The sequence below is a fragment of the Lepidochelys kempii genome, chromosome 6, assembly GCF_965140285.1.
Source record: "Lepidochelys kempii isolate rLepKem1 chromosome 6, rLepKem1.hap1, whole genome shotgun sequence".
Classification (NCBI taxonomy): Eukaryota; Metazoa; Chordata; order Testudines; family Cheloniidae; genus Lepidochelys; species Lepidochelys kempii.
Genome location: NC_136385.1, coordinates 7,427,213 through 7,661,002, shown reverse-complemented (window position 1 = coordinate 7,661,002; position 233,790 = coordinate 7,427,213). Strand labels below are relative to the sequence as shown.

The following is a 233,790-nucleotide window of genomic DNA, read 5'->3' as shown; positions in this document are numbered from 1 at the left end:
CTGAAGGTAAAAAATCCATTACAATCTACATACCACACAGACTATGCGGACAGCTTGTGCCACACGCTCTCAAAGAAACTGCGGAAGCACCTGATCAACATCCTCTACAGCAAACAGGGAAAGATTAAGAATGAGCTCTCAGAACTGGATACTCTCATAAAAAAACAACCCTCCACACAAACTTCTTCGTGGCTGGAATTTACAAAAACTAGACAAGCCATTTACAACACACACTTTGCTTCTCTACAAAAGAAAAAGGACACTAAACTATCTAAACTACTACATGCCACAAGGGGCCACAGCAATGGTTCCCTTAACCCACCCAGCAATATTGTTAATCTATCCAATTATACTCTTAGCCCAGCAGAAGACTCTGTCCTATCTCGGGGCCTCTCCTTCTGCCCCTCCACCCCCACGAACATCATACAGTTCTGCGGTGACCTAGAATCCTATTTTCAACGTCTCCGACTCAAGGAATATTTCCAACACACCTCTGAACAACATACTAATCCACAGAGACCTTCCTACCAACACTACAAAAAGAAGGATTCTAGGTGGACTCCTCCTGAAGGTCGAAACAAGAGACTGGACTTCTACATAGAGTGCTTCCGCTGACGTGCATGGGCTGAAATTGTTGAAAAGCAGCATCACTTGCCCCATAACCTCAGCTGTGCAGAACACAATGCCATCCACAGCCTCAGAAACAACTCTGACAGCATAGTCAAAAAGGCTGACAAAGGAGGTGCTGTTGTCATCATGAATAGGTCAGCATATGAACAAGAGGCTGCCCGGCAGCTCTCCAACACCACTTTCTACGAGCCATTACCCTCTGATCCCACTGAGAGTTACCAAAAGAAACTACACCATTTGCTCAAGAAACTCCCTGAAAAAGCACAAGAACAAATCCTCATAGACACACCCCTGGAACTCCGACCAGGGCTATTCTATTTGCTACCCAAGATCCATAAACCTGGAAATCCTGGATGCCCCATCATCTGAGTCATTGGCACCCTGACAGCAGGATTGTCTGGCTATGTAGACTCCCTCCTCAGGCCCTACGCTACCAGCACTCCCAGCTATCTTCGAGACACCACTGACTTCCTGAGGAAACTACAATCCATCGGTGATCTTCCTGATAACACCATCCTGGCCACTATGGATGTAGAAGCCCTCAACACCAACATTCCACACAAAGATGGACTACAAGCTGTCAGGAACATTATCCCCAATAATGTCACGGCCAACCTGGTGGCTGAACTTTGTGACTTTGTCCTCACCCATAACTATTTCACATTTGGGGACAATGTATACCTTCAGATCAGCGGCACTGCTATGGGTACCCGCATGGCCCCTCAGTATGCAAACATTTTTATGGCTGACTTAGAACAATGCTTCCTCAGCTCTCGTCCCCTATTGCCCCTACTCTACTTGCGCTATATTGATGACATCTTCATCATCTGGACCCATGGGAAAGTAGCCCTTGAGGAATTCCACCATGATTTCAACAATTTCCATCCCACCATCAACCTCAGCCTGGACCAGTCCACACAAGAGATCCACTTCCTGGACACTACGGTGCTAATAAGCGATGGTCACATAAACACCACCCTATACCAGAAACCTACTGACCGCTCCTACCTACATGCCTCCAGCTTTCACCCAGACCATACCACACGATCCATTGTCTATAGCCAAGCTCTACGATACAACTGCATTTGCTCCAACCCCTCAGACAGGGACAAACACCTACAAGATCTCTATCAAGCATTCTTACAACTACAATACCCACCTGCTGAAGCGAAGAAACAAATTGACAGAGACAGAAGAGTACCCAGAATTCACCTACTACAGGACAGGCCCAATGAGGAAATAACAGAACGCCACTAGCCATCATCTTCAGCCCCCAACTAAAACCTCTCCAACGCATCAGCAAGGATCTACAACCTATCCTGAGGGACGACCTATCACTCTCACAAATCTTGGGAGACAGGCCAGTCCTTGCCTACAGACAGCCCCCCAACCTGAGGCAAATACTCACCAGCAACCACACACCACACCACAGAACCACTAACCCAGGAACCTATCCTTGCAACAAAGCCCGTTGCCAACTGTGTCCACATATCTATTCAGGGGACACCATCATAGGGCCTAATCACATCAGCCACACTATCAGAGGCTCGTTTATCTGCACATCTACCAATGTGATATGTGCCAGCAATGCCCCTCTGCCATGTACATTGGCCAAACTGGACAGTCTCTAGGTAAAAGAATAAATGGACACAAATCAGATGTCAAGAATTATAACATTCAAAAACTGGTTGGAGAACACTTCAATCTCTCTGGTCACTCGATTACAGACCTAAAAGTGGCAAGTCTTCAACAGAACTAAGATGGAATATAAGCTGGCCCACCAGGGTTCCCCACCCTCCGCTGCTGGTAAAAGTTCCCGCCACTTGGTAGCTGGGTGGGACACGGGGGTGGGGAAATGCTCCCAGCACTGGCAGCTACTCCCCTGGTCAGGGTGGGTTTTTTTACAGTACTGGGAGAGCTCTTTCCCAGCGCTGGTGCTGCGACTACACAGCCACATTAAAGCGTTGCCACGCTTGGTGGTGAAGACATCCCCTAAGTCCAGACAAGGGTGAGGGCACAGTGCCCCTCTTGCTTTGCCTTCATTCAGATGGGAGGCAGTAATTTAGGGCAGGCATCTAACAGCAGAAAATTAACAGAACCCCACGATGGCTCAGCTGTGCTGGCTGACACGTTCCGTGTGAGAGAGCAGAGAACCACATCTCCATCCATTCCCCTCCCACCTTCAGCCATGGACACACAGTCCTTTCCTCCAGCTCTCGACACAGCTCCAGGGATTTATGCCTCTTCTTCCTGCCCCTTGTCAAATTGAGAGAGAGGAAACTTGTCCCTGAAGCGGTTTCCAGAGCTCAGGTGCCAGTTCTGCTCTCCGAGAGCTTCTCCTGCGGCTTGCGGGAAGGGATGTCCTGCTCTGAGGAGCCAGTGCTGATGGGACACCTCCCCAGCTGCAAAGGCAGGTTACTGGGGGGGCAAGGAGAGGCCCTTCTGGCCTATGCTATGGAAGGACTGGGGGAGCAGGAATATCTGGGAGGAACATGGGAGAGAAGGAATGGTGGGGGCAGCTATAACCTCTGTAAATGCCCCCCCCCATTAATGTCATGCATCCTTAGTCAGGAGTTCTCTCCCTGATGATTGGCCCGTGGTACAAGAGATCCTTAGTTCAATCACTGGGGATCCCAGCACTGATGATCTTTGTGAAAGGCAAAGGAGGCCTTTGCAGCTGAGCTAGGATCTGTGCTCTTTCTCCCTCCCCACCTACGACTGCAGTTTCTTCTTCTTTTCACCTCCTACAAGGAGGTCAAATATATCCCGTCCATTGATAGCCACCTTTGAAGTTCAGGTGTGGACAACGCACCCTTTCAGTTAGGCTAAATATGGGAGCAATTAAATACCCCATGGTTTAGTGGGAGCAAAAACAACAGAACCCACCACCCAAGGCCTGGACCAGCATGGCAAGGCCTGAGTAGTAGGTGAGACAAGCAGGCTGAGGAGAACCCTAGGACTGATTGCAAAAATGCAGGGGCTGGGGAATGGATTTATGTTGCAGATAACTATCGAAAGGAATAAGGAAGCCAGCAGAAACCCAGAGAAGCCTTGGTAATGTGGCTGTGGAGGAAGCCAAGAAAAAGCCCTTTGTTAGGGCGCAGGACTGGCTATAAGCAAGTTTGCATTTCTACTGTGTTCAGGGAAACAGAACTGTGTGCACCTTCTTCTTAAGTAAACAAGATTGTACCAAGAAATATGGGACATTTATAATCAATTTCTCCTCTTAATGGAAACAACCTGGAGAGGCCCCAAATACTGCTAAGCACTTGGACCGAGAGGCAACCCTATAAAGAAATACAGTACACACAAAAAAATGCCTTTAGCTTGAACTGCAACACAAAACCTTAACTCTGAATTCATACTTCCCCCACACAAAAAGAATAGATCATGTATCTTCACGTTTCTAGAAAGCTCATGTTAATGTTGCTGATGTCACAGTTAAAGTTTGTGTTACAGTTGGAGGTAGTGGGCAGTAGCCTGTGGAATCGCCTGGTCCATAAATAGGAGTGATTAACACAATCTGTGGGTTTTAAGGCTTGATAGAGAAGCCTCCGAGTCTAAGGCCAGCCATGCTCTCTGGTTTATTTGGGCAGATCTTCTTAAGCCTGCTTGTGACACCCGTCACCCACAGGGCCACAGACCCCCCCAGTTGAGAACCACTGTGGTAGAATAGATCCCTGTCAGCCGAAAGATCTGAGGCTTTGTCTTCACTGCAGAGTTAACTTGAGTTTTCTACACTCAATTACTGGGCTTGAATCAGCCTCTCTCACATGAGAAGAGCCACACTGTGAATAAACAAAGGTCCTGCTGTGTCCAGACTGGCACTGCACTCACTCAGGTGGGGCACTCAGACTTTTAGGAGCTCATCCTAAGGCTCTTTGCACAGCAGTGAGCTGAGCCACTGTATGGATTCTTCCCCAGTGGATGGTGGGAGAACTTGTCTGTCCTTTCTTGGGACACAGGGGGAAGAGTGGGAAGGCATTGGCGAATTAGAAGCACTCAAGTGCAGCTAGCTTGCATCCATACTACAGAAAGATCATGTTAGCTGGTGAGTTGTGCTAACTTAGGCTTTAGCCTGTGCCCCGAGGGGCCAGCTCACTTGAGTTATAAGCAGCACATCTTTAGGGTTTTTCTATGTGGACAGGAGTCGAGTTAGGGCAATGCATAAGGTGTAGCTTGAGTTAACTCGGCATCTCCTTTTGAATCTGAGCAATATTATCTGCAGAATACAATGAAAATACTTCACTCTCACAAGCCCCATTCACACCTGGCAGTGCCAATCTCTTCTAACCATGTTCACTGCCACTACAGAACAAAGGGCGATAAGAGGACATTGTCTTGGGGAAGGTCTGTCTCCTCCGGCTCTCTGGTTTGTTGAAAGTCTAATTCCAACTTGGGATTTATGCCACCTTTCTCCCACAGCATTGGGGCTTGCAGAGTCTGTGATTCCTGATTTAATACCTCCATCAAGATAAACAGAAAAGAAATAAGTAATTTAATGACTAATTCTCTTCAATCACATCCTGTTTTGTATGTGTTTGTTTTATTCAATACACTGCACCTGCCGGCAGGGCCGGCCCACAACATTTTGGCACCTCAGGCATTAGGGTGACCAGATGTCCCAACTTTATAGGGCCAGTGCCGACTTTGGGGTCTTTTTCTTATATGGGTTCCTATTACCCCCCACCCCCTCTCCTGATTTTTCACATTTGCTGTCTGGTCACCCTATCAGGCGGGGAGCTCAAATGACACCCCTAAGCCCCCTTGCTTGGGCCAAAACTTTGAAAGGTCTCAATTCTGCCTACTTTCTGTTCTACTCCGCCCATGGTACTGCTCTGCTACCTACCTCAATAAAGGAGAACTAACAACTTTAAATGCCTTGTTCAAAAATTGTCAGTACACTTTATTATGCAGACAAGAAAAGTTACATATGCTGTTCAGGCATTTGAAAGTTAACACTGGCATTTTGATGTTTGAATAATCAAAGTGGTGCTTCCGTGCCTTCTTGGTTGCAGAGATTTGAACTGCTTCTGCTTCCTGAAGGTCCACAGTCTGGGCCAACTCATACTCTATTGAGATGGTTGCAAGGCTGACTAGCCTCTCCTGGGTCATTGTGGAGCATAGATGTGTTTTTACTAATTTCAGCTTGGAGAAGCTGTGTTCTCCACTGGCAGCTGTTACAGGAAGTGTTAGAAATATGCACAGAGCAACAAAATAATTTGGAAAGATGGTGGTCATCTTATTTGTGCATGCATATTCCAGAACAGCCTTTGGAGTTGATCCTGTTGAATGTATCTGAAAAGGGCTTTCAGTTCATCACCTATATCACTTGCATCAATATCACACATGTCATCATGTGTCAACAGGGTCTCTAGTGCCCTGCATTGCTGGTTTAGGTCTTCTTCAGGTACAGTGAGGAGTTTGGGAACATCCTACAACATCCCAAATATGCTGCTGTGATCCTTGAGCTGCATGAAACATTCTGCAACTGATTGTATCGCACAGTCTAGCACCCGGTTAAAGAATTCAGCTTTGAATTGTTGTTTGGGGTCTCTTATGAGATTCTCCCGTGCCTCATATACAAAATGTCGTCCTCTTTGGTGACTCTTGTATTCTTGAATGGGTGGGGAAATAGCTTCAGTGTGAAACTCCTCTACCCATTTCTGCGCACTCTTCAGAACGTTTTGAAATCCCTCATCTGGCCGGAAGGAGTGTAGGTGGCTGCAGCGGCAGAGGAGCCAGCCACCAGAGCTGGAGACAGGGGAGGTTGAGGGGGAGTTCTGCTGGAGGAGAAGGACTGAGGTGAGAAGGCAAAGGCAGACACAGAGGCAGCAGTGGTGGTGACCCAAGCGGTGGGGGACACAATGAAAAACTCATGTTTTCTTCCACTGTTGCCCTCTTTAATGTTTTTAATGAAGTAAATACTCATGGGAACTGTGAGCTCATGGGAGACTTTAACTTCCCAGATATAGACTGGAGGACAAGTGCTAGTAATAATAATAATAGGGCTCAGATTTTAATAGATGCGATAGCTGATGAATTCCTTCATCAAGTAGTTGCTGAACCAACAACTGGGGATGTCATTTTAGATTTGGTTTTGGTAAGTTGTGAGAACCTCCTAGAAGAAATGGTTGTAGGGGACACCCTTGGTTCCAGTGATCATGAGCTAATTCACCTTAACCTGAAGGGAAGGATAACAAAAAATAGATCTGTGAGTAGGGTTTTTGATTTCAAAAGGGCTAACTTTAAAAAAATGAAGGACATTAGTTAGGGAAGTGGATTGGACTGAAGAACTTATGGATCTAAAGGCAGAGGAGGCCTGGGATTCCTGCAAGTCAAAGTTGCAGAAGCTGTCAGAAGCCTGCATCCCAAGAAAGGGGAAAAAATTCATAGGCAGGACTTGTAGACCAAGCTGGATAAGCAAGCATCTCAGAGAGGTGATTAGGACAAAGCAGAAAGTATACAGGGTGTGGAAGATGGGAGGGATCAGCAAGGAAAGCTACCTTATTGAGGTTAGAACATGTTGGGATAAAGTGAGAAAGGCTAAAAGCCATGTAGAGTTGGAGCTTGCAAAGGGAATTAAAACAAATAGTAAAAGGTGCTATAGCCATATAAATAAGAAGAAAACAAAGAAAGAAGAAGTGGGACAGTTAAACACTGAGGACTGAATGGAAGTTAAGGATAATCATAGAATCATAGAATATCTAGGCATGGCCCAATAGCTAAACAAGTACTTTGCCTTTGTCTTTAATGAGGCTAATGAGGATCTTAGGGTAATGGTAGCATGACAAATGGGAATGAGGCTATGGAGGTAGAGATTACCATATCCGAGATAGAAGCCAAACTTGTACAGCTGAATGGGACTAAATGGGGGGCCCAGATAATCTTCATCCAAGAATATTAAAGGAATTGGCACATGAACTTGCAAGCCCATGAGCAAGAATGTTCAATGAATTTGTAAACGCAGGGGTTGTACCACATGACTGGAGAATTGCTAACATAGTTCCTATTTTTAAGAAAGGAAAACAAGTGATCCGGGTAACTATAGGCCTGTTAGTTTGACATCTGTAGTATAGAAAAAATTTTGAAGGAGAAAGTAGTTAAGGACATTGAGGTCAATGGTAAATGGGACAAAATACAACATGGTTTAACAAAAGTTAGATGGTGCCAGACCAACCTGATCTCCTTCCTTGAGACAGTAACAGATTTTTTAGACAAAGGAAACACAGTGGATCTAATTTAGCTAGATTTCAGTAAGGCGTTTGTTACGGTGCCACATGGGGAATTATTAGTTCAAGAATACAAATTATTACAGAGGGTGCTACTGAAAGGTGAACTGTCAGGCTGGAGGGAGGTTACCAGTGGAGTTCCTCAGGGATCGGTTTTGGGGCCAATCTTATTTAATCTTTTTATGACTGACCTCGGCACAAAAAGTGAGTGTATGCTAATAATGTTTGTGTATGACACAAAGCTGGGAGGTATTGCCAATTCAGAGAAGGACTGGGATATCATACAGGAAGACCTGAATGACCTTGTAAACTGGAGTAATAGTCATAGGATGAAAATTAATAGTGAGAAGTGTAAGGTCATGCATTTAGGGATTAATAACAAGAATTTTAGTTATAAGCTGGAGATGCATCAATTGGAAGTAACAGAGGAGGAGAAGGCCCTTGGAGGATTGGTTGACCGCAGGATGACTATGGGCCACCAATGTGATATGGCCGTGAAGAAAGCTAATGCGGTTTTGGCATGCATCAGGTGAGGTATTTCCAGTAGAGATAAGGAGGTGTTAGTACCGTTCTACAAGGCACTGGTGAGACCTCATCTGGAAGACTGTATGCAGTTCTGATCTCCCATGTTTAAGAAGGATACAGGAACAGGTACAGAGAAGAGCTACTAGGATGATCCGAGAAATGGAAAACCTGTCTTATGAAAGGAGACTCAAGGAGCTTGGCTGCTTTAGCCTAACCAAAAGAAGGCTGAGGGAACATGTGATTGCTCTCTGTAAATACATCGGAGGGATAAATACCATGGAGGGAGAGGAATTCTTTAAGCTCAGTACCAATGTGGACACAAGAACAAATGGATACTGTGGAAGAAGACAAGTTCTTACTTTTAGTTTGCATGCAACAAGTTAGAGACAGTTTTATTTTTAGGCAATTGCAAGAAGGAAGACAGCCGTTTGGACAGGGTGTCTGTTTTTATGCAAATTTTTAAAGTATAAACAATGTAAAGCAAGTATTTATACCTTTTTATTACATAAAAATCTGCTTTGTCTATACATTTTTTATATTGTATTTGTTTTTAACATGTTTTTGCTACAATTACATTTTATTGTTCTTTTAAGGCAAGGTTTTTGCTTTGCAATTTTTGTACGCTTACACCAGTTTTGACTTTAGAAGTTTTGAATTCTTAGGGGTTAGAGTTACCCTGACTTTTGCTTTTTTTTTTTTTTTTTTAAACAGAACTAAGATGGCTGCACTTAAATGCCCTTTTTTACTTTCACACTCCCCTCTTCAGTGCTTTTAGCCCAACCATCATTTTTAAACTTTTATTGTTATTAGACCTTGTATTTTTGATATTAGATTAAAAGGATCGGCTCCATAACTTTTGGTTGGATGTAACGATAATGCATAATTAGTATGAACATGAAAAGTATTTTTGTTATTCTGTTTTTTATAACAACAATAACATATTTTTTAATTAAACAAAAACAATACAAACATTAATGTGTGTAGTGTAATAATATGCTGGAGTTATTTTGTAGCCTTAGTTGCATAGCACAATATATTATAATTAGTCCATAAGATAAATGCTTTATAGATGGTATGAAAGGCATGTTTTTTAATTTGATATATATTTTGAAGCACATAGATTTGGCCTTGTAATTTAGAGAGTTTTTGAACCTTTGGTAGCAGTGAGTGTAGGTTTTGGAATTGGTCAGGTATTAAGGTGGTTTAATGAAAGGGTATTTGAAGCCTAAGATTTAATTATAGGATTTTATTTGCAGACCAATAGATAAGGATTTTTTGCAGCAATGGTGAAATTAAAATGTATGTTTTGCAAATGGTGACCTTAACGTTTACACAGCTGTAACTAGCTTGGAAGAGCAGGTGTTTTGTTAGGGTTGGTGTTTGTTTTCTACTTTTTTAACAAACGCTGTTAGAAACAGTGACAAATTTTTTTTGGCTTTAGCTTTTGTACGCACTGAGGCTGTGGGGGCTTTAAAGGCCAAAAATCTTTATTGGCTTTTTATTTTTATGTAAACATTGGGTGTTATTTTAGGAGCACTGACAACAAATTGGCTCGGCATACCAGGGGAATTAATTTTTTTAATATTACCGTGAATTGTTTCATGTTCTATGCATTGTTTTTACGGACCCGGCAGGATTTGGTATGTGGGAGCCCACACCCCTTTCACCGGCCCGTAGGCTTGGCAGGAGCACTGTGAGTGCCTGCAACTTTACCCTGAAAACGTTTAAGTTTGTTTTTACGGCCACAGATCAGATGGCACTTTTGAAGCACGAGTAAGGGCAGTGGGCCAGGCCTGGTGCTTAAAGTCACTGTGAATGGCCGTTAGCTGGTTATTTAGGAAATTTGGAACATGCCAGATTTTATTGCAATTTTTTTTGCCTTAGTGATATTTAATACCATTTTTATTAATAGCTTTTGGGTTATTAACCTAAGGGCGGAGATAACATGTAATTTATCCATTTCAGCTTGCACTTGGGTTAACTGTGCTTCAGTCATAAGACTAGTGGCCTTTTTTAGCTGCTCTGATTTTTTATTATGTTGTTGGCTTTTATAAATGTTTTCAATTGCTGCTGCACTATTGGCCCCACTTGACAGGTGTTTGACCAAATATTTTTTTAGAGGAGACACGGGCGCTTTGCTCTGCTAACCGAATGGCAGCTTTTTTGGAGCAGTTGGGATAGATATATGTGACCTGAAAGCTAAATAGGGGAAGAGTAAATTTTATAGTTTTTAATATAGCATTAATTACTCTTACTTTAACACATTTCTTTTAGTAAAGTACCATACCACATTTGTTGTTTATATAATTTAAAATACTTTTAAGAAGCATTGACATGAATAGCATAGGAGGGGTATTTTGCAATATGGTACAGATTAGGTTATTAATTACTGGGACTATTTTAGTACAGGTAAATTTTTGGTGGCAGAACACACCCTTTTTTAAATATGAATTTGATTATTTACTAATTGGGCAACCAAAACCAATAAGGACCTTTTTTATGACATATTATAGACCCCTAAGATGGCTTTTATATTAACCCCGCTATAAAATCCACGAATTTTAATTTTAGATTTTTGAGGCTTATTTGTAGTGATATTGTATACTTTTCTTTTTATGGACTAGTTTGTTTTTTATTTAATTGTTTTCTTAGATAGGATATTTTGAACCTTTAACCTAATTTTTTAAACAATATTTAATTACATTATTAAAATGTGAAGGCCTTGGCCATTGGGTTTTATTAGAATATATGGTGTTGTTTGTATTTGGATGTGTTACGGGGGTAGAAGTATCATGGAGGGAATGGCAGGGGCAGTGGCAACAAGGCACCTTTGGTATTTGTTATTTGAAAGCGAAGTAGGGAGGGCAATACATGCTGAAGGTACTTATTGAAAAACACAGGGCGCAGCCTTGGAATAAACCCCCAAACCCAATTAATACCACACTATTAAGCATGGATTTTACAAGGGTTTTTTTTTTTGCCAGTGTATAACGCTTCGCCTTGTTTACCAGGGCCAGTTTTTAATGTTCTTTGTAGTTAGGAATTTTTGGACTTTGGCGGTTTTAGCAGAGTGAGCGGCTTTGTTTGTTTGTTTGTTTGTTTTGGAGCAATTGTGGTTTAGTACTGTGGAAGAAAATAAATATATATATATACACACATAATATATTAGTTTGAATGCAACAAGCCAAAAAGAGTTTATTTTTAAGCAATTGCAAGGGAAGAAATGCAATGGATGAAGAATACCTTTGCCTTAGTAGTTTTTTAAAGTATAAACAATATAAAGCAGTATTTATACCCTTTGATTATATAAGATGGTGTCTTTGTTTATACTTTTTTGATATTTTATTTGTTTTTAAAATTTTTTGCTAACAATTACATTTTATTTTTATTTTAAGGCAAGGTTAAACAGCTTTGTTTGCAGTTTTTTATACGCTTTACCAGGTCTGCCTTTACAAATTTTGTGTTATTATGGTTCTGCATTAGCCTGACTGTTGCTTTGTTTTTAAATCAACTGAGAGGCCGACATTTAATGTTTTTTAATTTTGTTTTACACTCTCCCCCCGCCTTTTGGGCATTTTTTAGCACAACTACCATTTTAAATTTTTTATTTTTATTAGATTTTGTATTTTTGATTTTAGATTAAATGGTTAGCCTTATCAACTGTGACTGGATATAACAACAAAGCACACTGTTTGAACATGAAAGGTATTTTTGTTATTACATTTTTTACAACAACATATTTTTAAACTACATGAAAACAGTATAAACATTACTGTTTTTATTGTAACAATCTGCTGGGGTTGATTTATAGCCTTAGTTACATAACACACTACATTATGATAGACACTTTATAAACTGTGGAATGCATGGTTTTTAATTGAATATATAATTCGAAGTATAATATAATATACTTTGAAGTACATAAATATATATGTACATCAATGAAGTACATAAATACAATATAACTTGAAGTACATAAATTTGACCTTGTAATTTAGAAATTTTTTGAACCTTTGGTAGGAGTGAGTGTAGGTTTTGGAATTGGTTTGGTATGAAGGTAGTTTAATTCAAAGGTATTTGAAACCTAAGATTTAATTGTAGGACTTTATTTGCAGGCCAATAATGGAATTGTTGCCAGCAGTTATGAAATTAAAATGTATATTTTACAAAGTGGTGGCCTCAACATTTACACAGCTGTTACTAATTGGAAAATTCGGTGTTTTGTTCGGGTCGTTTTCTGTTTGCTACCTTTTTAACAACCATTGTTATAAACAGTGACGACTTTTTTTGGCTTTAGCTTTTGTACGCACTGATGCTGTGTGGGCTTTAAAGGCCAAAGTGTTTATTAATTTTTTATTTTTATTTAAACATTAGGTGTTATTTTAGGAGCACTGACAACAAACTGGCTAGGCATACAAGGTGGTTTAATTTTTTAAATATTACGGTGAATTATTTAACTTTACCTGCATTTTTTTTATGGACCTGGCAGGATTTGGTATGTGGGAGCCCACACCCCTTTAACCGGCCCGTAGGCTTGGAAGGAGCACTGAGAGTGCCTGAAACTTTACCCTGAAAACATTTAAGTTTGTTTTTACAGCCACAGATCAGATGGCACTTTGGAAGCACTAGTAAGGGCAGTGGACCAAGCCTGATGCTTAAGGTTACTTTGAATGGCCGTTAGCTGGTTATCTGGGAAATTCTGCATGTTTGAACATGCCAGATTTTACTGCATTTTTTTTTTTTTGCCTTAGTGATATTTAATACCATTTTTGTGAACAGCTTTTGGGTCCTTGAACTAAGGGTGGAGATAACATGTAATTTACCAACTTTAGCCTGTACCTGGGTTAACTGTCCTTTAGTAATAAGACCAGTGGCCTTTTTTAGCTGTTTTAATTTTTTATTATGCTGTTGGCCTTGAAATGTTTTAAATTGCTGCTGCACTCCTGGCACCATTTTACAGGTGTTTTACCAGATTTCCTTTTTCTAGAGGAGACCCACGGCCTTTATTGTGCCAACAGAACAGCAGCCCCCTTGGAGCAGTTTGGATATATAAAATTGACCTGAAATGAGATAGGGCCAAACAAATTTTACATTTTTTAATGTAACATAAATTACTGTAAATTAGTATTTTAAAACTTTTTTTCAATAAATACGGTACCACATTTGTTTAAAATTTTTATGTACCTTTAAGAAGCATTGACATGAATAGCATAGGAAGGGGTATATTGCAATATGGTACAGATTAGGTTATTAATTACTGGGACTATTTTAGTACAGGTAATTTTTTGGTGGCAGAACACACCTTTTTTAAATATGAATTTAATTATTTTCTAATTGGGTCACCAAAATCAATAAGGACCCATTTTTTATATATATATACTACAGACCCCTGGAATGGCCATTATATTAACCCCATTATAAAACCCACTAATTTACATTTTAAATTTTTTAGGCTTATTTGTAGTCATGTGATATACCTTTACTTTTACTGACCGGTTTGTATTACTTAATTGTTTGCTTATATGGGATATTTTGAACGTTAAAAATATTTTTAAACAATATTTAAATAAATTACTAAAGTGGGAAGGCCTTGGCTATTGGGTGTTATTAGACTATATGGTATTGTCTGTACTTGGATGTGTTACGGAGGATAGTATAGTGGAGAAAATGGCGGGGGCAGTGGAAACAAGGCGTTTCTGGTATTTGTTATTTAACAGCCAATCAGAAAGGACAATATATGCTGAAGATACTTATTTAAAAACATAGGGCGCAGCCTGTTGAATAAAGCCCCACATTTAATTAATACCACTTTGTTAAGCATGGGTTTTACAAGGCTTTTTTGGCCAGTGTATAATTTTTTGTTTTTTTACCAGGGCTAGTTTTTAATATTTTTTGTAGTTAGGAATTTTTGGACGTTGGCAGTTTTAGCAGAGAGAGCGGGTTTTTTTGCTTGAAGCAGTTGTGGTTTAGTACCATGCAGGGGAGAAGTGACCAGCACGTTACCCTGCAGTGGTCTGGGTTTTTTTGGCAAATGCTGGCTGTGTGGTAATTTCATGACTGGACATGTGAGCGGTTACTAGCACTTCAATTTGTTTGTTTGTTTGTTAGTTTTGCTGTCCAGAAGGAGGAAAAGCAATACGAGAAGGAGGGAGCGGCTGATTAGTAGTTGAAGTGGAGTTATTTTGAGGCCGAGGGACTTTTTTGCAGGGAGAAGCATGGGTTCAGGCAGTGAGCTCTTGGCACTTTACAGCAGTGTTGGTAGTTAGCAGGACTTGCTAAGGGCCTTTTTAGCGTGGGGCCAGAGCAGTTTTGTGTTGATGGACCTGTACATAGACCCAGTTACCTGTTTTTTAACCAATAGCAGATTGGTTGAGGTTTCTTGGAGCAGGACTTTTCTTATCTGTGAATACAGAGACCTAACACATTTTATTAATGCCTGGCAGTGTTCTGCAGATTTTACGGCTGCTTGGACCCATTTTAAGCCCCCGTTTTTTTCTTGGGGCAGTTAGGTTTTAATAAAACCCCTTATGTATTTTTAGCTCATTTGACTAAAATGTTTATGGCCAAATGATTTTAATTAAATCATTTTTTTGCCTGGATTTATTTGCAGACCTTTTTTTGGAAAAGGGCCCCTTTTTTTTCCGACTGGCTGCAAAAAAACCAAGAATTTCTTTTTTTTTCCAGCATTTTGTAAAATTTATCTGCTTAATTTTTTTAACAATTATAGAGTTAACTTTAGTTTTTTTAAATTACTTATTTTTTAAAATGACACTTAAAATAGTAAAATCTAAGTTAGTTAATTGTTCTAGGGATTTAAATTTTTGATGCTTGTAATTAGCTATGCTTTTAAAGTTTTTAACTTTAAAAAAAAATGTTGTGTTGCTTGCTTGGGCCCGATTTTGCTTTTTTTGCGGAACCGTTCCTTTTTATGGGTACAAGCCTTGTTTTATTACCACTTTAGCAAGGAGGGTGGGCTTTTTAACTAGCCCCCACCCCTTTGGGTTATTTTTTGGAAACATTTTTATTTCCAAGGGCTACCCGGGTGGTGGCGTGTGAGGCTGGCCACCTGGGCAGAATGCATGGCCAATTGGCGTTGTCACTGTTTCATGTTTTTTTACGGCAGACACACGGCCATTGCGGCATATGCTGAGCCCACATGGTTACATTTTCACATGTTCCTGAAAGGCTGGTACTTGCTTAGCCAGGGCTTCAGGAGTGTGCATTCCGCTTTTTTTGCCTGGAAGTTTAGTTTTAAGGCTTGCAACTTGTTTGGGGTGGAGGTTTGAGTTTCTGCTTGGATAGTGATTTATGCTTTTAGTTGCTTCATTTTCTTGAGCTGTTGGGTACACATATTTTTTTAATTTTTTTTTATTGCTTAGTTTTGCTATGACTTGGGGTTGACCCACCTGCACCCTTTGTTTGCAGCCCGGGGTGGAGAGCGGAATGCTAAACTTTTTTTTTTTTTTTTTTTTTTTGGTTTTTAGGCATACTACAATGGAGAGTGGGGCTTATTTTTAATTATGCAATTTTTAACCTATAATACCAACAGTGCCAAACAAAGCAAACGTGAAATAACAAGGATAAAACAGATAGATGGTGTGCACTGTTCAGGGCTTTTTCCCTTTGCAATTTTTTCTTCAACTGTCTCAGATTTTTTGTTACCAATTTGCCTGTGCCTTAGTTAATTAGGCTAAGACCACAGGATCGCAGGGGCGGAGATGAAGAGCACCCACCATGTGACAGAATTTTAAATCTTTATTAATAAACTAACACAGTGGTGAGTGTAGGAACTGCTTTTACGTTACTTAAAGGAAGAAAAAACTTTAATACTTAAACCTTGACCCACTTTTATACATGTACACACGCTGCCTGGGCTAGCCAGCCCTGGGGGTAGGAGAGAGAGATAGAGAGAGAGAGCTGGATGGTAGGTTGTTTTGTGTATAGATTGTTTAGAGGTACGCTGCAAAATTTTGTAACTTGCTTTTCCTTTTCGGAGGGATTTTTATGCCCTGGGTTTTTTGGGGCGTTCCTTTTAGGGATCTTTGCTTGGTATTTTAGTTTACGCCGGCTGTTTGTGGCCTTTTTAGCGTTTTCAAACCATTCTGGCTTTAGGGTTGCAAAGGCAGACTGTTGGGTTTTACCGGGCAGCCAATCTTTGCAAATGTAATTTTAGTTTTGCAACTTATTTGCTTTTTGTTTTATGTGTGTTTATATTTTTTTTACAGCCAGCTGGGTGTGAAAGCAGTTTTTTTCTACTTGGCTTGGTCTCTGTTTTTTGATTTTTGAATGCAGGACAGCTTTTTTTATTTTTAGGCCAAACTGACTTTTAAATTAACCCTCCCCCCCCCCTTTATTTTTTTTTTTCATTTAGCTTTAACTAATTGGGGATATGAAAGAGCTGAGAGGGTTAACAATATAGTTTGGGTAGGGAGGCATTTGGTTGCATTACATTTAGTTTTTACATTTTGTACTTGAGTTTTTAATTTGGGGAGGGAGTTTTTTGGCTTTTGCACTTGAGACTTATGGAGGTTTTTGTAGCTTTTTTTTTTTAATGTGTATGATTTTATTTAAATTGAAGGTACCTTTTAGTGGGAATTGTTTAGAGGGATTATTATGTAAAACTTTTAATTACACAAGGGAGTATTTTGTTCACTTAGCGGCTTATAAAATAGTTTCCCCAGTTTATTTTGTTTGCTGTGTTAGCTGCTTAAAAGCTAAAAAGATTTTTACATACTTTAGGGAAAGGGTTTGCGGGGTAGCAGCTTATAAGTAGGAAGGGCTTTTACTTTTTTGCACTGTTTGCTGGGTCACGAGGTTTGGCTGACCCCTCCCCCCTTATGTTTAGAACTTTTTTACTTAGAGAGTGAGGGCCCTGGTGTGCCTGAGGTTAGCTTAAGTCCCAGACCTCGATAACAGCACTTACTTTTTACACATTTATTATTTACTTTTATTTTATTTACTTTTATATTTAGATGCATTTTTTTAATCTATAACCTTAATGTTTTATGTTTGGACGTAATACACCCTTATTGAGGCAGCAAAAATTTTTAGCTTTGATTAGGTTTGACCTCAACCTCATTTTGGGGGTGCGGAAAAAAGTTTTTCAGCACCACTTTGCATTTGGCCTTGTTGCATAATAAATAAGTTTGCATGGCGCGAGCCCAAAGGGACAGACAGTCCCATGGTTAGGATTTTTTTTTTGATACCCCAGTATCGATTTTTATAGGTTTTTTTTTACCTTTTGTTTGGTGCTTTGGGCTTTGAAGGGGAAAGGTTTATAGTAGTTGCTGCTGTTTTAGCCGGGCATCGTTATCCGAGTCACGGCACCAAATTGTGGAAGAAAACAAGTTCTTACTTTTAGTTTGGATGCAACAAGTTAGAGACAGTTTTATTTTTGGGCAATTGCAAGAAGGAAGATGTCCATTTGGACAGAGTGTCCTTACGCAAATTTTTAAAGTATAAAAAATGTAAAGCAAGTATTTATACCTTTTTATTATTTATGTAATAATAAAGCTTTGTTTTGTTTATACTTGTTTATATTTTATTTGTAGCAAAAATGTTAAACAATTACATTTTATTGTTATTGTAAGGCAAGGTTAAAACCAGCTTTGCTTTGCAATTTTTATACGCTTACCAGTTTTGCCTTTACAAGTTTTGCATTAGAGTTAGCCTGACTTTTGCTTTCTTTTCAACAGAACTAAGATGGCTGAACTTAAATCCCTTTTTGTTACTTCCACAGGAAGTTTAGACTTGAAATTAGAGGAGAGTACCATCAGAGGAGTGAAGTTCTGGAACAGCCTTCCAAGGGAAGCAGTGGGGGCAAAAGACCTAGCTGGTTTCAAGATTAAGCTTGATAAATTTATGGAGGAGATAGTATGATGGGTTAACATGATTTTGGCAATTAATTGATCTTTGACTATTTGTGGTAGATGGGGCCTAGTGGCCTGGGACAGGATGTTGGATGGAATGGGATCTGAGTTACCCAGAAAAGAATTCTCTGTAGTATCTGGCTGGTGAATCTTGCCCACATGCTCAGGGTTCAGCTGATTGCCATATTTGGGGTCAGGAAGGAATTTTCCCCCAGGGCAGACTGGCAGAAGCCCTGGGGTTCTTTTGCCTTCCTCTGCAGCATAGGGCACGGGTCACTTGCTGGAGGATTCTCTGCACCTTGAAGTCTTTAAAATATGATTTGAGGACTTCAATGGCTCAGATGCAGGTGAGAGGTTTATTGTAGGAGTGGGTGGGTGAGATTCTGTGGCCTGCACACAACACTCACCATTAAAGGCATGTGTTCGTATGGCTGATGTCAGGTGTGCAGTCCAGAATAAAAGGGTAATATCTTGCTGACTTAAGATCTCCCACAATCATCCATTTGACTTTTGTTGCCAGTAACTGAATGATCCCATTTTGAATGGTTTTCCAAGGTAGTAGTGTGTGTACATTTCTTGGGTGATGACACTTCTTAGAAGCTCCTGGAGTACAGCACCAAACTCAGCCATCAGCTCCACAATTTTAAGGAAGTTTTCATTGTTTGGCACATACAGCTGATCTGACATGCCACGCAGTGCTAGGTTTTGGGTAGCAAGCATTCTCACAATGGCAAGGAGCCTTTTCCGAACATTTTGCCAGGAAAGAGACTCTGATGCAATCTTCTCTTGAGGCTGATCATCTATGGAGGCCTTTAACCTTAGTCTCATCTCAAGCTCTTTCCACCTATGGAATGCTCTCTGGTGATTTGCTGCCTTCTCATGGCATGCCAGATTTCTCCAGTCCTTTGTTTCTGTAGAGCCCCAAGAGGCTGGAACATTAGAATGCAGTATTCTCGATTTTTGAATACATAAGCCGTGGCCTCTCCACTTTCTCACCATTGGGGATTTCATGCCAGTAATGTGTTGGATGGGAACTACTATTTTCATTGTCTTTGGGGAACATGAAGTTTTTCACTTGCTGTGGCCCGTGCAGTACAAGGAAGTCCCTCAGGCTACTGCTCAAGTGGGTCCACAGTCCTAGATCATCTAGACTCAAGGAATTCAACTCAGCAGCAGCAGTTTCTTGCGCCTCCACCACACTCTTCTCTGATCTACACTTTTCTTCAGGAACGTGCATGGTTACATCCATTGGAGATGCAGATAGGGACGCTGCAGTAGCTGCCAGGTCACCTGCACTCTGATGAACTGGAAGATCAGGTATCTCCTCACCACTCACATCCTCACTGGGGCTGGAAGGCTCACTGTGAACATTTGTGTCTACGTATCTCAGGAGAGCTCCTTCCTACTTAGATAAAGAAAGCAAAAGAAGCATTTCTCTTTTTCTGAATGCTGCCTCAGAGGGACGTTTTCTTCTTTCACTCATGACTGCTGTTCTGTGCCAGCTATAGTGGCTCTCAACACTCAGTTGAAGGGGACAAATAAGCAGGCTGGTAGCAGGGCCTGAGTGAGGGAAGAAATCAGCATCTTAAGGGCCTAACTGGCTCCTACTACCTCAGCTGACTTCCTGTTCTCCTCAGGTGGGTTCAGGGAAGCAGCAGGAAACAGGAAGCTCCCTGAGAAGCTGGGGTTAATCAGTCCAGGCTCCTGGGGATGCTAGAGAGGTACATAAGAGGCTCCTCCTCCTCTCTCTCCCTGCAGCTCCTGCTGCTTTCTGTGATTCTCTCTCACCTTTTCTCCTGCCTGCTTGTTATGTCTCTTGTGCCCTCCTTCCTCCAGCACAGCACTCCACCCTCTCTGTGCATCTCGAGCAGAGAGAATCCACATGCACCAGCAGCAGACACAGTTTTCTACACTCTGGGTCCTAGTGGCGCCCCCCACAGTCTGGCACCTGAGTCGACCACCTCAGTTCACCTCCTAGTAAGGCCAGCCGTGTCCTGTGGGCACAGAGCACCTAACTCCCACTGAGGTCAGCCTGGGAGGCTGGATGTGCACATTACAGGCAGTAGACTGTCAGGGCAGCATAATCTACTGAAAAACCGTGTATTGCTCATTGCAACCCAAGCTCTCACTGTGTGGCTCTTTGTCCTGCCTCTGTTGTGTAGAGCATGAGCAGAGGTTTATGAGATGGCGGCTGCTGCTGTGGCCAGCCATCTCCGTACCTTTCCCATTGTCTCTTCTGGCTGTGGATGCTGGACTGCAGCAGCTCTGCGGAGGTCCCAGCCTCGCTCTTTAATGTCCACTCTCCACTTGCTTGGATGGCGCTTCATGGACCATTGAGTAGCCACCTGAAAACATCCCAGTTGTGGACACAGGCACCAGCAACCGATTCCCCAAGCCAAACTCCCCTTCGCAATCCAGAGAAACAGCCTGGAGCACAGGGTTTGGCCCATGCTGACTGTAGACACCACAGCTGCTGCACGGTGACTCCTGTGACCCCTCTAGCCCATCAGCACTCGGCTCTCCTGCATTCTGCTGAGCGGCTGAGATCTGGGGGAACAGAAACCCTTCGTTAGAGATGGAAAATCTCTTCACAGGGTCACTCTGTTAATGGCTGCCAGACGCCTTCCCTGTGAAACCCCAAATGTGCATCCCCTCTGATTCCCACAGGGGAGATCTCTGCTCATTCACTGGTCACCAGTGGCTGCAGTCTCTGATGGGTAATGTAGAGGGGTCTGTGCAGATGGTCCCTTCTACAGCACCCATAAAGGGAGGATATTTGGCCTTGTGATGTGAGGCATGGATCTGAGACTTAGGGCTCCTGGATTCTGTGACTGTGAAAGGGGGTGAGATCTAGTGGGTGGAGCTGGATTGGTTGACAATGAGTGAGCGGAGCTTGTGCTGAAGGACCCTGGTTCAATCCCCCCAATTCCTGTGGTGTCTACATGTGGCCAGTGATGAGCTGCCAAAATCTTAACAACCGGTTCCCTATAAAAAGTTCTGATTTAAGGGATGTGCCCCAGTATGTATTTTTTGTACAAACAGGGTCAGCATACGTCTGTATTCCTGGACGGCGATTTAAGAACCAAAAAGCCTGACCTGTCTGGGAAAATATGGATGTATATTAATCCTGCCTAAAGTTCTTTTTTAAAAAGATGGGCCTGTACTAGAAATGAGCTCCGTTTCACATGTGTGGGTCCCTGCCACTCCCTGGGGGTGTGCTAGGGTGACCAGATGTCCTGATTTTATAGGGACAGTCCTGATTTTGGGGTCTTTCTTATATAGGCTCCTATTACCCCCCGGCTCCTATTACCCCCACCCCATGTCCTGATTTTTCACACTTGCTGTCTGGTCACCCTAGGGTGTGCACATGTGTAGGTCCCAGCTGCTCCCTCCCCCCCCCATTGAAGCAGGTGTGCAGGGTTACTGCCCTGGGAACAGCAGGGCACGAGTGGATGTGGGGGTGGGAGCAGCAGGGGGTGGCTGGAGACAGGGGCTGGCTGCGGGCAGGGGGTGCGGCAGGGGCTGGCTGCGGGCAGGGGGTGCGGCAGGGGGTGGCTGCAGGCAGGGTGGTGGGTGCTCACGGGGAGAGCAGCAGGACGCAGCCCAGGCCCAGCAGAGCAGCCAGGGACCCAGCAGGCAGTAGTGGGAGCCCCAGGGCCAGGGGAGCAGCAGCAGCCCCAGGGCTCATGCCCAGGGCCAGGCGGCAGCCCACGTGGCTCCCACAGTGCAGCGCCCCCGGCGGCCAGAGGAGGAATTACATCACTTCCCGGCCGGAGCCCTTCAAAGCCTCAGCGCCCCCTGCAGGGAAGCGGGTTAACAACTGGTTCTAAAATGGCTTCAAAATGTAACAACCGGTTCGTGCGAACCGGCTCCAGCTCACCACAACATGTGGCCACGACTTTACTTACCTGTCAGTGTAGGTTGTTCAGACTATTCCTGGACACATGATACATCTGCTGCTGGCCATCCCTGAGATGTAGGTCCTTCATCCACACAAGGACATGGCATATCAAGGTCAATCCAGCAGCTCCCATCTGGTCTTCACCTCTGCAATGGACGGCTAGTCTGACCCTGACCAGAGAAAGACAGGGTGGTGTTCTTCAGGGGAATCTGCTGGAGCTCCCGTATCCCCCGCTCCAGCTCTCTCCCCCACACGCGAAGGAATTTCCAAAGATACCACTGTTGGGGACACTGGGGCATGGCCACTAGGTAACTCGAGGGGATGGAAGACCACGACTGTCGATAAAGCCCCCTCGCACTAGGCCCAGGTGTCCTTGGCCCCCCCTCCTGCCTGGAGGCACTCGCAGCAGCTCTGCGTACTAGGCCCAAGTGTCCTTGCCTCCGCCACCCCCCGCCTGGAGGCACACACAGCAGTTATGCTAAGAATCTGCAACAATATGTTGCAGAGTCAGACTGCCTGCAACTAAACAAGGCCAAACAGGGGAAAGATGGAAGAACAATGCTAAATAAAGCAGCTTTATGTATAGTTTAACAAATGATACAGAAAATCAGGGAACTAGCTGGGAACTGGATTGGCTGGCTATATGGATACTTGGGGCAGCTTGCTATTGGATAAGTATGCTGGAAAAAAGAATGTATAAAAGCCTGTGTAACTTCCTGCTCTGTGTGCAGGATTTGAGATTTTATTCTCCCTGTACCTTTTTGCAGCTGCAAATAAACTTTTCTGTTTCTCCACCCCGTTGTGATTATTGGGTGCAGCACACCAGGTAACGAACCAACTCAAGCTGTTGTTCAGCCTCTCGGCGCTGGGTGCCGGCAACACCACTAATCATGGATAAACAAAGCAGCCAAGATGAGGTCAGTGTGGGTTGATTTACTGAGCAGACTGGTTCTAAGGGAAGAACAGATTTCTCCCCTGCTCTAGGGAGATTCCCATCGGAAAAGTAACTGATGGTGGGGGTGGGGGCAATGCAAGCCCCCAGCCCCTTGAATGGCAGGAAATCAGGACTCGGGGAGTTAAGGGGTGTCTCTGTCCTGCTGCAGGGAGCAGGTCTGGAGAGCAGAAAGGGCACTAGTGGCGTTGTAGGAAAGACAGTGACTTCTACCTGTAAAGGTGGCTGAAGCTTCTTGCAGACATTAGTCGAAGATCCTCACACCTCCTTTGGGGATCCTTTTTCCCTAAGAATAAAATAAGGAGAATGACATGTGAAGCCCAGGTCTGGGATCCAGGGAAAAGGCAGAATCTCAGCCAGGCTACGCACCAGGAACCTGATCTTTATCCCAAGAACCACAATTACCCAGATGAGGTTTTCTCCCCCATTTGCTTCCAGGTTATTTACTCACAGGATTCATTCGTTTGCTTTCCTGTGTTTCCACTCTCTGCATCTGTTCATTGGTTTAAGTAACATTCTTTCCGTTTTTGCTTCTGTTTCCTCTTATTACAGGATAGCATCTGCTTAGCACCTTCAAAAAATAAATTAAAAACAAAATCCTGATTCTACATTGAACAGAAAAGTTTCTGAGAATTAGGCTGCAGAACTTTAGTGTCTGCATATGTCGTTCACAAGTATTTATTGTGGTGCAGGTCTGATGCAATCTGCCCACCCAAGAATACCCACATGAAGCATGGGGTGCCCTTAGACTACCAGTTAAAAGAGAGGAAGAGAATGGATTAATAGTGGGGGGGGGGATCCAAAAAAATCCAGTGCATCAGCACTTCTCTGCATCACTGCAGCACCAGTCCCGGGAGCAATACGGGTTAAAAATCTCCATGGTTCTTTCCCCCTAGAACCACATCCGACCAGAAAAAGGCCTTCAGCCAATTATTTCCTTACACTCTGAATGGGTGAAATTCAGCCCTGTGCAGACAGCCAGGGCAAGGTCTGTGCATCACAGTGGGTTTAAGTGGCCACTTCACTGCCCAGGTGCTGTGAGACTTCGGTGGCATAATTTTCATCCTGGATTGGAACAGCCAGTGGGAATCCTGTGAGGTACAGAGCAGAGAGGTTGGGGCCACAACGTTCACCTCAGAGGCTAAGCTTCTACAGACTTTTGGGATGTTCCCATCTGAGGAGGATGATTTTGGCCAACCCAAGTTCAGAGCTTTCAGTCACGTCAACCGGTGAGTCTCTGGCACAATTGTTCTAATGTATCTGAACTTTTCAGGCCTTGCCCCCACCTCTGACACCCCTTGTACCTCACCATTGCTCTCTAACAGCCCCTGTCCCTTCTCTTGATCCCTGCCACGCCCAAATACAGAGAGTAGCTCATGCTCCTTCTCTCTTAGACCTTCTTCTTACACGATCCTTCCCTACCTTTTGATAAACTGATCACTGTGCCCTTCCCCAGCTCCTGGAGGAATTGCGGCTCCTCAGGACAACCTGGGAATGGGTGGCTCCTACCTCCGGGTGGGGTGTGTGGTTTTCCATCTAAGCATCCCTGAGAGCCAGTACTTCTCGATTTCACAGGATGAGGCCATGGCTCCCCAAGCCGGGCCAGCTGCAGGCTGCATTGCTGTTGGCGACATGGACAGATCCCAGAACCTGGAAGACAGAGCAGGGAGGAAACCCTTGCTCATTTCCCTTTCAGAGCCCCCTTCAAAGACGGGTCAAGAGGGAAGGAGAGGAGGAAGGGCAGAAAGTGAAGCTGCCCCTCTGGGGAGGGCACTCCTGTAGAACCCAGTCAGTTCCCAGCTCTCCCCGACATTGCTCGGTGTGACCTTGGAGACGTCACTTCCTCACCTTCATTCCCTGTCCTTAAAATGGGGGTACAAGTCTCCCCCGCCCCACAGGGAGGAGAAGGGAGGAGAGACCCATTTTCGGTGAGGGACTCAGACACTCTGGGCACAGATTGTGCCAGAGTGAGGGAAGGGACCCAGAGTTTGCTCCCTAGACCCAGGGGAGGAAGATGTTATCAGAAGGTCAGCAAAGGGGATGGGCCAGGAACTGCTGCCATGGACAGAGCTTAGGGATTTGGTCAGTGCCAGGGACTTTGTACCTCCCTTCAGCAAATGGCTTCCCTCTTGTCATCAGCAGTCCATACAGTATCTGAACTCCTTCCAAGTGTCCTGAAGGGGCTCCCTTCATTCTTCTTGCAGGTGATGGATTCGTTGACCCAGGTCGATAGCTGGGAATTTCGGAGAGGTCATTTGTAGCATGACATGAAATCAGTGGGAAATCTACATTTAGCAAAATAAAGGTTTCAATGGCCTTTGCAAATTTGGAACTGATCTGTCCTATCAATCGACGGTACATGTTCAGAAGAGGATGAAGCACGCCATCGTGGTCAGGTGATCTATGAGAGTCAGTTCCATCATGTGGCCATTTGATTCGGTAAAATTCCTGGCAATGACTGCCCATGGCCAGGGCAGGGTCTCCAGAGGCCTGAAATGCCAAGGAGTTTGGTGCGTGGTGCCTTGCTGAAAGCGCAGAAGTCACATCAGTCAAGCTAAGTCTGAATTTCAGCCCACATCTGGCACCAGCTAATGAAGCAGGCCCTGGTGGTCATAGTAGATGCATCTACTTGCAGGATGAGCACTGAGCCTCCAAATAGGTGCAGTAGTGAAGGCAGTTGTGAGCTATTTGTGGGCTTTTTGGAACTTGGGTGACCAAACAAACATGGCCATTATGTGGAGGAGAGCTCTCGTGGGGGTTATTGGCTCTGAGAACCCTGGGCCGAAGCAGCAGTAAAGCGGCAGTAAAGCGGGTGTCCCATCTATGAATGGCTTCCACCTTATTTGGATCAATCGTAACATTTTCCGGGGAGAGGATGTAGCCCAAAAACTCTGTGGAGAGTTGGCCGGAGTTACGCTTTTCCAATTCTGTGCTGAGACCATGCTGCCGAAACCTCTCCAGGTTCAGGTGTGGTGGGCATGCTGCTCTTGGTTCTCCAAAAAAAAAGAAGTCTGTCACCTGAATAGATGACACTGTGCAGATCCACAATGGCCCCAAATACATCACTGATGAAGTGTTGCAAGGGCAGGGGACCGTTAGTTAGCTCAAATGGCATGTCTGACAGTTAAAATGTCCATAGTGTGCATTGAAATCTGCCTTCCATTTGTCCCCTGCCCAAATGAGTGTTAGATTGGAAATCCTCACAGATGAAGTTTGATGAACAACTTTGCAGATTTCCTGCGAGCAAACAATTGTGGGATTCCTAACTGGGGGTTATGGTTCCAAATGATCCTTTTTTTCAGGGGCTGATTGTCTAAAGAGAGACATAGTAGAGTCCCACATTTCTTCTTCCCCAAAAGGGCCTGGGCACCCGTGGGAAACGCTAATTTGCTCATAAACTCTTAGGACCAGTTTTCAAGCCTGTACGCAGGGAGAGCCACTAATTCTGGTTCCACCAATGTGTAAATACTGGTGAAGGCAACTTTCAACCAAGGTTGCAGGTCAAGGGGGCAGTCATAGTCCTGGTGCAGAGGCAACAAGTCCCCATTTCTTTCAAAGGTATCCATGTAATCCGGGTATTGATCAGGAATGCCGGGTGTCCGAGTCAAGAAGGTGGAGTAGGTCCAGAGGCAGAGGCTGGTTCAAGGAACCCCAACATTTTCAATCATTTCCATTGTGCAGCTCCAGCAGGGACATCATCGGGCCAGGCTCATGTAGTGAGGCCCTGGTTCACACCTGGTGTGGTGTGTCCCTGTTGCATACAGGCCACTGACTTGCGGAGATCCTGCTTTTCTCCAAAAAGTTGCACCACCTAATGTCACGTATTGCATCTGATAATGATGCCCAGGGGTGGGAGCACAGGTCGCAGCAAGGTGCAGGATTGTGCCGAGGCTAAGAGTGGTCCTAGAATCAAGGTCCAGGGACACAGCAGGGTCAAAACCGAGATCAGAGTCCATCGACAAAGCAGAAGCAGAACCAGGGCCAGAGTCTAAATCCATGCCAAAGGTCATAGCCCGGTAGTCAGAGAGCAAAGATCAGCCAAGTCAGTGTCAAGCCAGAGTCCAGATACAGGCCGAGGGTCAAAGCCGGGTAGTCAACGTCCGAGTGGTTGGGGAAGATCAGGAGGAGAAGGCAATGCTGGAGCGGGTCAGTGGAGGGCCTGGAGTGGGGCTAAAGAAGGGCAAGGAGATATGGAATCAAGGTGGGCAGGCAACATCTGGAGCCAAGAAGGGTCACGCCAAAGTCATAATCAGAGACCGGAGCCAAGGGTCAAACCAGAGTCAACAATGAAGAACCGGAGGGCAGGGCAGGACAGGGTGGTGCATGCAGGCGGGAACCAGGATGACTGACAGGTTCTCCTAGGCACTGCCCAGCTGGATCCCTAGAGACCCCTAATCGGGGGACTCCCTTCCTAGGAATAAAAGAAGGAGAGCAAGATGACAAAGATGTCTCTGACCCTGGGGTCCAAGCCAAGGGGAGCTCCCACCCAAGCATTGTGCCAGGACCCCATCCCCCTCCTGGTTCATTTCACACTCAGAGACCCGCCCCCCCAGCAGGAGGGGAGAATAAAGGGCAGAAAGTGAAGTTGCCTCTTGGGGAAAGGGACTAGCCTGGGATCCACTCCAGTTCCCAGATCTACCCCCAGGAGTGTGTGACCAGGATCGCAGCCCTTCTTCTGTGTCTCAGTCCCCACCTGCCAGATGGGGAGGATCCTTCCTTGCCCCAAGGTGTTAGGGGGGAGTTTCATTCCTGTCTGGGAAGGGTTCAGATACCATGTGTGTGGCTTGGGCTCCAGGTGGGGGATGGTCAGACATTCACTGCGACGGGGTAACATGGGCAATGGGGAGGTCTGAGCAGTGACGACAGGGGAGGGCTCCACATCGGGCCACCCCTCCCAGAATGCAATGATTACTGAGGATAAACCCTGGCTCTGCGGATGCTCCCATTTCTGGGCCAGTCCCATGGCCCTGAAAGCCTGATGCTTCTGAAACTGGCCTCTGGGCATGGGGGCAGGGACCGTATCTGGCCTGGCCCCAGCTCCAGGGGTCAGGGTGGGGCAGGGTGGTGAGAGCGAGATGCTCAGCCTGGGTTTCTCTCAGTGCTGTGGGGTTTATGGCCCCTCCCCCTAGCCCTTCTCCCCCAGGCCCAGCAGGAAAGAGCAGTACCTGCAGCAGGGAGTGGGAGCTTCTGGGCATGGGAAGGGGGGTCCTTCAAGGCTGTCCCACGGAGCACAGCCCCTGCAGCGCTTTGGGCACCTGGCGCAAGCACCGGATGTAGAACAGGTGCGCCATGATCGCTGCTGTCACGTCCTCCTGCTGCAAGGGAACAAGGATCGGTCAGAGCCTCCGACACCCATGGCAATGAAGGGCATGAACGGCACTGGGAGCCAGCAAAATTTCCACCCCAACCCTCCCCACATCCAAGGGACAGATTCCCGCACCCAACCCTCCGAGACGAACTCTTTTCTCCTCTCGAGTGACCTCCAACCCCACTCCCACCACTGTGGAATGAACTCCTGTCCCCTTCCTCTCAGTCCCCCTGTGAGAGCTATTCTACCTCCCAACCCAGCCAGGGATTAAGCTCCACTCCCCAGAATCCCCTTATCCACCCTCTCCCCCTCCAGCTGAGGGGCTGGAAGGCTCTGGACAGCAGTGCTATGGGGTGAGAGGAGGTGGAAACCTTTCCCAAGGGGACCCCCCCCCTGTTATTAAGATGATGCCATGGACAGTAGCTCTGGGGAATGGGGCACTTCAGCAGCCTCTGCTGACTGACTCCTCCAGTTCTCCCAGAGCAGGTGGTGGCTGGGATAACATAATACTAGGGCCCTAGGAACCAGCCTGAGGCCTGGAGGGGTATGAAACTCTCACAGGGGGAGTTGGCAGCCCCTAGCATGAGCAATAGCAGCGTGTCATGTTGATGTGACACCTGTTAGGAAATAGCCAAGCTGGGTCTGCTCTGCTTTGAGCTGCTCAGGGGAGAAGCTGACACCTACCAATGGCACCTGCCCGGGTCAGTGCAAGGGGATGGGATGGGAGTGACTGTCAATGGCCTGGAGGTGAAAGGCCCTGGGTGTCCCTCCCCAATTGATCCTTCTTTGGTTACCTCATTCCCGATCAGCTGGCCGGCTTCCCCCAGGATAGAATATGTCAGCACAAGCCCAGCCTGGCTGACACGGAGCTGGGGGTCATGTATGGCCAGAAGCGCTGCCTGGAGGAAAGATCTTTTCTGGCCTTCTGTGAAGATCTCTCCAAAGACCTAAAACCAACAGCACCAGAGCCCTTGTCAATTGTCCAGAACCAGGCTCCAAATCCCTCTAGTATCTCACAAGGTGGACAAGAGTCCTCCTTGTGCAGCCAACTTTTGGGGTCCCATGGACCAAGGAGCCCCCTTCAGGAAGAGGTTGCAGGCACTGAGGAATAGCTCTTTCTGGAGCGGGAGTCACCACAGGTGCCATGACAGGCTGGGAACGTGTCGGCGCAGTCTGGAACCCAGCTCACAAAGACAACAAAGGACCCGCTACTGCTCCCAGCAGTGCTATTTTCTGCAGCTCACCCGCTAGAGGTTAGGGACCTTTTCGATCTGCTTCTGTTCCTGCTCCCCATCCCACCAACAATCCCACGAGCATCACATATGCTGCAGTGACTCAGCCCAGGAAAGGAGCTCAGTGTCCCTCACACAAGGCCCAGGGCAGGGGCAGGTTCTGCTTCCTGGCTCGCCCTGGTGCTCGGCAAACCCCACACCCTGCCTGTGCTTCCAGAGGTGCAGGGAATCCAACAAGGATCTGGTCCAGCAATTGCTGGTGTGAGCTTCCCAACTCACTGACCCAGGGGCTCACCTCTCAGACACCAGGGTGTCAGCCAGGGAGACAGTGAGCAGAGCCAGATTCCTGGAGATACAATCCTTCATTAACTCAACCCACCAGAGGATCCCTTTTATGCCATGTAACCATGGATCCATGCAACACACACAAGCCTGGATCGTTAGCAAGGGTCCAGCCCAGGCTCCTCGGCCTCTTGCAGCCAAACACTGTCTGCTGGAAATAAGTATCACAGAATATCAGGTTTGGATGGGACCTCAGGAGTTCATCTAGTCCAACCCCCTGCTCAAAGCAGGACCAATCCCCAACTAAATCATCCAACAGATTTTTGTCCCAGGTCCCTAAATGGCCCCCTCAAGGATTGAACTCATAACCCTAGGTTTAGCAGGCCAATGCTCAAACCACTGAGCTATCCCTCCCCCTACAGAACACACTCACTGCAGGGGGAGACAGCTCCACACCTGAGCTACTGCAATGCCCTGGCGGAGAGTCCTTACCTCCCCCACCCTGGCCATGTTTCTGTACGCCAGGCGCTCGGTGTCTTGGAGCCCGTCCCGACACCACAGATCGCTCTCCTCTCTGATGTTCAGCCCTGGGGGAGAAAGACACACCCATTGGGGAGGTTTGGCATCTGGCTTTAATGCCTGTTTCCTTCTCTTCCCTTTGCTGGGTGAACACTGGCTGGGGTTCTCATGGCATCCACGGCCCAATGGACTGGCAGGGTCCCCACCAGGTGCTTTAGTACCTGAAGGGGGATTTGTCTCATTCATCACAGTAATCAGGTGACCCTTACGGTCCTTGTGCTCTGGGCATGGGTGCCTGTTAATGGTGGCTGCTAATGCTGAAAACGCCCCACAGCCACTGACTTCAGGATCTGGCCCTAGCTACCCAACTGGTGACACTCTACAAGCTTTGTGTCCATCCCCTGGGGTCCCTGCCCCTGCCTTCATGATGGGCTCTTTCCCTCCATGTGTCTCAATAGGTCCGTTCCTGTCCCCTCACCAGCTGGCAGCCCCCTGGGGGGGCTGATTTCTCTGGACTGGGGGACAGAGCCAGGCTATGAGGTAAAGCAGCCAATTTCCCTGGCATCTTCGTCCCCTTCCTCTCTCCCTGAATTAGGGAGATGAGTGTGAGTCATCAGCTAAGCTGGGGTCAGTCTCAGAGGAGGGAGCTTCTTTCTGTAGGGTCCCTTGGCCAGTAAGTGGGGGGCCCAAAACAGGGGCCTTCTTTCCATTGGGGTCCCTCTGCCCTCCTGCAGTTGGTCTAAGAGCAGAGGCCTTAGTTCTATTGGTGTCCCAATGGCCAGCTGGAGCTAGTCTCCAAGGGACTCATTTCTATGGGGTCCCATTGCCCAGCTGAGTTTCTTACCCCTCCTCTGCAGCAGGAGCCTCTGCAGCCAATAGATCCCAGCCCTGGCTTGCCGGCTGATGTCATCGGCTGGGTCAGAGAGGTAGAGACCCAGCCGCAGCACAAAGTTGCCCGCCTTGGGGAAATCGGAGGAGGTCTGGTGGAGGAGGAGAAGGGGGGAATCCATCAACATTCTGCCTTCAGCTCCCCAGCTCCCCGGGGCTAGAGCTCTGCTCCCATCCATCTGTAGGAGGCACTGAGGGAGAGGAACTAGAGCCCTCTTTCTCTCTGCCCCCAAGGGAGCTTGGAGCAAAGGGACCCACGGCCTGGGCCCTCTATGAGCACTAGCTGCCAGGCTTCTCCAGAGTAACAAGGGCACTGAGGCCAGGCACGACCCTGCCAGCCAGTGGCCTATGGAATGGCGCAGTCCCTTACGGAGCCAGGGGGGACCACTTAACCAGGGGATGAGGAATTTGACTCAAGCCCTGGCTCTGCAGGATGCTGGGGTCAAAGGTCACTTACGTCAAATCCGGAGAGGGAGGTGGCAAATCGGAGCAGGGCAGCGCTGCTCCGTATGGCCCTAGCTCTCTCCTGGGTGTTTCTGGAGTCGAGCCAGAAATGGAGGTGCTGCGGGAGAAGAAGGCAGGGGACAGTCAGCCGGCAGGCTTACATGCTCTACAAATGAGCCTCTCCCGCTCCACATGGGGCAGAGAACTTGTGCTCAGGGTGGAATATCTGACTCCTCATGTGGGGGTTCATGACACTGCCCACATCTTGCTGGGCACAAGCTGTCACTGTCTCTCCAGCCTGGGACAAAGCTCAGCCTTGGGGCTGGTCTATTTGCTCTGAACCCCTGATCCATCAACAGCCCATCAGGATCGAGGCACATGCCCTGTGCCCCCAGACCCCAGCTCCACAGGCCTTGGTAGGATGGATGGACGGGCCATGGGGACAATCACTCCAGGAACTGCCGTGTCCTATGACAGAAGAGCTGATTCCCTCAGTCTTCTCCTGTATCTCAGGGTCTCCCGAGAAAGGAGCCAGTAACTTTTCTCAGAGGCCTGTGTCCCAGGTCGCACAGGGGTTTCAGTCTGTCAGTCCCCAGCCAGGCCTGGTGCTCACTGTTAGTGCTCAATGGAACCATGCAGAGCTCTGGCTGACAGTCCCAGCTCCTTCCCTCTGCCCCCGCCCCTTCCCCGCCACCACTACCCCGGATGGCGGAAGGGTCCCAGCATTCAACTGCACTGATGGCTCTGGGAAAGCGTGGCCATCTGGGTCCAAGCTGGGAGGACACAATGGAAACATGGTTCTTCTAGTCTCCTCTTTGCAGCCCTCCCACGGGGTTCATGGGAAATTCCCCCCCAGACTCTCCCATTCTGCTCACCTCCAAGAGGTGCTGCAGCTTGTCCGTGGTGGGGGTCTCTGCCAGCAGGCCCCCGAGCATGGTGTCCAGGCTCTCTAAGTAGGTGTTGTGCAGAGCCTGTGTCATAAATATAAAGGCAAGGGTAAACCCCTTTAAAATCCCTCCTGGCCAGAGGAAAAATCCTCTCACCTGTAAAGGGTTCAGAAGCTAAAGGTAACCTCTCTGGCACCTGACCAAAATGACCAATGAGGAGACAAGATACTTTCAAAAGCTGGGAGGAGGGAGAAAAACAAAGGGTCTGTGTCTGTCTGTGTGATGCTTTTGCCGGAGACAGAACAGGAATGGAGTCTTAGAACTTAGTAAGTAATCTAGCTAGGTGGGTGTTAGATTATGATTTCTTGAAATGGCTGAGAAAAGAGCTTTGCTGAATAGAAAGAATATTCCTGTCTGTGTGTCTTTTTTGTAACTTAAGGTTTTACCTAGAGGGATTCTCTATGTTTTGAATCTAATTAACCTGTAAGGTATTTACCATCCTGATTTTACAGAGGTAATTCTTTTCTTTTTACTTCTATTAAAAGTCTTCTTGTAAGGAAACTGAATACTTTTTCATTCTTCTAAGATCCAAGGGCTTGGGTCTGTGGTCACCTATGCACATTGGTGAGGATTTTTACCAAACCTTCCCCAGGAAGTGGGGTGCAAGGGTTGGGAGGATTTTGGGTGGAAAGGCGTGTCCAAACTTTGTTTTCCCAGTAAACCCAGATAAAGTTTGGTGGTGGTAGTGGAAATCCAAGGGCAAAGGGTAAAATACTTTGTACCTTGGGGAAGTTTTAACCTCAGCTGGTAAAAGTAAGCTTAGGAGGTTTTCATGCAGGTCCCCACAACTGTACCCTAGAGTTCAGAGTGGGGAAGGAACCTTGAGAGCCTGCAAGAAGAGGGAGCGCCCGTCAGTCATGGGACATGGGGCTACCCCTCTCAGGGGACCAGGAGGGTTCTCTGGGGAGCCCTGGCCAGACCCAAAAGGTACATCCTGGCCTCTGCCATTCACATCACTGCAGGGACACTTAAAAAGAGTTCATGGCTGGATGCCTGCTGGCTCTTCAATCCTTGCCCTTAGCAGTTCTCTGCGCAGGGCCTGGTACCCAGCAGAATATGGAAAAGCCAAACCGCAATGGGTGGGAGGTAGGATCCCTGGGAAAGTCCAGGCAGCAGAGCACACAATGAGGAGAAGAGGGAAGGCTGGGATCAGCCACAGAGGGGTAACGCAATCCTCACTGGCGGGAAGGGGCCCTCCCTTCAAGTTTGTGTCATCCCCCCCACCCCACACGCCCTGCCCGGGCTTGCCCCCCGCTCTGCTCACCCCTCCCCTATTCTCAGCAGCTCCATCAAACCGAGGGGGCAGGGACCAGAGGCCGCTCCTGCTCCTGGGACAGAGAAGTAGGATCATGACCTACCTGGAAGTGGGTGGTGTCCTGCCCCGTGCCCATGGTGAAAATGGTGTATTGTAGAGCCCGCAGGAGGCGTGACTCCAGCTCCAGGGCAAGTGGTGGCTTCAGTTTGCTGGAGGGAAAGAGGAGCCCGTGTTGTGCTTGGCAGCACCGGAGTGGCGCTGGCAGTGTCATGCACATGACCCTCCTCCCCTGCAATGATCCCTCCCTATGGCCACTGTAACGTTACGGGAGTGAAATCACCCCCAGCCAGGAAAGAGGGGATGTTCCCAACTCCTCTGCTGGGGGATGCAAACAGACACGGCTGGGGTTAATCTAGGCCTGAGAGGATCTGCACCAGGGTTAGAGCAGCTGGATGGGAGGGTCCTGGTACCTGAGGCTGCAAACTGCGGCCATGGAGCTGGAGACGATGGAACTCGGCTCAGACACCATGGGCAGATCTTCAATCAGCTCCTGAGAGACCCCAAGGAGATAAAATTGCATGTGAGATTCAGGCCCTGTCGACCCACAGGCGCTTCCCAGGGAGGAGGCCAAAGTGCTCTGCAGAAACAGTCAGTGTCACCCCCACCCCCAACCAGCTGGCCTCCCCATTCCTCCCATCCATCAAACTTACTCTTTCCTTCCTCCTCTCCCACCCAATTCTTCCCTCCCCTCAGCCTCAGCTGCCCCTCCGGCCTTACAGTTTCCCCACTGCCAGTTCCCCATCAGTGTCAGAATTTCCTCTTTCCCTGCTCCCCAGTCCTCATCCCCAGGAAGCCCTGTCCTCTGCTTCCCCCTCCAGCCCCACTAACTCTTCCTCCCATGTTGGGCTCCCTCACCCCAGGAGCCGAGCACGGGGTCCCACTCACCGCAATGCTCTCCACGAGGGCCGCTTTGGAGAAGTGCGGCTCCAGAGTGTCCCACCCCTGCTGCTGTGCCGACAAGCACAGACGTGGGACAGCGTGGAGGAAGCGGAGCTGTTTGGCCCTGTCCTCCACCCACTAAGAATGGGGTTGTGGGAGAGAGAGAGAGAGATGGTCAGGTAGGGACCTCCCCACCCCACCTACAAAAGCTCCAGGTCTCAGGACCTCCCTGGAGTTGGACAGGGAAAGCCGCCCCTCTTCCCAAAACCAGTGTCACCCTGCACAGACTAGGGTTGTAACTGGGGCAGTGTCTGCGGGGAGCGGACACCTTGGCCTGCATGAGATGAACACCCCCACTTTGGGGTGCCAGGTAACAGGGGAGAAGTGCCCCCCATTGCGGGTGATGGATTCTCTGGGACAAGACCCCGAATGTGGGTGGGGATGGAACAAGGGGCAGGACAGACTTGGGGGCAGTGCAGCTGGAAGATTTTTGTACCTCAACTCTGCCCTGGAGGTGCTGCTGGATGACCCTGATGGTGTCTTGTTCAGGGGACACATCATCATCCTCCTCCTCCTCCTCCTCCAGCTGGGCACTGAGGGTCTCTGCACCAGGGAGAGAAGGAGAAAAGCATCATTTATGCTACTGCTGTGAGAATGCAGGGTAGAGAAATGGCTCAATGTCCCCCATCCTCAACAAGGAACCCCATGGCATCAAGGTCCCCACCCTGCCCTTCCCAGAGATGACCTCAGCCCCATCAGCCTCAGGGCCCCGTGGCCATCAGCCCCCACCCAACATTATCAGGGGAGGCTGGAGTTCCCCCAACTCTGCCCAGCATCTCCTGCCATGGAGTGTGGCTGGGCCACTCCCACTGGTGTCAGTGGGGCTCCCGTGGCTCAGTCCTGGCGCCTTGGTGAGCCAATGGGCACAGGGTGTGTCATAAAGATCAAGGGAAGGGTAACCACCTTTGTGTATACAGTGCTATAAAATCCCTCCTGGCCAGAGGCAAAACCCTTTCACCTCTAAAGGGTTAAGAAGCTAAGATAACCTCGCTAGCACCTGACCCAAAATGACCAATGAGGGAACAAAATACTTTCAAATCTGGAGGGGGGCGGGGGACTAATCAAGGGTTTTGTCTGTCTGTGTAATGCTTTTGCTGGGGACAAGTCAGAAATGCAAGCCTTCCAACTCCTGTTAAGTTAGTAAGTAATCTAACTAGCAAATGTGTTAGATTTGCTTTTGTTTAATGGCTGGTAAAATAAGCTGTGTTGGAGGGAATGTATATTCCTGTTTTTGTGTCTTTTTGTATCTTAAGGTTTTGCCTAGAGGGATTCTCTGTGTTATAAATCTGATGATCCTGTAAGGTATTTACCATCCTGATTTTACAGAGATAATTCTTTTACCTTTACTTTTATTAAAATCTTCTTTTAAAAAACTAACTAATTTTTCATTGTTCTTAAGAACCAAGGGCTTGGGTCTCGGTTCACCTGTACCAATTGGTGAGGATTATTATTAAGCCTTTGCAGGAAAGGGGGTGTAGAGCCTTGGGGGATATTTTGAGGGAAGATGTCTCCAAGTGGTCTCTTTCCCTGTTCTTTGTTTAAAATGCTTGGTGGTGGCAGCATACTGTTCAAGGACAAGGCAAAGTTTGTACCTTGGGGAAGTTTCTAACCTAAACTGGTAAAAACAAGCTTAGGGGGTCTTTCATGCAGGTCCCCACATCTGTACCCTAAAGTTCAGAGTGGGGAAGGAACCTTGACATGGTGGCAGTGGTGGGATCATTTTGGACCAGAAGCACAGCAGGATTTTAAAAGGTTTTGTAAAAGGTGATTGCAGCTGTAGATTTTGTCTCTCTGTCTGGGGGACAGAGCAGCAGGCATAACAAAAGGAGTTTTCTGTCGGCTGAGAACAGCTATCAAAGAAAAAAGGTATCGGGTTACAGCACAGCAAAATTTTACAAGTCAGGGTTTTTGGGTTTTTTGCTTTATTTCTAACTCTTGGGTGTAAAGTGAGTTAAAAACAGAGAGGTTAGGAGGACAGAATGCCATGTTCAACAGAAGCTGCAATTAGCCAGATTTGAGGCTGAGGAAAAACAAAAGGAACATAAAAGATGGGTCGAACTCAGGCAGAGAAAATGAAGGCAAAAAAAGAAATGGAGGCAAAGGAAAAAGAAATGGAGGAGAGGAAAAAAGAAAAGAAGCATGCAGAGGAGAAGAAGGAAAAAGAGAGGAAGCATACAGTGGAGATGGAGAAGGCAAAGGCTCGGCAGAATATACCAAATAACCCGAACAATCCTTCCCCAACAATCCACAAATCCTTCCCCAACAATCCATTACACTATGTCCACAGTATAATGAATCCAGTGATATTGCTGAATATTTTCTCACCTTTGAGAGACTTTGCACACTCCATCAAATCCCTGAAGCTCACAAGATGACCAGATCGGCCGCAAGATTGCCTGGAAGAGCTCTGGACATATTCAATAAGATGGTGATTGAGGAGGCTTCGAACTATAATAAATCCAAGGGTTTGGTTTTAAAACACTTTCAAGTTACACCTGAAACTTACAGAGTAAAAGTGAAAGCCCTTAAGAGAGGACCTGGACTAAGTAATGTGGCTTATGTAAACCAGAGAACAGATCTGTTTGAGAAATGGCTCAATGGACAGCATGTAACTAGCTTTGGAGGAATACGGGATTTGATAATACAGGAGCAATTCCTGAATATGTCCAAGGATGATAGAAAGCAGTGTTTATGGGATAAAAAAATGGACTCAGCAGGAAGTCTTGCTTTTTATGCTGATCTATACAAGCAGTCCCAGACTGCCAGAGAGGCGGGGCAAACCGGAACAAAACGGGTGGAGGGAGGAGAGAGGAACAACCCTGGTCACAGTTGGAGCGGATACCAGAAGGGACACCCTCAGACCACATCCTACTACCCGGGGCAGCCCAAGGCCCCAACTACACCCCAAGGAACACTCCAGACACCTTGTTGTCCCACCACACCGTTCTCCAGCAACCCACCTCGCCCCAGTGACCAGTCAGCTGGGCAAAGTTTTAAATGTAACAAGCCGGGACATGTCAAGCCCAACTGCCCCAAGAACCCCTGGAAATTATAGTTCATTGCACCAAAATCACACCAGAGGTCCTCAGGCCCAGATCGCCTCCCAGACACCCTCAGAGTGGAGGGAAACTGTGAGTGTGGGCAGGAAGAAGGTCACAAAATGGAGGGACACCGGAGTATTGGCTATCCAGGCTTCCTTAGTGGACCCCAATTTAATTGACCCAGAGGTCCAAGTGACAATTCAACCCTTCAAGGCCAACTGTTTTGACTTGCTTACAGACAAGTTGTCTGTTCGCTACAAGGGCTTGTCAGGAACGTGGACTTTTGCAGTCTATGATAATTATCCCATCCCCATGCTGTTGAGGGAAGACTTGGCCAATCATGTGAAGCTAGCCAAGAAGTTGGGAATGGTCACCCGCAGACAGGCTAAGCAAGCTGTCACACCTAGCTCTATTTCGGAGACTTCTACCAGGACGCACTCAAAGATATTGGAACCAGACCCCATACAAACGTCTGCAACAGCAGTAGTGAATCCAGTCACAGAGACCCAGACAGAGCCAGTCCCAGAACTGGAACCGGCAAAAAAAAACAGCACCAGACCCATTGCCAGCACTGAATCCAGTACTTGCAACCCCAACACCAGAGGGCCCCACCCAACCTGCACTGGCAACAGCAGATAACCCCACACAAGAGGCTCAGCCAGAGCCTAAACCCCAACATAGTGCACCAGCCAAGAGCGGTTCACAGTCAACTAAAACAGCCCCATCACCTGCATCGCTTCCAGAGGGACCAAGCCCAGGTCCACAATCCAATCAGGAATTGATGTCTCCAGCATCAAGGGAACAGTTCCAGACCGAACAGAAAGCAGATCAAAGCCTCCAGAGAGCTTGGACGGCGGCACGGAACAACCCACCGCCTCTCAGCTCTTCGAATCAATCCAGGTTTGTTGTAAAAAAAGGACTTTTATACAAGCAAACTCTTTCTGGTGGATACGAGGAAAACTGGCATCCTCAGAGACAGTTGGTAGTTCCAACTAAGTACCAGGTAATGCTATTAAGCTTAGCCCATGATCATCCTAGTGGCCATGCTGGGGTGAACAGAACCAAAAACCATTTGGGAAAGTCGTTCCACTGGGAGGGAATGGGCAAGAATGTTTCTACCTATGTCCGGCCTTGAGAGGTGTGCCACAGAGTGGGAAAACCCCAAGACCAGGTCAAAGCCCCTCTCCAGCCACTCCCCATCATTGAGGTTCCATTTCAGCAAGTAGCTGTAAATATTCTGGCTCCTTTTCCAAAAAAGACAGCCAGAGGAAAGCAGTACATACTGACTTTCATGGATTTTGCCACCCCATGGCCAGAAGCAGTAGCTGTAAGCAACACCAGGGCTAAAAGTGTGTGCCAGGCACTAGCAGACATTTTTGCCAGTGTAAGTTGGCCCTCCGACATCCTTACAGATGCAGGAACTAATTTCCTGGCAGGAACTATGGAATGCCTTTGGGAAGCTCATGGGGTGAACCACTTGGTTGCCACTCCTTACCACCATCAAACAAATGGCCTGGTGGAGAAGTTTAATGAAACTTTGGAAGCCATAATATGTACATTTGTAAATAAGCACTCCAATAATTGGGACCTAGTGTTGCAGCAGTTGCTTTTTGACTAAAAAGCTGTACCACATCCCAGTTTAGGGTTTTCACCATTTGAACTTGTATATGGCCACAAGGTTAAGGGGCCATTACAGTTGGTAAAGCAGCAATGGGAGGGGTTTACACCTTCTCCAGGAACTAACATTCTGAACTTTGTAACTAACCTGCAAAACACCTGCCAAACCTCTTTAGCCCTTGCCAAAGAAAACCTACAGGATGCTCAAAAAGAGCCAAAAGCCTGGTATGATAAACATGCCAGAAAGCATTCCTTCAGTGTAGGGGACCAGGTCATGGTCTTGAAGGCACTCTAGGCCCACAGAATAAAAGCGTTGTGGGAAGGGCCATTAATGGTCCAAGAGCTCCTGGGAGCTGTTAATTTTCTCATAGCATTCCCCACCTCCAACCGAAAGCCTAAGGTGTACCATATTAATTCTCTAAAGCCCTTTTATTCCAAAGAATTAAAGATTTGTCAGTTTACAGCCCAGGGAGGAGATAACGCTGAGTGGCCTAAAGGTGTCTACTACAAAGGAAAAAGTGCTGGTGGTGTGGAAAAGGTAAACCTCTCCATGACCCTTGGGCATATGCAGCGACAGCAAATCAAGGAGCTGTGCACTAGCTACACGCCGACGTTCTCAGCCACCCAGGACTGACTGAACGGGCATACAACTCCATTGACACAGGTAATGCTCACCCAATTAGAGCCCGACCTTACCGGGTGTCTCCTCAAGCTAAAACTGCTATAGAATGGAAGATCCAGGATATGCTACAAATGGGTGAAATCTGCCCCTCTGGCAGTGCATGGGCATCTCCAGTGGTTCTAGTTCCCAACCCAAATGGGGAAATAGGTTTTTGCATGGACTACCATAAGCTGAATGCTGTAACGCTCCCAAACAACTATCCAATGCCACGAACAAATAAACTAGTGAAGAAACTGGGACGGGCCCAGTTCATCCCTATCTTGGACTTAACCCAGGGGTACTGGCAGGTACCGCTAAATAAAACCGCCAAGAAAATGTCCGCCTTCATCACACATGTCGGGCTGTATGAATTTAATGTGCTCTCTTTCAGGCTGCAGAATGCACCCGCCACCTTCCAAAAACTTGTAGATGGTCTCCTAGCGGAATTGGAAAAATGTGCAGTCACAGACCTTGATGATGTGGCCATATTTTTGGAATCCTGGGCAAAACACCTGGAACACCTACAAAAAGTCTTCAAGCGCATAAGGGAGGCAAAACTAACTGTTAAGACTAAAAAGTGTCAAATAGGCCTAAACAGAGTAGCTTACCTTGAACATCAGGTGGGTCAAGAAACTATCAACCCCCTACAGGCCAAAGTGAATGCTATCCAAAAGTGGCCTGTCCCAAAGTAAAAAAAAAAAAAAAACTGGTCCAATCCTTCTTAGGCTTGGCCAGATATTACAGGCCATTTGTTGCGCAATACAGCCAAATCGCCAATTTCAAGTTACACCTAAAACGTACAAAGTAAAATTTCAAACCCTTAAAAAAGGCCTGAACTAATGTGGCTTATGTAAACCAAATAACAAATCTGTTTCATAAATGGCTCAACAAACGGGCTGTTACTAACTTTGAAGGAAATGTATATTCCTGTTTTTGTGTCTTTTTGTAACTTAAGGTTTTGCCTCAAGAAATTCTCTGTTTTAAATCTAATTACCCTGTAAGGTATTTACCATCCTAACTTTATATAGGTGATTCTTTTCTCTTTTCTTTAATTAAAATTCGTCTTTTAAACACCTAATTAATTTTTCATTGTTCTTAAAATCCAAGACTTTGGGTCTGTGTTCACCTTTACCAATTGGTAAAAATTATTATGAAGCCTTCCCCAGAAAAGGGGGTGTAGGGCTGGGGGAAATATTTTGGGGGAAAACGTCTCCAAGTGGTCTCTTTCCCTGTTCTTTGTTTAAAATGCTTTGTGGTGGCAGCAGACTGTTCAAGGACAAGGCAAAGTTTATACCTTGGGAAAGTTTTTTTTAACCTAAGCTGGTAAAAATAAGCTTAGGGGTCTTTCATGCAGGTCCCTACCTCTGTACCATAAAGTTCAGAGTAGGGAAGAAACCTTGACAGGGTGTTACTAGTCCCCCGCTGCCCCTGTCCTCCCCCCTGTCCCGTGGGTCTCCCCTCACCTGCACAGAGGGAGACTTCAGCCTCAGGGCTCTCAGACCCTACGGAGGGGCTGCTGGCCCCTCGGGAGAAGGAGGAGCTGCTGGTCCCCGTGCCAGAGTCGCCCAGCTCCTGCTCTGGGCTGGCTGGGGACTCCTCAGTGGCCAGGCTGGTGGATGGCTCCGGTTGGGCACTGGGGTGCGGCTCCTGGCTCCTCCGCTTCCTGTGAAGGAAGCTGCAGAGCCACCTTCCCAGGCTCCCACCCTCTCTTGGGTCCCTCCTACATAGCATCACCCTGGGCCACCTCCATTTGGGACCAGAAGGGGCCTCAGGGCATGCTAAGGGAGCTGGTGTCTTCCTCCTCCTCCAGAAAGCCAGGGAGCTCCTCCTCCTCGCCTGGCCACTGGCCTCTTCCCCGCCCGCGGGGACAGAGGGGCCGCTCTCCTCCTGGGAAAGCCGGACGCTGCTCCCTACCGGCTCGGGAGCCACCAGCCCGGCCTTCCTCCTCAGCATCCGCCTCAGCCGCTGCATCCTGGGAATGAGTGGGGAGCAGCCATGAGTCTGGGTTCAAGGCAGCCTCTCATTAATGTGCCTGCCTGTTCCTCCATCCACCTCCCCTCCGCTGAGGCAATTTCTCCTCACCACACACCCCACCCCAGAGCATGGGGGCTGCCGTCCACACCCACTGGCAGCAGCTCACAGCACAGGCTGCTCCCAACGTTCCCCCTCACCCCTGGGGCCCTGTGACACCAGGGGAGTCTCGTCCTTTCAGAGCAGTGGGGCTCTCTGTTAGTTTGGACAAGCAGCTCCCTCCACCCCAGAAGGTCCCGCTCCCTCCCAGGCCAGGGAAAGAGCAGCACCCGGACAGTCCCCAGCGAAAGTTCACAAGGTGCCAATGCTGGGAGGGAGGAGTCGCCCTCAGTACCCACTGATTTCACTGATTGCGGTTGTGGGTGTTCAGCACCTGGCAGGTTCTGCCCTCCCCAAAGACTCTCGACGTGGGGAACAATCTCCTGCAAGGGAAGGCCTGGGAGCCCTCTTGCTGGCCCATTCCCACCACACTGGGGATGGCTCTGGAGAACTCCACTCACTTGCTCTAGATGGGAAAGCGCTGGATGGCAGATACTCACCGAGGCCTAGTCTCTTGCCCTCCTCCTTGATCTCCTGCACCAAGGTGGGCTGGAAAGGGTGCTGCCCAATGCTCTGCCAGCAGAGCAGGGAGTAGAAGCCTGCAGATCGAAAGTGGCTGTGAAAACAAGATGACGTTTTATTGTCAGGGGATGGATAAACTCAGCCTAGCAACCGGGGGTTTACAACACTGACCTATGGCCAGCAGCACACCTCCCATCTCCAGGTCTCCTCGTATCTCAAGCACATTCCTGAAGCGTGATGACCCAAGGGCTGTAGGGGAGTGTCCCCAGCCCCAGTGAGGGAAACAGAGGCCTGGGCAGGAGAAGCCACTGCCTCATGGTTGCCGAGGGAGTCAGGGATAGAGCCGGGGATGGAGCCTTTGTCCAGGCTCCCGCACTAAACACAAGAGGAACAGTCCCTTCCAGAGCTGCGAAGTGCCAGCGGGACTCGATTCCGAGTCTCCATAGCTCTGAGTGTGACTTGTTATTGTGACTGAGGCAGGGGGGTGGGAATCTGGACTCCTGGCTTTCACTGGTGATTTTCTTCTATTCCCAGTCTCCCTGGCCCTGAGTGTGACCTATGGAGGTGGTGGAATCTTCATCCTTAGAGATTTGTAAGGCCCAGCTTGACCAAAAAAATCATCTATTTTAAATTAATGACAAAATTTATGAAAATCTCTTCAATAATTTAAATAGAAGAGGAAAAAATAACATGAAATCGAACATGTTCACTGCCAAGTTTTTGAGAGCGTCACACCACTGAATTGATAGCTAAAGCCCTGGAAGCAAAGTTAGCTGAAATGCTAAGCCAGCTTTGGACAGCAATAGCTTCCTTGGAAGGTGCAGAAACTATTGTCTTCTTTTCAGTTTATTCAAAGAGTTCAGTTCAACGACTCATTCGTTGAAATTCAAGAAAGCCATTGAGAGTTCACAAAACAGGCAAACTTCTTTTCCTCCCTCAATCTATGGATAAAAACTAGGTGTGAGGGGATGGATATACTAGTTCATAAATCTAGAAACATGTGAAAACCAGAACGTATCATTTTAGTTCACTAACCAAACTTCAAATTTCCTTTGTTTAAGAAATCAGTTTTAAATGCAAAACATTTTCATACAACGTTTTTCTTATGCTTCTCTTTCTAGCTCCAGCATGACCGTGGTTTGTGACCAAAGAGAGGTCACTTCTTTTCTCTTTTCCTCTCTATCATGGAGATGGAGAAAATTCTCTAAGTCCTAGCAGGCAAGAGATTTGAGCACGTCAGGCGTGTTAGAGCCCTTGTGCTCTAAAGGACAATGGGTGATTGTTGTTTGGGGCAAGAACCCCAACGGATTTGATGCTTGTCCCCCATCCAAAGCCAATAACACATCTCTGTATTTTCAATCATGAGTTAGACATTCTCAGCACTCCTCTATCTCCCGCAGCCCTCAGGTGTTCCTTGGATTATGGAGGCTTGGTTGCAAAGAGGACTGGAATTTTTTTACTGGCTTCCTGGGTGTCCCTCGCCAATGAGGGTCTCAGTCTGGCCTCCGAGGCCCACACCCCCCAGACACTGAAGATCAGGATGGATAGATTTCAATTCACATTTTTTGTCTTTGTATTTTTGAATTATTTTCCTAATGAAAGATTGATTCTCATGAAATTCACAGAGCTGGCAGATGACAGAACAAGGAGCAATGATCTCAAGTTGCAGTGTGGAAGGCTTGGATATTAGGAAAAACTTTTTCACTGGGAGGGTGGGGATGCCTTTGAATCTGCTAGGATAGGGTCCCCCATCTTCTACTTAGAGCCTATATTTTTTCTTACCTTCTACACAGATGACGACTTCTTTCCACACAATCAATACAGTCATAAAAATAATCCCGAGAATCTCCGCCACACCAACCGTCTCTTGGTCCCCACTGAGAGACCGCGAGATGGAGGCTTGCTGCAGCAAGGCTACAGGGGTCTCCGAGGTTCCCCCTGCCCCGCACCCCTGTCCTGCTGGGCTGTTGTCAAGGGAGCTCTGTGGGGTCACACCCGCCTCATCATCTTTGCCCAATAGGCTGAGTTCCTGCCAAAGGCCTTTGTGAAGTCACTGCCACACTCACCTTTCCCTTGCAGGCCTGATGTCTGCCCCTGGCCAGCCCAGCTGGATGTTTGAGCTGCACCCTGGATCTCCCCACTTGCTCATTATTGATTCTGGGGAGCGAGCAGGCCACCCAATAAAACAGCAGAGTCTATTCCTCACCCCACACTGGGTTTTCCACACAGACATAGATTGTGAAACTATTTGATCTCCTAATCCGGCCTCTATTTCACTGGCTATGACATTTCACACGCTTACCACCATATTAAGCCCAATTGCTTGTCATTCACAAAAAGGTGCCATGGCACCTTCCAGAATGATAACCAGTTGTGATGGGAGGATACCAGGAAACAGAGAATCCACCTCTTCCCCAGGCCCTACGCTACCAGCACTCCCAGCTATCTTCGAGACACCACCGACATCCTGGGGAAACTACAATCCATCGGTGATCTTCCAGAAAAGGCCATCCTGGCCACCATGGATGTAGAAGCCCTCTACACCAACATTCCACACAAAGATGGACTACAAGCCATCAGGAACAGTATCACCGATAATGTCATGGCAAACCTGGTGGCTGAACTTTGTGACTTTGTCCTCACCTATAACTATTTCACTTTGGGACAATGTATACCTTCAAATCAGCGGCACTGCCATGGGTATCCGCATGGCCTGAGAGTATGCCAACATTTTTATGGCTGACTTAGAACAATGCTTCCTCAGCTCTCGTCCCCTAATGCCCCTACTCTACTTGCGCTACATTGATGACATCTTCAACATCTGGACCCATGGAAAAGAAGCCCTTGAGGAATTCCACCATGATTTCAACAATTTCCATCCCACCATCAACCTCAGCCTGGACCAGTCCGCACAACGGATCTACTTCCTGGACACTACGGTGCTAAGAAGGGATGGTCACATAAACACCACCCTATACCGGAAACCTACTGACCGCTATTCCTACCTACATGCCTCCAGCTTTCACCCAGACCACACCACACAATCCATTGTCTACAGCCAAGCTCTACGATACAACTGCATTTCCTCCAACCCCTCACACAGAGACAAACACCTTCAAGATCTCTATCAAGCATTCTTACAACTACAATACCAACCTGCTGAAGGGAAGAAACAGATTGACAGAGCCAGAAGAGTACCCAGAAGTTACCTACTACAGGACAGGCCCAACAAAGAAAATAACAGAACACCACTAGCCATCACCTTCAGCCCCCAACTAAAACCTCTCCAACGCATCATCAAGGATCTACAACCTATCTTTAAGAATGACCCATCACTCTCACAGATCTTGGGAGACAGGCCAGTCCTTGCTTACAGACAGGCCCACAACCTGAAGCAAATACTCACCAGCAACTACACACCACACCACAGAACCACTAACCCAGGAACCTATCCTTGCAACAAAGCTCGTTGCTAACTGTGTCCACATATCTATCCAGGGGACACCATCATAGGGCCTAATCACATCAGCCACACTATCAGAGGCTCGTTCACCTGCACATCTACCAACGTGATATATGCCATCATGTGCCAGCAATGCCCCTCTGCCATGTACATTGGCCAAACTGGACAGTCTCTATGTAAAAGAATAAATGGACACAAATCAGATGTCAAGAATTATAACATTCAAAAACTGGGTGGGAGAACACTTCAATCTCTTTGGTCACTCGATTACAGACCTAAAAGTGGCAAGTCTTCAACAAAAAAAAACTTCAAAAACAGACTCCAGTGAGAGACTGCTGAATTGGAATTAATTTGCAAACTGGATACAATTAATTTAGGCTTGAATATAGCCTGGGAGTGGATGGGTCATTACAGAAAATAAAACTATTTCCCCATGTTTATCCCCCCGCCAGCACCCGCTGTTCCTCAGACGGTCTTGTCAACTGCTGGAAATGGCCCACCTTGATTATCACAACAAAAGATTTTTTATTTTTTGTTTTTTTCCCTCTCTCCTGCTGGTAATAGCTCACCTTACCTGATCACTCTCATTACAGTGTGTATAGTAACACCCATTGTTTCATGTTCTCTGTGTATATGAAATCTCCCCACTGTATTTTCCACTGCATGCATCTGATGAAGTGAGCTGTAGTTCACGAATGCTTATGCTCAAATAAATGTGTTAGTCTCTAAGGTGCCACAAGTCCTCCTTTTCTGTTTGTTCCAGTGGTTAGTCTCCCTCACTGTCAAAAATGTGTGCCTTACTTCTCATCTGAATTTCTCTGGCTTCAACTGACAGCTGTTGGTTCTTGTTGTGCCTTTCTTGGCAAGATCGAATTAGCCCTGCCCCATGAAATCTGATCTCCCTGTCCTGCTGGGATCCCTCCAGCCAGGAGAACCCAGTAGGGGCCTCCTAGCTGTTTGTCTGCTGGGCTGGGGATATCAGATGCACCAGAGGCATGCAGAAGTGAGTGCACTGCATCAGCCCAGCGTTGGGCTCAGGGGTTTGACCTTGGCAACTTCTGCTCCAGCCACGTCTCTGGGTGTCTGGGCTAGGGACTTCTGACCCCCGTGGCTGCAGCCAAGGCTGGGGTGCTGAGCTCAGGACTTTCATGCCCCTCCCCACTGCTCTCGGCACTCTGGGTGTCTTCCCGGCATCCGCAGCTGGGGCTCAGGGCTTCCCTTGCAGTTCCTTCTGGGGCTCAGGGGTCCATTTTTCTGGATGCCCCCAAATTGGTCCTTGCGTTAATTTGCCAGGGGACTAGTAGGTAGGAGCCCCCAGCTGAGGTGCTCTCAGCAGCAGGGACCCATCCGCACATCTTAGAACCTCCTCTCACTTCAGAAAGTTTCTTGGCTGCTGCCCTCAGAGCCCAGGTCTGAAGGCAGCACGGAAGTGAGCGTGGCAATGCTGTAACGCCCCTACAACAACCTCTGAACTCCCCCACTATCCCATTTTGGTTGGGACTCCCAGCAAACGAAATATCATGGAGATGGACATGTTCCAACGAGACAATTCAATTAAGAGTAGGATACCAGAGGAGGAAAAATCACTTTTGTCGTGGCAATGAGGGTGGCCCATTTCAAACAGTTGACCAGAAGATGTCAGTAAGAGTAGGGGGAAATTAGTATGGGGGAAGTTAGGACTTTTGGCTGCAGAATTTTATTTCAGTTTTTATGAGATTGTGTCTTTTAGGTTTTCCGGCACACAAGCAGAGAAGTTAGAGAAAAACATAAATGATTCTTGCTGGAAGTTTGCAATGTCTCACTAATTTGTTTCTTAAGACCAGAACAAAAACACATAGGAACCCCAAAATCAGAAGGAGAGAATGTAAGCTTCTGCCTATAACAGAGAGGCACAATTCACTGGGTACCTGCTGACTGACTGCTGCTACACCCCCACTGCGCTGCTTAGCATGCAAGTAGGTCCAGGAACCGTGCCCAAAATTTAAAGTCGCAGTATTCAATATTTAACACAACCACAAGTACACCAGAGCATCCAAATTTTCTGTTTTACAAGGTCTCTCCTTGTTTTGGAACACTGGTTTCTAAACATGCCATCGGGAATTTGAATCAAATTTCAGCTACTAATTAGCATGTGTGTGGAACAATCACTAATGTGCATTCGGTGTTATGTTGTAGGTTTCTTTAGGAAATTTGGGGAAACAGGAGCACTGGGAAAGCCTGTTCCCCCCCCCCCCCCCCGACACACACACTGCACATTTGCTGCCCACTGGTGCTGCCTGAGCAGTAGCATTGTGACATCAGAGATAATCCACCACTCAGCGCTCCCTGCCTCCAGCTCCTTGTCACACCTGGGGAGAATGACTAGCCCCTGGCTGCCATGGCAACAGCTACCTTTGACAACTGATTGCCCCCTTCTTACCAGAACATCATCACAGAAAGGAAGTTTGTAATGAAACAGGACCAGATTTGGATAAGCAGGACAGTCTCCTGCTGGGCTCATTTGGGTTTGTACTGTGGTACTGTACAGTGTTTCTTTTCAAAGAGCAATTGTTTGCTACTTTCCTTAGTAAAGGCTCAGTGAAAATAAGATGCAAAATTCCTGCTCTTTTACTTGGATATTGTTTATCTGCTTCTTACAAATTGAGGATTAGAGCTTAGAACTTTCACTGATACTGAAGTTGCAGAAAATGAGTTTTATTTTAATACAGTTTAATTTCATTACTTTCTATACTCTGATCAACACAGCACTGAGTGGTGAAAAGGGACCTTCACAAAGATAAGAATGGCAATAAAATATATACTGAAAACAACAGATGAGTAAGAGCTTCATTGTTTAAACAGCACATATATAATAGATGTTCTTTCTATTAAAAAATGAAGGAAATTAAGAAACCAAAAACCCTTCATTTAACGCTTCTTAGCTTAGCTTTCATCAATAAATTAAACCATCAAATAATTAGGAAATACAAAGTCAAGGTTTTAAAAAGGATTAAAAGGTTAAGAAGTTTAGCATTCTCAGGTTAGCAAATGTCCAAATAAGTGTTGCCGTGGCACCCTTAATTCAGTCCTCTTGTGCCTTTGCCCGATGATGCAGACGTTAATTACATGATCCCATGTTATTTTTTTCCCTCGCAACCCCTGCCTTATTCAGTGCACAAAATTCTTTGCTCTGTGGCTGTGTATTGAAGGAGTCTGTTGTCTGCAGGATCCCTGCCTCATTTATTGCAGAGTTAATGTTTCATGGGCAATACTCATTCTGGTATTTCCTAACTTGAGAGTACTTGACTTCGTAGCCTTTGTCCTAATTGTTATGGCTTACTTTACTGAGGAGACCAACCTTTATGACAAAGGTGGGTTTTGTTTTGTTTTTTGTTTGTTTTTTGGTGATGTATCCATTATTTATCTGTTCAGTACCAATCGTGTGTGCTTTACAAAACAGAAAGTGTAAGGACACTCCCTAAAACTGTTACGAATTATACCTTATAGGACACGCACACAACTGCTGCGAATTATACCTGGTAGGACATGTACACAAATGCTGTGAATTACACCTGATAGGACACGCACAGTTCGAATCTAGGCTGAGGCACATAAACAAAGTCCACAACTGCAGAGTTCCCACAAAACACCAAGTTTATTACGCTCGAGCGTGGTGACCCCCTGCTAGCCAGGAGGGGACCCCGAATACAGATTATACAAAGGTTATATACTTTTTAGCAAAGCATATTGCCCTCGTGCATCAGAAACCTTAGCCAATAAACAAACCCTTTTCTTATCTACCACCTATCCCTGCTTGGTGCATTCCTCGTGCTAAACCAGTATGTTAATTACACAGCATGGTCCGAAAGCCATGCGTCAGGAACTTTTTTTATCAGGATGGGAGGCCTCACATCACAGGCCAGGAGATAGGGAGTTAGAGACTGACAAAAACCAGATACTGGGAGTCAAGGCAGGCTGGAGAAAAGGAGGAGGATTTTCACAGGGATGCTGTGTCTAAGGAACACTCCTCCTGGTGCATGATGGGCTTGCTTTTAGACAATGGTGGGCCCAAACCAAAATGGAGTCACATGTGCTAACTTTTCCTTAACAATACAAAGACCTTATGATCTAAGGAAGACAGACACATACAAAGAAAGCAGGATATGTAAGGACTACTAATTTCTTTCTTTCTTTCTTTCTTTCGATTAATAGTTGTCACAAATATAAAGGGAAGGGTAAACCCCTTTAAAATCTCTCCTGGCCAGAGGAATAATCCTCTCACCTGTAAAGGGTGAAGAAGCTAAAGGTAACCTCGCTGGCACCTGACCAAAATGACCAATGAGGAGACAAGATACTTTCAAAAGCTGGGACGAGGGAGAAAAACAAAGGGTCTGTGTCTGTCTGTATGCTGCTTTTGCCTGGGACAGAACAGGAATGGAGTCTTAGAACTTTCAGTAAGTAATCTAGCTAGGTATGTGTTAGATTATGATTTCTTGAAATGGCTGAGAAAAGAGCTGTGCTGAATAGAATGACTGTTCCTGTCTGTGTGTCTTTTTTGTAACTTAAGGTTTTGCCTAGAGGGATTTTTCTCTGTGTTTTGAATCTCATTACCCTGCAAGGTTTCTACCATCCTGAGTTTACAGAGGTGATTCCTTTATTTCTATTAAAAGTCTTCTTGTAAGGAAACTGAATGCTTTTTCATTGTTCTAAGATCCAAGGCTTTGGGTCTGTGGTCACCTATGCACATTGGTGAGGATTTTTACCAAACCTTCCCCAGGAAGTGGGGTGCAAGGGTTGGGAGGATTTTAGGGGGAAAGATGTGTCCAAACTCCATTTTTTCAGAAACCCAGATAAAGTTTGGTGGTGGCAGTGGAAATCCAAGGGTAAAATAATTTTGTACCTTGGGGAAGTTTTAACCTAAGCTGGTAAAAGTAAGCTTAGGAGGTTTTCATGCAGGTCCCCACATCTGTACCCTAGTGTTCAAAGTGGGGAAGGAACCTTGACACCTCCCCAAATATGATATAAACTAGCATATAAATAAAATATTAAAAGGTATTTTTAAGATATAGTTAAAGGACTATCCTCAATTAATAAACCTCCTTTCATAGTACCCTTGTAATTGTTGCCTTACTCACTAGTGTTTTCCAGGAGTGGCTTTTGAGTTTCAAAAAAAAAAAAAGTTTGATTATATCCAAACCAAACTTTCCAGTTGGAACATTTCAGTCAAAAGTTTAGACCTGGTCTTTTGTAAAAGGTACGAATGGGGTAAGTCTATCATTGCCTGTCATGATCTTCATCCAGTATAATTCTGAGCTATCAGTAATTGTATATATGTTTGAGAAAGAAATGTGTCCATATTAGAAAGAAAAAGTTTTTGGCTGAAAGCTAAAGTACTTACTGCACCATCTTGTCTTATATTTAGATTGTCAGCTGTTTGGGGCAGGGACTATCTTTCTGTTCTGCTTCCAACAATGGAGGTCTTAGATATTGTGTGTGGCGGGGAGAGGGAATCATGAGAATCTTTTATAGTGAGGCAATCTAAATAAAGGGTTTGTTACTAGCTCCCTCTATAACTTGTCTCACAATTATCATCACTACGTGTACACACAGATTACATTAATGTAATATTAAGGTTACAATTTTTAATAAAGTCGAGAAATGCTCAAGTTAAGATTCTCATATTAACCTTAACTTCTCATATTAACCTTAACTTCCACGGCACATTCTGTGTCCCGGTACTGGAGGGAGGGTTAGTCTTGACGGGGTCCAATTTTATCCCCTCACCTTAGTGCAGCAGTCCCTTAATTGGCTGTTTGTTCCAACCCTCCCTCCCAGTCTCTTCACCACAGTATCACGCCTGCCTCCTACCTGCCTCTCCCATACCCTGTGCCCTTTTCTTTACATTTAATAGATCCCCTCCTAAATACCCCCTCAAAAAATATATCTTGGAACTAACATGTTTGCTGCCATTACATTGTTCACTCTGCTGGCATGTCCGGACTAGTTAAATTACAAGCTCTTCAGGGCAGGGACTGTCTGCTAGCACAATGGGGCTTCTTCCGGTTAGACGTTAGGCCAGGGATAGTCAATTATTTTTTTGTCACGGTCCAAATTTGTTGGTCAAGGTATAGTCAAGGTCCAGACTCCAGAGGAAATAATAATAAAAAAAATTATAAGAAGAAGAAAATAAAAAGATTTGGGGTTCCATTCAAAAGCATCTGGCAGTCTGGATTTGGCCTGCGGTCTGCCTATTGATTACCCCTGCCTTAGGCCCTTCTTACTGATGTAATAAACATGATTAATAATATTAAATAGTAACATTGATCATATGGGTTTAGATTCCGTGCTGCCCTTTATTTGCAGTCCATGAAGAGGAGGACAAGATGGCTTTAAACCACCTTTACAAACTCCTGATTGTGGGCTACTCTGGGGCCAAAACATCTTCCAAGGCAGGGGCTTTCTAAGTAATAGCAGCCTGTCCCTGACTGCCTGTGAGCAGCAAGACTTCCCACAATCTCTGCAGAGCTACATTTTGTGGGTCCATCCCTGATATGTTTTGATTGCCTGCAGCACCACCCCGGGTATGCCTCCTACCCTAGGGATTCAGACCGCACCCTTGGTCCTGCGGCTGTCATCAGTTCTTGTGTAGAGGGGATTCTATCCCAGCTGGAAACACTCCTCTGGACATTTTACCCAGCACAAAGCCTGTGGTAAATGATAATCTTCTCGTCTGAGGACATTTTGGTGTCAATCTCATTTAAAGTAATGGGAGACAGCAATCATTTCTAATATGGGAAATTTCAGGATTTTTAAGCCAGGAATAAGGAGATCCTATTGGACTTTTAAAAGACACCATGTAACTCTAAATTCACAATGTGAGTTGGCAACATGGTATACTGGCCAAGTTCACTTACATCTCACTTATCATGCCTATTACAAGGGTAACCACTGAATACTCTTTTAATCTGTTCTTCTTTATTAGCTAAGGAGACACTAGAGCCCAAAGAAAAATGGAAAAGGAAGAAGAAAAAAGGATGCTTTCCATGTTCCCCATTCCGTAGAAAAAGCAAAGGATCTATAGGTAAGTGGGACTCTTCCCACTTGGTTTGGGGCTCTACTCCTCACTCCCAGGAACTGTGACGGGTGCACTATCGGCAATGCTGGGAGCCTGAAGCAACTCGTGGAAATCGGGGGCCATCACAGGCAGCTTGTGGGTATAAGAGGATGAGGTTTTTTTGGGTGGGGTGGTAGAAAGGGGACGGATACTGGGGGCGCCTACACCATTCTGCCTCTGATTCCCATTACACTGTGTTCTGCCACATTCCATTAATATCCTCCAGCTGCCCCAGTCCCTGTTCTGCATCTCACCCCATCTACAGTGGAATCAGGCTTTCATCCTCACTGCCAGGGTGCCAGCAGGGGGAGCTTTGAGACCACAGCAGACACTCACCCTGCTAGCAGTTCAATGCCCGATGCCATGGTGGCCACCAGCAACTGCAAGGAGCAATTGCAGGGAAAGTTTTTGTCAGCCTCAAGCCCTGGGCGAGAGCATACTCTGTGAGTTCTTTGCAGGCAGATCATGCTCAGTGCGGTTGGCACAGAGAATTTCAGGGATGGAGTGCATTCACTAAGGTTAACTTGGAGTTGTGTGGGGATGGATCATGCTCAGTGAGGATGGAATCTTAGATTTTGGCTGCCAGCTTCTAACAAGCCTCTACTGAGCATGTGCCAAGAGTTATTTTCAGAGGCGTATAAATTGGGTAGTTCTGGAAGAATTTTCTGAGAGACAGCGAAAGGCCCCCTTGCTCCAAATGTCAAGTCCCTGTTCTCAAGTATGGAGCTGTTAGACCTTCTCAAAGAAACAGTTGTAATTTTTTTTAACAGTGGCAAAGCATCACTTCCTGTATAGAGGGGATTCTCCCTCCACTGGAACCATTCCTCTGGCCCTTTTACCCAGCATAAAGCGTCCAGAGCAGGAATGAAAATATCACCCAGTGCTTTTTTTTTCCCCAGGGAAAAAAGAAATAAAATAAACTCAAGCAAAAAACAAACAAAACGGTCTATCCTGATTTCACTATGTACTTGTACAGTTGCACAAAGTCAAAAGTGTATGAAGCTTGCAGAACGTCCCAGTAAAATAGCAACGTGTAACCTGTGTGACATTCAGTAGTCCTATAAATAGGAAAGCACCTCTGAATTTAGAAGACATTTCATTCTACCGTATGACAAAAACATTTTTTTTTCTTTTGGTTATAACTGTTATTATTTAACACCTCTTTTTTTTCTAAATTAACCTGGGTATTGGGCCTCAGTGAGGAATAGAAAAGCCTCCTAAGAAATTTTCACCTGCAATCTTCAGCTGCTTTTAAAATTATTTGAGTGAAACCAAAACAATAATAAAACCCCCACAAACAAACCCAACACTTAATATATTTTTGCAGAAGTAAAGGTTGCATTTTTGCATCTTCATCTATTTCATATATGGCCCAGGATTTCATAGTAAAATTCCCTACAAATAGCTGAGGACTCCATCTTATACATTGCACTTCTCAGATTATTACAAGGAAATTAGCAGTGATCCTTCCACATTTTCAGTTTGTTTGTATTCACACAAACCGGAGAAGAAAATACATTTGTTTGTGTCTAGTGAGAAAGTCAATTATTGATGAAGTACCGATAATTTATTTTCTTTCATTTCACTATCAGATGGTTTAAATCAGGAGCAAGATTCAGCGACACAGAGAGCTCCAAAGTCAAGGCAGAAAGATGTCTTAAAGCTGGAGCAAGAAGGGTTCATTGAGCCGGTCCTGGAGCTGGAGGAGACAGAAGGACTTCACGGTATTTCCTCTCATAATTTTTGCACTGTACCTAAATTCAGTGGGTGAAATTCTGGTGCCTTTGAAGTCAATAGAACATAGGACTTGAAGGAATCTCCTCGGTCATCGAATTCAGTCCCTGCTGTCATAGGCAACCCCATGACATTATTTCATTCATAAACTTTTCAAGCTCCATCTTCAAACTAGTTAGGTTGTTTCCCCCCACTTCTCCTATTGGGTGGCTGTTGAAGAACCTCTCTCCTCCAACAGGAATTTGTCACTGACTTCAGTGGAGCCAGAATTTCACCCAACATGCTTCACTTAAGTTTACAAAAATGATCCATTAGGACCTTCAAAAACCAAATACTCATGAGATTGGCCTAAATATCACAAGAGTAAAACTATAATTATACTATACTTCACGGTTTGTAAATTTCTTGTCTGGTTTGTGAGCCTTTAGGGGAAAGCTGCCTCCTGCTTTAGTCTGTGGAGTGCCTTAGGGTCAAATTCAACACTAAACAAATATGCAAACTGCAGACTTCCCCCCATCTGCTTGAAGATGACTCCCCTTATCTACTCCTAACCCCTGCAAGGGTGGAGCTGCCATTTTGTGCCTCTTCATCTCTCTCCCTTACCCCTATCCTATCCCCTTCCCCTCCCTGCCCCACTAAGTCCCCTCCTCCACTCCACACTCCTCCCATTGCCCCCAGAGGCTTCTGTCCCCAGTGCCACCTTGCATTCACTTGCCCCCACATTTTCCCACCCTCTCCCCTGCCCTTACAGTATCTTACCCCTCACATTTTCCCTCTTTCACCCCCTATTTCCCTGAGATCTCCTCAGTCCTCCCCCCCACCTCTCTGAATAGCCTCTTCTCCTTATGAGGATGTCTCCTGCTTCCCACGTTCCTCCCAGTTCCTCAGAGTTACTTGTCCAGCCATTAACCACAGAGTCCAGAAAGTAGCCATTGTCTCTGAGGGCACCCTGGCTTCAGTGTAATGGAAAACTGTGGGAGATGGCAGCCATCTCTATTTGGGGCAGCCTTACTTCCACATGCAAAGCCTGCAGTGAATGATAGTCGTCTCATCCCAGGGCAGTTTGACATCAATCTCATTTCAAGTAATGGGAGACAGCGATTATTTCTAATATGGGAAATTTCAGGATTTTAAAGCCAGGAATAAGGAGATCCTATTGGACTTTACAAAGACACCATGTAACTCTAAATTCACAATAAGAGTTGGTACCATGGCATACTGGCTAAGTTCACTTACATTGCACTTATCATGGTTCTTACAAGGGCAACCACTGCGCCCCGTCATGCACACCTCTCTTTAAGAGGGAATCTGGTTGTGGTCTCTCTTCTGGGTTTTTACTGCCCACTCGGGAAAAGAAGTCTGCCATTTCCATGGGCCTTACCGGGTCGGTGGCCAACTTGAAAATCGTAGGGCTGCAGTGAAAGTTACCACCTCATGGCCCGGGCATTGATGTCCTTCATAATGTTAAGCAATCGAAGTTGCATGTGGTCAGTGACCAAATGGAAGGGGTTCCCCAGTAGATGATACCTAAGTGCATTGATTGCCTACTTCACCACCAACACCTCCTTTTCTATCGTTGAATACTTCTGCTCTCAGGGAAACAACTTCCTGCTCAAATAAAGGACTGGACGCTCCTCTCCCTCAGCTTCTTGAGAAAACACTGCTCCCAATCCCATTTCTGACACGTCAGTCTGTAATATGAAGGCTCTGTCAAAGTCTGGGTGGAATAGGATGGGATCCCTAGTTAGTCGATCCTTCAGTTCCAGGAAAGCTCTCTCACACTCTGCTGACTACTGTACCTTGTGAAGCTGGAAGCTCTTTTTTAGGTCGGGTAAGGGTGACATGAGCGTTGCAAGGTTTGGCAGAAAGTAGCAATAGTATCCTGCTAGGCCCAAGACTTGGCTTACCGGCCTTTTTGTCATAGGGGCCGGGCAGTCCCCTAAGGCTTGTACTTTATCCAACTGGGGGTGTAGGGTACCTCGGTCCACACTGAACCCCAACTATGTTACCTCTCGCTGCCCAAGATGGCACTTGACTAGGTTGATGGTGTGCCCGGCTTCCCCTATAGCTTGCAAGATGGTTGTGAGGTGTTGGAGATGTTCTTCCCACATGAGGCTGTCTACAACTATATTGTCTATGTAGGCTGCTGCATATAGGTGGTGAGATTGCAGCAGCCTGTCCGTAAGTCACTGAAATGTGGCTGCGGCCGCACAGAAACCAAAAGGCATGGTGACTAACTGATACAGTCCAAACGGGGTGTGACCAGCAGTGCGAGGGGAACCCCTCACTGGAAATGCCAATGTCAGGGCAGGCTGCAAAGGGGAGAGCAGATACTCCCCAGACTGGTGGGTAACACTGAAGTTAAACTCCCCAACCAGTCACAAACTGTGCTTCCAATCCCCCACACTGGTTATCAAGAAGCAAAAATGAAATCACACAGCCCCTTAATTGCATTCCAGTCTCTGGCTCCCAATCAACACCTACGTCCAGTACAGTGAGAAGTTATCTAAAAACTCTGCTCACATATACAAAATGTTCTTCTGACCCCAAAGGGTCAGCCATGTCACCAGGCCAGTATAGGTTTGGATACTACCCAAAATACCACTCTGCCAGCCAGGTTTATTATAAAGAAAAAAGAAAGAACAAGAAGATAGATGTTAAATGGTAAAGCAGTTACATATATACAAAGATTTGAAAGTCCATATATCAGGCTCCTATCAGTACTTGTGAGTTTGCTGGCTTGAATGTCCCTCTGGAACACAACCCCAGCTAGGATGGGTCATTCAGTCCTTTGTTCAGAGCTTCATTTTGTAGCAAAGTTCACCCAGAGATAAGAAGCAGGACTGAAGACAAAATGGAGAAGATGCAGCTGCCTTTTATAGTCTTTTGCCATGCAGCCTGTGCTTCCTTTGTTCCAAACACAAGCTGCCCTACACATGGCTTGAAAGCCTTAGAGTTCTGTCCATAGGCATGCCCCTGCCAGAAAATGACCACATGGTGACAGGGATGCTGGAAGATGGGGAGGCCAAGGGGCCATGACCCTCCGCCTTTTGGCCATGGGCCCAGCCCCCTGCTCCTCTTACTCTGGGAGAAAGAGACTTCTTTTAGTCTTTTTTCTTCACCCTTCTTGGCCAATACCAGATACCTTTGTAGGACCCTCTCGTAAAGTTTAGCCTTTTCAGAGTCTGATAAACTGGATCTTTGAAGAACGTCTTTCATCTCTGAATCCAATTGGTGAGGAGCAGTGGTTCTGATATTTTCTTCATCACTAGAGGCATGTTTCATCACTAGAGGCGTGTTTGTTCTAGCTGATGGCTAGGAACGAGGTACAATTTTTCAACCATGTTATTTAAAATGCCTGACAGCAAAGCTCAACAAAGGTTTGATAAAACCCCTGATCTGTTTTACAATCATCTTTTATTATTTGAGGAACAGTTTTTTATAATCGCTCAGTGTTTTACTAATCCCCCATTTTCTTTTTAGCATGCTTACTTGTTAGGGTTTCTGGGGGACTTTTCCTTTTACAGAGTTGAGTGCTATTTCTGAGCTGGCCACTACCAGGTTGTCAGAGGCTGAGCACAGAATAACCTTCCTTTGATGCGGTCTGGCTTTGATGAGGAGTTTCAAAAGAGCTAGGTTTCTGTGTACATGGCTAGACATGCTTATCAGGGGGATGCTCTTTTTTTAAAAATGGCTAAGGATTGTTAAAAAAATTACTACTTTTCTTTTTTTTTCAAGGTGTATACGTAGGGCCAGTCTGGGGGAGAAATGCTTGTTCTTAACCTGTAGGCTTCGGGTGCTAAAACATTTAAATCCACCAGCAGAAACTTCTGGGCTTTTTGATAGCATCCTCAAAAGCCTCCCAAAAGAATTGTGTTTTCCCAGGGTACGTTTGCCATGCCTGGGTGGTAACTTGCAGTTTATCTCCATGGTTTTAAAGAGAACCATATACTTTGTATTTAAAATAATCATTTGTCTTTTTTTCCCCTGGCAAAACACATTTTGCACAATGTACAAAATACTCAGCTTCCTGTGGAGTATGTATTTTGTAAAGGCTTTCTCAATTTCACTGCTTTCAGAAGAAGACTTCTTCAGGTCATCTCTAATAAACATGCCTTGTGAAAAGGAAAAAATACTTTTTTTTCCTTCAAAAATGGTCAACAGTGCCAAATGTGTATGTGTCAACATATGAAACTGGAGGACAAAAGAGGGTGTGGAAACCTGTAAAAATATATATATTGATGAATCCTATTGAGCTGTATAATACTAATGTCTAGAGTGAAAATATATAAAAAACCCACAACGGGTTTTCACCTCAGTCCCCGGAAAAATCATGGAGCAGGTCCTCAAAGATTCAATCCTGAAGCACTTGCATGAGAGGAAAGTGATCAGGAACAGTCAGCATGGATTCACCAAGGGAAGGTCATGCCTGACTAATCTAATCACCTTCTATGATGATATTACTGGTTCTGTGGATGAAGGGAAAGCAGTGGATGTGTTGTTTCTTGACTTTAGCAAAGCTTTTGACACTGTCTCCCACAGTATTCTTGTCAGCAAGTTAAAGAAGTATGGGCTGGATGAATGCACTATAAGTTGGGTAGAAAGTTGGCTAGATTGTCGGGCTCAACGGGTAGTGATCAATGGCTCCATGTCTAGTTGGCAGCCGGTGTCAAGTGGAGTGCCCCAGGGGTCGGTCCTGGGGCCGGTTTTGTTCAATATCTTCATAAATGATCTGGAGGATGGTGTGGATTGCAGTCTCAGCAAATTTGCGGATGATACTAACTGGGAGGAGTGGTAGATATGCTGGAGGGCAGGGATAGGATACAGAGGGACCTAGACAAATTAGAGGATTGGGCCAAAAGAAATCTGATGAGGTTTAATAAGGATAAGTGCAGGGTCCTGCACTTAGGACGGAAAAACCCAATGCACAGCTACAGACTAGGGACCGAATGGCTAGGCAGCAGTTCTGCGGAAAAGGACCTACGGGTGACAGTGGACGAGAAGCTGGATATGAGTCAGCAGTGTGCCCTTGTTGCCAAGAAGGCCAGTGGCATTTTGGGATGTATAAGTAGGGGCATAGCAAGCAGATCGAGGGACGTGATCGTCCCCCTCTATTCCACATTGGTGAGGCCTCATCTGGAGTACTGTGTCCAGTTTTGGGCCCCACACTACAAGAAGGATGTGGATAAATTGGAGAGAGTCCAGCGAAGGGCAACAAAAATGATTAGGGGTCTGGAACACATGACTTATGAGGAGAGGCTGAGGGAACTGGGATTGTTTAGCCTGCAGAAGAGAAGAATGAGGGGGGATTTGATAGCTGCTTTCAACTACCTGAGAGGTGGTTCCAGAGAGGATGGTTCTAGACTATTCTCAGTGGTAGAAGAGGACAGGACAAGGAGTAATGGTCTCAAGTTGCAGTGGGGGAGGTTTAGGTTGGATATTAGGAAAAACTTTTTTACTCGGAGGGTGATGAAACACTGGAATGCGTTCCCTTTGGAGGTGGTAGAATCTCCTTCCTTAGAAGTTTTCACGGTCAGGCTTGACAAAGCCCTGGCTGGGATGATTTAATTGGGGATTGGTCCTGCTTTGAGCAGGGGGTTGGACTAGATGACCTCCTGAGGTCCCTTCCAACCCTGATATTCTATGATTCTATGAACGTGTGATTGATGACACCATCCGAATCTGCAGGTCCTCATTAGAGCTGCATGCCCCAGTCCCCCTCAGCTGAGTTTCTGGGTTGTCTCCGTAGTTTCTCTCCTCCCCAAGCTCATGTGACTCAAGAGGGGGGATGGAACTGCATGGACTTGAGGACTGAGGAAAGGCACCATAATGTGCCTAAATAAGCCAACTACCATCAGTTCGCAATTTCAGTAACTGATTTACTGCACACTGGAAAGGCCATGACCACATTATAGAGGAAGAATAACGTATGTAAAATAGGGTTCAGAGTAGCAGCCGTGTTAGTCTGTATTCTCAAAAAGAAAAGGAGGACTTGTGGCACCTTAGAGATGAACAAATTTATTTGAGCATATAAATAAATTTGTTAGTCGCTAAGGTGCCACAAGTATTTAAAATACTTAGTTTTAAAACAATGTTTAATTATTAATGTTGAACTCCTCAATTTCATTGAAGGTCAGGTAGGATGGGTATCTGAGGTGGACACACATTGAGTATATATCCCAAACAATTCAGAAATGCCAATTTTGGGAAAAAGCAATCCAAAATATTTCTGTGTCCAGTGTATCCATAAGCATTTTTTTAAAGAAATAATGTATTGAGGTTGAGCTGCTAAAAGCATGTCCTCTACCTGTTGATTTGAACCCATCACTTTCCTCTTTGAATCCCTCTGCTCACTCCTAATCTGATATTCAATCAGATTTAAATTATTGGTCACCTTTTCAAGGAAACTCTGTCTCCTACCTAGACGAGCTTTACCTTGTAAAGAATTCCATTTCATTGTGGCAGACAAGAGTAAATGTTGACCACAGTCTTTGTCCTGTAGCGTTAGTTGATTTTTTAGATACACTAGGCCAAGGCCATTGAGCACCTTGAAGATAAAGACCAAGATTTTGAACTTGAATGCTACTGCATTTCAACCCTTGGAGTGTTCACTTGGTGCATGGGGAATGGGATTTTTTTGATCACGAGGCATTTGTGTTTCATCAAAGAAGAAAATCTTCTACAAAGGAACAGCTGTTGTGAAATCAGGTTTTCGCCAAACCTTACTCCTGGAGGAATTCTGTACTGCTGTAGGCATGCATAATTAATGAGCCATGCATATCTTTAATTTTTTTGTGTAGAAAAAAAAAAAGCTTCTGCCAAAATGTTGCTGCATTCCACCTTTTGCCCACCAGAGGGCACTGTGTCACAAGAACAGCAGCAGATACCCACAGAAAATAATAATTACCACCGGGGGGGTGGGGGGGCACGGGAGAAAACCTTTTGTAGTGATGAGCAAGGTGGGCCATTTCCAGAAGTTATCAAGAAAGGTTTTCTTCCCCCCACCCCCCGCCCCCACTCTCCTACTGGTAATCATAGAATCATAGAATCATAGAATATCAGGGTTGGAAGGGACCCCAGAAGGTCATCTAGTCCAACCCCCTGCTCAAAGCAGGACCAATTCCCAGTTAAATCATCCCAGCCAGGGCTTTGTCAAGCCTGACCTTAAAAACCTCTAAGGAAGGAGATTCTACCACCTCCCTAGGTAACGCATTCCAGTGTTTCACCACCCTCTTAGTGAAAAAGTTTTTCCTAATATCCAATCTAAACCTCCCCCACTGCAACTTGAATAGCTCATCTTAAGTGAGTGTGTATGATAACACCCATTTTTTCATGTTCTGTGTGTACATAAATCTCCTCACTGTATTTTCCACTGAATGCATCCAATGAAGTGAGCTGTAGCTCACGAAAGCTTACGCTCAAATAAATTGGTTAGTCTCTAAGGTGCCAGAAGGACTCCTTTTCTTTTTGTGCATACAGACTAACATGGCTGCTACTCTGAAACCTGTCAATATTCCTAGAGATTATTCTCAGATTTCTGACAAGCATAGGGTTGTCTGCAGCGTAGTTGTAGCTGGGTAGATCCCAGGATATTGGAAAGCCAATGTGGGTGAGGTAATATCTTTTCTTAGACCAACTTCTGTTGGTGAGAGTGACAAGCTTTTGAGCAACAAAGAGCTCTTCTTCAGGTCTGGGAACATTACTCCCAATGTCAGAGCAAAATGCAAGATGGAACAGATTATTTAGCATAATTAATTAGCACATATTGTAAGGGACCATTCAAAGTAGAATGGGCCATTAGCACCGCTGCAAATAGAAAAAAAAGAAGGGGTTAGTGGATTACAGATTGTTTTAATAAACCATAAATCTAGTGTCTCTGTTCAATCCATGATGTCTATAATCCACGATTTGGTGTCCAGCAGAGTAATGAATGTAAGCTCCCTGGTTCTTCTTTTGAAAATGCTGTGCAAGTTGCCTTTGAGGATTGGGTCTGATAGGTCAGATACAGAGTGATTACTTTCTGAAAAGTGTTTACCCACAGGTGATCGGTTGTTTTTGTCTTTTATCATTTTCCTATGTATATTCATTTGAGTTTATAGTGCTTATCTGTTTCATCCATATAATCATTATTCAGGCATTTAGTGCACTGGATGAAGTGTGCTACATGTGATAGGCATGTATAAGATCCTGGGATCTTGAAAGGTGTTTTGTGTGGAATGTTGATCGTTATAGTAATGGAGATATGTCTGCAAGTTTTGCATCTATAGTTCTGGCAGAGTCTGGTGCTGCTTTGAGTGGGTGTGTCCTGGTCTGTGGGGAGCTTCCTCTTGATGACGAGTGTTATCTGGGGTTTTCAGAACCCACAGCAGGGGCAACTTAACTATTTCACTCCATGTAGTGTCAGGAATCAATCAACAGGAACACAGCACTTCTGTCTGATCAATGATTAAATGCAAGTAAGTATGCTCTTATCTAACACTGCAGTTTATTAGATTTAAGCATACAGAGACATAAGCAATAGGTTTAGAACATCCCAGATATTTTTCCTAAGATCTGCAATGGTATTGAGTAATTAACAGCAGGTTTGCAGTGACCAGTTGCTCACCCACCAGGGAGAAAGGGTGTCAGAAAAAAGTGTCTCAAGATGGCTTCAGAGGACTGCTCCACAATATACTCTATTAGCTAATCTTTTATGACTAACTTCTACAAAACACATAGGTCATAATGACCCCAACTGGATCATCTCTTTTCTAACTTTCAGTCAACTTTTCATATTACAGGTGCCTAGATTCAAAGTTTTCCAACCACCAAGGTTTTCAGTCTCAGTTGTTTACTTGTCTGTCCCCTCCTCCCATTCTGATTAGCAAAAACTATCAGCTAGATATGACCTCGCTTCTAAAAGCCTGTCTCCAAATTAACCCTTAACTATGTGGTGTTCTATTTCATTAATTCCTATTGGCAGAATGCACATAATATGGTTGCAATTAGTTTGATCACATAATGGGGTATACACATCCCTCAAACCAGGGCAACAATGAGTTTCAAGAGATTGTTCGAAGACCAGAAGAGATGATTCTTGAAATATTTCTTTCATGATGGGGTACCCATCGCGTATGGGGTGTAGTTGTTTACACCCATTGGTGGTTACACTAGCTTTACTGTATGGGTTCCAGTGTGGGGTGGTAGGTGACAAATAGGGGTATGCAGTCAGAAGGGGGTTTATTTCTGTATTGAAGCAGGTTGTCCTGGGGTATTTGTGTGGCCTGTTGCATGATGCAATCTACTTCTCTGATGAAGTGTCCTTGTTTGGTGAAGGTGGTTTTAAGTGACCATACTGGGTGGCCGTACTGGGTCAGACCAAAGTCCATCTAGCTCAGTATTCTGTCTTCTGACAGAGGCCAATGTCAGGTGCTTCAGAAGGAATGAATAAAAAAGGTAATCATCAAGTGATCCATCCCCTGTCACCCATTCCCAACTTCTGGCAAAGAGAGGCTAGGGACACCATCCCTGCCCATCCTGGCTAATAGCCATTGATGGACCTATCTTCCATCAATTTACCTAGGTCTTTTTTGACCACTGTTATAGTTTTGGCCTTCACAATATCAACAACAAGTGTGTTAAGCTAGGGATAGTCAATAGGCGGACCATGGGCCAAATCTGGAATGCGAGATGCTTTTGAATGGACCCCACAATGTTTTTATTTGTTTATTATCATTATGGGTTTTTAAACATTTTTTTCTTGGAGTCTGGACCTTGACTATACCTTGACCAAGAAATTTGGACCTTGACAAAAATAGGCTATCCCTTCATTAAGGTATATATCACTTACTTTCTCCTCAGAGCACATTCTGTGGTATCTGAGTGCCTGGCTGTCAATAACATATTTCTTGGTATGGTTGGGGTGGTTACTAGATCTATGAAGGTAGGTGTGGTGATCCATGGCTTTCTTGTATATGGTTGTCTGTAGGGTTCCATTGATGAAGCTGATTGTGGTGTCCAGAAGTTGATGCTAGTGTGGGAAAGCTCCAGAGAGAGTTTAATGGATGGGTGGTGGTTGTTGAAGTTGTGGTGGAAGTCTGAGGGAGTTTAAGCTGTCTTCCCATAGGATGAAAATTTCTCAGGTATATCACTGGTTTCATGATGCACTTCTCCAGAAATTCTTCTTCAGGATGACCCATGAAGAGGTTAGCATATTGGGGAGCCATCCTAGTACCCCTGGCTGTTCCCATGCTTTGGACAAAATGTTTATTGCTGAAGGTAAATCTATGACAGGCGAGGATGAACTGGATGAGTTTGGCTATGTGTTTGGGATGGATAATTGATGGTTGTCCACTGTCTTTTAAATATTTGGGGCAGGCAGCTATCCTGTCATTGTGAGGGATATTGGTGTATAGGAAAGTGACATCCATGGCGGCAAGGATGGTATTCTGAGGAAGGTTGTTAATACTGTGGAGTAGAGTAGGGCTCAAATGTACTTGAGCCATCCAGCTACTGTGAGAGTGGACTGTCTGGAAAGACTCTTGCCTAGGCTCACAGCACATGCACGTTTCAATCTCTTTGGCTTATGAGTGTTTGCACGCAGTGTTCTAGAAAGCCAAAGGTTTCCTTTAATAGATGTTTTCAGTATTGCTTCCTCAAACGGGCAGTCAGTGCCACACACTGGCTGAAATAAATGCTGAGTGACTGAGATCAAGTAGGGGATGCTGAGCTCTGTGGTGCACAATCCCCTCCATTGTAAGACTGCTGATTTTGCAAAATGCTGTGTTTTTGACGAGCTGTGTCTGGGGAACTCCTTGCTCAAATGACCCTGAAATTTGGGTCACTAACCCTATCCTGTTCCCCCATGAGACAACAAATTTCAAGATAGTCCAAGTAAGCATAGAGATCTTACAGCACTAAGAAGAAATAACATTTAAGTAGAAAGGGCTTCTCAACCTAAACTAAAGCAGAGCTGGTGCTTCATTATAGAATCATAGGACTGGAAGGGACCTTGAGAGGTCATCAAGTCCAGTCCCCTGCCCTCATGGCAGGACCAAGCACCATCTAGCAGGTGTTTGTCTAACCTGCTCTTAAAAATCTCCAATGACGGAGATTCCACAACCTCCCTAGGCAATTTATTCCAGTGCTTGACCACCCAGACAGTTCGGGCATTAGGAAAAAATTCCTATCAAAACTTCCCTTGCTGCAATTTAAGCCAATTGCTTCTTGTCCAATCATCAGACGATAGGAAAATAATGTTTCTTCCTCCTTCTTATAACAACCTTTTAGGTACTTGAAAACGGTTATCATGTCCCTTCTCAGTCTTCTCTTTTCCAGACTAAACAAACCCAAGTTTTTCAATCTTCCCTCATAGGTCATGCTTTCTAGATCTTGAATCATTTTTGTTGCTCTTCTCTGGACTTTTTCCAGTTTGTCCACATCTTTACTGAAATGCGGCACCCAGAACTGGACACAATACTCCAGCTGAGGCATAATCAACGTGGACTGGAGCAGAAGAATTACTTTGCATGTCTTGCTTACAACACTGCTGCTAATACATCCCAGAATGATATTTGGTTTTTTTGCAACAGTCTTACACTGTTAACTCATATTTAGCTTGTGGTCCACTCTGACCTCTAGATCCCTTTTTTGCAGTAATCCTTCCCAGGCAGTCATTTTCCATTTTGTACATGTCCAACTGATTGTTCCTTCCTAAGTGGAATATTTTGCATTTGTTCTTATTGAATTTTGTCCTAGTTACCTCAGACCATTTCTCCAGTTTGTCCAGCTCTTTTTCAATTATAATCCTATCCTCCAAAGCACTTGCAACTCCTCCCACCTTGGTATCGTCTGCAAATTGTATAAATGTACTCTCTATGCCATTATCTAAATCATTGATGACTATATTGAACAGAACTAGACCCAGAACTGATCCTTGCAGAAGCCCACTCGTTGTGCCCTTCCAGCATGACTGTGAGCCATTGAGAACTACTCTGGGAATGGTTATCCAACCAGTTATGCACCTACCTTATAATAGCTCCATCTTGGTTGTATTTTCCTAGTTTTTTAATGAGAAGGTCATTTGAGACTATATCAGATGCCTTACTAAAGTCTCGATATACCACATCTACTGCTTCCCCCCATCCACACGGCCGTCACCCTGTCAAAGAAAACTATCGAGTCGGTTTGATATGATTTGTTCTTGACAAATCCATGCTGACTATTACATATTGCCTTATTATCTTCTAGATGTTTGCAAATTGATTCCGTCATTATTTGCTCCATTATCTTTCCGGGTCCAGAAGTTAAGCTGACTGGTCTGTAATTCCCTGGGTTGTCCTTATTTTCCTTTTTATAGTTAGGCACCATATGTGCCCTTTTCCAGTCTTCTGGAATATCACCCGTCTTCCATGACTTTTCAAAGATAATAGCTAATGGCTCAGATATCTCCTCAGTCAGCTCCTTGTGTATTCTAGGATGCACTTCATTGGGCTCAAGTGACTTGAAGACATCTCACTTGTCTAAGTAATTTTCAACTTACTCTTTCCTGTTTTGAACCTACCCCATTTTCACTGGTGTTCACTATGTTAGGCGTCCAATCGCCACCAACCTTCTTGGTGAAAACCGAAACAAAGAAGTCATTAAGCACGTCTGCCATTTCCACATTTTCTGTTATTGCTTTTTTGTCTTCTTTGAGTAATGGGCCTACTCTGTCCTTGGTCTTCCTCTTGCTTCTAATGTATTTGTAGAATGTTTTCTTGTTACCCTTTATGTCCCTAGCTTGTTTGATTTCCTTTTGTGCCTTGTCCTTTCTAATTTTGCCCCTTCATTCTTGCGTTGTTTGTTTGTATTCATCCTTTGTAATCTGACCTAGTTTCAACTTTTTGTAGGACTCTTTTTTTTTTATTTTTAGATCATGGAAGATCTCCTGGTTAAGCCAGGGTGGTCTCTTGCCATTCTTCCTATCTTTCCTGTGCAGTGGAATAGTTTGCTCTTGTGACCTTAATAATGTCTCTATAACACATAATAAATGGGTTAATTGTTTATCAGGTCCAAATACCCTAACACTGCACTGGAGACATTACCATACCAGGACTGGCCTGGAGGTGTCTTAGCATTAGCTCCCCATGTTGCAATGTGGGTAAATTTGCTTTGTAAGTAATGACAGTACTCACAGCTCCCCAAAAGGAGAGAGGAAGTAGCGTGAGTGAAGGGACTGATTTGGTCGCTGGGAAGTAAGCAAAGCCACAGTGCTGTTAGCTACACCTGTAAAAGACATGTCCCAGCAAAGAGATGGAGGAAGATATGAAGAAAATCAAAAATAAGTCTTCCCAGAAGGTGTAATCTGCACTGACTGCTGAAAGGGAAATAAAGGGTCAGATCCTCCGGATGAGCCATTGATGCCCAGCACAGCTCAGGGTGACGGGTGTAGGCTACCATCACAGCCACCTGATCCTCAGACTGCCAGGCACCAGTCTGATCCTGAGCAGCAGCTTAGAGCAGCCAAGGGATCATTCCAGCTTCTGGGATCACCACAGAGACAGGGTCCTGAGTCTATGCCCCCTCCTCCAGTAGCTGTGAGCTGGGATGTCATAGAGCTGGTTATACTGGAAGATTTTCTAGGAAATTCTCAGTTGGCCACTTAAGCCATTTTCAAGTGGACTCTGCACTGCGCTGAGGATAAGGATTGGGATCAAACAATGCAAACCAACCTAGTGGAGTTCAAAGTGGGCCAGAACTATGTTTTATTTGCATGGAAGTAATCCCATTGGCTTCATTTTTGTTATACCAATATAAGTAAGAGAAGAATTGAACCCAGGATGTATAAGTCATCTGTTACTTACTGGGTACTGCTTTTCTTTAAATTACAAACATCAGGCTGTCTATGGAATGAGTAAACTGTATAGAAAGTCACCATTTTCTACTCTGAAATTTTGGTTTGTTTTAACTTCCTTCTGCAGAAAGAAGTAAAGTATTTCAAGATGTTCTGTCCAGATTAAACCTGGAGAAGCACAGAAGCATCAAGATCAGGCTGAGGGATGTTTTGGAGATCTGCCCAGAAAGCATCAAGAACAGGATTCCAGAGGCATTAGGTGATTTACCATGGCATTTCCTGAGGAAGGTCATGGCTCTGAATGGGACGGCCAGAAATACAAGCATTGGGCACAAGGCTCCTGCAGAAGAAATGGATGATTATGAGGAGAAACTGCATACTGATGGCACTTTCTGTTTTAGTGACACTGAGATGAAAGTTTCTCTGCAATCTCTTGATGTTCTTTGTGCTGTTCTGCTTTGCTCAGTTTCCTACAGCAGGAGATCCTGTCCAAAATGTCCATGTGCCATTTGCCCTCCCTCTGCTGCTACCCACCCTCAACACCCCCAAGGGCACCCTACTACTGTGGGTCATCAGGGACATTGTGAGGAAGTGGAGGCCGCACTCCCTGGCACAGAGCAGAGGGTTCAGAGAGGAGAGCCTGGTGCTCACAGAAATGCCAATGATTTCTTTTCTGTGGATGGGGAGCTGCAGCTTCTCCAAGTCCCAACTCCTCAATGAGGTTCTCAGCCCCTCCCAGCAGCACCACGATTTCTTTATCCATTGGGACATGGAGTCTGGGAACTTCCTTCAGAAAATCGCAGATGGGCTGGTTGAGATTTCCTGGTATTTCCCTGGGGGGACGGAAATTTCTGATCTTTTCCCAGAACCCATTGCAGTTACAAATCTGCACGGAGACATTGAGTCCCACTGGCTACAGTTTAGCTTTTTAACAGCGGTCTCCTCCGCAGTGTTCATAGTTACCGAGAGCATCGGTGAGAGAGAATACGAGCTGTTATCATCTCTGAAAAAATCCAGCTCTAAATATTACTTCATCCTCAACTGCAAGAATAAGAAACCCAAAGAAACTCTGGGATTTCTTAATAAGCTGTCCTCAGTGTTGAAACTGAGCAAATCACTAGTACTGGTGAAAGATAGTACCATGAATAATGCAGGATTTGTGGAAAAAGGTGAAGTCCACCATAGGAACCATAGTGAATTCATCTCCGAAGACAGTGAGTTTGGAAGCCATGGCTGTGACGGCACGTGACCTAGGAATCCAGGTGGATGAGGAGTGTCAGGCATGTCAGTGTGCGAGGAAATATACTGAAGAAATCACTGCAGAAATAAGAGATGGGGCGAAATACAAAAGGGGAATGCTGAGCCTGCAAGGAGACCCATGGAAAAACTTGGCTCAATTGGAAAAAGAGATGTGCCAAATGAAAAGGCAAGGGGACGTGGCCATTGAAGACTATAAATCTGCACTGAAACAGAAATGGTTAGAAATACGTAGACAGCAGAATCAGTGTGACCGTACTAATGGTTTGACTAAGTTTATCAATGGAATAGTACAGTTGAATCCAGTGGAGAAACATTACTTTCTGAAATGGATGAAATTTAGCCTGGATAATATTGCTAGGGGGAATCTTTCTGAAATGTGGGCAGACTATAAAGAGAAATGTGAAACTCCAGGAGTGGACCGAAAACAGCTGGAGGAATTAGATAAATTAATATCTGATAGTTCCTTGGGGGTGGAGCATTTCATGCGTGAGTTGGGACAGTTCTATGACGCTGAATGCTCAATGGTTAAAGAAGGGAAAATGGAAGAAAGCCAAAGACAATTCTCCCATCTCCCATGCACAGCAGCTGACCTGATGCTGGAAGGGTTTCCTGTGGAGCTGATCGATGGAGATGCCTCCAACATCCCCATGAGCTGGGTAGTAGATGTTCTAACTCATCTCCATATCAGACTAGGGGGTAGATCCAGAATGGTGGTTATAACAGTGCTGGGAGTGCAGAGTACTGGGAAATCCACTCTTCTCAACACCATGTTCTGCCTGCAGTTGATCAATGTAGCGATCGATGTACGCGAGGAGCGTTCATGACACTCATTAAAGTTACAGAAGCTGTTCAGGAGCTGCTTGGCTGTGATTTCATCCTGGTGATAGACACTGAAGGTCTGAAGGCCCCTGAACTAACAGCACTGGAAGACAGTTATCAACATGACAATGAGCTGGCCACCCTGGTGATTGGACTGAGTGACATCACCATCGTTAACATGACCATGGAGAATGCCACAGAAATGAAGGATGTTCTGCAAATTGTGGTCCATGCATTTCTCAGAATGAAGGAAATAGGATAACAGCCAAACTGCCAGTTTGTGCACCAGAATGTCAGTGATGTGTCTGCTCATGATCAAAACATGAGGGACAGGAAACACCTCCTGGAGCAGCTGAATGAAATGACCAAAGCTGCAGCAAGGATGGAAAAGCAAAGCAGGGAAATGGCATTTTCTGATATTATGGAGTATGACCCAGAAAAACACAATTGGTACATGCCTGACTTGCGGCATGGAGTCCCTCCCATGGCTCCCGTAAACACTGGATACAGTGAGAGTGTGTGTGAGCTAAAGAAATACCTGTTTGAATTCATAGAGAACCGTTCACGGAAAAGAGCTGGAAAGGATATTCCTGATTTTATTGTATGGTTGAAGAGCCTGTGGAAGTCAGTGAAACATGAGAACTTCATCTTTAGCTTTAGAAATAGCCTTGTAGCTGAAGCCTATCACCAGCTGTCTATGAAGTATTCTGAATGGGAATGGGGTTTCCGCAAGGAGATGTATCTCTGGATATCTGAAAAAGAAACTTTTATCCAGAATCAGCTGCCAGAGACACTAGAGGGTGATCTCTTTCACAGCTTAAAAATGGAAGCACAAGGGAAGCTACAGCAGGGAGAACAGAAGCTCTTGAATAACTGAGAACAGTATTTTAAAAGTGAAGCTCCAAATTTGAACCTGATAGAAAAGTACAGAGAAGATTTCAAAAGGAGCGCAAATAGCCTCAAAAGAGAACTTGAAAATTCTTCAACCAGTAACTGTAAGGAAGCAATTCGAATACGAAGAGGACAGCACAAGATAGACAATATCCAGTCTGAGTACAAGCAGAAAATTGAAGGGGAAGTTGACAGACTCTTGGCTGAATACCGAAACAGAGAAGATAAATTAGACCATGAGAAACTGAAAAAAGAATTTGAAACGATGTGGCGAGAAACCTTGTCAGAGTTAACGCTCTGTACTTTACAGAAACGTCAAGTTGTTCAAGATATGGATCTCCAGCTGAGAAAGGATCTGAAGCACAGAGCGGGTGCTGTCAGACAGATACTACAACATGCAAAAAGCCTGCTGGATTATAGAATGAAGTCTTTCACAATGAAGAAGGAGTACTTAAACTTAAAATGGACCAGAGCAGTTGCAGAATACTTCTCACAGGAATGTTACTGTAAAACTGAAGAGTTTGCTCTATCTTTAATGACTGAATGCAAGAAATACATTGAAGAAAAAGTTAAATCCAAAACAGACTATGATGAAACCTATTGTGGAGAACTGCTGCATATGGTTAATGAGAGGTTAAAAGAGGAGGAGATTGAGCAACTTCACACTTCTCCTTTGTTTGAAGTTGACCTGAAGCGTCACGTTTTGGGGGAAGCAGCTTGGCATTTCAGAAGATGCATGAAGATTTTATCAAAGAAAATGATCCTCAGCAACATCTGGAGAAGCTGAAACCTCATTATTTCTCCATATTTACTGATCTCTAGTTGGAAAAGAAGGAAAGCCAAACAAGGGTGAGGAATTTCTGCGATCAGTGTCTCAAACCTGCCCTGGTGGGTTATGTCAACAAAAGGCTCGGACTAGAAATAGTTGACAATTTTCTCAGCAGTGAACAGGCCCTTGAATACGCCAGCCAAAGCTTCTTTCAGTTCTTTTTGCTAAAGAAGCTGCTGGAAGAGATGAACTTTGACAACTATGTGAAATAGATAAGTAACTATGAAGAGTTTGTCAAATCCTGGATACAGAGATGTCTGATAGACCACTATGAAGGGAAGGCAAGTTTGAGAGATTTGGAGAAAGGGATTCTATCCAGAATAATAAATAAAATCAAGGGAATTCTGAAAAACTCCATAAATAAAAACAATAACACAGTTTCTGCCTTTTTAGACAGCTTTTGCAAAGAGCTGCAGCAGGACCTGGCCATTTCCAGCAATAGCTTAGTTGAAGACAATTAGAATCCGTTGAAGACAATTAAACTGCTATATTTAGAGCATGACTGTCATTTACTCTCCCTATTGTGCATTAAGAAATTAGTATTCTTGTTTTAATGTAATCACGCATAAGAAGCAACAGAAAACCATTTACAGTTAAACAAAATAAACTTGGGAACGGACTTTTTTGTGCTGGCTTATTTATTTTGAAATGTTGCCTTGGAACTTTTTGTTTTATTTAGCCCTGAGAGGAAGGATAGTGGGTGAGGTCAGCAAACATTTCAGGAGATGTGATACTTCCAAAGAACAAACCCAAGATCCCAAGTGATGCAGGAACCCTTAACATTTAAATTAGCCCTTCTGAGAGGCCTGATGCTGATAAGAATGACTGACCTCATGAAAAACGGGCTTTGTTTTCTCACTTAAACAGTGAGAAAATTTCACGGAGCCCTGAGCTATCACTGGGGGGGATGGGGTGGAGACCCAATGGGGCACAAGTTAGTAACCGCTGTGGTGGGATAGGCAGGGCCAGCTCTGGAGTCAACAGAGCAACCCTCAGGTGAAGCAGTTAAACCCCAACCCAAAGACTGGAGTTTCCACAGTTACAAGGGAAATTAGATAACTATACACACACACACACACACACACAAACAGACTGAAATATGTAGCGTTAGAAATCCCCAGTAACAACACTGATGGCCCAAACTCTCTGCAGTGACCCCAAACCATGACACTCCCTCTCTGAGTCTCTTCTCGACAGTGGGGCTGTGAGTGTAGCTGGATTGGGCAGTGGCTCCGTCTACTGTCCCACGGGGGAATCTCTTCTCTTCATTGCCACATGCCACGCAGTTGCCGTACTCTATCTGTCAGCCCAGCTGCTCAGTGGATTTGCCCATGTCACCCGGTTTCAGTTGTTCCTTTCCACATAGAATCATAGGACTGGAAGGGACCTTGAGAGATCATCAAATCCAGGGGTTCTCAACCTTTTTCTTGCTGAGACCCCATTCAACATCCTATAAAAACAATAGGGCCCGGCAGGGGGGAAGCGTGGGCTCCAGGCCAAGGGGACACACTTGGGCATAGGCATAGTTTTACTTCTATTTTTTGGGGGGGCGGGGGGAGGAATGCCTGGCATGGTTCATCCCATCTCCACAGAGCAGGGTCCAGGGAGGATGTGCCATCTCCACCCCCTGACTCACTCAGGAGGGCACCCAGCTTGTCTGTGCTCTGGGGCGATGCAACCAAAAATATATCTCAAAGTGGGGACTCAGTTCAAAAGGTTTGAAAACCGCTCAGGGTGCAGGCAGGGGGTTAGTTAGGGGCTGTGTGAAATGAGGGGAGTAGCTCAGGGTGCAGGGAGGGGATAGCTAAGGACTGTGTATGGGCAGGGGGTAGCTCAGGGTGCAGGCAGGGGGTAGCTATGGGCTGTATGCAGGCAGGGGGGCTTCCAGTGCAATGCCCAGCTTCAGGGGCAAGGCACTGGGACTCCCGGCTTCAGCCTCCCCGCTGCTCCTGGCTTGTGGGGGAGGGTAGGCTTGCCGGCTCGAGCACCGCGTTGCTCCTAGCTAGGAGGGGATGTGGGGACCCTGCCGGCTTCAGCCCCACCTAGCTTCTGGCTGCGCCACTCCCGGCTTGCGGGGGATGGGGAGGGCACCACGGGCTTCAGCCCCGCGCCGCTCCTAACTACAGCAGGGGGCCCACTGGCTTCAGACCCGCACCGCTCCTGGCTTAGGGGGAAGGGGGGGGCAGGCTTCAGCACTGGGGCTCCAGGTTTCAGCCGTGGGGCTCCGCGGCCCCCTTGAAAGGGCTCACTGACCCCCAGCTGAGAACCACTGATCTAATCCAGTCCCCTGCACTCATGGCATGACTAAGCATCATCTAGATCATCCCTGACAGGTGTTTGTCTAACCTACTCTTAAAAATCTCCATTGATGGAGATTCCAGAACCCCTCAGGCAATTTATTTCAGTGCTTAACCACCCTGACAGGAAGTTAGCCATTGATAGCTACTCTCTGGGAATGGTTTTCCACCAGTTTTGCACGCATCTTATAGTAGCTCCATCTAAGTTGTCTTTCCCTAGTTTGTTTATGAGAAGGTCATGTGAGACTGCATCAAAAGCCTTACTACCGTCAACATATACCACATCTACTGCTTCTCCCCATCCACAAGGCTTGTTACCCTGTCAAAGAAAGCTATCAGGTTGGTTTGACACGATTTGTTCTTGACAAATCCATGCTGACTATTACTTATCACCTGATTATCTTCCAGATGTTTGCAAATTTAGAGCTTAATTATTTGCTCCATTATCTTTCCAGGTACAGAAGTTAAGCTGACTGGTCTGTATTTCCCCAGGTTGTCCTTATTTTCCTTTTTATAGATGCCCATTTCCAGTCTTCTGGAATCTCTCCCATTTTCCATGACTTTTCAAAGATAATCACTAATGGCTCAGATGTCTCCTCAGTCAGCTTCTTGAGTATTCTAGGATGCATTTCATCAGGCCCTGGTGACCTGAAGACATCTAATTGGTCTAAATAATTTTTTACTTGTTCTTTTCCTATTTTATCCTCAGATCCCACCTCATTTTCACTGGCATTCAGTATGCTAGATGTCCAATTACCACTAACCCTCTTCTTGAACACTGAAACAAAGAAGTCATTAAGCACCTCTGCCATTTCCACATTTTCTGTTATTGTTTTTTTCCCTCTTCATTGAGTAATGGGCCTACCCTGTCCTTGATCTTCCTCTTGCTTCTAACGTATTTGTAGAATGTTTTCTTGTCACCCTTTATGTCTCTAGCTATGATCTGTTTTGTTCCTTGGCCTTTCTCGTTTTGTCCCTACATACTTGTGTTGTTTATGTTCATCCTTTGTCGTAATTTGACCTAGTTTCCACTTTACGTACAACAATTTTTTGATTTTTAGATCATTGAGGATCTCCTGGTTAAGCCAGCATGGTCTCTGGCTATACTTCCTATCTTTCCTATGCAGTGGAATAGTTTGCTTTTAGGCCTTGTAGTGGGGCAACTGCCCCACTCCAGTAAAACGGGTTAAAAGCATCCCTAGAGAGGGCTGTGGCTGGGCTAGGCTGATTCGGGAAGCAGCCACAGCTGTGGCCAGCTCAGTCAGGGTCCAGCTGGCCCTTATAAGAGGGCTTGGGGCCAGAAGTGAGAGGAGTATCACTCTAGCCCTGGAGGGAGAAGGGCTAGCTGCCTGGGAGCAATGTACCTGAAGTGGAGCAGTGCTGGGAAAGGGCAAAGGGAGCTGGGGAGCAGCAGCCTGGTAAATCCCCAGGCTAAGGCCTAAGAAAGGTACTGGGGAGGCAGAGGGGCAGCCTGGGGATAGGCAAAGGCAGCAGATCTTACCCCCTTGCCAATGATGAGTGGCCATTACAGACTGCAGTCTGCTCCAGTGAGCAGCGGCTAGATGATGACTTGCAGGAGCCACTGAGGCAAGGTGGGTTTAGAGGGTTGGGGGTTCCCCTGGGAGGGGAGACCCAGAGTGTGGGGGTACAGCTAGGGGGCAGCACCCCAAGGTAAAGGGGCACCGAGGTCCAGGAGGGATATGGGGGCCCTAAGGCAGGCAAGACACCAGCCTGCAGAGGGGGCTCCCAGTGCTGAAGAGCTGACTTCCAAGATGACCAGCAGGAGGCGCTATGCCGGTGAGCCTTCGCCTTGCTACAGGCAAGTAATAATGTCTCTGAAAAACTGCCAACTCTTGAACTGTTTTTCCCTTTAGACTTGCTACCCAGGGATCTTACCTACCAACTCCCTGAATTTTCTTAAGTCAGCCTTCTTGAAAGGCAGCACCTTGCACAGACGCATTGAATGTTGCCTGACATTATCAAGCTCTTTTTGAAATTCCTCACAATCCACCCAAACAAAAGAATTCGGTGTCCCGGGCAAGTTTTCCTATCTCAAGTTTTTAGTCCATTATTCCAAGTCAATAATAAACACACAGAACGCGACCAATCCTAGTGTTGCCACTCAGGGCCTCCCACTCTCCAGGTGATCATTAATTCCCACCTCTCCCCATCCAATTCTTACACCTCACATATGGGCTCTGTCTCTCCGCTGCTCCCAGCACTGGGCCCTTCTCCCCTCCTGCTGCTGCACTGAGGTTCTCCGGCCTCCCTCCTTTGGGTGGCTCAGGTCTCCCTTCCCACAGCTCGGCCTGGGGGCAATGGGGCAACAGGTCTCCTGGGGCAGGGACGCTGCAGGGGCTTGGGTGACCAGATGTCCCAATATTCAGGGCTTTTTCTTGTATAGGTGCCTATTAGCCCACACACACTCTGTCCCGATTTTTCAAACTTGCTATTTGGGCACCCTAGCAGCCCCTGGGAGTTCCCCACCCCAGGGCAGAGGGGCCCAGCTGGGCTAATTGGGGGGGGGCAGGGGGAAGCATTCTGCCTCCTGACACCCTGCCTCGCCCTGCACCTCCTGCCCTTCAGTGACCCCCAAAAAGCCTTTTCCCCCTCCTGCCCCTCATGCCCCCTGAACTGCCACCTGCCGCCTCCTGCTTCCATCTCCTTCGCTTGCCCTTTGGACGGCACCCGCCCCATTCTGCTCCCTGCCCTGAAGCAAACAACCCCCCGCCCTTTGGCTTGATAACACCCCTCCCCTGCTCCAACCTCTGTGCCCCCAGCCCCAAACCGCATGGGGCTGGGAGGAGGAGAAAGTCCTTGCCTGCTAATAAAGCCAGTTTGTGCCCCACAGCCCTGCCTTGGGGAGGGAGGGGATCAGCCTGAACTTCTCCCCCTCCCCAACACTGACCCCTGTAAACTGCCCCTGAACTTCCCCCTCCTCAACAATCCCCTCAACTCTGCCCCCCAAATCTACCCAATGCCTGGACTCTGCCCCTCCCCCATCCTGGCCCCCTCCTCAGTCCCCCTAATGAGCCCTGTATGAACCCCCAACGCCCTCTGCTCCCCTGAACCCATCTCCTGACCCCTGCAGCCCCTCCTGCACCTCAGCCCCCCTGAACTGCCCCCTCCCTTCCCTAGTGACCCCCAGCTCCACAGGGTGACTCTGCTGTGTCGGTTTAACTGTCACCCCAGGACATGCCAAGCTCCCCTCCCCCCTTACAGCCACCTGGGCCCTCATTAGCCTCGGGGGTGGGAGCTAATTTGCACAGAGGATAATGGAGCAGCCAATCAGGGGCTGGCCTGGGTGCCGGGGGGGCTATAAAGGGCTCCTCAGGGCTTGCAGACCCCTGGGCAGGGCTGTGGCTGTGCTGGGAGCCCGGGCTGCAGGGTCAGGGAGGGGTCTGGGCCCAGCCCCAGAGCCGGCAGGGGAAGCGGGAGGCTCTGGTGCTGCGCAGGGTGGGGCAAGAGCTGGGTACAAGAGGCCCCAGTCACTGCAGCTCCCCCTCTGTGGGGCTCCAGGGGAGAGGTCTGGAGCATTTGTCACACGCTTGGGATCCCCCCTGTAAGGGAGGACAAACTGGGCTTCATTCATACCCCAGTCTCAGTCATAATGCTGGGGTAACAGCGGGGGCCCCTTTCATAAAACACCTCATTATTTTTAGCTTTTCGTTTCATGGGTTGCAAGCCTCCCACATTCTCATCCAGTGAAAGAGCCGTCCCCTCCTGCTGGCATCGACCCCCATCCTTCTGACTGAATCCAATGCACCACTGCAGACTAGGGACCGAATGGCTAGGCAGCAGTTCTACGGAAAAGGGCCAAGGGGTTACAGTGTACGAGAAGCTGGATATGAGTCAACAGTGTGCCCTTGTTGCCAAGAAGGCCAATGGCATTTTGGGATGTATAAGTAGGGGCATAGCGAGCAGATCGAGGGACGTGATCGTTCCCCTCTGTTCGACATTGGTGAGGCCTCATCGGGAGTACTGTGTCCAGTTTTGGGCCCCACACTACAAGAAGGATGTGGAAAAATTGGAGAGTCCAGCGAAGGGCAACAAAAATGATTAGGGGTCTGGAACACATGAGTTATGAGGAGAGGCTGAGGGATCTGGGATTGTTTAGTCTACAGAAGAGAAGAATGAGGGGGGATTTGATAGCTGCTTTCAACTACCTGAAAGGTGGATCCAAGGAGGATGGATCTAGACTATTCTCAGTGATAGCAGATGTCAGGACAAGCAGTAATGGTCTCAAGTTGCAGTGGGGGAGGTTTAGGTTGGATATTAGGAAAAACTTTTTTCACTCGGAGGGTGGTGAAACACTGGAATGCGTTCTTTTTGGAGGTGGTGGAATCTCCTTCCTTAGAAGTTTTTAAGGTCAGGCTTGACAAAGCCCTGGCTGGGATGATTTAATTGGGGATTGGTCCTGCTCTGGGCAGGGGGTTGGACTAGATGACCTCCAGAGGTTCCTTTCAACTCTGATATTCTATGATTCTCTTGCAGTGATTTCCCATAAACCCTGGGAAAAGCTGTTTGTCCACTCTGCCCAAAATACCTTCCTCTCCATATCCTGTTCCTGACTCATTTACTAAATTTAAATTGATTTACATTTCTGACAGCCTGAGATCTTGCTGTATATCAAGCAGAGCAGGCACTTTGTTGGGATCTCTAGATGCTGACAGAGCACAGAATAAAGACACATGGCTCAAACCCTGAACTCCTTACTCAGGATTTCAAATGGCAGTTGCCTCAGTAAGTTTTAGTGGGGGCTTGGCTACATTTTCAGGATTCCAAGCTCGAGGACACTAACCCATTCTAGTGCACTAAAACCAGAGTGTAGTCGTAGGGGCACAAGTGGCTAGGTGTAAACACCCATCCACGATGCTAGCCACATCCTCTGGCAGCTAGTCCCTCCTGCCACTCACACTGCTGCAGCAATGTTATTTTTAGTGCCCAACCTGGATCAGAGCTAGTGTGTGTATCTCTACCTGAGCTGGGAATCAGACCCCCAGCTTGAAGTGTAAACGTACCCTAAGTAAAACTGTGTAAGTAGCTTAGGCTCTAGTCAATAATGACTTATTTAATGAAGGTGGGATATTGGTACCCTTCCCAGGATAGAGTCCCCCATCCTGTAAGTATGGCTTACATTCTTCATCAGCAAGGAGATGTGGAGAACTTTAACAGAACTGTGAAAGATAGACATGGGAAAAGGATACTTTACAAGTATGATGGCTTTGCTAATGAGGGCACAACAACTCCCATCAGCCCTCTCCCTACTGTACATCCCTTTACCCTGCCCAGGAACCTAAGTATTTAATCAGTTCCTGATGGGCTTATTCATTGATTCCAAGGCCAGAAGGGACAATTGTGATTGTCTAGTCTAGTCTGACCTTCTGTATAACACAGGCCAGAGAACTGCCCCATAATTCATAGAGCAGATTTTTTTTTTAATGGCCAAACTTGAATTAAAAATGATCAGTGATAGAGAATCCACCATGACCCTTGGTAAATTGTTCCAGTGGCTAATTACCCTCACTGTCAAAAATGTACAACTTATTCCCAGTCTGAATTTGTGTAGCTTCAACTTCCATCCATTGGAGCGAGTTATACCATCTCTGCTAGAGAAAATATTTGTTCCCCATTTAGATACTTATAGACTGTAATCAAGTCACCCCTTCACCTTCTCTTTGTTAAGCTAAATCACTCTAAGGCATGTTTCAGAGTAGCAGCCGTGTTAGTCTATATTTGCAAAAAGAAAAGGAGTACTTGTGGCACCTTAGAGACTAACCAATTAATTTGAGCATAAGCTTTTGTGAGCTCCTTCAGGATAGGTTGTAGATCCTTGATAATGCGTTGGAGAGGTTTTAGTTGGGGGCTGAAGGTGATGGCTAGTGGCGTTCTGTTATTTTCTTTGTTAGGCCTGTCCTGTAGTAGGTGACTTCTGGGTACTCTTCTGGCTTGTCAATCTGTTTCTTCACTATCAAGCATTCTTACAACTACAATACCCACCTGCTGAACTAGCCATCACCTTCAGCCCCTACTAAAACCTCTCCAACGCATCATCAAGGATCTACAACCTATCCTGAGGGACGACCCATCACTCTCACAAATCTTGGGACACAGGTCAGTCCTTGCCTACAGACAGCCTCCCAACCTGAAGCGAATGCTCACCAGCAACCACATACCACACCACAGAACCACTAACCTGGGAACCTATCCTTGCAACAAAGCCCGTTGCCAACAGTGTCCACCTATCTATTCAGGGGACACCATCACAGGGCCTAATAACATCAGCCACACTATCAGAGGCTCGTTCACCTGCACATCTACCAATGTGATATATGCCATCATGTGCCAGCAATGGCCCTTTGTCCTGTACATTGGTCAAACTGGACAGTCTCTACGTAAAAGAATAAATGGACACAAATCAGATGTCAAGAATTATAACATTCATAAACCAGTCGGAGAACACTTCAATCTCTCTGGTCACGCGATTACAGACATGAAAGTTGCGATATTACAACAGAAAAACTTCAGAAATAGACTCCAACGAGAGACTGCTGAATTGGAATTAATTTGCAAATTGGATACAATTAACTTAGGCTTGAATAGAGACTGGGAGTGGTTGAGTCATCATAAAAAGTAACCTATTTCCCCTTGTTTATTCCTTCCTCCTCCCCCCCCCCCTGCCCCCCGTTCCTCAGATGTTCTTGTTAAACCCTGGATTTGTGCTGGAAATGCCCCACCTTGATTATCATACACATTGTAAGGAGAGTGATCACTTTAGATAAGCTATTACCAGCAGGAGAGTGGGGTGGGGGGAGAGAAAACCTTTTGAAGTGATAAACACCCATTTTCTCATGGTCTGTGTGTATAAAAACATCCTCACTGTATTTTCCACTGTACACATCCGATGAAGTGAGCTGTAGCTCACAAAAGCTTATGCTCAAAAAAATTGGTTAGTCTCTAAGGTGCCACAAGTACTCCTTTTCTCTCAGCAAAGGTAGGGATGGAGCCACCCACGAGCAGCCCTGACCACCCCTGCTTTGGTCCACAGTGTGTGAAAACCTACTAATAACATACACAGGTGAGTTCACAGCATGTCATGATCAACAGTGGCGAGGTCAGTGGCTGATCTAATCACATCAACACGAACCTTAATCCTCAGTTACTCTGAGGCTGTTTATAAATGTTTATATCTGACCGGCTGGTCCTGCTCTCTTCTGTCTAACATGGCTGGAAGTTTGCCAAGGGTTTCTTGGCTCCCATAGCCCAGCAGACAGAGAAGTGACAGCTGCAATGTCTATATTTAATATGTAACTCTCTGACGATGGATATTTGTATAAAAGATCTGGTGGGATCAAAATTTTAACTCCAACACAGCACTTGCTTCCAAGCTTTCTCCCTTGTGGGTGACTGGAGAGGAAGATTTTGTAACAGTTATAAGGGTTTATACCTTACTGCTTGTGATAATATTGCTTGTGAAGAAGCCCAACGACCTCCAATAAAAATATATAGCATAGGTGTTAGCTAGAGAGCAAATCTAAGTCCTACTCGTGTACCCCACTCCCCAGAGCAGGGCTAAGGCTCACTGGGCTGTACACTGCAGCCGGGAATGTGGGAGGGAGGCACTCGGGCTGTGCGGAACCTGATTCAAATAATAATGGAGATAAAAAGAAAATGACTGTAATATCACAAAACTGCTGCCCCTCAGACCTTCCTCCTCACTGCATCCTCCCTTCTCTTGTCTTTCTGTTTAGTTTCTCCCTTCCTAATTAAACCCAGCACCACCACTGCCAAAAAACACACATCCCACTGGCACTAACATGGGGTCTGCTGCCATCCCATTGATGGTTCTGTCTGAGAGTTATATCGCTTCCCCCTACCCTGTCTTTGTCTGGTCTATTTAGAATTGTTCCTCAGACTAGCACTGTCTGCCATCCTCTGTTTGTATAGTTTCCAGTACAATGGGGCCCCGATCTCGGTTGGTCACTAGGTACGACTGCAACACACATGACTGAAACTTCTTCCCCTTTGTTATTAATCTCAGTGATAAAAGAACAGGTCATTTGTTTCAAGACCCCAAGTTAAGGAGGACTCTCTACTGCATGGCATGATGGCATGTGACTAGAAATGTGGGGAACAAACACTCCCCACATCTCTTAGGTGTGTCAGTAGCATATAATTACAGATTGACTGTAGGGTTGCCAACCCTCTGGGGTTGCCAACCCTCCAGGATTGCCCTGGAGTCTCCAGGAATTAAAGATTAATCTTGAATTAAAGATATGTAACATGAGGAGTTTACCTCCAGGAATACATCTAACTAAAATTGGCAACCCTAGTGACTGACTAGGCTAATAAATGAGTCACCTCCCCAAGAGTGGAACTCTAACCTGATTGCTAATAACTGATCCAGGGCTGTGCCTGAGGGGAAAGGGAGTGATGTGATTGGCCTAGGTCTGGACTGAACCCACTCTGATAAACTCAGTTCAGTTTTGCCAGACACAATCTGATCATCACTGTTAATTACCAGCAGGAGAGTGAGTTTGTGTGTGTGTGTATGGGGGTGGGGGGGATGTGAGAGAACCTGGATTTGTGCAGGAAATAGCCCAACTTGTTTATCATGCACATTGTGTAAAGAGTTGTCACTTTGGATGGGCTATCACCAGCAGGAGAGTGAATTTGTGTGGGGGGGTGGAGGGTGAGAAAACCTGGATTTGTGTGGGAAATGGCCCACCTGATGATCACTTTAGATAAGCTATTACCAGGAGGACAGTGGGGTGGGAGGAGGTATTGTTTCATATTCTCTGTGTATATATAAAGTCTGCTGCAGTTTCCACGGTATGCATCCGATGAAGTGAGCTGTAGCTCACGAAAGCTCATGCTCAAATAAATTGGTTAGTCGCTAAGGTGCCACAAGTACTCCTTTTCTTTTTGCGAGTACAGACTAACACGGCTGTTACTCTGAAAACTGTTAATTCTGTAGACTTAGTCACAGCTCAGTAGTGACCTGGCCCTGCCATACCAGCATCCTGGCTGGGAGCACGTCCCTGGGAGCAGGGGGAGAGCAGAAAGATATCAGTGTCCCGAAACAGCTGCTCTTGCCCTGCCAGTGACACTCTCTGATGAAGGACAGTCTGAACCTGAGCTTAAACCCTTTCAGTTTCATCTTGGTTCACCACTGGATACAAATAGAGCCTGTGATGGTGCCAAGGGTCACAGGAGAGGGGGATGATGTGCGCTCTTTAGGGACGTGACTTCTTCTCTTCTGCCAATTTCCTGTAAACCCAGAGGGACACCAGCCAGCGGCTCTCCCCAAAATACTTCTTGAAATGTCTGACTTACTATAAGCGTCCACTGCATAATACAGACACTTCGTTGGGGGATGGGATCTCTTTAGATTCTCACACAGACTGTGAGGTAGATACGAGGCTGGCCAACCTAGGGAATTAGCTCTCGCCACTCAGGAGCACCCTCTGCAGGTGGTGTCTTGCCCATAATTACCTGCCCTTTTCCAAGCTCCACCACATTAGGCCCTGCATCCCTCCCAGACCATGGTGCACTTTCCTGGGGTACCGCCCTCTGGCGGTGCCCCACTCTCTGGGTGCTGCCCCTCCAGGGAACTGGCTACCCCTAATCCCACCACTCGCCTCAGTGACCCACTGCCGTTCTTCACCTAGCCCCTTCCCTCAGGGGCAAACTGCAGTCTGAACTGGCCACTCATCATCAGCAAGGGGGGTGGACCTGCTGCCTCTTCCTCCCCGGCTGCCCCTCCGCAGCTCTAATACCTCCTCCAGGCCCTGTATCAGGCCCTCAGCCTGGGAGTTGGTCAGGCCAGAGCTACCCTAGCTCCCCCTGACCTTCCCCAGCATTGCTCTGTCCAAGTACCTTTCCCTGTCTAGGCAGCCAGCCCCATCACCTCATTCAGTTTTCTCATTTATTTTTTCAACAGTCACCCTGTGCAGCCTCGTACATCCTGCCATATCAGTACCCCGACACAGGCCTGTGGATAAGGCTGATGTTGCAAACTTTATGTTCTGGGTTTAGTGTATGTGTCGAAGGGGGTCACACACTAGGTTGCTACTGTCGGGTGAACTTATTTCACACCCCAGAGGATCCTCACATCCCTCCATTCCCTCACATCCCTCGCACAAGCTTCCTGCATGCCACGCTCCCATGCCCCTCTATTTCAGGGGCTCTGTGTGCCCCCCAAAGTCCCTCCTCCTCCCATACTACACCCCCCCCGTTTCCCCCTCCAATGACAGCAGCTCTGTGTGACTCCCATTCCCCCCATACCAGGGGCTTTGTGTACCCCATTCCTCACTCCCCCCATTCCTCCCCCAATAGCAGGGGTTCTGAATGTGCTCCCATTCCCCTACCCCCCCATTTTCCTTCACTCCCTCCATACCAGACTTCCCTAATCTTCCCCCCACCAGGAGCTCTGTGTGCCCCCCATTACTCCCTCCCTCTAAACCAGGGCCCCCCTTCACTCTCAGGCCAGCTCTGTCTGCCCCCCATTCCCAACTTCCCTCCATGCTAGGGGTGCTATGTGCCCCCTTCCCCCTATACCAGGTTCTCCTAATTTCATGCTGTCTGGAGTGGCTCACAACTGTGAGTGCCAATCTCAGGGCAGACTGTCAGAAAATAGGTCAGAGAGACCAACATGGTGGTGTGTTTTATAATTAGGGTGACCATATTTCCCTGTGCTGGGTATGAACACCTCGTAAAATTACTAGTGAGTTCACTGGCAATCAATCAGAACTATGCAGTACAAACATTCAAATTAACATCAAGTTGACTGAGCCTCCATTAAAAAGAAATACTGCCTAGTTGGATTCTTTTTATTTACCTTCTTATCTTTAAGGCTTTAGGGTTCACATTTAGGGGTGTGTGACACCCCCACACACACCTTCCCACACCTGCAGGGTGAGGTGACACACACACATGCCCATACACCTCTCTCACACGGGTGTATGTGTGTGTGACTGACAGACTTGGCCCTTTCCCTGCCTGGTGCTCTTTGCCCTCCATGCCTTGCTGGGCCCCCGGGTCAGACCTGCCGCTCCTGGTACCTGGTGCCACATCTTACCAAGGCAACACATGGATGGGGGCACGCAGGCTCACATGCCTCCCCCCATTTCTGCAAGGGCTTATACCAAAATATGGCATGTGGCCACCAGCAGCCTTTTGGCACTGTGCAGGAGGGAAGGGCTAGGAGCTGCTTCCAGCCACAGAGGAGGAGTAGAGGGGAAGTGATGACCTGGCCCTTGTCTTTGCAGAGCTCATCTCATCTTGTTCCCCCCACCGTGGCTGGAAGCAGCTTGTCCCTTACTGCCCACACAGTATCATAAATTAGCTAAGACCTCCATGCTTCTGCTGGCCACCAACCTAGATGCCTTCTGTCCCCCCCGGCTACAGCGTGGGAAGGAAGGGGTTAAGCCTTAAGAATGCACTGTGCACCAGGGCCCAGGTAACCTGATTGCAGAGGCTTCAGAGAACCCGGCCAGAGAGGTAGCTCAGCAGGGGAGGGTGCCTAGGGGACAGAGCAGCCCCACGCTCCTTGGGGGCTGGACCGCAGGGCAAAGAGGGCACTAAACCCCTGTCCGGGGGCTGCTGTGAAGCCTGCAGGGTCAGGTTGGGAACAGGCTGGAAATTGTTTCCCACCCCAGTCCAGAGCTTAGCGGCTTCCCCATGCATGCATTGCCCAGGGCTTTGACACACGCAGGGCTTGGCTCCTCCTGGCCAGTGGCCCGGGTTGGAGGGTCTTGGGCTTTCCCAGGGTGCTGGCCCAGCCAGAGGCAGTGGGGGAAGGAAGGAGTCTGCCGGCCATACTGTTAATAAGTGCAGGGCTCCAAACAGGAGCTGGTTCTCCGCACAGCGCTGGGAGTGGGATATGTCCTGCTGTGTGTTTGGGGTGGGGGTTGATATGGAGGAGCAGCAGGACTTGTGGGGGTGAAGGGGCAAAGCAGGGAGAGGACAGTGGGAGGAGGAGCATGTAAAGGGCCGATGGTGATATCTGATCTCTGGTCACACAATCTATCACATATCTATTCAGGGAACACCATCAAAGGGCCTAATAACATCAGCCACACTATCAGAGGCTCGTTCACCTGCACATCCACCAATGTGATATATGCCATCATGTGCCAGCAATGCCCCTCTGCCATGTCCATTGGTCAAACTGGACAGTCTCTACGTAAAAGAATAAATGGACACAAATCAGATGTCAAGAATTATAACATTCATAAACCAGTCGGAGAACACTTCAATCTCTGTGGTCACGCAATCACAGACATGAAGGTCGCTATCTTAACTGTCCAAAACTGGAAGATCGGAAATTCATGAAAAAACTCGTACAGATACAGACAGGCATCATCTTCCTTTCCAAATGCAGACAGATGGACATCGTACCAAAAGGACTGAAGGTAAAAAATCCATTACAATCTACATACCACACAGACTATGCTGACAGCTTGTGCCACACGCTCTCAAAGAAACTGCGGAACCACCTGATCAACATCCTCTACAGCAAACAGGGAAAGATTAAGAATGAGCTCTCAGAACTGGATACTCTCACAAAAAAACAACCCTCCACACAAACTTCCTCGTGGCTGGAATTTACAAAAACTAGACAAGCCATTTACAACACACACTTTGCTTCTCTACAAAAGAAAAAAGACACTAAACAATCTAAACTACTACATGCCACAAGGGGCCACAGCAATGGTTCCCTTAACCCACCCAGCAATATTGTTAATCTATCCAATTATACTCTTAGCCCAGCAGAAGTATCTGTCCTATCTCGGGGTCTCTCCTTCTGTCCCTCCACCCCCACGAACATGATACAGTTCTGCGATGACCTAGAATCCTATTTTCAACGTCTCCGACTCAAGGAATATTTCCAACACACCTCTGAACAACATACTAATCCACAGAGACCTTCCTACCAACACTACAAAAAGAAGGATTCTAGGTGGACTCCTCCTGAAGGTCGAAACAAGAGACTGGACTTCTACATAGAGTGCTTCCGCTGACGTGCATGGGCTGAAATTGTTGAAAAGCAGCATCACTTGCCCCATAACCTCAGCTGTGCAGAACACAATGCCATCCACAGCCTCAGAAACAACTCTGACAGCATAGTCAAAAAGGCTGACAAAGGAGGTGCTGTTGTCATCATGAATAGGTCAGCATATGAACAAGAGGCTGCCCGGGAGCTCTCTAACACCACTTTCTACGAGCCATTACCCTCTGATCCCACTGAGAGTTACCAAAAGAAACTACACCATATGCTCAAGAAACTCCCTGAAAAAGCACAAGAACAAATCTGCACAGACACACCCCTGGAACCCCGACCAGGGCTATTCTATTTGCTACCCAAGATCCATAAACCTGGAAATCCTGGATGCCCCATCATCTGAGGCATTGGCACCCTGACAGCAGGATTGTCTGGCTATGTAGACTCCCTCCTCAGGCCCTACGCTACCAGCACTCCCAGCTATCTTCGAGACACCACTGACTTCCTGAGGAAACTACAATCCATCGGTGATCTTCCTGAAAACACCATCCTGGCCACTATGGATGTAGAAGCCCTCTACACCAACATTCCACACAAAGATGGACTACAAGCCGTCAGGAACAGTATCCCCAATAATGTCACGGCTAACCTGGTGGCTGAACTTTGTGACTTTGTCCTCACCCATAACTATTTCACATTTGGGGACAATGTATACCTTCAAATCAGTGGCACTACTATGGGTACCCGCATGGCCCCTCAGTATGCAAACATTTTTATGGCTGACTTAGAACAACGTTTCCTCAGCTCTCGTCCCCTATTGCCCCTACTCTACTTGAGCTCTATTGATGACATCTTCATCATCTGGCCCATGGAAAAGAAGCCCTTGAGGAATTCCACCATGATTTCAACAATTTCCATCCCACCATCAACCTCAGCCTGGACCAGTCCACACAAGAGATCCACTTCCTGGACACTACGGTGCTAATAAGCGATGGTCACATAAACACCACCCTATACCGGAAACCTACTGACCGCTATTCCTACCTACATGCCTCCAGCTTTCACCCAGACCACACCACACAATCCATTGTCTACAGCCAAGCTCTACGATACAACTGTATTTGCTCCAAACCCTCAGACAGGGACAAACACCTACAAGATCTCTATCAAACATTCTTACAACTACAATACCCACCTGCTGAAGTGAAGAAACAAATTGACAGAGACAGAAGAGTACCCAGAATTCATCTACTACAGGACAGGCCCAATGAGGAAAACAACAGAACGCCACTAGCCATCACTTTCAGCCCCCAACTAAAACCTCTCCAATGCATCATCAAGGATCTACAACCTATCCTGAGGGATGACCCATCACTCTCACAAATCTTGGGAGACAGGCCAGTCCTTGCCTACAGACAGCCCCCCAACCTGAGGCAAATACTCACCAGCAGCCACATACCACACAACAGAACCACTAACCCAGGAACCTACCCTTGCAACAAAGCCCGTTGCCAACTGTGTCCACATATCTATTCAGGGGACACCATCATAGGGCCTAATCACATCAGCCACACTATCAGAGGCTCGTTTATCTGCACATCTACCAATGTGATATATGCCATCATGTGCCAGCAATGCCCCTCTGCCATGTACATTGGCCAAACTGGACAGTCTCTACGTAAAAGAATAAATGGACACAAATCAGATGTCAAGAATTATAACATGCAAAAACTGGTTGGAGAACACTTCAATCTTTTTGGTCACTCAATTACAGACCTAAAAGTGGCAAGTCTTCACCAGAACTAAGATGGAATATAAGCTGGCCCACCAGGGTTCCCCACCCTCCATTGCTGGTAAAAGATCCCGCCACTTGGTAGCTGGGTGGGACACGAGGGTGGGGAAATGCTCCCAGCACTGGCAGCTACTCCCCTGGTCAGGGTGGGTTTTTTGCAGCACTGAGAGAGCTCTTTCCCAGCGCTGGTGCTGCGACTACAGAGCCACGTTAAAGCGTTGCCACGCTTGGTGGTGAAGACATCCCCTAAGTCCAGACAAGGGTGAGGGCACAGTGCCCCTCTTGCTTTGCCTTCATTCAGATGGGAGGCAGTAATTTAGGGCAGGCATCTAACAGCAGAAAATTAACAGAACCCCACGATGGCTCAGCTGTGCTGGCTGACACGTTCCGTGTGAGAGAGCAGAGAACCACATCTCCATCCATTCCCCTCCCACCTTCAGCCATGGACACACAGTCCTTTCCTCCAGCTCTTGACACAGCTCCAGGGATTTATGCCTCTTCTTCCTGCCCCCTTGTCAAATTGAGAGAAGAAACTTGTCCCTGAAGCGGTTTCCAGAGCTCACGTGCCAGTTCTGCTTCTCCGAGAGCTTCTCCTGCGGCTTGCGGGCAGGGATGTCCTGCTCTGAGGGGCCAGTGCTGATGGGACACCTCCCCAGCTGCAAAGGGAGGTTACTGGGGGGCAAGGAGAGGCCCTTCTGGCCTATGCTATGGAAGGACTGGGGGAGCAGGAATATCTGGGAGGACCATGGGAGAGAAGGAATGGTGGGGGCAGCTATAACCTCTGTAAATGCCCCCACCATTAATGTCATGCATCCTTAGTCAGGAGTTCTCTCCCTGATGATTGGCCCATGGTACAAGAGATCCTTAGTTCAATCACTGGGGATCCCCGTCACTGATGATCTTTGTGAAAGGCAAAGGAGGCCTTTGCAGCTGAGCTAGGATCTGTGCTCTTTCTCCCTCCCCACCTACGACTGCAGTTTCTTCTTCTCTCCACCTCCTACAAGGAGGTCAAATATATCCCGTCCATTGATAGCCACCTTTGAAGTTCAGGTGTGGACAAAGCACCCTTTCAGTTAGGCTAAATATGGGAGCAGTTAAATACCCCATGGTTTAGTGGGAGCAAAAACAACAGAACCCACCACCCAAGGCATGGACCAGCATGGCAAGGCCTGAGTAGTAGGTGAGACAAGCAGGCTGAGGAGAACCCTAGGACTGATTGAAAAAATGCAGGGGCTGGGGAATGGATTTATGTTGCAGATAACTATCGAAAGGAATAAGGAAGCCAGCAGAAACCCAGAGAAGCCTTGATAATGTGGCTGTGGAGGAAGCCAAGAAAAAGCCTTTGTTAGGGCACAGGACTGGCTACAAGCAAGTTTGCATTTCTAATGTGTTCAGGGAAACAGAGCTGTGTGCACCTTCTTCTTAAGTAAACAAGATTGTACCAAGAAATATGGGACATTTATAATCAATTTCTCCTCTTAATGGAAACAACCTGGAGAGGCCCCGAATACTGCTATCCACTTGGACCAAGAGGCAACACTATAAAGAAATACAATACACACAAAAAATGCCTTTAGCTTGAACTGCAACACAAAACCTTAACTCTGAATTCATACTTCCCCCCACACGAAAAGAATAGATCATGTATCTTCACATTTCTAGAAAGCTCATGTTAATGTTGCTGATGTCACAGTTAAAGTTTGTGTTACAGTTGGAGGTAGTGGGCAGTAGCCTGTGGAATCGCCAGGTCCATCAATAAGAGTGATTAACACAATCTGTGGGTTTTAAGGCTTGATAGAGAAGCTTCCGAGTCTAAGGCCAGCCATGCTCTCTGGTTTATTTGGGCAGATCCTCTGAAGCCTGCTTGTGACACCCCACCCCCCTCCACAGGGCCACAGACCCCCCAGTTGAGAACCACTGTGGTAGAATAGATCCCTGTCAGCCGAAAGAGCTAAGGCTTTGTCTTCACTGCAGAGTTAACTCGAGTTTTCTACACTCAGTTACTGGGCTTGAGTCAGCCTCTCTCACGTGAGAAGAGCCGCACTGTGAATAAACAAAGGTCCTGCTGTGTCCAGACTGGCACTGCACTCACTCAGGTGGGGCACTGAGACTTTTAGGAGCTCATCCCAAGGCTCTTTGCACAGCAGTGAGCTGAGCCACTCTATGGATTCTTTCCCAGTGGATGGTGGGAGAACTTGTCTGTCCTTTCTTGGGACACAGGGGGAAGAGTTGGAAGGCATTGGAGAATTAGAAGCACTCAAGTGCAGCTAGCTTGCATCCATACTACAGAAAGATCATGTTAGCTGGTGAGTTGTGCTAACTTAGGCTTTAGCCTGTGCCCCGAGGGGCCAGCTCACTTGAGTTATTAGCAGCACATCTTGAGGGTTTTTCTGTGTGGACAGGAGTCGAGTTAGGGCAATGCATAAGGTGTAGCTCGAGTTAACTCGGCATCTCCTTTTGAATCTGAGCAATATTATCTGCAGAATACAATGAAAATACTTCACTTTCACAAGCCCCATTCACACCTGGCAGTGCCAATCTCTTCTAACCATGTTCACTGCCACCACAAAACAAAGGGCGATAAGAGGACATTGTCTTGGGGAAGGTCTGTCTCCTCCGGCTCTCTGGTTTGCTGAAAGTCTAATTCCAACTCGGGATTTATGCCACCTTTCTCCCACAGCTTTGGGGCTTGCAGAGTCTGTGATTCCTGATTTAATACCTCCATCAAGATAAACAGAAGAGAAATAAGTTATTTAATGACTAATTCTCTTCAATCACATCCTGTTTTGTATGTGTTTGTTTTATTCAATACACTGCACCTGCCGGCAGGGCCGGCCCACAACATTTTGGCACCTCAGGCATTAGGGTGACCAGATGTCCCAACTTTATAGGGCCAGTGCCGACTTTTGGGTCTTTTTCTTATATGGGTTCCTATTACCCCCCACCCCCGTCCTGATTTTTTACATTTGCTGTCTGGTCACCCTATGAGGCGGGGAGCTCAAATGACACCCCCATGCCCCCTTGCTTGGGCCAAAACTTTGAAAGGTCTCAATTCTGCCTTCTTTCTGTTCTACTCCGCCCATGGTACTGCTCTGCGACCTACCCCAATAAAGGAGAACTAACAACTTTAAATGCCTTGTTCAAAAATTGTCAGTACACTTTATTATGCAGACAAGAAAAGTTACATTTGCTGTTCAGGCATTTGAAAGTTAACACTGGCATTTTGATGTTTGAATAATCAAAGTGGTGCTTCCGTGCCTTCTTGGTTGCAGAGATTTGAACTGCTTCTGCTTCCTGAAGGTCCACAGTCTGGGCCAACTCATACTCTATTGAGATGGTTGCAAGGCCGACTAGCCTCTCCTGGGTCATTGTGGAGCGTAGATGTGATTTTACTAATTTCAGCTTGGAGAAGCTGTGTTCTCCACTGGCAGCTGTTACAGGAAGTGTTAGAAGTATGCACAGAGCAACAAAATAATTTGGAAAGATGGTGGTCATCTTATTTGTGCACGTATATTCCAGAACAGCCTTTGGAGTTGATCCTATTGAATGTATCTGAAAAGCTTTCAGTTCATCACCTATATCACTTGCATCAATATCGCACATGTCGTCATGTGTCAACACGGTCTCTAGTGCCCTGCATTGCTGGTTTAGGTCTTCTTCAGGTACAGTGAGGAGTTTGGGAACATCCTACAACATCCCAAATATGCTGCTGTGATCCTTGAGCTGCATGAAACGTTCTGCAACTGATTGTATCGCACAGTCTAGCACCCGGTTAAAGAATTCAGCTTTGAATTGTTGTTTGGGGTCTCTTATGAGATTCTCCCATGCCTCATATACAAAATGTCGTCTTCTTCGGTGACTCTTGTATTCTTGAATGGGTGGGGAAATAGCTTCAGTGTGAAGCTCCTCTACCCATTTCTGCGCACTCTTCAGAACATTTTGAAATCCCTCATCTGGCCGGAAGGAGTGTAGGTGGCTGCAACGGCAGAGGAGCCAGCCACCAGAGCTGGAGACAGGGGAGGTTGAGGGGGAGTTCTGCTGGAGGAGAAGCACTGAGGTGAGAAGGCAAAGACAGACACAGAGGCAGCAGTGGTGGTGACCCGAGCGGTGGGGGACACAATGAAAAACTCATGTTTTCTTCCATTGTTGCCCTCTTTAATGTTTTTAATGAAGTAAATACTCATGGGAACTGTGCGCTCATGGGAGACTTTAACTTCCCAGATATAGACTGGAGGACAAGTGCTAGTAATAATAATAGGGCTCAGATTTTAATAGATGCGATAGCTGATGAATTCCTTCATCAAGTAGTTGCTGAACCAACAACTGGGGATGTCATTTTAGATTTGGTTTTGGTAAGTTGTGAGAACCTCCTAGAAAAAATGGTTGTAGGGGACACCCTGGGTTCCAGTGATCATGAGCTAATTCACCTTAACCTGAAGGGAAGGATAACAAAAAATAGATCTGTGAGTAGGGTTTTTGATTTCAAAAGGGCTAACTTAAAAAAAAAATAAGGACATTAGTTAGGGAAGTGGATTGGACTGAAGAACTTATGGATCTAAAGGCAGAGGAGGCCTGGGATTCCTGCAAGTCAAAGTTGCAGAAGCTGTCAGAAGCCTGCATCCCAAGAAAGGGGAAAAAATTCATAGGCAGGACTTGTAGACCAAGCTGGATGAGCAAGCATCTCAGAGAGGTGATTAAGACAAAGCAGAAAGTATACAGGGAGTGGAAGATGGGAGGGATCAGCAAGGAAAGCTACCTTATTGAGGTTCGAACATGTCGGGATAAAGTGAGAAAGGCTAAAAGCCATGTAGAGTTGGACCTTGCAAAGGGAATTAAAACAAATAGTAAAAGGTTCTATAGCCATATAAATAAGAAGAAAACAAAGAAAGAAGAAGTGGGACAGTTAAACACTGAGGACTGAGTGGAAGTTAAGGATAATCATAGAATCATAGGATATCTAGGCATGGCCCAATATCTAAACAAGTACTTTGCCTTTGTCTTTAATGAGGCTAATGAGGATCTTAGGGTAATGGTAGCATGACAAATGGGAATGAGGCTATGGAGGTAGAGATTACCATATCCGAGGTAGAAGCCAAACTTGGCCCTTGGAGGATTGGTTGACCACAGGATGACTATGGGCCACCAATGTGATATGGCCGTGAAGAAAGCTAATGCGGTTTTGGCATGCATCAGGCGAGGTATTTCCAGTAGAGATAAGGAGGTGTTAGTACCGTTCTACAAGGCACTGGTGAGACCTCATCTGGAAGACTGTGTGCAGTTCTGATCTCCCATGTTTAAGAAGGATACAGGAACAGGTACAGAGAAGAGCTACTAGGATGATCCGAGAAATGGAAAACCTGTCTTATGAAAGGAGACTCAAGGAGCTTGGCTTCTTTAGCCTAACCAAAAGAAGGCTGAGGGAACATGTGATTGCTCTCTATAAATACATCAGAGGGATAAATACCATGGAGGGAGAGGAATTCTTTAAGCTCAGTACCAATGTGGACACAAGAACAAATGGATACTGTGGAAGAAGACAAGTTCTTACTTTTAGTTTGCATGCAACAAGTTAGAGACAGTTTTATTTTTAGGCAATTGCAAGAAGGAAGACAGCCGTTTGGACAGGGTGTCTGTTTTTATGCAAATTTTTAAAGTATAAACAATGTAAAGCAAGTATTTATACCTTTTTATTACATAAAGCTCTGCTTTGTCTATACATTTTTTATATTGTATTTGTTTTTAACATGTTTTTGCTACAATTACATTTTATTGTTCTTTTAAGGTAAGGTTTTTGCTTTGCAATTTTTGTACGCTTACACCAGTTTTGACTTTAGAAGTTTTGAGTTCTTAGGAGTTAGAGTTAGCCTGACTTTTTCTTTCTTTTTTTAACAGAACTAAGATGGCTGTACTTAAATGCCCTTTTTTACTTTCACACTCCCCTCTTCAGTGCTTTTAGCACAACCATCATTTTTAAACTTTTATTTTTATTAGAGCTTGTATTTTTGATATTAGATTAAAAGGATCAGCTCCATAACTTTTGGTTGGATGTAACGATAATGCATAATTAGTATGAACATGAAAAGTATTTTTGTTGTTCTGTTTTTTATAACAACAATAACATATTTTTTAATTAAACAAAAACAATACAAACATTAATGTGTTTAGTGTAATAATATGCTAGAGTTATTTTGTAGCCTTAGTTACATAGCACAATATTATAATTAGTCCATAAGATAAATGCTTTATAGATGATATGAAAGGCATGTTTTTTAATTTGATATATATTTTGAAGCACATAGATTTGGCCTTGTATTTTAGAGATTTTTTGAACCTTTGGTAGGAGTGAGTGTAGGTTTTGGAATTGGTCGGGTATTAAGGTGGTTTAATGAAAGGGTATTTGAAGCCTAAGATTTAATTATAGGATTTTATTTGCAGGCCAATAGATAAGGATTTTTTGCAGCAATGGTGAAATTAAAATGTATGTTTTGCAAATGGTGACCTTAACGTTTACACAGCTGTAACGAGCTTGGAAGAGCAGGTGTTTTGTTAGGGTGGGTGTTTGTTTTCTACTTTTTTAACAAATGCTGTTAGAAACAGTGACAAATTTTATTTTAGCTTTAGCTTTTGTACGCACTGAGGCTGTGGGGGCTTTAAAGGCCAAAAATGTTTATTGGCTTTTTATTTTTATGTAAACATTGGGTGTTATTTTAGGAGCACTGACTATAAATTGGCTAGGCATACCAGGGGAATTAATTTTTTTAATATTACCGTGAATTGTTTCATGTTCTATGCATTTTTTTTACGGACCTGCAGGATTTGGTATGTAGGAGCCCACACCCCTTTAACCGGCCCGTAGGCTTGGCAGGAGCCCTGCGAGTGCCTGCAACTTTACCCTGAAAACGTTTACGTTTGTTTTTACGGCCACAGATCAGATGGCACTTTTGAAGCACTAGTAAGGGCAGTGTGCCAGGCCTGGTGCTTAAGGTCACTGTGAATGGCCGTTAGCTGGTTATTTAGGAAATTTGGAACATGCCAGATTTTACTGCAATTTTTTTTGCCTTAGTGATATTTAATACCATTTTTATTAACAGCTTTTGGGTTATTAACCTAAGGGCGGAGATAACATGTAATTTACCCATTTCAGCTTGCACTTGGGTTAACTGTGCTTCAGTCATAAGACTAGTGGCCTTTTTTAGCTGCCCTGATTTTTTATTATGTTGTTGGCTTTTATAAATGTTTTCAATTGCTGCTGCATTATTGGCCCCACTTGACAGGTGTTTGACCAAATATTTTTTTAGAGGAGACACGGGCGCTTTGCTCTGCTAACCTAATGGCAGCTTTTTCGGAGCAGTTGGGATAGATATACGTGACCTGAAAGCTAAATAGGGCAAGGGTAAATTTTATCATTTTTAATATAGCATTAATTACTATTATTTTAACACATTTCTTTTCGTAAAGTACCATATCACATTTGTTGTTTATATAGTTTAAAATACTTTTAAGAAGCATTGACATGAATAGCATAGGAGGGGTATATTGCAATATGGTACAGATTAGGTTATTAATTACTGGGACTATTTTAGTACAGGTAATTTTTTGGTGGCAGAACACACCCTTTTTTAAATATGAATTTGATTATTTACTAATTGGGCAACCAAAACCAATAAGGACCTTTTTATGACATATTATAGACCCCTAAGATGGCTTTTATATTAACCCCGCTATAAAATCCACTCCTTTTAATTTTAGATTTTTGAGGCTTATTTGTAGTGATATTGTATACTTTTCTTTTTATGGACTAGTTTGTTTTTTATTTAATTGTTTTCTTAGATAGGATATTTTGAACCTTAAACCTATTTTTTAAACAATATTTAAATACATTATTAAAATGTGAAGGCCTTGGCCATTGGGTTTTATTACAATATCTGATGTTGTTTGTATTTGGATGTGTTACGGGGGTAGAAGTATCATGGAGGGAATGGCAGGGGCAGTGGCAACAAGGCACCTTTGGTATTTGTTATCTGAAAGCGAAGTAGGGAAGGCAATACATGCTGAAGGTACTTATTGAAAAACACAGGGCGCAGCCTTGGAATAAACCCCCAAACCCAATTAATACCACACTTTTAAGCATGGATTTTACAAGGGTTTTTTTTTTTTGCCAGTGTATAACGCTACGCCTTGTTTACCAGGGCCAGTTTTTAATGTTCTTTGTAGTTAGGAATTTTTGGACTTTAGCAGTTTTAGCAGAGTGAGCGGCTTTGTTTGTTTGTTTGTTTTGGAGCAATTGTGGTTTAGTACTGTGGAAAAAATATATATATATATTTAGTTTGAATGCAACAAGTCAAAAAGAGTTTATTTTTAAGCAATTGCAAGGGAAGAAATACAATGGACGGAGAATACCTTTGCCTTAGTAGTTTTTTAAAGTATAAACAATATAAAGCAATATTTATACCCTTTGATTATATAAGATGGTGTCTTTGTTTATACTTTTTTGATATTTTATTTGTTTTAAAATTTTTTTGTTAACAATTACATTTTATTTTTATTTTAAGGCAAGGTTAAACAGCTTTGTTTGCAGTTTTTTATACGCTTTACCAGGTCTGCCTTTACAAATTTTGCGTTATTATGGTTCTGCCTTAGCCTGACTGTTGCTTTGTTTTTCAATCAACTGAGAGGCCGACATTTAATGTTTTTTAATTTTGTTTTTACACTCCCCCCCCCACTTTTGGGCATTTTTTAGCACAACTACCATTTTAAATTTTTTATTTTTATTAGATTTTGTATTTTTGATTTTAGATTAAATGGTTAGCCTTATCAACTGTGACTGGACATAACAACAAAGCATACTGTTTGAACATGAAAGGTATTTTTGTTTTTACATTTTTTACAACAACATATTTTTAAACTACAGAAAAACAATATAAACATTACTGTTTTTATTGTAACAATCTGCTGGGGTTGATTTATAGCCTTAGTTACATAACACACTACATTATGATAGACACTTTATAAACTGTGGAATGCATGGTTTTTAATTGAATATATAATTTGAAGTATAATATAATATACTTTGAAGTACATAAATATATATGTACATCAATGAAGTACATAAATACAATATAACTTGAAGTACATAAATTTGACCTTGTAATTTAGAGATTTTTTGAACCTTTGGTAGGAGTGAGTGTAGGTTTTGGAATTGGTTTGGTATGAAGGTAGTTTAATTCAAAGGTATTTGAAACCTAAGATTTAATTGTAGAACTTTATTTGCAGGCCAATAACGGAATTGTTGGCAGCAGTGATGAGATTAAAATGTACATTTTACAAAGTGGTGGCCTCAACATTTACACGGCTGTTACTAACTGGGAAATTAGGTGTTTTGTTCGGATCGTTTTCTGTTTTCTACCTTTTTAACAACCATTGTTATAAACAGTGACGACTTTTTTTGGCTTTACCTTTTGTATGCACTGAAGCTGTGGGAGCTTTAAAGGCCAAAGTGTTTATTAATTTTTTATTTTTACTTAAACATTAGGTGTTATTTTAGGAGCACTGACTATAAATTGGCTAGGCATACCAGGGGAATTAATTTTTTTTAATATTACCGTGAATTGTTTCATGTTCTATGCATTTTTTTACGGACCTGCAGGATTTGGTAGGTGGGAGCCCACACCCCTTTCACCGGCCCGTAGGCTTGGCAGGAGCACTGCGAATGCCTGCAACTTTACCCTGAAAACGTTTAAGTTTGTTTTTACGGCCACAGATCAGATGGCACTTTGGAAGCACTAATAAGGGCAGTGGACCAAGCCTGATGCTTAAGGTTACTTTGAATGGCTGTTAGCTGGTTATCTGGGAAATTCTGAATGTTTGAATATGCCAGATTTTACTGCATTTTTTTCTTTGCCTTAGTGATATTTAATACCATTTTTGTTAACCGCTTTTGGGTCCTTGAACTAAGGGTGGAGATAACGTGTAATTTACCAACTTTAGCCTGTACCTCGGTTAACTGTCCTTTAGTAATAAGACCAGTGGCCTTTTTTAGCTGTTTTAATTTTTTATTATGCTGTTGGCCTTGAAATGTTTTAAATTGCTGCTGCACTCCTGGCACCATTTTATAGGTGTTTTACCAGATTTCCTTTTTCTAGAGGAGACCCAGGGCCTTTGTTGTGCCAACAGAACAGCAGCCCCCTTGGAGCAGTTTGGATATATAAAATTGACCTGAAATGAGATAGGGCCAAACAAATTTTACAATTTTTAATGTAACATTAATTACTGTTAATTAGTATTTTAAAACTTTTTTTTAATAAATACGATACCACATTTGTTTAAAATGTTTCATGTACCTTTAAGAAGCATTGACATAAATAGCATAGGAAGGGGTATATTGCAATATGGTACAGATTAGGTTATTAATTACTGGGACTATTTTAGTACAGGTAAATTTTTGGTGGCAGAACACACCTTTTTTAAATATGAATTTGATTATTAACTAATTGGGTCACCACAAACAGTAAGGACCCAATTTATATATATATATACTGCAGACCCCTGGAATGGCCATTATATTAACCCCATTATAAACACCACTAATTTACATTTTAAATTTTTTAGGCTTATTTGTAGTCATGTGATATACCTTTACTTTTACTGACCAGTTTGTTTTATTTAATTGTTTGCTTACATGGGACATTTTGAACATTAAAAATATTTTTTAAACAATATTTAAATAAATTACTAAAGTGGGAAGGCCTTGGCTATTGGGTGTTTTTAGACTATATGGTATTGTTTGTACTTGGATGTGTTACGGGGGATAGTATAGTGGAGAAAATGGCGGGGGCAGTGGCAACAAGGCCCTTCTGGTATTTGTTATTTAACAGCAAATCAGAAAGGACAATACATGCTGAAGATACTTATTTAAAAACACAGGGCGCAGCCTGTGGAATAAAGCCCCACATTTAATTAACACCACTTTGTTAAGCATGGGTTTTACAAGGCTTTTTTGGCCAGTGTATATTTTTTTGTTTTTTTACCAGGGTTAGTTTTTAATATTTTTTGTAGTTAGGAATTTTTGGACGTTGGCAGTTTTAGCAGAGAGAGCGGGTTTTTTTGTTCGAAGCAGTTGTGGTTTAGTACCATGTAGGGGAGAAGTTACCAGCACGTTACCCTGCAGTGGTCTGTGTTTTTTTGGCAAATGCTGGCTGTGTGGTAATTTCATTACTGGACAAGTGAGCGGTTACTAGCACTTCAGTTTGTTGGTTTGTTTGTTTGTTAGTTTTGCTGTCCAGAAGGAGGAAAAGCAATACCAGAAGGAAGGAGCGGCTGATTAGTAGTTGAAGTGGAGTTATTTTGAGGCCAAGGGGCTTTTTTGCAGAAAGAAGCATGGGTTCAGGCAGTGAGATCTTGGCACTTTACAGCAGTGTTGGTAGTTAGCAGGACTTGCTAAGGGCCTTTTTAGAGTGGGGCCAGAGCAGTTTTGTGTTGATGGACCTGTACGTAGACCCAGTTACCTGTTTTTTAACCAATAGCAGATTGGTTGAGGTTTCTTGGAGCAGGACTTTTCTTACCTGTGAATACAGAGACCTAACACATTTTATTAATGCCTGGCAGTGTTCTCCAGATTTTACGGCTGCTTGGACCCATTTTAAGCCCCCGTTTTTTTCTTGGGGCAGTTAGGTTTTAATAAAACCCCTTATGTATTTTTAGCTCATTTGACTAAAATGTTTATGGCCAAATGATTTTAATTTAATCATTTTTTTGCCTGGATTTATTTGCAGACCTTTTTTTGGAAAAGGGCCCCTTTTTTTTTTCGACTGGCTGCAAAAAAAACAAGAATTTCTTTTTTTTTTCCAGCATTTTGTAAAATTTATCTGCTTAATTTTTGTAACAATTATAGAGTTAACTTTAGTTTTTTTAAATTACTTATTTTTTAAAATGACACTTAAAATAGTAAAATCTAAGTTAATTAATTGTTCTAGGGATTTAAATTTTTGATGCTTGTAATTAGCTATGCTTTTAAAGTTTTTAACTTTAAAAAAAAATGTTGTGTTGCTTGCTTGGGCCCGATTTTGCTTTTTTTGCGGAACCGTTCCTTTTTATGGGTACAAGCCTTGTTTTATTACCACTTTAGCAAGGAGGGTGGGCTTTTTAACTAGCCCCCACCCCTTTGGCTTATTTTTTGGAAACATTTTTATTTCCAAGGGCTACCCGGGTGGTGGCGTGTGAGGCTGGCCACCTGGGCAGAATGCATGGCCAATTGGCGTTGTCACTGTTTCATGTTTTTTTACGGCAGACACACGGCCATTGCGGCATATGCTGAGCACACATGGTTACATTTTCACATGTTCCTGAAGGGCTGGTACTTGCTTAGCCAGGGCTTCAGGCATGTGCGTTCCGCTTTTTTTGCCTGGAAGTTTAGTTTTAAGGCTTGCAACTTGTTTTGGGCGGAGGTTTGAGTTGCTGCTTGGATAGTGATTTATGCTTTCAGTTGCTTCATTTTTTTGAGCTGTTGGGTACACATATTTTTTAAATTTTTTTTTTATTGATTAGTTTTGCTATGACTTGGGGTAGACCCACCTGCACCCTTTGTTTGCAGCCCGGGGTGGAGAGCGGAATGCTAAACCGTTTTGTTGTGTTTTGTTTTTTAGGCATACTACAATGGAGAGTGGGGCTTATTTTTAATAATGCAATTTTTAACCTATAATACCAACAGTGCCAAACAAAGCAAACGTAAAATAACAAGGATAAAACAGATAGATGGTGTGCACTGTTCAGGGCTTTTTCCCTTTGCAATTTTTTCTTAAACTGTCTCAGATTTTTTGTTACCAATTTGCCTGTGCCTTCGTTAATTAGGCTAAGACCACAGGATCGCAGGGGCGGAGATGAAGAGCACACACCATGTGACTGAATTTTAAATCTTTATTAATAAACTAACACAGTGGTGAGTGTAGGAACTGCTTTTACGTTACTTAAAGGAAGAAAAAATGTTAATACTTAAACCTTGACCCACTTTTATACATGTACACACGCTGCCCGGGCTAGCCAGCCCTGGGGGTAGGAGAGAGAGAGAGAGAGAGAGAGCGGTGGATGGTAGGTTGTTTTGTGTATAGATTGTTTAGAGGTACGCTGCAAAATTTTTTAACTTGCTTTTCCTTTTGGGAGGGATTTTTATGCCCTGGGTTTTTTGGGGCGTTCCTTTTAGGGATCTTTGCTTGGTATTTTAGTTTAGGCCGGCTCTTTGTTTCCTTTTTAGCCTTTTCAAACCATTCTGGCTTTAGGGTTGCAAAGGCAGACTGTTGGGTTTTACCGGGCAGCCAATCTTTGCAAATGTAATTTTAGTTTTGCAACTTATTTGCTTTTTGTTTTATGTGTGTTTATATTTTTTTTACAGCCAGCTGGGTGTGAAAGCAGTTTTTTTCTACTTGGCTTGGTCTCTGTTTTTTGATTTTTGAATGCAGGGCAGCTTTTTTTATTTTTAGGCCAAACTGACTTTTAAATTAACCTCCCCCCCCCCCGCCCTTTATTTATTTATTTATTTATTTATTTTCATTTAGCTTTAACTAATTGGGGATATGAAAGAGCTGAGAGGGTTAACAATATAGTTTGGGTAGGGAGGCATTTGGTTGCATTACATTTAGGTTTTAAATTTTATACTTGAGTTTTTAATTTGGGGAGGGAGTTTTTTGGCTTTTGCACTTGAGACTTATGGAGGTTTTTGTAGCTTTCTTTTTGACGTGTATGATTTTATTTAAATTGAAGGTACCTTTTAGTGGGAATTGTTTAGAGGGATTATTATGTAAAAATTTTAATTACACAAGGGAGTATTTTGTTCACTTAGCGACTTATAAAATAGTTTCCCCCGTTTATTTTGTTTGCTGTGTTAGCTACTTAAAAGCTAAAAAGATTTTTAAATACTTTAGGGAAAGGGTTTGCGGGGTAGCAGCTTATAAGTAGGAAAGGCTTTTACTTTTTTGCACTGTTTGCTGGGTCATGAGGTTTGGCTGACCCCTCCCCCCTTATGTTTAGAACTTTTTTACTTAGAGAGTGAGGGCCCTGGTGTGCCTGAAGTTAGCGTAAGTCCCAGACCTCGATAACGGCACTTACTTTTTACACATTTATTAGTTACTTTTATTTTATTTACTTTTATCTTTAGATGCATTTTTTTAATCTATAACCTCAATGTTTTATGTTTGGACGTAATACACCCTTATTGAGGCAGCAAAAATTTTTAACTTTGATTAGGTTTGACCTCAACCTCATATTGGGGGTGCGGAAAAAAGTTTTTCAGCACCACTGTGCATTTGGCTTTGTTGCATAATAAATAAGTTTGCATGGCGTGAGCCCAAAGGGACAGATAGTCCCATGGTTAGGATTTTTTTTTTGATACCCCAGTATCGATTTTTATAGGGTTTTTTTTACCTTTTGTTTGGTGCTTTGGGCTTTGAAGGGGAATGGTTTGTAGTAGTTGCTGCTTTTTAGCCGGGCATCGTTATCCGAGTCACGGCACCAAATTGTGGAAGAAAACAAGTTCTTACTTTTAGTTTGGATGCAACAAGTTAGAGACAGTTTTATTTTTAGGCAATTGCAAGAAGGAAGACGTCCGTTTGGACAGAGTGTCCTTACGCAAATTTTTAAAGTATAAAAAATGTAAAGCAAGTATTTATAGCTTTTTATTATTTATGTAATAATAAAGCTTTGTTTTGTTTATACTTGTTTATATTTTATTTGTAGCAAAAAATGTTAAACAATTACATTTTATTGTTATTGTAAGGCAAGGTTAAAACCAACTTTGCTTTGCACTTTTTATACGCTTACCAGTTTTGCCTTTACAAGTTTTGCATTAGAGTTAGCCTGACTTTTGCTTTCTTTTCAACAGAACTAAGATGGCTGCACTTAAATCCCTTTTTGTTACTTCCACAGGAAGTTTAGACTTGAAATTAGATGAAGGTTTCTAATCATCAGAGGAGTGAAGTTCTGGAACAGCCTTCCAAGGGAAGCAGTGGGGGCAAAAGACCTAGCTGGTTTCAAGATTAAGCTTGATAAATTTGTAGAGGGATGGTATGATGGGTTAACATGATTTTGGCAATTAATTGATCTTTGACTGTTTGAGGTAGATGGGGCCTAGTGGCCTGGGATGGGATGTTGGATGGAATGGGATGTGAGTTACCCAGAAAAGAATTCTCTGTATTATCTGGCTGGAGAATCTTGCCCACATGCTCAGGGTTCAGCTGATTGCCATATTTGGGGTCAGGAAGGAATTTTCCCCCAGGGCAGACTGGCAGAAGCCCTGAGGTTCTTTTGCCTTCCTCTGCAGCACAGGGCACGGGTCACTTGCTGGAGGATTCTCTGCACCTTGAAGTCTTTAAACCATGATTGGAGGACTTCAGTGGCTCAGACGCAGGTGAGAGGTTTATTGCAAGAGTGGGTGGGTGAGATTCTGTGGCCTGCACACAACACTCGCCATTAAAGGCATGTGTTCCGTATGGCTGATGTCAGGTGTGCAGTCCAGAATAACAGGGTAATATCTTGCTGACTTAAGATCTCCCACAATCATCCATTTGACTTTTGTTGCCAGTACCTGAATGATCCCATTTTGAATGGTTTTCCAAGGTAGCAGTGTGTGTACATTTCTTGGGTGTTGACAATTCTTAGAAGCTCCTGGAGTACAGCACCAAACTCAGCCATCAGCTCCACAATTTTAAGGAAGTTTCCATTGTTTGGCACATACAGCTGAACTGAAATGCCACGCAGTGCTAGGTTTTGGGTAGCAAGCATTCTCACAATGGCAAGGAGCCTTTTCTGAACATTTTGCCAGGAAAGAGACTCTGATGCAATCTTCTCTTGATACTGATCATCTAAGGTGGCCTTTAACCTTAGTCTCATCTCAAGCTCTTTCCACCTATGGAATGCTCTCTGGTGATTTGCTGCCTTCTCATGGCATGCCAGATTTCTAGCCAGATTTTTCCAGTCCTTTGTTTCTGTAGAGCCCAAAGAGGCTGGAACATTAGAATGCAGTATTCTCGATTTTTGAATACATAAGCCGTGGCCTCTCCACTTTGTCACCATTGGGGATTTCATGCCAGTAATGTGTTGGATGGGAACTACTATTTTCATTGTCTTTGGGGAACATGAAGTTTTTCACTTGCTGTGGCCCATGCAGTACAAGGAAGTCCCTCAGGCTACTGCTCAAGTGGGTCCACAGTCCTGGATCATCTAGACTCAAGGAATTCAACTCAGCAGCAGCAGTTTCTTGCGCCTCCACCACACTCTTCTCTGATCTACACTTTTCTTCAGGAACGTGCATGGTTACATCCATTGGAGATGCAGATAGGGACGCTGCAGTAGCTGCCAGGTCACCTGCACTCTGACTAACTGGAAGATCAGGTATCTCCTCACCACTCACACCCTTACTGGGGCCGGAAGGCTCACTGTGAACATTTGTGTCTACGTATCTCAGGAGAGCTCCTTCCTGCTTAGATAAAGAAAGAATGGTGTATTGCTCATTGCAACCCAAGCTCTCACTGTGTGGCTCTTTGTCCTGCCTCTGTTGTGTAGAGCATGAGCAGAGGTTTATGAGATGGCAGCTGCTGCTGTGGCCAGCCATCTCCGTACCTTTCCCATTGTCTCTCTTCTGGCTGTGGATGGTGGACTGCAGCAGCTCTGCGGAGGTCCCAGCCTCGCTCTTTAATGTCCACTCTCCACTTGCTTGGATGGCGCTTCATGGACCATTGAGTAGCCACCTGAAAACATCCCAGTTGTGGACACAGGCACCAGCAACCGATTCCCCAAGCCAAACTCCCCTTCGCAATCCAGAGAAACAGCCTGGAGCACAGGGTTTGGCCCATGCTGACTGTAGACACCACAGCTGCTGCACGGTGACTCCTGTGACCCCTCTAGCCCATCAGCACTCGGCTCTCCTGCATTCTGCTGAGCGGCTGAGATCTGGGGGAACAGAAACCCTTCGTTAGAGATGGAAAATCTCTTCACAGGGTCACTCTGTTAATGGCTGCCAGACGCCTTCCCTGTGAAACCCCAAATGTGCAGCCCCTCTGATTCCCACAGGGGAGATCTCTGCTCATTCACTGGTCACCAGTGGCTGCAGTCTCTGATGGGGAATGTAGAGGGGTCTGTGCAGATGGTCCCTTCTACAGCACCCATTTTGGGAGGAGGTTTGGCCTTGTGATGTGAGGCATGGATCTGAGACTTAGGGCTCCTGGATTCTGTGACTGTGAAAGGGGGTGAGTTCTAGTGGGTGGAGCTGGATTGGTTGGAAATGAGTGAGCGGAGCTTGTGCTAAAGGACCCTGGTTCAATCCCCCCAATTCCTGTGGTGTCTACAGGTGGCCAGTGATGAGCTGCCAAAATCTTAACAACCGGTTCCCTATAAAAAGTTCTGATTAAAGGGATGTGCCCCAGTATGTATTTTTTGTACAAACAGGATCAGCATACGTCTGTATTCCTGGACGGCGATTTAAGAACCAAAAAGCCTCACCTGTCTGGGAAAATATGGATGTATATTAATCCTGCCTAAAGTTCTTTTTTAAAAAGATGGGCCTGTACTAGAAATTTCAGAAACAAGTTTCACATGTGTGGGTCCCTGCCACTCCCTGGGGGTGTGCTAGGGTGACCAGATGTCCTGATTTTATAGGGACAGTCCTGATTTTGGGGTCTTTTTCTTATATAGGCTCCTATTACCCCCCGGCTCCTATTACCCCCCACCCCATGTCCTGATTTTTCACACTTGCTCTCTGGTCACCATAGGGTGTGCACATGTGTAGGTCCCAGCTGCTCCCTCCCCCCCTCATTGAAGCAGCTGTGCAGGGTTATTGCCCTGGGAACAGCAGGGCACCAGTGGATGTGGGGGTGGGAGCAGCAGGGGGTGGCTGGAGACGGGGGCTGGCTGCGGGCAGGGTGGTGGGTGCTCACGGGGAGAGCAGCAGGACGCAGCCCAGGCCCAGCAGAGCAGCCAGGGACCCAGAAGGCAGTAGTGGGAGCCCCAGGGCCAGGGGAGCAGCAGCAGCCCCAGGGCTCATGCCCAGGGCCAGGCGGCAGCCCACGTGGCTCCCACAGTGCAGCGCCCCCGGCGGCCGGAGGAGGAATTACATCACTTCCCGGCCGGAGCCCATCAAAGCCTCAGCGCCCCCTGCAGGGAAGCGGGTTAACAACTGGTTCTAAAATGGCTTCAAAATGTAACAACCGGTTCGTGCGAACCGGCTCCAGCTCACCACTGCATGTGGCCACGACTTTACTTACCTGTCAGTGTAGGTTGTTCAGACTATTCCTGGACACATGATACATCTGCTGCTGGCCATCCCTGAGATGTAGGTCCTTCATCCACACAAGGACATGGCATATCAAGGTCAATCCAGCAGCTCCCATCTGGTCTTCACCTCTGCAATGGACGGCTAGTCTGACCCTGACCAGAGAAAGACAGGGTGGTGGTCTTCAGGAGAATCTGCTGGAGCTCCCGTATCCCCCACTCCAGCTCTCTCCCCCACACGCGAAGGAATTTCCAAAGATACCACTGTTGGGGACACTGGGGCATGGCCACTAGGTAACTCGAGGGGATGGAAGACCACGACTGTCGATAAAGCCCCCTCGCACTAGGCCCAGGTGTCCTTGGCCCCCCCTCCTGCCTGGAGGCACTCGCAGCAGCTCTGCGTACTAGGCCCAAGTGTCCTTGCCCCCCCCACCCCCCGCCTGGAGGCACACACAGCAGTTATGCTAAGAATCTGCAACAATATGTTGCAGAGTCAGACTGCCTGCAACTAAGCAAGGCCAAACAGGGGAAAGATGGAAGAACAATGCTAAATAAAGCAGCTTTATGTATAGTTTAACAAATGATACAGAAAATCAGGGAACTAGCTGGGAACTGGATTGGCTGGCTATATGGATACTTGGGGCAGCTTGCTATTGGATAAGTATGCTGGAAAAAAGAATGTATAAAAGCCTGTGTAACTTCCTGCTCTGTGTGCAGGATTTGAGATTTTATTCTCTCTGTCCCAGCCTCTCGGCACTGGGTGCCAGCAACACCACTAATCATGGATAAACAAAGCAGCCAAGATGAGGTCAGTGTGGGTTGATTTACTGAGCAGACTGGTTCTAAGGGAAGAACAGATTTCTCCCCTGCTCTAGGGAGATTCCCATCGGAAAAGTATCTGATGGTGGGGGCAATGCAAGCCCCCAGCCCCTTGAATGGCAGGAAATCAGGACTCGGGGAGTTAAGGGGTGTCTCTGTCCTGCTGCAGGGAGCAGGCCTGGAGAGCAGAAAGGGCACTAGTGGCATTGTAGGAAAGAAAGTGACTTCTACCAGTGAAGGTGGCTGAAGCTTCTTGCAGACATTAGTCGAAGATCCTCACACCTCCTTTGGGATCCTTTTTCCCTAGGAATAAAATAAGGAGAATGACGTGTGAAGCCCAGGTCTGGGATCCAGGGAAAAGGCAGAATCTCAGCCAGGCTACGCGCCAGGAACCTGATCTTTATCCCAAGAACCACAATTACCCAGATGAGGTTTTCTCCCCCATTTGCTTCCAGGTTATTTACTCACAGGATACATTCGCTTGCTTTGCTGTGTTTCCACTCTCTGCATCTGTTCATTGGTTTAAGTAACATTCTTTCCGTTTTTGCTTCTGTTTCCTCTTATTACCGGGTAGCATCTGCTTCGCACCTTCAAAAAATAAATTAAAAACAAAATCCTGATTCTACATTGAAGAGGAAAGTTTCTGAGAATTAGGCTGCAGAACTTTAGTGTCTGCATATGTCATTCACTAGTATTTATTGTGGTGCAGGTCTGATGCAATCTGCCCACCCAAGAATACCCACATGAAGCATGGGGTGCCCTTAGAATACCAGTTAAAAGAGAGGAAGAGAGTGGATTAATAGCGGGGGGGGGGGAGGGAAATCCAAAAGAAATCCAGTGCATCAGCACTTCTCTTCATCACTGCAGCACCAGTCCCGGGAGCAATACAGGTTAAAAATCTCCATGGTTCTTTCCCCGTAGAACCACATCTGAGCAGAAAAAGGCCTTCAGCCAATTATTTCCTTACACTCTGAATGGGTGAAATTCAGCCCTGTGCAGACAGCCAGGGCAAGGTCTGTGCATCACAGTGGGTTTAAGTGGCCACTTCACTGCCCAGGTGCTGTGAGTCTTCGGTGGCATAGTTTTCATCCTGGATTGGAACAGCCAGTGGGAATCCTGTGAGGTACAGAGCAGAGAGAGGTTGGGGCCACAACATTCACCTCAGAGGCTGAGCTTCTACAGACTTTTGGGATGTTCCCATCTGAGGAGGATGATTTTGGCCAGCCCTAGTTCAGAGCTTTCAGCACCTCAACCGGTGAGTCTCTGGCACAATTGTTCTAATGTATCTGAACTTTTCAGGCCTTGCCCCCACCTCTGACACCCCTTGTACCTCACCATTGCCCTCTAACAGCCCCTGTCCCTTCTCTTGATCCCTGCCATGCCCAAATACAGAGAGTAGCTCATGCTCCTTCTCTCTGAGACCTTTTTCTTACAAAATTCTTCCCTACCTTTTGATAAACTGATCACTGTGCCCTTCCCCAGCTCCTGGAGGCATTGCGGCTCCTCAGGACAACCTGGGAATGGGTGTCTCCTACCTCCGGGTGGGGTGTGTGGTTTTCCATCTAAGCATCCCTGAGAGCCAGTACTTCTCGATTTCACAGGATGAGGCCATGGCTCCCCAAGCCGGGCCAGCTGCAGGCTGCATTGCTGTTGGCGACATGGACAGATCCCAGAACCTGGAAGACAGAGCGGGGAGGAAACCCTTGCTCATTTCCCTTTCAGAGCCCCCTTCAAAGACGGGTCAAGAGGGAAGGAGAGGAGGAAGGGCAGAAAGTGAAGCTGCCCCTCTGGGGAGGGCACTCCTGTAGAACCCAGTCAGTTCCCATCTCTCCCCCACATTGCTCGGTGTGACCTTGGACAGGTCACTTCCTCACCTTCATTCCCTGTCTGTAAAATGGGGGTACAAGTTCCCCCCCCACACACACACAGGAAGGAGAAGGGAGGAGAGACCCATTTTCGGTGAGGGACTCAGACACTCTGGGCACAGATTGTGCCAGAGTGAGGGAAGGGACCCAGAGTTTGCTCCCTAGACCCAGGGGAGGAAGATGTTATCAGAAGGTCAGCAAAGGGGATGGGCCAGGAACTGCTGCCATGGACAGAGCTTAGGGATTTGGTCAGTGCCAGGGACTTTGTACCTCCCTTCAGCAAACGGCTTCCCTCTTGTCATCAGCAGTCCATACAGTATCTGAACTCCTTCCAAGTGTCCTGAAGGGGCTCCCTTCATTCTTCTTGCAGGTGATGGATTCGTTGACCCAGGTCGATAGCTGGGAATTTCGGAGAGGTCATTTGTAGCATGACATGAAATCAGTGGGAAATCTACATTTAGCAAAATAAAGGTTTCATTGGCCTTTGCAAATTTGGAACTGATCTGTCCTATCAATCCACGGTACATGTTCAGAAGAGGATGAAGCACGCCATCGTGGTCAGGTGATCTATGAGAGTCAGTTCCATCATGTGACCATTTGATTCGGTAAAATTCCTGGCAATGGCTGCCCATGGCCAGGGCAGGGTCTCCAGAGGCCTGAAATGCCAAGGAGTTTGGTGCGTGGTGCCTTGCTGAAAGCGCAGAAGTCACATCAGTCAAGCTAAGTCTGAATTTCAGCCCACATCTGGCACCAGCAAGTGAAGCAGACCCTGGTGGTCATAGTAGATGCGTCTACTTCCAGGATGAGCACTGAGCCTCCAAATAGGTGCAGTAGTGAAGGCAGTTGTGAGCTGTTTGTGGGCTTTTTGGAACTTGGGTGACCAAACAAAAGTGGCCATTATGTGGAGGAGAGCTCTCTTGGGTGTTATTGGCTCTGAGAACCCTGGGCCGAAGCAGCAGTAAAGTGGGTGAAGTCTAGGAAGCGCTGGTCTTCTTGAGGACTTCAAACTTCGTCCCATCTATGAATGGCTTCCACCTTATTTGGATCAATCGTAACATTTTCCGGGGAGAGGATGTAGCCCAAAAACTCTGTGGAGAGTTGGCTGGAGGTACGCTTTTCCAATTCTGTGCTGAGACCATGCTGCCGAAACCTCTCCAGGTTCAGGTGTGGTGGGCATGCTGCTCTTGGTTCTCCAAAAAAAAGAAGTCTGTCACCTGAATAGATGACACTGTGCAGATCCACAATGGCCCCAAATACATCACTGATGAAGTGTTGCAAGGACAGGGGACCGTTAGTTAGCTGAAATGGCATGTCTGACAGTTAAAATGTCCATAGTGTGCTTTGAAATCTGCCTTCCATTTGTCCCCTGCCCAAATGAGTGTTAGATTGGAAATCCTCACAGATGAAGTTTGATGAACAACTTTGCAGATTTCCTGCGAGCCAACAATTGTGGGATTCCCAACAGGGGGTTATGGTTCCAAACGATCCTTTTTTTCAGGGGCTGATTGTCTAAAGAGAGACATAGTAGAGTCCCACATTTCTTCTTCCCCAAAAGGGCCTGGGCACCCATGGGAAATGCTAATTTGCTCAAACTCTTAGGACCGGTTTTCAAGCCTGTACGCAGGGAGAGCCACTAATTCTGGTTCCACCAATGTGTAAATACTGGTGAAGGCAACTTTCAACCAAGGTTGCAGGTCAAGAGGGCAGTCATAGTCCTGGTGCCGAGGCAACGAGTCCCCATTTCTTTCAAAGGTATCCATGTAATCCGGGTATTGATCAGGAATGCCGGGTGTCCGAGTCAAGAAGGTGGAGTAGGTCCAGAGGCAGAGGCTGGTTCAAGGAACCCCGACATTTTCAGTCCTTTCCATTGTGCAGCTGCAGCAGGGACATCATCGGGCCAGGCTCATGTAGTGAGGCCCTGGTTCACACCTGGTGTGGTGTGTCCCTGTTGCATACAGGCCACTGACTTGCGGAGATCCTGCTTTTCTCCAAAAAGTTGCACCACCTAATGTCACGTACTGCATCTGATAATGATGCCCAGGGGTGGGAGCACAGGTCGCAGCAAGGTGCAGGATTGTGCCGAGGCTAAGAGTGGTACTAGAATCAAGGTCCAGGGACACAGCAGGGTCAAAACCGAGATCAGAGTCCATCGACAAAGCAGAAGCAGAACCAGGGCCAGAGTCTAAATCCATGCCAAAGGTCACAGCCCGGTAGTCAGAGAGCAAAGATCAGCCAAGTCAGTGTCAAGCCAGAGTCCAGATACAGGCCGAGGGTCAAAGCCGGGTAGTCAACGTCCGAGTGGTTGGGGAAGATCTGGAGGAGAAGGCAATGCTGGAGCGGGTCAGTGGAGGGCCTGGAGTGGGGCTAAAGAAGGGCAAGGAGATATGGAATCAAGGTGGGCAGGCAAAATCTGGAGCCAAGAAGGGTCACGCCAAAGTCATAATCAGAGACCGGAGCCAAGGGTCAAAGCAGAGTCAACAATGAAGAACCGGAGGGCAGGGCAGGACAGGGTGGTGCATGCAGGCGGGAACCAGGATGACTTACAGGTTCTCCTAGGCACTGCCCAGCTGGATCCCTAGAGACCCCTAATCGGGGAACTCCCTTCCTAGGAATAAAAGAAGGAGAGCAAGATGACAAAGATGTCTCTGACCCTGGGGTCCAAGCCAAGGGGAGCTCCCACCCAAGCATTGTGCCAGGACCCCATCACCCTCCTGGTTCATTTCACACTCAGAGACCCGACCCCCCAGCAGGAGGGGAGAATAAAGGACAGAAAGTGAAGTTGCCTCTTGGGGAAAGGGACTAGCCTGGGATCCACTCCAGTTCCCAGATCTACCCCCAGGAGTATGTGACCAGGATCGCAACCCTTCTTCTGTGTCTCAGTCCCCACCTGCCAGGTGGAGAGGATCCTTCCTTGCCCCAAGGTGTTACGGGGGAGTTTCATTCCTGTCTGGGAAGGGTTCAGATACTATGTGTGTGGCTTGGGCCCCAGGTGGGGGATGGTCAGACATTCACTGCGACGGGGCAACATGGGCCATGGGGAGGTCTGAGCAGTGACGACAGGGGAGGGCTCCATATCGGGCCACCCCTCCCAGACTGCAATGGTTACTGAGGATAAACCCTGGCTCTCGATGCTCCCATTTCTGGGCCAGTCCCATGGCCCTGAAAGCCTGATGCTTCTGAAACTGGCCTCTGGGCATGGGGGCAGGGACCGTATGTGGCCTGGCCCCAGCTCCAGGGGTCAGGGTGGGGCAGGGTGGTGAGAGTGAGCTGCTCGGCCTGGGTTTCTCTCAGTGCTGTGGGGTTTATGGCCCCTCCCCCTAGCCCTTCTCCCCCAGGCACAGCAAGAAAGAGCATTACCTGCGGCAGGGAGTGGGAGCTTCTGGGCATGGGAAGGGGGGGCCCTTCAAGGCTGTCCCACGGAGCACAGCCCCTGCAGCGCTTTGGGCACCTGGCGCAAGCACCGGATGTAGAACAGGTGCGCCATGATCGCCGCTGTCACGTCCTCCTGCTGCAAGGGAACAAGGATTGGTCAGAGCCTCCGACACCCATGGCAATGAAGGGCATGAACGGCACTGGGAGCCAGCAAAATTTCCACCCCAACCCTCCCCACATCCAAGGGACAGATTCCCGCACCCAACCCTCCGAGACGAAATCTTGTCTCCTCTCGAGTGACCTCCAACCCCACTCCCACCACTGTGGAATGAACTCCTGTCCCCTTCCTCTCAGTCGCCCTGTGAGAGCTATTCTACCTCCCAACCCAGCCGGGGATTAAGCTCCACTCCCCACAATCCCCTCATCCACCCTCTCCCGCTCCAGCTGAGGGGCTGGAAGGCTCTGGGCAGCAGTGCTGTGGGGTGAGAGGAGGTGGAAACCTTTCCCAAGGGGACCCCCCCCCCGTTATTAAGATGATGCCATGGACAGTAGCTCTGGGGAATGGGGCACTTCAGCAGCCTCTGCTGACTGACTCCTCCAGTTCTCCCAGAGCAGGTGGTGGCTGGGATAACATGATACTAGGGCCCTAGGAACCAGCCTGAGGCCGGGAGGGGTATGAAACTCTCACAGGGGGAGTTGGCAGCCCCTAGCATGAGCAATAGCAGCGTGTCATGTTGATGTGACACCTGTTAGGAAATAGCCGAGCTGGGTCTGCTCTGCTTTGAGCTGCTCAGGGGAGAAGCTGACACCTACCAATGGCACCTGCCCGGGTTCATCCTCTCCTTGCTCCCAGGTCAGTGCAAGGGGATGGGATGGGAGTGACTGTCAATGGCCTGGAGGTGAAAGGCCCTGGGTGTCCCTCCCCAATTGATCCTTCTTTGGTTACCTCATTCCCGATCAGCTGGCCGGCTTCCCCCAGGATAGAATATGTCAGCACAAGCCCAGCCTGGCTGACACGGAGCTGGGGGTCATGTATGGCCAGAAGCGCTGTCTGGAGGAAAGATCTTTTCTGGCCTTCCGTGAAGATCTCTCCAAAGACCTAAAACCAACAGCACCAGAGCCCTTGTCAATTGTCCAGAACCAGGCTCCAAATCCCTCTAGTATCTCACAAGGTGGACAAGAGTCCTCCTTGTGCAGCCAACTTTTGGGGTCCCATGGACCAAGGAACCCCCTTCAGGAAGAGGTTGCAGGCACTGAGGAATAGCTCTTTCTGGAGCGGGAGTCACCACAGGTGCCATGACATGCTGGGAACGTGTCTGCGCGCTCTGGAACCCAGCTCACAAAGACAACAAAGGACCCGCTACTGCTCCCAGCAGCGCTATTTCCTGCAGCTCACCCGCTAGAGGTTAGGGGCCTTTTCGATCTGCTTCTGTTCCTGCTCCCCATCCCACCGACAATCCCACGAGCGTCACATATGCTGCAGTGACTCAGCCCAGGAAAGGAGCTCAGTGTCCCTCACACAAGGTCCAGGGCAGGGGCAGGTTCTGCATCCTGACTCGCCCTGGTGCTCGGCAAACCCCACACCCTGCCTGTGCTTCCAGAGGTGCAGGGAATCCAACAAGGATCTGGTCCAGCAATTGCTGGTATGAGCTTCCCAACTCACTGACCCAGGGGCTCACCTCTCAGACACCAGGGTGTCAGCCAGGGAGACAGTGAGCAGAGCCAGATTCCTGGAGATACAATCCTTCATTAACTCAACCCACCAGAGGATCCCTTTTATGCCATGTAACCATGGATCCATGCAACACACACAAGCCTGGACCGTTAGCAAGGGTCCAGCCCAGGCTCCTCGGCCTCTTGCAGCCAAACACTGTCTGCTGGAAATAAGTATCATAGAATATCAGGTTTGGATGGGACCTCAGGAGTTCATCTAGTCCAACCCCCTGCTCAAAGCAGGACCAATCCCCAACTAAATCATCCAACAGATTTTTGTCCCAGGTCCCTAAATGGCCCCCTCAAGGATTGAGCTCATAACTCTAGGTTTAGCAGGCCAATGCTCAAACCACTGAGATATCCCTCCCCCTACAGAACACACTCACTGCAGGGGGAGACAGCTCCACACCTGAGCTACTGCAATGCCCTGGCGGAGAGTCCTTACCTCCCCCACCCTGGCCATGTTTCTGTACGCCAGGCGCTCGGTGTCTTGGAGCCCGTCCCGACACCACAGATCGCTCTCCTCTCTGATGTTCAGCCCTGGGGGAGAAAGACACACCCATTGGGGAGGTTTGGCATCTGGCTTTAATGCCTGTTTCCTTCTCTTCCCTTTGCTGGGTGAACACTGGCTGGGGTTCTCATGGCATCCACGGCAAAATGGACTGGCAGGGTCCCCAACAGGTGCTTTAGTACCTGAAGGGGGATTTGTCTCATTCGTCACAGTAATCAGGTGACCCTTACGGTCATTCTGCTCTGGGCATGGGTGCCTGTTAATGGTGGCTGCTAATGCTGAAAACGCCCCACAGCCACTGACTTCAGGATCTGGCCCCAGCTACCCAACTGGTGACATTCTACAAGCTTTGTGTCCATCCCCTGTGGTCCCTGCCCCTGCCTTCATGATGGGCTCTTTCCCTCCATGTGTCTCAATAGGTCCGTTCCTGTCCCCTCACCAGCTGGCAGCCCCCTGGGGGTGCTGATTTCTCTGGACTGGGGGACAGAGCCAGGCTATGAGGTAAAGCAGCCAATTTCCCTGGCATCTTCGTCCCCTTCCTCTCTCCCTGAATTAGGGAGATGAGTGTGAGTCATCCTCTAAGCTGGGGTCAGTCTCAGAGGAGGGAGCTTCTTTCTGTAGGGTCCCTTGGCCAGTAAGTGGGGGGCCCAAAACAGGGGCCTTCTTTCCATTGGGGTCCCTCTGCCCTCCTGCAGTTGGTCTAAGAGCAGAGGCCTTAGTTCTATTGGTGTCCCAATGGCCAGCTGGAGCTAGTCTCCAAGGGACTCATTTCTATGGGGTCCCATTGCCCAGCTGAGTTTCTTACCCCTCGTCTGCAGCAGGAGCCTCTGCAGCCAATAGATCCCAGCCCTGGCTTGCCGGCTGATGTCATCGGCTGGGTCAGAGAGGTAGAGACCCAGCCGCAGCACAAAGTTGCCCGCCTTGGGGAAATCGGAGGAGGTCTGGTGGAGGAGGAGAAGGGGGGAATCCATCAACATTCTGCCTTCACCTCCCCAGCTCCCCGGGGCTAGAGCTCTGCTCCCATCCATCTGTAGGAGGCACTGAGGGAGAGGAACTAGAGCCCTCTTTCTCTCTGCCCCCAAGGGAGCTTGGAGCAAAGGGACCCACGGCCTGGGCCCTCTATGAGCACTAGCTTCCAGGCTTCTCCAGAGTAACAAGGGCACTGAGGCCAGGCACGACCCTGCCAGCCAGTGGCCTATGGAATGTTGCAGTCCCTTATGGAGCCAGGGGGGACCACTTAACCAGGGGATGAGGAATTTGACTCAAGCCCTGGCTCTGCAGGATGCTGGGGTCAAAGGTCACTTACGTCAAATCCGGAGAGGGAGGTGGCAAATCGGAGCAGGGCAGCGCTGCTCCGTATGGCCCTAGCTCTCTCCTGGGTGTTTCTGGAGTCGAGCCAGAAAAGGAGGTGCTGCGGGAGAAGAAGGCAGGGGACAGTCAGCCGGCAGGCTTACATGCTCTACAAACGAGCCTCTCCCACTCCACATGGGGCAGAGAACTTGTGCTCAGGGTGCAATATCTGACTCCTCATGTGGGGGTTCATGACACTGCCCACATCTTGCTGGGCACAAGCTGTCACTGTCTCTCCAGCCTGGGACAAAGCTCAGCCTTGGGGCTGGTCTATTTGCTCTGAACCCCTGATCCATCAACAGCCCATCAGGATCGAGGCACATGCCCTGTGCCCCCAGACCCCAGCTCCACAGGCCTTGGTAGGATGGATGGAGGGGCCGTGGGGACAATCACTCCAGGAACTGCCGTGTCCCTAGGACAGAAGAGCTGATTCCCTCAGTCTTCTCCTGTATCTCAGGGTCTCCCTAGAAAGGAGCCAGTAACTTTTCTCAGAGGCCTGTGTCCCATATCGCACAGGGGTTTCAGTCTGTCAGTCCCCAGCCAGGCCTGGTGCTCACTGTTAGTGCTCAATGGAACCATGCAGAGCTCTGGCTGACAGTCCCAGCTCCTTCCCTCTGCCCCCGCCCCTTCCCCGCCACCGCTACCCCAGATGGCGGAAGGGTCCCAACATTCAACTGCACTGATGGCTCTGGGAAAGCGTGGCCATCTGGGTCCAAGCTGGGAGGACACAATGGAAACATGGTTCTTCTAGTCTCTCCTTTGCAGCCCTCCCACGGGGTTCATGGGAAATTCCCCCCCAGACCCTCCCATTCTGCTCACCTCCAAGAGGTGCTGCAGCTTGTCCGTGGTGGGGGTCTCTGCCAGCAGGCCCCCGAGCATGGTGTCCAGGCTCTCTAAGTAGGTGTTGTGCAGAGCCTGTGTCATAAATATAAAGGCAAGGGTAAACCCCTTTAAAATCCCTCCTGGCCAGAGGAAAAATCCTCTCACCTGTAAAGGGTTAAGAAGCTAAAGGTAACCTCGCTGGCACCTGACCAAAATGACCAATGAGGAGACAAGATACTTTCAAAAGCTGGGAGGAGGGAGAAAAACAAAGGGTCTGTGTCTGTCTGTGTGATGCTTTTGCCGGAGACAGAACAGGAATGGACTCTTAAAACTTAGTAAGTAATCTAGCTACGTATGTGTTTGATTATGATTTCTTGAAATGGCTGAGAAAAGAGCTGTGCTGAATAGAATGAATATTCCTGTCTGTGTGTCTTTTTTGTAACTTAAGGTTTTACCGAGAGGGATTCTCTATGTTTTGAATCTAATTACCCTGTAAGGTATTTACCATCCTGATTTTACAGAGGTAATTCTTTTCTTTTTACTTCTATTAAAAGTCTTCTTGTAAGGAAACTGAATGCTTTTTCATTCTTCTAAGATCCAAGGGCTTGGGTCTGTGGTCACCTATGCACATGGGTGAGGATTTTTACCAAACCTTCCCCAGGAAGTGGGGTGCAAGGGTTGGGAGGATTTTGGGGGGAAAGGTGTGTCCAAATTACTTTTTCCCAGATAAAGTTTGGTGGTGGTAGTGGAAATCCAAGGGCAAAGGGTAAAATACTTTGTACCTTGGGGAAGTTTTAACCTCAGCTGGTAAAAGTAAGCTTAGGAGGTTTTCATGCAGGTCCCCACAACTGTACCCTACAGTTCAGAGTGGGGAAGGAACCTTGACAGCCTGCAAGAAGAGGGAGCCCTCGTCAGTCATGGGACATGGGGCTACCCCTCTCAGGGGACAAGGAGGGTTCTCTGGGGAGCCCTGGCCAGACCCAAAAGGTACATCCTGGCCTCTGCCATTCACATCACTGCAGGGACACTTAGCAAGAGTTCATAGCTGGATGCCTGCTGGCTCTTCAATCCTTGTCCTTAGCAGTTCTCTGCGCAGGGCCTGGTACCCAGCAGAATATGGAAAAACCAAACCGCAATGGGTGGGAGGTAGGATCCCTGGGAAAGTCCAGGCAGCAGAGCACACAATGAGGAGAAGAGGGAAGGCTGGGATCAGCCACAGAGGGGTAACGCAATCCTCACTGGAGGGAAGGGGCCCTCCCTTGCGGTTTGTGTCATCCCCAGCCCCCACGCCCTGCCCGGGCTTGCCCCCCGCTCTGCTCACCCCTCCCCTATTCTCAGCAGCTCCATCAAACGGAGGGAGCAGGGACCAGAGGCCGCTCCTGCTCCTGGGACAGAGAAGTAGGATCATGACCTACCCGGAAGTGGGTGGTGTCCTGCCCCGTGCCCATGGTGAAAATGGTGTATTGTAGAGCCCGCAGGAGGCGTGACTCCAGCTCCAGGGCAAGTGGTGGCTTCAGTTTGCTGGAGGGAAAGAGGAGCCCGTGTTATGCTTGGCAGCACCGGAGTGGCGCTGGCAGTGTCATGCACATGACCCTCCTCCCCTGCAATGATCCCTCCCTATGGCCACTGTAACGTTACAGGAGTGAAATCACCCCCAGCCAGGAAAGAGGGGATGTTCCCACCTCCTCTGCTGGGGGATGCAAACAGACACGGCTGGGGTTAATCTAGGCCTGAGAGGATCTGCACCAGGGTTAGAGCAGCTGGATGGGAGGGTCCTGGTACCTGAGGCTGCAAACCGCGGCCATGGAGCTGGAGATGATGGAGCTCGGCTCAGACACCATTGTCAGATCTTCAATCAGCTCCTGAGAGACCCCAAGGAGATAAAATTGCATGTGAGATTCAGGCCCTGTCGACCCACAGGCGCTTCCCAGGGAGGAGGCCAAAGTGCTCTGCAGAAACAGTCAGTGTCACCCCCACCCGCAACCAGCTGGCCTCCCCATTCCTCCCATCCATCAAACTTACTCTTTCCTTCCTCCTCTCCCACCCAATTCTTCCCTCCCCTCAGCCTCAGCTGCCCCTCCGGCCTTACAGTTTCCCCACTGCCAGTTCCCCATCAGTATCAGAATTTCCTCTTTCCCTGCTCCCTAGTCCTCATCCCCAGGAACCCCTGTCCTCTGCTTCCCCCTCCAGCCCCACTAACTCTTCCTCCCATGTTGGGCTCCCTCACCCCAGGAGCCGGGCACGGGGTCCCACTCACCGCAATGCTCTCCACAAGGGCCGCTTTGGAGAAGTGCGGCTCCAGAGTGTCCCACCCCTGCTGCTGTGCCGACAAGCACAGACGTGGGACAGCGTGGAGGAAGCGGAGCTGTTTGGCCCTGTCCTCCACCCACTAAGAGTGGGGTTGGGGGAGAGAGAGAGAGAGATGGTCAGGTAGGGACCTCCCCACCCCACCTACAAAAGCTCCAGGTCTCAGGACCTCCCTGGAGTTGGACAGGGAAAGCCGCCCCTCTTCCCAAAACCAGTGTCACCCTGCACAGACTGGGGTTGTAACTTGGCAGTGTCGGCGGGGAGCGGACACCTTGGCCTGCATGAGATGAATACCCCCACTTTGGGGTGCCAGGTAACAGGGGAGAAGTGCCCCCCATTGCGGGTGATGGATTCTCTGGGACAAGACCCCGAATGTGGGTGGGGATGGAACAAGGGGCAGGACAGACTTGGGGGCAGTGCAGCTGGAAGATGTTTGTACCTCAACTCTGCCCTGGAGGTGCTGCTGGATGACCCTGATGGTGTCTTGTTCAGGGGACACATCCTCCTCTTCCTCCTCCTCCTCCAGCTGGGCACTGAGGGTCTCTGCACCAGGGAGAGAAGGAGAAAAGCATCATTTATGCGACTGCTGTGAGAATGCAGGGTGGAGAAATGGCTCAATGTCCCCCATCCTCAAAAAGGAACCTCATGGCATTGAGGTCCCCACCCTGCCCTTCCCAGAGATGACCTCAGCCCCATCAGCCTCAGGGCCCCGTGGCCATCAGCCCCCACCCAATATTATCAGGGGAGGCTGGAGCTCCCCCAACTCTGCCCAGCATCTCCTGCCATGGAGTGTGGCTGGGCCACTCCCACTGGTGTCAGTGGGGCTCCCGTGGCTCAGTCCTGGCGCCTTGGTGAGCCAATGGGCACAGGGTGTGTCATAAAGATCAAGGGAAGGGTAACCACCTTTGTGTATACAGTGCTATAAAATCCCTCCTGGCCAGAGGCAAAACCCTTTCACCTCTAAAGGGTTAAGAAGCTAAGATAACCTCGCTGGCACCTAACCCAAAATGACCAATGAGGGAACAAAATACTTTCAAATCTGGAGGGGGGCGGAGGGCTAAATAAATAAAGGGGTCTGTCTGTCTGTGTAATGCTTTTGCTGGGGACAAATCAGAAATGCAAGCCTTCCAACTCTTGCTAAGCTAGTAAGTAATCTAACTCGCAAGTGTGTTAGATTTTCTTTTGTTTAATGGCTGGTAAAATAAGCTGTGTTGGAGGGAATGTATATTCCTGTTTTTGTGTCTTTTTGTAACTTAAGGTTTTGCCTAGAAGGATTCTCTATGTTTTAAATCTGATTACCCTGTAAGGTATTTACCATCCTGATTTTACAGAGGTAATTCTTTTACCTTTACTTTAATTAAAATTCTTTTAAAAACCTAATTAATTTTTCTGTAGGAGTTTTCTGTAGGCTGAGAACAGCTATCAAAGAAGAAAGGTATCAGGTTACAGCACAGCAAAATTTTACAAGTCAGGGTTTTTGGGTTTTTTTGCTTTATTTCTAACTCCTGGGTGTAAAGTGAGTTAAAAACAGAGAGGTTAGGAGGACAGAATGCCATGTTCAACAGAAGCTGCAATTAGCCAGATTTGAGGCTGAGGAAAAACAAAAGGAACATAAAAGATGGGTCGAACTCAGACAGAGAAAATGAAGGCAAAGGAAAAAGAAATGGAGGCAAAGGAAAAAAGAAAGGAAGCATGCAGAGGAGGAGAAGGAAAAAGAGAGGAAGCATACACTGGAGATGGAGAAGGCAAAGGCTCGGCAGAATATACCAAATAACCCTAACAATCCTTCCCCAACAATCCATTACACTATGTCCACAGTATAATGAATCCAGTGATATTGCTGATTATTTTCTCACCTTTGAGAGACTGTGCACACTCCATCAAATCCCTGAAGCTCACAAGATGACCAGGTCGGCCGCAAAATTGCCTGGAAGAGCTCTGGACATATTCAATAAGATGGTGATTGAGGAGGCTTCGAACTATAATAAATCCAAGGGTTTGGTTTTAAAACAATTTCAAGTTACACCTGAAACTTACAGAGTAAAAGTGAAAGCCCTTAAGAGAGGACCTGGACTAAGTAATGTGGCTTATGTAAACCAGAGAACAGATCTGTTTGAGAAATGGCTCAATGGACAGGATGTAACTAGCTTTGGAGGAATACGGGATTTGATAACACAGGAGCAATTCCTGAATATGTCCAAGGATGATAGAAAGCAGTGTTTATGGGATCAAAAAATGGACTCAGCAGGAAGTCTTGCTTTTTATGCTGATCTATACAAGCAGTCCCAGACTGCCAGAGAGGCGGGGCAAACCGGAACAAAACGGGTGGAGGGAGGAGAGAGGAACAACCCTGATCACAGTTGGAGCGGATACCAGAAGGGACACCCTCAGACCACACCCTACTACCCGGGGCAGCCCAAGGCCCCAACTATTCTCCAAGGAACACTCCAGACACCTTGTTGTCCCACTACACCGTTCTCCAGCAACCCACCTCGCCCCAGTAACCAGTTAGCTGGGCAAAGTTTTAAATGTAACAAGCCGGGACATGTAAAGGCCAACTGCCCCAAGAACCCCTGGAAATTACAGTTCATTGCAGCGAAATCACACCAGAGGTCCTCAGGCCCAGATGCCTCCCAGACACCCTCAGAGCAGAGGGAAACTGTGAGTGTGGGCAGGAAGAAGGTCACAAAATGGAGGGACACCGGAGTGTTGGCTATCCAGGCTTCCTTAGTGGACCCCAATTTAATCGACCCAGAGGTCCAAGCAATGATTCAAGCCTTCAAGTCCAACTCTTTTGACTTGCCTACAGCCAAGTTGTCTGTTTGGTACAAGGGCTGGTCAGGAACGTGGACTTTTGCAGTCTATGATAATTATCCCATCCCCATGCTGTTGAGGGAAGACTTGGCCAATCATGTGAAGCTAGCCAAGAAGGTGGGAATGGTCACCCGCAGCCAGGCTAAGCAAGCTGTCACACCTAGCTCTGTTCTGGAGACTTCTACCAGGACGCACTCAAAGATGTTGGAACCAGACCCCATACCAACGTTTGCAACAGCAGTAGTGAATCCAGTCACAGAGACCCAGACAGAGCCAGTCCCAGAACTGGAACCGGCAAAAAAAACAGCATCAGAACCATTGCCAGCACTGAATCCAGTACTTGCAATTATCTCATAGAATTCCCCACCTCCAACCGAAAGCCTAAGGTGTACCATATTAATTCTCTAAAGCCCTTTTATTCCAAAGAATTAAAGATTTGTCAGTTTACAGCCCAGGGAGGAGATAACACTGAGTGGCTTAAAGGTGTCTACTACAAAGGAAAAAGTGATGGTGGTGTGGAAAAGGTAAACCTCTCCATGACCCTTGGGCATATGCAGCGACAGCAAATCAAGGAGCTGTGCACTAGCTACACGCCGACGTTCTCAGCCACCCAGGACTGACTGAACGGGCATACAACTCCATTGACACAGGTAATGCTCACCCAATTAGAGCCCGACCTTACCGGGTGTCTCTTCAAGCTAAAACTGCTATATAATGGAAGATCCAGGATATGCTACAAATGGGAGTAATCCACCCCTCTGGCAGTGCATGGGCATCTCCAGTGGTTCTAGTTCCCAACCCAGATGGGGAAATACGTTTTTGCATGGACTACCATAAGCTGAATGCTGTAACGCTCCCAAACAACTATCCAATGCCACGAACAAATAAACTAGTGAAGAAACTGGGACGGGCCCAGTTCATCCCTATCTTGGACTTAACCCAGGGGTACTGGCAGGTACCGCTAAATAAATCCGCCAAGAAAAGGTCCGCCTTCATCACACATGTCGGGCTGTATGAATTTAATGTGCTCTCTTTCAGGCTGCAGAATGCACCCGCCACCTTCCAAAAACTTGTAGATGGTCTCCTAGCGGAATTGGAAAAATGTGCAGTCACAGACCTTGATGATGTGGCCATATTTTTGGAATCCTGGGCAAAACACCTGGAACACCTACAAAAAGTCTTCAAGCGCATAAGGGAGGCAAAACTAACTGTTAAGACTAAAAAGTGTCAAATAGGCCTAAACAGAGTAGCTTACCTTGAACATCAGGTGGGTCAAGAAACTATCAACCCCCTACAGGCCAAAGTGAATGCTATCCAAAAGTGGCCTGTCCCAAAGTAAAAAAAAAAAAAAAACTGGTCCAATCCTTCTTAGGCTTGGCCAGATATTACAGGCCATTTGTTGTGCAATACAGCCAAATCGCCAATTTCAAGTTACACCTAAAACGTACAAAGTAAAATTTCAAACCCTTAAAAAAGGCCTGAACTAATGTGGCTTATGTAAACCAAATAACAAATCTGTTTCATAAATGGCTCAACAAACGGGCTGTTACTAACTTTGAAGGAAATGTATATTCCTGTTTTTGTGTCTTTTTGTAACTTAAGGTTTTGCCTCAAGAAATTCTCTGTTTTAAATCTAATTACCCTGTAAGGTATTTACCATCCTAACTTTATATAGGTGATTCTTTTCTCTTTTCTTTAATTAAAATTCATCTTTTAAACACCTAATTAATTTTTCATTGTTCTTAAAATCCAAGACTTTGGGTCTCTGTTCACCTTTACCAATTGGTAAAAATTATTATGAAGCCTTCCCCAGGAAAGGGGGTGTAGGGCTGGGGGAAATATTTTGGGGGAAAACGTCTCCAAGTGGTCTCTTTCCCTGTTCTTTGTTTAAAATGCTTCGTAGTGGCAGCAGACTCTTCAAGGACAAGGCAAAGTTTATACCTTGGGAAAGTTTTTTTTTAACCTAAGCTGGTAAAAATAAGCTTAGGGGTCTTTCATGCACGTCCCTACCTCTGTACCGTAAAGTTCAGAGTAGGGAAGAAACCTTGACAGGGTGTTACTAGTCCCCCGCTGCCCCTGTCCTCCACCCTGTCCCGTGGGTCTCCCCTCACCTGCACAGAGGGAGCCTTCAGCCTCAGGGCTCTCAGACCCCACAGAGGGGCTGGTGGCCCCTCGGGAGAAGGAGGAGCTGCTGGTCCCCGTGCCAGAGTCGCCCAGCTCCTGCTCTGGGCTGGCTGGGGGCTCCTCGGTGGCCAGGCTGGTGGATGGCTCCGGTTGGGCACTGGGGTGCGGCTCCTGGCTCCTCCGCTTCCTGTGAAGGAAGCTGCTGAGCCACCTTCCCAGGCTCCCACCCTCTCCTGGGTCCCTCCTACATAGCATCACCCTGGGCCACCTCCATTTGGGACCAGAAGGGGCCTCAGGGCATGCTAAGGGAGCTGGTGTCTTCCTCCTCCTCCAGAAAGCCAGGGAGCTCCTCCTCCTCGCCTGGCCACTGGCCTCTTCCCCGCCCGCGGGGACAGAGGGGCCGCTCTCCTCCTGGGAAAGCTGGCCGCTGCTCCCTACCGGCTCCGGAGCCACCAGCCCGGCCTTCCTCCTCAGCATCCGCCTCAGCCAATGCATCCTGGGAATGAGTGGGGAGCAGCCATGAGTCTGGGTTCAAGGCAGCCTCTCATTAATGTGCCTGCCTGTTCCTCCATCCACCTCCCCTCCGCTGAGACAATTTCTCCTCACCACACACCCCATCCCGGGGCATGGGGGCTGCCGTCCACACCCACTGGCAGCAGCTCACAGCACAGGCTGCTCCCAACGTTCCCCCTCACGCCTGGGGCCCTGTGACACCAGGGGAGTCTCGTCCTTTCGGAGCAGTGGGGCTCTCTGTTAGTTTGAACAAGCAACTCCCTCCACCCCAGAAGGTCCCGCTCCCTCCCAGGCCAGGGAAAGAGCAGCACCCGGACAGTCCCCAGCGAAAGTTCACAAGGTGCCAATGCTGGGAGGGAGGAGTCGCCCTCAGTTCCCGCTGATTTCACTGATTGCGGTTGTGGGTGTTCAGCACCCGGCAGGTTCTGCCCTCCCCAAAGACTCTCGACGTGGGGAACAATCTCCTGCAAGGGAAGGGCTGGGAGCCCTCTTGCTGGCCCATTCCCACCACACTGGGGATGGCTCTGGAGAACTCCACTCACTTGCTCTAGATGGGAAAGCGCTGGGTGGCAGATACTCACCGAGGCCTAGTCTCTTGCCCTCCTCCTTGATCTCCTGCACCCAGGTGGGCTGGAAAGGGTGCTGCCCAATGCCCTGCCAGCAGAGCAGGGAGTAGAAACCTGCAGATCGAAAGTGGCTGTGAAAACAAGATGACGTTTTATTGTCAGGGGATGGATAAACTCAGCCTAGCAACCAGGGGTTTACAACACTGACCTATGGCCAGCAGCACACCTCCCATCTCCAGGTCTCCTCGTATCTCAAGCACATTCCTGAAGCGTGATGACCCAAGGGCTGTAGGGGAGTGTCCCTAGCCCCAGTGTGGGAAACAGAGGCCTGTGCAGGAGAAGCCACTGCCTCAGGGTCGTTGAGGGAGTCAGGGATAGAGCCGGGGATGGAGCCTTTGTCCAGGCTCCTGCACTAACCACTAGAGGAACAGTCCCTTCCAGAGCTGCGAAGTGCCAGCGGGACTCGATTCCGAGTCTCCATAGCTCTGAGCGTGACTTGTTATTGTGACTGAGGCAGGGGGGTGGGAATCTGGACTCCTGGCTTTCACTGGTGATTTTCTTCTATTCCCAGTCTCCCTGGCCCTGAGTGTGACCTATGGAGGTGGTGGAATCTTCATCCTTAGAGATTTGTAAGGCCCAGCTTGACAAAAAAATCATCTATTTTAAATTAAGGGCAAAATTTATGAAAATCTCTTCAATAATTTAAAGAGAAGAGGAAAAAATAACATGAAATCGAACATGTTCACTGCCAAGTTTTTGAGAGAGTCACACCACTGACGTGATAGCTAAAGCCCTGGAAGCAAAGTTAGCTGAAATGCTAAGCCAGCTTTGGACAGCAATAGCTTCCTTGGAAGGTGCAGAAACTATTGTCTTCTTTTCAGTTTATTCAAAGAGTTCAGTTCAATGACTCGTTCGTTGAAATTCAAGAAAGCCATTGAGAGTTCACAAAACAGGCAAACTTGTTCTCCTCCCTCAATCTATGGATAAAAACTAGGTGTGAGGGGATGGATATACTAGTTCATAAATCTAGAAACACGTGAAAACGAGAACGTATCATTTTAGTTCACTAACCACACTTCAAATTTCCTTTGTTGAAGAAATCAGTTTTAAATGCAAAACATTTTCATACAACTTTTTTCTTATGCTTCTTTTTCTAGCTCCAGCATGACCGTGGTTTGTGACCAAAGAGAGGTCACTTCTTTTCTCTTTCCCTCTCTATCATGGAGATGGAGAAAATTCTCTAAGTCCTAGCAGGCAAGAGATTTGAGCACGTCAGGCGTGTGAGAGCCCTTGTGCTCTAAAGGACAATGGGTGATTGTTGTTTGGGGCAAGAACCCCAACGGATTTGATACTTGTCCCCCATCCAAAGCCAATAAACATCTCTGTATTTTCAATTATGAGTTAGACATTCTCAGCACTCCTTTATCTCCCCCAGCCCTCTGGTGTTCCTTGGATTATGGAGACTTGGTTGCAAAGAGGACTGGAATTTTTTTACTGGCTTCCTGGGTGTCCCTAGCCAATGAGGGTCTCAGTCTGGCCTCCGAGGCCCACACCCCCCCAGACACTGAAGATCAGGATGGATTGATTTCACTTCACGTGTTTTGTCTTTGTATTTTTGAATTATTTTCCTAATGAAAGATTGATTCTCATGAAATTCATAGAGCTGGCAGACGACAGAACAAGGAGCAATGATCTCAAGTTGCAGTGTGGAAGGCTTGGATATTAGGAAAAACTTTTTCACTGGGAGGGTGGGGATGCCTTTGAATCTGCTAGGATAGGGTCCCCCATCTTCTACTTAGAGCCTATATTTTTTCTTACCTTCTACACAGATGACGATTTCTTTGCACACAATCAATACAGTCATAAAAATAATCCCGAGAATCTCCTCCACACCAACCGTCTCTTGGTCCTCACTGAGAGACCGCGAGATGGAGGCTTGCTGCAGCAAGGCTACAGGGGTCTCCGAGGTTCCCCCTGCCCCGCACCCCTGTCCTGCCGGGCTGTTGTCAAGGGAGCTCTGTGGGGTCACACCCGCCTCATCATCTTTGCCCAATAGGCTGAGTTCCTGCCAAAGGCCTTTGTGAAGTCACTGCCACACTCACCTTTCCCTTGCAGGCCTGATGTCTGCCCCTGGCCAGCCTGGCTGGATGTTTCAGCTGCACCCTGGATCACCCCACTTCCTCCTTATTGATTCTGGGGAGCGAGCAGGCCACCCAGTAAAACAGCAGAGTCTATGCCTCACCCCACACTGAGTTTTTCATAGAGGCATCGGTTGTGAAACTATTTGATCTCCTAATCCGGCCTCTATTTCACTGGCTATGACATTTCACACGCTTACCACCATATTAAGCCCAATTGCTTGTCATTCACAAAAAGGTGCCATGGCACCTTCCAGAATGATAACCAGTTGTGATGGGAGGATACCAGGAAACAGAGAATCCACCTCTTCCCCAGGCCCTACGCTACCAGCACTCCCAGCTATCTTCGAGACACCACTGACATCCTGGGGAAACTACAATCCATCGGTGATCTTCAAGAAAAGGCCATCCTGGCCACCATGGATGTAGAAGCCCTCTACACCAACATTCCACACAAAGATGGACTACAAGCCATCAGGAACAGTATCACCGATAATGTCATGGCAAACCTGGTGGCTGAACTTTGTGACTTTGTCCTCACCTATAACTATTTCACATTTGGGACAATGTATACCTTCAAATCAGCGGCACTGCCATGGGTATCCGCATGGCCTGACAGTATGCCAACATTTTTATGGCTGACTTAGAACAATGCTTCCTCAGCTCTCGTCCCCTAATGCCCCTACTCTACTTGCGCTACATTGATGACATCTTCAACATCTGGACCCATGGAAAAGAAGCCCTTGAGGAATTCCACCATCATTTCAACAATTTCCATCCCACCATCAACCTCAGCCTGGACCAGTCCGCACAATGGATCTACTTCCTGGACACTACGGTGCTAAGAAGGGATGGTCACATAAACACCACCCTATACCGGAAACCTACTGACCGCCATGCTTACCTACATGCCTCCAGCTTTCATCCAGACCACACCACACAATCCATTGTCTACAGCCAAGCTCTACGATACAACTGCATTTCCTCCAACCCCTCACACAGAGACAAACACATTCAAGATCTCTATCAAGCATTCTTACAACTACAATACCAACCTGCTGAAGTGAAGAAACAGATTGACAGAGCCAGAAGAGTACCCAGAAGTTACCAACTACAGGACAGGCCCAACAAAGAAAATAACAGAACGCCACTAGCCATCACCTTCAGCCCCCAACTAAAACCTCTCCAATGCATCATCAAGGATCTACAACCTATCTTTAAGAATGACCCATCACTCTCACAGATCTTGGGAGACAGGCCAGTCCTTGCTTACAGACAACTCCCCAACCTGAAGCAAATACTCACCAGCAACCACACACCACACCACAGAACCACTAACCCAGGAACCTAACCTTGCAACAAAGGCCGTTGCCAACTGTGTCCACATATCTATCCAGGGGACACCATCATAGGGCCTAATCACATCAGCCACACTATCAGAGGCTCGTTCACCTGCACATATACCAACGTGATATATGCCATCATGTGCCAGCAATGCCCCTCTGCCATGTACATTGGCCAAACTGGACAGTCTCTATGTAAAAGAATAAATGGACACAAATCAGATGTCAAGAATTATAACATTCAAAAACTGGGTTGGAGAACACTTCAATCTCTTTGGTCACTCGATTACAGACCTAAAAGTGGCAAGTCTTCAACAAAGAAAAACTTCAAAAACAGACTCCAGTGAGAGACTGCTGAATTGGAATTAATTTGCAAACTGGATACAATTAATTTAGGCTTGAATATAGCCTGGGAGTGGATGGGTCATTACAGAAAATAAAACTATTTCCCCATGTTTATCCCCCCACCAGCACCCGCTGTTCCTCAGATGGTCTTGTCAACTGCTGGAAATGGCCCACCTTGATTATCACAACAAAAGATTTTTTATTTTTTGTTTTTTTCCCTCTCTCCTGCTGGTAATAGCTCACCTTACCTGATCACTCTCATTACAGTGTGTATAGTAACACCCATTGTTTCATGTTCTCTGTGTATATGAAATCTCCCCACTGTATTTTCCACTGCATGCATCTGATGAAGTGAGCTGTAGTTCACGAATGCTTATGCTCAAATAAATGTGTTAGTCTCTAAGGTGCCACAAGTCCTCCTTTTCTGTTTGTTCCAGATGTTAGTCTCCCTCACTGTCAAAAATGTGTGCCTTACTTCTCATCTGAATTTCTCTGGCTTCAACTGACAGCTGTTGGTTCTTGTTTTGCCTTTCTTGGCAAGATCGAATTAGCCCTGCCCCATGAAATCCGATCTCCCTGTCCTGCTGGGATCCCTCCAGCCAGGAGAACCCAGTAGGGGCCTCCTAGCTGTTTGTCTGCTGGGCTGGGGATGTCAGGTGCACCAGAGGCATGCAGAAGTGAGTTCATCAGCCCGGCGTTGGGCTCAGGGGTTTGGCCTTGGCAACTTCTGCTCCAGCCACGTCTCTGGGTGTCTGGGCTAGGGGCTTCTGACCCCCGTGGCTGCAGCCAAGGCTGGGGTGCTGAGCTCAGGACTTTCATGCCCCTCCCCACTGCTCTCGGCACTCTGGGTGTCTGCCTGGCATCTGCAGCTGGGGCTCAGGGCATCCCTTGCAGTTCCTTCTGGGGCTCAGGGGTCCATTTTTAAGGATGCCCCCAAATTGGTCCTTGCATTAATTTGCCAGGGGACTAGTAGGTAGGAGCCCCCAGCTGAGGTGCTCTCAGTAGCAGGGACCCATCCGCACATCTTAGAACCTCCTCTAACTTCAGAAAGATTCTTGGCTGCTGCCCTCAGAGCCCAGGTCTGAAGGCAGCACAGAAGTGAGCGTGGCAATGCTGTAACCCCCCTACAACAACCTCTGAACTCCCCCACGATCCCATTTTGGTTGGGACTCCCAGCAAACGAAATATCATTGAGATGGACATGTTCCAACGAGACAATTCAATTAAGAGTAGGATACCAGAGGAGGAAAAATCACTTTTGTCGTGGCAATGAGGGTGGCCCATTTCAAACAGTTGACCAGAAGGTGTCAGTAAGAATAGGGGGAAATTAGTATGGGGGAAGTTAGGACTTTTGGCTGCAGAATTTTATTTCATTTTTTTATGAGATTGTGTCTTTTAGGTTGTCTGGCACACAAGCAGAGCAGTTAGAGAAAAACATAAATGATTCTTGCTGGAAGTTTGCAATGTCTCGCTAATTTGTTTCTTAAGACCAGAATAAAAACACATAAGAACCCCAGAATCAGAAGGAGAGAATGTAAGCTTCTGCCTATAACAGAGAGGCACAATTCACTGGGTACCTGCTGACTGACTGCTGCTACACCCCCACTGAGCTGCTTAGCATGCAAGTAGGTCCAGGAACCGTGCCCAAAATTTAAAGTCACAATATGCAATTTTAACACAACCACAAATACACCAGAGCATCCAAATTTTCTGTTTTACAAGGTCTCTCCTTGTTTTGGAACACTGGTTTCTAAACATGCCATCGGGAATTTGAATCAAATTTCAGCTACTAATTAGCATGCGTGTGGAACAATCACTACTGTGCATTCGGTGTTATGTTGTAGGTTTCTTTAGGAAATCTGGGGAAACGGGAGCACTGGGAAAGCCTATTCCCCCCCCCCCCCCCGACACACACACTGCACATTTGCTGCCCACTGGTGCTGCCTGAGCAGTAGCATTGTGACATCAGAGATAATCCACCACTCAGCACTCCCTGCCTCCAGCTCCTTGTCACACCTGGGGAGAATGACTAGCCCCCTGGCTGCATTGGCAACAGCTACCTTTGACAACTGATTGTCCCCTTCTTACCAGAACATCATCACAGAAAGGAAGTTTGTAATGAAACAGGACCAGATTTGGATAAGCAGGACAGTCTCCTGCTGGGCTCATTTGGGTTTGTACTGTGGTACTCTACAGTGTTTCTTTTCAAAGAGCAATTGTTTGCTACTTTCCTTTGTAAAGGCTCAGTGAAAATAAGATGCAAAATTCCTGCTCTTTTACTTGGATATTGTTTATCTGCTTCTTACAAATTGAGGATTAGAGCTTAGAACTTTCACTGATACTGAAGTTGCAGAAAATGAGTTTTATTTTAATACAGTTTAATTTCATTACTTTCTATACTCTGATCAACACAGCACGGAGAGGTGAAAAGGGACCTTCACAAAGATAAGAATGGCAATAAAATATATACTGAAAACAACAGATGAGTAAGAGCTTTATTGCTTAAACCGCACATATATAACAGATGTTCTTTCTATTCAAAAACAAAGGAAATTAAGAAACCAAAAACCCTTCATTTAACACTTCTTAGGTTAGCTTTCATCAATAAATTAAACCATCAAATAATTAGGAAATACAAAGTCAAGGTTTAAAAAGGATTAAAAGGTTACAAAGTTTAGCATTTTTAGGTTAGCAAATGTCCAAATAAGTGTTGCCGTGGTACCCTTAATTCAGTCCTTTTGTGCCTTTGCCCGATGATGGAGACGTTAATTACATGATCCCATGTTATTTTTTTCCCTCGCGACTCCTGCCTTATTCAGTGCACAGAATTCTCTGCTCTGGGGCTGTGTATTGAAGGAGTCTGTTGTCTGCAGGATCCCTGCCTCATTTATTGCAGAGTTAATGTTTCATGGGCAATACTCATTCTGGTATTTCCTAACTTGAGAGTACTTGACTTCGTAGCCTTTGTCCTAATTTTTATGGCTTACTTTACTGAGGAGACCAACCTTTATGACAAAGGTGGGTTTTCTTTTGTTTTTTGTTTGTTTTTTGGTGATGTATCCGTTATTTATCTCTTCAGTACCAATCGTGTGTGCTTAACAAAATAGAAAAAGTAAGGACACTCCCTAAAACTGTTACGAATTATACCTGATAGGACACGCACACAACTGCTGCGAATTATACCTGGTAGGACACGCACACAAATGCTACGAATTACACCTGGTAGGACACGCACACAAATGCTGTTATGAATTATACCTGATAGGTCACACACAGTTCGAATCTAGGCTGAGGCACATAAACAAAGTCCACAACTGCAGAGTTCCCACAAAACACCAAGTTTATTGCGCTCGAGCGTGGTGCCTCCCTGCTAGCCAGGAGGGGACCTCGAATACAGATTATACAAAGATTATATACTTTTTAGAAAAGCATATTGCCCTCCTGCATTGGAAACCTTAGCCAATAAACAAACCCTTTTCTTATCTACCACCTATCCCTGCTTGGTGCATTCCTCGTGCTAAACCAGTATGTTAATTACACAGCATGGTACTAAAGCCATGCATCAGGAACTTTTATCATCAGGATGGGAGGCCTCACATCACAGGCCAGGAGATAGGGAGTTAGAGACTGACAAAAACCAGATACTGGGAGTCAAGGCAGGCTGGAGACAAGGAGGAGGATTTTCACAGGGATGCAGTGTCTAAGGAACACTCCTCCTGGTGCATGATGTGCTTGCTTTTAGACAATGGTGGGCCCCAAACCAAAATGGAGTCACATGTGCTAACTTTTCCTTAACAATACAAAGACTTTATGATCTAAAGAAGATGGACACATACAAAGAAAGCAGGATATGTAAGGACTACTAATTTCTTTCTTTCTTTCTTTCTTTCTTTCTTTCTTTCTTTCTTTCTTTCTTTCTTTCTTTCTTTCTTTCTTTCTTTCGATGAATAGTTGTCACAAATATAAAGGGAAGGGTAAACCCCTTTAAAATCCCTCCTGGCCAGAGGAATAATCCTCTCACCTGTAAAGGGTGAAGAAGCTAAAGGTAACCTCGCTGGCACCTGACCAAAATGACCAATGAGGAGACAAGATACTTTCAAAAGCTGGGAGGAGGGAGAACAACAAAGGGTCTGTCTGTCTGTATGATGCTTTTGCCGGGGACAGAACAGGAATGGAGTCTTAGAACTTTTAGTAAGTAATCTAGCTAGGTATGTGTTAGATTATGATTTCTTGAAATGGCTGAGAAAAGAGCTGTGCTGAATAGAATGACTATTCCTGTCTGTGTGTCTTTTTTGTAACTTTAGGTTTTGCCTGGAGGGATTTTTCTCTATGTTTTGAATCTAATTACCCTGCAAGGTTTCTATCATCCTGATTTTACAGAGGTGATTCCTTTACTTCTATTAAAAGTCTTCTTGTAAGGAAAATGAATGCTTTTTCATTCTTCTAAGATCCAAGGGTTTGGGTCTGCGGTCACCTATGCACATGGGTGAGGATTTTTACCAAACCTTCCCCAGGAAGTGGGGTGCAAGGGTTGGGAGGATTTTGGGGGGAAAGACGTGCCCAAACTCCATTTTTTCAGAAACCCAGATAAAGTTTGGTGGTGGCAGTGGAAATCCAAGGGTAAAATAATTTTGTACCTTGGGGAAGTTTTAACCTAAGCTGGTAAAAGTAAGCTTAGGAGGTTTTCATGCAGGTCCCCACATCTGTACCCTAGAGTTCAGAGTGGGAAAGGAACCTTGACAAGTGGAAATCCAAGGGTAAAATAATTTTGTACATTGGGGAAGTTTTAACCTAAGCTGGTAAAAGTAAGCTTCAGAAATTTTCAATTTCAGTAATTTCAGATTTACTGCACACTGGAAAGGCCATGACCACATTATAGAGGAAGAATAACGTATTTAAAATAGGGTTCAGAGTAGCAACCGTGTTAGTCTGTATTCGCAAAAAGAAAAGGAGGACTTGTGGCACCTTGGAGACTAACCAATTTATTTGAGCATATAAATAAATTTGTTAGTCTCTAAGGTGCCACAAGTATTTAAAATACTTAATTTTAAAACAATGTTTAATTTTTAATGCTGAACTCATCAATTTCATTTAAGGTCAGGTAGGATGGGTATCTGAGGTGGACACACATTGAGTATATATCCCAAACAATTCAGAAAAGCCATTTTTGGGAAAAAGCAATCCAAAATATTTCTGTGTCCAGTGTATCCATAAGCATTTTTTTCAAGAAATAATGTATTGAGGTTGAGCTGCTAAAAGCACGTTCTCTACCTGTTGATTTGAACCCATCACTTTTCTCTTTGAATCCCTCTGCTCACTCCAAATCTGATATTCAATCAGACTTAAATTATTGGTCACCTTTTCAAGGAAACTCTGTCTCCTACCTAGATGAGCTTTACCCTTGTAAAGAATTCCATTTCATTGTGGCAGACAAGAGTAAATGTTGACCACAGTCTTTGTCCTGTAGCGTTAGTTGATTTTTTAGATACACTAGGCCAAGGCCATTGAACACCTTGAAGATAAAGACCAAGATTTTGAACTTGAATGCTACTGCATTTCAACCTTGGAGGGTTCACCTGGTGCATAGGGAATGGGATTTTTTTAATTATGAGGCATTTGTGTTTCATCAAAGAAGAAAATCTTCTACAAAGGACCAGCTGTTGTGAAATCAGGTTTTCTCCAAATATTACTCCTGGAGGAATTCTGTACTACTGTAGGCATGCATAATTAATGAGCCATGCATATCTTTAATTTTTTGTGTAGAAAAAAAAGCTTCTGCCAAAATGTTGCTGCATTCCACCTTTTGCCCACCAGAGGGCACTGTGTCACAAGAACAGCAGCAGATACCCGCAGAAAATAATAATTACCACTGGGGGGGGGGCACAGGAGAAAACCTTTTGTAGTGATAAGCAAGGTGGGCCATTTCCAGCAGTTATCAAGAAAGGTTTTCTCCCCCCCCCACTCCGCCCTGACTCTCCTGCTGGTAATAGCTCATCTTAAGTGAGTGTGTATGATAACACCCATTTTTTCATGTTCTGTGTGTACATAAATCTCCTCACTGTATTTTCCACTGAATGCATCCGATGAAGTGAGCTGTAGCTCACGAAAGCTTACGCTCAAATAAATTGGTTAGTCTCTAAGGTGCCAGAAGGACTCCTTTTCTTTTTGCAAATACAGACTAACATGGCTGATACTCTGAAACCTGTCAATATTCCTAGAGATTATTCTCAGATTTCTGACAAGCATAGGGTTGTCTGCAGCGTAGTTGTAGCTGGGTAGATCCCAGGATATTAGAAAGCCAATGTGGGTGAGGAAATATCTTTTCTTAGACCAACTTCTGTTGGTGAGAGTGACAAGCTTTTGAGCCACAAAGAGCTCTTCTTCGGGTCTGGGAACATTACTCCCAATGTCAGAGCAAAATGCAAGATGGAACAGATTGTTTAGCATAAGTAGTTAGCACATATTGTAAGGGACCATTCAAAGTAGAGTGGGCCATTAGCACCTCTGCAAACATAGGAAAAAAAGAGGGCGTTAGTGGATTACAGATTGTTTTAATAAACCATAAATCTAGTGTCTCTGTTCAATCCATGATGTCCATGATCCACGATTTGGTGTCCAGCAGAGTAATGAATGTAAGCTCCCTGGTTCTTCTTTTCACAATGCTGGGCAAGTTTCCTTTGAGGATTGGGACTGATAGGTCAGATATAGAGTGATTACTTTATGAAAAGTGTTCACCCACAGGTGATAGGGTGTTTTTGTCTTTTATCATTTTCCTGTGTATATTCATTTGAGTGTATAGTGGTTATCTGTTTCATCCATATAATCATTATTCGGGCATTTAGTGCACTGGATGAAGTGTGCTACATGTGATAGGCATGTATAAGATCCTGGAATCTTGAAAGGTGTTTTGTGTGGAGTGTTGATCATGATAGTAATGGAGATATGTCTGCAAGTTTTGCATCTATTGTTCTGGCAGAGTCTGGTGCTGCTTTGAGTGGGTGTGTCCTGGTCTGTGGGGAGCTTCCTCTTGATGACGAGTGTTATCTGGGGTTTTCAGAACCCACAACAGGGGCAACTTAACTATTTCACTCCATGCAGTGTCAGGAATCAATCAATAGGAACACAGCAGTTCTGTCTGATCAAGGATTAAATGCAAGTAAGTATGCTCTTATCTAACACTGCAGTTTATTAGATTTAAGCATACAGAGACATAAGCAATAGGTTTAGAACATCCCAGATATTTTTCCTAACATCTCGAATGGTATTGAGTAATTAACAGCAGGTTTGTAGTGGCCAGTTGCTCACCCACCAGGGAGAAAGGGTGTCAGAAAAAAGTGTCTCAAGATGGCTTCAGAGGACTGCTCCACAATATACTCTATTAGCTAATCTTTTATAACTAACTTCTACAAAACACATAGGTCATAATGACCCCAACTGGATCATCTCTTTTCTAACTTTCAGTCAACTTTTCATATCAGAGGTGCCTAGATTCAAAGTTTTCCAACCACCAAGGTTTTCAGTCTCAGTTGTTTACTTGTCTGTCCCCTCCTCCCATTCTGATTAGCAAAAACTATCAGCTAGATATGACCTCGCTTCTAAAAGCCTCTCTCCAACTGAACCCTTAACTATGTGGTGTTCTATTTCATTAATTCCTATTGGCAGAATGCACATAATATGGTTGCAATTAGTTTGATCACATAATGGGGTATACATATCCCTCAAACCAGGGCAACAATGAGTTTGAAGAGATTGTTTGAAGACCAGAAGAGATGATTCTTGAAATATTTCTTTCATGATGGGGTACCCATCGCGTATGGGGTGTAGTTGTTTACACCCATTGGTGGTTACACTAGCTTTACTGTATGGGTTCCAGTGCGGGGTGGTAGGTGACAAATAGGGGTATGCAGTGAGAAGGGGGTTTATTTCTGTACTGAAGCAGGTTCTCCTGGGGTATTTGGGTGGCCTGTTGCATGATGCAATCTACTTCTCTGATGGAGTGTCCTTGTTTGGTGAAGGTGGTTTTAAGTGAACATAAGAACGGCCATACTGGGTCAGACCAAAGTCCATCTAGCTCAGTATTCTGTCTTCTGACAGAGGCCAATGCCGGGTGCTTCGGAGGGAATGAATCAAAAAGGTAATCATCAAGTGATCCATCCCCTGTCACCCATTCCCAACTTCTGGCAAAGAGAGGCTAGGGACACCATCCCTGCCCATCCTGGCTAATAGCCATTGATGGACCTATCTTCCATCAATTTACCTAGCTCTTTTTTGACCACTGTTATAGTCTTGGCCTTCACAATATCGACAACAAGTGTGTTAAGCCAGGGATAGTCAATAGGCGGACCATGGGCCAAATCCGGACTGTGAGATGCTTTTGAATGGATCCCACAATGTTTTTATTTGTTTATTATCATTATGGGTTTCTCAATTTTTTTTTCTTGGAGTCTGGACCTTGACTATACCTTGACCAAGAAATTTGGACCTTGACAAAAAATAGGTTATCCCTTCATTAAGGTATATATCACTTACTTTCTCCTCAGAGCACATTCTGTGGTATCTGAGTGGCTTTCAATAACATATTTCTTGGTATGGTTGGGGTGGTTACTAGATCTATGAAGGTAGGTGTGGTGATCCATGCGTTTCTTGTATATGGTTGTCTGTAGGGTTCCATTGTTGAAGCTGATTGTGGTGTCCAGAAGTTGATGCTAGTGTGGGAAAGCTCCAGAGAGAGTTTAATGGATGGGTGGTGGTTGTTGAAGTTGTGGTGGAAGTCTGAGGGAGTTTAAGCTGTCTTCCCATAGGATGAAAATTTCTCAGGTATATCACTGGTTTCATGATGCACTTCTCCAGAAATTCTTCTTCAGGATGACCCATGAAGAGGTTAGCATATTGGGGAGCCATCCTAGTACCCCTGGCTGTTCTCATGCTTTGGACAAAATGTTTATTGTTGAAGGTAAATCTATGACAGGCGAGGATGAACTGGATGAGTTTGGTATGTGTTTGGGATGGATAATTGATGGTTGTCCATTGTCTTTTAAATATTTGGGGCAGGCAGCTATCCTGTCATTGTGAGGGATATTGGTGTATAGGAAAGTGACATCCATGGTGGCAAGGATGGTATTCTGAGGAAGGTTGTTAATACTGTGGAGTAGAGTAGGGCTCAAATGTACTTGAGCCATCCAGCTACTGTGAGAGTGGACTGTCTGGAAAGACTCTTGCCTAGGCTCACAGCACATGCACGTTTCAATCTCTTTGGCTCATGTGTGTTTGCATGCAGTGTTCTAGAAAGCCAAAGGTTTCCTTTAATAGATGTTTTCAGTATTGCTTCCTCAAACGGGCAGTCAGTGCCACACACTGGCTGAAATAAACGATGAGTGACTGAGATCAAGTAGGGGATGTTGAGCTCTGTGGTGCACAATCCCCTCCATTATAAGACTGCTGATTTTGCAAAATGCTGTGTTTTTGACGAGCTGTGTCTGGGGAACTCCTTGCTCAAATGACCCCAAAATTTGGGTCACTAACCCTATCCTGTTCCCCCATGAGACAACAAATTTCAAGTCAGTCCAAGTAAGCATGGAGATCTTACAGCACTTAGAAGAATTAACATTTAAGTAGAAAGGGCTTCTCAACCTAAACTAAAGCAGAGCTGGTGCTTCATTACAGAATCATAGGACTGGAAGGGACCTCGAGAGGTCATCAAGTCCAGTCCCCTGCCCTCATGGCAGGACCAAGCACCATCTAGACCACCCCAGACAGGTGTTTGTCTAACCTGCTCTTAAAAATCTCCAATGATGGAGATTCCACAACCTCCCTAGGCAATTTATTCCAGTGCTTAACCACCCTGACAGTTCGGACATTAGGAAAAATTTCCTATCTAAACTTCCCTTGCTGCAATTTAAGCCAATTGCTTCTTGTCCAATCATCAGAGGATAGGAAAATAATTTTTCTTCCTCCTCCTTATAACAACCTTTTAGGTACTTGAAAACTGTTATCATGTCCCTTCTCAGTCTTTTTTTTTCCAGACTAAACAAACCCAATTTTTTCAATCTTCCCTCATAGGTCATGTTTTCTAGATCTTTAATCATTTTTGTTGCTCTTCTCTGGACTTTTTCCAATTTGTCCACATCTTTACTGAAATGTGGCACCCAGAACTGGACACAATACTCCAGTTGAGGCATAATCAACGTGGACTGGAGCATAAGAATTACTTTTCATGTCTTGCTTACAACACTGCTGCTAATATATCCCAGAATGATGTTTGCTTTTTTTGCAACAGTCTTACACGGTTCACTCATATTTAGCTTGTGGTCCACTCTGACCTCTAGATCCCTTTTTGCGGTAATCCTTCCCAGGCAGTCATTTTCCATTTTGTACATGTCCAACTGATTGTTCCTTCCTAAGTGGAATATTTTGCATTTGTTCTTATTGAATTTCATCCTAGTTACCTCAGACCATTTCTCCAGTTTGTCCAGATCATTTTCAATTATAATCCTATCCTCCAAAGCACTTGCAACTCCTCCCACCTTGGTATCGTCTGCAAATTTTATAAGTGTACTCTCTATGCCATTATCTAAATCATTGATGACTGTATTGAATAGAACTAGACCCAGAACTGATCCTTGCAGAAGCCGACTCGTTGTGCCCTTCCAGCATGACTGTGAGCCATTGATAACTACTCTGGGAATGGTTATCCAACCAGTTATGCACCAACCTTATAATAGCTCCATCTCAGTTGTATTTCCCTAGCTTTTTAATGAGAAGGTCATTTGAGACTATATCAGATGCCTTACTAAAGTCTCGATATACCACATCTACCGCTTCCCCCTATCCACAAGGCCATCACCCTGTCAAAGAAAACTATCGGGTCGGTTTCATATGATTTGTTCTTGACAAATCCATGCTGACTATTACATATTGCCTTATTATCTTCTAGATGTTTGCAAATTGATTCCTTCATTATTTGCTCCATTATCTTTCCGGGTACAGAAGTTAAGCTGACCGGTCTGTAATTCCCTGGGTTTTTCTTATTTCCCTTTTTATAGATAGGCACTATATGTGCCCTTTTCCAGTCTTCTGGAATATCACCCATCTTCCATGACTTTTCAAAGATAAGAGCTAATGGCTCAGATATCTCCTCAGTCAACTCCTTGTGTATTCTAGGATGCACTTCATTGGGCTCTATCGACTTGAAGACATCTCACTTGTCTAAGTAATTTTCAACTTGCTCTTTCCCTATTTTGAACCTACCCCATTTTCACTGGTGTTCACTATGTTAGGCATCCAATTGCCACCAACCTTCTTGGTGAAAACCGAAACAAAGAAGTCATTAAGCACGTCTGTCATTTCCACATTTTCTGTTATTGCTTTTTTGTCTTCATTGAGTAATGGGCCTACTCTGTCCTTGGTCTTCCTCTTGCTTCTAATGTATTTGTAGAATGTTTTCTTGTTACCGTTTATGTCTCTAGCTTGTTTGATTTCCTTTTGTGCCTTGGCCTTTCTAATTTTGCCCCTACATACTTGTGTTGTTTGTTTGTATTCATCCTTTGTAATCTGACCTAGTTTCCACTTTTTGTAGGACTCTTTTTTTTATTTTTAGATCATGGAACATCTCCTGGTTAAGCCAGGATGGTCTCTTGCCACTCTTCCTATCTTTCCTGTGCAGTGGAATAGTTTGCTCTTGTGACCTTAATAATGTCTCTATAACACATAATAAATGGGTTAATTTTTTATCAGGTCCAAATACCCTAACACTGCACTGGAGACATTACCGTACCAGGACTGGCCTGGAGGTGTCTTCGCATTAGCTCCCCATGTTGCAATGTGGGTAAATTTGCTTTGTAAGTAATGACAGTACTCACAGCTCCCCAAAAGGACAGAGGAAGTAGCGTGAGTGAAGGGACTGATTTGGTCGCTGGGAAGTAAGCAAAGCCACAGTGCTGTTAGCTACGCCTGTAAAAGACATGTCCCAGCAAAGAGATGGAGGAAGATATGAAGAAAATCAAAAATAAGTCTTCCCAGAAGGTGTAATCTGCACTGACTGCTGAAAGGGAAATAAAGGGTCAGATCCTCCGGATGAGCCATTGATGCCCAGCACAGCTCAGGGTGAGGGGTGAAGGCTACCATCACAGCCACCTGATCCTCAGACTGCCAGGCACCAGTCTGATCCTGAGCAGCAGCTTAGAGCAGCCAAGGGATCATTCCAGCTTCTGGGATCACCACAGAGACAGGGTCCTGAGTCTATGCCCCCTCCTCCAGTAGCTGTGAGCTGGGATGTCATAGAGCTGGTTATACTGGAAGATTTTCGAGGAAATTCTCAGTTGGCCACTTAAGCCATTTTAAAGTGGACTTTGCACTGCGCTGAGGATAAGGATTGGGATCAAACAATGCAAACCAACCTAGTGGAGTTCAAAGTGGGCCAGAACTATGTTTTATTTGCATGGAAGTAATCCCATTGGCTTCATTTTTGTTAAACCAATATAAGTAAGAGAAGAATTGAATCCAGGATGTATAAGTCATCTGTTACTTACTGGGTACTGCTTTTCTTTAAATTACAAACATCAGGCTGTCTATGGAATGAGTAAACTGTATATAAAGTCACCATTTTCTACTCTGAAATTTTGGTTTGTTTTAACTTCCTTCTGCAGAAAGAAGTAAAGCATTTCAAGATGTTCTGTCCAGATTAAACCTGGAGAAGCACAGAAGCATCAAGATCAGGCTGAGGGATGTTTTGGAGATCTGCCCAGAAAGCATCAAGAACAGGATTCCAGAGGCATTAGGTGATTTACCTTGGCATTTCCTGAGGAAGGTCATAGCTCTGAATGGGACGGCCAGAAATACAAGCATTGGGCACAAGGCTCCTGCAGAAGAAATGGATGATTATGAGGAGAAACTGCATACTGATGGCAGTTTCTGTTTTAGTGACACTGAGATGAAAGTTTCTCTGCAATCTCTTGATGTTCTTTGTGCTGTTCTGCTTTGCTCAGTTTCCTACAGCAGGAGATCCTGTCCAAAATGTCCATGTGCCAGTTTGCCCTCCCTCTGCTGCTACCCACCCTCAACACCCCCAAGGGCACCCTATTACTGTGGGCCATGAGGGACATTGTGAGGAAGTGGAGGCCGCACTCCCTGGCAGAGAGCAGAGGGTTCAGAGAGGAGAGCCTGGTGCTCACAGAAATGCCAACGATTTCTTTTGTGTGGATGGGGAGCTACAGCTTCTCCAAGTCCCAACTCCTCAATGAGGTTCTCAGCCCCTCCCAGCAGCACCATGATTTCTTTATCCATCGGGACATGGAGTCTGGGAACTTCCTTCAGAAAATCGCAGATGGGCTGGTTGAGATTTCCTGGTATTTCCCTGGGGGGACGGAAAATTCTGATCTTTTCCCAGAACCCATTGCAGTTACAAATTTGCATGGAGACATTGAGTCCCACTGGCTACAGTTTAGCTTTTTAACAGCGGTCTCCTCCGCAGTGTTCATAGTTACCGAGAGCATCGGTGAGAAAGAATACGAGCTGTTGTCATCTCTGAAAAAATCCAGCTCTAAATATTACTTCATCCTCAACTGCAAGAATAAGAAACCCAAAGAAACTCTGGGATTTCTTAATAAGCTGTCCTCAGTGTTGAAACTGAGCAAATCACTAGTACTGGTGAAAGATAGTATCATGAATAATGCAGGATTTGTGGAAAAAGGTGAAGTCCACCATAGGAACCATAGTGAATTCATCTCCGAAGACAGTGAGTTTGGGAGCCATGGCTGTGACGGCACGTGACCTGGGAATCCAGGTGGATGAGGAGTGTCAGGCATGTCAGTGTGCGAGGAAATATACTGAAGAAATCACTGCAGAAATAAGAGATGGGGCAAAATACAAAAGGGAAATGCTGAGCCTGCAAGGAGACCCATGGAAAAACTTGGCTAAATTGGAAAAAGAGATGTGCCTAATGAAAAGGCAAGGGGACGTGGCCATTGAAGACTATAAATCTGCACTGAAACAGAAATGGTTAGAGATACGTAGACAGCAGAATCAGTGTGACCGTACTAATGGTTTGACTAAGTTTATCAATGGAATAGTACAGTTGAATCCAGTGGAGAAACATTACTTTCTGAAATGGATGAAATTTAGCCTGGATAAAGAAGGGAAAATGGAAGAAAGCCAAAGACAATTCTCCCATCTCCCATGCACAGCAGCTGACCTGATGCTGGAAGGGTTTCCTGTGGAGCTGATCGATGGAGATGCCTCCAACATCCCCATGAACTGGGTAGTAGATGTTCTAACTCATCTCCATATCAGACTAGGGGGTAGATCCAGAATGGTGGTTATAACAGTGCTGGGAGTGCAGAGCACTGGGAAATCCACTCTTCTCAACACCATGTTCGGCCTGCAGTTTGCAGTGAGTAGCGATCGATGTACGCGAGGAGCGTTCATGACACTCATTAAAGTTACAGAAGCTGTTCAGGAGCTGCTTGGCTGTGATTTCATCCTGGTGATAGACACTGAAGGTCTGAAGGCCCCTGAACTAACAGCACTGGAAGACAGTTATCAACATGACAATGAGCTGGCCACTCTGGTGATTGGACTGAGTGACATCACCATCGTTAACATGGCCATGGAGAATGCCACAGAAATGAAGGATGTTCTGCAAATTGTGGTCCATGCATTTCTCAGAATGGAGGAAATAGGAAAACAGCCAAACTGCCAGTTTGTGCACCAGAATGTCAGTGATGTGTCTGCTCATGATCAAAATATGAGGGACAGGAAACACCTCCTGGAGCAGCTGAATGAAATGACCAAAGCTGCAGCAAGGATGGAAAAGCAAAGCAGGGAAATGACATTTTCTGATATTATGGAGTATGACCCAGAAAAACACAATTGGTACATGCCTGGCTTGCGGCATGGAGTCCCTCTCATGGCTCCCGTAAACACTGGATACAGTGAGAGTGTGTGTGAGCTAAAGAAATACCTGTTTGAATTCATAGAGAACCGTTCACGGATAAGGGCTGGAAAGGATATTCCTGATTTTATTGTATGGTTGAAGAGCCTGTGGAAGTCAGTGAAACATGAGAACTTCATCTTTAGCTTTAGAAACAGCCTTGTAGCTGAAGCCTATCACCAGCTGTCTGTGAAGTATTCTGAATGGGAATGAGGTTTCCGCAAGGAGATGTATCTCTGGATATCTGAAAAAGAAACTTTTATCCAGAATCAGCTGCCAGAGACACTAGAGGGTGATCTCTTTCACAGCTTAAAAATGGAAGCACAAGGGAAACTACAGCAGGGAGAACAGAAGCTCTTGAATAACTTAGAACAGTATTTTAAAGGTGAAGCTCCAAATTTGAACCTGATAGAAAAGTACAGAGAAGATTTCAAAAGGAGCACAAATAGCCTCAAAAGAGAACTTGAAAATTATTCAAGCAGTAACTGTGAGGAAGCAATTCGAATACGAAGAGGACAGCACAAGATAGACAATATCCAGTCTGGGTACAAGCAGAAAATTGAAGGGGAAGTTGACAGACTCTTGGCTGAATGCCGAAACAGAGAAGATAAACTAGACAATGAGAAACTGAAAAAAGAATTTGAAACGATGTGGCGAGAAACCTTGTCAGAGTTAACGCTCTGTACTTTACAGAAATGTCAAGTTGTTGAAGATATGGATCTCCAGCTGAGAAAGGATCTGAAGCACAGAGGGGGTGCTGTCAGACAGATACTGCAACATGCAAAAAGCCTGCTGGATTATAGAATGAAGTCTTTCACAATGAAGAAGGAATACTTAAACCTAAAATGGACCAGAGCAGTTGCAGAATACTTCTCACAGGAATGTTACTGTAAAACTGAAGAGCTTGCTCTATCTTTAATGACTGAATGCAAGAAATACATTGAAGAAAAAGTTAAATCCAAAACAGACTATGATGAAACCTATTGTGGAGAACTGCTGCATATGGTTAATGAGAGGTTAAAAGAGGAGGAGATTGAGAAACTTCACACTTCTCCTTTGTTTGAAGTTGACCTGAAGCTTCACGTTTGGGGGAAGCAGCTTGGGCATTTCAGAAGATGCATGAAGATTTTATCAAAGAAAATGATCCTCAGCAACATCTGGAGAAGCTGAAACCTCATTATTTCTCCATATTTACTGATCTCCATTTGGAAAAGAAAGAGAGCCAAACGAGGGCGAGGAATTTCTGTGATCAGTGTCTCAAACCTGCCCTGGTGGGTTATGTCAACAAAAGGCTCGGACTAGAAATAGTTGACAATTTTCTCAGCAGTGAACAGGCCCTTGAATACACCAGCCGAAGCTTCTTTCAGTTCTTTTTGCTAAAGAAGCTGCTGGAAGAGATGAACTTTGACAACTATGTGAAATAGAAAAGTAACTATGAAGAGTTTGTCAAATCCTGGATACAGAGATGTCTGATAGACCACTATGGAGGGAAGGCAAGTTTGAGGGATTTGGAGAAAGGGATTCTATCCAGAATAATAAATAAAATCAAGGGAGTTCTGAAAAACTCCATAAATAAAAACAATAACACAGTTTCTGCCTTTTTAGACAGCTTTTGCAAAGAGCTGCAGCAGGACCTGGCCATTTCCAGCAATAGCTTAGTTGGAGTACAGTTTAAAACCACAGCAAAAATTGAGCAGCTTTCTGGTAACATTGAAATCTTCCTTCTGGAGCTGGAACAACAAATCTTAACCCAGTTTAATCATTTGGAACTTGAGACCAAACTCTCCAGCCTGCCAGTGAAACCCCAGGATGAGATCTTCAAGCGAGTGTTTGGCTGTGGGAAGCAGTGTCCGTTCTGTGAAGCCCCCTGTGAAGCAGGAGGCACTGACCATAAAGAGCATTTTGTATCAGTCCATCGACCCAAAGGGTTAGGGAACTTCAGGGATTGTGATTCACAAAAGCTTGAGCATTCCATATGCTCCTCTGATGTGGTTTCCAATCGTGAATTCCAAACTGCAGCCGCAGATGGGAAATTTCAGCCTTTCAAAGATTACCGCCATTACTACCCAGACTGGCACATTCAGACTGGTCCCAATATTGATGCTTCTGATTTCAGGAAATTTGTTTTCAAATCATTCAGTGACCAGTTAGCTAGAGCGTATGGTGCTAAAGCAGCAGATCTTCCAGGAGACTGGAAAAATCTAACTAAAGAGCAGGCGCTGAAGAGCCTAAAGGAAGTGTTTTACATGAAATAATAGACATGCCAAGAGTCTCTTTAAATAGGATACACTTCAACAAAACAAAACCCTTAATTTTAAAAAATGGAATATGAACCAATCTGACAGCCTATACCGTTTTTTAAATTGAAAACTAAAAAAAAAAAAAATCAATTGCAGGTCACTTCTTCCAGTTAGTGCAAGGCTGCTGCACAGGAACAGCCATACCAAAGCAAACTGATAGTCCATGTATCCCTGTGTCCTTGCTGAACCAGAATAACAGCCCATCTAGCCTGGTATCCCCACCTCTCTGCAGTACTGGATCAGACCAATCACCCATATAGCCTAGTATCCCACATCCTTGCTGTATTGGATCAGACCTAAAGGCCATCTAGCTCGGTATCTCATCTCCCTGCTGTACTGGATCAAACCAGTGATCCATCCTGTCTCTGACAGTGGCCATTACAAGATGTCTCAGTGGGAGGTGCAAGAAACCATCTAATGGAAATTGTATAGAAACGTTTTTAGAGGAGAAGCTTCTTCCTAACATAACTTTGTAAACAGGGTCCGAATGAGTTCTCCCATGACAGCTAGCTGTTAGCGGGAGAGACTTTAGGAGGAAATTGTATTTACATGAACTCACCTACTCTGCCTAGATATCCAGCAGATATAGAGGTGTTGCTCAAAGTGATCAATATTGACTTGTGTTGGGTTACAGATCACTTTAGTACTGAATGAAGGGGTAGTGAAATGTTGTTGTCAGTGTTGTTGCATTTATTGTATAAGTAAAGGGGAGCAGAATTGTGCTTAACCTGTCTCAAATGAGGGGTCACCCTCAGCTGAAAGGACTCATTAAGCCAGGTGCTTGAATGCCTGACTCCTGCGAAAGTAAGAGGGGTGAGGAGAGGTATCTCTGCCAGGAGGAGTGAACTCTCCCTAAGGGTCCCTGGTCTGGTTTAACCTGTTTCTCCCCACTGTTCAGAAGATAGGGCCTTTTGTTATTTTAAGTGCTCAAAAGAGCTGACAATTACTTGTGGCAGGACAGCATTTCTGCCCAGCCTAATAGCTGAAAATCACTAAGGACTTGGCTACACTTGTGAGTTAGAGTGCATTAAAAGCAACCCCGGGCACCCTAACTCATGACCCATCCACACTGTCAAGGCACGTAGAGCACCTGGAGTTTGTAGCGGGAGTGCCCCTGGAAATCCACCTCCACCAGAAGCATAATGCTTGGTGCATCTCGGCTGAAACGCCCCAGCGTCAGTGTGAACGAGGTGTTGCATTACTGCGCTCTGATCCGCCTCCAGAAACGTCCCCTAATCCCCTTAAGTCAAGTGGCCACTCTTGTCATTGTTTGGAATCGGCTGTAGGAATGCGGATATGTCCTTTCAAAGCGCCGTTTCTGACAGCTGGAATGCTTATCTGCTCTGGGACAAAGCAAACCATTACTGTGGAATGTTGCTTGAGAGGCAGGGAGAGGGGAGTCTGCTGCTGTCTGAACTTACAAGACAGCATGCTGACATGCTCTCATCCCCCCCCCAAACCCACTCTCTCTCCCCCCACATACACACAACACACTCCCTGTCACACTCCACCCAACACCACCCCATTTGAAAAGCATGTTGCAGCCACTTGCATGCTGGGATAGCTACCACAATGCACTGCTCTGTGGCCATTGCAAGAGCTGCCGTTGTGCTGGCATTGTGAACACACAGCAGCGCTTTCCCTGCAGCGCTCTCTGAGGGGCACTGCAGCTCCTGGAGCTGTACATCTGACAGTGTAGACATAGCCTAAGTTACATCAGTGAAACTTTCTTTATTCAAGACAAGGGCAGATTCAGGACCTGAGTATTACATAGTAGGAAGTAATTACTTTAGAATAGGCTGTAAACACAGATAAATGATTGGCATGTATGTTGAGTGTTTAAACTGAGTCTCTCCCCCCCAAATAAGAATCTGTTGAAGACAATTAAACTGCTATATTTAGAGCATGACTGTCATTTACTCTCCCTATTGTGCATTAAGAAATTAGTATTCTTGTTTTAATGTAATCACGCATAAGAAGCAACAGAAAACCATTTACAGTTAAACAAAATAAACTTGGGAACAGACTTTTTTGTGGTGGCTTATTTATTTTGAAATGTTGCCTTGAAACTTTTTGTTTTATTTAGCCCTGAGAGGAAGGATAGTGGGTGAGGTCAACAAACATTTCAGGAGATGTGATGCTTCCAAAGTACAAACCCAAGATCCCAAGCAATACAGGACCCCTTAACATTTAAATGAGCCCTTCTGAGAGGCCTGATGCTGATAAGAACGACTGACCTCATGAAAAATGGGCTTTGTTTTCTCATTTAAACAGTGAGAACATTTCATGGAGCCCTGAGCTCTCACTTGGGGAGGGGGTGGGGGGGTGGAGACCCAATGCGGCACAAGTTAGTAACCGCTGTGGTGGGATAGGCAGGGCCAGCTGTGGAGTCAATGGAGCAACCCCCAGGTGAAGCAGTTCAACCCCAACCCAAAGACTGGATTTTCCACAGTTACAAGGGAAATTAGATAACTATACACACATACACACAAACAGACCGAAATATGTAGGGTTAGAAATCCCCAGTAACAACACTGATGGCCCAAACTCTCTGTAGTGACCCCAACCCGTGACACTCCCTCTCTGTGTCCCTTCTCGGCAGTGGGGCTGTGAGTGTAGCTGGATTGGGCAGTGGCTCCGTGTACTGTCCCACGGGGGAATCTCTTCTCTTCATTGCCACATGCCACGCAGTTGCCGTACTCTATCTGTCAGCCCAGCTGCTCAGTGGATTTGCCCATGTCACCCGGTTTCAATTGTTCCTTTCCACATAGAATCATAGGACTGGAAGGGACCTTGAGAGATCATCAAATCCAGGGGTTCTCAACCTTTTTCTTGCTGTGGCCCCATTCAACATCCTATAAGAACAAGAGGGCCCGGCAGGGGGTAAGCGTGGGCTCCAGGCCAGGGGGACACACTTGGGCATAGGCATAGTTTTACTTCAATTTTTTTTTGGTGGCGGGGGGGTAAGGAAGGCCTGGCATGGCTCATCCCAGCTCCACACAGCAGGGTCCAGGGAGGATGTGCCATCTCCACCCCCTGACTCGCTCAGGAGGGCACCCAGCTTGTCTGGGCTCTGGGGGGATGCAACCAAAAATGTAACTGAAAGGGGGGACTCAGTTCAAAAAGTTTTAAAACCGCTCAGGTGCGGGCAGGAGGTTAGTTAGGGGCTGTGTGAAATGAGGGGAGTAGCTCAGGGTACAGGGAGGGGATAGCTAAGGGCTGTGTATGGGCAGGGGGTAGCTCAGGGTGCAGGCAGGGGGTAGCTATGGGCTGTATGCAGGCAGGGGGGCTTCCAGTGCAATGCCCAGCTTCAGGGGCAAGTCACTGGGTCTCCTGGCTTCAGCCTCCCTGCTGCTCCTGGCTTGTGGGGGAGGGGAGGTTTGTCGGCTCGAGCACCGCGTTGCTCCTGGCTTGGAGGGGGTGTGGGGACCCTGCCGGCTTCAGCCCCACCTAGCTTCTGGCTGTGCCACTCCTGGCTTGGGTGGGATGGGGAGGGCACCGCGGGCTTCAGCCCCGCGCCGCTCCTAACTAGAGCAGGGGGCCCACTGGCTTCAGACCCGCACCGCTCCTGGCTTAGGGGGAAGGGGGGGGCAGGCTTCAGCACTGGGGCTCCAGGTTTCAGCCGTGGGGCTCCGCGGCCCCCCTGAAAGGGCTCACTGACCCCCAGCTGAGAACCACTGATCTAATCCAGTCCCCTGCACTCATGGCATGACTAAGCATTATCTAGATCGTCCCGGACAGGTGTTTGTCTAACCTACTCTTAAAAATCTCCACTGATGGAGATTCCAGAACCCCTCAGGCAATTTATTTCAGTGCTTAACCACCCTGACAGGAAGTTAGCCATTGATAGCTACTCTCTGGGAATGGTTTTCCACCAGTTTTGCACGCATCTTATAGTAGCTCCATCTAAGTTGTCTTTCCCTAGTTTGTTTATGAGAAGGTCAGGTGAGACTGCATCAAAAGCCTTACTACCGTCAACATATACCACATCTACTGCTTCTCCCCATCCACAAGGCTCGTTACCCTGTCAAAGAAAGCTATCAGGTTGGTTTGACACGATTTGTTCTTGACAAATCCATGCTGACTATTACTTATCACCTGATTATCTTCCAGATGTTTGCAAATTTAGAGCTTAATTATTTGCTCCATTATCTTTCCAGGTACAGAAGTTAAGCTGACTGGTCTGTATTTCCCCAGGTTGTCCTCATTTCCCTTTTTATAGATGCCCATTTCCAGTCTTCTGGAATCTCTCCCGTTTTCCATGACTTTTCAAAGATAATCACTAATGGCTCAGATATCTCCTCAGTCAGCTTCTTGAGTATTCTAGGATACATTTCATCAGGCCCTGGTGACCTGAAGACATCTAATTGGTCTAAATTTTTTACTTGTTCTTTTCCTATTTTATCCTCGGATCCCACCTCATTTTCACTGGCATTCAGTATACTAGATGTCCAATTACCACTAACCCTCTTCTTGAACACTGAAACAAAGAAGTCATTAAGCACCTCTGCCATTTCCACATTTTCTGTTATTGTTTTTTCCCTCTTCATTGAGTAATGGGCCTACCCTGTCCTTGATCTTCCTCTTGCTTCTAACGTATTTGTAGAATGTTTTCTTGTCACCCTTTAAGTCTCTAGCTATGATCTGTTTTGTTCCTTGGCCTTTCTCGTTTTGTCCCTACATACTTGTGTTATTTATGTTCATCCTTTGTCGTAATTTGACCTAGTTTCCACTTTACGTACAACAATTTTTTGATTTTTAGATCATTGAGGATCTCCTGGTTAAGCCAGCATGGTCTCTGGCTATACTTCCTATCTTTCCTATGCAGTGGAATAGTTTGCTTTTAGGCCTTGTAGTGGGGCAACTGCCCCACTCCAGTAAAACAGGGGTTAAAAGCATCCCTAGAGAGGGCTGTGGCTGGGCTAGGCTGATTTGGGAAGCAGCCACAGCTGTGGCCAGCTCAATCAGGGTCCAGCTGGCCCTTATAAGAGGGCTTGGGGCCAGAAGTGAGAGGAGTATCACTCTAGCCCTGGAGGGAGAAGGGCTAGCTGCCTGGGAGCAATGTACCTGAAGTGGAGCAGTGCTGGGGAAGGGCAAAGGGAGCTGGGGAGCAGCAGCCTGGTTAAATCCCCAGGCTGAGGCCTTGTTGAAGGCCTAAGAAAGGTACTGGGGAGGCAGAGGGGCAGCCTGGGGATAGGCAAAGGCAGCAGGTCCTACCCCCTCGCCAATGATGAGTAGCCATTACAGACTGCAGTCTGCCCCAGTGAGCAGGGGCTAGATGATGACTGGCAGTAGCCACTGAGGCAAGGTGGGTTTAGAGGGTTGGGGGTTCCCCTGGGAGGGGAGACCCAGAGTGTGGGGGTACAGCTAGGGGGCAGCACCCCAAGGTAAAAGGGCACTGCGGTCCAGGAGGGATATGGGGGCCCTAAGGCAGGCAAGACACCAGCCTGCAGAGGGGGCTCCCAGTGCTGAAGAGCTAACTTCCAAGATGACCAGCAGGAGGCGCTATGCCGGTGAGCCTTCGCCTTGCTACAGGCACATAATAATGTCTCTGAAAAACTGCCAACTCTTGAACTGTTTTTCCCTTTAGACTTGCTACCCAGGGATCTTACCTACCAACTCCCTGAATTTTCTTAAGTCAGCCTTCTTGAAAGGCAGCACCTTGCACAGACACATTGAATGTTGCCTGACATTATCAAGCTCTTTTTGAAATTCCTCACAATCCACCCAAACAAAAGAATTCGGTGGCCCGGGCAAGTTTTCCTATCTCAAGTTTTTAGTCCATTATTCCAGGTCAAAAATAAACACACAGAACACGACCAATCCTAGTGTTGCCACTCAGGGCCTCCCACTCTCCAGGTGATCATTAATTCCCACCTCTCCCCATCCAATTCTTACACCTCACATATGGGCTCTGTCTCTCCGCTGCTCCCAGCACTGGGCTCTTCTCCCCTGCTGCTGCACTGAGGCTCTCCGGCCTCCCTCCTTGGGGCGGCTCAGGTCTCCCTTCCCACAGCTCGGCCTGGGGGTGATGGGGCAACAGGTCTCCTGGGGCAGGGACGCTGCAGGGGCTTGGGTGACCAGATGTCCCAATATTCAGGGCTTTTTCTTCTATAGGTGCCTATTACCCCCCACACACACTCTGTCCCGATTTTTCAAACTTGCTATCTGGGCACCCTAGCAGGGGCTGGGGCTGCAGTGCAAGCAGCCCCATCGTGCGAGTTCCCCACCCCAGGGCAGAGGGGCCCAGCTGGGCTGATTTGGGGGGAGGGGGGGCAGGGGGAAGCAGCAACAGTTCCTGTAATCTGACCTTTCCCACACCCTCCCCCCACAAATCTCCCCATGGGTCTTCTACTAACCCCTCCAAATCCTCTCTACTCCCCTGAATCCGCCTCCTGACACCCTGCCTCGCCCTGCACCTCCTGCCCTTCAGTCACCCCCAAAAAGCCTTTTCCCCCTCCTGCCCCTCATGCCCCCTGAACTGCCACCTGCCGCCTCCTGCTTCCATCTCCTTCGCTTGCCCTTTGGACGGCACCCGCCCCATTCTGCTCCCTGCCCTGAAGCAAACAACCCCCCGCCCTTTGGCTTGATAACACCCCTCCCCTGCTCCAACCTCTGTGCCCCCAGCCCCAAACCGCATGGGGCTGGGAGGAGGAGAAAGTCCTTGCCTGCTAATAAAGCCAGTTTGTGCCCCACAGCCCTGCCTTGGGGAGGGAGGGAGTCAGCCTGAACTTCTCCCCCTCCCCAACACTGACCCCTGTAAACTGCCCCTGAACTTCCCCCTCCTCAACAATCCCCTCAACTCTGCCCCCCAAATCTACCCCATGCCTGGACTCTGCCCCTCCCCCATCCTGGCCCCCTCCTCAGTCCCCCTAATGAGCCCTGTATGAACCCCCAACCCCCTCTGCTCCCCTGAACCCACCTCCTGACCCCTGCAGCCCCTCCTGCACCTCAGCCCCCCCCGAACTGCCCCCTCCCTTCCCTAGTGACCCCCAGCTCCACAGGGTGACTCTGCTGTGTCGGTTTAACTGTCACCCCAGGACATGCCAAGCTCCCCTCCCCCCTTACAGCCACCTGGGCCCTCATTAGCCTCGGGGGTGGGAGCTAATTTGCACAGAGGATAATGGAACAGCCAATCAGGGGCTGGCCTGGGTGCCGGGGGGGCTATAAAGGGCTCCTCAGGGCTGGGCAGGGCTGTGGCTGTGCTGGGAGCCCAGGCTGCAGGGTCAGGGAGGGGTCTGGGCCCAGCCCCAGAGCCGGCAGGGGAAGCGGGAGGCTCTGGTGCTGCGCAGGGTGGGGCAAGAGCTGGGTACAAGAGGCCCCAGTCACTGCAGCTCCCCCTCTGTGGGGCTCCAGGGGAGAGGTCTGGATCATTTGTCACACGCTTGGGATCCCCCCTGTAAGGGAGGACAAACTGGGCTTCATTCATACCCCAGTCTCAGTCATAATGCTGGGGTAACAGCGGGGGCCCCTTTCATAAAACACCTCATTATTTTTAGCTCTTTGTTTCATGGGTTGCAAGCCTCCCACATTCTCATTCAGTGAAAGAGAGCCATCCCCTCCTGCTGCCATTGACCCCCGTCTCTCTGACTGCTACCGACACGGCCTGGCCTGGGAATGTGAAGGAACGTCTCCGAACTGAGAGAAGACACGCTCAGAAACATACAGTCCTCTGTTTTGGAGAGCGAGAGGCTGGAGAGACACAGACACACCCTCAGTTCACTGATCTTTCATGTTAATAACAGTTTGAAGAACATCCATCCAGTCTAGAAGAAAGGTTTGCACTCTCCGAGCAGCTCAGCACAGGGGATGGGGGCGCTGGGGCAGTAAAAAGGCTCCAGGGAGCCCTGAACCTCGGTGGCTCCTGCTGGGGTGCCCAGGCACAACGGGCCACAGCTCGGTAACTGCTGGGGTGGGAGAGGCTGTAACGGCACTGAGGGAAGCTGAATGCAGGGGGATTTCTAGTTAAAAGGGAAGTTAGAGTTATTACAGTAAATGTGTAGGGAGAAAGAAAAGGAGGACTTGTGGCACCTTAGAGACTAACCAATTTATTTGAGCATCAGCTTTCATGAGCTACAGCTCACTTCATCGGATGCATACCGTGGAAACTGCAGCAGACTTTATATACACACAGAGATCATGAAACAATACCTCCTCCCACCCCACTGTCCTGCTGGAAATAGCTTATCTAAAGTGATCATCAAGTTGGGCCATTTCCAGCACAAATCCAGGTTTTCTCACCCTCCACCCCCCCACACAAACTCACTCTCCTGCTGGTAATAGCCCACCCAAAGTGACAACTCTCTTCACAATGTGCATGATAATCAAGGTGGGCCATTTTCTGCACAAATCCAGGTTCTCTCATCCCCTCACCCCCCTCCAAAAACCACACACGCAAACTCACTCTCCTGCTGGCAATAGCTCATCCAAACTGACCGCTCTCCAAGTTTAAATCCAAGTTTAACCAGAACGTCGGGGGGGTGGGTAGGAAAAAACAAGGGGAAATAGGCTACCTTCCATAATGACGTAGCCACTCCCAGTCTCTCTTTATTGTTGTGACCCCCCCCCCCTCCAACAGGGCCACAGACCCCCCAGTTGAGAACCACTGTGGTAGAATAGATCCCTGTCAGCTGAAAGATCTGAGGCTTTGTCTTCACTGCAGAGTTAACCTGAGTTTTCTACACTCAGTTACTGGGCTTGAGTCAGCCTCTCTCACATGAGAAGAGCCACACTGTGAATAAACAAAGGTCCTGCTGTTTCCAGACTGGCACTGCACTCACTCAGGTGGGGCACTGAGACTTTTAGGAGCTCATCCCAAGGCTCTTTGCCCAGCAGTGAGCTGAGCCACTGTATGGATTCTTTCCCAGTGGATGGTGGGAGAACTTGTCTGTCCTTTCTTGGGACACAGGGGGAAGAGGGGGAAGGCATTGGAGAATTAGAAGCACTCAAGTGCAGCTAGCGTGCATCCATACTACAGAAAGATCATGTTAGCTGGTGAGTTGTGCTAACTTAGGCTTTAGCCTGTGCCCCGAGGGGCCAGCTCACTTGAGTTATTAGCAGCACATCTTAAGGGTTTTTCTGTGTGGACAGGAGTCGAGTTAGGGCAATGCATGAGGTGTAGCTCGAGTTAACTCGGCATCTCCTTTTGAATCTGAGCGATATTATCTGCAGAATACAATGAAAATAGTTCACTCTCACAAGCCCCATTCACACCTGGCAGTGCCAATCTCTTCTAACCATGTTCACTGCCACTACAGAACAAAGGGCGATAAGAGGACATTGTCTTGGGGAAGGTCTGTCTCCTCCGGCTCTCTGGTTTGTTGAAAGTCTAATTCCAACTCGGGATTTATGCCACCTTTCTCCCACAGCTTTGGGGCTCGCAGAGTCTGTGATTCCTGATTTAATACCTCCATCAAGATAAACAGAAGAGAAATAAGTTATTTAATGACTAATTCTCTTCAATCACATCCTGTTTTGTATGTGTTTGTTTTATTCAATACACTGCACCTGCCGCCAGGGCCGGCCCACAACATTTTGGCACCTCAGGCATTAGGGTGACCAGATGTCCCAACTTTATAGGGCCAGTGCCGACTTTTGGGTCTTTTTCTTATATGGGTTCCTATTACCCCCCACCCCCTCTCCTGATTTTTCACATTTGCTGTCTGGTCACCCTATCAGGCGGGGAGCTCAAATGACACCCCCATGCCCCCTTGCTTGGGCCAAAACTTTGAAAGGTCTCAATTCTGCCTTCTTTCTGTTCTACTCCGCCCGTGGTACTGCTCTGCTACCTACCCCAATAAAGGAGAACTAACAACTTTAAATGCCTTGTTCAAAAATTGTCAGTACACTTTACTATGCAGACAAGAAAAGTTACATTTGCTGTTCAGGCATTTGAAAGTTAACACTGGCATTTTGATGTTTGAATAATCAAAGTGGTGCTTCCGTGCCTTCTTAGTTGCAGAGATTTGAACTGCTTCTGCTTCCTCAAGGTCCACAGTCTGGGCCAACTCATACTCTATTGAGATGGTTGCAAGGCCGACTAGCCTCTCCTGGGTCATTGTGGAGCGTAGATGTGATTTTACTAATTTCAGCTTGGAGAAGCTGTGTTCTCCACTGGCAGCTGTTACAGGAAGTGTTAGAAGTATGCACAGAGCCACAAAATAATTTGGAAAGATGGTGGTCATCTTATTTGTGCACGTATATTCCAGAACAGCCTTTGGAGTTGATCCTGTTGAATGTATCTGAAAAGGGCTTTCAGTTCATCACCTATATCACTTGCATCAATATCGCACATGTCGTCATGTGTCAACACGGTCTCTAGTGCCCTGCATTGCTGGTTTAGGTCTTCTTCAGGTACAGTGAGGAGTACAGTACAGTGAGGAGGGAACATCCTACAACATCTCAAATATGCTGCTGTGATCCTTGAGCTGCATGAAACGTTCTACAACGGATTGTATCGCACAGTCTAGCACCCGGTTAAAGAATTCAGCTTTGAATTGTTGTTTGGGGTCTCTTATGAGATTCTCCCGTGCCTCATATACAAAATGTCGTCTTCTTTGGTGACTCTTGTATTCTTGAATGGGTGGGGAAATAGCTTCAGTGTGAAGCTCCTCTACCCATTTCTGCGCACTCTTCAGAACGTTTTGAAATCCCTCATCTGGCCGGAAGGAGTGTAGGTGGCTGCAGCGGCAGAGGAGCCAGCCACCAGAGCTGGAGACAGGGGAGGTTGAGGGGGAGTTCTGCTGGAGGAGAAGGACTGAGGTGAGAAGGGAAAGACAGACACAGAGGCAGCAGTGGTGGTGACCCAAGCGGTGGAGGACACAATGAAAAACTCATGTTTTCTTCCACACTATGGATAGAGACCTCTTTAATGTTTTTAATGAAGTAAATACTCATGGGAACTGTGCGCTCATGGGAGACTTTAACTTCCCAGATATAGACTGGAGGACAAGTGCTAGTAATAATAATAGGGTTCAGATTTTAATAGATGCGATAGCTGATGAATTCCTTCATCAAGTAGTTGCTGAACCAACAACTGGGGATGTCATTTTAGATTTGGTTTTGGTAAGTTGTGAGAACCTCCTAGAAGAAATGGTTGTAGGGGACACCCTTGGTTCCAGTGATCATGAGCTAATTCACCTTAACCTGAAGGGAAGGATAACAAAAAATAGATCTGTGAGTAGGGTTTTTGATTTCAAAAGGGCTAACTTTAAAAAAATGAAGGACATTAGTTAGGGAAGTGGATTGGACTGAAGAACTTATGGATCTAAAGGCAGAGGAGGCCTGGGATTCCTGCAAGTCAAAGTTGCAGAAGCTGTCAGAAGCCTGCATCCCAAGAAAGGGGAAAAAATTCATAGGCAGGATTTGTAGACCAAGCTGGATGAGCAAGCATCTCAGAGAGGTGATTAAGACAAAGCAGAAAGTATACAGGGAGTGGAAGATGGGAGGGATCAGCAAGGAAAGCTACCTTATTGAGGTTCGAACATGTCGGGATAAAGTGAGAAAGGCTAAAAGCCATGTAGAGTTGGACCTTGCAAAGGGAATTAAAACAAATAGTAAAAGGTTCTATAGCCATATAAATAAGAAGAAAACAAAGAAAGAAGAAGTGGGACAGTTAAACACTGAGGACTGAGTGGAAGTTAAGGGTAATCATAGAATCATAGGATATCTAGGCATGGCCCAATATCTAAACAAGTACTTTGCCTTTGTCTTTAATGAGGCTAATGAGGATCTTAGGGTAATGGTAGCATGACAAATGGGAATGAGGCTATGGAGGTAGAGATTACCATATCCGAGGTAGAAGCCAAACTCGAACAGCTGAATGGGACTAAATGGGGGGCCCAGATAATCTTCATCCAAGAATATTAAAGGAATTGGCACATGAAATTGCAAGTCCATTAGCAAGAATTTTTAATGAATTTGTAAACGCAGGGGTTGTACCACATGACTGGAGAATTGCTAACATAGTTCCTATTTTTAAGAAAGGAAAACAAGTGATCCGGGTAACTACAGGCCTGCTAGTTTGACGTCTGTAGTATAGAAAAAAATTTGAAGGAGAAAGTAGTTAAGGACATTGAGGTCAATGGTAAATGGGACAAAATACAACATGGTTTTACAAAAGGTAGATCGTGCCAGACCAACCTGATCTCCTTCCTTGAGACAGTAACAGATTTTTTAGACAAAGGAAACACAGTGGATCTAATTTAGCTAGATTTCAGTAAGGCGTTTGTTATGGTGCTACATGGGGAATTATTAGTTCAAGAATACTAATTATTACAGAGGGTCCTACTGAAAGGTGAACTGTCAAGCTGGAGGGAGGTTACCAGTGGAGTTCCTCAGGGATCGGTTTTGGGACCAATCTTATTTAATCTTTTTATTACTGACCTCGGCACAAAAAGTGAGTGTACACTAATAATGTTTGTGTGTGACACAAAGCTGGAAGGTATTGCCAATTCAGAGAAGGACCGGGATATCATACAGGAAGACCTGAATGACCTTGTAAACTGGAGTAATAGTCATAGGATGAAAATTAATAGTGAGAAGTGTAAGGTCATGCATTTAGGGATTAATAACAAGAATTTTAGTTATAAGCTGGAGATGCATCAATTGGAAGTAACAGAGGAGGAGAAGGCCCTTGGAGGATTGGTTGACCGCAGGATGACTATGGGCCACCAATGTGATATGGCCGTGAAGAAAGCTAATGCGGTTTTGGCATGCATCAGGTGAGGTATTTCCAGTAGAGATAAGGAGGTGTTAGTACCGTTCTACAAGGCACTGGTGAGACCTCATCTGGAAGACTGTGTGCAGTTCTGATCTCCCATGTTTAAGAAGGATACAGGAACAGGTACAGAGAAGAGCTACTAGGATGATCCGAGAAATGGAAAACCTGTCTTATGAAAGGAGACTCAAGGAGCTTGGCTGCTTTAGCCTAACCAAAAGAAGGCTGAGGGAACATGTGATTGCTCTCTGTAAATACATCGGAGGGATAAATACCATGGAGGGAGAGGAATTCTTTAAGCTCAGTACCAATGTGGACACAAGAACAAATGGATACTGTGGAAGAAGACAAGTTCTTACTTTTAGTTTGCATGCAACAAGTTAGAGACAGTTTTATTTTTAGGCAATTGCAAGAAGAAAGACAGCCGTTTGGACAGGGTGTCTGTTTTTATGCAAATTTTTAAAGTATAAACAATGTAAAGCAAGTATTTATACCTTTTTATTACATAAAGCTCTGCTTTGTCTATACATTTTTTATATTGTATTTGTTTTTAACATGTTTTTGCTACAATTACATTTTATTGTTCTTTTAAGGCAAGGTTTTTGCTTTGCAATTTTTGTACGCTTACACCAGTTTTGACTTTAGAAGCTTTGAATTCTTAGGGGTTAGAGTTACCCTGACTTTTGCTTTTTTTTTTTTTTAACAGAACTAAGATGGCTGCACTTAAATGCCCTTTTTTACTTTCACACTCCCCTCTTCAGTGCTTTTAGCCAAACCATCATTTTTAAACTTTTATTTTTATTAGACCTTGTATTTTTGATATTAGATTAAAAGGATCGGCTCCATAACTTTTGGTTGGATGTAACGATAATGCATAATTAGTATGAACATGAAAAGTATTTTTTGTTGTTCTGTTTTTTAAAACAACAATAACATATTTTTTAATTAAACAAAAACAATACAAACATGAATGTGTTTAGTGTAATAATATGCTGGAGTTATTTTGTAGCCTTAGTTGCATAGCACAATATATTATAATTAGTCCATAAGATAAATGCTTTATAGATGGTATGAAAGGCATGTTTTTTAATTTGATATATATTTGGAAGCACATAGATTTGGCCTTGTAATTTAGAGATTTTTTGAACCTTTGGTAGGAGTGAGTGTAGGTTTTGGAATTGGTCGGGTATTAAGGTGGTTTAATGAAAGGGTATTTGAAGCCTAAGATTTAATTATAGGATTTTATTTGCAGACCAATAGAACACCATTTGCAGAACACACCATTGCAGCAATGGTGAAATGAAAATGTATGTTTTGCAAATGGTGACCTTAACGTTTACACAGCTGTAACTAGCTTGGAAGAGCAGGTGTTTTGTTAGGGTCGGTGTTTGTTTTCTACTTTTTTAACAAACGCTGTTAGAAACAGTGACAAATTTTTTTTTTGGCTTTAGCTTTTGTACGCACTGAGGCTGTGGGGGCTTTAAAGGCCAAAAATGTTTACTGGCTTTTTATTTTTATGTAAACATTGGGTGTTATTTTAGGAGCACTGACAACAAATTGGCTCGGCATACCAGGGGAATTATTTTTTTTAATATTACCGTGAATTGTTTCATGTTCTATGCATTGTTTTTACGGACCCGGCAGGATTTGGTATGTGGGAGCCCACACCCCTTTCACTGGCCCGTAGGCTTGGCAGGAGCACTGCGAGTGCCTGCAACTTTACCCTGAAAACGTTTAAGTTTGTTTTTACGGCCACAGATCAGATAGCACTTTTGAAGCACGAGTAAGGGCAGTGTGCCAGGCCTGGTGCTTAAAGTCACTGTGAATGGCCATTAGCTGGTTATTTAGGAAATTTGGAACATGCCAGATTTTATTGCAATTTTTTTTGCCTTAGTGATATTTAATACCATTTTTATTAACAGCTTTTGGGTTATTAACCTAAGGGCGGAGATAACATGTAATTTATCCATTTCAGCTTGCCCTTGGGTTAACTGTGCTTCAGTCATAAGACTAGTGGCCTTTTTTAGCTGCCCTGATTTTTTATTATGTTGTTGGCTTTTATAAATGTTTTCAATTGCTGCTGCACTATTGGCCCCACTTGACAGGTGTTTGACCAAATATTTTTTTAGAGGAGACACGGGCGCTTTGCTCTGCTAACCGAATGGCAGCTTTTTTGGAGCAGTTGGGATAGATATACGTGACCTGAAAGCTAAATAGGGGAAGAGTAAATTTTATAGTTTTTAATATAGCATTAATTACTATTACTTTAACACATTTCTTTTAGTAAAGTACCATATCAAATTTGTTGTTTATATAATTTAAAATACTTTTAAGAAGCATTGACATGAATAGCATAGGAGGGGTATTTTGCAACATGGTACAGATTAGGTTATTAATTACTGGGACTATTTTAGTACAGGTAAATTTTTGGTGGCAGAACACACCCTTTTTTAAATATGAATTTGGTTCTTTACTAATTGGGCAACCAAAAACAATAAGGACCTTTTTTATGACATATTATAGACCCCTAAGATGGCTTTTATATTAACCCCGCTATAAAATCCACTAATTTTAATTTTAGATTTTTGAGGCTTATTTGTAGTGATATTGTATACTTTTCTTTTTATGGACTAGTTTGTTTTTTATTTAATTGTTTTCTTAGATAGGATATTTTGAACCTTTAACCTAATTTTTTAAACAATATTTAATTACATTATTAAAATGTGAAGGCCTTGGCCATTGGGTTTTATTAGAATATCTGATGTTGTTTGTATTTGGATGTGTTACGGGGGTAGAAGTATCACGGAGGGAATGGCAGGGGCAGTGGCAACAAGGCACCTTTGGTATTTGTTATTTGAAAGCGAATTAGGGAGGGCAATACATGCTGAAGGTACTTATTGAAAAACACAGGGCGCAGCCTTGGAATAAACCCCCAAACCCCATTAATACCACACTATTAAGCATGGATTTTACAAGGGTTTTTTTTTTTTTTGCCAGTGTATAACGCTACGCCTTGTTTACCAGGGCCAGTTTTTAATGTTCTTTGTAGTTAGGAATTTTTGGACTTTGGCGGTTTTAGCAGAGTGAGCGGCTTTGTTTGTTTGTTTGTTTGTTTTGGAGCAATTGTGGTTTGGTACTGTGGAAGAAAATATATATATATATTAGTTTGAATGCAACAAGCCAAAAAGAGTTTATTTTTAAGCAATTGCAAGGGAAGAAATGCAATGGATGAAGAATACCTTTGCCTTAGTAGTTTTTTAAAGTATAAACAATATAAAGCAGTATTTATACCCTTTGATTATATAAGATGGTGTCTTTGTTTATACTTTTTTGATATTTTATTTGTTTTTAAAATTTTTTGCTAACAATTACATTTTATTTTTATTTTAAGACAAGGTTAAACAGCTTTGTTTGCAGTTTTTTATACGCTTTACCAGGTCTGCCTTTACAAATTTTGCGTTATTATGGTTCTGCATTAGCCTGACTGTTGCTTTGTTTTTAAATCAACTGAGAGGCCGACATTTAATGTTTTTTAATTTTGTTTTTACACTCCCCCCCCGCCTTTTGTGCATTTTTTAGCACAACTACCATTTTAAATTTTTTATTTTTATTAGATTTTGTATTTTTGATTTTAGATTAAATGGTTAGCCTTATCAACTGTGACTGGACATAACAACAAAGCACACTGTTTGAACATGAAAGGTATTTTTGTTATTACATTTTTTACAACAACATATTTTTAAACTACACAAAAACAATATAAACATTACTTTTTTTATTGTAACAATCTGCTGGGGTTGATTTATAGCCTTAGTTACATAACACATTACATTATGATAGACACTTTATAAATTGTGGAATGCATGGTTTTTAATTGAATATATAATTTGAAGTATAATATAATATACTTTGAAGTACATAAATATATATGTACATCAATGAAGTACATAAATACAATATAACTTGAAGTACATAAATTTGACCTTGTAATTTAGAGATTTTTTGAACCTTTGGTAGGAGTGAGTGTAGGTTTTGGAATTGGTTTGGTATGAAGGTAGTTTAATTCAAAGGTATTTGAAACCTAAGATTTAATTGTAGGACTTTATTTGCAGGCCAATAATGGAATTGTTGGCAGCAGTGATGAGATTAAAATGTATATTTTACAAAGTGGTGGCCTCAACATTTACACGGCTGTTACTAACTGGGAAATTAGGTGTTTTGTTCGGGTCGTTTTCTGTTTGCTACCTTTTTAACAACCATTGTTATAAACAGTGACGACTTTTTTTGGATTTAGCTTTTGTACGCACTGAAGCTGTGGGGGCTTTAAAGGCCAAAGTGTTTATTAATTTTTTATTTTTATTTAAACATTAGGTGTTATTTTAGGAGCACTGACAACAAATTGGCTAGGCATACAAGGTGGTTTAATTTTTTAAATATTACAGTGAATTATTTAACTTTACCTGCATTTTTTTATGGACCTGGCAGGATTTGGTATGTGGGAGCCCACACCCCTTTAACCGGCCCGTAGGCTTGGAAGGAGCACTGCGAGTGCCTGAAACTTTACCCTGAAAACATTTAAGTTTGTTTTTACGGCCACAGATCAGATGGCACTTTGGAAGCACTAGTAAGGGCAGTGGACCAAGCCTGATGCTTAAGGTTACTTTGAATGGCCGTTAGCTGGTTATCTGGGAAATTCTGCATGTTTGAACATGCCAGATTTTACTGCATTTTTTTTTTTGCCTTAGTGATATTTAATACCATTTTTGTGAACCGCTTTTGGGTCCTTGAACTAAGGGTGGAGATAACATGTAATTTACCAACTTTAGCCTGTACCTGGGTTAACTGTCCTTTAGTAATAAGACCAGTGGCCTTTTTTAGCTGTTTTAATTTTTTATTATGCTGTTGGCCTTGAAATGTTTTAAATTGCTGCTGCACTCCTGGCACCATTTTATAGGTGTTTTACCAGATTTCCTTTTTCTAGAGGAGACCCAGGGCCTTTGTTGTGCCAACAGAACAGCAGCCCCCTTGGAGCAGTTTGGATATATAAAATTGACCTGAAATGAGATAGGGCCAAACAAATTTTACATTTTTTAATGTAACATAAATTACTGTAAATTAGTATTTTAAAACTTTTTTTTCAATAAATACGGTACCACATTTGTTTAAAATTTTTATGTACCTTTAAGAAGCATTGACATGAATAGCATAGGAAGGGGTATATTGCAATATGGTACAGATTAGGTTATTAATTACTGGGACTATTTTAGTACAGGTAATTTTTTGGTGGCAGAACACACCTTTTTTAAATATGAATTTAATTATTTTCTAATTGGGTCACCAAAATCAATAAGGACCCATTTTTTATATATATATATACTACAGACCCCTGGAATGGCCATTATATTAACCCCATTATAAAACCCACTAATTTACATTTTAAATTTTTTAGGCTTATTTGTAGTCATGTGATATACCTTTACTTTTACTGACCGGTTTGTATTACTTAATTGTTTGCTTATATGGGATATTTTGAATGTTAAAAATATTTTTAAACAATATTTAAATAAATTACTAAAGTGGGAAGGCCTTGGCTATTGGGTGTTATTAGACTATATGGTATTGTCTGTACTTGGATGTGTTACGGGGGGGTAGTATAGTGGAGAAAATGGCGGGGGCAGTGGAAACAAGGCGTTTCTGGTATTTGTTATTTAACAGCCAATCAGAAAGGACAATGTATGCTGAAGATACTTATTTAAAAACATAGGGCGCAGCCTGTTGAATAAAGCCCCACATTTAATTAATACCTCTTTGTTAAGCATGGGTTTTACAAGGCTTTTTTGGCCAGTGTATAATTTTTTGTTTTTTTACCAGGGTTAGTTTTTAATATTTTTTGTAGTTAGGAATTTTTGGACGTTGGCAGTTTTAGCAGAGAGAGCGGGTTTTTTTGTTTGAAGCAGTTGTGGTTTAGTACCATGCAGGGGAGAAGTGACCAGCACGTTACCCTGCAGTGGTCTGGGTTTTTTTGGCAAATGCTGGCTGTGTGGTAATTTCATTACTGGACAAGTGAGCGGTTACTAGCACTTCAGTTTGTTTGTTTGTTTGTTAGTTTTGCTGTCCAGAAGGAGGAAAAGCAATACGAGAAGGAGGGAGCGGCTGATTAGTAGTTGAAGTGGAGTTATTTTGAGGCCGAGGGACTTTTTTGCAGGGAGAAGCATGGGTTCAGGCAGTGAGCTCTTGGCACTTTACAGCAGTGTTGGTAGTTAGCAGGACTTGCTAAGGGCCTTTTTAGCGTGGGGCCAGAGCAGTTTTGTGTTGATGGACCTGTACGTAGACCCAGTTACCTGTTTTTTAACCAATAGCAGATTGGTTGAGGTTTCTTGGAGCCGGACTTTTCTTATCTGTGAATACAGAGACCTAACACATTTTATTAATGCCTGGCAGTGTTCTGCAGATTTTACGGCTGCTTGGACCCATTTTAAGCCCCCGTTTTTTTCTTGGGGCAGTTAGGTTTTAATAAAACCCCTTATGTATTTTTAGCTCATTTGACTAAAATGTTTATGGCCAAATGATTTTAATTAAATCATTTTTTTGCCTGGATTTATTTGCAGACCTTTTTTTGGAAAAGGGCCCCTTTTTTTTTTCCGACTGGCTGCAAAAAACACCAAGAATTTCTTTTTTTTTCCAGCATTTTGTAAAATTTATCTGCTTAATTTTTTTAACAATTATAGAGTTAACTTTAGTTTTTTTAAATTACTTATTTTTTAAAATGACACTTAAAATAGTAAAATCTAAGTTAATTAATTGTTCTAGGGATTTAAATTTTTGATGCTTGTAATTAGCTATGCTTTTAAACTTTTTAACTTTAAAAAAAAAAGTTGTGTTGCTTGCTTGGGCCCGATTTTGCTTTTTTTGCGGAACCGTTCCTTTTTATGGGTACAAGCCTTGTTTTATTACCACTTTAGCAAGGAGGGTGGGCTTTTTAACTAGCCCCCACCCCTTTGGGTTATTTTTTGGAAACATTTTTATTTCCAAGGGCTACCCGGGTGGTGGCGTGTGAGGCTGGCCACCTGGGCAGAATGCATGGCCAATTGGCGTTGTCACTGTTTCATGTTTTTTTACGGCAGACACACGGCCATTGCGGCATATGCTGAGCCCACATGGTTACATTTTCACATGTTCCTGAAAGGCTGGTACTTGCTTAGCCAGGGCTTCAGGAGTGTGCGTTCCGCTTTTTTTGCCTGGAAGTTTAGTTTTAAGGCTTGCAACTTGTTTGGGGTGGAGGTTTGAGTTTCTGCTTGGATAGTGATTTATGCTTTTAGTTGCTTCATTTTTTTGAGCTGTTGGGTACACATATTTTTTAAATTTTTTTTTATTGCTTAGTTTTGCTATGACTTGGGGTAGACCCACCTGCACCCTTTGTTTGCAGCCCGGGGTGGAGAGCGGAATGCTAAACCTTTTTTTTTTTTTTTTTTTTGGTTTTTAGGCATACTACAATGGAGAGTGGGGCTTATTTTTAATTATGCAATTTTTAACCTATAATACCAACAGTGCCAAACAAAGCAAACGTAAAATAACAAGGATAAAACAGATAGATGGTGTGCACTGTTCAGGGCTTTTTCCCTTTGCAATTTTTTCTTCAACTGTCTCAGATTTTTTGTTACCAATTTGCCTGTGCCTTAGTTAATTAGGCTAAGACCACAGGATCGCAGGGGCGGAGATGAAGAGCACCCACCATGTGACAGAATTTTAAATCTTTATTAATAAACTAACACAGTGGTGAGTGTAGGAACTGCTTTTACCTTACTTAAAGGAAGAAAAAATGTTAATACTTAAACCTTGACCCACTTTTATACATGTACACACGCTGCCCGGGCTAGCCAGCCCTGGGGGTAGGAGAGAGAGATAGAGAGAGAGAGGTGGATGGTAGGTTGTTTTGTGTATAGATTGTTTAGAGGTACGCTGCAAAATTTTGTAACTTGCTTTTCCTTTTGGGAGGGATTTTTATGCCCTGGGTTTTTTGGGGCGTTCCTTTTAGGGATCTTTGCTTGGTATTTTAGTTTACGCCGGCTGTTTGTGGCCTTTTTAGCGTTTTCAAACCATTCTGGCTTTAGGGTTGCAAAGGCAGACTGTTGGGTTTTACCGGGCAGCCAATCTTTGCAAATGTAATTTTAGTTTTGCAACTTATTTGCTTTTTGTTTTATGTGTGTTTATATTTTTTTTACAGCCAGCTGGGTGTGAAAGCAGTTTTTTTCTAGTTGGCTTGGTCTCTGTTTTTTGATTTTTGAATGCAGGGCAGCTTTTTTTATTTTTAGGCCTAACTGACTTTTAAATTAACCCTCCCCCCCCTTTATTTTTTTTTTTCATTTAGCTTTAAATAATTGGGGATATGAAAGAGCTGAGAGGGTTAACAATATAGTTTGGGTAGGGAGGCATTTGGTTGCATTACATTTAGTTTTTACATTTTGTACTTGAGTTTTTAATTTGGGGAGGGAGTTTTTTGGCTTTTGCACTTGAGACTTATGGAGGTTTTTGTAGCTTTTTTTTTGTAATGTGTATGATTTTATTTAAATTGAAGGTACCTTTTAGTGGGAATTGTTTAGAGGGATTATTATGTAAAACTTTTAATTACACAAGGGAGTATTTTGTTCACTTAGCGGCTTATAAAATAGTTTCCCCAGTTTATTTTGTTTGCTGTGTTAGCTGCTTAAAAGCTAAAAAGATTTTTACATACTTTAGGGAAAGGGTTTGCGGGGTAGCAGCTTATAAGTAGGAAGGGCTTTTACTTTTTTGCACTGTTTGCTGGGTCACGAGGTTTGGCTGACCCCTCCCCCCTTATGTTTAGAACTTTTTTACTTAGAGAGTGAGGGCCCTGGTGTGCCTGAGGTTAGCTTAAGTCCCAGACCTCGATAACAGCACTTACTTTTTACACATTTATTATTTACTTTTATTTTATTTACTTTTATCTTTAGATGCATTTTTTTAATCTATAACCTTAATGTTTTATGTTTGGACGTAATACACCCTTATTGAGGCAGCAAAAATTTTTAGCTTTGATTAGGTTTGACCTCAACCTCATATTGGGGGTGCGGAAAAAAGTTTTTCAGCACCACTTTGCATTTGGCCTTGTTGCATAATAAATAAGTTTGCATGGCGTGAGCCCAAAGGGACAGACAGTCCCATGGTTAGGATTTTTTTTTTGATACCCCAGTATCGATTTTTATAGGTTTTTTTTTACCTTTTGTTTGGTGCTTTGGGCTTTGAAGGGGAAAGGTTTGTAGTAGTTGCTGCTGTTTTAGCCGGGCATCGTTATCCGAGTCACGGCACCAAATTGTGGAAGAAAACAAGTTCTTACTTTTAGTTTGGATGCAACAAGTTAGAGACAGTTTTATTTTTGGGGAATTGCAAGAAGGAAGACGTCCATTTGGACAGAGTGTCCTTACGCAAATTTTTAAAGTATAGAAAATGTAAAGCAAGTATTTATAGCTTTTTATTATTTATGTAATAATAAAGCTTTGTTTTGTTTATACTTGTTTATATTTTATTTGTAGCAAAAATGTTAAACAATTACATTTTATTGTTATTGTAAGGCAAGGTTAAAACCAGCTTTGCTTTGCAATTTTTATACGCTTACCAGTTTTGCCTTTACAAGTTTTGCATTAGAGTTAGCCTGACTTTTGCTTTCTTTTCAACAGAACTAAGATGGCTGAACTTAAATCCCTTTTTGTTACTTCCACAGGAAGTTTAGACTTGAAATTAGAGGAGAGTACCATCAGAGGAGTGAAGTTCTGGAACAGCCTTCCAAGGGAAGCAGTGGGGGCAAAAGACCTAGCTGGTTTCAAGATTAAGCTTGATAAATTTATGGAGGAGATAGTATGATGGGTTAACATGATTTTGGCAATTAATTGATCTTTGACTATTTGTGGTAGATGGGGCCTAGTGGCCTGGGACAGGATGTTGGATGGAATGGGATCTGAGTTACCCAGAAAAGAATTCTCTGTAGTATCTGGCTGGTGAATCTTGCCCACATGCTCAGGGTTCAGCTGATTGCCATATTTGGGGTCAGGAAGGAATTTTCCCCCAGCGCAGACTGGCAGAAGCCCTGGGGTTCTTTTGCCTTCCTCTGCAGCATAGGGCACGGGTCACTTGCTGGAGGATTCTCTGCACCTTGAAGTCTTTAAACTATGATTTGAGGACTTCAATAGCTCAGATGCAGGTGAGAGGTTTATTTTAGGAGTGGGTGGGTGAGATTCTGTGGCCTGCACACAACACTCACCATTAAAGGCATGTGTTCGTATGGCTGATGTCAGGTGTGCAGTCCAGAATAAAAGGGTAATATCTTGCTGACTTAAGATCTCCCACAATCATCCATTTGACTTTTGTTGCCAGTAACTGAATGATCCCATTTTGAATGGTTTTCCAAGGTAGTAGTGTGTGTACATTTCTTGGGTGATGACACTTCTTAGAAGCTCCTGGAGTACAGCACCAAACTCAGCCATCAGCTCCACAATTTTAAGGAAGTTTTCATTGTTTGGCACATACAGCTGATCTGACATGCCATGCAGTGCTAGGTTTTGGGTAGCAAGCATTCTCACAATGGCAAGGAGCCTTTTCCGAACATTTTGCCAGGAAAGAGACTCTGATGCAATCTTCTCTTGATGCTGATCATCTATGGAGGCCTTTAACCTTAGTCTCATCTCAAGCTCTTTCCACCTATGGAATGCTCTCTGGTGATTTGCTGCCTTCTCATGGCATGCCAGATTTCTCCAGTCCTTTGTTTCTGTAGAGCCCAAAGAGGCTGGAACATTAGAATGCAGTATTCTCGATTTTTGAATACATAAGCCGTGGCCTCTCCACTTTCTCACCATTGGGGATTTCATGCCAGTAATGTGTTGGATGGGAACTACTATTTTCATTGTCTTTGGGGAACATGAAGTTTTTCACTTGCTGTGGCCCGTGCAGTACAAGGAAGTCCCTCAGGCTACTGCTCAAGTGGGTCCACAGTCCTAGATCATCTAGACTCAAGGAATTCAACTCAGCAGCAACAGTTTCTTGTGCCTCCACCACACTCTTCTCTGATCTACACTTTTCTTCAGGAACGTGCATGGTTACATCCATTGGAGATGCAGATAGGGACGCTGCAGTAGCTGCCAGGTCACCTGCACTCTGATGAACTGGAAGATCAGGTATCTCCTCACCACTCACACCCTTACTGGGGCCGGAAGGCTCACCGTGAACATTTGTGTCTACGTATCTCAGGAGAGCTCCTTCCTGCTTAGATAAAGAAAGCAAAAGAAGCATTTCTCTTTTTCTGAATGCTGCCTCAGAGGGACGTTTTCTTCTTTCACTCATGACTGCTGTTCTGTGCCAGCTATAGTGGCTCTCAACACTCAGTTGAAGGGGACAAATAAGCAGGCTGGTAGCAGGGCCTGAGTGAGGGAAGAAATCAGCGTCTTAAGGGCCTAACTGGCTCCTACTACCTCAGCTGACTTCCTGTTCTCCTCAGGTGGGTTCAGGGAAGCAGCAGGAAACAGGAAGCTCCCTGAGAAGCTGGGGTTAATCAGTCCAGGCTCCTGGGGATGCTAGAGAGGTACATAAGAGGCTCCTCCTCCTCTCTCTCCCTGCAGCTCCTGCTGCTTTCTGTGATTCTCTCTCACCTTTTCTCCTGCCTGCCTGTTATGTCTCTTGTGCCCTCCTTCCTCCAGCACAGCACTCCACCCTCTCTGTGCATCTCGAGCAGAGAGAATCCACATGCACCAGCAGCAGACACAGTTTTCTACACTCTGGGTCCTAGTGGCGCCCCCCACAGTCTGGCACCTGAGGCGGCCACCTCAGTTCACCTCCTAGTAAGGCCAGCCGTGTCCTGTGGGCACAGAGCACCTAACTCCCACTGAGGTCAGCCTGGGAGGCTGGATGTGCACATTACAGGCAGTAGACTGTCAGGGCAGCATAATCTACTGAAAAACCGTGTATTGCTCATTGCAACCCAAGCTCTCACTGTGTGGCTCTTTGTCCTGCCTCTGTTGTGTAGAGCATGAGCAGAGGTTTATGAGATGGCGGCTGCTGCTGTGGCCAGCCATCTCCGTACCTTTCCCATTGTCTCTCTTCTGGCTGTGGATGCTGGACTGCAGCAGCTCTGCGGAGGTCCCAGCCTCGCTCTTTAATGTCCACTCTCCACTTGCTTGGATGGCGCTTCATGGACTATTGAGTAGCCACCTGAAAACTTCCCAGTTGTGGACACAGGCACCAGCAACCGATTCCCCAAGCCAAACTCCCCTTCGCAATCCAGAGAAACAGCCTGGAGCACAGGGTTTGGCCCATGCTAACTGTAGACACCACAGCTGCTGCACGGTGACTCCTGTGACCCCTCTAGCCCATCAGCACTCGGCTCTCCTGCATTCTGCTGAGCGGCTGAGATCTGGGGGAACAGAAACCCTTCGTTAGAGATGGAAAATCTCTTCACAGGGTCACTCTGTTAATGGCTGCCAGACGCCTTCCCTGTGAAACCCCAAATGTGCAGCCCCTCGGATTCCCACAGGGGAGATCTCTGCTCATTCACTGGTCACCAGTGGCTGCAGTCTCTGATGGGGAATGTAGAGGGGTCTGTGCAGATGGTCCCTTCTACAGCACCCATTTTGGGAGGAGGTTTGGCCTTGTGATGTGAGGCATGGATCTGAGACTTAGGGCTCCTGGATTCTGTGATTGTGAAAGGGGGTGAGGTCTAGTGGGTGGAGCTGGATTGGTTGACAATGAGTGAGCGGAGCTTGTGCTGAAGGACCCTGGTTCAATCCCCCCAATTCCTGTGGTGTCTACATGTGGCCAGTGATGAGCTGCCAAAATCTTAACAACCGCTTCCCTATAAAAAGTTCTGATTTAAGGGATGTGCCCCAGTATGTATTTTTTGTACAAACAGGGTCAGCATACGTCTGTATTCCTGGACGGCGATTTAAGAACCAAAAAGCCTGACCTGTCTGGGAAAATATGGATGTATATTAATCCTGCCTAAAGTTCTTTTTTAAAAAGATGGGCCTGTACTAGAAATGAGCTCCGTTTCACATGTGTGGGTCCCTGCCACTCCCTGGGGGTGTGCTAGGGTGACCAGATGTCCTGATTTTATAGGGACAGTCCTGATTTTGGGGTCTTTCTTATATAGGCTCCTATTACCCCCCGGCTCCTATTACCCCCCACCCCATGTCCTGATTTTTCACACTTGCTGTCTGGTCACCCTAGGGTGTGCACATGTGTAGGTCCCAGCTGCTCCCTCCCCCCCCCATTGAAGCAGGTGTGCAGGGTTACTGCCCTAGGAACAGCAGGGCACGAGTGGATGTGGGGGTGGGAGCAGCAGGGGGTGGCTGGAGACAGGGGCTGGCTGCGGGCAGGGGGTGCGGCAGGGGGTGGCTGCAGGCAGGGTGGTGGGTGCTCACGGGGAGAGCAGCAGGACGCAGCCCAGGCCCAGCAGAGCAGCCAGGGACCCAGCAGGCAGTAGTGGGAGCCCCAGGGCCAGGGGAGCAGCAGCAGCCCCAGGGCTCATGCTCAGGGCCAGGCGTCAGCCCACGTGGCTCCCACAGTGCAGCGCCCCCGGCGGCCGGAGGAGGAATTACATCACTTCCCGGCCGGAGCCCATCAAAGCCTCAGCGCCCCCTGCAGGGAAGCGGGTTAACAACTGGTTCTAAAATGGCTTCAAAATGTAACAACCGGTTCGTGCGAACCGGCTCCAGCTCACCACTGCATGTGGCCACGACTTTACTTACCTGTCAGTGTAGGTTGTTCAGACTATTCCTGGACACATGATACATCTGCTGCTGGCCATCCCTGAGATGTAGGTCCTTCATCCACACAAGGACATGGCATATCAAGGTCAATCCAGCAGCTCCCATCTGGTCTTCACCTCTGCAATGGACGGCTAGTCTGACCCTGACCAGAGAAAGACAGGGTGGTGTTCTTCAGGGGAATCTGCTGGAGCTCCCGTATCCCCCGCTCCAGCTCTCTCCCCCACACGCGAAGGAATTTCCAAAGATACCACTGTTGGGGACACTGGGGCATGGCCACTAGGTAACTCGAGGGGATGGAAGACCACGACTGTCGATAAAGCCCCCTCGCACTAGGCCCAGGTGTCCTTGGCCCCCCCTCCTGCCTGGAGGCACTCGCAGCAGCTCTGCGTACTAGGCCCAAGTGTCCTTGCCCCCGCCACCCCCCGCCTGGAGGCACACACAGCAGTTATGCTAAGAATCTTCAACAATATGTTGCAGAGTCAGACTGCCTGCAACTAAGCAAGGCCAAACAGGGGAAAGATGGAAAAACAATGCTAAATAAAGCAGCTTTATGTATAGTTTAACAAATGATACAGAAAATCAGGGAACTAGCTGGGAACTGGATTGGCTGGCTATATGGATACTTGGGGCAGCTTGCTATTGGATAAGTATGCTGGAAAAAAGAATGTATAAAAGCCTGTGTAACTTCCTGCTCTGTGTGCAGGATTTGAGATTTTATTCTCCCTGTACCTTTTTGCAGCTGCAAATAAACTTTTCTGTTTTTCCACCCCGTTGTGATTATTGGGTGCAGCACACCAGGTAACGAACCAACTCAAGCTGTTGTTCAGCCTCTCGGCGCTGGGTGCCGGCAACACCACTAATCATGGATAAACAAAGCAGCCAAGATGAGGTCAGTGTGGGTTGATTTACTGAGCAGACTGGTTCTAAGGGAAGAACAGATTTCTCCCCTGCTCTAGGGAGATTCCCATCGGAAAAGTATCTGATGGTGGGGGTGGGGGCAATGCAAGCCCCCAGCCCCTTGAATGGCAGGAAATCAGGACTCGGGGAGTTAAGGGGTGTCTCTGTCCTGCTGCAGGGAGCAGGTCTGCAGAGCAGAAAGGGCACTAGTGGCATTGTAGGAAAGACAGTGAGTTCTACCTGTGAAGGTGGCTGAAGCTTCTTGCAGACATTAGTCGAAGATCCTCACACCTCCTTTGGGGATCCTTTTTCCCTAAGAATAAAATAAGGAGAATGACATGTGAAGCCCAGGTCTGGGATCCAGGGAAAAGGCAGAATCTCAGCCAGGCTACGCACCAGGAACCTGATCTTTATCCCAAGAACCACAATTACCCAGATGAGGTTTTCTCCCCCATTTGCTTCCAGGTTATTTACTCACAGGATTCATTCATTTGCTTTCCTGTGTTTCCACTCTCTGCATCTGTTCATTGGTTTAAGTAACATTCTTTCAGTTTTTGCTTCTGTTTCCTCTTATTACAGGGTAGCATCTGCTTAGCACCTTCAAAAAATAAATTAAAAACAAAATCCTGATTCTACATTGAAGAGAAAAGTTTCTGAGAATTAGGCTGCAGAACTTTAGTGTCTGCATATGTCATTCACTAGTATTTATTGTGGTGCAGGTCTGATGCAATCTGCCCACCCAAGAATACCCACATGAAGCATGGGGTGCCCTTAGAATACCAATTAAAAGAGAGAAAGAGAATGGATTAATAGTGGGGGGGGATCCAAAAAAATCCAGTGCATCAGCACTTCTCTGCATCACTGCAGCACCAGTCCCGGGAGCAATACAGGTTAAAAATCTCCATGGTTGTTTCCCCCTAGAACCACATCCGACCAGAAAAAGGCCTTCAGCCAATTATTTCCTTACACTCTGAATGGGTGAAATTCAGCCCTGTGCAGACAGTCAGTGCATCACAGCGGGTTTAAGTGGCACTTCACTGCCCAGGTGCTGTGAGACTTTGGTGGCATAGTTTTCATCCTGGATTGGAACAGCCAGTGGGAATCCTGTGAGGTACAGAGCAGAGAGGTTGGGGCCACAACGTTCACCTCAGAGGCTAAGCTTCTACAGACTTTTGGGATGTTCCCATCTGAGGAGGATGATTTTGGCCAACCCTAGTTCAGAGCTTTCAGCACCTCAACCAGTGAGTCTCTGGCACAATTGTTCTAATGTATCTGAACTTTTCAGGCCTTGCCCCCACCTCTGACACCCCTTGTACCTCACCATTGCCCTCTAACAGCCCCTGTCCCTTCTCTTGATCCCTGCCATGCCCAAATACAGAGAGTAGCTCATGCTCCTTCTCTCTTAGACCTTCTTCTTACACGATCCTTCCCTACCTTTTGATAAACTGATCACTGTGCCCTTCCCCAGCTCCTGGAGGAATTGCGGCTCCTCAGGACAACCTGGGAATGGGTGGCTCCTACCTCCAGGTGGGGTGTGTGGTTTTCCATCTAAGCATCCCTGAGAGCCAGTACTTCTCGATTTCACAGGATGAGGCCATGGCTCCCCAAGCCGGGCCAGCTGCAGGCTGCATTGCTGTTGGCGACATGGACAGATCCCAGAACCTGGAAGACAGAGCAGGGAGGAAACCCTTGCTCATTTCCCTTTCAGAGCCCCCTTCAAAGACGGGTCAAGAGGGAAGGAGAGGAGGAAGGGCAGAAAGTGAAGCTGCCCCTGTGGGGAGGGCACTCCTGTAGAACCCAGTCAGTTCCCAGCTCTCCCCCACATTGCTCGGTGTGACCTTGGAGAGGTCACTTCCTCACCTTCATTCCCTGTCCTTAAAATGGGGGTACAAGTCTCCCCCACCCCACAGGGAGAAGGGAGGAGAGACCCATTTTCGGTGAGGGACTCAGACACTCTGGGCACAGATTGTGCCAGAGTGAGGGAAGGGACCCAGAGTTTGCTCCCTAGACCCAGGGGAGGAAGATGTTATCAGAAGGTCAGCAAAGGGGATGGGCCAGGAACTGCTGCCATGGACAGAGCTTAGGGATTTGGTCAGTGCCAGGGACTTTGTACCTCCCTTCAGCAAATGGCTTCCCTCTTGTCATCAGCAGTCCATACAGTATCTGAACTCCTTCCAAGTGTCCTGAAGGGGCTCCCTTCATTCTTCTTGCAGGTGATGGATTCGTTGACCCAGGTTGATGGCTGGAAATTTCGGAGAGGTCATTTGTAGCATGACATGAAATCAGTGGGAAATCTACATTTAGCAAAATAAAGGTTTCAATGGCCTTTGCAAATTTGGAACTGATCTGTCCTATCAATCGACGGTACATGTTCAGAAGAGGATGAAGCACGCCATCGTGGTCAGGTGATCTATGAGAGTCAGTTCCATCATGTGGCCATTTGATTCGGTAAAATTCCTGGCAATGACTGCCCATGGCCAGGGCAGGGTCTCCAGAGGCCTGAAATGCCAAGGAGTTTGGTGCGTGGTGCCTTGCTGAAAGCGCAGAAGTCACATCAGTCAAGCTAAGTCTGAATTTCAGCCCACATCTGGCACCAGCTAATGAAGCAGGCCCTGGTGGTCATAGTAGATGCATCTACTTGCAGGATGAGCACTGAGCCTCCAAATAGGTGCAGTAGTGAAGGCAGTTGTGAGCTGTTTGTGGGCTTTTTGGAACTTGGGTGACCAAACAAACATGGCCATTATGTGGAGGAGAGCACTCGTGGGGGTTATTGGCTCTGAGAACCCTGGGCCGAAGCAGCAGTAAAGCGGCAGTAAAGCGGGTGTCCCATCTATGAATGGTTTCCACCTTATTTGGATCAATCGTAACATTTTCCGGGGAGAGGATGTAGCCCAAAAACTCTGTGGAGAGTTGGCCGGAGGTACGCTTTTCCAATTCTGTGCTGAGACCATGCTGCTGAAACCTCTCCAGGTTCAGGTATGGTGCGCATGCTGCTCTTGGTTCTCCAAAAAAAAGAAGTCTGTCACCTGAATAGATGACACTGTGCAGATCCACAATGGCCCCAAATACATCACTGATGAAGTGTTGCAAGGGCAGGGGACCATTAGTTAGCTCAAATGGCATGTCTGACAGTTAAAATGTCCATAGTGTGCATTGAAATCTGCCTTCCATTTGTCCCCTGCCCAAATGAGTGTTAGATTGGAAATCCTTACAGATGAAGTTTGATGAACAACTTTGCAGATTTCCTGCGAGCAAACAATTGTGGGATTCCTAACTGGGGGTTATGGTTCCAAATGATCCTTTTTTTCAGGGGCTGATTGTCTAAAGAGAGACATAGTAGAGTCCCACATTTCTTCTTCCACAAAAGGGCCTGGGCACCCGTGGGAAACGCTAATTTGCTCATAAACGCTTAGGACCAGTTTTCAAGCCTGTACGCAGGGAGAGCCACTAATTCTGGTTCCACCAATGTGTAAATACTGGTGAAGGCAACTTTCAACCAAGGTTGCAGGTCAAGGGGGCAGTCATAGTCCTGGTGCAGAGGCAACGAGTCCCCATTTCTTTCAAAGGTATCCATGTAATCCGGGTATTGATCAGGAATGCCGGGTGTCCGAGTCAAGAAGGTGGAGTAGGTCCAGAGGCAGAGGCTGGTTCAAGGAACCCCGACATTTTCAATCATTTCCATTGTGCAGCTCCAGCAGGGACATCATCGGGCCAGGCTCATGTAGTGAGGCCCTGGTTCACACCTGGTGTGGTGTGTCCCTGTTGCATACAGGCCACTGACTTGCGGAGATCCTGCTTTTCTCCAAAAAGTTGCACCACCTAATGTCATGTATTGCATCTGATCATGATGCCCAGGGGTGGGAGCACAGGTCGCAGCAAGGTGCAGGATTGTGCCGAGGCTAAGAGTGGTACTAGAATCAAGGTCCAGGGACACAGCAGGGTCAAAACCGAGATCAGAGTCCATCGACAAAGCAGAAGCAGAACCAGGGCCAGAGTCTAAATCCATGCCAAAGGTCATAGCCCGGTAGTCAGAGAGCAAAGATCAGCCAAGTCAGTGTCAAGCCAGAGTCCAGATACAGGCCGAGGGTCAAAGCCGGGTAGTCAACGTCCGAGTGGTTGGGGAAGATCAGGAGGAGAAGGCAATGCTGGAGCGGGTCAGTGGAGGGCCTGGAGCGGGGCTAAAGAAGGGCAAGGAGATATGGAATCAAGGTGGGCAGGCAACATCTGGAGCCAAGAAGGGTCACGCCAAAGTCATAATCAGAGACTGGAGTCAAGGGTCAAAGCAGAGTCAACAATGAAGAACCGGAGGGCAGGGCAGGACAGGGTGGTGCATGCAGGCGGGAACCAGGATGACTGACAGGTTCTCCTAGGCACTGCCAAGCTGGATCCCTAGAGACCCCTAATCGGGGGACTCCCTTCCTAGGAATAAAAGAAGGAGAGCAAGATGACAAAGATGTCTCTGACCCTGGGGTCCAAGCCAAGGGGAGCTCCCACCCAAGCATTGTGCCAGGACCCCATCCCCCTCCTGGTTCATTTCACACTCAGAGACCCACCCCCCCAGCAGGAGGGGAGAATAAAGGGCAGAAAGTGAAGTTGCCTCTTGGGGAAAGGGACTAGCCTGGGATCCACTTCAGTTCCCAGATCTACCCCCAGGAGTGTGTGACCAGGATTGCAGCCCTTCTTCTGTGTCTCAGTCCCCACCTGCCAGATGGGGAGGATCCTTCCTTGCCCCAAGGTGTTAGGGGGGAGTTTCATTCCTGTCTGGGAAGGGTTCAGATACCATGTGTGTGGCTTGGGCTCCAGGTGGGGGATGGTCAGACATTCACTGCGACGGGGTAACATGGGCAATGGGGAGGTCTGAGCAGTGACGACAGGGGAGGGCTCCACATCGGGCCACCCCTCCCAGAATGCAATGATTACTGAGGATAAACCCTGGCTCTGCGGATGCTCCCATTTCTGGGCCAGTCCCATGGCCCTGAAAGCCTGATGCTTCTGAAACTGGCCTCTGGGCATGGGGGCAGGGACCGTATCTGGCCTGGCCCCAGCTCCAGGGGTCAGGGTGGGGCAGGGTGGTGAGAGCGAGATGCTCAGCCTGGGTTTCTCTCAGTGCTGTGGGGTTTATGGTCCCTCCCCCTAGCCCTTCTCCCCCAGGCCCAGCAGGAAAGAGCAGTACCTGCAGCAGGGAGTGGGAGCTTCTGGGCATGGGAAGGGGGGGCCCTTCAAGGCTGTCCCACGGAGCACAGCCCCTGCAGCGCTTTGGGCACCTGGCGCAAGCACCGGATGTAGAACAGGTGCGCCATGATCGCTGCTGTCACGTCCTCCTGCTGCAAGGGAACAAGGATCGGTCAGAGCCTCCGACACCCATGGCAATGAAGGGCATGAACGGCACTGGGAGCCAGCAAAATTTCCACCCCAACCCTCCCCACATCCAAGGGACAGATTCCCGCACCCAACCCTCCGAGACGAACTCTTTTCTCCTCTCGAGTGACCTCCAACCCCACTCCCACCACTGTGGAATGAACTCCTGTCCCCTTCCTCTCAGTCCCCCTGTGAGAGCTATTCTACCTCCCAACCCAGCCAGGGATTAAGCTCCACTCCCCAGAATCCCCTTATCCACCCTCTCCTGCTCCAGCTGAGGGGCTGGAAGGCTCTGGGCAGCAGTGCTATGGGGTGAGAGGAGGTGGAAACCTTTCCCAAGGGGACCCCCCCCCCTGTTATTAAGATGATGCCATGGACAGTAGCTCTGGGGAATGGGGCACTTCAGCAGCCTCTGCTGACTGACTCCTCCAGTTCTCCCAGAGCAGGTGGTGGCTGGGATAACATGATACTAGGGCCCTAGGAACCAGCCTGAGGCCTGGAGGGGTATGAAACTCTCACAGGGGGAGTTGGCAGCCCCTAGCATGAGCAATAGCAGCGTGTCATGTTGATGTGACACCTGTTAGGAAATAGCCAAGCTGGGTCTGCTCTGCTTTGAGCTGCTCAGGGGAGAAGCTGACACCTACCAATGGCACCTGCCCGGGTCAGTGCAAGGGGATGGGATGGGAGTGACTGTCAATGGCCTGGAGGTGAAAGGCCCTGGGTGTCCCTCCCCAATTGATCCTTCTTTGGTTACCTCATTCCCGATCAGCTGGCCGGCTTCCCCCAGGATAGAATATGTCAGCACAAGCCCAGCCTGGCTGACACGGAGCTGGGGGTCATGTATGGCCAGAAGCGCTGCCTGGAGGAAAGATCTTTTCTGGCCTTCTGTGAAGATCTCTCCAAAGACCTAAAACCAACAGCACCAGAGCCCTTGTCAATTGTCCAGAACCAGGCTCCAAATCCCTCTAGTATCTCACAAGGTGGACAAGAGTCCTCCTTGTGCAGCCAACTTTTGGGGTCCCATGGACCAAGGAGCCCCCTTCAGGAAGAGGTTGCAGGCACTGAGGAATAGCTCTTTCTGGAGCGGGAGTCACCACAGGTGCCATGACAGGCTGGGAACGTGTCTGCGCAGTCTGGAACCCAGCTCACAAAGACAACAAAGGACCCGCTACTGCTCCCAGCAGTGCTATTTTCTGCAGCTCACCCGCTAGAGGTTAGGGACCTTTTCGATCTGCTTCTGTTCCTGCTCCCCATCCCACCAACAATCCCACGAGCATCACATATGCTGCAGTGACTCAGCCCAGGAAAGGAGCTCAGTGTCCCTCACACAAGGCCCAGGGTAGGGGCAGGTTCTCCTTCCTGACTCGCCCTGGTGCTCGGCAAACCCCAAACCCTGCCTGTGCTTCCAGAGGTGCAGGGAATCCAACAAGGATCTGGTCCAGCAATTGCTGGTGTGAGCTTCCCAACTCACTGACCCAGGGGCTCACCTCTCAGACACCAGGGTGTCAGCCAGGGAGACAGTGAGCAGAGCCAGATTCCTGGAGATACAATCCTTCATTAACTCAACCCACCAGAGGATCCCTTTTATGCCATGTAACCATGGATCCATGCAACACACACAAGCCTGGACCGTTAGCAAGGGTCCAGCCCAGGCTCCTCGGCCTCTTGCAGCCAAACACTGTCTGCTGGAAATAAGTATCATAGAATATCAGGTTTGGATGGGACCTCAGGAGTTCATCTAGTCCAACCCCCTGCTCAAAGCAGGACCAATCCCCAACTAAATCATCCAACAGATTTTTGTCCCAGGTCCCTAAATGGCCCCCTCAAGGATTGAACTCATAACCCTAGGTTTAGCAGGCCAATGCTCAAACCACTGAGCTATCCCTCCCCCTACAGAACACACTCACTGCAGGGGGAGACAGCTCCACACCTGAGCTACTGCAATGCCCTGGCGGAGAGTCCTTACCTCCCCCACCCTGGCCATGTTTCTGTACGCCAGGCGCTCGGTGTCTTGGAGCCCGTCCCGACACCACAGATCGCTCTCCTCTCTGATGTTCAGCCCTGGGGGAGAAAGACACACCCATTGGGGAGGTTTGGCATCTGGCTTTAATGCCTGTTTCCTTCTCTTCCCTTTGCTGGGTGAACACTGGCTGGGGTTCTCATGGCATCCACGGCCCAATGGACTGGCAGGGTCCCCACCAGGTGCTTTAGTACCTGAAGGGGGATTTGTCTCATTCATCACAGTAATCAGGTGACCTTATGGTCATTGTGCTCTGGGCATGGGTGCCTGTTAATGGTGACTGCTAATGCTGAAAACGCCCCACAGCCACTGACTTCAGGATCTGGCCCCAGCTACCCAACTGGTGACATTCTACAAGCTTTGTGTCCATCCCCTGTGGTCCCTGCCCCTGCCTTCATGATGGGCTCTTTCCCTCCATGTGTCTCAATAGGTCCGTTCCTGTCCCCTCACCAGCTGGCAGCCCCCTGGGGGGGCTGATTTCTCTGGACTGGGGGACAGAGCCAGGCTATGAGGTAAAGCAGCCAATTTCCCTGGCATCTTCGTCCCCTTCCTCTCTCCCTGAATTAGGGAGATGAGTGTGAGTCATCATCTAAGCTGGGGTCAGTCTCAGAGGAGGGAGCTTCTTTGTGTAGGGTCCCTTGGCCAGTAAGTGGGGGGCCCAAAACAGGGGCCTTCTTTCCATTGGGGTCCCTCTGCCCTCCTGCAGTTGGTCTAAGAGCAGAGGCCTTAGTTCTACTGGTGTCCCAATGGCCAGCTGGAGCTAGTCTCCAAGGGACTCATTTCTATGGGGTCCCATTGCCCAGCTGAGTTTCTTACCCCTCCTCTGCAGCAGGAGCCTCTGCAGCCAATAGATCCCAGCCCTGGCTTGCCGGCTGATGTCATCGGCTGGGTCAGAGAGGTAGAGACCCAGCCGCAGCACAAAGTTGCCCGCCTTGGGGAAATCGGAGGAGGTCTGGTGGAGGAGGAGAAGGGGGGAATCCATCAACATTCTGCCTTCAGCTCCCCAGCTCCCCGGGGTAGAGCTCTGCTCCCATCCATCTGTAGGAGGCACTGAGGGAGAGGAACTAGAGCCCTCTTTCTCTCTGCCCCCAAGGGAGCTTGGAGCAAAGGGACCCACGGCCTGGGCCCTCTATGAGCACTAGCTGCCAGGCTTCTCCAGAGTAACAAGGGAACTGAGGCCAGGCGCGACCCTGCCAGCCAGTGGCCTATGGAATGTCGCAGTCCCTTACGGAGCCAGGGGGGACCACTTAACCAGGGGATGAGGAATTTGACTCAAGCCCTGGCTCTGCAGGATGCTGGGGTCAAAGGTCACTTACGTCAAATCCGGAGAGGGAGGTGGCAAATCGGAGCAGGGCAGCGCAGCTCCGTATGGCCCTAGCTCTCTCCTGGGTGTTTCTGGAGTCGAGCCAGAAATGGAGGTGCTGCGGGAGAAGAAGGCAGGGGACAGTCAGCCGGCAGGCTTACATGCTCTACAAACGAGCCTCTCCCACTCCACATGGGGCAGAGAACTTGTGCTCAGGGTGGAATATCTGACTCCTCATGTGGGGGTTCATGACACTGCCCACATCTTGCTGGGCACAAGCTGTCACTGTCTCTCCAGCCTGGGACAAAGCTCAGCCTTGGGGCTTGTCTATTTGCTCTGAACCCCTGATCCATCAACAGCCCATCAGGATCGAGGCACATGCCCTGTGCCCCCAGACCCCAGCTCTAGAGGCCTTGGTAGGATGGATGGAGGGGCCGTGGGGACAATCACTCCAGGAACTGCCGTGTCCCTAGGACAGAAGAGCTGATTCCCTCAGTCTTCTCCTGTATCTCAGGGTCTCCCTAGAAAGGAGCCAGTAGCTTTTCTCAGAGGCCTGTGTCCCAGGTTTCAATCTGTCAGTCCCCAGCCAGGCCTGGTGCTCACTGTTAGTGCTCAATGGAACCATGCAGAGCTCTGGCTGACAGTCCCAGCTCCTTCCCTCTGCCCCCGCCCCTTCCCCGCCACCACTACCCCGGATGGCGGAAGGGTCCCAGCATTCAACTGCACTGATGGCTCTGGGAAAGCGTGGCCATCTGGGTCCAAGCTGGGAGGACACAATGGAAACATGGTTCTTCTAGTCTCTCCTTTGCAGCCCTCCCACGGGGTTCATGGGAAATTCCCCCCCAGACCCTCCCATTCTGCTCAGCTCCAAGAGGTGCTGCAGCTTGTCCGTGGTGGGGGTCTCTGCCAGCAGGCCCCCGAGCATGGTGTCCAGGCTCTCTAAGTAGGTGTTGTGCAGAGCCTGTGTCATAAATATAAAGGCAAGGGTAAACCCCTTTAAAATCCCTCCTGGCCAGAGGAAAAATCCTCTCACCTGTAAAGGGTTCAGAAGCTAAAGGTAACCTCTCTGGCACCTGACCAAAATGACCAATGAGGAGACAAGATACTTTCAAAAGCTGGGAAGAGGGAGAAAAACAAAGGGTCTGTGTCTGTCTGTGTGATGCTTTTGCCGGAGACAGAACAGGAATGGAGTCTTAGAACTTAGTAAGTAATCTAACTAGGTGGGTGTTAGATTATGATTTCTTGAAATGGCTGAGAAAAGAGCTGTGCTGAATAGAATGAATATTCCTGTCTGTGTGTCTTTTTTGTAACTTAAGGTTTTACCTGGAGGGATTCTCTATGTTTTGAATCTAATTACCCTGTAAGGTATTTACCATCCTGATTTTACAGAGGTAATTCTTTTCTTTTTACTTCTATTAAAAGTCTTCTTGTAAGGAAACTGAATACTTTTTCATTCTTCTAAGATCCAAGGGCTTGGGTCTGTGGTCACCTATGCACATTGGTGAGGATTTTTACTAAACCTTCCCCAGGAAGTGGTGTGCAAGGGTTGGGAGGATTTTGGGTGGAAAGGCGTGTCCAAACTTTGTTTTCCCAGTAAACCCAGATAAAGTTTGGTGGTGGTAGTGGAAATCCAAGGGCAAAGGGTAAAATAGTTTGTACCTTGGGGAAGTTTTAACCTAAGCTGGTAAAAGTAAGCTTAGGAGGTTTTCATGCAGGTCCCCACAACTGTACCCTAGAGTTCAGAGTGGGGAAGGAACCTTGACAGCCTGCAAGAAGAGGGAGCACCCGTCAGTCATGGGACATGGGGCTACCCCTCTCAGGGGACCAGGAGGGTTCTCTGGGGAGCCCTGGCCAGACCCAAAAGGTACATCCTGGCCTCTGCCATTCACATCACTGCAGGGACACTTAGCAAGAGTTCATGGCTGGATGCCTGCTGGCTCTTCAATCCTTGCCCTTAGCAGTTCTCTGCGCAGGGCCTGGTACCCAGCAGAATATGGAAAAGCCAAACCGCAATGGGTGGGAGGTAGGATCCCTGGGAAAGTCCAGGCAGCAGAGCACACAATGAGGAGAAGAGGGAAGGCTGGGATCAGCCACAGAGGGGTAACGCAATCCTCACTGGCAGGAAGGGGCCCTCCCTTGCAGTTTGTGTCATCCCCCCGACCCCACACGCCCTGCCCGGGCTTGCCCCCCGCTCTGCTCACCCCTCCCCTATTCTCAGCAGCTCCATCAAACCGAGGGGGCAGGGACCAGAGGCCGCTCCTGCTCCTGGGACAGAGAAGTAGGATCATGACCTACCCGGAAGTGGGTGGTGTCCTGCCCCGTGCCCATGGTGAAAATGGTGTATTGCAGAGCCCGCAGGAGGCGTGACTCCAGCTCCAGGGCAAGTGGTGGCTTCAGTTTGCTGGAGGGAAAGAGGAGCCCGTGTTATGCTTGGCAGCACCGGAGTGGCGCTGGCAGTGTCATGTACATGACCCTCCTCCCCTGCAATGATCCCTCCCTATGGCCACTGTAACGTTACGGGAGTGAAATCACCCCCAGCCAGGAAAGAGGGGATGTTCCCACCTCCTCTGCTGGGGGATGCAAACAGACATGGCTGGGGTTAATCTAGGCCTGAGAGGATCTGCACCAGGGTTAGAGCAGCTGGATGGGAGGGTCCTGGTACCTGAGGCTGCAAACCGCGGCCATGGAGCTGGAGACGATGGAACTCGGCTCAGACACCATGGGCAGATCTTCAATCAGCTCCTGAGAGACCCCAAGGAGATAAAATTGCATGTGAGATTCAGGCCCTGTAGACCCACAGGCGCTTCCCAGGGAGGAGGCCAAAGTGCTCTGCAGAAACAGTCAGTGTCACCCCCACCCCCAACCAGCTGGCCTCCCCATTCCTCCCATCCATCAAACTTACTCTTTCCTTCCTCCTCTCCCACCCAATTCTTCCCTCCCCTCAGCCTCAGCTGCCCCTCCGGCCTTACAGTTTCCCCACTGCCAGTTCCCCATCAGTGTCAGAATTTCCTCTTTCCCTGCTCCCCAGTCCTCATCCCCAGGAAGCCCTGTCCTCTGCTTCCCCCTCCAGCCCCACTAACTCTTCCTCCCATGTTGGGCTCCCTCACCCCAGGAGCCGGGCACGGGGTCCCACTCACCGCAATGCTCTCCACAAGGGCCGCTTTGGAGAAGTGCGGCTCCAGAGTGTCCCACCCCTGCTGCTGTGCCGACAAGCACAGACGTGGGACAGCGTGGAGGAAGCGGAGCTGTTTGGCCCTGTCCTCCACCCACTAAGAGTGGGGTTGTGGGAGAGAGAGAGAGAGAGATGGTCAGGTAGGGACCTCCCCACCCCACCTACAAAAGCTCCAGGTCTCAGGACCTCCCTGGAGTTGGACAGGGAAAGCCGCCCCTCTTCCCAAAACCAGTGTCACCCTGCACAGACTAGGGTTGTAACTGGGGCAGTGTCTGCGGGGAGCGGACACCTTGGCCTGCATGAGATGAACACCCCCACTTTGGGGTGCCAGGTAACAGGGGAGAAGTGCCCCCCATTGCGGGTGATGGATTCTCTGGGACAAGACCCCGAATGTGGGTGGGGATGGAACAAGGGGCAGGACAGACTTGGGGGCAGTGCAGCTGGAAGATTTTTGTACCTCAACTCTGCCCTGGAGGTGCTGCTGGATGACCCTGATGGTGTCTTGTTCAGGGGACACATCCTCCTCCTCCTCCTCCTCCTCCAGCTGGGCACTGAGGGTCTCTGCACCAGGGAGAGAAGGAGAAAAGCATCATTTATGCTACTGCTGTGAGAATGCAGGGTAGAGAAATGGCTCAATGTCCCCCATCCTCAACAAGGAACCCTATGGCATCAAGGTCCCCACCCTGCCCTTCCCAGAGATGACCTCAGCCCCATCAGCCTCAGGGCCCCATGGCCATCAGCCCCCACCCAACATTACCAGGGGAGGCTGGAGTTCCCCCAACTCTGCCCAGCATCTCCTGCCATGGAGTGTGGCTGGGCCACTCCCACTGGTGTCAGTGGGGCTCCCGTGGCTCTGTCCTGGCGCCTTGGTGAGCCAATGGGCACAGGGTGTGTCATAAATATCAAGGGAAGGGTAACCACCTTTGTGTATACAGTGCTATAAAATCCCTCCTGGCCAGAGGCAAAACCCTTTCACCTCTAAAGGGTTAAGAATCTAAGATAACCTTGCTAGCACCTGACCCAAAATGACCAATGAGGGAACAAAATACTTTCAAATCTGGAGGGGGGCGGGGGACTAATCAAGGGTTTTGTCTGTCTGTGTAATGCTTTTGCTGGGGACAAATCAGAAATGCAAGCCTTCCAACTCCTGTTAAGTTAGTAAGTAATCTAACTAGCAAATGTGTTAGATTTTCTTTTGTTTAATGGCTGGTAAAATAAGCTGTGTTGGAGGGAATGTATATTCCTGTTTTTGTGTCTTTTTTTATCTTAAGGTTTTGCCTAGAGGGATTCTCTGTGTTATAAATCTGATGATCCTGTAAGGTATTTACCATCCTGATTTTACAGAGATAATTCTTTTACCTTTACTTTTATTAAAATTCTTCTTTTAAAAAACTAACTAATTTTTCATTGTTCTTAAGAACCAAGGGCTTGGGTCTCGGTTCACCTGTACCAATTGGTGAGGATTATTATTAAGCCTTTGCAGGAAAGGGGGTGTAGAGCCTTGGGGGATATTTTAAGGGAAGATGTCTCCAAGTGGTCTCTTTCCCTGTTCTTTGTTTAAAATGCTTGGTGGTGGCAGCATACTGTTCAAGGACAAGGCAAAGTTTGTACCTTGGGGAAGTTTCTAACCTAAACGGGTAAAAACAAGCTTAGGGGGTCTTTCATGCAGGTCCCCACATCTGTACCCTAAAGTTCAGAGTGGGGAAGGAACCTTGACATGGTGGCAGTGGTGGGATCATTTTGGACCAGAAGCACAGCAGGATTTTAAAAGGTTTTGTAAAAAGTGATTGCAGCTGTAGATTTTGTCTCTCTGTCTGGGGGACAGAGCAGCAGGCATAACAAAAGGAGTTTTCTGTCGGCTGAGAACAGCTATCAAAGAAAAAAGGTATCGGGTTACAGCACAGCAAAATTTTACAAGTCAGGGTTTTTGGGTTTTTTGCTTTATTTCTAACTCTTGGGTGTAAAGTGAGTTAAAAACAGAGAGGTTAGGAGGACAGAATGCCATGTTCAACAGAAGCTGCAATTAGCCAGATTTGAGGCTGAGGAAAAACAAAAGGAACATAAAAGATGGGTCGAACTCAGGCAGAGAAAATGAAGGCAAAAAAAGAAATGGAGGCAAAGGAAAAAGAAATGGAGGAGAGGAAAAAAGAAAAGAAGCATGCAGAGGAGAAGAAGGAAAAAGAGAGGAAGCATACAGTGGAGATGGAGAAGGCAAAGGCTCGGCAGAATATACTAAATAACCCTAACAATCCTTCCCCGACAATCCACAAATCCTTCCCCAACAATCCACAAATCCTTCCCCAACAATCCATTACACTATGTCCACAGTATAATGAATCCAGTGATATTGCTGAATATTTTCTCACCTTTGAGAGACTTTGCACACTCCATCAAATCCCTGAAGCTCACAAGATGACCAGATCGGCCGCAAGATTGCCTGGAAGAGCTCTGGACATATTCAATAAGATGGTGATTGAGGAGGCTTCGAACTATAATAAATCCAAGGGTTTGGTTTTAAAACAATTTCAAGTTACACCTGAAACTTACAGAGTAAAAGTGAAAGCCCTTAAGAGAGGACCTGGACTAAGTAATGTGGCTTATGTAAACCAGAGAACAGATCTGTTTGAGAAATGGCTCAATGGACAGGATGTAACTAGCTTTGGAGGAATACGGGATTTGATAATACAGGAGCAATTCCTGAATATGTCCAAGGATGATAGAAAGCAGTGTTTATGGGATAAAAAAATGGACTCAGCAGGAAGTCTTGCTTTTTATGCTGATCTATACAAGCAGTCCCAGACTGCCAGAGAGGCGGGGCAAACCGGAACAAAACGGGTGGAGGGAGGAGAGAGGAAGAACCCTGGTCACAGTTGGAGCGGATACCAGAAGGGACACCCTCAGACCACATCCTACTACCCGGGGCAGCCCAAGGCCCCAACTACACCCCAAGGAACACTCCAGACACCTTGTTTTCCCACCACACCGTTCTCCAGCAACCCACCTCGCCCCAGTGACCAGTCAGCTGGGCAAAGTTTTAAATGTAACAAGCCGGGACATGTCAAGCCCAACTGCCCCAAGAACCCCTGGAAATTATAGTTCATTGCACCAAAATCACACCAGAGGTTCTCAGGCCCAGATGCCTCCCAGACACCCTCAGAGTGGAGGGAAACTGTGAGTGTGGGCAGGAAGAAGGTCACAAAATGGAGGGACAGCGGAGTATTGGCTATCCAGGCTTCCTTAGTGGACCCCAATTTAATTGACCCAGAGGTCCAAGTGACAATTCAACCCTTCAAGGCCAACTGTTTTGACTTGCCTACAGACAAGTTGTCTGTTCGCTACAAGGGCTTGTCAGGAACGTGGACTTTTGCAGTCTATGATAATTATCCCATCCCCATGCTGTTGAGGGAAGACTTGGCCAATCATGTGAAGCTAGCCAAGAAGTTGGGAATGGTCACCCGCAGACAGGCTAAGCAAGCTGTCACACCTAGCTCTATTTCGGAGACTTCTACCAGGACGCACTCAAAGATATTGGAACCAGACCCCATACAAACGTCTGCAACAGCAGTAGTGAATCCAGTCACAGAGCCAGTCCCGGAACTGGATCCAGCAAAAAAAACAGCACCAGACCCATTGCCAGCACTGAATCCAGTACTTGCAACCCCAACACCAGAGGGCTCCACCCAACCTGCACTGGCAGCAGCAGATAACCCTACACAAGAGGCTCAGCCAGAGCCTAAACCCCAACATAGTGCACCAGCCAAGAGCGGTTCACAGTCAACTAAAACAGCCCCATCGCTTGCATCGCTTCCAGAGGGACCAAGCCCAGGTCCACAATCCAATCAGGAATTGATGTCTCCAGCATCAAGGGAACAGTTCCAGACCGAACAGAAAGCAGATCAAAGCCTCCAGAGAGCTTGGACGGCGGCACGGAACAACCCACCGCCTCTCAGCTCTTCGAATCAATCCAGGTTTGTTGTAAAAAAATGACTTTTATACAAGCAAACTCTTTCTGGTGGATACGAGGAAAACTGGCATCCTCAGAGACAGTTGGTAGTTCCAACTAAGTACCGGGTAATGCTATTAAGCTTAGCCCATGATCATCCTAGTGGCCATGCTGGGGTGAACAGAACCAAAAACCATTTGGGAAAGTCGTTCCACTGGGAGGAAATGGGCAAGAATGTTTCTACCTATGTCCGGTCTTGTGAGGTGTGCCACAGAGTGGGAAAACCCCAAGACCAAGGCAAAGCCCCTCTCCAGCCACTCCCCATCATTGAGGTTCCATTTCAGCAAGTAGCTATAAATATTCTGGCTCCTTTTCCAAAAAAGACACCCAGAGGAAAGCAGTACATACTGACTTTCATGGATTTTGCCACCCGATGGCCAGAAGCAGTAGCTGTAAGCAACACCAGGGCTAAAAGTGTGTGCCAGGAACTAGCAGACATTTTTGCCAGTGTAAGTTGGCCCTCCGACATCCTTACAGATGCAGGAACTAATTTCCTGGCAGGAACTATGGAATGCCTTTGGGAAGCTCATGGGGTGAACCACTTGGTTGCCACTCCTTACCACCATCAAACAAATGGCCTGGTGGAGAAGTTTAATGAAACTTTGGGGGCCATAATATGTAAATTTGTAAATAAGCACTCCAATAATTGGGACCTAGTGTTGCAGCAGTTGCTTTTTGACTACAAAGCTGTACCACATCCCAGTTTAGGGTTTTCACCATTTGAACTTGTATATGGCCACAAGGTTAAGGGGCCATTACAGTTGGTAAAGCAGCAATGGGAGGGGTTTACACCTTCTCCAGGAACTAACATTCTGAACTTTGTAACTAACCTGCAAAACACGTGCCAAACCTCTTTAGCCCTTGCCAAAGAAAACCTACAGGATGCTCAAAAAGAGCCAAAAGCCTGGTATGATAAACATGCCAGAAAGCATTCCTTCAGTGTAGGGGACCAGGTCATGGTCTTGAAGGCACTCTAGGCCCACAGAATAAAAGCGTTGTGGGAAGGGCCATTAATGGTCCAAGAGCTCCTGGGAGCTGTTAATTTTCTCATAGCATTCCCCACCTCCAACCGAAAGCCTAAGGTGTACCATATTAATTCTCTAAAGCCCTTTTATTCCAAAGAATTAAAGATTTGTCAGTTTACCGCCCAGGGAGGAGATAACGCTGAGTGGCCTAAAGGTGTCTACTACAAAGGAAAAAGTGCTGGTGGTGTGGAAAAGGTAAACCTCTCCATGACCCTTGGGTATATGCAGCGACAGCAAATCAAGGAGCTGTGCACTAGCTACACGCCGACGTTCTCAGCCACCCAGGACTGACTGAACGGGCATACAACTCCATTGACATAGGTAATGCTCACCCAATTAGAGCCCGACCTTACCGGGTGTCTCCTCAAGCTAAAACTGCTATAGAATGGAAGATCCAGGATATGCTACAAATGGGTGTAATTTGCCCCTCTGGCAGTGCATGGGCATCTCCAGTGGTTCTAGTTCCCAACCCAAATGGGGAAATACGTTTTTGCATGGACTACCATAAGCTGAATGCTGTAACGCTCCCAAACAACTATCCAATGCCACGAACAAATAAACTAGTGAAGAAACTGGGACGGGCCCAGTTCATCCCTATCTTGGACTTAACCCAGGGGTACTGGCAGGTACCGCTAAATAAATCCGCCAAGAAAATGTCCGCCTTCATCACACATGTCGGGCTGTATGAATTTAATGTGCTCTCTTTCAGGCTGCAGAATGCACCCGCCACCTTCCAAAAACTTGTAGATGGTCTCCTAGCGGAATTGGAAAAATGTGCAGTCACAGACCTTGATGATGTGGCCATATTTTTGGAATCCTGGGCAAAACACCTGGAACACCTACAAAAAGTCTTCAAGAGCATAAGGGAAGCAAAACTAACTGTTAAGACTAAAAAGTGTCAAATAGGCCTAAACAGAGTAGCTTACCTTGAACATCAGGAGGGTCAAGAAACTATCAACCCCCTACAGGCCAAAGTGAATGCTGTCCAAAAGTGGCCTGTCCCAAAGTAAAAAAAAACAAAACTGGTCCAATCCTTCTTAGGTTTGGCCAGATATTACAGGCCATTTGTTGCGCAATACAGCCAAATCGCCAATTTCAAGTTAGACCTAAAACTTACAAAGTAAAATTTCAAACCCTTAAAAAAGGCCTGAACTAATGTGGCTTATGTAAACCAAATAACAAATCTGTTTCATAAATGGCTCAACAAACGGGCTGTTACTAACTTTGAAGGAAATGTATATTCCTGTTTTTGTGTCTTTTTGTAACTTAAGGTTTTGCCTCAAGAAATTCTCTGTTTTAAATCTAATTACCCTGTAAGGTATTTACCATCCTAACTATATATTGGTGATTCTTTTCTCTTTTCTTTAATTAAAATTCGTCTTTTAAACACCTAATTAATTTTTCATTGTTCTTAAAATCCAAGACTTTGGGTCTGTGTTCACCTTTACCAATTGGTAAAAATTATTATGAAGCCTTCCCCAGGAAAGGGGGTGTAGGGCTGGGGGAAATATTTTGGGGGAAAACGTCTCCAAGTGGTCTCTTTCCCTGTTCTTTGTTTAAAATGCTTCGTGGTGGCAGCAGACTGTTCAAGGACAAGGCAAAGTTTATACCTTGGGAAAGTTTTTTTAACCTAAGCTGGTAAAAATAAGCTTAGGGGTCTTTCATGCAGGTCCCTACCTCTGTACCGTAAAGTTCAGAGTAGGGAAGAAACCTTGACAGGGTGTTACTAGTCCCCCGCTGCCCCTGTCCTCCCCCCTGTCCTGTGGGTGTCCCCTCACCTGCACAGAGGGAGACTTCAGCCTCAGGGCTCTCAGACCCCACGGAGGGGCTGCTGGCCCCTCGGGAGAAGGAGGAGCTGCTGGTCCCCGTGCCAGAGTCGCCCAGCTCCTGCTCTGGGCTGGCTGGGGGCTCCTCGGTGGCCAGGCTGGTGGATGGCTCCGGTTGGGCACTGGGTTGCGGCTCCTGGCTCCTCCGCTTCCTGTGAAGGAAGCTGCAGAGCCACCTTCCCAGGCTCCCACCCTCTCTTGGATCCCTCCTACATAGCATCACCCTGGGCCACCTCCATTTGGGACCAGAAGGGGCCTCAGGGCATGCTAAGGGAGCTGGTGTCTTCCTCCTCCTCCAGAAAGCCAGGGAGCTCCTCCTCCTCGCCTGGCCACTGGCCTCTTCCCCGCCCGCGGGGACAGAGGGGCCGCTCTCCTCCTGGGAAAGCCGGCCGCTGCTCCCTACCGGCTCCGGAGCCACCAGCCCGGCCTTCCTCCTCAGCATCCACCTCAGCCGCTGCATCCTGGGAATGAGTGGGGAGCAGCCATGAGTCTGGGTTCAAGGCAGCCTCTCATTAATGTGCCTGCCTGTTCCTCCATCCACCTCCCCTCCGCTGAGGCAATTTCTCCTCACCACACACCCCACCCCAGAGCATGGGGGCTGCCGTCCACACCCACTGGCAGCAGCTCACAGCACAGGCTGCTCCCAATGTTCCCCCATGGGGAACAATCTCCTGCAAGGGAAGGGCTGGGAGCCCTCTTGCTGGCCCATTCCCACCAGACTGGGGATGGCTCTGGAGAACTCCACTCACTTGCTCTAGATGGGAAAGCGCTGGGTGGCAGATACTCACCGAGGCCTAGTCTCTTGCCCTCCTCCTTGATCTCCTGCACCCAGGTGGGCTGGAAAGGGTGCTGCCCAATGCCCTGCCAGCAGAGCAGGGAGTAGAAGCCTGCAGATCAAAAGTGGCTGTGAAAACAAGATGACGTTTTATTGTCAGGGGATGGATAAACTCAGCCTAGCAACCGGGGGTTTACAACATTGACCTATGGCCAGCAGCACACCTCCCATCTCCAGGTCTCCTCGTACCTCAAGCACATTCCTGAAGCGTGATGACCCAAGGGCTGTAGGGGAGTGTCCCCAGCCCCAGTGAGGGAAACAGAGGCCTGGGCAGGAGAAGCCACTGCCTCAGGGTCGTTGAGGGAGTCAGGGATAGAGCCGGGGATGGAGCCTTTGTCCAGGCTCCCGCACTAACCACTAGAGGAACAGTCCCTTCCAGAGCTGGGAAGTGCCAGCGGGACTCGATTCCCAGTCTCCCTGGCTCTGAGTGTGACTTGTTGTTGTGACTGAAGCAGGGGGGTGGGAATCTGGACTCCTGGCTTTCACTGGTGATTTTCTTCTATTCCCAGTCTCCCTGGCCCTGAGTGTGACCTATGGAGGTGGTGGAATCTTCATCCTTAGAGATTTGTAAGGCCCAGCTTGACCAAAAAAATCATCTATTTTAAATTAAGGGCAAAATTTATGAAAATCTCTTCAATAATTTAAAGAGAAGAGGAAAAAATAACATGAAATCGAACATGTTCACTGCCAAGTTTTTGAGAGAGTCACACCACTGACATGATAGCTAAAGTCCTGGAAGCAAAGTTAGCTGAAATGCTAAGCCAGCTTTGGACAGCAATAGCTTCCTTGGAAGGTGCAGAAACTATTGTCTTCTTTTCAGTTTATTCAAAGAGTTCAGTTCAATGACTCGTTCGTTGAAATTCAAGAAAGCCATTGAGAGTTCACAAAACAGGCAACTTCTTTTCCTCCCTCAATCTATGGATAAAAACTAGGTGTGAGGGGATGGATATACTAGTTCATAAATCTAGAAACACGTGAAAACCAGAACGTATCATTTTAGTTCACTAACCACACTTCAAATTTCCTTTGTTTAAGAAATCAGTTTTAAATGCAAAACATTTTCATACAATGTTTTTCTTATACTTCTCTTTCTAGCTCCAGCATGACCGTGGTTTGTGACCAAAGAGAGGTCACTTCTTTTCTCTTTCCCTCTCTATCATGGAGATGGAGAAAATTCTCTAAGTCCTAGCAGGCAAGAGATTTGAGCACGTCAGGCGTGTGAGAGGCCTTGTGCTCTAAAGGACAATGGGTGATTGTTGTTTGGGGCAAGAACCCCAACAGATTTGATACTTGTCCCCCATCCAAAGCCAATAACACATCTCTGTATTTTCAATCATGAGTTAGACATTCTCAGCACTCCTTTATCTCCCGCAGCCCTCAGGTGTTCCTTGGATTATGGAGGCTTGGTTGCAAAGAGGACTGGAATTTTTTTACTGGCTTCCTGGGTGTCCCTAGCCAATGAGGGTCTCAGTCTGGCCTCCGAGGCCCACACCCCCCAGACACTGAAGATCAGGATGGATAGATTTCAATTCACATTTTTTGTCTTTGTATTTTTGAATTATTTTCCTAATGAAAGATTGATTCTCATGAAATTCACAGAGCTGGCAGATGACAGAACAAGGAGCAATGATCTCAAGTTGCAGTGTGGAAGGCTTGGATATTAGGAAAAACTTTTTCACTGGGAGGGTGGGGATGCCTTTGAATCTGCTAGGATAGGGTCCCCCATCTTCTACTTAGAGCCTATATTTTTTCTTACCTTCTACACAGATGACGATTTCTTTCCACACAATCAATGCAGTCATAAAAATAATCCCGAGAATCTCCTCCACACCAACCGTCTCTTGGTCCCCACTGAGAGACCGCGAGATGGAGGCTTGCTGCAGCAAGGCTACAGGGGTCTCCGAGGTTCCCCCTGCCCCGCACCCCTGTCCTGCCGGGCTGTTGTCAAGGGAGCTCTGTGAGGTCACACCCGCCTCATCATCTTTGCCCAATCGGCTGAGTTCCTGCCAAAGGCCTTTGTGAAGTCACTGCCACACTCACCTTTCCCTTGCAGGCCTGATGTCTGCCGCTGGCCAGCCCGGTTGGATGTTTCAGCTGCACCCTGGATCACCCCACTTGCTCATTATTGATTCTGGGGAGCGAGCAGGCCACCCAGTAAAACAGCAGAGTCTATGCCTCACCCCACACTGAGTTTTTCATAGAGGCATCGGTTGTGAAACTATTTGATCTCCTAATCCGGCCTCTATTTCACTGGCTATGACATTTCACACGCTTACCACCATATTAAGCCCAATTGCTTGTAATTCACAAAAAGGTGCCATGGCACCTTCCAGAATGATAACCAGTTGTGATGGGAGGATACCAGGAAACAGAGAATCCACCCCTTCCCCAGGCCCTACACTACCAGCACTCCCAGCTATCTTCGAGACACCACCGACATTCTGGGGAAACTACAATCCATCGGTGATCTTCCAGAAAAGGCCATCCTGGCCACCATGGATGTAGAAGCCCTCTACACCAACATTCCACACAAAGATGGACTACAAGCCAACAGGAACAGTATCACCAATAATGTCATGGCAAACCTGGTGGCTGAACTTTGTGACTTTGTCCTCACCTATAACTATTTCACATTTGGGACAATGTATACCTTCAAATCAGCGGCACTGCCATGGGTATCCGCATGGCCCGACAGTATGCCAACATTTTTTATGGCTGACTTAGAACAACGCTTCCTCAGCTCTCGTCCCCTAATGCCCCTACTCTACTTGCGCTACACTAATGACATCTTCATCATCTGGACCCATGGAAAAGAAGCCCTTTAGGAATTCCACCATGATTTCAACAATTTCCATCCCACCATCAACCTCAGCCTGGACCAGTCGGCACAAGAGATCTACTTCCTGGACACTACGGTGCTAAGAAGGGATGGTCACATAAACACCACCCTATACCGGAAACCTACTGACCGCCATGCTTACCTACATGCCTCCAGCTTTCATCCAGACCACACCACACAATCCATTGTCTACAGCCAAGCTCTACGATACAACTGCATTTGCTCCAACCCCTCACACAAAGGCAAACACCTACAAGATCTCTATCAAGCATTCTTACAACTACAGTACCCACCTTCTGAAGTGAAGAAACAGATTGACAGAGCCAGAAGAGTACCCAGAATTCACCTACTACAGGACAGGCCCAACAAAGAAAATAACAGAACGCCACTAGGCATCACCTTCAGCCCCCAACTAAAACCTCTCCAACGCATCATCAAGGATCTACAACCTATCTTTAAGAATGACCCATCACTCTCACAGATCTTGGGAGACAGGCCAGTCCTTGCTTACAGACAGCCCCCCAACCTGAAGCAAATACTCACCAGCAACTACACACCACACCACAGAACCACTAACCCAGGAACCTATCCTTGCAACAAAGCCCGTTGCCAACTGTGTCCACATATCTATCCAGGGGACACCATCATAGGGCCTAATCACATCAGCCACATTATCAGAGGCTCGTTCGCTTGCACATCTACCAACGTGATATATGCCATCATGTGCCAGCAATGCCCCTCTGCCATGTACATTGGCCAAACTGGACAGTCTCTATGTAAAAGAATAAATGGACACAAATCAGATGTCAAGAATTATAACATTCAAAAACTGGTTGAAGAACACTTCCATCTCTTTGGTCACTCGATTACAGACCTAAAAGTGGCAAGTCTTCAACAAAAAAACTTCAAAAACAGACTCCAGTGAGAGACTGCTGAATTGGAATTAATTTGCAAACTGGATACAATTAGTTTAGGCTTGAATATAGCCTGGGAGTGGATGGGTCATTACACAAAGTAAAACTATTTCCCCATGTTTATCCCCCCGCCACCACCCGCTGTTCCTCAGACGGTCTTGTCAACCGCTGGAAATGGCCCGCCTTGATTATCACTACAAAAGGTTTTTTATTTTTTGTTTTTTCCCCTCTCTCCTGCTGGTAATAGCTCACCTTACCTGATCACTCTCATTACAGTGTGTATGCTAACACCCATTGTTTCATGTTCTCTGTGTATATGAAATCTCCCCACTGTATTTTCCACTGCATGCATCTGATGAAGTGAGCTGTAGTTCACGAATGCTTATGCTCAAATAAATGTGTTAGTCTCTAAGGTGCCACAAGTCCTCCTTTTCTGTTTGTTTCAGTGGTTAGTCTCCCTCACTGTCAAAAATGTGTGCCTTACTTCTCATCTGAATTTCTCTGGCTTCAACTGACAGCTGTTGGTTCTCGTTTTGCCTTTCTTGGCAAGATCAAATTAGCCCTGCCCCATGAAATCCGATCTCTCTGTCCTGCTGGGATCCCTCCAGCCAGGAGAACCCAGTAGGGGCCTCCTAGCTGTTTGTCTGCTGGGCTGGGGATGTCAGGTGCACCAGAGGCATGCAGAAGTGAGTGCACTGCATCAGCCCAGCGTTGGGCTCAGGGGTTTGGCCTTGGCGACTTCTGCTCCAGCCACGTCTCTGGGTGTCTGGGCTAGGGGCTTCTGACCCCCGTGGCTGCAGCCAAGGCTGGGGTGCTGAGCTCAGGACTTCCATGCCCCTCCCCACTGCCCTGAGCACTCTGGGTGTCTGCCCGGCATCTGCAGCTGGGGCTCAGGGCATCCCTTGCAGTTCCTTCTGGGGCTCAGGGGTCCATTTTTCTGGATGCCCCCAAATTGGTCCTTGCATTAATTTGCCAGGGGACTAGTAGGTAGGAGCCCCCAGCTGAGGTGCTCTCAGCAGCAGGGACCCCTCCGCACATCTTAGAACCTCCTCTCACTTCAGAAAGATTCTTGGCTGCTGCCCTCAGAGCCCAGGTCTGAAGGCAGCACAGAAGTGAGCGTGGCAATGCTGTAACCCCCCTACAACAACCTCTGAACTCCCCCACGATCCCATTTTGGTTGGCACTCCCAGCAAACGAAATATCATTGAGATGGACATGTTCCAACGAGACAATTCAGTTAAGAGTAGGATACCAGAGGAGGAAAAATCACTTTTGTCGTGGCAATGAGGGTGGCCCATTTCAAACAGTTGACCAGAAGGTGTCAGTAAGAGTAGGGGGAAATTAGTATGGGGGAAGTTAGGACTTTTGGCTGCAGAATTCTATTTCATTTTTTTATGAGATTGTGTCTTTTAGGTTTTCTGGCACACAAGCAGAGAAGTTAGAGAAAAACATAAATGATTCTTGCTGGAAGTTTGCAATGTCTCGCTAATTTGTTTCTTAAGACCAGAACAAAAACACACAAGAACCCCAAAATCAGAAGGAGAGAATGTAAGCTTCTGCCTATAACAGAGAGGCACAATTCACTGGGTACCTGCTGACTGACTGCTGCTACACCCCCACTGAGCTGCTTAGCATGCAAGTAGGTCCAGGAACCGTGCCCAAAATTTAAAGTCGCAGTATTCAATTTTAACACAACCACAAATACACCAGAGCATCCAAATTTTCTGTTTTACAAGGTCTCTCCTTGTTTTGGAACACTGGTTTCTAAACATGCCATCGGGACTTTCAATCAAATTTCAGCTACTAATGAGCATGTGTGTGGAACAATCACTAATGTGCATTCGGTGTTATGTTGTAGGTTTCTTTAGGAAATCTGGGGAAACGGGAGCACTGGGAAAGCCTGTTCCCCCCCCCCCCGACACACACACTGCACATTTGCTGCCCACTGGTGCTGCCTGAGCAGTAGCATTGTGACATCAGAGATAATCCACCACTCAGCGCTCCCTGCCTCCAGCTCCTTGTCACACCTGGGGAGAATGACTAGCCCCTGGCTGCCATGGCAACAGCTACCTTTGACAACTGATTGCCCCCTTCTTATCAGAACATCATCACAGATAGGAAGTTTGTAATGAAACAGGACCAGATTTGGATAAGCAGGACAGTCTCCTGCTGGGCTCATTTGGGTTTGTACTGTGGTACTGTACAGTGTTTCTTTTCAAAGAGCAATTGTTTGCTACTTTCCTTAGTAAAGGCTCAGTGAAAATAAGATGCAAAATTCCTGCTCTTTTACTTGGATATTGTTTATCTGCTTCTTACAAATTGAGGATTAGAGCTTAGAACTTTCACTGATACTGAAGTTGCAGAAAATGAGTTTTATTTTAATACAGTTTAATTTAATTACTTTCTATACTCTGATCAACACAGCACTGAGTGGTGAAAAGGGACCTTCACAAAGATAAGAATGGCAATAAAATATATACTGAAAACAATAGATGAGTAAGAGCTTCATTGTTTAAACAGCACATATATAGTAGATGTTCTTTCTATTCAAAAACGAAGGAAATTAAGAAACCAAAACCCCTTCATTTAACGCTTCTTAGGTTAGCTTTCATCAATAAATTAAACCATCAAATAATTAGGAAATACAAAGTCAAGGATTTAAAGAGGATTAAAAGGTTAAGAAGTTTAGCATTCTCAGGTTAGCAAATGTCCAAATAAGTGTTGCCGTGTCACCCTTAATTCAGTCCTCTTGTGCCTTTGCCCAATGATGCAGACGTTAATTACATGATCCCATGTTATTTTTTTCCCTCTCGACCCCTGCCTTATTCAGTGCACAGAATTCTTTGCTCTGTGGCTGTGTATTGAAGGAGTCTGTTGTCTGCAGGATCCCTGCCTCATTTATTGCAGAGTTAATGTTTCATGGGCAATGCTCATTCTGGTATTTCCTAACTTGAGAGTACTTGACTTCGTAGCCTTGGTCCTAATTTTTATGGCTTACTTTACTGAGGAGACCAACCTTTATGACAAAGGTGGGTTTTGTTTTGGTTTTGGTTTGTTTTTTGGTGATGTATCCATTACTTATCTGTTCAGTACCAGTCGTGTGTGCTTTACAAAACAGAAAGAGTAAGGACACTCCCTAAAACTGTTACGAATTATACCTGATAGGACACGCACACAAATGCTGCGAATTACACCTGGTAGGACATGCACACAAATGCTGCGAATTATACCTGGTAGGACACGCACACAAATGCTGCGAATTACACCTGGTAGGACACGCACACAAAAGCTGTTACGAATTATATCTGATAGGTCACGCACAGTTCGAATCTAGGCTGAGGCACATAAACAAAGTCCACAACTGCAGAGTTCCCACAAAACACCAAGTTTATTACGCTCGAGCGTGGTGACCCCCTGCTAGCCAGGAGGGGACCCCGAATACAGATTATACAAAAGGTTATATACTTTTTAGCAAAGCATATTGCCCTCGTGTATCAGAAACCTTAGCCAATAAACAAACCCTTTTCTTATCTACCACCTATCCCTGCTTGGTGCATTCCTCGTGCTAAACCAGTATGTTAATTACACAGCATGGTCCGAAAGCCATGCATCAGGAACTTTTATTATCAGGATGGGAGGCCTCACATCACAGGCCAGGAGATACGGAGTTAGAGACTGACAAAAATCAGATACTGGGAGTCAAGGCAGGCTGGAGACAAGGAGGAGGATTTTCACAGGGATGCAGTGTCTAAGGAACACTCCTCCTGGTGCATGATGGGCTTGCTTTTAGACAATGGTGGGCCCCAAACCAAAATGGAGTCACATGTGCTAACTTTTCCTTAACAATACAAAGACCTTATGATCTATGGAAGACGGACACATACAACGAAAGCAGGATATGTAAGGACTACTAATTTCTTTCTTTCTTTCGATGAATAGTTGTCACAAATATAAAGGGAAGGGTAAACCCCTTTAAAATCTCTCCTGGCCAGAGGAATAATCCTCTCACCTGTAAAGGGTGAAGAAGCTAAAGGTAACCTCGCTGGCACCTGACCAAAATGACCAATGAGGAGACAAGATACTTTCAAAAGCTGGGACGAGGGAGAAAAACAAAGGGTCTGTGTCTGTCTGTATGCTGCTTTTGCTGGGGACACAACAGGAATGGAGTCTTAGAACTTTTAGTAAGTAATCTAGCTAGGTATGTGTTAGATTATGATTTCTTGAAATGGCTGAGAAAAGAGCTGTGCTGAATAGAATGACTATTCCTGTCTGTGTGTCTTTTTTGTAACTTAAGGTTTTACCTAGAGGGATTCTCTATGTTTTGAATTTAATTACCCTGCAAGGTTTCTACCATCCTGAGTTTACAGAGGTGATTCCTTTACTTCTATTAAAAGTCTTCTTGTAAGGAAACTGAATGCTTTTTCATTGTTCTAAGATCCAAGGCTTTGGGTCTGTGGTCACCTATGCACATTGGTGAGGATTTTTACCAAACCTTCCCCAGGAAGTGGTGTGCAAGGGTTGGGAGGATTTTGGGGGGAAAAGACGTGTCCAAACTACGTTTTCCCAGGAAACCCAGATAAAGTTTGGTGGTGGCAGTGGAAATCCAAGGGTAAAATAATTTTGTACCTTGGGGAAGTTTTAACCTAAGCTGGTAAAAGTAAGCTTAGGAGGTTTTCATGCAGGTCCCCACATCTGTACTCTAGAGTTCAGAGTGGGGAAGGAACCTTGACACCTCCCCAAATATGATATAAACTAGCATATAAATAAAATATTAAAAGGTATTTTTAAGATATAGTTAAAGGACTATCATCAATGAATAAACCTCCTTTCATAGTACCCTTGTAATTGTTTCCTTACTCACTAGTGTTTTCCAGGAGTGGCTTTTGAGTTTCAAAAAAAAAAAAAAAAGTTTGATTATATCCAAACCAAACTTTCCAGTTGGAACATTTCAATCAAAAGAATAGACCTGGTCTTTTGTAAAAGGTACGAATGGGGTAAGTCTATCATTGCCTGTCATGATCTTCATCCAGTATAATTCTGAGCTATCAGTAATTGTATATATGTTTGAGAAAGAAATGTGTCCATATTAGAAAGAAAAAGTTTTTGGCTGAAAGCTAAAGTACTTACTGCACTATCTTGTCTTATGTTTAGATTGTCAGCTGTTTGGGGCAGGGACTATCTTTCTGTTCTGATTCCAACAATAGAGGTCTTAGATATTGTGTGTGGCGGGAAGAGGGAATCATGAGAATCTTTTATAGTGAGGCAATCTAAATATAGGGTTTGTTACTAGCTCCCTCTATAACTTGTCTCACAATTATCATCACTACGTGTACACACAGATTACATTAATGTATTATGAAGGTTACAATTTTTAATAAAGTCGAGAAATGCTCAAGTTAAGATTCTCATATTAACCTTAACTTCTCATATTAACCTTAACTTCCACGGCACATTCTGTGTCCAGGTACTGGAGGGAGGGGTAGCCTTGACGGGGTCCAATTTTATCCCCTCACCTTAGTGCAGCAGTCCCTTAATTGGCTGTTTGTTCCAACCCTCCCTCCCAGTCTCTTCACCACAGTATCACGCCTGCCTCCTACCTGCCTCTCCCATACCCTGTGCCCTTTTCTTTACATTTAATTGATCCCCTCCTAAATACCCCCTCAAAAAATATATCTTGGAACTAAGATGTCTGCTGCCATTACACTGTTCACTCTGCTGGCATGTCCGGGCTAGTTAAATTACAAGCTCTTCAGGGCAGGGACTGTCTGCTAGCACAATGGGGCTTCTTCCGGTTAGACGTTAGGCCAGGGATAGTCAATTATTTTTTTGTCACGGTCCAAATTTGTTGGTCAAGGTATAGTCAAGGTCCAGACTCCAGAGGAAATAATAATAAAAAAATTATAAGAAGAAGAAAATAAAAAGATTTGGGGTTCCATTCAAAAGCATCTGGCAGTCTGGATTTGGCCTGCGGTCTGCCTATTGATTACCCCTGCCTTAGGCCCTTCTTACTGATGTAATAAACATGATTAATAATATTAAATAGTAACACTGATCATATGGGTTTAGATTCCGTGCTGCCCTTTATTTGCAGTCCATGAAGAGGAGGACAAGATGGCTTTAAACCACTTTTACAAACTCCTGATTGTGGGCTACTCTGGGGCCAAAACATCTTCCAATGCAGGGGCTTTCTAAGTAATAGCAGCCTGTCCTGACTGCCTGTGAGCAGCAGGACTTCCCACAATCTCTGCAGAGCTACGTTTTGTGGGTCCATCCCTGATATGTTTTGATTGCCTGCAGCTCCACCCCGGGTATGCCTCCTACCCTAGGGATTCAGACCGCACCCTTGGTCCTGCGGCTGTCATCAGTTCTTGTGTAGAGGGGATTCTATCCCAGCTGGAAACGCTCCTCTGGACATTTTACCCAACACAAAGCCTGTGGTAAATGATAATCGTCTCGTCTGAGGACATTTTGGTGTCAATCTCATTTAAAGTAATGGGAGACAGCAATCATTTCTAATATGGGAAATTTCAGGATTTTTAAGCCAGGAATAAGGAGATCCTATTGGACTTTTAAAAGACACCATGTAACTCTAAATTCACAATGTGAGTTGGCAACATGGTATACTGGCCAAGTTCACTTACATCTCACTTATCATGCCTATTACAAGGGTAACCGCTGAATACTCTTTTAATCTGTTCTTCTTTATTAGCTAAGGAGACACTAGAGCCCAAAGAAAAATGGAAAAGGAAGAAGAAAAAAGGATGCTTTCCATGTTCCCCATTCCGTAGAAAAAGCAAAGGATCTGTAGGTAAGCGGGACTCTTCTCATTTGGTTTGGGGCTCTACTCCTCACTCCCAGGAACTCCCAGTTCCTAACAAGGAACTGTGACGGGTGCACTATCGGCAATGCTGGGAGCCTGAAGCAACTCATGGAAATCGGGGCCATCACAGGCAGCTTGTGGGTATAAGAGGATGAGGTTTTTTTGGGTGGGGTGGTAGAAAGGGGACGGATACCGGGGGCGCCTACACCATTCTGCCTCTGATTCCCATTACACTGCGTTCTGCCACATTCCATTAATATCCTCCAGCTGCCCCAGTCCCTGTTCTGCTTCTCACCCCATCTACAGTGGAATCAGGCTTTCATCCTCACTGCCAGGGTGCCAGCAGGGGGAGCTTTGAGACCACAGCAGACACTCACCCTGCTAGCAGTTCAATGCCCGATGCCACGGTGGCCACCAGCAACTGCAAGGAGCAATTGCAGGGAAAGTTTTTGTCAGCCTCAAGCCCTGGGCGAGAGGATACTCTGTGAGTTCTTTGCAGGCAGATCATGCTCAGTGCGGTTGGCACAGAGAATTTCAGGGATGGAGCACATTCACTAAGGTTAACTTGGAGCTGTGTGGGGATGGATCATGCTCAGTGAGGATGGAATCTTAGATTTTGGCTGCCAGCTTCTAACAAGCCTCTACTGAGCATGTGCCAAGAGTTATTTTCAGAGGCGTATAAATTGGGTAGTTCTGGAAGAATTTTCTGAGAGACAACGAAAGGCCACCTTGCTCCAAATGTCAAGTCCCTGTTCTAAAGTATGGAGCTGTTAGACCTTCTCAGAGAAACAGTTGTAATTTTTTTTTAACAGTGGCAAAGCATCACTTCCTGTATAGAGGGGATTCTCCCCCCGCTGGAACCATTCCTCTGGCCCTTTTACCCAGCATAAAGTGTCCAGAGCAGGAATGAAAATATCACCCAGTGCTTTTTTTTTCCCCAGGGAAAAAAGAAATAAAATAAACTCAAGCAAAAAACAAACAAAACGGTCTATCCTGATTTCACTATGTACTTGTACAGTTGCACAAAGTCAAAAGTGTATGAAGCTTGCAGAACGTCCCAGTAAAATAGCAACGTGTAACCTGTGTGACATTCAGTAGTCCTATAAATACGAAAGCACCTCTGAATTTAGAAGACATTTCATTCTACCGTATGACAAAAACATTTTTTTTTCTTTTGGTTATAACTGTTATTATTTAACACCTCTTTTTTCTAAATTAACCTGGATATTGGGCCTCAGTGAGGAATAGAAAAGCCTCCTAAGAAATTTTCACCTGCAATCTTCAGCTGCTTTTAAAATTATTTGAGTGAAACCAAAACAATAATAAAACCCCCACAAACAAACCCAACACTTAATATATTTTTGCAGAAGTAAAGGTTGCATTTTTGCATCTTCATCTATTTCAGATATGGCCCAGGATTTCATAGTAAAATTCCCTACAAATAGCTGAGGACTCCATCTTATACATTGCACTTCTCAGATTATTACAAAGAAATTAGCAGTGATCCTTCCACATTTTCAGTTTGTTTGTATTCACACAAACGGGGAAGAAAATACATGTGTTTGTGTCTAGTGAGAAAGTCAATTATTGATGAAGTACCGAAAATTTATTTTCTTTAATTTCACTATCAGATGGTTTAAATCAGGGGCAAGATTCAGCGACACAGAGAGCTCCAAAGTCAAGGCAGAAAGATGTCTTAAAGCTGGAGCAAGAAGGGTTCATTGAGCCGGTCCTGGAGCTGGAGGAGACAGAAGGACTTTACGGTATTTCCTCTCATAATTTTTGCACTGTACCTAAATTCAGTGGGTGAAATTCTGGTGCCTTTGAAGTCAATAGAACGTAGGACTTGAAGGAATCTCCTCGGTCATCGAATTCAGTCCCTGCTGTCATAGGCAACCCCATGCCATCATTTCATTCATAAACTTTTCAAGCTCCATCTTCAAACTAGTTAGGTTGTTTCCCCCCACTTCTCCTATTGGGTGGCTGTTGAAGAACCTCTCTCCTCCAACAGGAATTTGTCACTGACTTCAGTGGAGCCAGAATTTCACCCAACATGCTTTACTTAAGTTTACAAAAATGATCCATTAGGACCTTCAAAAACCAAATACACATGAGATTGGCCTAAATATCACAAGAGTAAAACTATAATTATACTATACTTCACGGTTTGTAAATTTCTTGTCTGGTTTGTGAGCCTTTAGGGGAAAGCTGCCTCCTGCTTTAGTCTGTGGAGTGCCTTAGGGTCAAATTCAACACTAAACAAATATGCAAACTGCAGACTTCCCCCCTATCTGCTTGAAGATGACTCCCCTTATCTACTCCTAACCCCTGCAAGGGTGAAGCTGCCATTTTGTGCCTCTTCATCTCTCTCCCTTACCCCTATCCTATCCCCTTCCCCTCCCTGCCCCACTAAGTCCCCTCCTCCACTCCACGCTCCTCCCATTGCCCCCAGAGGCTTCTGTCCCCAGTGCCACCTTGCATTCACTTGCCCCCACATTTTCCCACCCTCTCCCCTGCCCTTACAGTATCTTACCCCTCACATTTTCCCTCTTTCACCCCCTATTTCCCTGAGATCTCCTCAGTCCTCCCCCCCAACCTCTCTGAATAGCCTCTTCTCCTCATGAGGATGTCTCCTGCTTCCCACGTTCCTCCCAGTTCCTCAGAGTTACTTCTCCAGCCATTAACCACAGAGTCCAGAAAGTGGCCATTGTCTCTGAGGGCACCCTGGCTTCAGTATAATGGAAAACTGTGGGAGATGGCAGCCATCTCTATTTGGGGCAGCCTTACTTCCACATGCAAAGCCTGTAGTGAATGATAGTCGTCTCATCCCAGGGCAGTTTGGCATCAATCTCATTTCAAGTAATGGGAGACAGCGATTATTTCTAATATGGGAAATTTCAGGATTTTAAAGCCAGGAATAAGGAGATCCTATTGGACTTTACAAAGACACCATGTAACTCTAAATTCACAATAAGAGTTGGTACCATGGCATACTGGCTAAGTTCACTTACATAGCACTTGTCATGGTTCTTACAAGGGCAACCACTGCGCCCCGTCATGCACACCTCTCTTTAAGAGGGAATCTGGTTGTGGTCTCTCTTCTGGGTTTTTACTGCCCACTCGGGAAAAGAAGTGTGCCATTTGCATGGGCCTTACCGGGTCGGTGGCCAACTTGAAAATCGTAGGGCTGCAGTGAAAGTTACCACCTCATGACCCGGGCATTGATGTCCTTCATAATGTTAAGCAATCGAAGTTGCATGTGGTCAGTGACCAAATGGAAGGGGTTCCCCAGTAGATGATACCTAAGTGCATTGATTGCCTACTTCACCACCAACACCTCCTTTTCTATCGTTGAATACTTCTGCTCTCAGGGAAACAACTTCCTGCTCAAATAAAGAACTGGATGCTCCTCTCCCTCAGCTTCTTGAGAAAACACTGCTCCCAATCCCATTTCTGACACGTCAGTCTGTAATATGAAGGCTCTGTCAAAGTCTAGGTGGAATAGGATGGGATCCCTAGTTAGTCGATCCTTCAGTTCCAGGAAAGCTCTCTCACACTCTGCTGACTACTGTATCTTGTGAAGCTGGAAGCTCTTTTTTAGGTCGGGTAAGGGTGACATGAGCGTTGCAAGGTTTGGCACAAAGTAGCAATAGTATCCTGCTAGGCCCAAGACTTGGCTTACCGGCCTTTTTGTCATAGGGGCCGGGCAGTCCCCTAAGGCTTGTACTTTATCCAACTGGGGGTGTAGGGTACCTCGGCCCACACTGTACCCCAACTATGTTACCTCTCGCTGCCCAAGATGGCACTTGACTAGGTTGATGGTGTGCCCGGCTTCCCCTATAGCTTGCAAGATGGTTGTGAGGTGTTGGAGATGTTCTTCCCACATGAGGCTGTCTACAACTATATTGTCTATGTAGGCTGCTGCATATAGGTGGTGAGATTGCAGCAGCCTGTCCGTAAGTCACTGAAATGTGGCTGCGGCCGCACAGAAACCAAAAGGCATGGTGACTAACTGGTACAGTCCAAACGGGGTGTGACCAGTAGTGCAAGGGGAACCCCTCACTGGAAATGCCAATGTCAGGGCAGGCTGCAAAGGGGAGAGCAGATACTCCCCAGACTGGTGGGTAACACTGAAGTTAAACTCCCCAACCAGTCACAAACTGTGCTTCCAATCCCCCACACTGGTTATCAAGAAGCAAAAATGAAATCACACAGCCCCTTAATTGCATTCCAGTCTCTGGCTTCCAATCAACACCTACGTCCAGTACAGTGAGAAGTTATCTAAAAACTCTGCTCACATATACAAAATGTTCTTCTGACCCCAAAGGGTCAGCCATGTCACCAGGCCAGTATAGGTTTGGATACTACCCAAAATACCACTCTGCCAGCCAGGTTTATTATAAAGAAAAAAGAAAGAACAAGAAGATAGATGTTAAATGGTAAAGCAGTTACATATATACAAAGATTTGAAAGTCCATATATCAGGCTCCTATCAGTACTTGTGAGTTTGCTGGCTTGAATGTCCCTCTGGAACACAACCCCAGCTAGGATGGGTCATTCAGTCCTTTGTTCAGAGCTTCATTTTGTAGCAAAGTTCACCCAGAGATAAGAAGCAGGACTGAAGTCAAAATGGAGAAGATGCAGCTGCCTTTTATAGTCTTTTGCCATGCAGCCTGTGCTTCCTTTGTTCCAAACACAAGCTGCCCTACACATGGCTTGAAAGCCTTAGAGTTCTGTCCATAGGCATGCCCCTGCCAGAAAATGACCACATGGTGACAGGGATGCTGGAAGATGGGGAGGCCAAGGGGCCATGACCCTCCGCCTTTTTGCCATGGGCCCAGCCCCCTGCTCCTCTTACTCTGGGAGAAAGAGACTTCTTTTAGTCTTTTTTCTTCACCCTTCTTGGCCAATACCAGATACCTTTGTAGGACCCTCTCGTAAAGTTTAGCCTTTTCAGAGTCTGATAAACTGGATCTTTGAAGAACGTCTTTCATCTCTGAATCCAATTGGTGAGGAGCTGTGGTTCTGATATTTTCTTCATCACTAGAGGCATGTTTCATCACTAGAGGCGTGTTTGTTCTAGCTGATGGCTAGGAACGAGGTACAATTTTTCAACCATTTTATTTAAAATGCCTGACAGCAAAGCTCAACAAAGGTTTGATAAAACCCCTGATCTGTTTTACAATCATCTTTTATTCTTTTGAGGAACAGGTTTTTGTAATCGCTCAGTGTTTTACTAATCCCCCATTTTCTTTTTAGCATGCTTACTTGTTAGGGTTTCTGGGGGACTTTTCCTTTTACAGAGTTGAGTGCTATTTCTGAGCTGGCCACTACCAGGTTGTCAGAGGCTGAGCACAGAATAACCTTCCTTTGATGCGGTCTGGCTTTGATGAGGAGTTTCAAAAGAGCTAGGTTTCTGTGTACATGGCTAGACATGCTTATCAGGGGGATGCTCTTTTTTTTTAAATGGCGAAGGATTGTTAAAACATTTACTACTTTTCTGTTTTTTTCAAGGTGTATACATAGGGCCAGTCTGGGGGAGAAATGCTTGTTCTTAACCTGTAGGCTTCGGGTGCTAAAACATTTAAATCCACCAGCAGAAACTTCTGGGCTTTTTGATAGCATCCTCAAAAGCCTCCCAAAAGAATTGTGTTTTCCCAGGGTACGTTTGCCATGCCTGGGTGGTAACTTGCAGTTTATCTCCATGGTTTTAAAGAGAACCATATACTTTGTATTTAAAATAATCATTTGTCTTTTTTTCCCCTGGCAAAACACATTTTGCACAATGTACAAAATACTCAGCTTCCTGTGGTGTATGTACTTTGTAAAGGCTTTCTCAATTTCACTGCTTTCAGAAGAAGACTTCTTCAAGTCATCTCTAATAAATATGCCTTGTGAAAAGGAAAAAATACTTTTTTTTCCTTCAAAAATGGTCAACAGTGCCAAATGTGTATGTGTCAACATATGAAACTGGAGGACAAAAGAGGGTGTGGAAACCTGTAAATATATATATATTGATGAATCCTATTGAGCTGTATACTACTAATGTCTAGAGTGAAAATATATAAAAACCCACAACGGGTTTTCACCTCAGTCCCCGGAAAAATCATGGAGCAGGTCCTCAAAGATTCAATCCTGAAGCACTTGCATGAGAGGAAAGTGATCAGGAACAGTCAGCATGGATTCACCAAGGGAAGGTCATGCCTGACTAATCTAATCGCCTTCTATGATGAGATTACTGGTTCTGTGGATGAAGGGAAAGCAGTGGATGTGTTGTTTCTTGACTTTAGCAAAGCTTTTGACACGGTCTCCCACAGTATTCTTGTCAGCAAGTTAAAGAGGTATGGGCTGGATGAATGCACTATAAGTTGGGTAGAAAGTTGGCTAGATTGTCGGGCTCAACGGGTAGTGATCAATGGCTCCATGTCTAGTTGGCAGCCGGTGTCAAGTGGAGTGCCCCAGGGGTCGGTCCTGGGGCCGGTTTTGTTCAATATCTTCATAAATGATCTGGAGGATGGTGTGGATTGCAGTCTCAGCAAATTTGCGGATGATACTAAACTGGGAGGAGTGGTAGATATGCTGGAGGGCAGGGATAGGATACAGAGGGACCTAGACAAATTAGAGGATTGGGCCAAAAGAAATCTGATGAGGTTTAATAAGGATAAGTGCAGGGTCCTGCACTTAGGACGGAAAAACCCAATGCACAGCTACAGACTAGGGACCGAATGGCTAGGCAGCAGTTCTGCGGAAAAGGACCTAAGGGTGACAGTGGACGAGAAGCTGGATATGAGTCAACAGTGTGCCCTTGTTGCCAAGAAGGCCAGTGGCATTTTGGGATGTATAAGTAGGGGCATAGCGAGCAGATCGAGGGACGTGATCGTCCCCCTCTATTCCACATTGGTGAGGCCTCATCTGGAGTACTGTGTCCAGTTTTGGGCCCCACACTACAAGAAGGATGTGGATAAATTGGAGAGAGTCCAGCGAAGGGCAACAAAAATGATTAGGAGTCTGGAACACATGACTTATGAGGAGAGGCTGAGGGAACTGGGATTGTTTAGTCTGCAGAAGAGAAGAATGAGGGGGGATTTGATAGCTGCTTTCAACTACCTGAGAGGTGGTTCCAGAGAGGATGCTTCTAGACTATTCTCAGTGGTAGAAGAGGACAGGACAAGGAGTAATGGTCTCAAGTTGCAGTGGGGGAGGTTTAGGTTGGATATTAGGAAAAACTTTTTCATTCGGAGGGTGGTGAAACACTGGAATGCGTTCCCTTTGGCGGTGGTGGAATCTCCTTCCTTAGAAGTTTTCACGGTCAGGCTTGACAAAGCCCTGGCTGGGATGATTTAATTGGGGATTGGTCCTGCTTTGAGCAGGGGGTTGGACTAGATGACCTCCTGAGGTCCCTTCCAACCCTGATATTCTATGATTCTATGAACGTGTGATTGATGACACCATCCGAATCTGCAGGTCCTCATTAGAGCTGCATGCCCCAGTCCCCCTCAGCTGAGTTTCTGGGTTGTCTCCGTAGTTTCTCTCCTCCCCAAGCTCATGTGACTCAAGAGGGGGGATGGAACTGCATGGACTTGAGGACTGAGGAAAGGCACCATAATGTGCCTAAATAAGCCAACTACCATCAGTTCGCAATTTCAGTAACTGATTTACTGCACACTGGAAAGGCCATGACCACATTATAGAGGAAGAATAATGTATGTAAAATAGGTTTCAGAGTAGCAGCCGTGTTAGTCTGTATTCTCAAAAAGAAAAGGAGGACTTGTGGCACCTTAGAGACTAACAAATTTATTTGAGCATATAAATAAATTTGTTAGTCTCTAAGGTGTCACAAGTATTTAAAATACTTAGTTTTAAAACAATGTTTAATTTTTAATGTTGAACTCCTCAATTTCATTGAAGGTCAGGTAGGATGGGTATCTGAGGTGGACACACATTGAGTATATATCCCAAACAATTGAGAAATGCCAATTTTAGGAAAAAGCAATCCAAAATATTTCTGTGTCCAGTGTATCCATAAGCATTTTTTTAAAGAAATAATGTATTGAGGTTGAGCTGCTAAAAGCATGTTCTCTACCTGTTGATTTGAACCCATCACTTTCCTCTTTGAATCCCTCTGCTCACTCCTCATCTGATATTCAATCAGATTTAAATTATTGGTCACCTTTTCAAGGAAACTCTGTCTCCTACCTAGACAATATCGACAACAAGTGTGTTAAGCCAGGGATAGTCAATAGGCGGACCATGGGCCAAATCCAGACTCTGAGATGCTTTTGAATGGACCCCACAATGTTTTTATTTGTTTATTATCATTATGGTTTTTTAAACATTTTTTTCTTGGAGTCTGGACCTTGACTATACCTTGACCAAGAAATTTGGACCTTGACAAAAATAGGCTATCCCTTCATTAAAGTATATATCACTTACTTTCTCCTCAGAGCACATTCTGTGGTATCTGAGTGCCTGGCTGTCAATAACATATTTCTTGGTATGGTTGGGGAGGTTACTAGATCTATGAAGGTAGGTGTGGTGATCCATGGGTTTCTTGTATATGGTTGTCTGTAGGGTTCCATTGCTGAAGCTGATTGTGGTGTCCATAAGTTGTGGGAAACCTCCAGAGAGAGTTTAATGGATGGGTGGTGGTTGTTGAAGTTGTGGTGGAAGTCTGAGGGAGTTTAAGCTGTCTTCCCATAGGATGAAAATTTCTCAGGTATATCACTAGTTTCATGATGCACTTCTCCAGAAATTCTTCTTCAGGATGACCCATGAAGAGGTTAGCATATTGGGGAGCCATCCTAGTACCCCTGGCTGTTCTCATGCTTTGGACAAAATGTTTATTGTTGAAGGTAAATCTATGACAGGCGAGGATGAACTGGATGAGTTTGGCTATGTGTTTGGGATGGATAATTGATGGTTGTCCATTGTCTTTTAAATATTTGGGGCAGGCAGCTATCCTGTCATTGTGAGGGATATTGGTGTATAGGAAAGTGACATCCATGGCGGCAAGGATGGTATTCTGAGGAAGGTTGTTAATACTGTGGAGTAGAGTAGGGCTCAAATGTACTTGAGCCATCCAGCTCCTGTGAGAGTGGACTGTCTGGAAAGACTCTTGCCCAGGCTTACAGCACATGCACGTTTCAATCTCTTTGGCTCATGAGTGTTTGTACGCAGTGTTCTAGAAAGCAAATGTTTCCTTTAATAGATGTTTTCAGTATTGCTTCCTCAAACGGGCAGTCAGTGCCACACACTGGCTGAAATAAATGCTGAGTGACTGAGATCAAGTAGGGGATGTTGAGCTCAGTGGTGCACAATCCCCTCCATTATAAGACTGCTGATTTTGCAAAATGCTGTGTTTTTGAGGAGCTGTGTCTAGGGAACTCCTTGCTCAAATGACCCTGAAATTTGGGTCACTAACCCTATCCTGTTCCCCCATGAGACAACAAATTTCAAGATAGTCCAAGTAAGCATAGAGATCTTACAGCACTAAGAAGAAATAACATTTAAGTAGAAAGGGCTTCTCAACCTAAACTAAAGCAGAGCTGGTGCTTCATTACAGAATCATAGGACTGGAAGGGACCTCGAGAGGTCATCAAGCCCAGTCCCCTGCCCTCATGGCAGGACCAAGCACCATCTAGACCACCCCAGACAGGTGTTTGTCTAACCTGCTCTTAAAAATCTCCAATGATGGAGATTCCACAACCTCCCTATGCAATTTATTCCAGTGCTTAACCACCCTGACAGTTCGGACATTAGGAAAAATTTCCTATCTAAACTTCCCTTGCTGCACATTTTCTGTTATTGCTTTTTTGTCTTCATTGAGTAATGGGCCTACTCTGTCCTTTGTCTTCCTCTTGCTTCTAATGTATTTGTAGAATGTTTTCTTGTTACCCTTTATGTCTCCAGCTTGTTTGATTTCCTTTTGTGCCTTGGCCTTTCTAATTTTGCCCCTACATACTTGTGTTGTTTGTTTGTATTCGTCCTTTGTCATCTGACCTAGTTTCCACTTTTTGTAGGACTCTTTTTTTTTATTTTTAGATCATGGAAGATCTCCTGGTTAAGCCAGGGTGGTCTCTTGCCACTCTTCCTATCTTTCCTGTGCAGCGGAATAGTTTGCTCTTGTGACCTTAATAATGTCTCTATAACACATAATAAATGGGTTAATTGTTTATCAGGTCCAAATACCCTTACACTGCACTGGAGACATTACCGTACCAGGACTGGCCTGGAGGTGTCTTCGCATTAGCTCCCCATGTTGCAATGTGGGTAAATTTGCTTTGTAAGTAATGACAGTCCTCACAGCTCCCCAAAAGGACAGAGAAAGTAGCGTGAGTGAAGGGACTGATTTGGTCGCTGGGAGGTAAGCAAAGCCACAGTGCTGTTAGCTACACCTGTAAAAGACATGTCCCAGCAAAGAGATGGAGGAAGATATGAAGAAAATCAAAAATAAGTCTTCCCAGAAGGTGTAATCTGCACTGACTGCTGAAAGGGAAATAAAGGGTCAGATCCTCCGGATGAGCCATTGATGCCCAGCAGAGCTCAGGGTGAGGGGTGAAGGCTACCATCACAGCCACCTGATCCTCAGACTGCCAGGCACCAGTCTGATCCTGAGCAGCAGCTTAGAGCAGCCAAGGGATCATTCCAGCTTCTGGGATCACCACAGAGACAGGGTCCTGAGTCTATGCCCCCTCCTCCAGTAGCTGTGAGCTGTGATGTCATAGATCTGGTTATACAGGAAGATTTCCTAGGAAATTTTCAGTTGGCCACTTAAGCCATTTTAAAGTGGACTTTGCACTGCACTGAGGATAAGGATTGGGATCAAAAAATGCAAACCAACCTCGCATTAGCGGAGTTCAAAGTGGGCCAGAACTATGTTTTATTTGTATAGAAGTAATCCCATTGGCTTCATTTTTGTTATGTCAATATAAGTAAGAGAAGAATTGAACCCAGGATGTATAAGTCATCTGTTACTTACTGGGTACTGCTTTTCTTTAAATTACAAACATCAGGCTGTCTATGGAATGAGTAAACTGTATATAAAGTCACCATTTTCTACTCTGAAATTTTGGTTTGTTTTAACTTCCTTCTGCAGAAAGAAGTAAAGCATTTCAAGATGTTCTGTCCAGATTAAACCTGGAGAAGCACAGAAGCATCAAGATCAGGCTGAGGGATGTCCTGGAGATCTGCCCAGAAAACATCAAGAACAAGATTCCAGAGGCATTAGGTGATTTACCTTGGCATTTCCTGAGGAAGGTCATGGCTCTGAATGGGACGGCCAGAAATACAAGCATTGGGCACAAGGCTCCTGCAGAAGAAATGGGTGATTATGAGGAGAAACTGCATATTGATGGCACTTTCTGTTTTAGTGACACTGAGATGAAAATTTCTCTGCAACCTCTTGATGTTCTTTGTGCTCTTCTGCTTTGCTCAGACAGGTTCCTAAAGCAGGAGATCCTGTTCAAAATGTCCATGTGCCAGTTTGCCCTTCCTCTGCTGCTACTCACCCTTGACACCCCCAAGTGCACCCTAATACTGTGGGCCATGAGGGACATTGTGCGGAAGTGGAGGCCGCACTCCCTGGCAGAGAGCAGAGGGTTCAGAGAGGAGAGCCTGGTGCTCACGTCAATGCCAACCATTTCTTTTGTGTGGATGGGGAGCTACAGCTTCTCCAAGTCCCACCTCCTCAATGAGGTTCTCGGCCCCTCCCAGCAGCACCACGATTTCTTTATCAGTGCGGGACATGGAGTCTGGGAACTTCCTTCAGAAAATCGCAGATGGGCTGGTTGAGATTTCCTGGTATTTCCCTGGGGGGACGGAAAATTCTCATCTTTTCCCAGAACCCATTGCAGTTACAAATCTGCATGGAGACATTGAGTCCCACTGGCTACAGTTTAGCTTTTTAACAGAGGTCTCCTTCACAGTGTTCATAGTTACCGAGAGCATCGGTGAGAGAGAATAGGCACTGATATCATCTCGGAAAGAATCCAGCTCTAAATATTACTTCATCCTCAACTGCAAGAATAAGAAACCCAAAGAAACTCTGGGATTCCTTAATAAGCGGTCCTCAGTGTTGAAGCTGAGCAAATCACAGCTACTGGTGAAAGATCATACCATGAATAATGCAGGATTTGTGAAAAAGGTGCAGTCCACCATAGGAACCATAGTGAATTCATCTCCGAAGACAGTGAGTTTGGAAGCCATGGCTGTGACGGCACATGACCTAGGAATCCTGTTGGATGAGGACTGTCAGGCGTGTCAATGTGCGAGCAAATATACTGAAGAAATCACTTCAGAAATAAGAGATGGGGCAAAATACAAAAGGGGAATGCTGAGCCTGCAAGGAGACCGATGGAAAAACTTGGCTAAAGTGGAAGAAGAGATGAGCCGAATGAAAAGGCAAGGGGTCATGGCCACTGAAAAGTATAAATCTGAGCTGAAACAGAAATGGTTAGAGATACGTAGACAGCGGAATCAGTGTGACCGTATTAATGGTTTGACTAAGTTCATCAAGGGAATAGTACAGCTGAAGCCAGTGGAGAAACCTTACTTTCTGAAATGGATGAAATTTAGCCTGGATAATATTGCGAGGGCGAATCTTTCTAAAATGCGGGCAGACTATAAAGAGAAATGTGAAACTCCAGGAGTGGACCGAAAACAGCTGGAGGAATTAGATAAATTAATATCTGACAGTTCCTTGGGGGTGGAGCATTTCATGCATGAGTTGGGGCAGTTCTTTGAAGCTGAATGCTCAATGGTTAAAGAAGGGAAAATGGAAGAAAGCCAAAGACATTTCACCCGTCTCCCAGGCATAGCAGCTGACCTGCTGCTGGAAGGGTTTCCTGTGGAGCTGATCGATGGAGATGCCTCCAACATCCCCATGAACTGGGTAGTAGATGTTCTAACTCATCTCCATATCAGACTAGGGGATAGATCCAGAATGGTGGTTGTAACAGTGCCGAGAGTGCAGAGCACTGGGAAATCCATCCTTCTCAACACCATGTTCGGCCTGCAGTTTGCAGTGAGTAGTGGTCGATGTGTGCAAGGAGCCTTCACGACGCTCATTAAAGTTACAGCAGCTGTTCAGGAGCTGCTTGGCTGTGATTTCATCCTGGTGATAGATGCTGAAGGTCTGAAGGCCCCTGAACTAACAGCACTGGAAGACAGTTATCAACATGACAATGAGCTGGCCACCCTGGTGATTGGACTGAGTGACATCACCATCGTTAACATGGCCATGGAGAATGCCACAGAAATGAAGGATGTTCTGCAAATTGTGGTCCATGCATTTCTCAGAACAGAGAACAGCCAAACTGCCAGTTTGTGCACCAGAACGTCAGTGATGTGTCTGCTCATGTTCAAAATATGAGGGACAGAAAACACCTCCTGGAGCAGCTGAATGAAATGACCAAAGCTGCAGCAAGGATGGAAAAGCAAAGCAGGGAAATGACATTTTCTGATATTATGGAGTATGACCCAGAAAAACACAATTGGTACATGCCTGGCTTGTGGCATGAAGTCCCTCCCATGGCTCCCGTAAACACTGGATACAGTGAGAGTGTGTGTGAGCTAAAGAAATACCTGTTTGAATTCATAGAGAACCGTTCACGGAAAAGAGCTGGAAAGGATATTCCTGATTTTATTGTATGGTTGAAGAGCTTGTGGAAGTCAGTGAAACATGATAACTTCATCTTTAGCTTTAGAAACAGCCTTGTAGCTGAAGCCTATAACCTGCTGTCTGTGAAGTATTCTGAATGGCAATGGGGTTTCCGCAAGGAGATGTATCTCTGGATATCTGAAAAAGAAACTTTTATCTAGAATCAGCTGCCAGAGACACTAGAGGGTGATCTCTTTCACAGCTTAAAAATGGAAGCACAAGGGAAACTACAGCAGGGAGAACAGAAGCTCTTGAATAACTTAGAACAGTATTTGAAAGGTGAAGCTCCAAATTTGAACCTGATAGAAAAGTACAGAGAAGATTTCAAAAGGAGCGCAAATAGCCTCAAAAGAGAACTTGAAAATTATTCAACCAGTAACTGTGAGGAAGCAATTCGAATACGAAGAGGACAGCACAAGATAGACAATACCCAGTCTGGGTACAAGCAGAAAATTGAAGGGGACTCTTGGCTGAATGCCGAAACAGAGAAGATAAACTAGACCATGAGAAACTGAAGAAAGAATTTGAAACGATGTGGCGAGAAACCTTGTCAGAGTTAACGCTCTGTACTTTACAGAAACGTCAAGTTGTTCAAGATATCGATCTCCAGCTGAGAAAGGATCTGAAGCACAGAGGGGCTGCTGTCAGACAGATACTGCAACATGCAAAAAGCCTGCTGGATTATAGAATGAAGTCTTTCACAATGAAGAAGGAATACTTAAACCTAAAATGGACCAGAGCAGTTGTAGAATACTTCTCACAGGAATGTTACTGTAAAACTGAAGAGCTTGCTCTATCTTTAATGACTGAATGCAAGAAATACATTGAAGAAAAAGTTAAATCCAAAACAGACTATGATGAAACCTATTGTGGAGAACTGCTGCATATGGTTAATGAGAGGTTAAAAGAGGAGGAGATTGAGAAACTTCACACTTCTCCTTTGTTTGAAGTTGACCTGAAGCTTCACGTTTGGGGGAAGCAGCTTGGGCATTTCAGAAGATGCATGAAGATTTTATCAAAGAAAACGATCCTCAGCAACGTCTGGAGAAGCTGAAACCTCATTATTTCTCCATATTTACTGATCTCTATTTGGAAAAGAAAGAAAGCCGAACAAGGGTGAGGAATTTCTGTGATCAGTGTCTCAAACCTGCCCTGGTGGGTTATGTCAACAAAAGGCTCGGACTAGAAATAGTTGACAATATTCTCAGCAGTGAACAGGCCCTTGAATACACCAGCCGAAGCTTCTTTCAGTTCTTTTTGCTAAAGAAGCTGCTGGAAGAGATGAACTTTGACAACTATGTGAAATACATAAATAACTATGAAGAGTTTGTCAAATCCTGGATACAGAGATGTCTGATAGACCACTATGGAGGGAAGGCAAGTTTGAGAGATTTGGAGAAAGGGATTCTATCCAGAATAATAAATAAAATCAAGGGAGTTCTGAAAAACTCCATAAATAAAAACAATAACACAGATTCTGCCTTTGTAGACAGCTTTTGCAAAGAGCTGCCGCAGGACCTGGCCATTTCCAGCAATAGCTTAGTTGGAGTACAGTTTAAAAACACAGCAAAAATTGAGCAGCTTTCTGGTAACATTGAAATCTTCCTTCTGGAGCTGGAACAACAAATCTTAACCCAGTTTAATCATTTGGAACTTGAGACCAAACTCTCCAGCCTGCCAGTGAAACCCCAGGATGAGATCTTCAAGCGAGTGTTTGGCTGTGGGAAGCAGTGTCCGTTCTGTGAAGCCCCCTGTGAAGCAGGAGGCACTGACTATAAAGAGCATTTTGTATCAGTCCATCGACCCAAAGGGTTAGGGAACTTCAGGGATTGTGATTCACAAAAGCTTGAGCATTCCATATGCTCCTCTGATGTGGTTTCCAATCGTGAATTCCGAACTGCAGCCGCAGATGGGAAATTTCATCCCTACAAAGATTACCGCCATTACTACCCAGACTGGCGCATTCAGCCTGATCCCAGCATTGATGCTTCTGATTTCCGGAAATTTGTTTTCAAATCATTCAATGACCAGTTAGCTAGAACGTATGGTGCTAAAGCAGCAGAACTTCCAGGAGACTGAAAAAATATAATGAAAGAGCAGGCGCTGAAGAGCCTAAAGGAAGCATTTTACATGAAATAATAGACATGCCAAGAGTCTATTTAAATAGGATGCACTTCAACAAAACAAAACCCTTAATTTTAAAAAATGGAATATGAACCAATCTGACAGCCTGTACCGTTTTTTAAATTGAAAACGAAAAAAAAATCAATTGCAGGTCACATCTTCCAGTTAGTGCAAGGCTGCTGCACAGGAACAGCCATACCAAAGCAAACTGATAGTCCTTGTTTCCCTGTGTCCTTGCTGAACCAGAATAACAGCCCATCTAGCCTGGTATCCCCACCTCTCTGCAGTACTGGATCAGACCAATCACCCACATAGCCTAGTATCCCACATGCTTGCTGTATTGGATCAGACCTACAGGCCATCTAGCTCGGTATCTCATCTCCCTGCTGTACTGGATCAAACCAGTGATCCATCCTGTCTCTGACAGTGGCCATTACAAAATGTCTCAGTGGGAGGTGCAAGAAACCATCTAATGGAAATTGTATAGAAACGTTTTTAGAGGAGAAGCTTCTTCCTAACATAACTATGTAAACAGGGTCCGAATGAGTTCTCCCATGACAGCTAGCTGGGAGCGGGAGAGACTTTAGGAGCAAATTGTATTTACATGAACTCACCTACTCTGCCTAGATATCCAGCAGATATAGAGGTGTTGCTCAAAGTGATCAATATTGACTTGTGTTGGGTTACAGATCACTTTAGTACGGAATGAAGGGGTAGTGAAATGTTGTTGTCAGTGTTGTTGCATTTATTGTATGACTAAAGGGGAGCAGAACTGTGCTTAACCTGTCTCAAATGAGGGGTCACCCTCAGCTGAAAGGACTCATTAAGCCAGGTGCTCGAATGCCTGACTCCTGTGAACGTAAGAGGGGTGAGGAGAGGTATCTCTGCCAGGAGGAGTGAACTCTCCCTAAGGGTCCCTGGTCTGGTTTAACCTGTTTCTCCCCACTGTTCAGAAGATAGGGCCTTTTGTTATTTTAAGTGCTCAAAAGAGCTGACAATTACTTGTGGCAGGACAGCATTTCTGCCCAGCCTAATAGCTGAAAATCACTAAGGACTTGGCTACACTTGTGAGTTAGAGTGCATTAAAGCAGCCCCGGGCACCCTAACTCACGACACATCCACACTGGCAAAGCACGTAGAGCGCCTGGAATCTGCAGCGGGAGTGCCCCTGCTAATCCACCTCCACCAGAAGCATAATGTTTGGTGCGTCTCGGCTGAAACGCCCCGGCATCAGTGTGAACGAGGTGTTGCATTACTGCGCTCTGATCGGCCTCCGGAAACGTCCCATAATCCCCTTAAGTCAAGTGGCCACTCTTGTCATTGTTCGGAATCGGCTGTAGGAATGCGGATATGTCCTTTCAAAGCTCCGTTTTCTGACAGCTGGCATGCTTATCTGCTCTGGGACAAAGCAAACCATTACTGTGGAATGTTGCTTGAGAGGCAGGGAGAGGGGAGTCTGCTGCTGTCTGAACTTACAAGACAGCATGCTGACATGCTCTCAGCCCCCCCAAAACCCACTCTCTCTCCCCCCACATACACACAACACACTCCCTGTCACACTCCACCCAACCCCACCCCATTTGAAAAACATGTTGCAGCCACTTGCATGCTGGGATAGCTACCACAATGCACTGCTCTCTGTGGCCGTTGCAAGAGCTGCCGTTGTGCTGGCATTGTGAACACACAGAAGCGCTTTCCCTGCAGCACTCTCTGAGGGGCACTGCAGCTCCTGGAGCTGTACATCTGACAGTGTAGACATAGCCTAAGTTACATCAGTGAAACTTTCTTTATTCAAGACAAGGGCAGATTCAGGACCCGAGTATTACATAGTAGGAAGTAATTACTTTAGAATAGGCTGTAAACACAGATAAATGATTGGCATGTATGTTGAGTGTTTAAACTGAGTCTCTCCCCCCCAAATAAGAATCCATTGAAGACAATTAAACTGCTATATTTAGAGCATGACTGTCATTTACTCTCCCTATTGTGCATTAAGAAATTAGTATTCTTGTTTTAATGTAATCACGCATAAGAAGCAACAGAAAACCATTTACAGTTAAACAAAATAAACTTCGGAACAGACTTTTTTGTGGTGGCTTATTTATTTTGAAATGTTGCCTTGAAACTTTTTCTTTTATTTAGCCCTGAGAGGAAGGATAGTGGGTGAGGTCAGCAAACATTTCAGGAGATGTGATGCTTCCAAAGTACAAACCCAAGATCCCAAGCAATACAGGACCCCTTAACATTTAAATGAGCCCTTCTGAGAGGCCTGATGCTGATAAGAATGACTGACCTCATGAAAAATGGGCTTTGTTTTCTCATTTAAACACTGAGAAAATTTCATGGAGCCCTGAGCTCTCACTGGGGGGGGGGATGGGGTGGAGACCCAATGGGGCACAAGTTAGTAACCGCTGTGGTGGGATAGGCAGGGCCAGCTCTGGAGTCAACAGACCCCCAGGTGAAGCAGTTAAACCCCAACCCAAAGACTGGATTTTCCACAGTTACAAGGGAAATTAGATAACTATACACACACACACACAAACAGACTGAAATATGTAGGGTTAGAAATCCCCAGTAACAACATTGATGGCCCAAACTCTCTGCAGTGACCCCAACCCGTGACACTCCCTCTCTGTGTCCCTTCTCGGCAGTGGGGCTGTGAGTGTAGCTGGATTGGGCAGTGGCTCCCTCTACTGTCCCACGGGGGAATCTCTTCTCTTCATTGCCACATGCCACGCAGTTGCGTACTCTATCTGTCAGCCCAGCTGCTCAGTGGATTTGCCCATGTCACCCAGTTTCAATTGTTCCTTTCCACATAGAATCATAGGACTGGAAGGGACCTTGAGAGATCATCAAATCCAGGGGTTCTCAACCTTTTTCCTGCTGAGGCCCCTATAAAAACATCCTATAAAAACAACAGGGGCCGGCAGGGGGGAAGTGTGGGTTCCAGGCCAGGGGGACACACTTGGGCATAGGCATAGTTGTACTTCTATCTTTTTTTTGGTGGCGGGGGGTTAAGGAAGGCCTGGCATGGCTCATCCCAGCTCCACACAGCAGGGTCCAGGGAGGATGTGCCATCTCCACCCCCTGACTCACTCAGGAGGGCACCCAGCTTGTCTGGGCTCTGGGGGAATGCAACCAAAAATATAACTGAAAGGGGGGACTCAGTTCAAAAAGTTTGAAAACCGCTCAGGTGCGGGCAGGAGGTTAGTTAGGGGCTGTGTGAAATGAGGGGAGTAGCTCAGGGTACAGGGAGGGGATAGCTAAGGACTGTGTATGGGCAGGGGGTAGCTCAGGGTGCAGGCAGGGGGTATCTATGGGCTGTATGCAGGCAGGAGGGCTTCCAGTGCAATGCCCAGCTTCAGGGGCAAGGCACTGGGACTCCCGGCTTCAGCCTCCCTGCTGCTCCTGGCTTGTGGGGGAGGGGAGGTTTGACGGCTCGAGCACCGCGTTGCTCCTGGCTTGGAGGGGATGTGGGGACCCTGCCAGCTTCAGCCCCACCTAGCTTCTGGCTGTGCCACTCCCGGCTTGGGGGGGATGGGGAGGGCACCGCGGGCTTCAGCCCCGCGCTGCTCCTAACTAGGGCAGGGGCCCACTGGCTTCAGACCCGCACTGCTCCTGGCTTAGAAGGAAGGGGGGGGGCAGGCTTCAGCACTGGGGCTCCAGGTTTCAGCCGTGGGGCTCCACGGACCCCTGGAAAGGGCTCACTGACCCCCTGCTGAGAACCACTGATCTAATCCAGTCCCCTGCACTCATGGCATGACTAAGCATCATCTAGATCATCCCTGACAGGTGTTTGTCTAACCTTCTCTTAAAAATCTCCACTGATGGAGATTCCAGAACCCCTCAGGCAATTTATTTCAGTGCTTAACCACCCTGACAGGAAGTTAGCCATTGATAGCTACTCTCTGGAAATGGTTTTCCACCAGTTTTGCACGCATCTTATAGTAGCTCCATCTAAGTTGTCTTTCCCTAGTTAGTTTGTTTATGAGAAGGTCAGGTGAGACTGCATCAAAAGCCTTACTACCGTCAACATATAGCACATCTACTGCTTCTCCCCATCCACAAGGCTCGTTACCCTGTCAAAGAAAGCTATCAGGTTGGTTTGACACGATTTGTTCTTGACAAATCAATGCTGACTATTACTTATCACCTTATTATCTTCCAGATGTTTGCAAATTTAGAGCTTAATTATTTGCTCCATTATCTTTCCAGGTACAGAAGTTAAGCTGACTGGTCTGTATTTCCCCAGGTTGTCCTTATTTCCCTTTTTTTAGATGCCCTTTTTCAGTCTTCTGGAATCTCTCCCGTTTTCCATGACTTTTCAAAGATTATCACTAATGGCTCAGATATCTCCTCAGTCAGCTTCTTGAGTATTCTAGGATGCATTTCATCAGGCCCTGGTGACCTGAAGACATCTAATTGGTCTAAATAATTTTTTACTTGTTCTTTTCCTATTTTATCCTCGGATCTCACCTCATTTTCACTGGCATTCAGTATGCTAGATGTCCAATTACCACTAACCCTCTTCTTGAACACTGAAACAAAGAAGTCATTAAGCACCTCTGCCATTTCCACATTTTCGATTATTGTTTTTTCCCTCTTCATTGAGTAATGGGCCTACCCTGTCCTTGATCTTCCTCTTGCTTTTAACGTATTTGTAGAATGTTTTCTTGTCACCCTTTATGTCTCTAGCTATGATCTGTTTTGTTCCTTGGCCTTTCTCGTTTTGTCCCTACATACTTGTGTTATTTATGTTCATCCTTTGTCGTAATTTGACCTAGTTTCCACTTTACGTACAACAATTTTTTGATTTTTAGATCATTGAGGATCTCCTGGTTAAGCCAGCATGGTCTCTGGCTATACTTCCTATCTTTCCTATGCAGTGGAATAGTTTGCTTTTAGGCCTTGTTGTGGGGCAACTGCCCCACTCCAGTAAAACAGGGGTTAAAAGCATCCCTGGAGAGGGCTGTAGCTGGGCTAGGCTGATTCGGGAAGCAGCCACAGCTGTGGCCAGCTCAATCAGGGTCCAGCTGGCCCTTATAAGAGGGCTTGGGGCCAGAAGTGAGAGGAGTATCACTCTAGCCCTGGAGGGAGAAGGGCTAGCTGCCTGGGAGCACTGTACCTGAAGTGGAGCAGTGCTGGGGAAGGGCAAAGGGAGCAGCAGCCTGGTAAATCCCCAGGCTGAGGCCTTGTTGAAGGCCTAAGAAAGGTACTGGGGAGGCAGAGGGGCAGCCTGGGGATAGGCAAAGGCAGCAGGTCCTACCCCCTCGCCAATGATGAGTAGCCATTACAGACTGCAGTCTGCCCCAGTGAGCAGGGGCTAGATGATGACTGGCAGTAGCCACTGAGGCAAGGTGGGTTTAGAGGGTTGGGGGTTCCCCTGGGAGGGGAGACCCAGAGTGTGGGGGTACAGCTAGGGGGCAGCACCCCAAGGTAAAAGGGCACCGAGGTCCAGGAGGGAGATGGGGGCCCTAAGGCAGGCAAGACACCAGCCTGCAGAGGGCGCTCCCAGTGCTGAAGAGCTAACTTCCAAGATGACCAGCAGGAGGTGCTGTGCCGGTGAGACTTTGCCTTGCTACAGGCACATAATAATGTCTCTGAAAAACTGCCAACTCTTGAACTGTTTTTCCCTTTAGACTTGCTACCCAGGGATCTTACCTACCAACTCCCTGAATTTTCTTAAGTCAGCCTTCTTGAAAGGTAGCACCTTGCACAGACACATTGAATGTTGCCTGACATTATCAAGCTCTTTCTGAAATTCCTCACAATCCACCCAAACAAAAGAATTCGGTGGCCCGGGCAAGTTTTCCTATCTCAAGTTTTTAGTCCATTATTCCAGGTCAATAATAAACACACAGAACATGACCAATCCTAGTGTTGCCACTCAGGGCCTCCCACTCTCCAGGTGATCATTAATTCCCACCTCTCCCCATCCAATTCTTACACCTCACATATGGGCTCTGTCTCTCCGATGCTCCCAGCACTGGGCTCTTCTCCCCTCCTGCTGCTGCACTGAGGCTCTCCGGCCTCCCTCCTTTGGGTGGCTCAGGTCTCCCTCCCCACAGCTCGGCCTGGGGGTGATGGGGCAACAGGTCTCCTGGGGCAGGGAAACTGCAGGGGCTAGGGTGACCAGATGTCCCAATATTCAGGGCTTTTTCTTGTATAGGTGTCTATTACCCCCCCCACACACTCTGTCCCGATTTTTCATACTTGCTATCTGGGCACCCTAGCAGGGGCTGGGGCTGCAGTGCAAGCAGCCCCATCCTGCGAGTTTCCCACCCCAGGGCAGAGGGGCCCAGCTGGGCTGATTGGGGGGGGCAGGGGGAAGCAGCAACAGTTCCTGTAATCTGACCTTTCCCACACCCTCCCCCCACAAATCTCCCCATGGGTCTTCTACTAACCCCCCCAAATCGTCTCTGCTCCCCTGAATCCGCCTCCTGACACAATGCCTCACCCTGCACCTCCTGCCCTTCAGTCCCCCCCAAAAAGCCTTTTCCCCCTCCTGCCCCTCATGCCCCCTGAACTGCCACCTGCCGCCTCCTGCTTCCATCTCCTTCGCTTGCCCTTTGGACGGCACCCGCCCCATTCTGCTCCCTGCCCTGAAGCAAACAACCCCCCGCCCTTTGGCTTGATAACAGCCCTCCCCTGCTCCAACCTCTGTGCCCCCAGCCCCAAACCGCATGGGGCTGGGAGGAGGAGAAAGTCCTTGCCGGCTAATAAAGCCAGTTTGTGCCCCACAGCCCTGCCTTGGGGAGGGAGGGAGTCAGCCTGAACTTCTCCCCCTCCCCAACACTGACCCCTGTAAACTGCCCCTGAACTTCCCCCTCCTCAACAATCCCCTCAACTCTGCCCCCCAAATCTACCCCGTGCCTGGACTCTGCCCCTCCCCCATCCTGGCCCCCTCCTCAGTCCCCCTAATGAGCCCTGTATGAACCCCCAACCCCCTCTGCTCCCCTGAACCCATCTCCTGACCCCTGCAGCCCCTCCTGCACCTCATCCCCCCTGAACTGCCCCCTCCCTTTCCTAGTGACCCCCAGCTCCACAGGGTGACTCTGCTGTGTCGGTTTAACTGTCACTCCAGGACATGCCAAGCTCCCCTCCCCCCTTACAGCCACCTGGGCCCTCATTAGCCTCGGGGGTGGGAGCTAATTTGCACAGAGGATAATGGAGCAGCCAATCAGGGGCTGGCCTGGGTGCCGGGGGGGCTATAAAGGGCTCCTCAGGGCTTCCAGACCCCTGGGCAGGGCTGTGGCTGTGCTGGGAGCCCGGGCTGCAGGGTCAGGGAGGGGTCTGGGCCCAGCCCCAGAGCCGGCAGGGGAAGCGGGAGGCTCTGGTGCTGCGCAGGGTGGGGCAAGAGCTGGGTACAAGAGGCCCCAGTCACTGCAGCTCCCCCTCTGTGGGGCTCCAGGGGAGAGGTCTGGAACATTTGTCACACGCTTGGGATCCCCCCTGTAAGGGAGGACAAACTGGGCTTCATTCATACCCCAGTCTCAGTCATAATGCTGGGGTAACAGTGGGGGCCCCTTTCATAAATCACCTCATTATTTTTAGCTCTTTGTTTCATGGGTTTCAAGCCTCCCACATTCTCATTCAGTGAAATAGAGCCGTCCCCTCCTGCTGCCATTGACCCCCGACCCTCTGACTGCTACCGACATGGCCTGGCCTGGGAATGTGAAGGAACGTCTCCGAACTGAGAGAAGACACGCTCAGAAACATACAGTCCTCTGTATTGGAGAGCGAGAGGCTGGAGAGACACAGACACACCCTCAGTTCACTGATCTTTCATGTTAATAACAGTTTGAAGAACATCCATCCAGTCTAGAAGAAAGGTTTGCACTCTCCGAGCAGCTCAGCACAGGGGATGGGGGTGCTGGGGCAGTAAAAAGGCTCCAGGGAGCCCTGAACCTCGGTGGCTCCTGCTGGGGTGCCCAGCCACAACGGGGCACAGCTCGGTAACTGCTGGGGTGGGAGAGGCTGTAACAGCACTGAGGGAAGCTGAATGCAGGGGGATTTCTAGTTAAAAGGGAAGTTAGAGTTATTACAGTAAATGTGTAGGGAGAAAGAAAAGGAGGACTTGTGGCACCTTAGAGACTAACCAATTTATTTGAGCATCAGCTTTCATGAGCTACAGCTCACTTCATCGGATGCATACCGTGGAAACTGCAGCAGACTTTATATACACACAGAGATCATGAAACAATACCTCCTCCCACCCCACTGTCCTGCTGGAAATAGCTTATCTAAAGTGATCATCAAGTTGGGCCATTTCCAGCACAAATCCAGGTTTTCTCACCCTCCACCCCCCCACACAAACTCACTCTCCTGCTGGTAATAGCCCACCCAAAGTGACAACTCTCTTCACAATGTGCATGATAATCAAGGTGGGCCATTTTCTGCACAAATCCAGGTTCTCTCATCCCCTCACCCCCCTCCAAAAACCACACACACAAACTCACTCTCCTGCTGGCAATAGCTCATCCAAACTGACCGCTCTCCAAGTTTAAATCCAAGTTTAACCAGAACGTCGGGGGGGTGGGTAGGAAAAAACAAGGGGAAATAGGCTACCTTCCATAATGACGTAGCCACTCCCAGTCTCTCTTTATTGTTGTGACACCCCCCCTCCAACAGGGCCACAGACCCCCCAGTTGAGAACCACTGTGGTAGAATAGATCCCTGTCAGCTGAAAGAGCTGAGGCTTTGTCTTCACTGCAGAGTTAACCTGAGTTTTCTACACTCAGTTACTGGGCTTGAGTCAGCCTTTCTCACATGAGAAGAGCCGCACTGTGAATAAACAAAGGTCCTGCTGTTTCCAGACTGGCACTGCACTCACTCAGGTGGGGCACTGAGACTTTTAGGAGCTCATCCCAAGGCTCTTTGCCCAGCAGTGAGCTGAGCCACTGTATGGATTCTTTCCCAGTGGATGGTGGGAGAACTTGTCTGTCCTTTCTTGGGACACAGGGGGAAGAGTGGGAAGGCATTGGAGAATTAGAAGCACTCAAGTGCAGCTAGCGTGCATCCATACTACAGAAAGATCATGTTAGCTGGTGAGTTGTGCTAACTTAGGCTTTAGCCTGTGCCCCGAGGGGCCAGCTCACTTGAGTTATTAGCAGCACATCTTAAGGGTTTTTCTGTGTGGACAGGAGTCGAGTTAGGGCAATGCATGAGGTGTAGCTCGAGTTAACTCGGCATCTCCTTTTGAATCTGAGCGATATTATCTGCAGAATACAATGAAAATAGTTCACTCTCACAAGCCCCATTCACACCTGGCAGTGCCAATCTCTTCTAACCATGTTCACTGCCACTACAGAACAAAGGGCGATAAGAGGACATTGTCTTGGGGAAGGTCTGTCTCCTCCGGCTCTCTGGTTTGTTGAAAGTCTAATTCCAACTCGGGATTTATGCCACCTTTCTCCCACAGCTTTGGGGCTTGCAGAGTCTGTGATTCCTGATTTAATACCTCCATCAAGATAAACAGAAGAGAAATAAGTTATTTAATGACTAATTCTCTTCAATCACATCCTGTTTTGTATGTGTTTGTTTTATTCAATACACTGCACCTGCCGCCAGGGCCGGCCCATAACATTTTGGCACCTCAGGCATTAGGGTGACCAGATGTCCCAACTTTATAGGGCCAGTGCCGACTTTTGGGTCTTTTTCTTATATGGGTTCCTATTACCCCCCCACCCCCTCTCCTGATTTTTCACATTTGCTGTCTGGTCACCCTATCAGGCGGGGAGCTCAAATGACACCCCCATGCCCCCTTGCTTGGGCCAAAACTTTGAAAGGTCTCAATTCTGCCTTCTTTCTGTTCTACTCCGCCCGTGGTACTGCTCTGCTACCTACCCCAATAAAGGAGAACTAACAACTTTAAATGCCTTGTTCAAAAATTGTCAGTACACTTTACTATGCAGACAAGAAAAGTTACATTTGCTGTTCAGGCATTTGAAAGTTAACACTGGCATTTTGATGTTTGAATAATCAAAGTGGTGCTTCCGTGCCTTCTTAGTTGCAGAGATTTGAACTGCTTCTGCTTCCTCAAGGTCCACAGTCTGGGCCAACTCATACTCTATTGAGATGGTTGCAAGGCCGACTAGCCTCTCCTGGGTCATTGTGGAGCGTAGATGTGATTTTACTAATTTCAGCTTGGAGAAGCTGTGTTCTCCCCTGGCAGCTGTTACAGGAAGTGTTAGAAGTATGCACAGAGCCACAAAATAATTTGGAAAGATGGTGGTCATCTTATTTGTGCACGTATATTCCAGAACAGCCTTTGGAGTTGATCCTGTTGAATGTATCTGAAAAGGGCTTTCAGTTCATCACCTATATCACTTGCATCAATATCGCACATGTCGTCATGTGTCAACACGGTCTCTAGTGCCCTGCATTGCTGGTTTAGGTCTTCTTCAGGTACAGTGAGGAGTACAGTACAGTGAGGAGGGAACATCCTACAACATCCCAAATATGCTGCTGTGATCCTTGAGCTGCATGAAACATTCTGCAACGGATTGTATCGCACAGTCTAGCACCCGGTTAAAGAATTCAGCTTTGAATTGTTGTTTGGGGTCTCTTATGAGATTCTCCCGTGCCTCATATACAAAATGTCGTCTTCTTTGGTGACTCTTGTATTCTTGAATGGGTGGGGAAATAGCTTCAGTGTGAAGCTCCTCTACCCATTTCTGCGCACTCTTCAGAACGTTTTGAAATCCCTCATCTGGCCGGAAGGAGTGTAGGTGGCTGCAGCGGCAGAGGAGCCAGCCACCAGAGCTGGAGACAGAGGAGGTTGAGGGGGAGTTCTGCTGGAGGAGAAGGACTGAGGTGAGAAGGGAAAGACAGACACAGAGGCAGCAGTGGTGGTGACCCAAGCAGTGGAGGACACAATGAAAAACTCATGTTTTCTTCCACACTATGGATAGAGACCTCTTTAATGTTTTTAATGAAGTAAATACTCATGGGAACTGTGCGCTCATGGGAGACTTTAACTTCCCAGCTATAGACTGGAGGACAAGTGCTAGTAATAATAATAGGGCTCAGATTTTAATAGATGCGATAGCTGATGAATTCCTTCATCAAGTAGTTGCTGAACCAACAACTGGGGATGTCATTTTAGATTTGGTTTTGGTAAGTTGTGAGAACCTCCTAGAATAAATGGTTGTAGGGGACACCCTTGGTTCCAGTGATCATGAGCCAATTCACCTTAACCTGAAGGGAAGGATAACAAAAAATAGATCTGTGAGTAGGGTTTTTGATTTCAAAAGGGCTAACTTTAAAAAAATGAAGGACATTAGTTAGGGAAGTGGATTGGACTGAAGAACTTATGGATCTAAAGGCAGAGGAGGCCTGGGATTCCTGCAAGTCAAAGTTGCAGAAGCTGTCAGAAGCCTGCATCCCAAGAAAGGGGAAAAAAATCATAGGCAGGATTTGTAGACCAAGCTGGATGAGCAAGCATCTCAGAGAGGTGATTAAGACAAAGCAGAAAGTATACAGGGAGTGGAAGATGGGAGGGATCAGCAAGGAAAGCTACCTTATTGAGGTTCGAACATGTCGGGATAAAGTGAGAAAGGCTAAAAGCCATGTAGAGTTGGACCTTGCAAAGGGAATTAAAACAAATAGTAAAAGGTTCTATAGCCATATAAATAAGAAGAAAACAAAGAAAGAAGAAGTGGGACAGTTAAACACTGAGGACTGAGTGGAAGTTAAGGGTAATCATAGAATCATAGGATATCTAGGCATGGCCCAATATCTAAACAAGTACTTTGCCTTTGTCTTTAATGAGGCTAATGAGGATCTTAGGGTAATGGTAGCATGACAAATGGGAATGAGGCTATGGAGGTAGAGATTACCATATCCGAGGTAGAAGCCAAACTCGAACAGCTGAATGGGACTAAATGGGGGGCCCAGATAATCTTCATCCAAGAATATTAAAGGAATTGGCACATGAAATTGCAAGTCCATTAGCAAGAATTTTTAATGAATTTGTAAACGCAGGGGTTGTACCACATGACTGGAGAATTGCTAACATAGTTCCTATTTTTAAGAAAGGAAAACAAGTGATCCGGGTAACTACAGGCCTGCTAGTTTGACATCTGTAGTATAGAAAAAAATTTGAAGGAGAAAGTAGTTAAGGACATTGAGGTCAATGGTAAATGGGACAAAATACAACATGGTTTTACAAAAGGTAGATCGTGCCAGACCAACCTGATCTCCTTCCTTGAGACAGTAACAGATTTTTTAGACAAAGGAAACACAGTGGATCTAATTTAGCTAGATTTCAGTAAGGCGTTTGTTATGGTGCTACATGGGGAATTATTAGTTCAAGAATACTAATTATTACAGAGGGTCCTACTGAAAGGTGAACTGTCAAGCTGGAGGGAGGTTACCAGTGGAGTTCCTCAGGGATCGGTTTTGGGACCAATCTTATTTAATCTTTTTATTACTGACCTCGGCACAAAAAGTGAGTGTACACTAATAATGTTTGTGTGTGACACAAAGCTGGAAGGTACTGCCAATTCAGAGAAGGACCGGGATATCATACAGGAAGA

General features: G+C 46.3%; 2 pseudogenes; both read left to right on the top strand.

Moving 5' to 3' along the window:
• The first annotated feature begins 76,865 nt into the window (after nt 1-76,865).
• On the top strand, nt 76,866-147,926 carry LOC140912858 (up-regulator of cell proliferation pseudogene; annotated as a pseudogene).
• Nucleotides 147,927-153,459: 5,533 nt separating this feature from the next.
• Nucleotides 153,460-221,266, top strand: LOC140912852 (up-regulator of cell proliferation pseudogene; annotated as a pseudogene).
• The last annotated feature ends 12,524 nt before the right edge of the window (nt 221,267-233,790 follow it).